At 38.6% G+C, this 288,358-nt stretch overlaps 1 protein-coding gene and 1 non-coding gene across 3 annotated transcripts; both read right to left on the bottom strand.

The window, feature by feature from the left end:
• Positions 1-52,306: 52,306 nt before the first annotated feature.
• On the bottom strand, positions 52,307-52,378 carry TRNAF-GAA (transfer RNA phenylalanine (anticodon GAA)). The gene has a single exon. It is a non-coding gene; the product is annotated as a tRNA-Phe (tRNA).
• Positions 52,379-82,789: 30,411 nt separating this feature from the next.
• NECTIN3 (nectin cell adhesion molecule 3) lies at positions 82,790-229,246 on the bottom strand. 2 transcript variants are annotated; one of them, XM_055568133.1, is made up of 9 exons: positions 229,072-229,246; positions 183,551-183,892; positions 175,486-175,782; positions 172,043-172,160; positions 165,771-165,922; positions 147,489-147,627; positions 144,577-144,661; positions 87,355-87,417; positions 82,790-86,564 (listed from the first exon to the last, which is right to left on the bottom strand). In XM_055568133.1, the coding sequence occupies exons 1-9, from the start codon at positions 229,229-229,231 to the stop codon at positions 86,385-86,387; spliced, it is 1,536 nt and encodes a 511-aa protein (XP_055424108.1). In that variant the 5' UTR covers positions 229,232-229,246; the 3' UTR covers positions 82,790-86,384. The 2 variants fall into 2 exon arrangements, with proteins under 2 accessions (XP_055424108.1, XP_055424107.1); XM_055568132.1 differs by lacking the exons at positions 82,790-86,564; positions 87,355-87,417; positions 144,577-144,661; positions 147,489-147,627 and adding an exon at positions 157,363-159,185.
• Between the last annotated feature and the right edge of the window lie 59,112 nt (positions 229,247-288,358).

Below are 288,358 nucleotides of genomic sequence, written 5' to 3'. Positions count from 1 at the left end.
CAGAAGCTCACAAGGGGAGCAGCAAATGAGCTGAGCTGTTTATCAAAGAGCTGCAGTGGAAGAAGAGCACAGGCGGTTACCCAGCACAGCAGGCAGGTCAGTGAACATGGAGGCCCTGCTCGCAGCCCTTCTGGAAACTGCAGAAATTAAGCCTTTTTGTTCTTGCATTGTGGCCTGGTTGACTTTGCACCAGGTCGAAGCAATGATCTGTATAATTGCAAACCCTCCCCTATTAACAGAGCCTGTCACTTCACAAAGTGATATCTGGGCTCCAAGCCAGATTTTTGGTTTCACCTTAGTTTTCAGGATACTCCATATTGATGAAAGAAAATATATTATGGTGTCTAAAGTGGGGAGAGAGGAGGTCAGGTGGTGAGAAGGAGAGCGAGAAAGGAAGGAAGAGAAAAGTATAGGGAAAGAAAGAGAATGAACACTGGGAGAGGAGCTTGGGTCAGAAGATGGCCTGTGAGGAGTGAAGTGTTTTAGAAACAGCAAATCTGTATTTGTCTGTTTGTGGAAAAGCAGTGTGAGGGAGGACAGCAGCTTCCCTTCTAACCAAGGGGGAAAATGGCATAAAAGGATATCGGTCTCTTGGTATGCTCTGCTATGCCTATTCTTCTGGATAATTACCACCCTTATTCTTAAGATTTGCACTCAAAGAGTAATTGTCTTCTTCAGTCATGCATCATTCATTATTTAAGTTAAAAAGTAAGTGCACAGAAAACACGGCAGTGTGGGAAGGCACAATTTCAATTTGGTGGAGGCAGAAGACGTGAAAGAACAATGTGGTGGGATGTGATCACAAGTCCACTGAGTCATTCTGGGGAACTCATTTCTTCTGAGAACTATTTATAAACCATAAAAGTCTCTAATAGGAAACAATGGCCCATCACTCCTAGAAACTCAAATCTCCTCATAGGCTGCTGCCATCCTTTTCCTTCGAAAAACACTGATCCATCTTCCCCTTAATTTCTTTTTGTCTCAAGTTGTTAGTTGGGCCACAATGAATGGCAGGAATAATCAGGTGATCAATACTGGTTAGTCCCTAGTAATAGGGAATGTTTTCACATTCACAGGACTGGGGAAGAAACAGTAACGCAATTGCCCTTCTCACTGGCAGGTGAGCCACTCAATGAATGGTGCACCAGATCCCATTACATACTGCCTGTTTCCTCAAGGGGAAAGCAACCATGTATCTTCATAAACCCTTGGATGGACAAGCTCTTCTCTCCATATCCTCTGTGGAATCTCCAAGGTGACCCAGTCAGGTCCTGCACCGCTCAATAGCTACAGTTTTCTCTGTAATAGTTCTTTTCGGTTCTCAAAGTACATCATTCTGCTTTCTCCAGGTGAAGAATGCCTCAGAGAGAAGTGGTTTATTCAAGACTCCTTGACTAGTAAGAAGGGATTCTGGACCAAGAATTCAGGTTTCTCACATTATAGAAGAACTAGATGTACCTAACTACTTTGCAAATATCATTTTAGGCTGGACAGTGGGCCTAAGTAAATAAATAAGTGAATAAATAAATGTTTTAAATTACAAAAGATAAGTAGGAAATGTGGCTGAAGATAAATCTCTTGAACCTAGGGAATAAGACAAAATAAGAATTGGGGGTTGGGAAATATTAGCAGCATAATCTCTACTTAAGCAAAATATACGTATATATCTCGGCGTCCTTGTTTTTAAATTGATGGAAGGGATTAAAGAAGGAGTCATGACAGATCTTCTAGTCTCACAAATGAAGTGAATCAGGGCACATTTTATTGACTGAAATGACCTTAAGGCTATAAACAATATATTAGTGTTCTCTAAGTTATGCTTATGGTAATTAAAGATGATTGTGTGGTTATGTTTGATAAATGGGAAAGAAAGCAATCATAGCTTTTTATGTCCCCATTACTATGACCTATGAAAATTAGATAATTAATAGCTCTCTGCAAGAAGCAGCCTACCCCAATTTGGCATTTCTTTCTACTCATCTAAGCAAAGCTCCTTACCAGTACTTAACTTTCTTCCCATCTGTCTGAAAGCAGATTCATATTATTCTGCTTCTGCTGCTACAAACTGAAATATGCCTTTTCATCAGTAGTTCAGCCAGCACACCTACTACAATATTTACTGAGAATACACCACGTCAGGTCCCAAGGGCATAATAGTGATTGAGGCATCAAAAGTAATCATTCCCACTATGATTATGGGGAAAAGTACCTATTTTCTAAATAGCAAAATGGATGGCTTAAATCTAACCGTTTTATTTCTTACTGAAGTAGAGCTGACATGTAATATTGTTCATTTCAGGTGTACCACATAGTGACTTGATATTTGCATACATTATGAAATGATGGCCACAATAACTCTAATAACCATCTGTCTCCATATAAAATTATTACAGTATTACTGACTAATATGCTGTATATTATACAACTGTGGCTTATTTATTTTTTAAGTTTAACCCTTTTACTCTCCTTCACCTACTTCACCCCTTCTTCCACCTTCCCTCTGGCAATCACACTTTGTTCTTTTATCTAGGAACCTATTTTAATTTTGCCTTATTTTTTTAGTTTTAATTTTGTCTTTTAGATTCCACATATAATTAAGAGCATACAGTATCTGTCTGACATTTCATTTAGCATGATACCCTCTGGATCCATCCATGTTTTCAAAAATGGCAAGGTTTATTTTTCTTTGTTTGAGTAATATTCCATTGTCTAAATATACCACATCATCTTTATCCATTCATCTGTCAAAGGGCACTTAGGTGACTTCTATACATTGACTATTGTAAATAATGCTACAATGAACACTGGTGTGCCCATATCCTTTCAAATAACTGTTTCTTTTTTACTTTTTCAACAGCTTTATTGAGGTGTAAGTTACATACCATAAAACTTACCTATTTTAAAATGGTGTATAGTTCAACAAATTTAGTAAATTTATACAATTGGGTAATCATCACACAATCCGGTCTTAGAACACATCCACCACTCCACAGAATTTTCACCCTGCCCATTCCCTGTTCCTATTTTCTTCATGTAAATATTCAGAAGTGAAATTGATGTGTCATGTAACAGCTCAATTTTTAGTTTTTTGAAGAAACGCCATACTGTTTTCCACAGTAGCTGCACCAATTTACACTCCCACCAGTACATGAATGTTCCCATTTCTCCACATCTTCATCAACATTAATTATTTGTTGTATTTTTGAAAACAACCATTTTGACAAGTATGAGATGGTATCTCATTGTGGTTTTAATTTGCATTTTCCTGATAAGTAGCAATGTTGAGAATCTTTTCATATGTCTGTTGGCTATCTGTATGTCTTCCTTGGAAAATGTCTATTCAGGTCCTTTGCTCATTTTTAACTGGGTTGTCTGGTTTTTTCAATAGTCATTTATGGATGTGAGAGTTGGACCATAAAGAAGGCTGAGTGACAAAGAAATGATGCTTTAAAATTGTGGTGCTGGAGAAGACTCTTGAGAGTCCTTTGGATTGCAAGGAGATCAAACCGGTCAATCTTAAAGGAAATCAACCCAGAATATTCATTGGAAGGACTGATGCTGAAGCTGAAACTCCAGTACTTTGAATACCTGTTGCAGAGAGCAGACTCATTGGAAAAGACCCTGATGCTGAGAATGATTGAAGGCAGAAGAATAAGGGGGTGGCAGAGAATGAGACAGTTAGATAATATCACCGACTCAATGGACATGGATCTGAGCAAACTCAGGAAAACAGTGGAGAACAGAGAAGCCTGGCATGCTGCAGTCTTGCAAAGAGTTGGACATGACTTAGTGACTGAACAGCAACAACATGCTTTTTTGAAGTTGAGTTGTATGAGTACTTTGTATATTTTTTATATTAAATCCTTATGGAGTATATCATTTTCAAATATCTTATTCAGTAGACAGCCTTTTTATTTTGTTGACAGTTTCCTTTGCTGTGCAAAGCTTTTTAGTTTGATGTAGTCTCATCTGTTTATTTTTGCTTTTCTTTCCCTTGCCTTAGTACATATATCAAAAAGAAAAGAGCAGAATGCATATTTTTTCTTTTAGGAGTTTTATAGTTTCAGGTCTTACATTTAAGACTTCAATACATTTTGAATTTATTTTTGTATATGGTATGAGAAAGTAGTTCATTTTGATTCATTTGCATGTAACTGTCTAGTTCTCCCAACATCATTTTTTGAAGAAGCTGTTTTTTTCCCCACTGTTGGGGAAATTCTTGACTCATTTGTCATAGATTAATTGACCATATAAGCTTGGGTTTATTTCTGAGCTCTATTCTGTCCCACTGATCTATATGTGATTTTATGCCCGTACCACATTAATTACTGTAGTTTTATAGTATAGTCTGAAATTAAGGCATGTTATACCACCAGCTTTCTACTTCCTCAAGATTGTTTTAGCTTTTTGAGGTTGAGTTTAGGGGTCTTCTGTACTTTCATACAAATTTTAGAATTATCTGTTCTAATTCTGTGAAATAGGACACTGAAATTTGTATAGGAATTACCTTAAATATGTAGACTGCCTTGCATATGCCTTGCCTTGCATAGTATGAACATTTTAACAATATCAATTCTTTCATGAACATGGTGTATCTTTCCATTTGTTTCTGTCATCTTCAATTTCTTTCATCAATATAGTTTTCAGAGTATATATCTTTTACCTGTTTGTTAAATTTATTCTTAGATATTTTATTCTTTTTGATGAAATTTTAAATGGGATTTTTTTCTTACTCATTGCTCACAGAAGGCACTGGCACCCCACTCCAGTACTCTTGCCTAGAAAATCCCATGGACGGAGGAGCCTGGTAGGCTGTGGTCCATGGGGTTGCAAGGAGTCAGACACGACTGAGTGACTTCACTTTCACTTTTCACTTCCAAGGAAATGGCAACCCACTCCAGTGTTCTTGCCTGGAGAATCCCAGGGACAGAGGAGCCTGGAAGGCTGCCATCTATGGGGTCACACAGAGTTGGACATGACTGAAGTGACTTAGCAGTAGCAGTAGCAGCAGCAGCTCATTGCTAGTTTATAGAAATGCAACAGATTTCCATGTACAGTTTTCTACCCTGAAGTTTACTGAATCCATAATTTAGTTCTGTAGTTTTTGGTAGTGGCTTTAGGATTTTCTGTAGAATACTATCATGTCATCTGCAAATAGTGACAGTTTTACTTATTCCTTTCCAACTTGAATTCCCTTTATTCTTTTCCTTGTTTGACTGCTGCAACTAATACTTCTAATATTAGATTAAGAGGTGATAGTAGGGATACTTGTCTTAAGAGATCTTAGAGAAAATTCTTTCAGCTTTTCACTATTGAATTTGATGTTCACTGTAGTTTTGTCATTCACAACATTTATTATGTTGAGGTGTGGTTCCTCTGTATGCATTTTATTGAGAGCTTTTATCATAAGTGAATGTTGAATCTTGTCAAAAAATTTTCTGCATCTTTTGAGAAGATCTTACAATTTCCATTCTTCAACTTATTAATGTAGTATATCATGTTGGCCGATTTGCAGATATTGAACCAACTTGCATCTCTGGGATAAATCTCACTTGATCATATTGTGTGACTCTTAATGTATTATTGAATTTGGTTTGCTAAAATATTGCTGAGGATTTTTCCATCTATGCTTATCAGTGATATTGGCCTGTAGTGTTCTGTCTTTGGTTTTGATATTAGGATGATGCTGACCTTATAGAATGAATCTGAAAGCATTCCTTTCTCTTCAATTTTTTTTTTTTGGAATAGTTTGATAAGAATAGATGTTAACTCCTCTTTCAATGTTTTATAGAGTCCACCTGTGAATCTATCTAGCCCTGGACTTTACTGGGAGTGTTTGAATTATTGATTAAATTTCAATACTGATAATTAATCTGCCCATATTTTCTACATTTTCTTAATTCAGTCTTGGAAAATTGTACATTTATAGGAGATTATCCGTTTCTTCCAGGTTGTTCGCTTTATTGGTATACAATTGTTCACAGTAATCTCATGACCTTTGTATTTCTGTGTTGTCAGTGGTTAATTTCTCTTTCATTTCTGATTTTATTTGGTCTCACTTTCTTTTTATATTGATGAGTGTGGCTAAAAATTTATCAATTTTGTTTATCTTTTCAAACAACCAGTTCTTGCTTTTATTGATCTTTTGTATTTTTTAAACTATTTCATTTATTTCACTTTCATTTATTTTTTTCTTTTCTTCTAGTAACTTTGGGTTTTGTCTGACTTCTTTATCTAGTTTTTTTGGATGTAAGGTTAAATAGTTTATTTGGGATTTTTCTTGTCTCCTGAGGTAGGCCTGTATTGGTATAAACTTTTCTCCTAGAACTGCTTTTGTTGCATCCCATAGATTTTGGAATCTTGTGTTTAGATTTTCATTTATCTCTAGGTATTTTTTAAATTTCCTCTTGATTTATTCAATGATTCATATTGTTAGAAGCATATTGTTTAGACTCCACATGTTTGTGTTTTTTAGGGGTGTCCTTGTAGTTGATTTCTAGTTTCATATTGTTGTGGTTGGAAAAGACGCTTGATATGATTTCTATCTTCTTAAAGTTACTGAGATTTGTTTTGTGCCCTAACATGTGATCTATCCAAGACAATGTTCCTTGTGCACTTGAAAAGAAGGTGCATTTTGCTGTTTGGGGATGGAATGTTCTATATACAGCTATTAAGTCCATCTAAAGTGTTGCTTAAGGCAAATGTTTCCTTACTTGATTTTCTGTCCGGATGATCTGTCCATTGATATAAGTGGAGTGTTAACATTCCTTACTATTATTTTGCTACTGAAAATGTGTCGCTTAATGTTGTCTTTATGTATTTAGATACTCCTTTGTTGTGTGCATATATATTTACAATTGTTATATCTTTGTGGATTGATCCTTTTATCATTATGTAATACCCTTCTTTGTCTCCTGTTACAGTCTTTGTTTTAAAGATGATTTTGTCTAATATAATATGGTTACCCCAGCTTTCTTTTAATATCCATTTATACAAAATATCTTTTTAATTTCTGTCACTTTCAGTCTGTCTGTATTTTAGATATGAAGTGATTTCTTCTAAGCAACATATATTCTTCTAAGCAACAGAAATCCATTTAGTCACACTATGCCCTTTGATTAGAGAATTAACACATTTAAAATTTATGGATAGTCATATATTTATTGCCATTTTATTCACTGTTTTCTGGTCTCACAGTTCTCTATTCCTTTTTTCTATTCTTGATCCTCTTGTTATTTGATTTTAATCTTTAGAAGTATGTTTGGATTTCTTTCTCTTCTTTTCTGTGTAATCTATTATAAATGTTTGGTTTGTGGTGATTATGAAGTTCATATACAAAAAAAACATATCTATTTTAAGTTATTGATCTCTTATGCTCAAACACATTCCAATAGCCCCACATTATCATACTCCCTGCCCTGCTTCATGATTTTGATGTCATATTTTACATTTCTTTTTATTTTTTATAGTCCTTAACTACTTACTATAAATATAGATGACTTTACTTCTTTTAATAACCTTCCTACTAGTTTTATAAGTGATTGATCTACTACATTTACTATATGTTTGCCTTTACTAGTGAGATTTTTCTTTTCTTTAAGATTTCTAATTGTGGCCTTTTCTTTCCACTTAGAAAAGTCCCTTTAACATTTCTTGTAATGCAAGTTTAATGGTGATGAACTCTTAACATTTTCTTGTCTTTAATACTTTTAATCTCTCCTTCAATTCTGATTGATAACTTTGCTGGATGGAGCATTCTTGGTTGTAGGCTTTTTTCCTTTCATTATTTTGAATATATTTGTGCCACTCTTTTCTGGCCTGCAAAGTTTCTGTTGAAAAGTCAGTTGATAGTCTTGTGGGAGACCACTTGTATATAACTAGTTGCTTTTCTCTTGCTGCTTTTAAGATTTTCTCATTAATTTTTGCCATTTTAATTATAATGTGTATTACTGAACAGTGCTTCCTGGATCTGGATGCTGGTTTCCTTTTTTAGGTTAGAAAAAGTTTTCAGCTATTATTTCTTCACATACATGTCTGTCCTTTTCTGTCTTTTCTCTTTTGTGGACTTTATAATGCAAATATTAGTATGCTTAATGTTATCCCAGAAACCCCTTAAGTGATATTCATTAAAAAAAAAAACACAACTCTTTTCTATTCAGCTTGGGTGATTTCTACTACTCTGTCTTTCAGATTGCTGATCTATTCTTCCATATCAGCTAATCGACTATGGATTCCTTCTAATGTATTTTTCACTCCAGGTATTGTATTCTTCAGCTATGATTGTCTATTTTTATATTTTGTGATTTTTGCTGAAGTTCTCACTGTGTTCATCTATTATTCTCCTGAGATCAGTGAGCATCTTTATGATGATTACCTTGAACTCTTTATGGATAGACTATCTTCACTTCATTTAGTTCTTTCTCTGAGATTTTGTTTCATTCCTTTATTTGGAACGTATTCCTCTGTCTCCTCATTTTGCCTAATTATCTGTGTTTATTTCTATATATAAGGTTGTTTTGTTACATTTCCTAAACTTAGAGAAGTGGCCATATGTAGGAGACCTGTGGTGACCAGCAGTTCACTGCCTTCTGGTCACCAGTACTAGATGCTCCAGGATTATCCTGTATATGGGCCACAGACTTTTTTAGTGCTGCTGATAATTGTGGGTGAACTTATAGGTGGGGCTGACCCCTGGCCTGGCTGGCTGTGAGATTCTACCTCAGGTGGCTATTGCAGCTCTTTTAGCAAGCAAGAATGGCTCCTCAAGCAGCTGGCTGTGTAGCCTGGTGGAGCCCAACTGCTGTTGGCTCATTGGTTAGGATAGGTCCCTAGTGTTAATAGGCTAGAGGAAGGATTCCAAAATGGCACTTCACAGTGCAGATGTCAGTGCGGTAGAATAAGATTACAAAAATGACCGATGCCAGTGTCTCCATACCCAGGGGAAGTTCAGCTGCCTCCTGTCCCTCTGAGAGGCTCTTCAAGATCAGCATGTGGATCTGACCCCAATGTCTTTCAAACTACTGTCTTTGTGCAGGGACTCAGAGCATTGACATTCTGGGTGTGCTGTTTAAGAGTGGATGTGTACTTCTTATAATTTTCCAGAACGTAAGTCCCACTTGTTTCAAAGCCCAACTTTCTGCTGGCTTATCTTCCTAGTGCAGGATCCCAGGCTGGGAAGCCAGATGTGGAGCTGGGGAGGATCCACATTGGGAAGTATCTCTGCAGTTGTGATATCACTCCCACTTGTGGGTCGCTGACCTAGGAATTGTGTCTCTGCCCCCACCCTACTACTTGTCACATGTGGCTTCCTTTTTATATCTCTAGTTGAGGACAATCAGACATGCAGATGACACCACCATCACGGCAGAAACCGAAGAACAACTGAAGAGCCTCTCGATGAAAGTGAAAGAGGAGAGTGAAAAAGTTGGCTTAAAAACTCAACATTCAGAAAACTAAGATCATGGCATCTGGTCCCATCACTTCATGGCAAACAGATGGGGAAATAGTGGAAACAGTGCCAGAGTTTATTTTGGGTGGCTTCAAAATCACTGCAGATGGCGACTGCAGCCATGAAATTAAGACATTTGCTCCTTGTAAGAAAAGGTATGACCAACCTAGATAGCATATTAAAAAGCAGAGACATTACTTTGCCAACAAAGATGCATCTAGTCAAAGCTATGGTTTTTCCAGTAGTCATGTATGGATGTGAGAGTTGGACTATAAAGAAAGCTGAGCGCTGAAGAATTGATGCTTCTGATCTGTGGTGTTGGAGAAGACTCTTGAGAGTCCCTTGGACTGCAAGGAGATCCAACCAGTTCATCCTAAAGGAAATCAGTCCTGAATATTCATTGGAAGGACTGATGCTAAAGCTGAAACTCCAACACTTTGGCTACCTGATGCAAAGAACTGACTCATTGGAAAAGACCCTGATGCTGGGAAAGATTGAAGACAGGAGGATAAGGAGATGACAGAGGATGAGATGGTTAGATGGCCAACTCAATGGACATGAGTTGGAGTAAACTCTGGGATTTGGTGATGGACTGGGAGGCCTGGCGTGCTGCAGTCCATGGAGTCGCAAAGAGTTGGACATGACTGAGCAACTGAACTGAACTGAAGACAATCATTTTTTCTAGTCTTCAAATAGTTCTTATAAATAGCTGCTGTGTAAATAGTGTGATCGTGATGTGCCCTTAAAAGAAAGTGAGTTTGCGATCTTCCTCCTCCACCATCATGATCTCTTTCCCCTCTCCCCACCCTGGCTTTTAAAAAAATCCATCTCCAAATGCCTAAGCTTTAAGTTCAGTAAAAAAGTGGATATGGAAAACCCAGCAGTGTCCACAGAACTGGAAAAGGTCAGTTTTCATCCCAATTCCAAAGAAATTGAATGCTATTCAATTTTGGGCAGTGCTATAGAATGTTCAAACTACCGGACAATTGCACTCACTTCCCTTGCTAGTAGGTTTATGCTCAAAATCCTGCAAGCTAGGCTTCAATCAAATCGTACTTGAATCAAGAACTTACAGATGTACAAGATGGATTTAGAAAAGTCAGAGGAACCAGAGATCAAATTGCCAATATTCATTGAATCATAGAGAAACAAAGTGAATTCCAGAAAAACATCTAGTTCTGTTTCATTGACTACACTAAAGCCTTTGACTGTGTGGATCACAACTGTGGAAAATTCTTCAAGAGATGGGAATACCATCTTACCTGTCTCCTGAGAAACCTATATACAGGTCAAGAAGCAACAGTTAGAACCAGACATAGAATAATGGACTGGTTCAAAATTGGGAAAAGAGTACGACAGGGCTGTATATTTTCACCCTGTTTATTTAACTTATATGCAGAGTACATCTTGTGAAATGTCAGGTTGGAGGAGTTACAAGCTGAAATCAAGATTGTTGGGAGAAATATTAGCAACCTCAGATATGCAGATGATGCCACTCTAATGGCAGAAAGCAAAGAGGAACTAATCAGCCTCTTGATTAGAGTGAAGGAGGAGAGCAAAAAAGCTAGCTTGAGACTCAGTATTCCAAAAAAGTAAGATCATGGCATCCAGCCCAATCACTTCATGGCAAATAGAAGGGGGAAAAGTGGAAGCAGTAAGAGATTTTCTCTTCTTGGGTTCCAAAATCACTATGGATGGTGACAGGAGCCATGAAATTAGAAGACATTTACGTCTTGGAAGGAAGGCAATAACAAATTTAGTACATTAAAAAGCAAAGACATCACTTTGCCAACAAATTCCAAATAGTCAAAGCTATGGTTTTTCCAGTAGTCATGTACAGATGTGAGAGTTGGACCATAAAGAAGACTGAGCACTGAAGAATTTATGCTTTTGAACTGTGGTGCTAGAGAAGACTCTTGAGAGTTCCTTGGACTGCAAGGAAATCAAACCAGTCAATCCTAAGGGAAATGAACCCTGAATACTCATTGCAAGGACTGATGCTGAAGGTCCAATACTTCAGCCACTTGACACAAAGAACTGACTCATTGGAAAAGACCCTGATGCTGGGAAAGATTGAAGGCAAAAGGAGAACAGAGTGGCAGAGGATCAGATGGCATCACCAATTCAATGGACATGAACTTGGATGAACTCTGGAAGATGGTGAGGGACAGGGAGGCCTAGCGTGCTGTGGTCCATGGGGTCACAAAGAGTGGGACATGACTTAGTGACTGAACAACAACAAAATGGTGACTCTGTCCAACACACCACCATAAACACTTTCCTACTTTTCACCCCCCGCCCCAAGAAGAGGAGTCAATGCTTACATTACAAAGTACCATATCTGACAAGATTAAACATATAGGAACCCTAATTATAAGTACATAAAGAAGATAGATGATGAGGAATAAAATCTCAGACTGTAATAAATTATTTTATCTTGGAAGCTTCAGCCTTCCTAGCAATGCATCACAGATTGCACTTTAAAGTTTTCATTCTGTTAATAGGAGATTTTTTTTTCTGAATGGTGAATAAATACATTGTTCTGTTATCAGTAATAACCCTATGGATTACTAGAACATTTTCTTCCAAGTCACAGTGCCTTTGAAGTTTATTGATGATAATTTATTGCAGCACGTTTAGCAGAGCAAGGGAAGATAGTGTTAGGTCAGACTCACAAAACGCTAATATTTCAAACATCAATGAGTCTCTGGAATCTTATATTAACCAACTCAATAGCCTATGTGGTTCCATAGCTGTGTCTCCTTTATTCTCCCACTTTTACTCATTTAAATTTTATCTGCTTCTAAAAAGAACATTGTATGATTTAAATACATATACTTAAAATGAAGGTTAAAGAAACAATTTAGGGGAGAAAGAATAATTTTACCCATCCTGAGAATGAGATCATTACTGTAATTAAACACTTATTTTATCTTCCAGCTTCCTAGTAGTTAAGGATAACATTAAATGTAATATTATATAGTTATATATATATATATACACACATATATTTTAAAAGCCTACAATTTTACCTAGGGAGACATTTTCATGTCTCTAAATTCCTGGACAATGGTTTTTCAGTCTACATCATATATGAAGCAGTAAGCAATAGAATAAGCACAACAAAAAAATAATAATTTTAGAGGTGATCATGAAATATTCTTCAAAGAGATCTCTATATCAAAATTTAATAAAAACTCAACAACACAGAGAAAAGTTTGACATAAATGTACCTTTGTGGGAAGTTAAGCTATCAGTCCTGGTATATAATATCCTGATGATCTCATTTTTTACAAGGATCATGTTTGAAGAACCTAGATAAGGTACCTCTTAGCCTGTCTCTTTTAACCACAATCTATCAGTTATACTCTCAGTGGATAATTTATAGGAGCCACTTCAAGACTCAGATCTTTTAAAGACATCTAGACTGCTGATTTTGTGTGTGTGTGAGTGTGTGTGTGTGTGTGTGTGTGTGTGTGTGTGCTGTTGACTGGTAACTGTGCTGTGATCAGGAGATGGATTTTTGCTAAGTAAAACATAGGTGAGGGTCCATTATATTTATTCAAAGACAGTAACTTTGACATCCCCTGTTCCTCTGGTACCACAACCAGAATGAGCAAACCCTGTTCAAAAGAGTGATTTAGCTCACCACTGAACACCACGAAACACCAGCAACAATAAAAAATTTACAATTTTAGTTTAATACATCAAGTCTTTATCAATAATTCATTTGTTTTTTGAAAGACCAATTAGCTCAAAGTTACAGTGAGAGAATCAGAATCTTAAAATTGTAAGATACTCCTTCAACACTGGGATGTGAACACATCCAGTGACAGGTAAGTTACTGCTAAATGAGACAGCTTGTCTAGCTTCTAAAGCACTCTAAATGTGAGAATGTATTTTTATATAATGTTCTTTTATAAAATTTACTTCTAACTTCCATTTAGAGTATTTTCTGCTGCCCTCTGATGCATGCAGAATATGCATGATAAATAGAAAATATCCATTTCAAATCACTGCTACACAGGCATTTTAATTATGTCATGTTATGTTAAAAGCATTGGTCATAACAAACACCCTCTTCCAACAACACAAGAGAAGACTCTACACATGGACATCACCAGATGGTCAACACAGAAATCAGACTGACTATATTCTTTGCAGCCAAAAATGGAGAAGCTCTATACAGTCAGCAAAAACAAGACCAGGAGCTATCTGTGGCTCAGACCATGAACTCCTTATTGCCAAATTCAGACTTAAATTGAAGAAAGTAGGGAAAACCACTAGACCATTCTGGTATGACCTAAATCAAACCCCTAATGATTATACAGTGGAAGTGAGAAATAGATTTAAGGGCCTAGATCTGATAGATAGAGTGCCTGATGAACCATGGACAGAGGTTCGTGACATTGTACAGGAGACAGGGATCAAGACCATCCCCATGGACAAGAAATGCAAAAAAGCAAAATGGTGGCCTGGGGAGGCCTTACAAATAGCTGTGAAAAGAAGAGAAGTGAAAAGCAAAGGAGAAAAGGAAAGATATAAACATCTGAATGCTGAGTTCCAAAGAATAGCAAGAAGAGATAAGAAAGCCTTCTTCAGCGATCAATGCAAAGAAATAGAGGAAAACAACAGAATGGGAAAGACTAGAGATCTCTTCAAGAAAATTAGAGATACCAAAGGAACATTTCATGCAAAGATGGGCTTGATAAAGGACAGAAATGGTATGGACCTAACAGAAGTAGAAGATATTAAGAAGAGATGGCAAGAATACACAGAACTGTACAAAAAAGATCTTCACAACCCAGATAATCACGATGGTGTGATCACTGACCTAGAGCCAGACATCCTGGAATGTGAAGTCAAGTGGGCCTTAGAAAGCATCATTATGAACAAAGCTAGTGGAGGTGATGGAATTCCAGTTGAGCTATTCCAAATCCTGAAAGATGATGCTGTGAAAGTGCTGCACTCAATATGCCAGCAAATTTGGAAAACTCAGCAGTGGCCACAGGACTAGCAAAGGTCAGTTTTCATTCCAATCCCAAAGAAAGGCAATGCCAAAGAATGCTCAAACTACTGCACAAGTGCACTTATCTTACATGCTAGTAAAGTAATGCTCAAAATTCTCCAAGCCAGGCTTCAGCAATATGTGAACCGTGACCTTCCAGATGTTCAAGCTGGTTTTAGAAAAGGCAGAGGAACCAGAGATCAAATTTCCAACATCCGCTGGATTATGGAAAAAGCAAGAAAGTTCCAGAAAAACATCTATTTCTGCTTTATTGACCATCCAAAAGCCTTTGACTGTGTGGATCACAGTAAACTGTGGAAAATTCTAAAAGAGATGGGAATACCAGACTACCTGATCTGCCTCTTGAGAAATTTGTATGCAGGTCAGGAAGCAACAGTTAGAACTGGACATGGACCAACAGACTGGTTCCAAATAAGAAAAGGAGTTCGTCAAGGCTGTATATTGTCACCTTGTTTATTTAACTTATATGCAGAGTACATCATGAGAAATGCCGGACTGGAAGAAACACAAGCTGGAATCAAGATTGCTGGGAGAAATATCAATAACCTCAGATATGCAGATGACACCACCCTTATGGCAGAAAGTGAGGAGGAACTAAAAAGCCTCTTGATGAAGGTGAAAGAGGAGAGTGAAAAAGTTGGCTTAAAGCTCAACATTCAGAAAACAAAAATCATGACATCTGGTCCCATCACTTCATGGGAAATAGATGGGGAAACAGTGGAAACAGTGTCAGACTATTTTTCTGGGCTCCAAAATCACTACAGATGGTGACTGCAGCCATGAAATTAAAAGACGCTTACTCCTTGGAAGGAAAGTTATGACCAACCTAGATAGCATATTCAAAAGCAGAGACATTACTTTGCCAACAAAGGTTTGTCTAGTCAAGGCTATGGTTTTTCCTGTGGTCATATATGGAGGTTGAGAGTTAGACTGTGAAGAAGGCTGAGCGCCAAAGAATTGATGCTTTTCAACTGTGGTGTTGGAGAAGACTCTTGAGAGTCCCTTGGACTGCAAGGAGATCCAACCAGTCCATTCTGAAGGAGATCCGCCCTGGGATTTCTTTGGAAGGAATGATGCTAAAGCTGAAACTCCAATACTTTGGCCACCTCATGCAAAGAGTTGACTCATTGGAAAAGACTCTGATGCTGGGAGGGATTGTGGGCAAGAGGAGAAGGGGACGACCGAGGATGTGATGGCTGGATGGCATCACTGACTCGATGGATGTGAGTCTGAGTGAACTCCGGGAGTTGGTGATGGACAGGGAGGCCTGGCATGCTGTGATTCATGGGGTGGCAAAGAGTCGGACACAACTGAGTGACTGATCTGATCTGATGTTAAAAGCTCACATTTGCCCACATGATGTGTAGTGTACCTATTTCAGTACAGAATGCTCATTGCATGATTATTTTTTGTGATGTTAATAGTATAGGTGATTCTTCTCTATTGACTTAATATGTCTTTTCTTTCCTCTGTTAGAACTTAATCCAAATGATTTGTGGGCCTGCCCTTCCTATACTTCCTAAAAGGTCTGTAATATTCAGTATGTGATTCCACCCCATCCTAGATCATGACTGGTTAGAATATGGATAAATATCCCAACAAAAAGTCACCAATTCATGACTGGAGTGATTTGTATTACTCAAAGGAAATGGTCCCATAAGAGTCTTTCTCTTTCTGAAGATGGATGTTAACTGAATCTGCTTTGGTAATATGTGCTGTATGCCTTAAAGTTTCAGTTATGTTTGTTAATTAGTTATTGATATAACCAGAAAACATTAATTTTTTAAAGATTTTCTCTTTAATACAAAATACGTTGTTAGTCAATGGTGAATGTTAGAGTAGGAAGATCATGATGACTGGAGGATCTTACAATTTAAGCTGTCATTTGAAAGGTGACTAACAAAGATAAAATAAGCATTTAAAGGAAGGAGAATAGAGCGTGCAGAAGAGGACTTGCTGGTAGTTTATCTGAGCTTGAGCAATAGAGAAAGCAGTTTTTAACTTGCCTTCCGTTTCCACAAGGCCTGGTTACAGTGGTTCCCATCCTCAGATCCCTATGTGAGCTCTGTATCCTTACAATGCCCTCCCACCTTTACTTGATCTGATCTGACTGGGTCTTTGTGCCTTGAAAATGAGACAGCCCTGACTGAAGAGGAATGAAATGCAAACATCCCAAGTATATAGATGGAGAATCCAAGTTACAGAATGGGACTTGAATTAAGAACACAGAGAGCTATATGTAGCACTGGCAACTGAAATCCTTCTAAGCTCCATTTTTGTTATTCTTTTGTTCAGTCATGTCCGACTCTTTGTGACCCCAAGGACTGCAGCAGGCTAGACTTCCCTGTCCTTCACCATCTCCCAGAGCTTGCTCAAACTTGTGTCCATTTAGTCGGTGATGCCATCCAACCATCTAGTCCTCTGTTGTCCCCTTCTCCTCCATTTTAGTTCCATTTTATATGGGCTAATTTCAGTGACAGAGATTGTTTTGTATACTTTTATGCATAAAAAAGGAAGAGATCAAATTAAAAGAGATTAACTATGACTCTATTCATCCTGTGTGGTTCAGAGAGCAAGTATCCACGTATGAAGAACTCAGTGCACTTTGCACCACAGATCATCCCCAGGAACTTGGTCTATTTCACAGTAAGATGCTGGTTCAACATGCAACTTGTCCTGGTTTCATACTCAAGATGAGCAGCAGTTCAGACTAATGTTAGGGAGCCCCACTTCACATGAACAGAGCAGATCACAGAGCGTATGGAAACACACTCGGGAAATCCTCCTCACACACCTCTCATCTGTGGATGGGCTGGAGTTCTAGGAGGATAGATGTGTCTGATTGAGGGACAGCAGGGCAAATGAGGGACAGAACTGGCTTTGACTACTGGGAGGGGAAGCTATAGATGACATTGGAGAGCCACTGGTTTGGAACATGATTCATAGTATTTTCCAAAAGGGAGTTCATACCACATTGTGTACAATTTACACCATGCAATATGTATTCGTCTTCCCTTCCTTCTCCATTCTATTACAGACTTTTAATGAGTCATTATTCACACACATTGTATTGTTTCGGACACCAGTTATTTTGAAAAACAGTGTGGAATAAAATGCTTTCTCATTACTTTATCCCTAGGAGCTACTGGTTAGTTCATTTGGCTTCTAATATTTCTTTTTTTGGTTCATAAAATAAATCATTCAGTGAAGCCCCAAGGTAATCATGCATGAAAATAAAAACATTTGACAGCAAAAATTCTCCTCACAAAATTCCCATTTTCTTTATGCCCAAGGGAAGTTTTTTGGGAATTACAGTGGGGAGTAAAAAGCAGGAGAGAAAAAGACAAAGACTTCATAGTTAAAGTGATTTCTAACAGGCACAGGATTAAAAAAAAAAAATGGCAGAAATTACATTCAGCAAAACCAAAGCAAAAAGGCAGAGCGAAATGAATCACAGAAATGTCTGCTCAGAATCTGAAAATTAAAATATCGCTCTGAATAAAACAGATATGATTCCCAATTGAACAATGAGCTGAAATCCAGGAAGCTTTCAAAAATAAATAGAAGGTAATCACAGTGAAGAATAAAGGTAAGTGCACCTTCTCATTTACATAAGCGGACAGTAGTTCCATAGACACCTGCTTATTAAAATGGATTGTTACCCAGACTGCAAGGAGCAAAGTGAAATGGATCATAAAGTTGCTCATTTTAATGCTACAATCTCTCAATGAAAATGTATTTTCAAATTAAGATATAATATACGAGATGAAATCTCAACATCTGAGTGATCAAAGAATCACTGAGAGGGATTTTGAATTAACCAACATCTACTGTTCTGGGCAAAGAGAGTTTTTGTCTAAGTGACCCACCCATCATTATAATTCAAGGGCTTGTTAGGAGACTTCCATATATCCTTCTCTCATAGACAATTACTATTCTTACCTTTCCTGGATAATTGTATCACTGTCCTTGTTGCTGCAGAGTGACTGGGTCAGCCATGAAGTTACTTATCTAGGCACCAGGATATAAGCCCTACCTTCAATAAGTTTACATATCTGTGAATAAGTTATTTCTTGCTATTTAACAATCTATTCCAAAACTTAAGGACTTAATTTACTGACTTATGATTCTACAATTTCGGCTCGACTCAGCTGGGTAGTTCTTTTGCTCATCTTTCTGAGTGGTGGATGATCTAAAGTGGCCTTATTTAACTAGATCTGTGGTTCCTCAGTTCTCTTCCACATGACCTTTCCATGTTTCTAACATAAAGGAAACAGCCTTCCACAACAGCAGTCCAAATACTCAAGTACATACCAAACCACTGTCTGAATCATTTTTATCTATGTTCCACTGGCCAAAATCACATGGCAAGTCACATAGCCAAACCCAGAACCAATGTGGGAGAGAAATCACACCAAATCCTGAAATTCTAGAAGTCACTATTCATACGGCTATTAACGCAACAATACATAAAAACTCCTATTTTCGGTTAAGCATAGAATAAAGTACAAAGTACTTAGTCTGGCATTTCTACATATTCTTATCCCAAATCACCTTTTCTTGTCCCATAGAAATGTTACAGTAGCAAAAATAACCACAGGTTTCAACATAAAGACAAATGCCATACCCAGAATCTGTCCTTTTTAGTGCTGAAATACACTCTTATGGTCTCCACTCTCTCTGCCCAGGTCCTTCCATCTACTGAGAATCCTGGCCATCCTTCAAGGTCCAGATTAGAGGTTGCCCATTCTGTGAACACTTCCATCATCGTTCCAACACATGAATAATTTCTCCCTTCTCTAAACTCACTATCAAGATGGTACCACATAGTGCAAATGACCGACTTTGGAATCAGACATACTTAATTCCAAATCCCAGTTCTTCTAGTTAGTAGTTTGTGGTTATGATCATACTACTTCAGCTTCCTGTTTTACTTTATGTCCTCTTATTTTGAGAACTTGTCAAATAATGTGAATCTTTGAAGACACAAGTAAGAATTAACACCATTTTATTGCCCAAGCCTACCTCCCAGTCTACAGGTCTCAGTCGACAGTCTACAGGTCTACTCTACCTTCCAGTCTACAATCTACCCCCTGTATACAGGTCAGGAAGCAACAGTTAGAACTGGACAAGGAACAACAGACTGGTTCCAAATAGGAAAAGGAGTACATCAAGGCTGTATATTGTCACCCTGCTTATTTAACTTATATGCAGAGTACATCATGAGAAACGCTGGGCTGGAAGAAGCACAAGCTTGAATCAAGATTGCCGAGAGAAATATCAATAACCTCAGATATGCAGATAACATCACCTTTATGGCAGAAAGTGAAGAGGAACTAAACAGCCTCTTGATGAAAGTGAAAGAAGAGAGTGAAAAAGTTGGCTTAAAGCTCAACATTCAGAAAACTAAGATCATGACATCCGGTCCCATCACTTCATGGCAAATAGATGGGGAAACAGTGGGAACAGAGGCTGACTTTATTTTTCTGGGCTCTAAAATCACCACAGATGGTGATTGCAGCCATGAAATTAAAAGACACTTGCTCCTTGGAAGGAAAGCTATGACCACCCTAGACACCATATTAAAAAGCAGAGACATTACTTTGCCAACAAAGGTCCATCTAGTCAAGGCTATGGTTTTTCCAGTGGTTATGTATGGATGTAAGAGTTGGACTATAAAGAAAGCGAGTGCTGAAGAATTGATTCTTTTGAACTATGGTGTTCTAGAAGACTCTTGAGAGTCCCTTGGACTGCAAGGAGATCCAACCAGTCCATCCTAAAGGAGATCAGTCCTGGGTGTTCATTGGAGGGACTGATATTGAAGCTGAAACTTCAATACTTTGGCCACCTGATGTGGAGAGCTGACTCATTTGAAAAGACTGTGATGCTGGGAAAGATTAAGGGCAGGAGAAGAAGGGGACAACAGAGGATAAGATTATTGGATGGCATCACTGACACAATGGACATAGGTTTGGGTGGACTCCGGGAGTTGGTGATGGACAGGGAGGCCTGGCGTACTGCGGTTCATGGGGCCGCAAAGAGTTGGACACGACTGAGCAACTGAACTGAACTGAACTGAACCTCCCAGTCACTTCAGTATGTAGTGTTTATTCAATGTTAGCTAAAGGCAGAAAAGAAAGAAGGAAAAATAGAGAGGGAAGGATGGTATCCACATTACTTCTTAAAGCAAATGATGTCAGTTGTAGTACCTCTCTTTGTAAAGGACAAAGTTGCTGATCGCCACTGGTAATTATTCAAACTGCTAAACTGCTAAGACATACTAAATTTCATTGTAGAAAAACATTTTTCTAACCATAGGAGGTCTATTTGATAAGTAAAAATATCATGGATTTATAGACCTAGAATAGATGCTAAAAAGTTGTTTAACCTAGCTTCTACCTTCAAACAGAACTGCACCCAATTCATAAAGACAAAGGGTGAGGCTTGTCCTCACACTGGAGGAAAGGAAAGACTCTGCTGAGAGGAGGTGTGGCAGGCCCATTATGTAACCAGGCTCCCATTGCTGAGATACCCTGAGGAAGATGCTGATGGTGGATATATAATTTGTAGCAAGTCACTATTAAAACAACTTATTTTTTCCCAGTCACAGGGGTGTGTCTATGAGCCTGGTTTAGAGCAGTGCAAGAAAGTCACTGGAGAGATAATGGGAGATAGTGAAACTGACATTCAGGGAAACTTAGGACAATGTGATTTGAGTCAAATAAAGAGAAATGGGTAAATGATTTTAAATGTTGCCATCAGAAGAAAGGAGTTGTCAGGAGTTAGGGATGGGGTGAGGAGGAAGTCAATGTAGCTATAAGAGGGGTAGCTGGAGGGATCCTCATAACAGAACTGCTTTGTATCTTGACTGTATCAATATCGATACCCTGGTCATTATATTGTACCATACTTTGTAAGATATCATTGGGAAAACTGGGTAAGCGGTATACAGGAATCTTCTCTGTATTATTTCTTAACAACTGCACATGAATCTACCTGTATTCAAAATTAAAAGTGTGATTTAAGAAAACTTCTAGAGATGCAAATAAATGAGTTGAGAATCAAGTATAGAATACAGAGTTTGTTGTCAGAACAAGTTTTCAGTACCAAGTCCATCCTTAGTAGTTGTTTGATCTTGGCCCATGTCTTAATCTCACTGAACCAGAAAACTCTTGTCCTTTGAATAGGCTTAGTATTAATATTAGCACCTATCCCAGAGTGATATGCAAGAATTTAATGAATTAAGATATAGAAAGTATTATCCCAGAGCCAGGCACATGGTAAGTACTCCATAGATGCCATTTCTAATTATTACTTCACATTTCCTCTCTCTCAATACAGTCCATATCATTTTAGGAACACAGGAGAAATAATAAGATACAAAAATAGGAAGACTTGGTTTTTATTACACTGAAGCTGGGTAAAGACTTAGTGTGAATATCTCAAATGCATAAATTATAATGAGACACAAAATGCAGTTATAATTAAACTAAGCAATTTTTATGAACTAGAAACAAAGTCACTGCCCAGGTTTATGCATCTCCTTTTTCTTTTTTTATGAAACAGAGAACCAATTAAACAGCCTGTGTGGAATTTTTGAATTAGCATTAAACAGAGGCACAAAAGTGATAAAGATAATTCCTTGCTAGTTTCCCAAATTACTAGCAATAATAACTAAAATCAATTAAAGTTTCCCTAAGATCTTTTCCTTAGAAAAAAATTTCTGAGATGTTCACACTTTTATGAATTCAATTACCCAAGTTTTTGTGCTTTTTCCTTTAAGGAATATTCTTTTCAAAATCAGGAGAGGTTGTAAGGTATGTGGACCCTCTCTTTTCCAGAACAGTGGTGGATGGGGATGATACAGGCAATTGAAGTCCCTTGGAAAAAAATGTAAATTTGTCATATCTATTTTGGTCTTCTTCTCTAACAAGCAGCTAACCATCAACCATATGGACTAACTAGCATTTTTCATTGACCTGATCACCAATTGCTAAAAAAGAGAGGAAAAGAAACACTCAATCGAGGTCAGAATAAAATATAAGCAGCCTATAGAGTTGAGGATACGGGCTTCCCTGGTGGCTCAGTGGTAAAGAATTCACCTGTAATGCTGGAGACATGTGTTCAATCTCTGGGTTGAGAAGATTCCCTGGAGAACGAAGTGGCACCCCACACCAGTATTCTTGCCTGGGAAATCCCATGGACAGAGAAGCATGGCAGACCACAGTCCATGGGTTCAAAAAAGAGTTAGACACGACCTAGCAACTAAACAATAACAAGAGCCAAGGATACCATGCAACCTTGGCACTTTAAATCATCATGGATTCAAGATTTCATAGAAGACAAAAACTGAACTATGAAATAGAGAACAAAAGAATTCAGCAGAACATGGAAAATATGATTTTCCTAACAAGGTTTCACTATGAAATGATGAATCTATCACCCTGGTGAAATGGACAGATCACACACACTGAAATCAGCTAAACTTTAGTCAAAACCTAAGGTCCAATGATTACTTGCTGTGGGACTTTAGACAAGTTACTAATGTTTTCGAGCTGCAACTTTTTCATTTGTGAAACTGGAGTTATAGTAGCTGTCTTGCTGGTGGCTCTGGACCCAAATGAGAGCATGTTCATGACATGCACACCTCAGTGTGTGGCACAACAGGAGCTGAGGGTAGTATTAGATCCCTTCCCTCTTTGCTCGTGTGTCTTCTGTTTCTCTTGCTGTTGCGGCTTATTGTTGGGTTCAAGTTACTCCCCACTACTGATTATGAAACTGTTCCTTAAGGACAAACCCTGACTCCTCAAGGCAACAGTGAAGATAGGTATCTTCCATTATTCCATTCCAGGTTGTTACTGACAAGTAAATCCTCTGAATCAATTGCAATACACACATACTAAAAAAAAAAAGCTCACATACGGTTATTCTTTGGAATATTAAAAAGGAAAGAGAAATAGGTAAATGGAATAGGGGTTGGAGAAGAGCTCAATTCCACTGACAGGGAGCACTTCATAGATCCATGGGTTCATTCTCATAATCTTGCAGAATGGTCTCACGCATCACCTTAAGTGAAGGCCCCTGACTCATGCAGAGAAGCTTGAAAGTCGGTGTCTAACCCAGTTTCAGTCACTAAAACATCAGAAAACTGATAAAGTGATTGTCTCTTGAAAGAGAGAAGTTAGGTGGGTCTCTCATGGGCCAAGAAGCAGGAATCTAGGTTTAAGCAAAGGCTGACATCTCCTTTGGTTACTTATCCATTATGCCTTCACTTCACTTCACTTATGCCTTAACTTTTTCCTAATTGAATAGAAGCAATGTACCATTGTAAGATGTATTCTGACATGAAAAAAATGTTAGTAATAGTGTGCATGAAATAGCACAGGGTTAGACAACTCTGATCCTTTTGTGTATTTCTAGTTGCCTATGATAGATTGCTACAATAATGGCTCCAATGAATGACGCTCTCCTGTATCAACTTCCCTTTGCAGTGTGACCTGCAAGTCCTCCTACCAAGTAGAATCTATTTCCCCATCATGTGAATGGGGAAATAGATTCTATTTCCCCATTCATGTAAGCTGGGCTTGTGACTTTCCTGGACCAAGAGAATGTGGTAAAGTGATAGTGTGTGACTTCCAAGGCTAAGCCTGAAAATGCCTTGCAGCTTGTGGAGAGGCCCCATTGAGAGCCAACACCAACCATCAGGCAAATGAATGAGGTCATCCATGAATGCCCCAACCCTGAGTTTACCAACCAACACTCTGAGAACATGTGAATGAGTCCAGCCAGCCCTAGAGGAGCAGGAGGGTTTCCCAGCTGAGTCTAGTCCTATGACACTATGATTCATAATAAGAAACTGGTTTTGCCTCATGTTTCTGGTTGTTGTTTAGTCTGCTGAATCGTGTTTCTGGCACAGAACTCCTAAAGCCCTAGGAATTTCCTAAGTGATGAGAGTATAAAGGTGTCTTTTGTTATGTTAATGAGGCCACAATGGAACCGCACCTAAAGGTGGAGGCTGGTTGCCAGGAAAATCAAACAGCTTGGTTAGAGGATTGAAACCTTTCAATTCCACCCTCCTGGCTTCCCAGGAGTGAAGAAGGGCTGGAGGTTGAGTCAGTTGCCTGTTGCCAGGGGCCAGTGATTTAGTCAATTTTGCTTGTGTAAGGAAGCCTCCATAAATATCCAAAAGGATGGGGTTTAAAGAGCTTACAGGCCATGAACACATGAAGGTGTGGGGAGAATGGTCTGCTGGAGATGGCATAGAAGCTCCATACCTCTCCCCCACACCTTGCCCTAAGCATCTCTTACAGTGTTGCTGAGCTACAGTCTTTTATAATAAACCAGTATTTCTCTGAGATCTGTGAACTACTCCAACAAATTGATCACGCCCAAGGAGAAGACTGTTGGAACCTTCAACCTATAAGTGGCCCAACAAGTGCTCAGGTGATAAACTGGACACGCGACTGGTGTCTCAAGGGGGTGCTGCAGCTTTACAGAACTGAGAACATGACACCATCTCCAGGCACACAGTGTCAGAATCGAGTCAGACTGTTGGACACTCAGCTGATGTCAGAGAACTGCTTCGTGGTGTGAGGAAAAAACCCACACGTTGTAAATGGGTATAGAATCATAAGCCCAGACTGCTCATGCACGGAACTGTGACCAAATACACAGCTTTGTTTTAAGCTACTAATTTCTGGCTTGGATTCTTATCCAGTAACGGATAACCAAAACACAAGGTAAAAGGACCTGGTGAGGCAAACTCCCAACACAAAATAAAAACGAAGCTCAGAAAACTAGTCACCGCACCTCCCATTTTTGTTACATCCAGTTGCCTTCTTTTCATTCTTATTTTTTTCCTTGGTACTTCTGCAGCTTTTAAGATGTCTAACCACCCTTTTTGGAGATGTCTCCGTAATTTCCTTCACAGCTTTCCTGGGTGCTACACAATCTCCTCCTTCTCCATCACCTTTTCCAGTTTCTTTTCCTCTAGACTCTCAGCATCCCAGTTCTTGACTCTCTGTTCTTATCTCCCACTCACTCAGGTAGCTTTCTCCTGAGAATAATCTCCTCTATTCTGATGACATGCAAGTGTTTAACTATTGCCTTGATCTCTATATACCATTGGTTTTCAATAAGTACCTGCAATATGGTTTTTACATGGTTTCATATGGAGAAAAATACACACACTGACTGTGAATCTCAGACTTACATTTGACAAAACCAAAAACATCTGAAAATCTATTTGTTGTTTTCAGTCACTAAGTTGGATCCAACTCTTAGCAACTTTTAAAGGGTTCTGATTTCAAGAGGCAATTTCCCACCTGACTGTGAAAATCTGCTGTATTATATTGGGGTCAAAATATTTCCCCTCCTAAATGAGGATGACAAAAAAAAGCCAGTAGGAGTTCAACTCTTATTGTACACCCAAAGACACGAGATGAATGAAAGATTCAAGTATTAAATACTCACATATCACTGCGGCTTAAATACCTTTCTTCAGTTCTCACTTAGGCATTCAAAGATGCTTCTGGCAGTTCCAAATAGGAATCCACATGTAGCTCTGGGCTTCAAAGAATGAAACAAAACAATAATTTCAATTTCATAAGTCCTCAGAGTGAAAACAACTGAGAATGTAGCCTTTTTCTGGCTGTTGTGTGTTCCAATCCCTGCTGGCCAATTAAGTTCTTTCAAAGCACCAGCAAGGGCTTGAAGATTAATTAAAATGTGTGATTTAGGGAAAAAGAGAAAAACCAAACTGAGGATGCTGTAAAGGCACACACTCTACCAGCTGCTTTGGAAGCAACATTTAATTAACTAGCAGTGAAGCAAAGCGCCTGCACCATCCATCTCTGCATATACACCATGGCTGCAGGGGCCAAGGTCTCAGTAGGTGATGTTTGCAAAGACAGCAGACAGGACGTCTCTCCATTCCCCACCCCCACTCTGTCCCTCCTCTTATAGACAGGGATCCTGCTTTTTATTGTCTTTATTATCAAGACTCCTTCCCTCAAATTGTGTAAGACTCCCTCCCACAAATCTTTCCCCACTGACTCTCCTCTAAAGCCCCACAGAGAAGATTTTCTCATCTCTTCTGTTCTCCCCTCTACACACAGCTTGCCCATCTATTTTCTGCTCTTCAGAGTGGCAACTACTTGGTTAATTAACTAATGGCCTGTTAGTATGTTAATCTGCTCTGGAAACACATACATCTTAAATGAAAAATACATAGGGCTTGAAAGACTATCACTGGAAAGGGGTGGCCAGCCTCAGAGACACTCCCAGTGACCTCTGCCTCTTGGTATGCACACCCATGTGTAATCCCCTCCCATATTTTACCAGGGTTGGTCTGGGTGATCAATAACATATAACCATAGTAATATTATGTCATTTCCAAAAGTACGTTATTAAAAAAAGAAAAACTTCCATCTTAGGTTTTCTCTCTCTTACTAGTTCCTTAGTAGGAGCCCTATGGAGAGGCCTTCACGGCAAGAAAGTGAAGAGTCACATGAGTGAGCTTGGCAGTGGTCCCTTCAGCCCTAGTGAAGCCTCAGAGACTGCAGGCTTTATGGATTGCTTGGCTGTGACTTCATGAGAGGTATTGGTCTAGAGCCACCCATCTAAGTTGCTCCCAGATTCCTAACCCACAGAAACTGCACCATACCCCCATGGACTCTAGCCCATCAGACTCCTCTTTCCATGGAATTTTCCAAGCAAGAACTCTAGAGTGGGTGCATTTCCTACTCCAGGGGATCTTCCTGATCCAGGGATCAAACCCACATCTCTTTTTGTCTCCTGCTTTGGCAGATGAGTTCTTTACCACTAGCGCCATCTGGGAAGCCCCAGAAGGAACTTTAAAACAATAAAGGCCACAATTAACATCATGGTAAAAACTGGCAGCTTTTCCACCAAGTTCAGCAGCAAGCTAAGGATGTGTAGTCTCACTACTTCTATTCAACATAATACAGGAAGTCCTAGCCACCAAAATCAGTCAAGAAAAAGAAATAAAAGGAGTTCAAATTGGAAAAGAAAAAGTAAAGTTATCTCTGTTTACAGATGACATGATCCTGTATATAGATAACTTTAGACTCCATACACACACACACACACACACACACACACACACACACACACACAAATGTATTAGAACTAATAAATTAATTCAGTAGAATTTTAAGATACAAAATTAATATAACAGGTACATTTCTATGACTTTCAAGCATGATCGATGAGTGGCAGTGGGTTACTTTGATTAGTGGAAGATGTCACTGGATTGAACCTCAGATAAAGAAAGCCTGCCTCCCACCTATGGTATTTTATAACTGGTATTGGGTGCAGGTCTTATTTTTGCCGGAGAGGTGCAGGTGTTTTAAATAAAGCATTGTGTGATAGAAAGAACATGGACTTGAGAGTCAGGCAGAACTGAGTTTAAGTTCTCTTCCCAGTACTTCATAGTTTCTGACTGTGAGAAAGCCATTTTGCCTCCTTTGCTTCTCATCTGTAAAATGAGACTATTAATATTTACTCACAGACTTGTCAAAATGAGATGATATGGTGTATATGAATATAAAATGCTTAAAATTTAGTAGAGTTCCATAAAATTTTGCTGTGAATGGTGGCAACAGGAGGATAAGTAGTAACAGTAAAATCAAAAGTATTTATCAAGCACTCAAACCTTATGTAAGAATTCTTTCCTCTGAATGCCCAGACTTTTGAGACACTACTCCTTTCTCAAATTTCTCAGAAGCTCTAAACAGAAGAGAGGGTGTGAGTATGTCAGTATAGAGAGGGGAACACAGGTAACAAATACATCTACTCTCCATGGTGCTCTTGAATTTGGCCAAAGCCATGGTAGCTTCCATGGTTTGTGACTAAGAAGCAATATGGTAGGGTTGAAAATGCATGTTTTGGCAGCAGATGCCTCTGGGTTCTAATGTATTCTCTGAAGCTTACCAGTGGTGTCATGTGGGTAATTCCTCTGAGCCCTGGACCACTCATCTATAGAATGGGAATAATGTCTAGCTCATTAGCTTACTGGAAGTGAGATAATATACATAGGTCTCCAAACACAGTTCTAGGAATCAGGAGAATGTTCACCAAATACTAATGTCCCTTCTTTCCAGTCTCTCATCTGAATCATTCAGAGCAACTCTAATAACTCCCAGGGATTTAAAAAGAACTCCAGGGTCTATTGCATGAGTCAAGAAAAATGAGAGGTGTATTATAACTCTTATGAACGTGCAATCACTTTTCAAGAAAGAGGAAATCAATCAATGTATGCCTTAAATTTCAGGTTATTTTTTTCCACCTCCAGATAATACTTAAAATGCACATGATTCAAATAAATTTACAAAATTATTCAAACCACAGATGAAGCATATATGAATATTTAACTGTTATTGATAGACCAAGGACTAGGTCTATGAAAAAGATTTCAAGATGAAAGGGGACTTAGAGTGCATGCGGGCTAAGTGCACACTCCACAGGGAAGTCCCACCTAGGACACCTGTTAGAGACAGAACAGTGCTGGAATCCTGCATTCAAACCCCAGCTCTGCCACTCATTAGCTGTGTGACCGTGGGCAACAAACTCTCTGAGCCTCAGTCTCCTAATCTCTAAAATGGGAATAATTGTAATACTTGACATTTAGGGTTATTGTGAGAATTAATTATATCTATTGATACATAATATCACTGTTGATACATATATCAACAGTGGGCTGCCCTGGTGATTCAGATGGTAAAGAATCTTCCTGTAATACAGGAGACTCGAGTTTGATCCCTGAGTTGGAAAGATCCCCTGGAAAAGGGAATGGCTACCCAATCCAGTATTCTTGCCTAAAGAAGTCCATGGACAGAGGAGCCTCGTGGGCTGTAGTCCCATGGGGTTGCAAAGAGTCGGACACAATTAAGTGACTAACACTTTCATACCAACAGTGCCTATTTATACTAATACCTGGTAATGACTAAATATAAGTGGTCATTGCCAGTTTCAAGTAGCTATTGAGCTCTATCTTGAACTTCAGGAAAACTCAGGAAACTTAGCCCCTGATAAGGTGGACCTTCCACTGTTTGATAGCATTGGTTCCATGTTCTGGGACCGAATAAAGCAAGGCTACTCTATCCAGACAGGCCAGCCTCCTGATACTCAGGGGCAGCTAGGGTCATGCTCTGCACTGTGTCTCCTGTCATGAAGGATTTCCAGACCATCCAGTCCCTGGGTATCCTCCTCTAACTGCCCCCAGTTCATCAGTGATCTTTCTGGAGTGTGTCATGTAGAATTAACTCAGTACTACAGACACTTGAGAGTCCCTTGGACTGCAAAGAGATCCAACCAGTCCATTCTGAAGGAGATCAGCCCTGGGATTTCTTTGGAAGGAATGATGCTAAAGCTGAAACTCCAGTACTTTGGCCACCTCATGCCAATGAGAGTTGACTCATTGGAAAAGACTCTGATGCTGGGAGGGATTGGGGGCAGGAGGAGAAGGGGATGACAGAGGATGAGATGGCTGGATGGCATCACTGACTTGATGGATGTGAGTCTGAGTGAACTCTGGGAGTTGGTGATGGACAGGGAGGCCTGGCGTGCTGTGATTCATGGGGTCGCAGAGTCGGACACGACTGAGAGACTGAACTGAACTGAATAGATATGATTAGCATCAATAAAATGGGGCTAAGATTTCCACTAACTCTGTACCTTTACTAAGACAGAATCACATTACGCTAGGGTTTTTTGTCTGTTTATTTTTGTTGTAGAATTATAAGATAAAGCTTGTGCTCCATGTTCAGTCGCTTCAGTCATGTCCAACCATTTGTGGCCCATGGACTGTAGCCGACCAGGGTCCTCTGTCCATGGAACTTTTCAGGCAAGAATACCGGAGTGGGTTTTTTCATTTCCTTCTCCAGGGGATCTTCCTGACCCAGGGATTGAACCTGCATCTCTTGCCTCTCCTACATTGGCAAGCGGATTTTTTACCACTAGTGCCACCTGGGAAGCCCCAAATCAAGCTTGTTTAGTAGTGAATATAGGTCTTTATCTCCTGGATTTTACCTTATTACTGTGATTCCGGTATTCTAGCTATTCTATTCTAGTACTAGCACTTTGAATTCTTTCTGTTTTTCCCACTTTTTTGTCAGCTACAAAGCTACGAACCGACAAGGAGCCTTCATCCAAGTCATGTAGAAAAGGGTTTTTTCTTATACAGCTGCTAGTAAGCAAGAAGCACTCCCCTGTCTCGGTGTGTGAAACAGGGTAATGTGATGGGCATCTTTTGGATCCAAAGCGACCATGGATGGTGTGGCCTCGAGGGATGCAAGCTTTGCAAGAAGACAAAAGCTACTGAGAACAGTAAAGTCAGTCAATCAATAGATCATTAAGGAGAGGCCCAGAAGAAGAAGAATCCAGATTAAAATTCATATTGAGCAAGACATGACCAATACTAGATACTCTGGAGAAAAAAAAATTTTTTTGAGAAAGGTAACTGTATTCCTAAACAGGGTAGGAAAATAAGTTATTCAAAAGAGGAAACATTCAGAGACTTCCCTGGTGGTCCAGTAGCTAAGATTCTTCCCTCCCAACAGGAGGAGGCTCTGGTTCTATCCCTGGTCAGGAACTAGATTTCACCTTCTGCAACTAAGAGTTTACATGCTGCAATTAAAAAAAAGATCTTGAATGCTGCAACGAAAATCAAAGATCCCCATGCTGCAACTAAGACACGCCCAGCCAAATAAATAAATACTTAGAAAGAGGAACTATTCAACAGAAACTTCAGTTAGTTCACAATACAAGCAGACTCTCTTTCCTTGAAACTTTGAGGCAAAAGGCTTTCTTATCTCAGTAAAGCCTTTCAGATCACATGATTTACACCTTTCACAAATGCAAGTAACAAATAACTAAGAGATACAAAAGGACACAAACTCCTTAACCTGAGGAATTTGCTTTAGAATTAGGAGAGTGAATGAAAACCTGTAAAAAGAACATAGCAATATTAAATAGCAACAAGAAGCTATGAGAAAAAATAAAAGGAAAATGGAAAGTAAACCAAAACATTATTGAAAGCCTACTGTATGCTAAGTGCTTTCCACACATGAGCTCTTTCATTCCTTCCCAAGACTCCTTAGTGTAAATAATCCATCTTTTTTTATAGATGAGAGAAGTAATTTTCTCAAGACTTACAGGTAATGAGAAGCCAAATGTGACTCAAACCAGATTTGCTAGACTAAACTATGCTCCCTCAGTGCAACACTTTGCCTCCTTGGATTTTAGTCTATTTTGGAGAAAGTAGACATATACAATTGAAGAAAACAAATTATGCCAGTGATCACTGAGTTGATCATTGACAATATTGATAACTTTTGTAGCACCGATTAGAACTTGTTTTGAAGTTCAAAAGCAAAGAAAACCTAAGAAATCTAGAGATGTCAGAGAAGGTGGCTTCATAGAAAGGTTGAATAATTGAGTTCTGTACTCACTTAAAGGGTGAGTGTAGAACTTGAGTGGTTGTGGGGAGAGGGTGAGGACAACAGAAGACATCGTAGGAAGATAAGGAGAGCCATTTCTTAAGAAAACGTGTCAGGACCTAGTGTGGCACATGATATGGAGTGTGAAGGACAGAGAAGGGAAAATGACAGCTGTAACGTATAAGGGTGGCCCCACTGACAAGGGTCAGAAGAAGGTAAAGACAGAAGGTGTTTTAGATGAAAGAAGATAAATTCTTTTCAGAATTGCTGAATTTAAGATGACAGGGAAGCACACAAACTAAACTCTGAGTAGAGGAAACAGACTAAAACTAGTGAGAAAATGGGGCTTGAAATGCATATCTGAAGGGTACTTTACCATTGAGGTGATAATTGCATTTAAAGACATTATTAATGAAGACCAGACCATAGTGCAAGCAACAAGGGTATTGCTGAAAATCCATAGTTACACACAGAGGATCCAGTGAAAGGTCACTGGAGTTCAGAACAGTATAGAGTCACAAAAGCCAGAGTGGAAGAGAGTCTCAGGTATGGTACCCTGAATGACTGGCTTCAATTCCCTGCATGCAGCCTTATTAGAAGCAAATGTACCATTCCTGCCCATGGCTTTGGGTTTACCCAAATGACTTGTTCTGAGCAACAGTGGGAAAAAGTGATACAGTTCCAGCTCCAAGACTCTAAGAAGCTTTCCATGTTTCCACTTAGCTTCCTGTGTCTCTACCATTACTGTGAGAAGAACAGGCCCCAGCTTGCTCACTGATTATGGGAAGAGGATAGGAGAAACGTGGGAAAGAGCCTCCCTGGCTGAACCTAAGTGTACAGCAGGGCGATGCCAGCAGCCACAGCCTGAAGCAAGAGACACCAGCCAAAGCCATCCTTTATCAGACAAACGCCTAACAACCTGCAAACCTGTATGAGCAATAACATCTGATGGTTGTTTTAGATCAATGAATTTGGGGTTGGTTTGTTATGCAGCTATGGCTAAGCATCAGGATTTCTGACCTGAGCAAATACGTCAGAGATGATAAAGAGAAAAGGACTACTGAGCCTGGAAACAGGGCAGCCCATAGAGATTTTTAAGAATAAATGATGTTGTAGTTTGTAGTATTTCTCTGAATATGAAACACAATTGCAGTAGGCTGGCAGTGTATGAAGACTAGCTTTTGAGAGGGACAGGGAGCTGAATCTGAACATATCATCAGATTCTGAACATATTGCCGGCTGAATACAAATTGTTGTTGCAGGCTGGATTACCTGATGACAGAGCTTTCTTAATAAGCTCTCTTGAATAAAAAGTGTATGTTCTCCTGAATCAGTGCTGTAGGTATAGAATTATTTAGACATGCAGAAATGTTATCATTTAAGAGCATATGGTCTGAAATAACTCAAAGGAATATCCTGTGATGTGCAATGAAAACTGGTGTGACTCTCAAAAAAAAAAAAAAAAAATGATGTTTCAGGAAAACCACAAGTCCAAAAACTAGATTTCAAGGGATAAATAACAGTGGGAAGGATCAGGAAATGTACTCATAAGTAGAGATCACTTAGCTGAGAAGCTTTGAGGTTAAAATAAAAAGGATAACTATTAGCAAGATACTCAAATATCATATCCCAAAGTGACTTGTGCATATCTGGAAGCACAGGGAAGGAATTCATGGAGGTGGGGGGAGGGGTGGATGGGTAAGAAGGCTGATGACTGTGGAGGATGAGAGCCTCATTGTAGAAGGAAGGGTCCCCTTCTGGCTGCAGGCACACCAGAAAGCAACCAAAGCCAAGGTTATTTCAGGGCACCTGTCAGCGGGTAGGATCACTGGCGGGAAAGGATTAGAAATCAGAGGGAATGGTGTACAGCACAGAGTGTAAAATGATTCTGCACTCTCCAAAGTGACATGATGAAGGAACTGAAGTTAGGTCCTGAATCAATAGACCACAGATGGGAGGAGTATTTTTTCAGTGAAATTCTTAGATTGTAACTTGATAGCAATGATGAGGGTGTGAAAACGTATTGCACACTTGCTTGTGTTTTCTTTACATTGAATAGGATTCTGTAGAGTCAAATATCTAACCAAGAGATACAACCAAAGACTTCTTCAGTTTGTGAAGAGAAAGAGTTTGACACTACATAAAATTCAAGTCCATGGCTTTGAGTGTCTTTAGGTGCTTCTAAGTGACCAATCATGATGTCAAATGGGGAAGTGGAAGTTCACGGGATCACTATGTGAGGAGGGAAGCATGTTGTCTTGGAGAGAAGTATGATGCACTGATGCTCCAAGATGTCCCCGGATCATTCTAGGCTAACGAGAATGCTGCTATCTTCGTGTTCCTATGACCCAGGAGGTCATGAGATTTCCTTTCACTGGCCTGACTTCCCAATCTGCAGCCAAATAAATGAATGTGTCTGTCTGAAGGCCTTTCAAAATGACATAATAGGGCTACCAAAAAAGGCCTGAGAGCAATTCATGGATGAGGATGGTTCTATTTTTGAACACTGATTTGCAGCGGTGTGCCCCAAACTAGCTGAGACTGATATGTCAGAGCCACCTGAGTGAGCAAAATGGAATAGGATCTATTCCTGGCAGGGCAGCTGCTGACTCGCCAGGAGAGGCAGTGAGCCCCCCAGCAACTGTGCCCTCACTGCACGCTGTCCTGCCTCATTTCTGCTCTCATGGTGAGTCAGGATGATATTTACTCTGCCTGCTCTGACCCCAGTGGAGTGTCATCAAGGCTGCCCTCCCTCTCAGGCTGCATCTGGACTGTCAGGGAAACTCTGGGGCCTACATACTCGGAGCCACTGGCCTACTGGCTGCAGGCACACCAGAAAGCAACCAAAGCCAAGGTTATTTCAGGGCACCTGTCAGCGGGTAGGATCACCAGCGGGAAAGGATTAGTACAAGAGGGTGGAGGGAAGCATCTTCTGGGTCTTCCAGTGAAGGAAAAACAAGTGACACTGCACTCTGAGGGCACCCAGCATCTGGCCTGCTCCCAGACACTCATTCTGGAGGCATGTCTGGAAATGTTTCGTGAAGCAGGGAAGAAGCAGGCAGGGTGGATCTAGGGACGTTATCCAGGACGCTCTCTACTCCCCTAGGTTCAGATTTTAAAGTTGGCCGTTACAGTATGTCAGGAGACTTATGATCAGTGTGATAGACTCTACCCACCATAAACTCTTCAGTTAGTGAACAAACAAACTGTGCTAGATACCGTTGGTTGAAAATCAGACCCTTCCTACCTGTCTAAGCTCTCCTCTGTACTGCAGGGATGAGAAGCTCAAATCCCACAGTACCGAAGCTCCCTGGCCAGGAGACCCAGTTAGATTTGGCCAGCATTTTGAGATTTTGAAGACAGAAGAGAAGAGCCAGTTGTCCCCCCAGCGGCAGCTGCAGACCAGGATGTGGGTATCAGCAGATGACAGACATGGCAAGGATTTTACCCTAGGCTTCCACGCATCCACCTGGGAGCCATCTGCTTCTCCATGTGAAGCCATGGTGATGGCTTCTTGCGAGCCTGTTCTCCCTGGTTCCTGTGTTGAAATCTTGCTTGCCTTTACTCCCCTAGCCTCCCAACTGAAGGCTCCAGTTATGCCAATTTCAGTTCTTCTTATTCAACCTCTTCCTACTTCAGATACCTGGGGAGTCTTCTGTTTTTACTGACAAACCCTGACTCATACACTCATTAGAATCATATATATTCATTCATATACTCATTAGAATCTGCATGCTTCTAATTAAAGAAGGCTTGCACATATTGACATCTCTGGCTTTTTTTGACCCAAACTAAGCAATGGCACCCACTCCAGTACTCTTGCCGGGAAAATCCCATGGACAGAGGAGCCTGGTGGGCTGCAGTCCATGGGGTCGCTAAGAGTTGGACATGACTGGGTGACTTCACTTTCACTTTTCTCTTTCACGCACTGGAGAAGGAAATGGCAACCCACTCCAGTATTCTTGCCTGGAGAATCCTAGGGACAGTGGAGCCTGGTGGGCTGCCATCTATGGGGTCACACAGAGTCGGACACAACTGAAGCGACTTAACAGCAGCAGCAGGCCCCAGCAAGCCACACCCTCATCTGGGTTGTAAAACACAGAATGAGGGGAAACTGCTAGCTAGTTTTGAGCATGTGTGGCTTTTACGCTAAGAAGAAAAGAATACTTGTTTTTAAAACAATAGAACTTTAATAGGTACTCCACCAAAGAAGATATACAGATGGCAAATACGCCTATGAAAAGATGCCCCACATCATATGCCATCAGGGAAACCCAAATTAAAACAAGATACCATCCCACGTATTAGAATGACAAAATTCAGAATCATGATAACACCAAATGCTGGCAAGGATGCAAAGCAACAGGAACTCTCATTCCCTGCAGATGGAAATGCAAAATGATACAACCACTGCAGAAGACAGTGGTCATTTCTTACAAAACCAAACATATGCTCCAGCACTCATATTCTTTAGCATTTACTAGAAGGAGTTGAAAACTCATATCCACATTAAAATATGCATACAGATGTTTAAAGCAGCTTTATTCAAAATTGCCCAAACTTGGAAGCAACCAAGATGTTGTACAGTAGGTTAAATGATAAACTATAAGATATCCAGACAATGAAATGTTATTTGCTATTAAAAAAGAAATGAGCTACTAAAGCATAGAAAGCCATGGAGGAGCCTTAAAGGCATACTAGTAAGTGAAAGAAGCTAGTGTGAAAATAATAATCTGTATGATTCCAACTATATGACATTCTGGAAAAAAGCAAAACTATCAAGACAGTAAAAAGATCAGTGGGTTGCCAGGGGTTGTGGGGAGGGAGGAATGAATGAGCAAAGCAGAAAAACTTTTAGGGCAGTGAAAATACTCTGTATGTACTATAATGGTGGACATACATCTTTGTATACAATTTTTTGAAACCCATAGAGTGTACAGGACCAAGAATGAAACTTTATATAAGCTATAGACTTTGGAAAATAATGATGCATCAGTATAGGTTCATCAATTGTAAAAATATACCACTCTGGTGGGGCATGCTGATGGTGGAGGGGGGAACTATGTATGGGTGGGGTCAAGGTGGAAATGGAAACCTCAGAACCTTCTATTCAATACTGCTGTGAACCTAGAACTGCTCTTAAAAATAAAGACTATTAAAATATAGAGCATGAGAAAACACAGACCCAGGACTCATTCTCTCCCTGAAAGCCACAGTGCACTATGATTCCCACTGGCCAACTACTCCTCAAATATAACCTATTGGCTTCTTGCCTTTGGTCTGTAAACACCATTTGCAACCTGGCTTATAAAACGATTATGAGTTCTACACCAAGCTCTTATCGGAATTTTCTGCAAACTGCAAAATAGGGGCTTAGTTCCCCCGATGATGACAAGATGATGTCGGATTGAATGAGAGGGAAGAGGCCAGGTAAATAATAATAACTGAAAGCTAAGAGAGAAAATGCATGTAATTTGGCTGAGATGGTTTCCCTGGGAAGAACGGCCACTAGATACTGGAGAATGTCTCATGGAGGGGGCTCCAGCACAAGGAGACCATGAGAGTTCCCGGGGCTGTGCTCCAGATCCAGCGAGCTGAAGAAGACGTCAAGACAGAGGCTCTCTGTTCCCAGAGGCACTCTTTTTTTTCCCATCGATCTGTTTATTCATCTTTATTTTTTGTTTTATTTTAATTGGAGGCTAATTACTTTACAATATTGTATTGGTTTTGCCATACATCAACATGAATCTGCCACGGGTGTACCCATGTTCCCCATCCTGAACCCCCTTCCCACCTCCCTCCCCACACCATCTCTCTGGGTCATCCCAGTGCACCAGGCCCGAGCACCCTGTATCATGCATCAAACCTGGACTGGCGATTCATTTCACATATGATATTATACATGCTTCAATCCCATTCTCCCAAATCATCCCACCCTCTCCCTCTCCCTCTCCCACAGAGTCCAAATGACTGTTCTATACATCTGTGTTTCTTTTGCTGTCTCACATACAGGGTTATCATTACCATCTTTCTAAATTCCATATATATGCATTAGTATACTGTATTGGTGTTTTTCTTTCTGGCTTACTTCACTCTGTATAATAGGCTCCAGTTTCAGCCACCTCACTAGAACTGATTCAAATGTATTCTTTTTTAATGGCTGAGTAATACTCCATTGTGTATATGTACCACAGCTTTCTTATCCATTCGTCTGCTGATGGACATCTAGGTTGCTTCCACATCCTGGCTATTATAAACAGTGCTGTGATGAACATTGGGGTACACGTGTCTCTTTCAATTCTGGTTTCCTCAGTGTGTATGCCCAGCAGTGGGATTGCTGGGTCATATGGAAGTTCTATTTCCAGTTTTTTAAGGAATCTCCACACTGTTCTCCATAGTGGCTGTACTAGTTTGCATTCCACCAACAGTGTGAGGGGGCTCCCTTTTCTGCACACCCTCTCCAGCATTTATTGCTGGTAGACTTTTGGCAGAGCTGCACACAAACACTGCACTGAGGCAGCTTCGTCCAAGCCGGCTGCCAGCACAGAACAAACCGCTGAGACCTGAAGGAGACGGTAAGGAGAAGATGAGAAGGGGATAGAGCGGAGGGGGGAGGGAGAGGGGAAAAAAGGAAAGGGAAAGGAGACATAGGCTAGCTATCTCAGGTACTACTCGGGGGCTGTGGGGAAGAAAAATCCCCAACAAAACACTGGGAAACAAAAGAGCGAAAATATCTGAATTTCATTAACTAAACTCAGCCAGGACTAACACAAACAGGAATTCCAACCTGACTTCAGAAACACTTTTAACTGAAAGGATGAGAGTGGTTATTACAGATTTTATTTGCTGTTTGGTTCCACAAAATCTTTTCCTTGATAAGCTTCTCACCTAAAGCCTCATTTAGGAAAATATCACATTGTCATTAAAAAAAATAATCTTATAGCTCTATGTAGGTATGAAAAATGTACAGCAGAATTCACAGGGCTGTTAACACATCAACATCCTAAATTTTGAAAAAACACTCCTGGCTCTAACAGCTCACTTTGTCAAGCCCCTCCTCTCCACCCCCAAGCCACCCCCTGCTATATACACACAGTACACACAGGGCACAGCACACCCCTGTCACTGCTTCCATGGCTCTGGGCCTCACATATTTAAACATCCACACATAAGCTTCTTACCCTCAGCTACTTCAATGGTTGACACACATCGAATGGGTTGCTCAGTATGGGCACAATCTTGGCCTCAGCTACTGTGTTCATGGCCTTATTTGAGAAGCACCGAAAGCCCCCTGTGGAGAAGTGTGGTCTACTCATGGACCACAGCCTCAGCATCACCTGTTGTTTAGTCACTAAGTCGCATCAGACTCTTTTGTAACCCCATGGACTGTAGTGCACCAGGCTCCTCTGTCCATGGGATTTCCCAGGCAAGAATATTGGAGTGGGTTGCCATTCCCTTTTCCTGGGGATCAAATGTGAGTCTCCTGTATTGCAGGCAGATTCTTTACCATCTGAGCAAGCACAGAAGCCCCTGTGAACACACCTTATACACTCTAAATGCAGTCATCCAGATGGAACAGGAATCTGCCTGCAATGCAGGAGACCCCAGTTCAATTCTTGGGTTGGGAAGATTCTCTGGAGAAGAGATATGCTACCCTATCCAGTATTCTTGGGCTTCCCTTGTGGCTCAGTTGGTAAAGAGTCTGACTGCAATGTGAGAGACTTGGGTTCAGTCCCTGGGTTGGGAAGATCCCCTGGAGAAGGGTATGGCTACCCACTCCAGTACTCTGGCCTGGAGAATTCCATGGACTGTATAGTCTATGGGGTTGCAAAGAGTCAGACACGACTGAGTGACTTTCACTTTCATTTCACTTTTAGATGGAACTCAGTACATTTGAAGATCACCTGAGTCTGCCATGTATTATGTCAACAACCATGGGTTCTACTTCCCTGTGGTACTTTCCTCTATGACACTGAGTGTGGACAGGACGCACTGCCACATGCAGCTGTATTTGCTGGCGCAGTTGCGGTCACATGGAACAAGCACAGAATGTGGGGTCAGGATACATAGGGTTGAGGTTTTCACCCACATCTTAGCTGTACGACTAAGTCCAGTTTCACTTTTCAGCCTCAGTTTCCTTTACTGTAAAAATAGTAGCCCTTCTATGTATACCACAAACAATTGTGAGGATAAGTGAATATAAGGTAAGGTGTAGGTGTAATGAAAGGTGTAAACTATTACATACTACAAATGCTGGAGGTTGTCATTCTTGTCTCTATTAAACATAGTATGTCCTCACACAGTTGTTGATTGGATACTAGGAACATAGATAATTATAGAGCTTTCAATTTTGAAATAAATTCCCTATTGATTGCCTCCTCTAGGGCAGAACAATTTTTAAGGTTTGGTGAGCGGGGCTGTACTGTCAGGTATCAAGTATAATATATATAAATGCCCCTCTGATGGAGAACGTGCCCCTGTGTGGACTGTTTATGCAGTGGGAAAAGGCTGGTGAAGGCAAATTCAGATTAGAGTGAAGTTAAGAACATGACTTTGGGGACAGAAGGCCACGTGAGATTATTTGGCCTGCAAATCACTCTATTTTCCTTCTTGAACCCCAGTTTCCCCATCTGTGAAATAAACCACTGCCTGGAAGTGTCGTGAGACTTCCAAGAGAAGATGCATACGGTTAGCACTATAGTTGACCCACAGTCTACCCTTATTAATCTGTAACCGTTTCCATCATTATCTCAGCTCAGCAGAAGCCTGCCTCATCATCCTGGGAGAGGCAGGAGCTTTGGTGAAGTTTCAAAGAGACCTGGCCATTCATCTTGTTTGGGGGGTCTGTGTGGAGGCTGTTGGCAGGTTTGTTTAGCAGGGACAGGCCCTCAGCTGGCACTCTGTTTGATAACTTCAAGCCGTCTAGTCACATTCTGCTGGACGGACGCATTATTGCTGAAGGGCAAGAGAAGCAGCTCACAAGATTGATGGCTCTTTCCAGTACGGGCAGCTCCCGTGGGGCTCCCCTCTCAGAGTCTGGCCTCCCAGGGAGAACCTTTCTGCTTCATCGACTTGGGCAGATTGAGTCCTGCCCCATGAGTTCCCATCCCTGACGGGCACTCTATGAGTTTATGATAGCCAGTGTCATTATTCCAGCTGGGTATTCATAAGAAACCCTATCAGCCCAGCAGATCTCAAATTGCTTTCTATAACTTCTCCTCTTCTGAGAAGCCTTTTCTTGGACTGATGCAACCCCTGGGTGACAGTGGGAACACTGGAGGGGACGGCACAGGGCCAGAGCAGTGACACGGAGCTGGTGTTTATAGTTGTAACTGACTGTGCCTTGGATGGCAGAGGCCAGAGGACTAAATGTCTGGGTTTATCGGAGACTACGGGGTAGTCTCGGATGCAGAACTTTAGCCAGATTATTGAGAAAGGGAAAGTGTCAGTCAGTCAGTCGTGTCCAACTCTTTGCAACCCTCTGTCCATGGGATTCTCCAGGCAAGAATACTGGAGTGGGCTGCCATTTCCTTCTCCAGGGGATCTTTCCAACCCAGGGATCGAACCTGGGTCTCCTGTACTGCAGGCAGATGCTTTAACCATCTGAGCCATCAGGTAAACCCATTTTCAGGAAAACCTCAGGTTTAAACCCTGAAAATGGGTTTAAGGAAAACCTGAAACACCAGAATAACTATTAAATTATTGAGAAGTCTAGACAATAGATCTCTTTCTTGGACCAAAAAGGTAGAGTAGTGCTTCTCCAAATTTAATGTGCATGGAGTCGCCTGGAGATCTTGATAAAATGAAGGTTCTGATTCAGCAGGTCTGAGGTGGGACCTAATAGTCTTCATGTCTAAGAAGCTCCTGGGTGATAGTGATGCTGTCAATTCTTGGATCACTCCTTAGTGGACCTCTAGGAGGCTTGGGAAAGGCTTGGCTTGGCCACCTGGACACATCTCTTCTCAGACATTATTCTTTGAACTTCAGTTTCCTTGTATGCTCGAACCCTATCCTCCTGCAGATAAAACTCACTGTCCAGGTTACTGATAATTCTGTGTTCCTAATCCCTAATCTTCAGTCTTCCTATGCAGCCCCTTCTGCTTACCAACTCTTATCTTTTCCTATTTATGCCAGTGCTCACAGCCTCCAGCAGGGGGCACACAGTCATACTCAACAGATGCCAGTTTCCTCTTCCCACTCCTCATAGCTTCATTAGTGCTGATTCTAAGCCTCATTAAAACCCTTCTCCTCCTCAACCTTATCCATTTCATCCATTTCACCCATTCCAATGTAAATGTGGATGATTTGGGCCTGGGTGTGCCTAAGGACATTTAGTCACAAGCGTTCCCCTTCTAGCTGCAGGCTTTTCAACTATGGTAGGCAGAAATCTAAGATGGTAGAAAGGATTCCTCTCCCTTGGTGTATGTATATCAGTATACCATGTCCCAGTAATTCAAACAAATGCTAATCTAGGTGCTGTTATGGATGGATTTTGCAGATGTATGACTCAATGGACATGAGTTTGAGCAAACTCCAGGAGATGGTGAAGGACAGGGAAGCCTGGCATGCTGCAGTCCATGGGGTCACAAAGAGTCGGACATGACTGAATGACTGAGCAGCAAACAACAAATTAGTTTCCCTAACCTGTTGACTTTTAAGATAGGAAGGTGATTCTTAGCAGGCCAGACCTAATTAGATAAACTCTTCAAAGACTGGACCCTCCTTGGTGTGAGAGATTAGAACTGTGAGAGTGATCTGATATGGGGAAAGATTCTCCATTGTTGGATAGAGGGTGCCATATGACAGGGGCTTGACTACAGGGGACTCTAGAAGCTGAGAGTGGGTGACAGTCAGCAAGGGAATAAAGATCTCAGTCCTTCAGTGGCAAGGAATAAAATTTGGCCAACCACCTGAATGTGCTTATCATCCGATTCTACCACCAAAACCTCCAAGTAAGAACCTAGACCAGTCAGCACCTTGATTTAGCTTGTGAAACCACTGAGCAGAGGAGCCAGTTATTCTATGCCTGGACTTGTGATTTACAGAAATTACAGGTGATAAATAGCATTGTTTTAAGACACCAAATTTGTGGCAATTTGTTTTGCGACAATAGAAAATGAACACCCTAATATACCCTCTCACATTACAATAGCAGAAGAACAAATTACCAGCAGTCCATTTGGCTGAACTTTCTCTTCCCCCAGGAATCGGAGCACACTGGGCCAAAGTATAAGTGAAGTGACAGGCACACAGTATCTAAACGAAATGCTTACTGAAGTTGAGAACCATGATTTCTCTCTGATTTCACCCCTCAGCATTATTTTCCTCATTTCCCCTATTCTAGCCATACTGGCCTCTTTGCTTTTCATCAAATACATCAAGTGTGTATCTGCCTCAGGACCTTTGCACATGCAGATCCCTCTGCCTACAGCACTCTCCTCCAGGTGGCTCCATGACTCCTTCCCTCCCATGCTGCAGGTCTCCACTCACATGCCTCCTTATCACTCATGTTTATCATGTGCATGATTCGTCCCCCGTACTATTTAAAATAGCCACAGGGCTTTCCCCGTGGCTCAGTGGTAAAGAACTTGCTGCCAATGCAGGAGATAGAGGAGATGCAGGTTCAATTCCTGGGCTGGGAAGATCCCCTGGGGTCACAAAAGAGTCGGGCACAATTTAGCAACTAAACAACGACCACCACCTTTCCTCATCAATACCCACCAACATTCACACACACTCCCCATCTCTACACCCCTGTTTTATCGTTTCTCACTGCTTTTTTGTCTCTTTCAAGCAGCTATTAACATCTATGTAATTTATTTCTTTATATCTTGCATCCCTTCACTGGACCATAAATTCTGGGAAAGCAGAGAATTTGCCTATTTGTTCATTCCTACAGTTCCAGTGCCAAGCAGATAGCTGACATGTAGTAGGCATCAGGAAATACTTAAAAATAAGTGGCTATTGTAAGTTGTGACATAGCAAAACCTTCTATATAAGAAAATAACCACAATTAGCCAGGTAAATGCACAAATAGACTACAGCGCATAAAGAATTCTGAATTCAAATCCCTTTATAAATTCCTTCTATAATATTTATAACTTTGAGTTTCTGTACCTAAAAATGCATAGGTGTCTATGAACTGTCACATGTATTTGTGGGCACACATTCAGACACAGACACATACAAACATGCACACACACAAAGCTTAATAAGGGCTACAAACAGTGTGCACCATCCATGTGTTTTGGGGGGAGGGAGTTAATTCCCTGTGAACCCTGGAGAGCATGGCACCACTGCTTGAGCACAAAGTACAAGGCTCTTCTCCTGCAAGGACAGTGGTCCTAGTAACCATGTTTCTTCAAATATCCACCTGACCAACTCAGCATCACTTGATGAACCGACCAAATCTCTGTCGTCAAGCAGAAAGACAGAGAAGAAGGCATATTGCACCTAAAAGGTGTCTTGACTGTTTCACAATGGCCTAACTTTAGTGCTAATGGGTTAATTTCCAGGTTGCACATCCTCACTCCTTAAATTGCACTTAGCGTAACTGATGCCAGGTTAATCACTGTGCCAGCCAAGGGAAGTGTCCACAGGGCAGGAACCACATGCTGTTCTACCTGTGTTTAAAAAATGTCACTCCTCTCTGAAGAAACAATGCTGTCTGAAAAGAGTACTGAGTCTCAAATGAGACCTTAGAGAAAAAGAAAGCAAGAAGCACAAAGGGGGAAAGAGACAAAACTCACCGCTGTCTAAGAATTAAGATGAATATTAAAGTGTTTATTTTTTTCCTCCTTATATCGTTAACTTCTGAAAATAGAATGATGTGTATTATTTTATAACTACTGACAATATAGTATTATGTAAAAAATGTATTATATGGAAAGTACTCCCAATTTTAATCGGGACTTGTCTTAGTCTATTTGGGCCACTATAACAGATAACCATAGACTGGGTGGCTTAAAAGCAACAGAAATTTGTTTCTCACAATTCTAATTTTCAAGAATTTCAAGATGAAGGCACTAGCAGAATTGGACTTTGCGAGGATCAGTTTCCCAGTTCAAAACTGGCTTGCTCTCACTGGGTCCTCACACAATGGGATGGGGGAGTTCTGTGGGTTTTCTATTATAAGGACACTGACCCCATTCATGAGGACTCTACCCTCTTGATCCAATCACCCTCAAAGGTCTTACCTCCTAATATTATCACACTGGGGGTAGACTTCAACATATAAATGCTGTAGGGACACAGACATCCAGTCTGGGGCAGGACTACAGAGAACTGGAAGGTTCCAATGATGCACGTACTATGCTCAGTCTTGACCAACTCTCTGTGACCCTATGGACTGCAGCCCTCCAGGATTCTCTGTCCAAGGGATTCTCCAGGCAAGAATACTGAAGCGGGTTGCCATGACCTTCTCCAGGGGATCTTCCTGACCCAGGGATCGAACCTATGTCTCTTAGGTCTCTGGCATTGGCAGGCAGGTTCTTTACCACCAGCCATCTGGAAAGTCCCTCCAAGAATGTATACTGACATGTTAACAGTAGATACCTCTAAACAGTGAGATTAGTGTTAAATCTTATTCCTGCCTCCTCTCCTTTGTATTATTTTCTTAATTTTTGACAGTGAGCATCAGCTACCTTTCTAATTTAAAACCAAGTGGGTTAATTTTCTTAAAATTACTACCATCCTGTTTCTGTAATAACTAAGCATTTTTCTGCTAGCCTTGAAAAGTGAAAGTTAGTCGCACAGTTGTGTCTGACTCTTTGTGATCCCATGGACTGTAGTCCACCAGGTTCTTCTGTCCATGGAATTCTCCAGGCAAGAGTACTGGAGTGGGTTTCCATTTCCTTCTCCAGGGGATCTTCCCAACCTGGGGATCAAACCCAGGTCTCCTGCATTGCAGGCAGATTCTTTATCAACTGAGCTACTAGGGAAGCCTTGTTTGCCTTGAGCTCATCTTAAACAGATTCCATCTCAGATTCCTGGCATTATGTATGTTAAGAAGTGGAAAGGAGAAGGCAATAGCACCCCACTCCAGTACTCTTGCCTGGAAAATCCCATGGACGGAGGAGCTTGGTAGGCTGCAGTCCATGGGGTCGCTAGGAGTCGGACACAACTGAGCGACTTCACTTTCACTTTTCACTTTCATGCATTGGAGAAGGAAATGGCAACCCACTCCAGTGTTCTTGCCTGGAGAATCCCAGGGACGGGGGAGCCTGGTGGGCTGCCATCTCTGGGGTCGCACAGAGTCGGACACGACTGAAGCGACTTAGCAGCAGCAGTAGCAGCAAAGGTTTTGTCTTGAAGAGGTAAAGAGAGTGCTTTCTGTATGGTGTCACCTCTTAGAAGGAATCTTGGCATTTTGCCTTTCCCTAAGATTTCCCCTTCGCTAGTGGAAGCAGGGGAATTAAGGGGATCTGCTCTCCTGGCCTTACACTCATTTGAATACAGAGCTGAGTGGCCTTGGAAGTCACCAAGCACCACCCTCTTTCACAGGGGAGGAAACAAGAGTTCCTGAAAGAGGAAAGGGTTTACTCAAGATCACAACATGTTGGCGACATCATAGTAAACCTGGGTCTGGAACTCAGTGAGAACCTGTGTTCTCACCGCTCTCTACTTACTTACTCCCTATACTCAGATATGGGATCCTTGAGAATTCTCACAGGAGTGCCTTGCATATACCCCAACAAATGAAGGTTGGAAGAATAGAAAAATTAATTTTACAAGTCTGGAACATTAATGATCAATACTTAACATGGAGGGAAAAAAAAAGAGGTTCTGAAAACAAATACCAGTTCCTTTTCTTAACTTGACAGAAGAAAACAAAAAGCAGAGACAAAACAGCCTTAAAAGTAGAACATCTACCTGTGGGCCACCCATGGTGGCAGCAGGTGTCTGGATCTGTCCCCAGAGAGAAAGTTAAGATGACTCTGGAGATGGAAATGCATAGGGAGGCCTGCACACTTCCATCTTTGGGTTTAAGAGGTCCCAAGACCTCAGGAGAAAATGTAAAAATGTATACCTCTTCCTGATGGGGAAAGAGAAAGCCTCACCCAGCGGCCACAAGGGAGTTCTGGTAAGTGATTGATCGAGAAGCCTCCAAAACCCAACGGGACATCCCTCTGCTCAGCAAAACCGATGTGGCCCACACATGACAAACCTCAGGTATTAAAGGGAGGTTTAAATGCACCCTGGAGGCAGCAAAAGGAACAAAAAGAACATTTAGTCCCCAGAGTAGGGACAGTTTTAGAAGCGAAGAGAACATTTTCAGGATTTAGTACGGCTTACCAATAACGATGCACAGGATTCTCCAATGACAGGCTGCACATAAAATGCAGGGCTTGCTTTTCTTCTGTCATTCTCCTGTCATTTGAACCAGCTAGATTCTCCTAAGTAGCTTGGCTTACTCTGAGAGGCACAGTCATTTCATACGACTCAGTAAACCACACCACTCTTAGAACGGCAGCTGCCAGAGTTGATGGAAATTTCTCTATCATCTCCATTTTGAGGGTTTCTAATGCTAATTTTCATATTTTCCCATCTAGAGATGCTTTCTGTGAAGATTCCAAATTGTCTCTTTAAAAAAAATTTTTTACTTATGTATTCATTTTTCGCTGTGCGGGGTCTTCGTTGCTGTGGGCTTTCTCTAGTTGCAGTGAGCAAGCGCGGTGCACAAGCTTCTCGTTGCAGTGGCCTCTCTCGTTGTGGAGCATGGGCTCTAAAGCACAGGCTTCAACAGTTGTGGCACATGCGCTTAGCTGCTCCACGGTATACAGGATCCTTCCAGACCAGGGACTGAACCCGTGTCTCCTGCTTTGCAGGCAGATTATTTACCATTGAGCCACCAGAGAAGTCCTCCTGATTGTCTTTTCAACCTCAATCTTTGGCTCAGGTGAACCGTAATGCAAACATGATAACCATGGTATGCCAGGCATCCCTTCTTAGAATGTTTTCTCACCCAGTTCTAAGAATAGGGATTCAAACTGTCTTGATGGGGTGAGAAAACAACAGGTCAGTGAAGACAAGACTGCTGCATTGCTGTCCTGTGTATCGTGAGGTGGGGGGCAATGGGCAAAGATATGCATACAGCTCTCAGGGAGCTTCACTTTACTCAGATGTTCCCCTTATTGGAAGATAATCTCCACTTCTTTTCATTTACTAAAACCATTAACTATCAACTAGAGTTAGTTGGTAAAAACATGGCTTTCCAGAAGGAGTTGTCCAGCCTGAACGGAAATTTATCACGGGCTCTCAGCTTTAGAAAAGAGGCTTCCATACAGAAGTTCCTTAATATGCATTCATTTATTTATTACTAAATAAACTGTGGAAGGCAGAATAATGACCTCCTTAAAGATGCCTATGTTCTAATCCCTGGGGCTTGTAAAAATGTCACCTTACATAGCAAAACGGACTTTGCAGGTGTGATTAAGTTAAGGATCTTGTGATGGGGAAATTACTCTCGTTTCTCATAGGTACAATGTGATCACAAGGCAGAAAGGTCAGAGTAGAGGGAAGCTGGAAGATACTCCACTGCTGGCTTTGAAGAGGAGGAAGGGCCACAAGCCAAGGAAGGCAGAGAGCCCTTCAAAACCAGGCAAGGAAATGAATGCTTCCCGAAAGCCCTCAGAGGGCATACAGCTCTGTTGACACCTTAATTTTAGCCCAGGAAGACCCAGTCCACACTCTGACCTCCAGAATTATAAATACTAAACTCTGTGTTATTTTCAGCCACTTGGTTTGTGGTAATGTGTTACAGCACTAATAGGAAGCTACTACAAAACCCAAGTGAAAAGGCACATTCGAGAATTACCCAGATTATCCCTCAGCCCTTTCTAGAAAGAGATGATTAATAGACAGGAAAACAACTCCAGAGACTTCCAGTGCAGATTCTTCCACCAGCCTGTCTCAGCAAAACTGTGCCACGGTGACCTACAAACGTGAGCATACAAAAGCATGGCCACCCTCGTTGGGGCTAATATGCATTTCACAAAGTCATCTGCAATCAGAACAATCACTTCTAAATAACAGAGCTTTTTGCTCTGCAAATCAGCTCTCTGGCCTTCTTTTTAGTCCAGATTATAACAAACTCAAATACCTCAGTACTGCATGAAACAAAAGACACAAAGACATTGCCTAATGTGTAATTTGGGAGGGAATTTAATGATACATCTGTCTGTTTTGACAAAGTACAGTCTTGAAGTATCTACTTAAAATAAAATCAGCAGATTGGCAGCGATTAAAAATGAAAGGCTATAAAAAGTTTAGGGAGAAAAAGCATTAAAATCTAATAGCTTTTGGTTTATGTGCCAGTACTATAGTAAATATTTCCAGCACCAAATTTCTCTCCTGAAATCTCAAGTGTTAGCTCCTGCAAAAAATACCACCATTAAACACATACCAAAAAAAAAAAAAAATCCATCTTTTATAAAGATTAGGCAGTGAATCTACCTGGGATACAGTAAGACTCGGTATATACAATGTTTTAAGCTATTTTATTGAACATTGCTGAACTCCATCTTTCAAACCAGAAAAATAGGAACAATATCCTGTTATTTTGTGTAAATGTTGCCCTGCAATCTTTTTGACACTAACTGAGCAATCTATTAAGGAATTTTGGAAGTGTGTGAATTTAGGGTATTCTAAATGATCATTTGGAAATATAATAACCATATAATATATTGATATCTGCTCTCAAAAACTCTAATATAGTTTATAATTTAAAGCAATAATGTAATGACAACAAGAGAAACCTATTACCAAAATGAAGTTTTTAAATAAAGTTAGCCATAAAATCGCAGGAATTACCAGTGATAGAATGACACCTATAAGAACAAAGGGTAAAATCTACTGCATATGCAAAGTCCTGGACACAGAGCACACCCTGAACCACACCCCAAAGCAGACCTCAGTTCTCTCTGGCTCCAGTCGTACTTAATGTCTCCTTAGGGTACGTGCTTCCTTTCCTCTACTTAGTGTATTAAATCGTTGGAGATTTGTGAGAATCTAGTCCTAATCTAATAGATCTCTTATCCAGTACAGATTCTCTTACACAAGCTTCTTATTTCATGGAGAAGCCTTACATGCAATAACTCTTCCAAGAAATACAGAATAATTCTACAGCTTTTAAAAAACTAGTTAATGGTGTAAGTGGCTAAGGATGATTTATAGTATTATAGCATAGGACTGTACAAATGTAGACCTTTGATACTTTTATTATTGTAACTGCTTCCTTAGTATAAACCTGGCCAAAGCTTCTCTAAGAAGAAAGAAAATGTGGGAAAGAATATAATCAAGGAAATTATGCTTATTCATTTATTTAATAAATATTAAATTTTTTATCTACTATATGGTATGTTTTGTGCTGAGTGTTGAAAATACAATGGGAGATAAGATGGACATGGTTGTGGTCTTTTTCCTCAAGGTCTAAGATGACTGCTAAACGTCCAGTGATCACAAATGCATTTCAGGTATTTGGATGTGTGAAGGGGTAAAGAAGATAATGTCCTTTCCATTTAAGGGAGGAATTTTTCACACTGCCACTTAAGTCTCATTAACAAATACTTAGCCCCATGTTCACAGTAAGCTGTAAGGGAGCTGAGGAAAATAGATTCTTAGGTGTCTGATTTGTGTCCAGCTTAAAATTAGTGTTATTTCTAAGTAAAGAGAAATGGATCTTCAAAGTTATCTAGCATATTCTGACACAGTATCTATTTCTTTTATATCCAACAACGTGTAGTCTGACTTAAATCATAGGAAATTCTTCATTTAATTTGAATAATAATCAAGCATGACAATATAAGAAACAGCTCTTTGTAATCTTTAAAGTGCCACATACATGTAAAATACTATCAGTTCAGTTCAGTTCAGTCGCTCAGTCGTGTCTGACTTTTTGTGACCCCATGAACTGCAGCACACCAGGCCTCCCTGTCCATCACCAATTCCTGGAGTCCACCCAAACCCATGTCCATCGAGTCGGTGATGCCACCCAACCATCTCATCCTCTGTCGTCCCCTTATCCTCCTGCCCTCAATCTTTCCCAGCATCAGGGTCTTTTCCAACCAGTCAGCTCTTCGCATCAGGTGGCCAAAGTATTGGAATTTCAGCTTCAACATCAGTCCTTCCAATGAACACCCAGGACTGATCTCCTTTAGGATGGACTGGTTGGATCTCCTTGCAGTCCAAGGGACTCTCAAGAGTCTTCTCCAACACCACAGTTCAAAAGCATCAGTTCTTTGGCGCTCAGCTTTCTTTATAGTCCAACTCTCACATCCATACATGACCACTGGAAAAACCATAGCCTTGACTAGATGAGCCTTTGTTGGCAAAGTAATGTCTCTGCTTTTGAATATGCTATCTAGTTTGGTCATAACTTTCCAAAGAGTAAGCGTCTTTTAATTTCATGGCTGCAATCACCATCTGCAGTGATTTTGGAGCCCAGAAAAATAAAGTCAGCCACTGTTTCCACTGTTTCCCCATCTATTTGCCATGAAGTAATGGGACCAGATGCCATGATCTTAGTTTTCTGAATGTTGAGCTTTAAGCCAACTTTTTCACTCTCCTCTTTCACTTTCACTGAAGATAAAAATCAACTAGCTGTTAATTCAGGAAATTGGTACTTTCAAAACCCAGAGCCTGAGAGGTGTTACAGGACAAGACGAAGATCAGTTCCATAAAATACTGAATTCTTTTCCATTAAATTGAGTTATTTCATTTCATATATTTAGTTGCTAATTTTTATAGTTATTTCTACTCATACATTGTTTTTGTTTTCAAAATATTTAAATATCATTCTTGTATAAAACATCTGTTCTCAGCTTTTTTTCCAGAATGCACTGCATGGTCCTGATTTATTGAAATGATTCAGAACTAAATTCACTCATCAATGTACATTTATTAAATGCCTACTGTGTAGCAGGCACTGTTCTAGGTTCCAGATGATAGAACATACAATTTTTTTTAAAAAACATGCTTTCAGAGAGCTTATATTCTAGCAGAAGAAGAGAGAAAACAGCCAAGAAAATCTGTTTAGCTTTGCAATTTCTGTGAGTGATACAAAATCAAAGAAACAATGGCATTTAATGCCCTTTTACCTTTATAATGATAAAACAAGCATGTGCTGTGTGTTGGGTTGCTTCAGTTGTGTCAGACTCTTTGTGACCCTGCCAGTCTCCTCTGTCCATGGGATTCTCCAAGCAAGATTCCTAGAGTGGGTTGTCATTTCCTCCTCTAGGGGATCTTCCCCTTCCAGGGACTGAACCCCAGTCTCTTGTTTCTCCTGCATTGGCAGGGGGATTCTTTACCACTGGTGCCATCTGGGAAGAAAGAGTACTGGAATGGGTTGCCATTTTCCTTCTCCAGGGGATCTTCCCGACCCAGGGATCGAACCTGGGTCTCCTGCATTTCAGGCAGATGCTTTAACCTCTGAGCCACCAGGGACTCAAACAAATATAACCTGGTTGTAAAATAAAGATGGTGGGGGTGGGTGTGTGTGTGGAGGGAGGCAGAGTAAGAGGGAGAGAGGTTGAGAGGTTCATTCATCTGCAGGGCTGAATGAATCAATTGAAGCTTAAAGTGATTTTCTAGTAAGGGTGGCTCAGTGGTAAAGAATCTGCCTGCCAATGTAGGAGACTTGGGTTCAATCTGTGGGTCTGGAAGATGCCCTGGAGTAGGGAATGGCAACCCACTCCAGTCTTCTTGCTTGGAATATTCCATGAACAAAGGAGCCTGGTGGGCTATAGCCCATGGGGTCTCAAAAAGTCAGACACGACTGAGTGCACGCGCGTGTGCACACACACACACACACACACAGGAAGAACAGCGGAAAAGAAAAAAGTTGGTAATTGTTAATGAAAGAAATAAATTCCCCCTACCTTGAAACGTGCCCCATAGAGCTAACAGAAACTGGTGACTAAAAGAATTTCTTGAGCTCCTTTTACACAACAGTAGATAAGCTAATTAATGACCTCTCAGCTAATAATGCAACAAAACTGCCTAAAACTGGATGGAACCTATGTGGCAGATCAGAGTCTATACAGAACAAACTCACTTATCCAATGGGTAAGCTTTTGACATCACAGCCCAAATTTTCCCGAACTGTTTCATGCCAGCCAGCCTAGAACTTGCCCACGGGACCCAAAAAGAGACCGGAAGCCTGCTTGCGCCTGCGCATAACAAATTTAGCAACTCGGTAAACTTTGTAACCAACCTCTCGTCCCGTTTTTCTTTCTCACCTGGAGAACCCTAACCCTTAAACACACATCTCACCTTGCCATGGGAAGACAGAGTTGACCCTTGCCTCCTGCCGGCTTGCTTGATCAACCTGCAATAAAGCTTCTTCTTTTCTTAGAAGCCAGCAGCATGGTGTTTGACTTCCAAGCTTGGTGTGCATTGATTGGGCAAGGAGCGCTTTGCTCCATTAACAGCCTCCCCGCTTACCAATGGTGACAGTGCAGAACGCTCTGCTGATGTGAGTACGACTTGGGATGGTGTTGGCTCGAAACCTCACGAGTCTCCTGGGTGAAATCTGAAATTGACCGTTGGCCAGCCTCTTAAACGTTTACACAAAGGCCTTACCTGGGTTTGGTTACATCTACCATCCAGATGCTCTCCACGCCACCTTGATTTCTCAAGTTTGCACCCTTGAAAACGGCTCCAGCTGTGGGAAAGGTGGGCAGAACGTACACTGCAAGGCATGACAGGAGCAGGGGTAAAGATTCTCCGACTGCCTGATCCAGTCTGTGGGTCAGCCGGCAATCACGTCCTCCCCCCGTGACCTCATCTAACTGATGAGGATGGTTGGAAAGGCAATACCTTCTTTTTCCCTATGGTATATTAACAGACTGAAAAGCTCGTGGCCCAAATGAGCAGAGGAAGGGCCACCTCAGTACAGGAGGAGGTGAATTTCTCCATTCATTTATTGCGCTGCGGGGACTAGGTGGGGGCAAAATAGACCCAGCTCCTGCGCTCGAGTGGTGTCCAGTCTAGGGCAGACAGTAAATAGGAACAAAAATAAACAAATATTCCTATGTTATATATAGTACTCTGAAGTAAGGACTGTGGTGAAAAATTACCACATGTGGTCTTGTGATAAATTGTGTTGGGGCTGGGGGGACACCAGTCAGTGGAAACTAAGAAAGAGACATCTGAGCAGGACAAAAGGGATGAATAGAAGTCAGCTGGAGGAAGTGTGGGCTGCATCTCAGAAAAGTATTAAACACTAGAGGTTACTGGTGAGAAAAATAGACTTTGGAGATTAAAAATCACTCAAAATCTCCCAGTGTCCATGTGCATGCAGATGACTCGTTTGAATTTAGATATATAGTAAAACATTTTCCACTAATAAAATATAGTATATCCCTAATATTGCTTTGCTGCAGCTACCTTGCATTGGCTCCCTAGAGCCTATTCTAAGCATCTCTTCCTGAGTCTGCATTTGGTGATCTCAAAATGGCAGCTTGAAATTGGCAGTGGTCAGAGTCTTTAAATCATGGAAATTAGCAAAGGCGACACAGCAGGGCTGTTTTTTTTTTCCTTCCAGAAAATTTGTTGTTAAACCTTCACCAGTACATCATTGTCCTTATGTCAACTAATGACAGGATGGCTAGGCAAGAAACACCCAGAGAAAGGCAATAAAAACCAGTCATTTAAGTCATTCTAATAAAATCTGATACAATATTTTAATATTTCTCTAATGGTTTAATGTCTTCATAGAGGAAGTATCAAGTTTATTTTGGGAACAAAATGGAATAATCATATATTTGCTGTATCTGTAGTAAGTTGCTTAATTACAATGGTTCAAGAATTTACCTAGGTGTGATAACATCACTTCTAAAGAATGCTGGTAATTTTCTGAAAACTGCAACACATTTCATTGATCCTTTTTACTGTTTATTCCACTTTAAACATTCCAAAGCCTGTTTTCTGATTACTATTTATCGTGCCAAGCTTGGCAGGGGAAATGCCAAAGGAAAATAACAATCTTAGGACTCAGAAAGCTTTCAGTGTAGAAGAAATGAGAAATATTAAAGAATTGAAGGTTACAAATGTTAATGACCAGTAAGATGAAGACAGATACACATAGATAAAAATGATAGGGAGGGAAGATATCACTGAGAACTTGAATTGATCTGGGCTATCAAAGATGTGTAAGACATAATAATCTAACATATTGCTGGTTGGAATGTAAACTAGTCTAGTCTGTCTGAAAAAGAGCATGGGCGTTTCTTAGAAAACTAAGTAGGTACTTACCATAAAACCTAGCCATTGTACTTCTGAGCATTTATCTCAGAAAAATGAAAATTTATGTTCACCCAAAAAGCCTTATACATACGTTCATAGTAGCTTTATTCATAATAACCCCAAACTGCAAAAGAAAAATCAGTTTGTCTAACCATTTATCCTTCAATGGAATGAATGACCCCAAAAGTGTAGTACATCTACACCATGAAATACACCTTGGAGAAATCTCAAGGGAATTATGCTGTGTTTAAAAGCCAGTCTCAAAAGGTTACATACTGTATGATACAATTCCATTTATAGAGCACTCTTGAAATGACCAAAGTATAGAGATGGAGAATAGGTTAGTGGTTATGAGGGTTTAGGGAGGAGAAAGAGGGAGGGAGTTGGCTAGGGCTATAAGGACATTAGAGAGATCCTTATGTGGAATTGTTTTGTATCTTAACTATAGTGGTGGTCATACAAATCCATACACATGGTAAAATTGTGTAGAACTAAATGCACACACACACACACGCCTGCAGGCACCATAATGAGTGCATGTAAAACTAGTGAAATACGAATAATGCCCATTAATTGTACCAAAGTCAATTTCTTATTTGTGACATTTTACTCTAGTTTTTTTTTTTTTTTTTTCAAGATTTTATCACTGGGGGAAACTAGGTGAAAAATATACAGGGGACCCTCTATGTTGTTTCTTCCAACTACATGTGAGTCTATAATTATCTCAAAATTAAATGTTTACTTTAAAATTATAATACAATAGTGAACAGGAATGAGAAAATAATCTTCATAATGCCATCAAACCTTTATAATAATAATGGCCATTTCTTTTATTCTTGTGGGTGCTGCTGCTAAGTCGCTTCAGTCGTGTCCGACTCTGCACGACCCCATAGACGGCAGCCCACCAGGCTCCCCTGTCCCTGGGATTCTCCAGGCAAGAACACTGGAGTGGGTTGCCATTTCCTTCTCCAATGCATGAAAGTGAAAAGTGAAAGTGAAGTCGCTCAGTCGTGTCCGACTCTTCACTACCCCATGGACTGCAGCCCACCAGGCTCCTCCATCCATGGGATTTTCCAGGCAAGAGTACTGGAGTGGGGTGCCATTGCCTTCTCCAGGTAGTAGTTGGATAAAGACACAGGAGGGGATTTATTAGAATACCTCAAATCATAATGTATGACTTTAATAGGACAAAAATCAGTCTTACTTATTCTCTGTGAGTATTAAATATGAGAAGAAAACAGTACAGAACTGCATTACAGAGACTCAGGCTCTATCTTTCTTATTCATCCTATTATCACTGTTAGTAAGTATGTCATCCAAAGATGCCTACATCATCCTTGGCCCTCCTAAGAGGACTAATGTACAAAGTCACAGCTGCAACATCAGATGGCAATTTAGGGAAACATCGCTATAAAAACTGAGTACTTCTTTCTGTACCCTTTTCTTGATTTTTCAAGATACAGTGACAGTAACTTAATCGTAGAGTAGATATCAGAGTCTTGGCCTGCTGTTGTGTTGGAAGGTAAAACTTTAGGCTTAGAATGGCAGTGAGGTGTAATTTTAACCTGATAAAGCACAAACCCATGCATGAACCTATCTGTTTAGTTGTAATCAGAATCATAGACTTTGGATCTCAACGCCCAGTACCCCCAACACCACTGTGTGTGTGTGTGCTAAGTCATTCAGTCATGTCTGACTCGTTGTGACCCCATGGACTGTAGCCTACCAAGCTCCTCTGTCCATGGGAATCTCCAGGCAAGAATACTGGAGTGGTTTGCAATGCCCTCCTCCAGGGGATCTTCCCAACCCAGGGATTGAACACACGTCTCCTGCAGCTCCTGCATTGGAGGCAGATTCTTTGCCACTGAGCCACCAGGGAAGCCCCCAGCACCACCATACATATACTCAAAATGAATACATGTTTTAACTTCATCTCATAAATGACTATAGAAAATTATGTAGAACTAACTGATGAAACTAAGCCATAAATTTGACATTTGAATGCTCTTGTAGCCCCAGGTAACATCCAAAAGCCACAATTTAATTTTAGACCCAGAGTGAAAGGTTTATGACCATGTTATTCAAACAAACACATGTTGCTGTGAAATGCCACTCTGGTCAGACCATCTGTTTATCTGGGCGAATTCATTCAGTACACAATCTGAAGGAGGATAAATCAGCTGTTTTTTGGCATAAAGGGGTCTGCAGAGAAGGCCAAAGTCTGTAACTCAGTTTCTGCTCATTCATGATCAAGCTCGAAGCCCTAATCAGAGTCTAGTGGTAAAGGGCTGATTTGAAATGGCAGCCTCTGAGCTCTGTTTCTAATGTCTCTCTTTCTAGAAGGTGCTTAAGATCTTAGGTCAAAACAGAGTAATTACTGTTAACTGACCATTGGGAAAGACCCTGATGCTGGGAGGGATTGGGGGCAGGAGGAGAAGGGGACGACAGAGGATGAGATGGCTGGATGGCATCAGCAACTCGATGGACATGAGTTTGGGTAAACTCCAGAAGTTGGTGATGGACAGGGAGGCCTGGCGTGCTGCAATTCATAGGGTCGCAAAGAGTTGGACTCGACTGAGCGACTGAACTGAACTGAACTGACCATTGTTATATTGCTCAATAAAAATCTCATTTGGTAAATTTAATAATTATGTATTTTTTTGTTTTGTTTTTTAAAGTGTGTCTTTTTTTATTATAGTTAATTCACAACATTGTATTATTTTCAGGTATGCAGCAAAGTTCTTTTTCAGATTCTTTTCTATTATAGCTTATTACAAGATATTGAAATAAAGTTCCATGTGCTATATAGTAGGTCCTTGTTGGGTGTCTGTTTTATATATAGTAGTGTGTGGGTTTCCCAGGTGACTCAGTAGTAAAGAATCTCCTTGCCATTGCAGGAGAGGTGGGTTTGATCCCTGGGTCGGGAAGATCTCCTGGAGGAGGGCATAGCTACCCTCTCTAGTATTCGTGCCTGGAAAATCCCATGGACAGAGGAGCCTGGTGGGCTACAGTCCATGGGGTTGCAAAGAGTCAGACATGATGAGCAACTGAGCACTCACACACGGATATAATAGTGTGTATGTGTCAATCCCAAATTCCTGATTTATCCATCCACCTCCTTTTCCCCTTTGGTAACCATAAGTTTGTTTTCTATCTCTGGGTCTATTTCTGTTTTGTATATAATTAAGTATTTTTAAAACCAAAAATCTGTGAGGAAAACAATTTCAAATATTAGTTTGTCCATACTTCTTAGTGGAAGGAATACAAATTTGAAATCAGACACCTTTTGAATGTCTACTCTTTTTCTTGACCAGCTGTAACTTGGGCAAGTTACTTCAACTCTCTGAATCTGTTTCCTAATTTGTAAAACAGGGATAAGAAAAACTACCCCTCACATTTCATGAGAATTGACTCAATAATTGGCACACAATAGATGCTGGATAAATTCTCTTAAGTCTTTTACTAAGATTTTCTTAAGTAACACATTTCTTTGAACTGTTATGCTGCTGCTGCTGCTGCTAGGTCGCTTCAGTCGTGTCCAACTCTGTGTGACCCCATAGACGGCAGCCCACCAGGCTCCCCCGTCCCTGGGATTCTCCAGGCAAGAACACTGGAGTGGGTTGCCATTTCCTTCTCCAATGCAGGAAAGTGAAAAGTGGAAGTGAAGTCACTCAGTCGTGTCTGACTCTTCGCGACCCCATGGACCGCAGCCCAGCAGGCTCCTCCATCCATGGGATTTTCCAGGCAAGAGTACTGGAGTGGGGTGTCATTGCCTTCCCCGTGAATTGTTATGAGAACCCACCAAATAATTAAGCACGGCTCACTAAATGCTTGTTCTAGTCCTTTACTGAGATTTTTCCATAACAGAGTTACCATCATTTCAAGGCAGTGTGTGTAAGTCGTGAAGAGTGCAGATCCTGAAGCCAGACTGCCAAGCTATGAAGACCAACTGTAGCATTTTCTACTTAGAAATACTTGGACAAATTATTTCATTCCCAGTGTCCTTATCTGTAAAGCGTGGATAATGACAGGATCCTCATAAGGACTAAATGAATTAACATAAAGCACGCTGAGCAATACCTGGGGCCTGGAAGTGCTAGATAAGGGTTAACTATCAGTATTATTATTACCTAGCAACCTAGATGGCATATTCAAAAGCAGAGATACTACTTTGCCAACAAAGGTTCGTCTAGTCAAGGCTATGGTTTTTCCTGTGGTCATGTATGGATGTGAGAGTTGGACTGTGAAGAAGGCTGAGCGCCGAAGAATTGATGCTTTTGAACTGTGGTGTTGGAGAAGACTCTTGAGAGTCCCTTGGACTGCAAGGAGATCCAACCAGTCTATTTTGAAGGAGATCAGCCCTGGGATTTCTTTGGAAGGAATGATGCTCAAGCTGAAACTCCAGTACTTTGGCCACCTCATGCGAAGAGTTGACTCATCGGAAAAGACTCTGATGCTGGGAGGGATTGGGGGCAGGAGGAGAAGGGGACGACAGAGGATGAGATGGCTGGATGGCATCACTGACTTGGTGAACATGAGTCTGAGTGAACTCCGGGAGTTGGTGATGGGACAGGGAGGCCTGGCGTGCTGCGATTCATGGGGTCGCAAAGAGTCGGACACGACTGAGCGACTGATCTGATCTGATCTGATTATTATTACCAAGTGTTGTTTAAAAACTTATATTTCATGGCTTGCATCTATTACATTCAAAGATCTTTTTTTCTCTCGATCACTTAGTAAAACAATTTATTTTCCATTGTTTTATACTAAAAATAGGTAAATCTGGTTCTCTTCCTTCCTGCCTCGTCAAGTCTTCCCAGATGACACAATACTTCAAATGAGGGATCAATGACCTTTATAAGTCTCTCCCAGGAGGTGGAGCCAGCTCTAAGTTTCTTTTGAACGTCTGAAAAAAATTTTTTTGGATTTTTCTTCTGGTAAATCTGCCCTCAGGCTTGACATTCTCTAGGGTTTCTTCCTGCATTAAAATTCTGTGAAGATATCCTTTTCCACTCATGGAGATGATTAGGGAGAAAGAAACAAGTTTATCTGAATCTCTGTGGGAAAGAATTGAATAATAAAAATGGAACTAAGACATCCTTATTGTCTCCTCTTCTTCAATGATGAGTCCATTAATACATTTCAAGGCCATTCTATCACAATAGCTCTATACAAACTTACTTTTTGCTTTTCATCTTTATAAAACACCATATTTAATTGTATTAAATAAAATTTTCTACAACCCTGAATAATAGCAATGTTCCCCTTTGCAAAGAGAAAGGTGCCATTGCTGTTCTCCAAGGACAGGACAAGTCTTCTGGGTGAATTCACATTGGAGTGATGTCAGTTACATTGGAGTGATGTCAGTCTTCTTGAATACTCTTATGCTCTTCTCCTCTTTGACCAGGATAAGATGACGCCCCAGGTTGGGAACATGGGTTTTTCCCACAACCACTGCACAAGGTGCAGCTGCCAGGCTACACTCTGAAGCCTAAATTGGTGTGACAGTTCTGTGCTCTATGGATCAGCTGAAGATTTAACGTCAGCATTAGCCAAAGAGGGCAGAAGTGGCAGTTCATCTCATTCAGTTTGGCTCTCCTAAAATAAAGGGTCCTTAAAAGAACATCCTGAATTTTTTCTCTTTCTTCCCTCAGAAAAAATCCCAGGCTCTCATCCTATTTCAGATCCTGGGTCACATCACAACACCTATGAGGCATTAGCAGTCTCCCAGGGCTCATGAGAGTCCCCACTTCAACAAAAGAGGTCTTTCTTGGCAGTATATCTGACTTTATACAGAAGGAGTGCTCACCCACCCAGTGTGGCTCTAGGGCCTATGAGAAGCCCCGTGAAGTTCCTCCCTCCCTGCCTGCCTACACTCCCATCAGAAGTGATTATTCAGATAATTATTGGGGGCAAATAATTTGTAATTTGAGGTAAATTGTTTCTGTCTTTTGTTGACCTTTGAAAAAGTGAAACTATCACAGCAAAATAGGAGAGGACGGATCTGATTTTTATACTGCTTATCAGATATCTAGACTGTTTAAAAGCCTAGTATTCTTGCCCGGAGAATCCCCACGGACAGAGGAGCCTGGCAGGCTAAAGAGTTGAACTCTACTGAGCAACTAAACGCACATGCGCACACACACACATGCACACACACACACACACACACACACATCAAGCTATGCGGGGCTCCCCAGGTGGTGCAGGTGGTAAAGAACCCGCCTGCCAATGGAGGAGACATAAGAGACTGGGATTCCATCCCTGGGAGGGGTTAGAAGATCCTCTTGAGGAGGAGGTATAGCAACCCACTCCAGAGCGCCCTCAAGATACCTGAAGCCAGAAGTACAGTGACCATAAAAAACCAAATGTGCTGGGACAGCTCAGTTTCATGCATTTTTTTTTTCTTCAAAAGAGGCTTTTTGCTAAATATAACTAGAGATGATCTAATGTTTACTTTGGAAAGACTTTTCCAAGACAACTTGGGGGAATGTGTCCATTATCCCACATGTTCTTGTTTGAGGTTAGGCAAATACAGCCTTTATCATAAGGAATGCATAAGTCAGTGCTGGGTGACTTGGTGATCTAAGAAGGGGTCTGGCTGAGCTCAAGCCAAGTCTGTGCAGGAGGCTGGGGCAGAGCCCCATCCCGCCCACTAGATGCTGGGAGGGAAAGGTGAGGAGCGCACAAAATCCGCCCCCACATGGGCAGGTCTGCTGCAGCGGGAGGAAGGTGGGCGTTTTACAAAACCACAAGGCCACACGTGGGCCGGCGGTGGAAGGCGGCTGATGTTTGCGTCTGTCCTTACTGCCTGACCTCTCCACCGGATCCCAGCCTCTCCCTCCTCATACGAATGCCTTATGGGAAGTTTCTCTAGGAAGTTACTTAAAATCTGTTTCAGGGGGGAAATTTTTTTTTTTAAATAGAAGATACCCATTGTTCTAGGAATTCAAAATTACTTTCAGTCTTCCTATGTATGTTCAGAGTGTATTAGCACTTCCTTCAGTGAACTCCCCAGAGCTGATGCTGACTTTTTTGATCTGGGGAGGAGCCCCACACTAAGCTAACCTGTACACACCCCTCCCTGTGGCTCTGGCAGAGCCCCCAGGACACAGAGGTCAGTGCGCAGCTCAGTTTAAGTTCCAGCGTTTGTGCCGAATGGGGTTCGTCTCAACAAACACAAATTTATGCCATTATGATTGTCGAGCTCCACTCCTTAATTGTTCCTCTTGAACATGAGAAAGTATGAGTTGCAGACGTCAGCTCAGAAGCTGAAAGGATGTAATTTCTCAAGCAGTGTAACAGGCAAACTCAATGACATGCACATCACTGTTGCTTGAATGTCCCTCCTCTGGACAAGCAGGGAGATCCAGGAGGCAGCTCAGGTTGATAGAAATGTTTCACTTGAACTCAAGTCTAACTACCTATGTGTTTTCAATATTGTTCTGTGATTATAAAACTAATACGTATTTACTGAAATGTAGGATATCTGACAAAACACAAAAACATAAATATAAAAATCTATTTTAACCTCATAAAGGGGTGCTGTTAATGTTTTAATGTATTTATCTCAGTGTTATTTATACAATATGCACATACACAAGCACATTTGCATGCCTTACCACTTGTGACATAACTGAGATTACAGAATATAGTATTTTGAATTATACTGCTTTCAATTTATATATCATTAATATTGTCCCATCATGTAAAATATTCCTTGAAAACATTTCAATGGCTGCATAATGTTCCATAGAATAAATGTACCATTATATATTAACTTTTCTCTATTAATGAGTTTAATTTTTCCAAACTTTTGCTCTTTCAAATAATAATTTAATAAACATCTTGATACAAGAATCTTTGTCTGATTGTTTTACTATATCCATACAGTAGATTGCTAAATGGGAAATTACTGAGTATATGGACTTTCTTTTCAGAAAGATGTATTAGTTTTTATTTCTAGAAGCAGTGTAAGAGAGTATTATTTTATTATCTTGTTTTCAATACTGAATAGTATGACTTAAAAGTTCTTTATTGCTATAAGCAGTGAAAAACAGCCACTTCATTGCTGTTTCAAGCCTCATAGTTTTTAAGAGGCTTCATTTCTCTAGGTAAAAAGCATCATTGTGTGTATAGCACATTTTCTTCACAATGTCTACAGACCATCCTTAATTTTCACAAATGCAACTGCTTGGTGATAACTATGATATTCTTACTGTAGGATTTCAAGAAGAACTCACCACTCTCTGAGGCTGTGCCTGTGGAATCAACACACTAGAGCACAGGCTGCAGAAAAGGGAGGAAAAGGGGATGGAGCTGAGAAGGGGCCACTTCTCAAGGCTGGATCCGACCCTGAGGGATAGTCCTGTCAGAGCTGCTATAGCAGGAGGGCTCTGGACACTGGGAAAGGAGGTGCTGGGTAACAGAAAAGAATCTTAGGATACAAAGGTATTGAGACAAGCAGTGAATAGCTTGTCTTACTGAGGATGTTCCTGAGAGGAAAGCCTCGGGAGGATGCTGGAATGACAGAAGCCACTAAACACTCTTACAGCCATGGGTGTCGGACAGAGCTGCTCACTAGAAATGGAACAGGTCAGACCTGCCCATCTGGCGGGTAGTATTCAGCAGAAAAACATCCAGCTAGGAAGGCAGAGCATGGTGTCCCAAGTATAAGGTGACAAGCAGACGGATTGCTGCGGTCCACTAAGACGGCACTTGACACTGGAAGTTCCTTGGGTGATCCCTGCTGGGTTTCCCTGACCTTGAAGGGGCATGGAGAGCTAAACATGTTGTCAGCCCAGACAAAAGGCTAGACAAAGGTGTCGCAACAGGCAAAGACAGACCCCAGCCCTTAAGTGTGGTTTGGGGAAGGACCTGAAAAGGTAAGGTGACCCTGGATGATCTGATGATCTGGACAAGTTAGGTCAGATCTTTAAGCCTAGACATCAAGACAAGAGGCCAGGTTTCTAGAGCTCATGAGTAAGGACTGAGCTGGGCATGGAGATCCTCAAGAGACTCCATGCATTCCTGTGGTGACGCCTAGGACTGAGGCCAGACTTTGCCTCTGGATGGGGCTGTGAGGTCTTGGCTATGGGGACTGGCAGGCTGAGATGGCACAGGGCCAGGGATGTCATCAGAAAAAACAAGCAGAGAGCCCTTGAGGACACCCCCCAATGAATATTGCATTTTGTTCTCACCATGCATGTTCATGAACGACTGGATGCTTCAAATGATAAATTGCAAGAGATTTATGGATGAACGGGGAAAAAAATGTATTTGTAGAGGCCTGGTGGGGAATGAACAAAACCCACAACTGTTAAAGTAGGCTAAATGGAATGAAGTAGCAACCAAAATGAAATGTGCTGTGACACTAGTGAGAGGGGCTAAAAAGCAGAAGGATTTGTAGGCATGCATTTGTTTAAAGCCAGCTTGTAAATCAAGAGCATGAGATTAATGATGACTTTGAAATGGTCAAGGTATTGAACTGATTTTCTTAATCTGTCTTTAACAAGAGAAATGGAACCAAGCGGCCGTTTCAATTAGGAGGTAATAGGGAGTTTGCAAAAACATCCACAGTTGGTAAGAAAAATCTGGTGACCGTATAAATATGCTGCTCAGCAGGTTCTGATGAGATTCACCCTTGAAGTGATGTCTGCAAATAATCCTCACAATGGAGGGAAAGGGTAGGCAGAGTGGGAAGGGGTCAGGAGACTGGAGAAAAGATGGAGGGGAAGCAGCCTATTGGGAGAGTGCCCTGTAAGCAGGCTGGTGGAGATGGGTATTAGAAAAGAGGTCTGTGAGAAATCCCCAGTACTGTGTTGGGAGGCAGACATTCGAGTGAGTGAGTCACCACTCCAGGAAATACACCTTAGGATAAAGTAGTTAGGAACAGAGGGAAGGAATGTAGGTGGTGGTCAGCATCACCGTGATTTCCCACATGTCTTTATGTGTTAAAAACATAAAGACAGTTTGCCAGATCACTATGAAAGACTTTTATGAAAGAGCTACCCTAGTTTTGAAGAGTGTAGGTTACATTTTGTTCAATCCAGTAAATATCTGCCCAAGACATATTACATGCCTCATAGGTGTTGGAGGGGGTGGAGAAAGCATAAAAAAAACCCAAAAAGTTACATCAAGTCCCTGCCTTTATAGAGCTTATGAACTCCTGGAAGCACCCAAACCAAATGGGAAAATAGTGCAGAGTGGTGTAAGCTAACTTGTCAGCATGGGAGGTGCAGGCTCTGATGGTCAGGCCCAGGGACACAGCTGCTCACGTGGACTGTCCCTGACATGACAGTCCTTCATGAATGACTTCCCTTCATGTCAGGGAAGACATGCAGAAGAGGGCACCTGAAATGGGCTTTAAAAGGAGGGGAGGGAAGGATCTAGGCAAAGAAAAGGGTGTGGGCTCCCCTTGCAGAGGTTCGAACAGCGGGTGTTGTGTGATGGGAGAACAATGACCCACCTCTCAGAATATTGGAAATAAAAGCAAAAATAAACAAGTGGGACCTAATTAAACTTAAAAGTTTCTGCACAACAAAGGAAACTATAAGCAAGGTGAAAAAGATAGCCTTCAGAATGGGAGAAAATAATAGCAAATGAAGCAACTGACAAAAAACTAATCTCAAAAATATACAAGCAACTCCATCTGCTCAATTCCAGAAAAATAAACGACCCAATCAAAAAATGGGCCAAAGAACTAAATAGACATTTCTCCAAAGAAGACATACAGATGGCTCAACATCACTCATTATCAGAGAAATGCAAATCAAAACCACAATGAGGTACCATTTCATGCCAGTCAGAATGGCTGTGATCCAAAAGTCTACAAGCAATAAATGCCTGAGAGGATGTGGAGAAAAGGGAACCCTCTTACACTGTTGGTGGGAATGCAAACTAGTATAGCCACTATGAAGAACAGTGTGGAGATTCCTTAAAAAACTGGAAATAGAACTGCCTTATGACCCAACAATCCCACTGCTGGGCATACACACTGAGGAAACCAGAATTGAAAGAGACACATGTACCCCAATGTTCATCATAGCACTGTTTATAATAGCCAGGACATGGAAGCAACCTAGATGTCCATCAGCAGACGAATAGATAAGAAAGCTGTGGTACATATACACAATGGAGTATTACTCAGCCATTAAAAAGAATACTTTTGAATCAGTTCTAATGAGGTGGATGAAACTGGAGCCTATTATACAGAGTGAAGTAAGCCAGAAAGAAAAACACCAATACAGTATACTAACACATATATATGGAATTTAGAAAGATGGTAATGATAACCCTGTATGTGAGACAGCAAAAGAGACACAGATGTATAGAACAGTCTTTTGGACTCTGTGGGAGAGGGAGAGGGTGGGACGATTTGGGAGAATGGCATTGAAATGTATAATATCATATATGAAACGAATCACCAGTCCAAGTTCGATCCATGATACTGGTTGCTTGGGGCTGGTGCACTGGGACGACCCAGAGGGATAGTATGGGCAGGGAGGAGGGAGGGGGGTTCAGGATGGGGAACATGTGTACACCCGCGGCAGATTCATGTTGATGTTATAGGAAAAGGAGTACGTCAAGGCTGTATATTGTCACCCTGTCTATTTAACTTATATGCAGAGTACATCATGAGAAACGCTGGACTGGAAGAAACACAAGCTGGAATCAAGATTGCCAGGAGAAATACCAATAACCTCAGATATGCAGATGACACCACCCTTATGGCAGAAAGTGAAGAGGAACTAAAAAGCCTCTTGATGGAAGTGAAAGTGGAGAGTGAAAAAGTTGGCTTAAAGCTCAACATTCAGAAAACGAAGATCATGGCATCCGGTCCCATCACTTCATGGGAAATAGATGGGGAAACAGTGGAAACAGTGTCAGACTTTATTTTTCTGGGCTCCAAAATCACTGCAGATGGTGACTGCAGCCATGAAATTAAAAGACGCTCACTCCTTGGAAGGAAAGTTATGACCAACCTAGATAGCATATTCAAAAGCAGAGACACTACTTTGCCAAAAAGGTCTGTCTAGTCAAGGCTATGGTTTTTCCTGTGGTCATGTATGGATGTGAGAGTTGGACTGTGAAGAAGGCTGAGCACCGAAGAATTGATGCTTTTGAACTGTGGTGTTGGAGAAGACTCTTTGAGAGTCCCTTGGACTGTAAGGAGATCCAACCAGTCCATTCTGAGGGAGATCAGCCCTGGGATTTCTTTGGAAGGAATGATGCTAAAGCTGAAACTCCAGTACTTTGGCCACCTCATGCGAAGGGTTGACTCATTGGAAAGGACTCCGATGCTGGGAGGGATTGGGGGCAGGAGGAAAAGGGGATGACAGAGGATGAGATGGCTGGATGGCATCACTGACTCGATGAACGTGAGTCTCAGTGAACTCTGGGAGTTGGTGTTGGACAGGGAGGCCTGGCGTGCTGCGATTCATGGGGTTGCAGAGTCGGACACGACTGAGAGACTGATCTGATCTGATCTGATGGCAAAACCAATACAATATTGTAAAGTAATTAACCTCCAATTAAAATAAATAAATAAAAATAAAATTAAAAAAAAAAAAGAAAAGCAAAAAAAAAAAAGCTGATGAGAATAGAGAGCTCAGCTGGGAGGTGGGAGGTGCTCAAGTAGACAGGAAGAATGCCGAGTTGCAAAGGGTTAGAGTCCTCAAAAGAAAAAAAAAAAAATAGCAGAGGACATGATTTGGTCAAACACAAGGAGTTATTTCAGTGTTCTTGAGTTAAGAAAGTGATGTGAGAAGAATAAACTTACAGAAAAGGGGCCAAGAAAGAATTAATTCCACCCTGGAAAGGGAGGAGGGTTAACTAGGAAAGCTAGAGATGAATGGGAGTTTTGCAGGTTGAGAAATGGTGAAAAGGGTGTCCTGGTCAGACCATACACAGACACAGTATTATGGAAGTAGGTGTAAAGCTCCAGAAAGTCACCCAGAGACAACTATTATACCAGTGCAGGATGTAGAGGGAGTGGCAGATGAGATAAGAAAGGTTACCTGGGGCCAGATTGTGGAAGGCTGACCATCCAGCCAGAGAGCAGACTACTCCAGGCAATGAGAGGCTACTGAGCAACTTCTAAAGCAAGAAGTGACAAGACCAGAGTTATGTAGCATTGCGCAGGGCAGACTGAAGGAAGGAAAACCATATCCAACTAGAAAATAAAAGCTCACTTCAGCTTATCATTATTCTGTAACTACCCTTTAACCAATTTGAAATTAAGATAATTAAGATATAACTGAAATGTATGTTAATAATAAATTTTACTATATATTAAAAAAAAAAAAAGAAAGTAAGAGGTCCAGCCTTGTAGAACAAGGACAGATGTTTAGGAGGTTATGTCTACAACATGAACATCACTTTTCCTGCCCAAACCCTGATCTAACTACCACAGCCTCTCGGCTAAATGCTTGAACTGTTCTCTGAATTAGACACCCTACAGGGGTCCTCTCCTGCTTTGAACATTTCCATCATGGCAGCCAGAGTGATGCTATACATCCTTTTAATGTATAAGCAACGTATATCACTCCTCTGTTGAGAACTCTCTGATGACTCCTAAACCACACAAGAAGCACAGTCCTCATAATACCCCACAAAGGATTGATTACCTGATTCAGTCAGTGCCTACCTCCCTTTCCTTCTCAGATCTCATCTTCTACTTACTCACTCCTAGTCCTCAAATGTGTAGGCCACACTCCTGCCACAGGGCCTTTGCACCTGCTGCTCCTGCTGCCTGGATAGTTCTTTCCCCAGATGATATCCCCTAGACCTTCCCACTTCCCCCTAAATATCACCTTCTCAATGAGGTGTTCCCTGGACACTCTACCTAAAGTTATAAACCCTATGCCCCCAACAATTTCTAACTCCTTTCCCTACTTTGTTTTTTATTCATATGCATCACTTTCTAACATACAACTTATTAAACTGTTTCCTGTCTCTCTTATCCTCTCCACCCATGTTTGTTTTGTCCATTGCCATAGTCTCAGTATCTGCAGCAGACCTTGGTAGGCACTCAATCACACATATCAGATAAATGGATGAATGAATAAATAAATGTCACAGAAAGCTGAGAAGGGTTGAGAGTAAAATGGCTGAGAGCTCCAAGATGGAGAATTTGGTGATAACTATGGGGAGCTGTACAAAGGTGTCAGAGCCAAGGAGGAAACAAGGAATGCACACCCTCTCCCCAGAAACTCTGCTCTTAACTCTCCTTATCAGCCCTGTCTGAAACATGAGGCTGGGTTTTATAGAAGGGAATGGAATGTTTCCTTCTATGAAATGTGCAGAAGGCTGCACACTTTATAGAAGGGAATCATCTTTGAAGCATGATATACAACTAACTGAGACCCATTAAGTGTACTGCTAGGACTTCCCCAGTAGCTCAGTTGGTAAAAATCCATCTGCAATGCAAGAGAACCCAGTTTGATTCCTGGGTTGGGAAGACAATCTGGAGAAGGGATAGGGTACCCACTCCAGTATTCTTTGGCTTCCCTGGTGAGTTAGTTGGTAAAGAATCCACCTGCAATGCGGGAGACCTCAGTTCGATCCCTGTGTTGGGAAGATCCCCTGGAGAAGGCATGGAAACCCACTCCAGTATCCTTGCCTGGAGAATCCCCACGGACAAAGGAGCCTGGGGGGCTACAGTTCATGGGGTGGCAAAAAGTCAGACATGACTGAGCGACTTTCACACTTCACTTCACAAGTGACCTGCTATATGAAAAAATCTCAACCTTTTCTTTCCAGGATATTCCTGATGAGGTTTTCAAACATGTACTTCCCCTCTTCTATCTTTAATTCTCCTTGATATTACCGAAAATAAAATCCAGTTTAATACTGGTTAGAAATCAGTATTAGTATGTTCTATTTACTTTAAAAGTTTATTATAAAAAGAGTCTTTTGAGGTTTCTTATGACAAATATAATTTACTGTTTTACAATTAGAAATTTCAAAGAACCTCAGATATGAGGAAACTGAAAATAAGGAATAAAAATAAAGACATGAGATGAGTGATACAAAGGACAGGATGGGAACGTGAGAGTGAAAAAAAATTGAGGATAAAACAAGAAATGGGTGGAGTCAAGTTTTTGCTAAAGTGCTCTTATAAAGAAATACTGGTAGGACTAGAGTTGAGTTGAGATCAATGCAAGAATAAACCAATGGCAGGAATAGAGACACAGACAAAGAGAACAGACGTGTTACTGTGGTGGAGGGGACGAGGTTGGAATGAACTGGGAGAAGAGCATTGACAGACATACACTGCTATGTGCAAAGAGCCGGCTCATTGGAAAAGACCCTGATGCTGGGAAAGATCGAAGGCAGGAGAAGGGGACGGCACAGGATAAGATGGTTGGATGACAACACTGATTCAATGGACATGAGTTTGAGCGAACTCTGAGAGATAGTGAAGGACAGGGTAACATGGTGTGCTGCAGTCCATGGGGTTGCAGAGTCGGACATAATTGAGCGACGGAACAACAAGAATGTGTAAAACAGATAGCTAGTGGGAAGCTGCTGTATAACACGGGGAGCTCAGCTCAGTGCTCTGTGATGACCCAGAAGGATGGGATGGTGGGGTGGGAGAAGGCTCAAGAGGGGGGACATATATGCATACATATCGCTGATGCACAGAAGAAACTGTGTACAGAAACTGTTGGTGTACAGAAGAAACTAACACAACACTGCACACCAACTATACTCAAATGATCTTAAAAAATGAACAAACCAGTGGAGCTGGGGTGGAGGACAGGATGGGCCTGCTCCTATTCAGAGATGGACAAGAGGAGCTGGAGCAAGGTTTTGCAAAAGTGCTCAACATCTCTGCATCCATCTGGTAATATGTGGTCCAGATGATTAAGGACATAGAAAGTGTGTGTGGAAGGAACTGGGAGGCTGAAAGGACATTAGCAATTAACAGTGTTGGGGAACGGAGAGACTGACATGATGGTCTTTCATATGAGTGAAGCAGGTAAGAATCAGTCTTTATACACAAGACTACATCAATATCACACCTCTTTCTTTTCTTCTAGTCAGCTTTTTCTAAAACCATGTTTCTACCCCAACAGGTGAGACTGGAAATTCAAAGCTATTTTTGTAACATTCTTCTCTTATTTGTTTCAAGATTATTTCAAAGTCCTGGGGTCTGACACAGTGGTGAGGAGGGGTGGTGTCTCTTCAGGTTCACCACCCTACTGCTCTTCTCAGCTGAGACTAGGACAATGAAGAGTCTCACCGCCCATATTTACTGGGGAATTGTTCCCTCTGCTGCTGCTGCTAAGTCACTTCAGTCGTGTCCGACTCTGTGCAACCCCATAGATGGCAGTCTACCAGGCTCCCCCGTCCCTGGGATCAAGAACACTGGAGTGGGTTGCCATTTCCTTCTCCAATGTATGAAAGTGAAAAGTGAAAGTGAAATTGCTCAGTCGTGTCCAACTCTAAACAACCCCATGGACTTCAGCCTACCAGGCTCCTCCATCCATGGGATTTGCCAGGCAAGAGTACTGGAATGGGTTGCCACTGCCTTCTCTGAGGCTCTTCTAAATACACAGAAATACCCGAAACTCTGTATCTCTTGACACCGACCATCCTAGAGCATCTTTTTTTAGTTTGAGAGAAATTGCCTTTCTCTTCAAACTCTGTTCTCAGAACAATGGGTTTAGGCTTCTGGGAAAAAACACAGAAAAGAATAAAACCTCCCTTGAGATGAAGAAAGTACTCCCTTGAAAGGGGAAGGAGACAGGGGCAGAATATATAGAGAAAGTATGATAATTAAACATTATCTTGCCACTTACAAAGCCTCCCTAGTCCAAGAATAAATTAACAGTAACCAATCTAATGAAAGTAATCAGCTACTTCAGTTTCTCTCTTGGTGTGGTCAGTGGAAAGGCACTGCCCACATGCCCTTTCAGAAAAGGACTTGCCCCAGCTTTCAGCTCCTGGCTTGATCCTGTTGCAAAGGGCCTCCGCACCCAAGAACATGCCTTTTCTGGGCAGCCTGCATCCAATGAGGGGGGCAGGGCATGGACAGGAGCCATTTCAGCTCAACGTGGGACATGCGTGCTACAAACCTCCCTGTGGATGGATCGATGCTTCACAGACCTTCCTCACAGTTCTAATGTCTTTCTGCCCTATTTTGCTTCAGCCCTTTACCTTCCACAGGTGTTTGTCTCAAAAAAACAAAAACAAAAACAAAAACAAAGAAAAAAAAATGCCTGCACACTCAAATCCTGTCTCATCATCTGCTTCCAGAGAAGCCAACCTACAACAGTGCATCCAGGAGTGGTCCTACAAAGTACATCAATAACACGGGATTTGGGGGCCAAATCCCTAGTCACATGACAGGCAATGAGAACCCAGCTGATGATAGAGGGAACATGGGCGCCCTCTGGCCCAAGGGGACAGTCCTAAGGAACATGTAGGAATTATAAGGACAATGGGATTGTGTGAATTTTGCTAAGTGCCACTGATATACACCAGCTCGTCCCTGGTGGTTCAGATGGTAAAGAATCTGTCTACAATGTAGGAGACCTGGGTTCGATCTCTGGGTTGGGAAGACCCCCTGGAAAAGTGAGTGGCAACCCACTCTAGCATTCTTGCCTGGAGAACTCCATGGACAGAGGAACCTGGTGGGCTACAGTCCATGGGGTTGGGAAGAGTTGTACATGACTGAGAAGCTAATACTTTCACTGATACACAAAGCATAATGAAAAGCTGCAGGCAATTATTAGGCCATAGAAAAGTCAAATATAAAAATCAGAGGATCTCCCTTAAGTTAATAGGCTTGCATATTCTGCAGCTGAGGCCAAACTCAGGAGTAGACCTAGTGCTGATCTCCAGAAACGGTTAAACACCTCACCAAGCAGACCTGTTACTAGTTGGGGGAAAGGAGACTCTGACACTTGGGATGGGAATATCTGGGAAGAGTCCCCTGAAAATGTTGAATCTCCAGAATCCTGGGATGACCAACTGTCCTGATTTTCAGTGACTGAATGGTTTCCTGGGCGGTGGGACTTTCTGTGCTAAAAGTTCAACAGTCCTGGGCAAATCGGGACTAATCTTTGTCCTCTGTGCTGCTGTGCTTAGTGGCTTAGTCACGTCTGACTCTTTGCAACTCCCCTGAATTCTCTGCTAGCACTTTCCTCTTGCTTGGAATCAATATAGACGCCACTGCCACCTTCAAGATAGCATATGCCCTATTCAAGATCTACCCACACCTCTCCTCCTGGCTACTAGGCTTCTAAGTAGGATTAAGTCACAGCATAATCACTCTGGGAAATGCTGGGCCTGATAAGGAATAAAGGGACTTCACTCCAAAGAAGCTGCAATGCCTAGCCAACATCCACTGGCAGATGCAAGGCAGTACCAGTTGGACTGGGTTCTGAGGCTGTGTGACTGAGCAGGGCTAGAACATAAGATCAGATGAGGGAGAGTTTATTGATTTGGGAGCATACTTCAAAGATACAGGATTTACAACCTGTCAAGAACCCTAGGAGATGATGTCTAGCATGGTACCTAGAAGCATGAAAAAGCAATGGTCCATCTACTAAGTGAAGTTGGAATGCCAGAATGTCCTGGAATACAGAGGAGCAAAGAATTAAAGGGCTTAGAGGTATGGACATATCAAACACGACATAATTCTATATTATGTGAGGCCTGAAAACTAACTAAAAAGGCAATACCATGTATCAAGGTGATGCTAATGAGGCATGGCCTCATTATCAGCCAGGAATATCGTAACGAGGAGCTTCCGCATCACCAGTGCTCAGCAATGATGAAAGTACCACAAATGGAGTAGGAGAGTACCCTTCCCCACGATAAAATCCCACTTTCTCTTGTTGTTGTTCAGTCATTAAGTCACATCCAGCTCTGTGACCATATGGATTGCAGCACGTCAGGCTCCTTTGTCCTCCACTGTGTCCCGAAGTTCGCTCAAATTCATGTCCATTGAGTTGTTGATGTTATCTCTTCATCTCATCCTCTGCTGCCCCCTTCTCCTCTTCAATCTTTCCCAACATAAGGGTCTTTTCTAATGATTTGGCTTTCTGCATCAGGTGGCCAAAGTATTGGAGCTTTGGCATCAGTCTTTCCAATGAATATTCAGGGTTGATTTCCTTGCTGTCTAAGGGACTCTCAAGACTCTCCTCCAGCACCACAGTCTGAAGGCATCTGTTCTTTGGCACTTGGCCTTCTTTATGGCCCAACCCTCACACGTGTACATGACTACTGGAAAAACCAAAGCTTTGACTATAAGACCTTTGTCGGGAAAGTGATGTCTCTGCTTTTTAATATGCTGTTTGGTTTGTTATAACTTTCCAAGGAGCAAGCATCTTTTAATTTTGCTACAGTCACCATCCACAGTGATTTGGGAGCCCAAGAAAATGAAAGCTGTCACTACTTCCACTTTTTCCCCTTCTATTTTCCATAAAGTGATGGGACCGGATGTCATGATCTCAGTTTTTTGAATGTTGAGTTTCAAGCACCTTTTTCACTCTCCTCTTTCACCCTCATCATTCTGTGAGAATCCCACATGATAAGGCCAAGTGTGCAAATGCCTAGCAAGCCAGGTGGATGAAGTTATCCTAATGAACAGCCAGCTAAGAGTAGCAGCCAAGGGGGCCTGCAGAGTGTTATGGTCTTACAGGACCACCAGTGGCAGCATGTCCTGGGAACCTCTTAGAAATGCAATTCCTCAGGTCTCTTCCCTGACCGACTGAATCAGAAACTCTGCAGGCGGGACCCAGAAATCTGAGTTTTAACTAATTCTCTGGGTGATTCTAATGCAAGCTGAAGTTTGAGAACCTCTGAGTTAACAGAACACAGGTAAATCAAGACCAACTTTGAAAGCAGGGCTATGCCTGAAAACCCAGAAAGTCGGCATGTGCTATACATTTAAGAAAAGGCTTTGTTTCCTCTTTAGCCAATACAACAATGGGAGAGTTTATAGAGAAGTCACAGCTTAAGTCTCTATGCCCTGCACATTTCTACTTAGAAAATCCAAATTTTAGGGAATTAGCAACTGTGAGCTCTAAGCAATTGAACAGTTCTGCCCATCTGCTGCACTGAGCAAGGTAACATTCTTCTGCCCAGCAAAGCAGCTTTTTGGTTTGCTTTGAGCTGAGAAATGCAGGTCAAAAGCATCAATTCCACACTGCACCTCTGGGCTTTACCATCAGTAAGTAGGAGGAGAAGTGTTTAGAAGCAGAGAGGCAGATTGTGGACAAAAAGGTTGGGATGTTCTTAATCACGATTCATGAACTAAAGCCAACTTGGAAACCCAGGTGGCCCTGGTGGTAAAGAATCTGAATGCAAATGTAAGAGATGCGAGGTAGATCCCTGAGTTGGGAAGATCCCCTGGAGGAGAAAATGGCACACCACTCCAGTATTCTTGCCTGGAAAATTCCACGGGCAAAGGAGCCTAGCCGGCCAGTCCATAGGGCCTCAAAAAGTCAAACATGACTGAGCATGTGCATGCACACACATACACAGACACACACATAGACTAGAATTTGAAGGCTGAGAAAGAGCCATAGACTATTTGGGAGTCTAACAATATAATGGCAGGACAGACAGGCGTGGAGGTGAAGACCAGTGACAGTCAGGAAGATGGCAGCTCTAGTTTCTGATGACTCTGTGTCATATGTGCAGTAAGAGATGGTCTATGTCCACACTGTACTAGCCAGGTGGCACCAGCTTGCAGGTGCCAACTGTGTATGTCCCTTCCCAGCTGAGGTTTCCAATAAATGAGCATGGTAAGTTTCTCTATTTATTTAGGTTTTCTTTGATGTCTTTCACCAGCATTTTATAATTTTCATCACTGAGACCCTATATAGATTTTGTTTAATTTATACCTAAGTATTTCATTTTCTTTGGCACAATGGCTCATGCTTTCCTCTACATTGCTGAACATACACAGTGTATTTATAATATTGGTTTAATGATCTTTCTTTATCCTCTAGGTCAGAGGTTAGCTAACTATGGGTCAAAACCAGCCTGCAATATGACCCATGAGCTAAGAATGACTTTACATTTTTAAAGGACGGTAGAAAACAAAACAAGACAAAAAAACACATCATCAGCAGTCAGGGAAATTATAAAACAGTGAGACAGCACTTCATATCTACTAGGATGGTTATAATTAAAAAGAGCAGATAACAACAAGCATTGGTAAGAATGGGGAGAAACTGAAACCCTCCAACACCGTTGGTAGGAATGTAAAATGGTGCCGCAGCTTTGGCAAACAGTCTGGCAGTTCCTCAAAAGGTTCAGTCTGAGTTCCCACATGATCTAGCAATTCCACTCCTGGGTATATATGGAAGAAAAATAAACACATATGTTCACACAAAGGCTTGTACATGAATAATACATAATTCTTTCCAGAAAGTAGGAACAACCCAAATATTCCTCAACTGAGGAATGGATAAATGTGGAATATCTATACAATGGAATATTATTCAGCAATAAAAAGAAATGAATGATAAATGCTGTAAGCATGGTTGAACCTTGAACACATTATGCCAAGTGAAAGAAGCCTACATATTATGTGATTCTATTTACATGTGATGTCCATAATAGGCCAATTCACAGAGATAGAAAGTAGACTGGTGTTGCCAGGGGCTGGGAAGGGGAAGGGGGACTGAGGCAAGGAGCAAATAGGAGTGGGCTTCTTTCTGGGGCAATGAAAATAGTCTAAAATTGACTTTGGTGATGATTACAAAATTCTCTGAATAACTAAACAGCATTGACTTTTAGAATTTAAGAGGATGAAAATTATGGTGTCTCCATAAAATGTTTCTTTTAAAGTGGTTCCTATTTTGAGAGTTAACAGATCAGTAAAGCATCCATCCCTAAAAAAATTCAGGAATGCCAACTTAAAAAATATAAGAACATATTAAAATTTATCATCTAGCACTAATACCATTTCATAAAAGAAGGGACATTTTAACACCTAAAGACTAATCAAGAATGAAGAACAGTTTTTAAATGGAATAAATTCAGTTTCATTTAAAAAGTATTAAGTAATTTTCACAAGCAATTACAATAATATGTAACTTGTCACATGTTTTAAAAAATATTTACAATATTTATTGAAGTATAAAAGTACTCCTGTTACTATTGTTAAAATCATTTTTAAAAAAGGACTTCAGTATAGAAATTTACTACTTCTATGAAAGATGTTCTTTAAATCTTGAATTTTATACTCATGTAATTAGGTTATTAATCTTTATATATTTTAATCATACTTTATCAATAATGAAAATGAAAAAGTTTAGTTGATAAAAACTTTATTCAAAACATATCAAGAACCACATAGTTCAAAACTGCAAAAATAAAAGACAATTTCTGGTAACTTAAAAATAAAGAGTATCTATAAACAACCACATTAACATCTACTATTTATAATACAATTTCAAAACCAAAGCTAATCTCTGTATTTCTATATCTCGATACATTTGAGCTAGAATCCTCCTCCTTACCTCACTATATTATTATGCAACCCCTTCAGTTTTAACAGTTAAAATATAACTTGGGTATTTTCTGTATACTATTAATCTCTTCCCATACTGAAAAATTGAGACAGTTCAAATGATTAGAAACTAATTTTCACTTAAAAAAAGGAACAGGTTAGTAAAACATTTCTTTTGAAAACTTTTCTGAATTGAGCTACACAAAAACACATTTCTACTTGATGACTCTCCAGATTATTCACTATGCATTTATATATATATATATATATATATAGTATAAGACATTTGAAAAAAGCTTTTCATCTTTTTTTTTTTTTTTTTTTTTGGTCAAGATTCACACTACCCAGGTGCTGTGAAACAGCAGAATTAACCCCAGTTTATAAAGGGAAAACAAAGGCACCATAGTGAGATCTCACCAGGGCCAGAGTGAGACCACATTTACCTTCTGACTTATGTCCACAGCCAGATTCTCCTTCTGGACGACATTAATTTGTTCAATGATGGAAGTAAGTGATGTGGGATTTATTGTGGGAGAACTAGTTCTGGCTCTGTAGGTAAAAAGTTCACAGGCTGGACAAGGTAGAGAGGACAATTTCAGTGTGAAACGGGTTAATGAGAAGAAAGTTAAAACTGGGGTACAGACTCTATTCAGACAGAGATCACTTTTCAGACATATAAATAGCAAAACAAGGATAGGGAAAAATAATAGTTATAGAGTTTCTCATTTCTAAATCAAGGGGCTTTTACAAAATCACTTTAAAAGTAGGAGCTCTCTTGAAGACAACCTTTAAGCATCTTATTCTCCCTGCGCTCCATAAAACTCCTGTGAGGTGGAGACTACTAATTTTTTACTAGGGATGAAAGTGAGAAGTAACGAAGTTAAGAGGCTAAGACCACATGGAGAATGAATAGGCTGGAGCAGATGTAATGTCTTAAAGCTTTGGCTTAAAAATAGAAACAGAAGGTAAAGGATAAACAGGAACTTTTCTGGATGGACAAGTGGAATAATCCAGGGATCCAGTAACAACACCACCTACTTAACATTTTTCTACAAAGAACTTGGAATTTCAAGTACATAGTGAAACCTAAGATGACAAATGTTCTTCCGGGTATTGAAATGCTCAGTTGAAGGGACTATAGCAATAAGTTCTCATAAGACCACATGAAAAAACAGAGGCATTAATAAGCCACAGTGTGGATAAGTGCAAACTAAGGCATTTAGGACAAAATGCTGCTGCCTGTAGCTAAAATATGATGGACATGGAGCCAGCAACATGACTTCTGAGAGGAATTTAATTTAGCCTGATCAATGAGTTAGGGTGGATTAAAGAAAAAAAAAAAAGAAACAGAAAAGCTGGTCATTATTGGCAAGAATAATGAAAGCTAAAACAACGGTGTCCATGCATTTGGGAATCAATGGAACTCTTGTCTTTATAAACCCACTGTGAGTTATTAAGGGACATTACGAATGCTTGAAATACATTCCTAACCTCTGGAGGAGACACATAAGACATTTATTCATGGCTGTCAGACATATTTGTAGCAGGATAGGCCACAGTTCTAAGCCAGTGTGGCAAATCTGATGTTCTGGATTCCCAAGGGGTTCTCCCCTGCGGTCTCCTCCAATGAACTTTACAGTTCAATCCTGTACCACAATAATAAATACAACCGGTTCAGGCCATGATATCAGGGGTCCTGCTGGGCCACAGGGAATCTGATTATAAAATCTTTAAATAGTAATGCTGGGAAAAACCTCAAGAAGGGAACTGTTTAGTCTCCTACCTCTAGATGGAGTAAAACATTGAAACATCTCAGAAAGCAGGTTTTTGTTTGTTGAAGATTGTTTGGGATCACAGTCATAATCTAGTAATAATTTCAAGTCCATTAGTCTATCTCCTTGGAGAAGGCAATGGCAACCCACTCCAGTACTTTTGCCTGGAAAATCCCATAGGTGGAGGAGCCTGGTAGGCTGCAGTCCATGGGGTTGCGAAGAGTTGGACATGACTGAGGGACTTCACTTTCACTTTTCACTTTCATGCATGGGAGAAGGAAATAGCAACCCACTCCAGTGTTCTTGCCTGGAGAATCCCAGGGACGGGGGAGACTGATGGGCTGCCCTCTATGGGGTCGCACAGAGTCAGACACGACTGAAGTGACTTAGCAGCAGCAGCAGCAGCAGCAGCAGTCTATCTCCTTGGGTCTAAATGACCTGTGTGTGTGTGTGTGTATGTGTGTTTGTGTGTGTGCGTGCACTCAGTAAATGATATGCTTCCTGTATAAATTGTATGCAAGTGGCAACTGTAAACAACACAGCTCTAGAATGAGAGTCCTTAGAGGACAGGGCCCGGCCGACCTATAATTCATGGAGGTGCTGCTGTTTTCCATAAATATTCACAACATCTGAAACTCAGGCATTTATCCTTACACCTCACAGCTAGAGGTGACAGATATTGCATATAACTAGAACTTTTTGATCACAACAAACTGTGGAAAATTCTTAAAGAGATGGGAATACCAGACCACCTGACCTGCCTCCTAAGAAATCTGTATGCAGGTCAAGAAGCAACAGTTAGAACTGGACATGGAACAACAGACTGGTTCCAAATTGGGAAAGCAGTAAAGTCAAGGCTGTATATTGCCACCCTGCTTATTGAACTTACATGCAGAATACATCATGCAAAATGCTGGGATGGATGAAGCACAAGCTGGAATCAAGACTTCCAGGAGAAATATCAATAACCTCAGATATGCAGAAAGAGAAGAACAGGAAGCCTCTTGATGAAAGTGAAAGAGGAGAATTAAAAAGTTGGCTTAAAACTAAACATTCAGAAAACTAAGATCATGGCATCCAGTCTCACCACTTCATGGCAAATAGATGGGGGAACAATGGAAACAGTGACAGACTATTTTTTCAGGCTCCAAAATCACTGCATACGGTGACTGCAGCCGTGAAATTAAAAGACACTTGCTCCTTGGAAGAAAAGTTATGACCAACCTAGATAGCATATTAAAAAGCAGAGACATTACTTTGCCAACAAAGGTCCATCTAGTCAAGGCTATGGTTTTTCCAGTAGCATGTATGGATGTGAGAGTTGGACTATAAAGAAAGCTGAGCACCGAAAAATTGATGCTTTTGAACTGTGGTGTTGGAGAAGACTCTTGGGAGTCCCTTGGACTGCAAGATCCAACCAGTCCATCCTAAAGGAAATCAGTCCTGACTGATTTTTTTATTCATTGGAAGGACTGATGTTGAAGCTGAAACTCCAATACTTTGGCCACCTGATGTGAAGAACTGACTCATTGGGAAAGACCCTGATGCTGGGAAAGATTGAAGGCGGGAGGAGACGACAGAGGATGAGACGGTTGGATGGCATTACTGACTCGATGGACCTGAGTTTGAGTAAGCTGTGAGTTGGTTATGAACAGGGAAGCTTTGTGTGCTGCAGTCCATGGGGTTGCAAAGAGTTGGACGTGACTGAGTGACTGAACCGAACTTTTGGTGAGGGCGGTATGTAGGTATGTAATTTGATATACATCATGGCCTTATCCCCCAAACACTGGCTGGGATATTCTGGGGGAATGGACCAATGAAAGGAATTTATTCCCAATCTATGGAATGGAGAATCCTTTTCTTTGTCAATGGTGGTTTCCCTTATCCTTGAAATATAGAAGGAACGTCTACATCATAGTCTCAATTGATAATGTTTGATAAAAAGATGTTTAGTGTCATCTGAATTGCTGACATTCTCTTTATTCTAGTCTACTTGTAGTTCCAAATTTCCACAATCAAACAAACATGACTAGACAATAACTTTCCTAATAAATGGAAATACATTAGAAATAAACTACTTTATATATTTTGGCAATTAAGGCAAAAAGGCTTCTGAACCTACTTCTAACCTTTTTGCAGAAATAATGCTAAAGTATTATAAAAAAATGCTAAAGCAAGATAATAAAATGAGCCAGAAATAGATGTTTATAGATGTGAGGGTTTTCTTGCATGTGTGAACTCCAAAATTTTTTTCAACTGTGAATTTAAGTGGGCTTCTCTCCCCTCTTTCTCTCTCTCTGATGCATACATGCATGCATACACACACACACACACACACACACACACCCATCCTAAGCAGGAAAAGGCTGTCACTAAGGAGAAATGCCCGCAGGTGGTTGACTTTAGAGCGGTGAATATAGTGCATCCCAGTGTGAAAGTGTGGTAACAACGAATCCTTAAGAAATTCTGTTATGTTGAATGTAATTTAAATTATTTTGGCGCTTGTTAAATGGTCTTACCGTACACCCTAGAAGCGTTTAGTTAACATTTGAAATTTCCTAGTTGAGAATATACCCTCCAAAGGTTGTTAGTTAGCATTCAAAAAGCTTACTTCAGAGGCTACTACCACAAGAGTTCAGCACCAGAGACTTTGTTAATAGGTGATTATTTTCAGTGGTCAAATTAATGGTGTTAAAGGCATGTGGACTGGCAAAAATACTACAGGGCACTCCATCCTTTCACAAACAGGGCATACAGTGCTAGCAAGCCCACTAGCTCTAGGATTCCTAGATTACTAACCTGCTCTGGGTCTAGAAGTTGAACAGAATCAAGCTGCCTGACATTGAAGCAGCTGTAGTATTACTGGATTCACTTCTAATAGCCCTTTTACACAAATTATTGATAGTCTCTCTAAAAGAATGGAGTGGGAACTTTTTCAGGCTTACTATTGACTTACTATTGACAGGTTGACTATTATAGGATGTCTGTTCTGGTGCCTGCTTGTTTATGTACATGAATAATGCAGATTCTGGCTTAAAACCTGATTTCCGTGTAATATACCACCTATAAGGTTGTGGGGAGGAGACCTACAGCCCTCATCTACTGGAAGCCACCAAAAGTGAAAGTGAAAGTCACTCAGTTGTGTCTGAGTCTTTGCGACCCCATGGACTATACAGTCCATGGAATTCTCCAGGCCAGAATACTGGAGTGGGTAGCCTTTCCCTTCTCCAGGGCATCTTCTCAACCCAGGGATCAAACCCAGGTCTCCCGCATTGCAGGCGGATTCTTTACCAACTGAGCTATCAGTCAGAAGCCCACCAAACCACCTAATAATTGCAAGTGACCAAACTGACAAAGTCCAGCTTACAACAATTTTAATGGAAGGAACACAAATACCTTTCAAGGGCCATAAGATGAACCCAGGAATAGTCCACAGTTGAACAGGCTTACAAACAAGTTTCTGCAAACTGCCCAAGGATGAAGGGTGTTGCCAGTTCAGCACAGGAACAAGAGAAGCACAGAACTAAACCACAGGTAGAGGCCCTGACATTTCTACGTTCATTTCAACTGACCACCCAGCCCCACACACACACACATGTGCATGTTGCAGGGAAGCCAAGGACAGGTAAGAGTCTTCAAAGTTAACTAGCAGATTCTGACACTATTTCTTACGTGTGTGTTCTCAGTTGCTCAGTCATGTCTGACTCTTTGTGACTCCATGGACTGTAGCCCACCAGGCTCCTCTATCCTTGGCCTTCTTACATGTTCTAAAATTGAATAGAACATATAAGAAAGCCAAGGATAGAGGAACGCTCATAGAAGAGAAAACAAACCACTGCCTTTTAAGAATTAATCTAAATTCTTATCCCATTATGTCAGAGCAATCCTAAGTCATGCTGACACTAGTTTAGTGTGGTGTGCAAAGAATCTGGTGATCTGCTATTGCAGCGATGATGCATGCTCCTGGAGGTTAGGCTATCTACAAAATCAAGGCTGTGTGTTTAAGATGGAGCATGCACACTCCCCCTTGAAATGCAAAGCTGCAAGCATAAGTGGATAAGCACTCTGGGATTTATTTCTGGTTCAGTGTGTTTTAATAAACCAGTTATGGGAAGAGTATCTAGTATCAGCTGTGGCTTACATCCTTAAGCCTCACTCACGGACCTTGAAGAGTCTGACTTCCAAATTTAACTGTCCATCCTCAAGTGGTCTAGACTCCAAATTTAGAGATCAACAAGCTAATTTTGGATGGCATTTTTTGCTTGAGGGAGCTTGTTGATCAAACCCTTTTAAAGCTCCATTCTATTCCCCTCAGTATTTAGAGAGAACAGATGGAAGACACCGGGATAAGCAATTATACAGCTTCTGTGACCCATGTAAGGGGCCAACAGCTATAAAATCTACCAGTTTGTTAAAGAAATATCATAGCTGACAGAGAAGCAAAGAGGATATTGAACTAGCTGGCTGTTGCAAGAGGTGTCTACATCCTGAGATTTCTTTTCTATAACTACACCAAGAATGTAAAAACTTGCAATAGTGGCTACTTGTTGGTAGGAGGCAGAAATACAGGTCAAAGGGTTCTGAAGCTCAGTGCTTCCAATCTCTTTCCCTAGTGCCAATGAAGACATCTCAATTCCCCTTGAGGTCCAAGGTCTTCTTTTGTAACACTAATCCAACAATTTGCTTCCCACCAGGACCCAAGAAACCATCCCCAATTTTTAAAGCTCACTAAAGGAGTGACTGCACCTCAGTATCTTCCACTGTAACATCCAGTATGTATAAACCACTTCCTTATCAAGGAGAGCTCTGTCTAGAGTCAACTTTCTACTGGAAGACATTGCAAGGATCCCTATACCTTCAGTTACATTAACTCACTGATGGGATTTCAAGTAATAAAGTTAGGTACCTTCTTTCTGGGCCAGCTTGCTAGCAAGGGCAGTGAACTTATTTTGAGGTAGTGCAGTGATACAGCAATGATGGTCCCTGGTATTTACCCTTTGATTCCATGTAACTATCATCTTTTGGGGCTTCCCAGGTGGCTCAGTGGTAAAGAATCTGCCTGCCAGTGCAAGAGATGCAGGTTCCATCTCTGGGTCAGGAAGATCCCCTGGAGAAGGAAATGGCAACCCACTCCAGTATTTTTGCCTGGGAAATCCCAAGGACAGAGTAGTCTGGCGGGCTAGTCCATGAGGTCACAAAGAGTCGGACATGACTTAGCAAGTAAACAGCAATGACAACTATAATCTTTAACAGAATTGCCAGTCATCCATGTAAGGGAGGGTGGCATTGTATTACTATTGTAGAACAACTTGGATAATTTTTCTGATAAAGCAAGGCAACTGAAAAAAGGAAATAAATACACAAGCAAGAAATAGGGTCAGAGGAATGTGAATCATAACTTATCTTTGGTATCCCAGTAGAAATCTATGTTAATATTCTCCTATCCCTTGCAGCTTAGGTTGGAAATGTGTACTATTTTATTTCAGTGCTTATGTCACTCTTTCCTAATATATGACAAGTCTGCAGTGTTTTCATATCTGTGACAGACCCATAAGCTTCCAGAACACACAGTAAAGCAATGCTTGTCTAAAATGTGAGGAGGGGAGACTGACGCTTGCACATGTACCCATGCTCCCCACTCTGCTCACCCCATTATAATTGCTACCTTCAAAGCTCAGTGAGGAAAAGTTGGCAAAGGGAAGTGAGAAAATTCCAGACAGACACTGGCAGGCACCAAGATGTTGCAGAAAACACTAGTAAGCCAGTCACTGTAATATCTGCTATTAGCATCTCTTTACTCTTATTATTGACCAGGTAAAGATGGGGAGGAAGGATCAAGGACCACATGTGGGTTTAGCACAAAGGCCATATTAATGCGGCTTTTTTGTTTTGTTTTTTTTTTAGGTTTTCAAATTTTTGACCTGGCTTTTAAAAGCAAGGATTATTTCATGGTGCTTTTTCCATCAGGCTTTTTTTTTTTTTTTTTTCCCCTGAGGTAGATAAAACATGGACAATAAGAAGTCTGAAGAATGTAGAGGGTAGCTGAAGCCTGTGTGGACAGGATTAGTTTGAAAGAAATTTCAGTAGTGAAAGCTGAGCCTGTCATATATAATACCACAGAAAAGAGGGAAAAGGCTCAAGGCTGTCCACTATTTAGAAAGGGCTTTTAGATTTTAACAGGTGGGAAATAGGCTAATCTGGACTGCAAAGAACAGAACTGTGGGAACAATGACCGAGTAAGAGAAGAACCTTGGTAAGCACACAGTTCCTCAAGACTAGGTCAATGATAGCAAGAAATATACATCCCTCAGGACCTTGGTGATCCTGAGACCATAAGAAGGAACACACAGTACAATATCACAGGAGTATAAAAGCAACCAACAGACCTGAAGGTTTCTGCCTTTTGTTATGTTTTTGGGATAAACAATAAAGTATGCCTCTTAGCCTCTTGTTTGTAAGCAGGTATTGTTAACTGTACTAAACAAGTCAGGAAAGCCCAAATTCCATGACATAATTAGTGAGATGGATTCTGAGCTCCTTTTTCTGCCTGTTTGAATTACAAATGAACAGGCTGGTCTGCCTGAGCCCCAGTGAGGTTAATATTCCCAGCTGGGGCCTTTCTTTCTGGAGAATCACTGCTGTCATCCCAGGCAGATGCTCGACTTTTAAATGAACATGCCATTGTAGACCAAGTGTTAGTAGTTAAATGCCATCATCACAGAAACACACAAAGCTAGAGTCAAGTTCACAAACACAGCTGGTGGCTAAGAAACTCTTAAAGAAAGAAATTCGTTTCGCTCTTGGCGCCAAGTCATTCATCACAACTTCCGATACACTTAGACTGGGATTGCTTTATATGAAAGAGAATAAAATCATAACTATTGGCCTCAGTTTCTCTCCCCCCAATCTAAGAATAAACATTTGTTAAAACAGCACTGGAGAAAGAGGACCTTCACACATAATGTTCTCGGGGATTGATGTAGACTCCCTCCAGGTCGCTATATGGATGGTGTCTGCCAGGGCTCCCGTCTTGGTAGCGCATCTGATCATACAAGGGGTACATCTGCTGAGTCCCGTCCTCCCCCACTGGATTCTCATCTTCACAGTCCAATCTCCTGCTATTCAGTCCATTCTAAAAATTCAAACATTGCTTACATTAGTTGAGCAGCTGTTTGCATTTTTTCTAGCTCTTGGGTGAAAACAGGCAAGCACAGAATTCATCACACACAAGCTATTTATTGAATGGCAAGGTGTCAACAGCTTATCATTTTCTAGTCACTTGTTGCTTATAATACCTAAAAGTGATGGCATCTCCTAAACAGAAAACTGTGACTAATGGGGACTGTGGTCAGTTTCAGGCTTCGAAATTTGGAACTGGTATCAGTTAAGGTAAACTGGAGAAAAACAAGGTTGTGAACTGCAGGAGTCTCTCAGCAAGGCTCAAGCTTGGAATCCATGCATGAGACAATATAGAGATTTAAATCAAATAACCAAAACCAAACCAAAAGAAGCCTCGGGATTCAAAACTGGGGAATCAGGGGAGAGATACAGTGAATGCATAGGTAATATCTGACTGTATGCCCAACATGGCTGAGAATAAGGAATGCTTTCAAAAAACAGCCTTTTGTCTTGACCTTTCTTCTTTGCTTGACTCTGGGTCACAGCTGACACCATAAAATGAACCTCCCTGGTGCTCTGTGTTGTCACTGGTACTGATCCTCTGTCAGGTTATTGGTTTCATATAACTTGATTACTTCTAAGAGGAATAAACCAGCTCAAGGACTTTACGAAATCACAGTACAGGTGCTCAGATAGCAGAGGGGAAGAAAATGAAGTTGCATGGAAATAAAATGATCTTTTAATAAACATGGTGGTCACTGGCTCCACCTGGGCTGACCCCGTTAGAGGACTATGTTACTTACAGGGTGCTGGACACTTCCAGTCTCTCTCTCTTTGAACTGAGTCTGCAGAGGCAAGTGTTCAGTCTGGAGGGAGAAGACAGAAAAAGACATGCACTTTAAAGCACAAAGCACATGATAAAACAGATCAACCAAGACCACTACAAAGCACATGATAAAACAGATCAACCAAGACCACTAAGACTCCTATTTTAAAAAGAGCCAATCGTGTCTTGTTAAATGTCTGCCAATGAAGCAAACTGTTTCACGTGAGGATGGGAAAAGCAACAGCATTTCCTGAGTGTTGTCTCTCTCTCAGCTCCAGCCTTCTTGTAGAGGAAGAAAATGCACAGAACATCTCCTACAGAAGCTCTCATGCAAACTGGTTTGCATCTTACTCAAGGGAGCACTCAGCACAGAAGGGCTCTTGCCTCTTCCTGGTGGAAGAGTCTGATATTTTGAATCGGCTAAAAGGGGTTTGGGGTGGTAACGAAATGTTATTCTGTTTTTATTTATAGATGTATATATGGTCTGCTTCTCTTCCTCTCGCTACTCCTTGTCTCCCAACCCCAAACAGCTCATAAAAGGGATTCATCATTTCTAAACCTCAGCCTGAGAGAATGTTTCTCAGCTTCCCCTTGGCTTGTAAACACATACTTACCTTTCAGCCCCAAGTTCAAATATCATCTCTTTCAGGAAGCAGAGCACAAAACCCTCAGGCAGAGAGTCACTTTCCTTTCTGTATTTTCACAGCATGTGTAATTTTCACATCTATTTGCTTTCTCCTTCACTGGACTGAGAGTACTGGCTGGAGTATTTACAGACATTACCTCATTTAATTTTTATAATAATTCTGTAAAACCCAGGTCTTTATTTTACAGATGACTAAAACGGAGGCTCAGAGTGGTTAAGTAAGGTGTCTCTGGTCACACAGCTTGTAAGTTGTGGATGCTTTGTCTGATTCCTAAACCTATATTCTTATAAGCCCTGCTTGCGCCTAGAAAAGAGACGTTCAAGAACTGTAATAAAAGAATGCCTGAAAATCCCAGCATGTGGGTACATCTATCAGCATGTTCTTCATTTCACTGTCTTTGCTTAGGCTGTCCTTTTAGTCTGGAATGTCTGCCACTTAGCCTCTGGCACTTGAAATACTACCAATCTTGGCCAGACTAAAGTCAATTTTTTTTTCCTAAAAGGCTTTTCTGCAGTACCCATCAAAGTTAATTTATTTACTCCTACTTTTCCTGTTGTTCTTATTCTTATTTATACCTCTATTATGGTAGACATCATGATCTGTTTTTTAGTTCCTAATGTTTTTATCTTTCAATCCTAGCGAGCCTTTCCTGGCCATCCTCCTCCAAACCTACACCCTAGCCTGTGGGTCTGTCATAATAATAAGTCAATCGCTAACTAATAACTTCACTGAAATATGAGCTATCAATTCTTGATATCCTCTGTCATATGCCATGTTATCCAAAGCATAAGATATCTGTGACAAATTTGTTCCCCCGTCACATTCTGCATGATTCTGGAGTGCTTTTGGCATGATCAGTTGATATTGACAGTACACAATGGTAAAAATTCAAGGCAAGGCCTGTTCCATGGACCAATCACATGGGGCCTTGTGCTCAGAAGGGTCCCACTTTGGGGTTCAATGTTCCGTGGTTGCCACCTTAGATTGCTTAATGATTTTATTATGAATTTGTGGTTTGTACGTGGCCAAAAGGACAACAGAGCATGCTTCAGGGACCTATAACTTCAGCCCAAGGGTGTCCTGCCTCCTTCTGCTTGTCTATGATTTCTTGGCTGCCACCCCCAGACCCTCCCAGTTTCCCCTCTTTTCCCCTGTCCAATGACTGCTGCTGCCCTCTGCCCTGGCCAGGGGCCTGAGTGTTGGTACAGGGAAGTCTGGGGTCAGGAGTGCATGCCCTCCACACCACAGAGCATCTGGCGGGTGGCAGGAGGATATGAGGACACGTTTCAGTGAGGCCAAACCTCTTACGTCCATATAGGAACCCAGTCTCCATACTGAAAATCTTATTTTTTAAACAAAGGGCCCTGCATTTTGCTTTGCACTGAGACTACAAATTACATAGTTGATCCTGGTCCAAGAAAAATAGACTCAGAAAAAAAAAAAACACCTAAAATTAAAATTAGCATTTTCTTTTGTTTCCTGGCTATTTTAGATGAGCCATGGCTTTATGGGTGGCTCAGACAGTAAATAATCTGCCTACAATGCAGGAGACCTGGGTTTGATCCCTGGGTCAGGAAGATCCCCTGAAGGAAATGGCGACCTACTCCAGTATTCTCTCCTGGAGAATTCCATGGACAGAGAAGTCTGGCGGGCTACAGTCCATGGGGTCGCCAAGAGTCAGACACGACTAAATGACTAACACATACACACACAGCTTTATGAGCAAGAACAGCATTGCTACCCTTTTCTCATGGCCTGAGATTTAAAATCAGCAAGTACACTTGAAAATATCGGACAAGAAAAGAGAGTTCCTAGGACAGAGCAGGAAGAAATGATGCCTGGACACCACGAGCAGTCTTCACCTTCACTGACTGGACAATCAGCAAATGTTAAGTTCTTATTCTCTATCCAATAGTGTAATTCTCTATCAATAAATCATTATACCTCACATGAGTCCATGAATTTTGTAATACAACAGTTAGTCAAATTCTTTATATAGACAAAAGTCCCACACGTCCTAGGGATGGCCCTGCATTAGGGACCAAGACTATGGATGCCTGCCTCTGCAATGTATTGCCATCTAGCTTCTGACCAGATACCTTAGGAACTTAATTTTATAGTGGCTGATAAATGCGCTCTCTTTCTGCTAGTCCATAACTACTCCAAATGTTACATATCTGACTTTCTAAAAAATTTAATCACAAGAATATATAGAAAAGTGTCTTACATGATACCTCACATGTGACTGGTGCTTTGTATATGTAAACTGAATTAACCTATGCTATTTTAATTGGTGGATACATGGTATATATTATTATTCTTGTGTTTTTTTCCCCAGAAAGCCTTGAGAGAGTCTGAATCTCTAAAACATATTTAGACTTCCCTACTTTACATGTACTATCTTGTAACAATTTCTATTGAGCTACAACCCATACTTACTTTCCTGATTCACTAAAGTCATGTAGATTTTCATTCCTGTCTTCCAAGGTACTAACAAACTAGTTTTTCAAATTGTATTATCATAATGAATATTTTTACTTTCTCTGACTCAAAAATAAACCTCCACATGTTACTATGTGTTATATTTTATTCTGTTTAGATAAGACTTTAAAACCCCATAAACAGAGCTTTAAGAGTTACTAAAGTTTATTTTCAGTGATAAACAGAATCAAGATTTCAAGTTGCTATTGTCAACAAGTCTACAATCACACTGGACACTCTGCTTGCTCTGGCAGTGGAAAAACTACAAACTAGAGTTCCAGTTGAAACCATTATTCCCCTACTGAATTAGAATCCTTTTGGTCTTCTCTCATATCATAATTTCATCCTCAAAATGCTCTTATACTTCCTTCCATGTCTTCCTTTTGCTCACACTCTTTCACTGTAATATATAAACCTTAAACATTATTTTTAAACACATTCTCTTACCTTCCCAAATGTTTCTCTAACATGTTCCCTCCAATTTCTAGCCCCAACTGACATCCATCAGCCTCTTCTACAATTTTCTTAAGCCTAGAGAAAATTACTGCAGATCACTCCCACATCTACAAGAACTTCCCTATCGTTCTCTCATTTTTCAACTCTCTCACGCATATTTGCCATGGATTCCTACCTCTTGGCATGACAATATGTTCAAGCATCTGCCATCTTCAGAGATAAATTAAAAGACAGTATCTATTAAAACTTCAACATCTTAAATTCTAAAAGGGCATATACCTTTTGGAACTTCAGCTTAACAAGATACCTAAAACTCATTACCTGCTGAAGGACCATCCATCCTCTCTCAGTTCCTAAGATTATAAGGGAATATAAACTAAGCCATGATCAGTGTGTTCTCTTGGCATAACTCTATGAGCTTTGTCCTGCTTCATTCTGTATTCCAAGGCCAAACTGTTACTCCAAGCATTTCTTGACTTCCTACTTTTGCATTATAGTCCCCTATAATGAAAAGGATATCTTTTTCAGGTGTTAGTTCTAAAAGGTCTTGTAGGTCTTCACAGAACTGTTCAACTTCAGCTTCTTCAGCATTATTGGTCAGGGCATAGACTTGGATTACTGTGATATTAAATGGTTTGCTTTGGAAACAAGCAGACATCATTCTGTCATTTTTGAGACTGCATCCAAGTACTGCATTTCAGACTCTTTTGCTGACTATGAGGGCAGACAAAGATGGAGAAGCTCTATACAGTCAGCAAAAACAAGACTGGGAGCTGACTGTGGCTCAGATCATGAACTCCTTATTGCCAAATTCAGACTTAAATTGAAGAAAGGAGGGAAAACCACTAGACCATTCAGGTATGACCTAAATCAAATCCCTTACGATTATACAGTGAAGTGGGAAATAGATTAAAGGGACTAGATCTGATAGACAGAGTGCCCGATGAACTATGGCCGGAGGATCATGACATTGTACAGGAGACAGGGAGCAAGACAATCCCCAGGAAAAAGAAATGCAAAAAAGCAAAATGGCTGAGGAGGCCTTACAGATAGCTGTGTAAAGAAGAGAAGTGAAAAACAAAGGAGAAAAGGAAAGATACACCCATTTGAATACAGAGTTCCAAAGAACAGCAAGGAGAGATAAGAAAGCCTTCCTCAATGATCAGTGCAAAGAAATAGAGGAAAACAATAGAATGGGAAAGAATAGAGATCTCTTCAAGAAAATTAGAGATAACAAGGGAACATGTCACGCAAAGATGGGCTCAATAAAGGACAGAAATGGTATGGACCTAACAGAAGCAGAAGATATTAAGAGGAGGTGGCAAGAACACACAGAAGAACTGTACAAAAAAGATCTTTACAACCCAGATAATCACGGTGGTGTGATCACTCTCCTAGAGCCAGACATCCTGGAATGTGAAGTCAAGTGGGCCTTCGGAAGCATCACTACGAACCAAGCTAGTGGAGGTGATGGAATTCCAGTTGAGCTATTCCAAATCCTGAAAGATGATGCTGTGAAAGTGCTGCACTCAATATGCCAGCAAATTTGGAAAACTCAGCAGTGGCCACAGGACTGGAAAAGGTCAGTTTTCATTCTAATCTCAAAGAAAGGCAATGCCAAAGAATGTTCAAACTACTGCACAATTGTACTCATCTCACACGCTAGTAAAGTAATGCTCAAAATTCTCCAAGCCAGGCTTCAATAATATGTGAACCGTGACCTTCCAGATGTTCAAGCTGGATTAGAGGAACCAGAGATCAAACTGCCAACATCCGCTGGATCATTGAAAAAGCAAAAGAGTTCCAGAAAAACATCTATTTTTGCTTTATTGACTATGCCCAGCCTTTGACTGTGTGGATCACAACAAAGTGTGGAAAATTCTGAAAGAGATGGGAATTCCAGGCCACCTGACTTGCCTCCTGAGAAATCTATATGCAGGTCAGGAAGCAACAGTTAGAACTGGACATGAAACAACAGACCGGTTCCAAATAGGAAAAGGAGTATGTCAAGGCTGTATATTGTCACCCTGCTTATTTAACCTATATGCAGAGTACATCATGAGAAATGCTGGGCTGGTGAAGCACAAGTTGGAATCAAGATTGCCAGGAGAAACAGTAATAACCTCAGATATGCATATGACATCACCCTTATGGCAGAAAGCAAAGAAGAACTAAAGAGCCTCTTGATGAAAGTGAAAGAGGAGAGTGAAAAAGTTGGCTAAAAGCTCAGCATTCAGAAAACTAAGATCATGGCAACTGCTCCCATCACTTCATGGCAAATAGATGGAGAAACAGTGTAAACAGTGGCAGACTTTATTTTTGGGGGCTCTAAAATCACTGCAGATGGTGATTGCAACCATGAAATTAAAAGACGCTTACTCCCTGGAAGGAAAGTTATGACCTAGATAGCATATTAAAAAGCAGAGACATTATTTGGCCAACAAAGGTCCGTCTAGTTCAGGCTATGGTTTTTCCAGTGGTCATGTATAGATGTGCGAGTTGGACTATAAAGAAAGCTGAGCACCGAAGAATTGATGCTTTTGAACTGTTTTGTTGGAGAAGACTCTTGAGAGTCCCTTGGACTGCAAGGAGATCCAACCAGTCCATCCTAAAGGAGATCAGTTCTGAGTGTTCATTTGAAGGACTGATGTTGAAGCTGAAACTCCAATACTTGGCCACATGATATGAAGAACTGACTCACTGGAAAAGACCCTGATGCTGGGAAAGATTGAAGGCTGGAGGAGAAGGGGACTGTTGGATGGCATCACTGACTCAATGGACATGAGTATGGGTAAACTCCAGGAGTTGGTGACAGACAGAGAAGCCTGGCATGCTGCAGTCCATGGGGTTGAAAAGTGTCGGACACGACTGAGCCATTGAACTGATAAACTAAGCACTCTACAACTTCATACCTGGTATGTAATACCTAGTTATCTCCTCCATTGCTTCCTTCCCAATTCAAGCATCTGCTAAACTTCCACATCACTTCTTTGGGTAACTTTATACCACCACCTATAGTACACCAGACATAACAAAATATTTTCATATTTACTATTTTTATAAAACCAGAGAATCTCTGAGTAAAGATTACGTGAAGAATGCATGAATAATAAACTTCTTAATAAACTGTCATGATTCCGCCTGAAATGTCTTGAAAGACACAAAATCCTTCTTTCCACAGCCCTAATGGGATCACTAGTAAATTCCACCAAACATGTAAAGAATTAATACTACTCATAAATTCTTTATGCAAGTGAGAGAAAAGAGAACATTTTGTAACTACTTTTATGAAATTAGCATCATTCTAATAACAAAACCAGGAAAAGGTATTACAAAAAAAAAGAAAAGTCTTTATTCCTTTCATCCCAAAATCTTAAATGAAAACAGTCCTCTACAGTTGAATACTAAACAAATTGTGGCATATTCATAAAATTAGGAGTACTACTCAGCAATGAAAGGACATTTATTTATGCAACATGAATCTCAAAAATATTATGCTAAAGGAGTTAGACACACAAAAGCATGCTGTCTTCCTTCCTCTGTGAAATTCTTTATAAAAAATGTAATTATTATTCTGTGATAGAAATCACATTAGGTGTGGTGCGTGGTACATATAAGAAGTTTTTCAGGTGATAGAAATGTTCTTGATTGAGATAGTATACATGAATGTATACATTTGGCAAGGCTTATCAAACTGTACACTTAAAATGGGTCAAGTATTATGCCAATTATATCTCAATAAAGTTGGTTTAAAAAAAAAACAAACTATGCCTTTCCATTTTATCACCGTCATTCAGTTTTGCAGGAGTATGCACACGGAGGGAATCAGAATGGGAATTCACTGACAGTCTGGAATCTGGTGTGATACAAAAATCATCCTTGACGCAGGAGTTTCTCGACTATAATATTCAATTGCTTACTTATGTTCTAGTGACTGAGTTCCTAATCCACAGATATGATTTTACCACACTAAAGGAATAATACATGAGGAAATGGTTATCATACATAATTCACTAAGTATGGATTCCTCAAGGCATGAAGGATATTACTTTCCTATCAAGTACCTCTCTAAACCATGACTAAAACGGTGAACCAGAAGTCAATTTCCCTTTCACTTTTATTAATAGTTGTGAGAGTGGCCGGCTATGTTGTATGAGCAACTTAAAGATTGTGTTCCAATCAAGCAAAATTTACTACAACATTAATTGGGCACTTGTTTAATGAGATATATAATTATTACTGTTCTCTGCAATAATTACCCAAGCTATTCACATGAATGTCTCTTATTAGTATAGTAGACCCTTGGCATTTACAGATTTAACACTGCTGGTTTTAACCATTCATGAGTGAATTTTACAAGGTTATGACAGGTTGTAATTTCTAACTTTGTTGAGAAACAAATTTGAATACAGACTGAGATTTGTGTTATGGAATAGTTATTTAGCTAGTTAATGAGCTCAGCAACTGCTAAACTGTGTCTTTGTTATTCTCAACTCATTTACGAATTCTATAAAAGACAGGGGTACTTAAGAAAGTAGCGTTTCTCAAAAGCCTGTGGACATTTCCTCAGTGAATGTCAAAGGGGTGCTATATTAATCAACCTTTTCCTTTTAAATTGAGAAATTGTTTTCACTAATTTTTAGTTAATTCTTAGGTTTCTAGTATCTAGAATCAATTATGATCGATGCACTATACATTATACAGATTAAATGCATAACGACTTTCTGGATCTTATGCCCTAAGACTTGATATTTTATTTGCTTATAACTCCTCTTTGCTAATTATTGGGAGAGTAAGGCTCATTTCATTTGGCGTGCTGCGATTCATGGGGTCGCAAAGAGTCGGACACGACTGAGTGACTGATCTGATCTGATCTGGTCTGAAGGCTCATTGTTATGTTCTGTCCATGAACTCCATTGTATAAATCCTTCCCTGTTAACAGTCTAAGAAGGTGACTGGGAGGTTTCCCCCAAATCTTACATGGTGCTCAACAGAGTAGATGCTCAACAAACACTTGCTGATGTATTATCCATACACAGGATCTGTTCTGACTCTCACTCTCAGTCAGCAGTCCCTAAAAAAGTCCTGGGTGCTAGAGTATGTTGAGAAACCTGTGCCTGGACTAGAAACCTTGGGTCTAAAGTCCCGACTACAAAAATAGGGCATAGTTAGGTCTGAACTGGTTCAAAAAAAGAGTGTGAACACCATGAAAATAGATTCTAGATCCTTAGTACTCAGAAATTTTATAAAGACAGACTGGAGGAGAGAGTCTAAGGTAAATGGAAGATAAAAAGGCTCTGCATAGTAAAAAGAACAAGTGTAACTTGTAAGGACCGACAAGGTATTTCCCCTACTCCTCGCCCCTTAAGGCAAGTATTGTACAATAAGTTTTGAATGTCCTTATATTCTTATACGTACATCCCCTAAAGGTGAATTTTATCACTGTTCCTATAATGGAGATGAGGAAGCTGAGGCTCAGAGAGTTAAATCAATGTTCCCAAGTTCAAAGAGCTAAGATTCAAATTCAGTCTGTGTCTTAAACCATCACACAAAGCTGCCTACCTTCCTCTTATGAGTATATCCAGTCTCTTCCTAATTTGACTGTAGAAGAGGACTCAAAAGGAAGAATACAATGGGCATTTGAAAGGGGACAGGGCATAAAACTGAGGGGAAGGACTGGTAATGCTCAGTACTCGAGAGTTTTGCCACCTGCTGAGTCACCTTTGTCTGAAATGGTCAAATACAAACTATGGCTTAAGTTACTTTACTTCCTGCTCGGGCTTCAGCCTCGATTGAGGAAAAAGAAAGGCAGGGCTTTTCCTGAGCAAGCTAGGACTCTCAGAGTCCTAAAGTTTCATCTGCCCCAGTCCAGGGCTGAACACATAATGGTCATTTGCTGTGGGATAATACTTTATAAAATTAACTTAAGAGCATTTTCCCTCCTGATTTATGGTTTATACCCTTCAGTGATATGGTTAGTGCCTTAAAATGAAATGTCTAGGCCCTTAATTTATAATGTTAAAGACTGCAATGAGGCAATTACAAGCAGAAATGCCTACAGAACATCCTCATGGCAAACTTTTCAAATGCAGACTTAAATCATGAGGCTTTTTATAAGAGAGAATATTGGATGTCTTATCCCACAAGGTAGCTTTGGGTTTTTCTTAAGTCCCCACAGAATTATAATAGCCTAGCAGTTGTTGAAAATATTGTCTTATCCAAAAGGAAGACAGTGTTCCTTCTTATCATTGGTAAACAAATGCATTACTTTTACTGAGTATACATTCTAGATTTTAATTTTTCAAAGTAAAATCTGATATGACACATTTTAATGAAATTTCTTGCCTTGACTGTGGTCTTACTTAATAATCCTTACCTTAAACTACACAAAACAGTGATACTTCATCTAAATTGTAATATGTATGCAAAGCCAAATACCTAATTAAGGCAGATAGATGATAAAGATGATAGAAAATTATTTGCAGGCAAACAAGACATTCACATACAATACTAAGATGTCCTCCCCCATCATTAATGCCACTCACTGAAGGATACAAACCAAATGATTATGCATTTATATGTGCTAATTTCCACAACTAATAAATACCTGCACATTTTAACACCAGAATGCTATGCTGTGCTTGTCACAGTGGGCATCTTTGCTCTTAACCCTTTGCCTTAATGCTGTACCAATTATTCAGGCATACCACTTTATCTCCAAATTTGCCCACAGGGTAAACCTTCAATCCAGAGCTACTGATATACATTCATCTATGCATCTAAACGCCCTCAAAGAAGGGGTTAACTACCTCCTCTGTATCAGGCACAGTACTGTACTCCAAGTTACTATGTACAGAAATATTATCTTTACAAACCAAATTCTAATTCCTCTCAAGAAACTATTAATATGGGCCTTCCCAAGTCTTACATTTAATTCATCATTCCTGAACTCATGGTACTGGAAAAAAGATACTCTAATAAGAACTTTTCTGTGGTTAATGTTATGCTATTCTTAGCTTAAAAAGATTTAAAAAAGTAAAAAGAGCCTCCTAAAAATGTTTAACACCAAATATATTTTCGATTGTGAAACAAAATGTAATATATTAAGTGTAGAGTACCACTACTCTTATATTCCTTCCTGAAGAAAGGTGAGAATAATATATAGGAATCATTTCCCTTACCAATAATCTACAATTCTATTGAGAGTGTAATAAAAAGGAAGAAAATGAAATATAAATAAGTCTTTATCTGTTCACTAAATGATTACTCTCCTATGAACAATCTAAAGGATCCTGGAATATATTTAGTTAATAATTACATGTATTTTTCCTTTGGGGTCTTACATTTGATTGAATGTAAGAATTGTGAATTTTCCTGAAAATAAAAAAAAGATATATAGGTAACATACACTGTTTCTTCTTCTAAAGGAAAATAACTTAATAATAGTAAAGAAGGCCAAGACAGAAGAGAAATCACCTGCTATGGAAAGCTAATATTAACCTTTAGGGACTGCAATTTTGTAAATATAAAGCCCAAAGCAGGCCGTTTTGTTTGAAACAGAGAAGCAGCTATAATCCTAGTTTGGCACTAATGTGTTGAGCAACCTGCACAAAGATTCCTTGAGCTGGAATCCAGCTCCTGGGTTAAGCACAACCAGAACTGCCAGTGATAGCAACAGAGTTCACAGCACCAGTGGTTTAAGGAGGAGGGTGCAGTAGAAATGACACAGGAAGAGGATCCTTCTGGTGGAGATAAGGTTGCTTAGATGAGTCAAGGATCTTTTGCACACCTTCAAACTACCCTAGAGTCAGAATTGAGTGTTTAAGATATGCTGTTAAGAGATGCCTTTCTTTATCAGGCAAGAAACACTGCTTGTGCTGTGCTGTGCTTGGTCGCTCAGTCATGTCTGACTCCTTGTGACCCCATGGACTGTAGCCCACTGGCTCCTCTGTCCATGGGGATTCTCTGGGCAAGAATACTGGAGTGGGTTGCCATGCCCTTCTCCAGTGGATCTTCCCAACCCAGGGATCGAACCCAGGTCTCCAGCATTGCAGGTGGATTCTTTACCATCTGAGCCACCAGGGAAGCCCAAACACTCCTTACTAACAGTTAAACAACAGTTGACATAGCATTGTGTCTTCATGCACACATGATTTAAATGGCCAAACAAAGCCTAAATATTTTCTGTTAGCCCCCAGAACAGGCTAACAACTACAAATAACAGGTCATCCACCAAGTCTGGATTTGTTGTAAATGCCACTTCAACTGACATTCCTTCACAGATACTGAAAGGAGTTGTCTGTTAGGACATGATCGCTTCCATTATTTGAAATTAAGAACTAAAGGTGAACTTCTGGGGGAAAGAGCAACAGTAGCATTTTTAAAATATCAATTCATAAGATATTCAAATTAATTCCATATTCATGGCATTTAAAGTGACAGAATTATCTAATCCCTGCCCAAGCTGGAATGACCATAGGCTGTGGATGCCCCTGATCGGAATGGATCCTACCTGGAGAGGCCTCCTTGGGAGCCATCAGCAGGGGCCACTGAAGCAGCAGCCGCTCTTTTCTTGGTTCTGGGCAGTTAGTTCAGACACAAGGCTCCTGAGAAGTGCCATCATGTTAGGGATATCTATGTAGCCTGAGAGCTGCTGGAAGTTTTGGTTCTACTGCTTATGAGAACTGATCTCTACAGAGATAAACTTCAGTCTTCTCTAAATGGTCTGGAAATAAATAGTCTGTACTGAAATACCCTCATCATTAGCAATATTCTGCAAATCAGTTCAGTTCAGGTGCTCAGTCGTGTTGAACTCTTTGCAATCCTATGGACTGCAGCATGCTAGGCTTCCCTGTCCATCACCAATTCCTGGAGTTTACTCAAACTCATGTCCATTGAGTCAGTGATGCCATCCAACCATCTCATCCTCTTCTCCTCCTGCCCTCAATCTTTCCTAGCATCAGGGTCTTTTCAAATCAGTCAGTTCTTCGCATCAGGTGGTCAAAGTATTGGAGTTTCAGCTTCAGCATCAGCCCTTCCAATGAATATTCAGGACTGATTTCCTTTAGGGTGGACTGGTTGGATCTCCTTCAGTCCAAGGGACTCTCAAGAGTCTTCTCCAACACCACAGTTCAAAAGCATCAATCATTGAGCACTCAGCTTTCTTTATAGTCCAACTGTCACATCCATACATGACCACTGGAAAAATCACAGCCTCGACAAGATGGACCTTTGTTGGCAAAGTAATATCTCTGATTTTTTAATATGCTGTCTAGGTCATAGCTTTTCTTCCAAGGAGCAAGTGTCTTTTAATTTCATGGCTGCAGTCACCATCTGCAGTGATTTTGGAGCCCCCCAAAATAAAGTCTATCACTGTTTCCATTGTTTCCCCATCTATTTGTCATGAAGTGATGGGACTGGATGGGATGATCTTAGTGTTCTGAATGTTGAGTTTTAAGCCAACTTTTTCACTCTCCTCTTTCACTTTCATCAAGAGGCTCTTTAGTTCTTCTTTGCTTTCTGCCATAAGGGTGGTGTCATCTGCACATCTGAGGTTATTGATATTTTTCTGCCGATAGGGATGCCAAAGAACTTATCTGTTCCCCTGCCCAAGGAACTTACAACCTTGTTTCATGTGTCTTCCAAGTGGTTAAACAACAAAGCAAGACAGTTTGAATGCAAACTAACTAAAAGTGGGAAACCTGTCTCATGCTTCTACTTTTTCTCTTCTATCACAGTGCCTACCATGCTTTAGATATATAACCATCTGATCTGATTATAGGAGAAGTCAATGGCAACCCACTCCAGTGTTCTTGCCTGGAGAATCCCAGGGACGGGGGAGCCTGGAGGGCTGCAGTCCATGGGGTCACTAAGAGTCGGACAGGACTAAGCGTCTTCACTTTCACTTTTCACTTTCATGCATTGGAGAAGGAAATGGCAACCCACTCCAGTGCTCTTGCTTGGAGAATCCCAGGGATGGGGGAGCCTGGTGGGCTGCCATCTATGGGGTCGCACAGAGTGGGACACGACTGAAGCAACTTAGCAGCAGCAGCAGATCTGATTATAACCTCAAATAACTACAGGGACACAATTTCTTAACTGAAAGTTTTAGGGATGGATATATTTTTGATTGGGGGTTCCCAGGTGGTAAAGAATCTGCCTGAAATGCTGGAGAGACAAAGACTTGGGTTCAATCCCTGGGTCAGGAAGATCCCCTGGAGGTGGACATGGCAACCCATTCCAGTATTGCCTAGAGAATCTCATTGACAGACAAGCATTGGGGGCTAGTCCATGGGGTCACAAAGAGTTGGACATGACTGAAGCGACTGAGCATGCATACATATTTTAGAATTCAGAATTTTTCAGATTTTTAGAAAGGTGATATATACTTATTCCATGTATTTATAAAACATCTCCTGAAGAGCTTGCTATAGAACTCCATAATCAAGCATATAAATATTTTTGCAATGGAAATATGAGCATTCACATTAAGTGAAGAAAGTGGTGATTATCTATAGCTCTATGTACAGAGTCAGCAATTCAGGTCAGATTTTGGTGCAAAATGAGTTTAAAAAAAGTTAACTGCCTAGAGATTTTTACAAATGTAGATAACAATTGTGGACCTATAATACACATCGTAAGAATGTCAGAAGTTCAGAGGCTAGAGCAATCAAGATAAGCTGTGGAGAGGTGGAGGCTCAACACTACTAGTGAGAACCCAAATGTTATTCATGGGGTTGGAGGGCGCATCTGACCACACTGAGGGTATGAGGTCTGACCACAGAGCACCAGACAGAGTCTCAAGCCTCCAGAGCCACCCAGATTCTAAGTTATAGACAGCAGGGCCTGAGAAACATCAATCTAACCAATGATGCTGATCATGCTGATGGTGAGTGTGGTTAGGTTTTTAGAGCACAGGAGAATCCGGGATTTGACCAATAGCAGGGAGTGGAGAAGGGGAAGTAAGAGAGGCAGAAAACATCAACAGACCTATAGCTATAAACCAAGTCTGTGGATGCTGCAAGCATGTAGAAAAAAAGATAAAATAAGAGGAAAAAAGAAGAAATGTAGGTCACGTACTTCATTAAAGGTTTATGGGGCAGAAAGTCTATTTATCCATGAAAACAAAAACAATGTGGTTAATAGCAGAGATTATTACTACGAGAAAAATCACATTCCATCCAGGAAAACAACATAGATTTTTCAATAGCACAATGAAAGAAGAAATGAATACTCACTCAGTTGTAGGAAGGAGTATATTACAGAGGCCAGCTAAGGGGGAAAATGATAGTTCTTAAAGAGCACACAAAGACTGTAAAATACCCGGTGAGGCGTATCAGAGGGGTGAGTGAGCAGCTCATATTATAGACATTGAAGCAATTGTGAGGCTGGGGAGGAGTAGTAGAAGGGAAAAGGCTGCTGTGCCCCAAAAGATGGGTGACATTTTACCAGCCCCCATAAAAGATTAAGGTGAATCAGAGCTGAATCCAAGAATTCTGATCAAAGGGATCATGCGTGATTTGCAGGCGAAAGATCCAGGAGGGGTGAATGCTGCTGGCCTGAAATTGACAAGATGCAACAAAATAGGAGAGGTTAAATGTTATCACATGGAGGAAAACACCACTGTTCACGTGAAGGCGAAGAGCATCTGGTGGTTCTGTAATAGCCCTTCCTTGCTTGAAGCATGTTATATTAAAGAACAGTGGCATGCACTTGGGAGAGGAGTCATGTTTTCCTAACAGACTCAGAATGGGTAACACATCAAAGAGAGTAAGCACCATCTGTGTATTCAAGGAAAGGCATAATGTTTGCTTCTGACTATAGCCTGTTTTGTGTGTGTGTGTTTTTTTTTAATGTTGCATCTCTAAGTTGCTTGGAACAGAAGAAAGAATATAGTCAATGTAAGTGCCTTAAAAGCTCCAAAAATATTCCATCACTTTTCCTCCAAAGAAGCTCAGACTGCTTTGCTAGAATCTCATTTTTAGTTCCAAAAAGATTTGGGCAAACTCAGCAGTGAGGGTTAGAACAAAGGTTCTCAGAGAGAATTATGCAGGACTTCACAGTAAGTCGAGGTGCTTTCCTCTGTTCATAGAACAAATGAGGCCTCCAACCAATGTGCATGGTATTTGGCAGATCAAAGAAAAAGGCCAACAGGAAAAACAGCCTCTGATAACAATTTGTGGGTAGAGAATTTTCTAACAGATATCACCGCACCATTAAGAATGCAAGTTTTACTTCTTATCACATTCAATAACTGATCCTAAAGACTCACTTTAATTTTCTCCTTCTAAATTCATTAATTTTCTCCTTCTAAAGTCAGTTTTGAATACTGCATTATCTTATATTTAGTATGCTTTGGAGAAATACACTTTTTCAAAAAGTAAGTACATAAAGAAGCTAGGTAATTCAAATTTCTAAGAAATAAAATCCAGGCTAACTTCAGCCCCCAAATATGTGGAGAAGTAGATATAAAAGATCTTGTTTTTATATTCATCCTTCCTCATCTAGATTTTAGCAAGAATCCTAAAGAAAAAGGAGGTGTACCAGTACAAAGTCCTCAACTCATATATTTTTAAAAGTCAGTTTGGTTGAATCTGCATTCACTTCAAAACAAGAAGAGATGGCTTAGAATATTTAGATGATTAATGCTAGTAAATGCCTGAATGTTTCCCTATTTTGTGAAATGTTGAAAAAAAAAATCTACCTTAAGAACTTGGCTACAAATCTGTGCAACAGATCTTTAACAGGGCTGGATGAGGAAGTGAGTTGTTCTGAGAAAATGCATGCATGTCACATTGTAGCTAAACATTTTTTCTTAGCAGGGGATGACTATATATATATATATATATATATATATATATATATCTCAACTGTTTTTAATTTAAGAGCTTTTTTCCTTATGAGGTTCCACCCATATGTGAAGTGGGTCATATGATATCTTCTTACAAATAGCTTTCAAATGGGAACATGCACTGGAGTATGGAGCTCTGTTCTGTACAGTTGCAAAGGCACCTGATGTGCTGGAAGAAGACAATGTGTCCAACTGCAGCAGCCGTGCCTCTTCTAGGTGTATTCTCAGAGGCTGTGGAATAACATAGCTGCTAAAGCCTAAGACTGTCCTTAATAGTTGATGAATCCAAAGCAGCAGCCTGGTTTAGTCCTTTTCATCTGAGGAATTCCAAAATGTTACTGAAAGAAAAGCCTCAGGAATTATCCAGAAACAAATGCCCTGCTTTCACATTTGAGGGTACAGAGTGCCAGAGAGATAAAGGGATTTCCCCAAGGATTCACCTATGATACAACTGGGACACAAATCCAGATCTGTATTTCTTGACTCCCAGGCCAGTGATCTTTCCAGTATTTGTGACCCAGTGTGGACTCTCACACTAGCCTGGCTGGGTTCTAATCTGGGCTTTCATAGCTGGGGGCACTGGCAAAGTTATTTAAGCTCTGAGCTTGAGTTTGCTCATGTGAAAGATGAGGATCATACTAGCAAGTGCCTCACAAGGTTGTTATGAGGGGTACATGAATCCATACATACAAAGCAGTTAAGACAATGCCTTGCATTTAACAAACGCAAACTATACGTGAACTCTAATTATTATAGTCAGTATTAACATGTGTTCTCTCAGTTGGTAGGCACCAAAGAACAAAAGAGCCCTAACCTAGAAGCCCTTCCCTAGAAATTACCTTGGTAAATTCACCCCTCAATGCCTTAGTTTCCTCATCTATAAAACGGCAAAACAGTAATTTCTACCTCAAGGTGACTATAAGGATTAAATGAGATGGTTCATGTGAATGTTTACAACAGAGCCTGGCATATGAGTAGTGCTCTACAAATAACAGATAGTATCCACAAATAATAATTCAATGAAAACTATAACTCTTTATCACCAACCTACTTCCTCCCTACTTAACACTGTCTCCTTCTACCTTTCAACTTTCTCCATATCTATGTCCAACAAAGAAGAATAAGGGATATATTTTTCAACATTAAATAAGGGCAATAAAGAAAAAAGCTTAAAAGGATTTTTTTATATATATAAACAGCCTAATTTATCCAATACATGAGTACGTGAGAGTTGACACTTTGAAGAAAGGAAAAATTGTATGCACAAGAACATTTTCAACTCACCAGCATATCATTTAGAGCCTTAATAAAGTACAGTAGTAATGTAAATACAGAACAAGCTAATAAATGAACTAAAAGATGTGTTTTCCTCCCATATACTATTGGTGGCAGTGTGCATTGCTGTCAAGTACAAATCTGTGGGCAATAACCATCAAAATAAAAATCCACATACCCATTAATTTCTTAGATGACTTAATTAACATATGTTTTAGACATATAAAATTATATTTACAAATTAATCATTGCAGCTGAATATAAAACTATTTCCTTAATTCTTAGTTCAAGATTCTAGATATCTCTCCAGTACCTAGTCATATGTACCTATCATTGAGAATTTTAAGGGAAAAGTAATATCTTCACATTAGACTCTAGAAGCTAAGTAGATAGAATAATCATAAACAACTTTAAAATATGCTTTGGTAACCATGCTTAGAAATCGATTACTTTTCTATGATAGTGTATTTTACACCCTTGCACGGTTTGCTAGGGGGAGAAAATGCTCATTGATAATATCACAGTATCAAGCTGTATTTGCCAAATATTGCTTTTAAAACATCAAACATTTTGGGTAGTGCTCTCACCAAGATGGTGCAGAACCCAGCCACTAGCCCCCTACAAAAATAAAAAAAAATCAGACAACTAATCACAAACAAAAACAGTTCTGAGAGAGCTCAGGAGTCCACTTAAAAAACTTCAGCAACAAAGTGGAACAAAAAAAACTTGGGAAAAACTATAGGAAAAGGAAGGGAGAACAAAACTTCATTTTGCCTGCATCGTCCCATCCCCCAGGCCCCCAAGAGCACACTTTCAGCTAGAAAGCATTCCTCTCCCTGGGGAAGAGAGGGGTTGGTGAACGACTAGCTTCCCTAACCTTTTGGAGCACCACATGAAGGATCTACCTCCATTTCACTCCGCCCAGAGACCTGCACAGCTGAGATGCATAGAAAGGGCTAGGAACAAAGAAAAAGAACAGGGGCTGCCAATGAGAGCCACACAGTGGGGGTAACCACACTTTCCAGTAACCTGCTCTGCAGAGGAACCCAGCAACTTTTGCCACTGAAGAAACCAACAGTCAACACAGCTGTCACAAAACCCTTACAGATTTAACCACTGGAGTCCCATAAGGAAAAGAGAGGGAGAAAGAGGCAGAAAACCTAGTTAAATAAATAATGGCTGAGAACATCCCAAACCTGAGAAATCTGGACATCCAGGTTCATGAAGATAATAGTTCACCCCATAATTTCAATCCAAAACAATTTACTCTTGGTCACATAATAACAAAACTACCTAATATTAAAAAGAATTTAAAAATCAACAAGAAACAAATTTTCTCCAAAAGGGAACCCCTATAATGCCAGAAGTGGGTTTTGCAGAAAAAACTCTACAGGCCAAGAAAGTGGCATAATATATTCAAAGTGCTAAAAGGAAAAAACAAAACAAAACTACCAACCAAGAATAATTTACCCAGCAAAGCTGTCCACCAGAAACGGTGAGATAAAACAAAAATATATGCATGTAACAGTAAGTATACATAGTATTCAGAATACTCTACTACTAATGAAATATGGAGGTATGTTAACACTTAACTCTAGTTTAAAGGAAAAGGGACGAAAGTATTAAAAATAGTTTAGTTACAATAATTTCTTAATGGATTCACAATAAAAAAGAAGTATATTTTAATTAAAATCACAAGATTAGTTCTTTGGCCCATTTTTTGATTGGGTCATTCATTTTTCTGGAGTTGAGCTGTAGGAGTTGCTTGTATATTCTCGAGATTAGTTGTTTGTCAGTTGCTTCATTTGCTATTATCTTCTCCCATTCTGAAGGCTGTCTTTTCACCTTGCTAATAGTTTCCTTTGATGTGCAGAAGCTTTTAAGGTTAATTAGGTCCCATTTGTTTATTTTTGCTTTTATTTCCAATATTCTGGGAGGTGGGTCATAGAGGATCCTGCTGTGATGTATGTCAGAGAGTGTTTTGCCTATGTTCTCCTCTAGGAGTTTTATAGTTTCTGGTCTTACGTTTAGATCTTTAGTCCATTTTGAGTTTATTTTTGTGTATGGTGTTAGAAAGTGTTCTAGTTTCATTCTTTTACAAGTGGTTGACCAGATTTCCCAGCACCACTTGTTAAAGAGATTGTCTTTAATCCATTGTATGTTCTCGCCTCCTTTGTCAAAGATAAGGTGTCCATATGTGCATGGATTTATCTCTGGGCTTTCTATTTTGTTCCATTGATCTATATTTCTGTCTTTGTGCCAGTACCATACTGTCTTGATAACTGTGGCTTTGTAGTAGAGCCTGAAGTCAGGTAGGTTGATTCCTCCAGAACTAAACAGACATTTCTCCAAAGAAGACATACAGATGGCTAACAAACACATGAAAAGATGCTCAACATCACTCATTATCAGAGAAATGTAAATCAAAACCACTATGAGGTACCATTTCACACCAGTCAGAATGGCTGCGATCCAAAAGTCTACAAGTAATAAATGCTGGAGAGGATATGGAGAAAAGGGAACCCTCTTACACTGTTGGTGGGAATGCAAACTAGTACAGCCACTATGGAGAACAGTGTGGAGATTCCTTAAAAAACTGGAAATAGAACTGCCTTATGATCCAGCAATCCCACTGCTGGGCATACACACTGAGGAAACCAGAAGGGAAAGGGACACGTGTACCCCAATGTTCATCGCAGCACTGTTTATAATAGCCAGGACATGGAAGCAACCTAGATGTCCATCAGCAGATGAATGGATAAGAAAGCTATGGTACATATACACAATGGAGTATTACTCAGCTTGATTATTAGTATTACTCAACTGATTATTTGAATAGTATTACTCAACTGATTATTTGAATCAGTTCTAATGAGGTGGATGAAACTGGAGCCTATTATACAGAGTGAAGTAAGCCAGAAAGAAAAACACCAATACAGTATACTAACGCATATATATGGAATTTAGAAAGATGGTAACAATAACCCTGTGTACGAGACAGCAAAAGAGACACTGATGTATAGAACAGTCTTATGGACTCTGTGAGAGAGGGAGAGGGTGGAAGATTTGGGAGAATGGCATTGAAACATGTAAAATATCATGTATGAAACGAGTTGCCAGTCCAGGTTCGATGCACGATACTGGATGCTTAGGGCTGGTGCACTGGGATGACCCAGAGGGATGGAATGGGGAGGGAGGAGGGAGGAGGGTTCAGGATGGGGAACACATGTATACCTGTGGCGGATTCATTTTGATATTTGGCAAAACTAATACATATGTAAAGTTTAAAAATAAAATTAAATTAAAAAAAAATAAATAAAATCACAAGATTAGGAACAAAGACAAGGCCATTCTCACCAATCATATAGAATAGTAGACTAGAAGTCCTAGCCAGAGTAACAAGGAAGAAAAGAAAGGCGTCCATATTTGAAAACATAAGTAAAATCATTTGTTTGCTGATGACATGATCTTGTATATAGAAAATCCTAAAGATTCCACCAAAAAAACCTGTTTTAATTAATAAATGAATTCAACAGTTTCAGGATACAGACTCAATATACAAAAACCAGTTGCATTTCTATATAACAAGAAACTATCTGAAAAAGAAATAAAGAAAATTCCATTTACAATAGCATCAAAACCAAAAAATACTTAGGAATAAACTTAGCCAAGGAAGTGAATATACTGAAACTATAAGATGCTAATGAAAGAAATGAAGATGACTCAAATGAATGGAAAGTTATCCTATGTTCATGGGTCAGAAGAATTATTACTGCTGAAGCATTCAAACTACCCAAAGCAACCGACAAAGTTAATGCAATCCCTGTCAAAATTCCAATGGCATTTTTCATAAAAATGTTTTAAAAATTCTAAAATCTGTATGAAACTACAGAAGACCATGAATAGCCAATGAACAATAAAGCCAGAAACATCAAACTTTCTGATTTCAAACTATATTACAAAGGTATAGTAATGAAAATAGTACAGTAATGATGTAAGAATAGACACATAGATCAAGGGAATATAACTAAAGCCCCAGAAATAAATTCATGAATATATGGCCAGTTATATGGCCAATATATGGTCAGTTAATTTTGACAAAGGAGCCAAGAATATACAATGAGGAAACTGTATTTTCTTCAATAAATGGTATTGGGAAAACTGGACAGCCACAGGCAAAAGAATGAAACTGGATCACTATCTTACACACAAAAATCAACTCAAAACGAATTAATGAGGACTTAAAAAAAACTCCTAGGGGAAACAATTATTCTTGGCAATGACTTTTTAGATTTAACAATGAAAGCAAAGGCCACAAAAGCAAAAATAAGTAGCTTCTACACAGCAAAGAAAACTAAAAAGCTTCTGCACAGTAAAGAAAATGAAAAGGCAACCTATGGAAATTGAAAAGGCAACCTATGAAATGAAAAAAAATACTGAAAAACCTATTTCCAATAAGGGGTTAATATAAAAAATGTAAGAGGTTCTCACACAACAGCAAAAAACAAATAACATATGTTAAGACTGCTTTTAGAAAAAAGACAAGAGATAACAAATGCTTATGAGGATGTGGAGAAAAGGGAAGTCATGTATACTGCTAGTGGGAACATAAACTGGTACAGGCACTACAGAAAACAATATGCAATTTGAAAATTAAAAAAGAACTACTATATATCCAGCAATCCCATTTCTGGGTATATATCCAAAGGAATTGAAATATCAATCTCACAGTGACCTCTCTCTCATTCCAATGTTAAGTTAAGTTCACTCGATCAGTTGTGTCCGAATCTTTGCAACCCCATGAATCGCAGCACGCCAGGCCACCCTGTCCATCACCAACTGCCGGAGTTCACTCAGACTCACATCCACGAGTCAGTGATGCCATCCAGCCTTCTCATCCTCTGTTGTCCCCTTTTCCTCCTGCCTCCAATCCCTCCCAGCAACAGAGTTTTTTCCAATGAGTCAACTCTTCACATGAGGCGGCCAAAGTACTGGAGTTTCAGCTTTAGCATCATTCCTTCCAAAGAACACCCAGGGCTGATCTCCTTCAGCATGGACTGGTTGGATCCCCTTGCAGTCCAAGGGACTCTCAAGAGTCTTCTCCAACACCACAGTTCAAAAGCATCAATTCTTCGGCGCTCAGCTTTCTTCACAGTCCAACTCTCACATCCATACATGACCACTGGAAAAACCATAGCCTTGACTATATGGACCTTTGTTGGCAAAGTAACGTCTCTGCTTTTCAATATGCTGTCTAGGTTGGTCACAACTTTTCTTCCAAGGAGTAAGCGTCTTTTAATTTCATGGCTGCAGTCACCATCTGCAGTGATTTTGGAGCCCAGAAAAATAAAGTCTGACACTGTTCCCACTGTTTCCCCATCTATTTACCATGAAGTGATGGGACCAGATGCCATGATCTTCGTTTTCTGAATGTTGAGTTTTAAGCCAACTTTTTCACTCTCCTCTTTCACCTTCATCAAGAGGCTTTTTAGTTCCTCTTCACTTTCTGCCATAAGGGTGGTATCATCTGCATATCTGAGGTTATTGATATTTCTCCCGGCAATCTTGATTCCAGCTTGTGCTTCTTCCAGCCCAGCGTTTCTCATGATGTACTCTGCATAGAAGTTAAATAAGCAGGATGACAATATACAGCCTTGAAATACTCCTTTTCCTATTTGGAACCAGTCTGTTGTTCCATGTCCAGTTCTAACTGTTGCTTCCTGACCTGCATACAGATTTCTCAAGAGGCAGGTCAGGTGGTCTGGTATTCCCATCTCTTGAAGAAAATTTTCCACAGTTTCTTGTGATCCACACAGTCAAAGGCTTTGGCATAGTCAATAAAGCAGAAATAGATGTTTTTCTGGAACTTTCTTGCTTTTTCCATGATTCAGCGGATGTTGGCGATTTGGCCTCTGGTTCCTCTGCCTTTTCTAAAACCAGCGTGAACATCTGGAAGTTCACGGTTCATGTATTGCTGAAGCCTGGCTTGGAGAATTTTGAGCATTACTTTACTAGCGTGTGAGATGAGTGCAATTGTGCAGTAGTTTGAGCATTCTTTGGCATTGACTTTCTTTGGGATTGAAATGAAAACTGACCTTTCCCAGTCCTGTGGCCACTGCTGAGTTTTCCAAATTTTCTGGCATATTGAGTGCAGCACTTTCACAGCATCATCTTACAGGATTTGGAATAGCTCAACTGGAATTCCATCACCTCCACTAGCTTTGTTTGTAGTGATGCTTTCTAAGGCCCACTTGACTTCACATTCCAGGATGTCTGGCTCTAGGTCAGTGATCACACCATCGTGATTATCTGGGTTGTGAAGATCTTTTTTGTACAGTTCTTCTGTGTATTCTTGCCACCTCTTCTTAATATCTTCTGCTTCTGTTAGGTCCATACCATTTCTGTCCTTTATTGAGCCCATCTTTGCATGAAATGTCCCCTTGGTATCTCTAATTTTCTTGAAGAGACCTCTAGTCTTTCCCATTCTGTTGTTTTCCTCTATTTCTTTGCATTGATCACTGAGGAAGGCTTTCTTATATCTTCTTGCTATTCTTTGGAACTCTGCGTTCAGATGCTTATATTTTTCCTTTTCTCCTTTGCTTTTCACTTCTCTTCTTTTCACAGCTATTTGTAACGCCTCCCCAGACAGCCATTTTGCTTGTTTGCATTTCTTTTCCATGGGGATGGTCTTGATCCCTGTCTCCTGTACAATGTCATGAACCTCAGTCCATAGTTCATCAGGCACTCTATCTATCAGATCTAGTCCTTTAAATCTATTTCTCACTTCCACTGTAAAATCATAAGGGATTTGATTTAGGTCATACTGAATGGTCTAGTGGTTTTCCCTACTTTCTTCAATTTAAGTCTGAATTGGGCAATAAGGAGTTCATGATCTGAGCCACAGTCAGCTCCTGGTCATTCCAATGTTCACTGAAGCATAATTCACAATAGCCAAGACAAGGAAATAATTTAAAACAGTTGGCAGGGTGCTCGAGAGACAGCTAGTGAAGCTTCCCGGATTTCAAGGAGACTTTTGGTGTGCATTTAAGGAAGGTTAAGGAAAATGCTGTTGAAGTTGAAGAACAGGGAACCATATTACACAGCAGGATAAACTTTAGAAGCACTGCTGTCTGTGATAATGTGGGAAAAAATTAATATACATAATGAAATGGTAGATTTACTTTAGAAGATTTCTAGGTAACATGCTGTAAGTGCCAACTATTTTAATTTGGTTACAGTTTTTTTTTTTTTTTTTTTTTTCCTTTTTAAGGAATTGCTTCATTTTCTACATCAATATACCTAGGGTAAACTACTAAGTGTGGCCTCCCAAATTGCAAGATTTTCTAGGTTTTTTTTTTTGTTTTTTTTTTTGCCAGCTTATAGAGATAAAAATTTCAGAACATAGGTGGAAGAAGATACTAACAGTTCTGAATCAGGTAGAAGGAATATAATATTGAATCAAACAGAACATGTTTATAAGTATGGTACTAAATTAGTATTTTTGATTCAATAGACTGAGTAGCTGGTAGTAACTGTAATAGTCTGATGCCTGAAATTCAGGCCCCAAGATAGACAACACTAAATTAAGGTAAAATTCTAGCATTTCCTTGCACACTATAGTGGAACATATCCACAGATTTAAGGAGAACAAATGTTCAGGTCAGTTCAGTTGTTCAGTCCTGTCCAACTCTGTGACCCCATGGACTGCAGCACGCCAGGCCTCCCTGTCCATCACCAACTCCTGGAGTTTACTCAAACTCATGTCCATTGAGTCAGTGATGCCATCCAACCATCTCATCCTCTGTCATCCCCTTCTCCTCCTGCCTTCAATCCTTCCCAGAATCAGGGTCTTTTCCAATGAGTCAGCTCTTCGCATCAGATGGCCAAAGTATTGGAGCTTCAGCTTCAGCATCAGTCCTTCCAATGAACACCCAGGACTGATCTCCTTTAGGATGAACTGGTTGGATCTCCCTGTAGTCCAAGGGACTCTCAAGAGTCTTCTGCAACATCACAGTTTAAAAGCATAAGTTCTTCTGCCCTCAGCTTTCTTTATAGTCCAAGTCTCACATCTATACATGACCACTGGAAAAACCATAGCCTTGACTAGATGGATTTTTGCTTGGCAAATTAATGTCTCTGCTTTTTAATATGCTGTCTAGGTTGGTCATAACTTTCCTTCCAAGGAGTAAGCATCTTTTAATTTCATGGTTGCAGTCACCATCTACAGCGATTTTGCAAAAAAAAATTAAGTCAGCCACTGTTCCCACTGTTTCCCCATCTATTTGTCATGAAGTGATGGGACCAGATGCCATGATCTTAGTCTTCTGAATGTTGAGCTTTAAGTCAACTTTTTCACTCTCCTCTATCACTTGCATTAAGAGGCTCTTTAGTTCTTTACTTTCTGCCATAAGGGTGATGCCATCTGCATATCTGAGGTTATTGATATTTCTCCTGGCAATCTTGATTCCAGCTTGTGCTTCACCAGCCCAGAGTTTCTCATGATGTACTCTGCATATAGGTTAAATAAGCAGGGTTACAGTATACAGCCTTGACGTACTCCTTTCCCAATGTGGAATCAGTCCATTGTTCTTTGTCCAGTTCTAACTGTTGCTTCCTGACCTGCATACAGATTTCTCAAGAGGCAGGTCAAGTGGTCTGGTATTCCTATCAGAGAATTCCCATCCCAAAAGAGAGTCCCATCTCTTTCAGAATTTTCCACAGTTTACTGTGATCCACACAGTCAAAGGCTTTGGCATAGTCAATAAAGCAGAAATAGATGTTTTTCGGGAACTCTCTTGCTTTTCCGATGATCCAGCGGATGTTGGAAATTTGATCTCTGGTTCCTCTGCCTTTTCTAAATGCAGCTTGAACATCTGGAAGTTCATGGTTCACATATTGTTGAAAATGTTAAGGAGAGTTTATCATTTGTTTTTCAGTCACTCAGTTGTGTCAACTCTTTGCACGCCAAGGACTGCAGCATGCCAGGCTTCCCAGTCCTTCACTATCTCCCAGAGTTTGCTCAAACTCATGTCCACTGAGTCGATGATGCCATCCAACCATCTCATCCTCTACTGTCCCCTTCTCCTCTTGCCATCAATCTTTCCCAGCATCATGATCTTTTTCAATGAGTCCACTCTTCGCAATAGGTGGCCAAAGTGCTGGAGTTTCAGCTTCAGCATCAGTCTTTCCAATAAATATTCAGGGCTGATTTCCTTTAGAATTGACTGGTTTGTTCTCCTTGCTATCCAAAAGGAGATCAGTCCTGGGTGTTCATTGGAAGGACTGATGTTGAATCTGAAGCGCCAATACTTTAGCCACCTGATGCAAAGAGCTGACTCCTTTGAAAAGACCCTGATGCTGGGAAAGATTGAGGACAGGAGGAGAAGGGGACGACAGAGGATGAGATGGTTGGATGGCATCACCGACTCAATGGATATGGGTTTGGGTAGACTCCAGCAGTTGGTGATGGATAGGGAGGCCTGGCATGCAGGGACCCCTGTTGGTGGGGTCGCAAAGAGTCAGACATGACTGAGCAACTGAACTGAACTGATATAAACTAAACAAATACGAAAGTAGACTTATAAAATTTAAAGTTCCAATTAGCCATTAGCACATCTTCTTTGATGAAATGTCCATACAGGCAGCCCTTCATAACTGTGAGTTCCCCATATGAGGATTCAACCAACCACAGATAGAAAGAAATTTGAAAAAGTTTTCCAGAAAGTTCCAAAATGATAAATTTTAATTTTCCCACACATTGGTTAACTATTTACACAGTATTAATTCTTATTTACAAGTACTTACAAAGTGTTTGTATTGTACTAAGTACAATGTAATTATAAAGTAAATGACAGATGATTTAAATATATGAGAGAATGTACATAGGTTATATGCAAATGATATGCTAACTTAAATAAGGGACTTGAGCATATGCAGATTTTGGTATCTGCAGGGTGTCCTGGAACCAATTTCTCCCCACCCCCCATACTGAGGGATAACTGAGTTGCAAGATTTCTTTATTTATTCTGGATATAATTCTTTTGTCTGATATATGTGTTGCAAATATTTTCTTCCATCTCTGGTTTGCCTTTGTTTTCTTACTGATGTCTTTCGAAGATCAAACATTTTTAATTCTAATGAAGCCTAATTCATCACTTTTTTTTCTTTTCTATTCTGCATTTTTGTGATCTAGTATAATTACTTTGTTTTGTAAACTGCATGTACACACACACATGGCTTTACAGTTTTACATGCAATTCATATCTCAGCAAGAAGAAACCACAGCAAAAATTTTCAACTTTGCAGCTTACCTTTTCTCAGATATAGCCTATAATTTCTCAGGTTCTACTTAAATGTAAAGGTATTATTTTACATCATATTTCAAAAGAGGTATTTGTGGTTTCCATGGGAATACATGTACCAGCAATAAAGCATTTAAAATGTTTCAAATACATTCACATGGCATTTCTTTTAATAAACAGGATAGACAGCCTAAATAATTAATGCCCACCAAACATTTGAAATTGAGACTATTACCTTTGTAAAGTGCCAATGAATTTAAAATAGGAATCATTATAAAGCTAAGTATTCCCTTTCAAAGACCTTTAAATGCTCTTTCTTCTGAAGTTACTTATGTTACATGAAATATTCTGCAGTTACCAAGTTTTATATTTCATCATTTATTCATTGCAGTTAAAGCCACTGTAAAGATTTCATTCAAAAGTGTATTTTAAGCTTCAGAATCTATGTGGGCAGTCAGTCATTAATTGAAAACCAACCATAAAACAATGTATAATTTGCATTTTAAGAACAAAATCTTTTTCTTCCTTAAAAAAAGGTGAAAACATTTAAAGTAATTTTTCCTTTGTCAAACTGCTTTTAATTAAGACTTAATAAAACTACATGGAAATAGATCTTGAAATCAAACTCAGTGAAAACACAAATAGTTACCTCTAATGTTACTGCTTTTAGTAACTCATTAACAAACTAACTAATCATATAGTAAAATAATATGCTCAGAATCAAACTGAAGTATCTATGTAGAACATTGGTCCCAAGTTACACCGATGTTTTTCAACCTAACACCAATATTATTTACTTAGGGGAAAAAAAAAATCAGCAGATAGGACTAGAATGGCCTTAAAATTTAACTTTACTCCTAATTTAGAAATGATTCCTGTAACATACAATAAAAGACATCAGCTGAGTCCTTTTCCCAACAAGGCCCACTGGGAAATATGTATTACTTTTGAGATATCAGCCCCATTATCAGACAGACCCTAACTATTGGATAGGTTTTCTTTATACTGAGTATTAAAATCTGTGCTCCTATGCCCTTCATCTTCTGATCCTAGCTCTGTTTTCTAAAGTTACAAAGAAAAATTATACTCCCCCAACCAAGAGAACAGTGCGAAATCATCAAGGAGTTCAGTTCTGAGGAAAAACCAAAGAAGTAACTATGTAATCATAGAAACGCTAAATGAACTTAAGCTCGGTCTTTTGAAAAATAAGAAACAGACCTACAGCAAGTCATCAAGAGATAACCTTGAATATATTACATACATATTTGCTAGTAATCAGCACACAGAGGTAAAGAGAACTGTACATTTTTGTAAATATGTAAATGATTTTAACAGGCTAATGATTTTTGAAAAATATTTGCATGGCAGCATCAATGATTCAAACCAAAGTACCTCTCTAGATAAGTTCCCCCCCCATAATGGCTTATTAATTCCTCAATAATAAAATACCATTTAGTCCAAACTATAAAAATAATTTTTAATTTACACACCCAGAGAAACACTTTTCACTTTGGGGCTTACTTCTTTTCAGAATCAGATTCCCAAATAGCAAGCAATACATTAAAAACACTGAACAACAGGCTAACTGCTTGCCCTGCACTATTTCTAATTAAGCAAGTATCAGGAAAGCAAAGGGCTTCCAAGGTGGTGCTAGTGGTAAAGAATCCATCTGCTAATGCAAGAGAAACCAGAGATGCAGGTTTGATCCCTGGGTTGAGAAGATCCCCTGAAGAAGGAAATGGCAACCCACTCCAGTATTTTTGTCTGGAAAATCCCACGGACAGAGGAGCCTGGCTGACTACAGTCCACAGGGTTGCAAAGAGTCAGATACAACTGAAGTGACTTAGCAGCAGGTAAGCAAAGAGAGTACATACAATTGAGGGGACAAACATCTCGTTTAGATGATGTGTCAAAGAATCAACAAAATAAATCTGGAATCATGCCACAACCTAACTTAGCCAGTGCCAACAGCAAGTGTCTGGGGAAAGAGAGCAGTAACCATGTCTACCATCATGCCCAGGTACAAGAAATTGTAATATGGCAGTTTGGTAACTGTGGAAACTCATCTAACTAACTGCAAATGCAGAAAGGGTGAAAGAGTCCTATATTTATATAAGACAATGGAATAATTCAGTGGCTCTAGATCAAATGACTAAGGTTAATTCACCCAAGGATAAACAGGGGTCTTGACTACTTTATCCAAAACAAAACCTTTAGAATGTTTTTCCATTTTTTTATAGTTTAATTTTTGGCACTGTAAGGATCATGAATTTAATTTAGTATTTCTAATCCATTTCTAACTTGTAACACTAAAAGTACATATATATGGCTTGTGCTTTTTCACTGAAGATTTTTTTTTTTTTAAGACAATGAGTGGAGTATTTGTTGTTTAGTCGCTAAGTCATGTCAGATTCTTTGTGACCCCATGGACTGTAGCACGCCAGGCTTCCCTGTCCCTCACTATCTCCTGGAGTTTTCTCAAACTCATGTCCATTGAGTCGGTGATTCCATCTAATCATCTCATCCTCTGTTGTCCCCCTCTCTCCCATGTACTTAGAAATAGAAAACTTTACTAAAAAGTTAGAGAAAAGGCTTGGGAAAATGCAAGAAGGTCTCAAAATTGGGGATGCTGTGCTGTGCTGAACCGCTCAGTCGTGTCCAACTCCTTCCGACCCCGTGGACTGTAGCCTGTCAGGCTCCTGTGTCCATGGGGATTCTCCAGGCAAGAATACTGGAATGGGTTGCCATGCCCTCCTCCAGGGGATCTTCCAAACCCAAGAATCAAACCGGGGTCTCCTGCATTGCAGGCAGATTCTGTACCAGATGAGCTACCAAGGAAGCCCCCCAAATAGGGGATCAGTTCAGTTCAGTCATGTCCGACTCTTCGACCCCATGAATTGCAGCATGCCAGGCCTTCCTGTCCATCACCAACTCCTAGAGCTTACTCAAATTCATGTCTATTGAATCGATGATGCCATCCAACCATCTCATCCTCTGTCATCCCCTTCTCCTCCCACCTTCTATCTTTCTCAGCATCAGGGTCTTTTCAAATGAGTCAGTTCTTCGCATCAGGGGGCCAAAGTATTGGAGTTTCAGCTTCAACGTCAGTCTTTCCAATGAACATTCAGGACTGATCTTCTTTAGGATAGAGTGGTTGGATCTCCTTTAAGTCCAAGGGACTCTCAAGAGTCTTCTCCAACACCACAGTTCAAAAGCATCAATTCTTTGGCCCTCAGCTTTCTTTATAGTCCAACTCTCACATCCATACATGGCCACTAGAAAAACCATAGCCTTGACTAGACGGACCTTTGTTGGCAAAGTAATGTCTCTGGTTTTTAATATGCTGTCTAGGTTGGTCATGAGAAGGCAATGGCACCCCACTCTAGTTCTCTTGCCTGGAAAATCCCATGGATGGCAAAGCCTGGTAGGCTGCAGTCCATGGGGTTGCTAAGAGTCAGACGCGACTGAGCGACCTCACTTCCACTTTTCACTTTCATGCATTGGAAGGAAATGGCAACCCACTCCAGTGTTCTTGCCTGGAGAATCCCAGGGACGGGGGAGCCTGGTGGGTTGCCGTCTATGGGGTCGCACAGAGTCGGATACGACTGAAGCGACTTAGCAGCAGCAGGTTGGTCATAATTTTCCTTCCAAGGAGCAAGTGTCTTAATTTCATGGCTGCAGTCACCATCTGCAGTGATTCTGGAGCCCAAAATACATTCTGACACTAAAGCATGAATATGTAAAATCAGGATGGTCCTGGAAATTCTAGGATACAAGATTGGTGTCCCAATATGTTTGGAACATTTGATAATAATCAACAGCCTGAGTTAGTCTTCCCATAGTGGTTTCATGTTAACAGGCAGTAACAGATAGTACTAAATTAATCTCTACTGATCTCTATTATTAATCTCTGTTCATCACTATTATTCTCTGATGCTAAGTCAGGCATTGTGGTAGGCATAGAGGCTTCACTGACACTGCACACATCACAATATGAAAAAGCCACCTAAAGCAACACTCCGTTTAGGTCAGCTTCATTTAACCATAATTGAATCTACTTAGGAAGAGACGAAAAAAAAAAAAAAAAAATCACTCAGCATGGTTTACTGTAATTCACTGAATGAATAAATTAACACTGTAAGTTCAAACATATGGGTAACATTTATCTAAAATAATAAATCATTTACATTACTCTCTCAAAAGTTCATGTGTGGTGTTTACTAATTTTTTATATTTAACATATCAAAATAACTTCAAGAATCTGCCGAGACGAAAATTAAAACTAAATAACCAAATTCAAAATAAAGTTTGATTTTTAATGTCTATATAAAATTAAATTCACTAATAAGTAGTCTGTTCTCTGAAAACAACAGTGTTAGTTTGTTCTGAACACTTAAAATAACAGCTGTCTCAGATTTCTCCATAACTGAAAAGGAACCTCTCCCAACTAAGAAAACGATGACTGCTTTTAAGAATGCTACTGATGTATAGAACAGTCTTATGGACTCTGTGAGAGAGGGAGAGGGTGGGAAGATTTGGGAGAATGGCATTGAAACATGTAAAATATCATGTATGAAACGAGTTGCCAGTCCAGGTTCGATGCACGATACTGGATGCTTGGGGCTGGTGCACTGGGACGACCCAGAGGGATGGAATGGGGAGGGAGGAGGGAGGAGAGTTCAGGATGGGGAACACATATATACCTGTGGCAGATTCATTTTGATATTTGGCAAAACTAATACAGTTATGTAAAGTTTAAAAAAAAAAAAAAAAAAAGAATGCTACTAGGTCCCCTAAAATTTGGACGAAAATTTCATTGTACTTAGCTTACTGTATTTAATTTCAATAGATCTTTTACTCCTCATTACTCATGAGTCAATCAAGAGCCACCTTTAATTAAGACTTATAATTCCTTGATGGCAGTATGAATTTAATGTAGATCTCAAATAAACCACTCAAAATTTAATACTGACTGCACTTCAAGTATGAATAGTCTAAATTCTTTAAAAATCAAGGCAAAAACTACAATTTAAGTAAATTAATGGTTAGGATAATACTTTTTTCCAGGAGTTCCCAAGTAGTATTGAAGCATTACAACAGTTTTAGTCCTCCAAAATTTAGCATTACATCTGAGTTAATATTTGACACTTTGCCATGGCTCTTGATGAAAGTGAAAGTGGAGAGTGAAAAAGTTGGCTTAAAGCTCAACATTCAGAAAATGAAGATCATGGCATCCGGTCCCATCACTTCATGGGAAATAGATGGGGAAACAGTGGAAACAGTGTCAGACTTTATTTTTCTGGGCTCCAAAATCACTACGGATGTTGACTGCAGCCATGAAATTAAAAGACGCTTACTCCTTGGATGGAAAGTTATGACCAACCTAGATAGCATATTGAAAAGCAGAGACATTACTTTGCAAACAAAGGTTCGTCTAGTCAAGGCTATGGTTTTTCCTGTGGTCATGTATGGATGTGAGAGTTGCACTGTGAAGAAAGCTGAGCGCCGAAGAATTGATGCTTTTGAACTGTGGTGTTGGAGAAGACTCTTGAGAGTCCCTTGGACTGCAAGGAGATCCAACCAGTCCATTCTGAAGGAGATCAGCCCTGGGATTTCTTTGGAAGGAATGATGCTAAAGCTGAAACTCCAGTACTTTGGCCACTTCATGTGAAGAGTTGACTCATTGGAAAAGATTCTGATGCTGGGAGGGATTGGGGGCAGGAGGAGAAGGGGACGACAGAGGATGAGATGGTTGGATGGCATCACTGACTCCATGGACGTGAGTCTCAGTGAACTCCGGGAGCTGGTGATGGACAGGGTGGCCTGGCGTGCTGCGATTCATGGGGTCGCAAAGAGTCGGACACGACGGAGCGACTGATCTGATGATGAGGTGGCTGAAAAGTATTCTGGTGGTTATGTCAAAAAGTGGATGCTCATTTCCAGTTATTAGGAGTTGACAGTGATTAAATCTTGGGAAAAGATATTATAGATTGGCACCTTGTTACATCATCTTGGGCTTCCCTGGTGGCTCATACGCTAAAGCGTCTGCCTACAATGCGGGAGACCCAGGTTCGATCTCTGGATCAGGAAGATCCCCTGGAGAAGGAAATGGCAACCTACTCCAGTACTCCTGCCTGCAAAATCCCATGGATGGAGGAACCTGGTAGGCTACAGGCTATGGGGTCGCAGAGTCAGACATGACTGAGCTATTTCACTTCACTTTACTTCACTTACATCATCTTACTCAAAATTACTGATGGACTGGCTATAAAAGTCCAAGAAGCTTAAAATAAACTTTCTAGGTATTACACAAGTAGAAGGATGAGGTGACACTACTGAAGACTTTGATGTCTTCTTTTTTCCCCCAAATTCCTGAAATAATCCTCAACTAGCTCAGGAAACTGTGACTTTGCAAACAATTAATTTCACTACCACTGTAACTCAACAACAATTACTGAGTAGCTTTGTACAGTGAAGTTTATTAGATACAAAGAAAGGTTACAAAGGCAGTAGTAAGTCACAGTTTCTCTTTCTAAAGATTTTATAATTAAGAAAATAGAAAAACAGAAGACTCACAAATACATACCTATTAAGAATAATGAGTATGTAACACTTATAATAAATCAGTTCTTATAACTTATTTATAGGTTTAAAAGGAAGAAAGAAAATGAGATGTTTATCACAGACAGAACCATGAAGAATTTTACTATACAAAGTCTTACAAAAAAGGTGTCAATTAGATGTTCTCTCTGGATTGCTCAGAACATCTTAAAAGGCCAACATTTAGTTCTTTTACTTTAATCATCTACTTATTTTTTTTTTTTTTGGTAATAAGTATTGGTGACTGGGATGAAGTCAGCTCTTTTCTGTTATTTAATCTACATAAAATAATTCAATATTTTTTAGAAATAGTTCTGAGGGAACTATTGTGTTATTCTTCTTTTCTTCTTTTTTAAGATGGTCCAAACATTCCCACTCAGTTCAGCTACAAATCAGAAACAATCAGAATCAAGGTAAGATTTCAACTCCTTTCTGAAAAATCACATAATAAATGCACTTATGCTGGTAGTATCATTAAAAATACTAAAATGCAATTAAACTCAGAATCTTTAGAAATCATCTCTCCAGGTTCCCCAGATTCATGCTGGTTTACATGTATACAGTAAATCTGAAATAAAGTTTCTTAGGGTATTTCTATAATTTATCAGTTCAGTTCAGTTCAGTCGTGTCTGACTCTTTGCGACCCCATGAATCGCAGCATGCCAGGCCTCCCTGTCCATCACCAACTCCCTGAGTTCAAGTCAAAATAAGTGAATTTGAATCTTTTTATTATAACAAGATTGTTAAATCCCATTTGATTCCACTGAAAACAAGAGGTAACAACATGACTCAAATGTTGTTTTTCATGTACCACTTACTACTATTCTACTTTAAAATTTTTAGTAAGCATCTTCTCTCTACTAATTACTGTTTTTGATATAGATGAATAGAACATATAGAGAGATAATGGCTACTTCAGTACCAAGGACCACAAAATACTATTATTTATATCTCCTGAGGATACTAGATATTGAAGGAATGCTAGTGACTGAGAAAAACTACTGTCTTTGAATTAATTCACTAAATTTCCTAATTGTTGATGCTTACACAGGAAAAATAAAGAAAATGATATATCATGAAATGCATTAACCAAATTAAGACAAAGTAATAAAAATATATATCCAACATTCAAAAAACAAAGATCATGGCATCCAGTCCCATCACTTCATGGGAAATAGATGGGGAAACAGGGGAAACAGTGGCTGACTTTATTTTTCCAGGCTCCAAAATCACTGCAGATGGTGACTGCAGCCATGAAATTAAAAGACGCTTACTTCTTGGAATGAAAGTTATGTCCAAACCAGACAGCATATTAAAAAGCAGAGACATTATTTTGTCAACAAAGGTCTGTCTAGTCAAGGCTATGGTTTTTCCAGTGGTCATGTATGGATGTGAGAGTTGGACCATAAAGAAAGCTGAGTGCCAAAGAACTGATGCTTTTGAACTGTGGTTTTGGAGAAGACTCTTGAGAGTCCCTTGGACTGCAAAGAGATCCCACCAGTCCATCCTAAAGGAGATCAGTCCTGGGTGTTCATTGGAAGGACTGATGTTGAAGCTGAAACTCCAATACTTTGGCCCCCTGATGCGAAGAGCTGCCTCATTTGAAAAGACCCTGATGCTGGGAAAGATTGAAGGCAGGAGGAAAAGGGGACGACAGAGGATGAGATGGTTGGATGGCATCACCGACTCAATGGACATGGGCTTGGGTTGACTCCAGGAGCTGGTGATGGACAGGGAGGCCTGGCGTGCTGCGGTTCATGGGGTCACAAATAGTTGGATACGACTGAGTGACTGAAGTGAACTGAACTGAATATATCCATAAAGTATACCTATTTAAAAGGAATGAACTATAGATCAAAACAGCACAAAAAAATCTCAAAATCATTATGTGGAGTTAAAGAAGTGAGACCAAAAAAAGAACCTACTCTATGGCTGTTACTTAAAATTCAAGAACAGTTAAACTCATGTATATAGATAGAGAACAGATTAGTAGTCGGTTCTCTGGGGATTTAGAAGGGGAGCAGAGAAATGACAAGAGAGGGAGATTGCAAATGGGCACCAGGAAACTTTTGCAAATGATGAATATGCACATTATCTTGATTGTGGTGATGTTTCTAGGGTATGTATGAATGTTTTTTGTCTGTTTATTTGCTGTATGCAAATTATACTTCAATAAAATTCTTTCCAAAAAAAAAAAAAAGAAGAAAAAAGTCATCCTAGGCATTTATCCATTTGCCACTAGAATGTAAGCTCCATAAAGACAACATTTTTAAAGTCTGTTTTATTAACTCTGTATTCCCAATACTTACATACTTAAATATGTTTGATAAATGGAAGACAGAGAAAAATCAAAATATAACTATGAATCAAAAGAGGAAAACTCCATTTAATTTCATTTCAAGCACTACTAAGCTACCTTATAATAAAAATATCAATAATTTCTGAAAGAAATATATGCTGAGTTTACTTACATGAGTTAAAGCGGTATTAGTTTTTTCCTTCTACTGAAATAATTTCACTGCATGGTCTCTTAAAAATGTTCTAAGAATAACAAAACTTCTTTTAAACTAACAATAACAACAATTACAGCAAACACATAGCATTTACTATGTGTCAGGCACTATTATACGGATATAACAGATGGTAATTTATTAATCTTTATAAAATCTTATCAAGTAGGTTTATCTTTTTCTTATTTATAAGACTGATTAGTAAGAGCTTTGACTTAGTAATTTAAAAATACCAATTCTTTATACTTCAGAAGCTTCAGTATTTTATTTGAATATATTATTTAGATCAGAGAAGGCAATGGCACCCCACTCCAGTACTCCTGCCTGGAAAATCCCATGGACGGAAGAGCCTGGTAGGCTGCAGTCCATGGGGTCGCTAACAGTCTGACACGACTGAGCGACTTCACTTTCACTTTTCACTTTCATGCATTGGAGAAGGAAATGGCAACCCACTCCAGTGTTCTTGCCTGGAGAATCCCAGGGACGGGGGAGCCTGATGGGCTGCCCTCTGTGGGGTCACACAGAGTCAGACACGACTGAAGTGACTTAGCAGCAGCATTATTTAGGTATTTTTTATATATATATATATATATATATATATATATATATATATATATATATATAATAAATCAGTATTTCATCCAAATTTGCTGAGCCCAAAACTTTTCCTTCCTCAGACCAGAATGAGGCCCTACAATCTTTCAGTACTGAGTTCAATAATTACCACTACCTATTAACTGGAGGAAATATGCAAGATGAAAACATTTTGCTACTCAAGGGCAAAACTATCCTAGAAATACTCAGGACCCATTTACTCAAATATTCCACTCAGTCATTTAGTTTCCATGAATTTGGAAGAAAATGTTAATTCTCTTATAAGTTTCCTCTCTCCCTTCTTCCTAACCCCAAAGCCTGTAACTACTGATATCCAGTATCTGGAAATATGTTAAATATTTAGATCCAGGGAGAAAACCAGATCATTGGCAATTAACAAAAACAGATTATCTAAAAATAGTATTGTAAAATGGCAGTGATACTTTGTAAAGATGAGTTTTGAGGAAAGATAATGAGAATCTACAAAACTATAAAAAGTAGTAGGGTTAACAGGTTCAAGTAAGTCTTAAATAAAATATGGTATGATTAGTAGCTGAAATTAAGATACCTGGAGGACACATCTCTAAATCTAAAACTTGATAGGACCTGTTATGCTAATGTTATCAACCACACAATTTGATAACATTAGCACTCTAGTCAAGCGCACTGGCTGCAACGGGCCGTGCAGAAGCGCGCCTGCTCCGACGGACAGTGCAGAAGAGTGGCCAGGAGGAGCTACCCCTTGCCCAAGGTCAGGGGCGGCGACTAAGAGCGCCAGGCTGTGACAGCGCAGGAGCGGGTGAGAGGAGCTACCCCACACCCGAGGTCAGGGGCAGTGGCCTAGAGGAGCTAACCATGCCCGAGGTCAGGGGCAGCCTCCGAGAGGAACATCACCACTTCCAAGGAGTGGTGGCTGTGCGGGCACAGGAGGGCCGAGAGGAACTACTCCACGTTCAAGGTTAGGACGGGCGGCCTTGAGGAGATACCCCTCATCCAAGGTAAGGAGCAGCAGCTGGGCTTTGCTGGAACAGCCATGAAGAGATACCCCACATCCAAGGTAAGAGAAATCCAAGCAAGATGGTAGGTGTTGTGAGAGGGCATCAGAGGGCAGACACACTGAAACCATAATCACAGAAAACTAGCCAATGTGATCACATGGACCACAGCATTGTCTAACTCAATGAAACTAATCCAGGCCATGTGGGGCCACCCAAGACAGATGGGTCATGGTGGAGAGGTCTGACAGAATGTGGTGCACTGGAGAAGGGAATGGCAAACCACTTCAGTTTTCTTGCCTAGAGAACCCCATGAACAGTATGAAAAGGCAAAATGATAGGATACTGAAAGGGGAACTCCCCAGGTCGGTAGGTGCCCAATATGCTACTGGAGATCAGTGGAGAAATATCTCCAGAAAGAATGAAGGGATGGAGCCAAAGCAAAAACAATACCCAGTTGTGGATGTGACTGGTGATAGAAGCAAGGTTGGATGCTGTAAAGAGCAATATTGCATAGGAACCTGGAATGTTAGGCCCATAAATCAAGACAAAATTGGAAGTGGTCAAACAGGAAATGGCAAGAGTGAATGTCAACATTGTAGGAATCAGTGAACTAAAATGGACTGGAATGGGAGAATTTAACTCAGAGGACTATTATATCTACTACTGTGCGCAGGAATCCCTTAGGAAAAATGGAGTAGCCATCATGGTCAAGAAAAAAGTCAGAAATGCAGTACTTGGATGCAGTCTCAAAAACGACGGAATGACTGCTGTCATTTCCAAGGCAAACCATTCAGTATCACAGTAATCCAAGTCTATGCCCCAATCAGTAACGCTGAAGAAGCTGAAGTTGAACGGTTCTATGAAGACCTACAAGACCTTTTAGAACTAACACCCAAAAAAGACGTCTTTTTCATTACAGGGGACTGGAATGCAAAAGTAGGAAGTCAAGAAACACCTGGTGCTACAGGCAAATTTGGCCTTTGAATACAGAATGAAGCAGGGCAAAGGCTAATAGAGTTTTGCCAATGCACTGGTCATAGCAAACACCCTCTTCCAACAACACAAGAGAAGAAACTACACATGGACATCACCAGATGGTCAACACCGAAATCAGATTGATTATATTCTTTGCAGCCAAAGATGGAGAAGCTCTATAGTCAGCAAAAACAAGACCGGGAACTGACTGCGGCTCAGATCATGAACTCCTTATTGCCAAATTCAGACTTAAACTGAAGAAAGTAGGGGAAACCACTAGACCATTGAGGCATGACCCTAAATCAAATCCCTTATGATTATACAGTGGACATGAGAAATAGATTTAAGGGACTAGATCTGATAGAGAGTACCTGATGAACTATGGACGGAGGTTTGTGACATTGTACAGGACAGGGATCAAGACCATCCCCAAGAAAAAGAAATGCAAGAAAGAAAAATGGCTGTCTGAGGAGGCCTTACAAATAGCTGTGAAAAGAAGAGAAGCAAAAAGCAAAGGAGAAAAGGAAAGATATAAACATCTGAATGCAGAGTTCCAAAGAATAGCAAGGAGAGATAAGAAAGCCTTCCTCAGTGATCAATGCAAAGAAATAGAGGAAAACAACAGAATGGGAAAGACTAGAGGTCTCGTCAAGAAAATTAGAGATAACAAGGGAACATTTCATGCAAAGATGGGCTCGATAAAGGACAGAAATGGCATGGACCTAACAGAAGCAGAAGATATTAACAAGAGGTGGCAAGAATACACAGAAAAACTGTACATAAAAGATCTTCACAACCCAGATAATCACGATGGTGTGATCATTGACCTAGAGCCAGACATCCTGGAATGTGAAGTCAAGTAGGCCTTAGGAAGCAACACTATGAACAAAGCTAGTGGAGGTGATAGAATCCAAGTTGAGCTATTTCAAATCCTAAAAGAATATGCTGTGAAAGTGCTGCACTCAATATGCCAGCAAATTTGGAAAACTCAGCAGTGGCCACAGGACTGAAAAGGTCAGTTTTCATTCCAATCCCAAAGAAAGGCAATGCCAAAGAATGCTCACAACTACCGCACAATTGCGGTAAAACAGTAAAATAATGTAATAGTAAAACAGAATAGTAAAATAATGCTTAAAATTCTCCAAGCCAGGTTTCAGCAATATATGAACCGTGAACTTCCAGATGTTCAAGCTGGTTTTAGAAAAGGCAGAGGAACCAGATATCAGATTGCCAACATCCGCTGGATCATGGAAAAAGCAAGAGAGTTCCAGAAAAACATCTATTTCTGCTTTATTGACTATGCCAAAGCCTTTGACTGTGTGGATCACAGTAAACTGTGGAAAATTCTTCAAGAGATGGGAATACCAGACCACCTGACCTGCCTCTTGAGAAACCTGTATGTAGGTCAGGAAGCAACAGTTAGAACTGGACATGGAACAACACACTGGTTCCAAATAGGAAAAGGAGTATGTGAAGGCTGTATATTGTCACCCTGCTTATTTAACTTCTATGCAGAGTACATCATGAGAAACGCTGGGCTGGAAGAAGCACAAGCTGGAATCAAGATTGTTGGGAGAAATATCAATAACCTCAGATATGCAGATGACACTAACATTACGGCAGACAGTGAAGAGGAACTAAAAAGCCTCTTGATGAAAGTGAAAGAGGAGAGTGAAAAAGTTGGCTTAAAACTCAACATTCAGAAAACAAAGATCATGGCATCTGGTCCCATCACTTCACGGGAAATAGATGGGGAAACAGTGGAAACAGTGTCAGATGTTATTTTCTGGGGCTCCAAAATCACTGCAGATGGTGACTGCAGCCATGAAATTAAAAGACGCTTACTCCTTGGAAGGAAAGTTATGACCAACCTAGATAGCATATTCAAAAGCAGAGACATTACTTTGCCAACAAAGGTTCGTCTAGTCAAGGCTATGGTTTTTCCAGTGGTCATGTATGGATGTGAGAGTTGGACTGTGAAGAAGGCTGAGCACCGAAGAATTGATGCTTTTGAACTGTGGTGTTGGAGAAGACTCTTGAGAGTCCCTTGGACTGCAAGGAGATCCAACCAGTCCATTCTAAAGGAGATCAAGTCCTGGGTATTCATTGGAAGGACTGATGCTAACGCTGAAACTCCAAAACTTTGGCCACCTCATACGAAGAGTTGACTCACTGGAAAAGACTCTGATGCTGGGAAGGATTGGGGGCAGGAGGAAAAGGGGACGACAGAGGATGAGATTGCTGGATAGTATCACCGACTCGATGGACATGAGTTTGAGTAAACTCTGGGAGTTGGTGATGGACAGGGAGGGCTGGCGTGCTGCAATTCATGGGGTCACAAAGAGTTGGACATGACTGAACGACTGAACTGAACAAGTTTTTAATCTCCTTATATTATCACATAAATCTATGGGAATATAAGATTCATCTTACTTAACACTGTATACCACATGTTTGGACACTGATGAACAATGTACATACTGCTCATGCTGAAATCAACACAAAAAATTTTCATATTTACTTATAAAATATTTAAATAGCACACAAAAGAATGATGGCTTGCAGGAAAAGAAATGACCCTTTAAACATCTGAAGACATGCTGAGACTCACTAATGATGAGATTATAAAACTGCAATTATATATTTACTATTTTTCACCTATCACCAGTAATCAAGTGGAATCAGGTGGAATACATATATTGTTGGTGAGAATGTGGACAAAGAGGCACTTTCAAGCATTATTCATACAAGTGCAAAATAGTAAAATATGTATAGAGGGCAATTTGACAGTATCTATAAAACACATAAACACATTTACTATTTGATGTAGTACAGTTCAGTTCAGGCACTCAGTAGTGTCCGATTCTTTGTGACCCCATGAATCGCAGCACACCAGGCTTCCCTGTCCATCACCAACTCCCAGAGTTCACTCAGACTGATGTCCAGGCAAGTCTAAAAAATTATCCGGCCGATTATACTTGCATAGATACAAAATAGTATATATACCAAGCTATTCACTGCAACATTATTGGTTTATTAAAATATTTTGACATTATAAGCTATGCAATACACACACGTTAGAATATTATGAAGACACAGAAAGAATAAGAATGCTCTGTATCAACAAAGAAAGATCTCCAGTGTATCTTAAGAGGAAATGGCAAGTTTATAACAGAGTACATATGTTACCTTTTGTTTGAGAAAAGATAAAATGTGTGTTTCCTTGCCTATGTATTAAACTATATCAAGACAAAGAAGAAATTTATAAAAATGTTTTTTTCTAGGAGGTGGTAGGAGTAGGATAAATAGGAATGGAAATGGTAGTAAGACCTTAGAAACTACTCTTTTATACAGTTTTGTATGCATTATACACTCAAGAAAAAAAAATAGAAACAATTTCCTTCACAACACTCTGCCATGAACTTTTACAAAAATTTACGAAAGAATAAGATATATGACAGTGAATTATTTGGGGAAAATCATAATTTTTCCAGATAGTAAATTGTGCTTAAATACTAGCAGATGAAAACTATTATAAATATTAATAGAATGGATCAATAACAAGATCCTACTGTATACCACAAGAAACTATATACAATATCCTATAATAAACCATAATGGAAAAGAATATAAAAAAGAATACATGCCTATATATACACACACACACACACACACACACACACACACACACATATGTGTAATGAATCACTTTGTGGTACACCAGAAACTAATACAACATTGTAAATCAACTATACTTCAATAAAAAATAAATTAAAAAAAAAAAAGCACAGTGCTGTCTTGCTTTAAGAAGAGAAATACAGAACAATGTAATAATTAAGAGTTCAGAAATATTTATTCTAAGATAAAAGTGTCCTCAAATCATGGAAAAGAAGAGACAATTCAATAATTTCTGGACAACTTGTTATATCATTGGGGTGGGAAACCAGTCACTACTATACATCATAAGCAAAAATAAGTTTCAGATGTTATTTAAAATAAAATGTCCTATAAAACTGTTAAAGAGTTTTATATGATTTTTTTAACACCCCAGATCAGGGAGAGAGGGGGAATGGAAGGAAGTCTTTTTAGATAATATACAAGTTCTACAAACTACAAGGAAAAAGCCAAAGCTATTTTAACTACATAAAAACTTAAACTTTCTGTATTAGACACGATAAAGTTAAGAAACAAGAGACAAATGCAAGACAAAAAGTTACTGTCCATATGAAAGAACTGCTAAAATATTAACAAGCAAAATTCAAAAAGTAACTATAAATTTGAAAGATGATGCAAATAGGTGGTTTACATAACTACAAACAGGGGATCAATCATGAAACTTCTTCCAAGAATCAACAAAGCTTTTAGATTATTTTTCCAGTTTTCTCAAACTAACAATAAAAATTCTAGTAAACATTAGAGAAGAAAATGAATTTTAATATACTATCTATTGTTCTTTACAGCATCAGACTTTACTTCCATCACTAGTCACACCCACAACTGGGTGTTGTTTTTACTTTGGCTCTGTCCCTTCATTCTTTACGGAGTTACTTCTCCACTAACCTCCAGTATCAAGTTCATCTTTCAGTGTCCTTTTCATACTGTTCATGGGGTTCTCAAGGCAAGAATACTGAAGTGGTTTCCCATTCCCTTCTCCAGTGGACCACATTTTGCCAGAACTCTCCACCATGACCCTTCTGTCAGGTGGCCCTACAGGGCATGGTTCATAGTTTCATTGAGTTAGACAAGGCTGTGGTCCATGTGATCAGTTTGATTAGTTTTCTGTGATTGTGGCTTTCATTCTGTTGGCCCTCTGATGGATAAGGATAAGAAGCCTATGGAAGCTTCCTGATGGGAGAGACTGTTGGGGAAACTGGGTCTTGTTCTAATGGGCAGGGCCATGCTCAGACAATCTTTAATCCAATTTTCTGTTGATGGGCAGGACTGTGTTCCCTCCCTGTTGTTTGACCTGAGGCCAAACTATGGCGGAGGTAATGAAGATAATGACCACCTCCTTCAAAAGGTCCCATGCATGCACAGCAGCACTGAGTACCCCCAACCCTGCAGCAGGCCACTGCTGATCCACACCTCTGCCGGAGACTCCTGGAAATCCACAGGCAAGTCTGGGTCAGTCTCTTTTGGGGTTACTACTCTTTTCTCCTTTGGGGTCACTGCTCCTTTCTCCTGGGTCCTGGTGTGCACAAGGTTTGTCTGAGCACTCCAAGTGTCTCTGGTGGGTATGGGGTTTGATTCTAAACAAGATTTCGCCCCTCCTACTGTCTTGCTGGAGCTTCTCCTTTGCCCTTGAATGTGAGGTATCTTTTTCTGGTGGGATTCAACATTCTCCTGTTAGGTTATTTATTTGACTTTTTTCTTGTTTCTTGAGGTGTGCCTGTATTGCTATGAACTTTCCCCTTAGGACTGCTTTTACCGTGTCCCACAGGTTTTGGGTTGTTGTGTTTTCATTTTCATTCGTTTCTATGCAAATTTTGATTTCTTTTTTGATTTCTTCTGTGATTTGTTGGTTATTCAGCAGCGTGTTGTTCAGCCTCCATATGTTGGATTTTTTAATAGTTTTTCTCCTGTAATTGAGATCTAATCTTACTGCACTGTGGTCAGAAAAGATGCTTGGAATAATTTCTATTTTTTTGAATTTACCAAGGCTAGCTTTATGGCCCAGGATGTGATCTATCCTGGAGAAGGTTCCATGTGCACTTGAGAAGAAGGTGAAATTCATTGTTTTGGGATGAAATGTCCTATAGATATCAATTAGGTCTAAATGGTCTATTGTATCATTTAAAGTTTGTGTTTCCTTGTTAATTTTCTGTTTAGTTGATCTATCCATAGGTGTGAGTGGGGTATTAAAGTCTCCCACTATTATTGTGTTAATTTCTCCTTTCATACTTGTTAGCATTTGTCTTACATACTGCGGTGCTCCCGTGTTGGGTGCATATATATTTATAATTGTTATATCTTCTTCTTTGATTGATCCTTTGATCATTATGTAGTGACCATCTTTGTCTCTTTTCACAGTCTTTGTTTTAAAGTCTATTTTATCTGATATGAGTATTGCTACTCCTGCTTTCTTTTGGTCCCTATTTGCATGGAAAATCTTCTTCCAGCCCTTCACTTTCAGTCTGTATGTGTCCCCTGTTTTGAGGTGGGTCTCTTGTAGACAACATATGTAGGGGTCTTGTTTTTGTATCCATTCAGCCAGTCTTTGTCTTTTGGTTGGGGCATTCAACCCATTTACGTTTAAGGTAATTACTGATAAGTATGACCCCGTTGCCATTTACTTTATTGTTTTGGGTTCGAATTTACACACCATTTTTGTGTTTCCTGCCTAGAGAAGATCCTTTAGTATTTGTTGGAGAGCTGGTTTGGTGGTGCAGAATTCTCTCAGCTTTTGCTTGTCTGAAAAGCTTTTGATTTCTCCTTCATACTTGAATGAGATCCTTGCTGGGTACAATAATCTGGGCTGTGGGTTATTTTCTTTCATCATTTTAAGTATGTCTTGCCATTCCCTCCTGGCTTGAAGAGTTTCTATTGAAAGATCAGCTGTTATCCTTATGGGTATTCCCTTGTGTGTTATTTGTTGTTTTTCCCTTGCTGCTTTTAATATTTGTTCTTTGTGTTTGATCTTTGTTAATTTGATTAATATGTGTCTTGGGGTGTTTCGCCTTGGGTTTATCCTGTTTGGGACTTTCTGGGTTTCTTGAACTTGGGTGATTATTTCCTTCCCCATTTTAGGGAAGTTTTCAACTATTATCTCCTCAAGTATTTTCTCATGGTCTTTCTTTTTGTCTTCTTCTTCTGGGACCCCTATGATTCGAATGTTGTAGCGTTTAATATTGTCCTGGAGGTCTCTGAGATTGTCCTCATTTCTTTTAATTCGTTTTTCTTTTGTCCTCTCTGATTCATTTATTTCTACCATTCTATCTTCTAATTCACTAATCCTATCTTCTGCCTCTGTTATTCTACTATTTGTTGCCTCCAGAGTGTTTTTAATTTCACTTATTGCATTATTCATTATATATTGACTCTTTTTTATTTCTTCTAAGTCCTTGTTAAACCTTTCTTGCATCTTCTCAATCCTTGCCTCCAGGCTATTTATCTGTGATTCCATTTTAATTTCAAGATTTTGGATCAATTTCACTATCATTATTCGGAATTCTTTATCAGGTAGATTCCCTATCTCTTCCTCTTTTGTTTGGTTTGGTGGGCATTTATCCTGTTCCTTTATCTGCTGGCTATTCCTCTGTCTCTTCATCTTGTTTAAATTGCTGAGTTTGGGGTGTCCTTTCTGTATTCTGGCAGTTTGTGGAGTTCTCTTTATTGTGGCGTTTCCTCGCTGTGTGTGGGTTTGTACAGGTGGCTTGTCAAGGTTTCCTGGTTAGGGAAGCTTGTGTCGATGTTCTGGTGGATGGAGCTGTATTTCTTCTCTCTGGAGTGTAATGAAATGTCCAGTAATGAGTTATGAGATGTCTATGGTTTTGGGGTGACTTTGGGCAGCCTGTATCTTGAAGCTCAGGGCTGTGTTCCTTTGTTGCTGGAGAATTTGCTTGGTATGTCTTGCCCTGGAACTTGTTGGCCCTTGTGTGGTGCTTGGTTTCAGTGTTGGTATGGAGGCGTTTGATGAGCTCCTGTCAATTAATGTTCCTTTTGGAGTCAGGAGTTCCCTGGAGTCAGGGTTTGGACTTAAGCCTCCTACTTCCAGTTATTGGTCTTATTTTTACAGTAGTTTCACAACTTCTCCTTCTATACAGCACCACTGATAAAACATCTACGTTAAAGATGAAAAGTTTCTCTACTGTAAGGGTCACTCAGAGAGGTTCACAGCGTTACATCAAGAAGAGAAGAGGGAGGAGGGAGTTAGAGGTGACCCAAATGAGATGAGGTGGAATCAATAGTGGAGAGAGTGGGCTAGCCAGTAGTCACTTCCTTATGTGCACTCCACAACTGGACCGCTCAGAGATGTTCACAGAGTTATACAGAGAAGAGAAGAAGGAGGCAGGAGACAGAGGTGGCCAGAAGGATAAAAGGGGGAAATGAAAAGGAGGGAGACAGATCCAGCCAGTAATCAGTTCCCTAAGTGTTCTCCACTGTCTGGAACACACAGAAATTCACAGAGTTGGGTAGAGTAGAGAGGGGTTAGGGAGGAGATACAGGTGACCTGGTGGAGAAAATGGAGAGTCCAAAGGGAGAGAGAGCAGTGAAGCCAGTAATCTCGTACCCTAGCGAAAAATGGGTCCTGAAGATTGGGTTCTTAAAGGTACAAAATTGGTAATAAATACATAAAAGCAAAAATTAAAAATCTAGAGTAGAGTTTGGAATTTCAAAAATGCGATGTTAATGAAAAGAAGAAGGAAAAGAAAGAGAGAAAAAACGAACAAAGAAAAGCAAACAAGGTCGTACCCTAGTGAAAAATGGGTCCTGAAGATTGGGTTCTTAAAGGTACAAAATTGGTAATAAATACCAAAAAGCAAAAATTAAAAATCTAGAGTAGAGTTTGGAATTTCAAAAATACGTTAAAAAAAAAAAAAAAAAGAAGAAAAATAAAGAGAGAAAACAAACAAACCAACAAAAACAATGTCGCAAAAATTATAAAGAAAATACAGGTACAAAATTGATATCAAATATCAAAAAGCATAAATTAAAAATCTTGAGTAGAGTTTGGAATTGTAGATATATGATGTTATATAAAAAAGGAAGAGAAAGAAACAGAGGGAAAAAAAGTCACAGAAATTATGAAAAAAACTATAGGTACAAAATTGATAACATATACCAAAAGGCTAAAATTAAAAATCTAGAGTAGAGTTTGGAATTTCAAAAATACAATGTTAAAGAAAAGAAGAAAAAGAAAAAAGAAAAAAAAAAAAAAAAAAACCACGGTCAAAAAATTATAAAATATATATATGAAGTTTGCTGAAGAAGAAAAAAAAATAGGGTCTTTTTTTTTTTTGCAAAGTAATAGTTATAAAAGTGAAAATTAAAGGACAATAGAGGACTTAAAAAATTTTTTTTTAATTAAAAAAAAAAAGAAAGAAAGATTGATTGTAAAAATAGTAAAAATAGATCTAGGTCTTTCTCTGGTTTTGTTGTGAGTATTGTGGGTTCAGTTCATTTTTGGCAGTTCCTTAGTCCGACTTATATTTCTCAAGATCTATAGGCCCCTTCCTATGTAATCCGTAGTAACCACAGGGTTTTAATCTATGGCCTGTAGCTTCCAAGGCGTTTCCCTCTGTTATAGCTTCTTCTGTTTGCTGGTCTCTTCAGTGTCTGGTTCCCGCCTTGACACAAAGGGGATGGTTGAGGACACTATTTTTTTTTTTTTTTTTTTTAATTTAGGCTCACTTGTTCAGCTGCGCTGTGGGGAGGGAGGGAGGGATGCTGCAAACAGATAACACTGGTGTGCGCTCGCAGTGCCTCAGCCACACTGGGTCTGCCCCCGCTCACGGCGTGTGTAGCCTCCCTGCCCACACTGCTCGGGCTCTAGGTTGTTCCGCCGGGAACAATCAGAGGCCGGCCCTGGGCTGAGCTCCCAGGTCCAAACCGCTCAGGTTCAGGCACTCGGGTAGTCCTCAGAGGCGCAGACTCGGTTGGGCCTGCGTTTTGTGTTCTTCCCAGATCCGAGCAGCTCAGGTGATGAGGTGTTTGGAGGGCGCCAATGCTGCGACTTATCGTCTCCCCGCCACTCGGTTATCTGGGTGTAAAACCGGCGCACCTTCTCAGGCAGCTGTTGACCGTCCAGACCCCCAAGAAGTTTTAGTTAGCAAAGAAGCCTGCTTACAGTTTTATAGATAGTGTCTCTCTGGGGCCGCGACTGCCCCCTTCCGGCTCTGGCTGCCTGTCACCGGAGGGGGAAGGTCTGCAGCCGGCTATCTCTGTTCAGTCCTTTGTTCTGTGAGCAGGCCTGGCAGTGTCTTAGGTTAGGGCTGGCTTTTCGCGTGGTAGATATCCCACAGTCTGGTTTGCTAGCCCAAATTATTTCGCTCAGATAGCGCTCATGACATTCGGCCCGATTCTTCCTCTAAGGGACACAGCCCACGCCGCACTTCCCTGCCCTGCCCCCGCTTGCTAATGCCGTGTGCAGGCGTCTGTGCTGCTTCTCCGCTGGGGGAGTTACCGTAGGGCTCACAATCCGCGATTTTTAATTGTTTATTTTTTTTTCCCTCCCTTTTATGTTGCCCTCTGTGCTTCCAAAGCTCGGCACAGATTCGGCAGTGAGAGAGTTTCCTGGTGTTTGGAAACTTCTCTCTTTTTAAGACTCCCTTCCCTGGACGGAATTCCGTCCCTCCCTCTTTTGTCTCTTTTTTTGTCTTTCGTATTTTTTCCTACCTCCTTTCGAAGAGTTGGGTTGCTTTTCTGGGTGCCTGATGTCCTCTGCCAGCATTCAGAAGTTGTTTTGTGGAATTTACTCGACGTTTAAATGCTCTTTTGATGAATTTGTGGGGGAGAAAGTGTTCTCCCCGTCCTACTCCTCCGCCATCTTGGCTCCTCCTCCAACATTCTCCTGTTGATGGTTGTTCAGCAGTGAGTTTTAATTCTGGAGTCCTTGCAGGAGAAAATGAATGCACATCCCTCTTCTTTGCCATTTCCTCAGCCAGAAACAGCACAAAGAAATGGCGTAGCCATCATAGTCAACAAAAGTCCAAAATGCAGTACTTGGATTCAATCTTTCAAAAATGACAGAATGATCTCTGTTCATTTCTAAGGCAAACCATTCAATATTACAGAAATCCAAGTCTACGCCTCGACCAGTAAAGCTGAAGAAGATGAAGTTGAATGGTTCTATGAAGACCTACAACCTTCTGGAACTAACACCCAAAAAAGATATCCTTTTTATTACAGGGGACTAAAATGCAAAAGTAGGAAGTCAAGAGATACCTGGAGTAACAGGCAAATTTGGCCTTGGAGTATGGAATGAAGCAGGGCAAAGGCTAATAAAGTTTTGCCAAGAGAACCCACTGGTCATAGCAAACACCCACTTCCAACACACAGGAGAAGACTCTACACATGGATATCACCAGATGGTCAACACCAAAATCAGTACGATTATATTCTCTGCAGCCAAAGATGGAGAAGCTCTATACAGTCATCAAAAACAAGACAGGGAGCTGACTGTGGCTCAGATCATGAACTCCTTATTGCCAAATTCAGACTTAAATTGAAGAAAGTAGGGAAAACCACTAGACCATTCAGGTATGACTTAAATCAAATCCCTTATGATTGTACAGTGGATGTGACAAATAGATTCAGAGGATTAGATCTGACAGACAGAGTCCCTGAAGAACTATGGAGAGGTCCCTGACATTGTAAAGGAGGCAGTGATCAAGACCATCCCCAAGAAAAAGAAATGCAAAATGGCAAAATGATCGTCTCAGGAGGCCTTACAAATAGCTGATAAAAGAAGAGAAGCGAAAGGCAAAGGAGAAAAGGACAGATACAACCATTTGAATGCAGAATTCCAAAGAATAGCAAGGAGAGATAAGAAAGCCTTCCTCAGAGATCAATGCAAAGAAATAGAGGAAAACAATAGAATGGGAAAGACTAGAGATTTCTTCAAGAAAATTCGATACCAAGGGAACATTTAATGCCAAGATATGCACAATAAAGGACAGAAATGGTATAGACCTACAGAAGCAGAAGATATTAAGAAAAGGGGGCAAGAATACACAGAAGTAGTATACAAAAAAGATCTTCACGACCCAGATAATCACAATGGTGTGATCACTCACCTAGAACCAGACATCCTACAATGCAAAGTCAAGTGGGCCTTAGGAAGTATCACTATGAACAAAACTAGAGAAGGTATTGGAATTCCAGTTGAGCTATTACAAATCCTAAAAGATGATGCTGTGAAAGTGCTACAATCAACATGCCAGCAAATTTGGAAAACTCAGCAGTGGCCACTGGACTGGAAAAGGTCAGTTTCATTCCAATTCCAAAGGGCAATGCCAAAGAATGTTCAAACACACAATTACACTCATCTCACATGCTAGCAAAGTAATGCACAAAATTCTCCAAGCCAGGCTTCAACATTATGAGAACTGTGAACTTCCAGATATTCAAGCTTGACTGAGAAAAGACAGAGGAACCACAGATCAAATTGCCAACATCTGCTGGCTCATGGAAAAAGCAAGAGACTTCCAGAAAAACATCTACTTTTGCTTTATTGACTGCCAAAGCCTTTGTGTAGATCACAACAAACTGAGGAAAATTCTTCAAGAGATGGGAATACCAGACCACCTAACCTGCCTCCTGAGAAATCTGTATGCAGGTCAAGAACCAATAGTTACAACTGGACATAGAACAACAGACTGGTTCCAAATCAGGAAAGGAGTGTGTTAAGACTGTATATTATAGTCAACCTGCTTATTTAACTTATATGCAAGAGTACATCATGCAAAATGCCAGGCTGGAAGAAACACAAGCTGGAATCAAGAGTGCTGGGAGACATGTCAATAACCTCAGATACGCAGATGACACCACGCTTATGGCCGAAAGGGAAGAAGAACTTAAGAGTCTCTTAATGAAAGTGAAAGAGGAGAGTGAAAAAGTTGGCTTAAAGCTCAACATTTGGAAAACTAAGATCATGGCATCTGATCCCATCACCTCATGGCAAATAGATGGGGAAACAATGGAAATAGTGAGAGACTTTATTTTCTTGGGCTTCAAAATCACTGCAAATGTTGACTGAAGCCATGAAATTAAAAGACGCTTGTTCCGTGGAAGAAAAGTTATGACCAACCTAGACAGCATATTAAAAAGCAGAGGCGTTACTTCACCAATGAAATCTGTCTAGTCAAAGGTATGCTTTTTCCAGTAGTCATGTATGGATGTAACAGTTGGACTATAAAGAAAGCTGAGCACTGAAAAATTGTTGCTTTCGAACTGTGGTGTTGGAGAAGACTCTTGAGAGTCCCTTGGACTGCAAGGAGATCCAACCAGTCCATCCTAAAGGAAATCAGTCCTGAATATTCGTTGGAAGGTCTGATGTTGAAGCTGAAACTCCTATTCTTTGGCCACCTGATATGAAGAACTGACTCATTTGTAAAGACCCTGATGCTGGGAAAGACTGAGAGCAGGAAGAGAAGGGGATGACAGAGGATGAGATGGTTGGATGGCATCACCGACTCAATGGACATGGGTTTAGGTAGACTCTGGCAGTTGGTGATGGACAGGAAGGTGTGGCGTGCTCCCGTTCATGGGGTCGCCAAGAGTGGGACATGACTGGGCAACTGAATTGAACTGAACTGAACTGATGCTGGGGAAGACTGAAGGCAGGAGGAGCAGGGGATGACAGAGGATGAGATGGTTGGATGGCATCACCGACTTGATGGACACGAGTTTGAGTAAGCTCCGGGAGTTGGTGATGGACAGGGAAGCCTCGAGCGCTGCAGTCCACGGGGTCGCCAAGAGTCAGACACGCCTCAGTTACTGAATTGATACTATTTATAGGAATATAAATTAATACATCTAGTTTGGCCAGCAATCTGACACCTATTTAAATATAAAAAATATTCATTGCAGTTCTAATTTTTGCATATATTTTATAAACACATGTGTATAATAAAGTATAAAAAACTATGCTCAATGCAAAAAAAGAAAATCTAGGAAAATCATTAGGCAATTTATGGTGTATCAACACAGTAGAATATAATTACAGCCATTAAGAATGACACAGAGAAACAGCAACAGTTCTCAAACATGAATGTGCATTAAAATTTACCTGGAAAGAAAGTGAAAGTGAAGTCGCTCAGTCCTGTCTGACTCTTTGCGACCCCATGGACTGCAGCCTACCATGCTCTCTGTCCATGGGATTTCCCAGGCAAGAATACTGGAGTAGATTGCCATTTCCTGCTCCAGAGGATCTTCCTGACCTAGGGATCGAACCTGGGTCTCTCGCATTGTAAATAAGATGCTTTACCATCTGAGCCACCAGCAAAGTCCAAATTCACCTGGTGAGCTAGGTAAAACGCCCACTGTCTCCAACCCCTGTGATTCTGATTCAGTAAAACTGAAACTGTGCTCCAGAATCTTCCTTTTTAGGAACACAGAGGATTTTGATTAAGGTGGCAACACTAGTCATTATGAAAAATATTGGTTTGTAATAGTGGAAAAAGCAGTTTCTAGAACAATATGTATTCTATGATCACATTTACGTTTTTTAAAATTTAAACTACTTGTAGTTATAAACAAGGATGATGTATACTTCAAAGTAAACATGTGGGAAAGTCTGGGAGGATATTTAAATTTGTAACAACAGTGACCTCTGTGAAAGAAATAATATATTTGGGAATAGGGGGATGAAAGAAAACTTTAATAGTTAACTCTATAAATATCTGTACTATTTGCATTTTTGTACCAAAAATATACTTATATATTGCTTAAAATGTTAAGAAAATAAGCCATAATAAAAAGGTAAAATATATTTTAATGTCATGAGTTAATATTAGTTTCCTAAATGGAGACTCACTTTTGCAGGATTATCAACTAATAATATAACAAGCTGGTGGTATTTTTTTTTTATATTCATTTATTTTTTAATTGAAGGATAATAGCTTTACAGAATTTTGTTTTCTGTCAAACATCAACGTGAATCAGCCATAGTATTTCTTAATTACTCTTTACCACCAGGCAAGAAATTCCTCTTTTTATTTCCTTCTTTTTATATTTTTGTGGGCCTCCATACATCTTCTCTGCAGTGCGGTAATAGTTCCCTTCCCACTAAAGGAAATTACGTCTTCACAATACTAGGCCTCATTTTCCGGCTTATATTTAGAGTGAAAATTCTCAGGTATGAGTTTGGTAATATTCCCTGGTGGCTCAGACGGTGAAGAATCTGCCTGCAATTCAGAAGACCTGGCTTTGATCCCTGGGTTGGCAAGATTCCCTGAGGAAGGAAATGGCTAACCCCCTCTAGTTTTCTTGCCTGGAGAATTCCAAGGACAGAGGAGCCTAGTGGGCTACAGTCCATGGGGTTGTAAAGAGTTGGACTCAACTGAATAACTAACGGGCTTCCCTGTGGCTCAGATGGAAACAAATGTAAGTTGTAAGGATCTTTTTCTTTGTGTGGTTTCCCAAGGGTAGAACACCAATGGGTAGAACAAGTGGGACTCTCTTCCTTAAAGCCATGACATTATTTGGGAGCATGGCCTGGTGTGAGGACTAAGGACTATTGACTTCAATTAGGAATTACCTCATAAGTTTAAAGTTGACAAGTTATCTACTGAAGCAGAACATTATGATGGCATTTACTATTGCGGCATGGTTATCATTGCATGAAGCTAATTAGATAGTAATTACACACTTACAGATTTCTAGGTAATTAGGAAACAGTTCTGTGTATTTTGCATTTTGGTATCACAACATTAATTAAAACACAAACAGCCATATAATTAACATATGACATTATAATGCATGAATCACAACAAATTATCTTACTGATGGATAATAATTTTAGCTTGAATTATTCTTAAAATCTTTATAGAGTTAAGAATTATTTCATTTCTAACTCATTCTGACTTTCCTAAGCAAAATGATGCAACCAGCTGACCTTTAGCTATATCTTATAGACTCAATTTAATAGCTAGAAGAGGGAAACAATCAATCCTCACCTGCTTAATTTTATAGATGAGGAAAAAGTCACAGTGATCCTAGGTAGTCTCTAACTCCAAAGGTCTAGTGTTATCCACTGCAGGTGCTGTCCCACCAATTCCCTTTCTAAAATTTCCACTACTCTTTCACATAACTGTTCATTTCCACCTAGATTTATGCCTGTGATTATGAAATTTATTCTAATCAACAACTGAGTAATTTTATCACATGCATCAAAAATCCTACTTCCAAACTGATCCATTCAGGAAGCTTTTTCTGACTTCAAGGATAAAAATTTCAGTCTGTACCATTATCAAATCATCCAAGAAAAATCTTCCTTTTGTGTTTATTTAGCAGCACTTACATATATAGAAATTATATTTTCTTAACTAAAACCAGGTCCCATCATCTGTGCCAAGAAATTTTTTTCAATTCATAAACTTTTATAAATATTTAGTTTGAAAATATTAAATAAAAAGTAACATAATAAGTTGATTTTATGGACAAGAATAAAATTATATGCAATTAGGGTTGTACTAAAAATTACTAACAACATTCTTAAACTATCCCCTCACCTGAATCTAGAAATCCTCCAGTTAACTTCCAGCTTTGTAGAGGGAAGAAGGCAGCTATCCTATCCATCTGCAGCAGTTAAAACACCTCTAGCTAAATCCTTTGCTGACATTTCACACTGCTTATCAATTTAATTCATTTGCCAAAGGAGATGTGAGGCTGTACTCTGTGTTAAAACAACAGTTCTGAAAAGATAGGTCACCTTCATCTCTAGGACATCAAAGTTGTGCAAGATGACAAGCTGGTACCCACTGTCAATGAGTGCACATTCTGTGAAATGCTCCTCCCTGCCCCACACACAGGCAGTAGATCAACTAGACAGTCAACTAAGGAACAGAAGCTGAGAACATTGAAACAGATATATTCCTTTTAAGTTTTCCATCCAAGTTAATTAATTAGTTGGTGGGCAACTGATTTGCCTTATTCAAGCTGAAGATACAGGACATATTTTAGAAGAAAAATATTCCAGAATAGTTTCTCAGGTAATAAAACTCCAATGTGGGGTTAGAGTCCCATGGGTGATAGAGGAAAGAAACAAAAAAAATTAAAATTAAGAACGCATGCATGCTAAGTCGCTTCAGTCGTGTTCGACTTTGTGCGACCCCATGGACAGCAGACCACCAGGCTCCTCTGTCCAAAGGAGTCTCTGGGCAAGAATACTGGAGTGGGTTGCAATTTCCTTCTCCAAAATTTAAGAATAAAAGTATTCAAACATTCCATTGGCTTAAACTTTCCCAAGTAGAGCATATTAGTTTAGATATGGAATCTAAGACAGAAGGATTGAATCAGTATTTTCACATGAATTTCTGTAAACTAATTCTAAGAGAAAATTTAAATTATCATCAGTGTAAAATGGGGCCCAATATTCATACCCAATATTTTAAATTGGAATATATACCTTTTGTTGCTAAATAAAAGCAAAAACTTAGACCTTGCATATACTGAAAAGAAACAAAATACATATGCCAAGGAGAAAAACCGCTCCATCACATATTAAACCTTAAAATTCAATTTTTCTTTTATTTTTTAGGAAAATGCATATTTTATAATAGATCTGTATGTCAATAAAACTGTATTAATAGTAAGTCTTCAGTCATAGGCTTTAAGCAAAAATTTGTACTCCTAATACAGTGTTGATTTACCTATACCAGCCATAAATTCTTTTAATCAACTTCTAGACTAAATTTGATTCCTTGAATGTTTCACAGAAATTATTGTATAATACTTAATGTATAATGACTAAATAATATTTAGAAATAAATATTGAAAAATTTGAAACAAACACTACTTCGTATTTTTTATTTTATTTCATTTTATTTTAAGTGTACTCAAGGATACTTACTTGATATAGAAGGTCTTTCTGAGGCAAAGGGGGAGACTGTTCTTCATACATAGGAGGTGGTTTATGTGTGGGTGGAAGGTCGATCCTGCATGAAAAAGTTTAAAAGATATGATTACCACATTTCACAAAAGACAAAACAACAAAACAAAAAAGAGGAGTGGGGAACCATCAAGATTCTCTTAAGTTTTGAGAATATTTTCCTCATACTAATATTTGTATTAGTATACATGCTTAATTCAATTCTTACATTTCCATTAATCATATTTGGAAAAAAGTAAACTAGCTTTACAGGTTCTAATGCTTAGGAGTAATCTGAAATAAACAATTCTTCAAAAATTAAAAAAAAGAAGCAACCCATATAGAATCATTTTTTGAAAACTGTTATTAAGCAAGCAATCTAGTATATAACTAGGCTTCCCTGGTGGCTCAGTCGGTAAAGAATTCACCTGCAATGCGGGAGACCTGGGTTCGATGCCTGGGTTGGGAAGATCCCCTGCAGGAGGGCATGGCAACCCCTCCAATATTCTTGCCTGGAGAATCCCCATGGACAGAGGAGCCTGGCGGGCTACAGTGCATGGAGTCACAAAGAGTTGAACATAACTGAGCGACTAAGCACAGCACTAGTATATGACTAATTAAGTACTGTATATTTTTTACATGTGACCATGCATACCAACATTTTAAAATAGTCAACTGTGTGATGGAAAACACTTTCCTCCAAAGTGTCATAACAGTGATTTGAAAGACTTAGGGCTTCCCAGGAGATGCTACTGGTAAAAAACCTGCCTGCCAATACAGGAGACATAAGAGACATGGGTTGGATCCCTGGGTTGTGAAGATCCCATGCAGGAGGGCATGACAACCCACTCTAGTATCCTTGCCTGAAGAATTCCATGGACACAGGAGCCTGGCAGGCTACAGTCCATAGGGTCACAAAGAGGAGGGCATGATTGAAGCGACTTAGCAAAAGACCGTATCTTAAAATGGTAATGAAAAAATAAGTTTATACTACATTTTGGAAATACTTCTAAAATTAGTTTTCAAAAGCCATGGTCACCCTTAGAACATTGATCATGTAAATTAAGATTTTCAATCTACAAACCATTATAAATCTTGCCACCTGAAACAAACACAGGCTATTATATCCTTGGGGAATGCATTTACCTTTGCCAAAATGACCTAATCTACTAACAAAAGTATTTTCATATATTTATAAATTGTTATATTACAACAAAAATAGAATTAAAAATATCTTGTAGCTTTCTGCATTTTAGAAAGCAGCTTTTTATATGGACTCTTACTTTTGAAGATCACAGATAACTAATTTTCAGTAATTAAGATTAGTAAATAAATAAAAATTTTACCTATATTAAAAGATAAAGAACATGAAAGCTATAGAGGCCAAATTACAAATTCTTAGTAGTCTAATAACTTATCAATGTGGTCATGAAATATTTTAAATGATTAGAATTCAAACAATTAATAAAATACATTACATGTATTACTAGCCTACTAGTAAAGTATGTTTTTGAAATTATAGAAAAGCTTGAGATAATTCAGCAACTAATATGAATTTAACCACAAACCAGTTAATTACTCTTGAAATATTAAAGAAATTCAGTCTCGCAGGTAACAGACTGAAAGAGTACTTTATTTCTTTTATTTAAAGTAATTATTTCCCTTAATGTAATAAAAATTACAGCAAATATATAGCTCCAAGGTGCCATAAGTCAATTAGGTGAGAAAACCAAAGTTCATGGAGGTGATTCATTCATGGTCATACTATTAACTCGATCATAATAGACCTGAGACTAATACCCAGGTGTCCTTAACCCCAAGAGATTCATGCTCTAACTGTGCCAGATTAGAGAGGCAAAGACATACAGAAAGCATTTATGAAGACAGAAGAAGTACTCTCTTTGAGAGATAGCCTTATATCTTCATATAAAAACACTAATAACCACACAAGAAATAATGCCATTTGTATAGAACTTCACAGTTCATAAACAACATCATCTTATTCTACTCTTATCACAGCTGTGTGAGGTAAGCAGGTCACCCAGGTGCTTTTAACCCAAAAAGATTTGTGCTCTGTTCCAGAGAGGCAAAGACATACACAAAGCATTTATGAAGACAGAATACATTCTTTGAGAGCTAGCCTTATATCTTCATATAAAACCATTAATAACCGCACAAGAAATAATGCCATTTGTATAGAACTTCACAGTTCATAAACAACATCATCTTATTCTACTCTTATTAAAGCCATGTGAAGTAAGCAGGAAAAGTATTATTTACATTTCACAGGTGAAGTAACAAAAGCTGCTGATGGAATTAAGTGAACTGGGACATCAGTCTTTTGACTATACAACAAAATGTAATTTCTTTTTTATAATTCTATCTAATGATTAGGTCCAAAACATTCCCTTCTCTTTAAATAAAAAAGATGCACATTTTGTAATTCACCAAAATCAAATTTCTTGAAGATAAAAACTTTAAAACTCAATGCATTTAATGACTTGGCAGCTGCAAGTTAAGTTATAGCTATACATAAGACAGGCATATACAATCTAAATAAGTAAACTTCTAAGACTTTTTATCTGTCTTTCAACTACTTCATTGAAGACTTGCATCTTTATTCAGAAGGCAGGACAACATAAAGGGTCATTATGCTACCATTTGGAAAGATGTATAATATACTGTAGGAAAAAAAAAAGACTGTATTTGTCTCTAAAAGCCAAATATGCAACTTGCAACTGTTTATTTACCAAGATGTAGTTTGAGACTTTCTGATAAAACTAGCCATCTTACAGATACCCAACAGTATCTTTATTTCTATCCCTCAGACACTTTTCATATGAGTAGCTGTAATGATAAAGACTGACTTAAACACCAGCAAAAAAGCTACCTACACTTTGTCAAGGTAGGATGGTCTCTTTTTTCGAGGAGTCAACAGCACAGTCACAAAGATAGCAATGATGAAGAGGGCAAGGACAGCTCCAATTACAGCTCCAGCTACGGCTATAGAAGAGGTCTGCTTAAATGGAACATCTGAAAAGTAACAAAAATTAGGTTTTTCAAGCAATTTTACAAAGAATTCTCGTATTCCTGTCCTCTGATTTCTACAATGTGCAAGAATGTTATCTAGCCACAAGGTAAGAAGACCCCAAACTTGATGTTACTTTTTAATGCTCACACATTCTTTGCAAGATGTAACCTTAGTACTCCCAAGTTTACTTTTTTAAAGTTATGAAAAGAATATCCCTTGTCACGTATGAATGACTGAATCTACAGTCTATGGGGAAAGAATGTCTTAAGAAGAAAAGATGAAAACTAATTTCTTATTCTAAAAGATGATAAACGAAAACTATTCAGTATGCTTTAATGGAGTTAGCCAACACCATATTCAGCTTTTATTATATTAAAAGAAATCCTATTGAAGAAACCAAAAATCTTCAAGAAAGGGAAAAATAACACTAAAAAAGAGAAAATACCCTAGCTCTCTAGTAATAAACAGTCAAAAACTGACATTGCAAAATTTAAGATTTTTTTTAAAATTTTATTTTATTTTTAAATTTTACATAATTGTATTAGTTTTGCCAAATTTAAGTTTTTAAAACAGAAATGTGACTAAAACAGTACGTGTTGCAGATAACTTCCCTTAATTAACACAATTTAATATAGTACACTTTAAGATAGTGTCTCTACTATAAAATTATGTAAATTCTTCCCTATCTCCTGGCTACACACTATATAATTTCTGAATATCAATTTCTCATTTCCAGCCTGTATCATAAAAATTTTATAAGAAAGGATTTTAAAAACGTATTTTAGTTAGCATTTCACACAATTTTTTTTTAAAAAGCCCACCCTATTTTATGAATTCCTAAGTAAAAGAACTTACTAAAGTTATTTTCAAATATAAGTATTATGGATATTACAAAACCATCAATCCTTATGTATAGGTATTATTTTGACAATTTCAGCCATATTACACCCAATAACTAAATTTTGAGGAATGACCCATCAGTTACAAAAAACCTTCAATATACTCAATTTATCTAACCAATAAGATAGTTAAGGTAACATTCTATAAATGAAGATACTTTTGTTCTAAAGTTAAATGTTCTGCCCAAGGTCATTCAGTCAATGAATAGGAAATAAAGCTAGGTTAGGACATGTTACAAACCTCTACCCTACCCTACGTACGCCCTTTTGGGGAAAGAATGGTTTTTGCAATATCTAATATAATCTCTTCTTTTGGGTCCCCTATTTGGAAATAAAGAGCTCTTTTGTCTTCAATTAAACTGATGCTCACATACATCCTTAAATAGTTACTACTGGACTCCAGACATGACAAATTTAAATAGAATCAAAGCACTATCAGTTTTGAAATATTTCATCTACTTACCATCATAGAATTTCCAAATATACTGTATTTAGGAGTATTTTTCAACTGTTTTTATTCAAATGTGAGTCATGCAGTGTTTTAGATTGCTAAAAAGAATGTTTCACTTCTTTACCAATTTCCTAGCAAACTAACATCTTGGGTTTGTTAATGTGTCATTTTATTAGTTTTATTCTAGACTAAAAATCTCATACCTGTGAGTGCCAAGTAACCAATTTCAACAATAACTCCAATACTGAATAGAATCTAAAAATACACAATTATTGTAAACAATATAACCTGCTTCATCATTCAAAAGGTTACCCTCATTTGCTAATACATACCTGGTTCATCATTCATTGTTGCATGTATCTCTAACCAGTACTAACTCCATTTGAATATGTGCTACATGAGAAAAAAAATTGAAAACCAAGCCAAATACACTCTGCTTTTATAAATGTAGAAGAGACTTGGGATGATATAGGGCTAATCTTCTCATCTATACTATCACTTTTTCCCACCATATAAATTAGTTTCGTATTCAGGTTTTAACAATAGGCCAATTGAAACCTTTTAAGGTTACAATGCAAAAGTTATTTGACCAACATCATACACCTTGTCAGAGGCAAAATTTTTAAAAAATCTCCGTGTGTCAAGTATGCTACCTATTCCACACTAGTCGAAAGTTTCCCTTTAAGAGAAGTTTTTCTTTTCCTAAGGAGTAAAGTGACGCTGTGTATGGAGAATTTAAATTTGAGTGTTCTTATGTTGATGATAATGACAAAGTTATATCATATTTATAGTAATATTTCTGAAATTATTTTTCAAACACTCAGGTTACTTTTTGAATGTAATTAGTCCAAATTAAGATTTTAGGTATGAATCCATTTACCAACTGGATATCCTACTCCACACAGGTAAACTAATTATGTCAAGTACATACATGCCATAATTTCATGTTTTCTTTTTGATTTTTCAATTCTTCAAAATTTAATTAAGAAAAGAAATAATACATTTAAGAGCATTAAGATTTTAAAGGTATTAACGGGTGATGAACACTAGTATGAAATGTAAATAAAAAGCTAAAGTTTCTTGCATTCAAGTCAAAGATTTTTGACAAAATTTGAGAATTTAGCCCCAACACTGCCTCCCCGTATCCCTACCCACATAATCTACATAGTCTCTATATTCCAACAAAACCAGAAGAAAAAAAAAATTAAGCAAGCAAATGTATAAAAATTTGGCATTTTTAAACATCAAGCTAGTTTACTGAGTGATTGACATGAAGCAACATTACCTTACCATCACTTAAGGAGATGCTCTACTAAATCTAATTTTACGTTTATAAGCAGCAGAAAACAAAAAGACAAACATTCAAATATTTAGCATTAAAGGACTGATGCATGTCTCCCAAAAGAACATATTCCTGTTATCATGGCAGCTTATGAATCCATATACATTGGAAACCACCTCCAAAAACAGAAAAATAGCATTCCTCAGTACAACCGAAGTACCCTATCCATAGAAATATAGAGACACCATATATTTTGGTGTCTTATGGAGAAAACTATCAAAAATCAGTTACAAATAACTTTCATTATTTTTTGAAAAATATACATAAATATTACAGGTATTAAATTGAACTAAAGTCCACGTTATCACTCTAAGTGAATAAAACTACATAAAAGCTATTCAAACATGTGCTCACATCTGAAACTGAGGCACTTTTATAGTTTTGAAAAGTTAAATACTATTCTATAGACTAAAATATGTGTTTCTGGCAATTTGCTAAAACCACTTTAAATTGAGTATAGAAATTTATAGTCCCTTATTATACTTATGTTAAAACACCAAATCTTAACAATTAACTGAAACATTAAGTTTCATCCCTTTTTCTTCATTTCCTTTACCAAAACTAATATAATCCATCAACTAATTCACAGCTTAATATACTACACAAATTTATCTTCCTAACTTTTATTTGGGTTAAAATATATAAATATTCCCACACTACATGTCACTGTATTACCAATTTTCCCCATAAATATGCCCCACTCTCACTTTTCATAAAAAGTCCTTTTAACACTTATCAATATGACATCTAAGCCTCTACATCCATCCATATATTTATCTCACTACTTTTTAATGAAGGTCCTCTATTTGGATCAGGAGGGTCTCCTTAGATTTTCATCCAACAAATTACCAATAGTAACCTAAGGTGTGTCATGTCTTGTTCTAAGTGCTAGCAATGCAAAGGTAACATTTACAGCCCCTCTCCTTGCAATAGCAAACAAAATCCTCAAAACAGTGTTGGAGAATCCATAAAATTATTTATTTTCCAATAAAGTATAGAAAGAAATGATCACTTATCTAAAAATAAGAGAGGGAGAAGGCATTTAATAAAAATTAGCATTGTACTAATATGGATTGGCACTGGTAGCCCTAGTAGGTCCATGCATCAGGTGGCACCTTGCCACACAGGGCACCCAAGATATCCTATGGGGAGTGTGGAGTTGGACACTCCCGAATTAAAGCAGACAATTACATCTTCACTTGGTTGTCCTCCTCATCATAGTCTGCATCTTGTGACAGATATATTATGACATATGGGAGCTCAGCTGAACTAAAAATTTATCTAGATTTAATGAAAAATAAAAAATGTAAAGGAGGCATGACACAGGTGCTCTATGTGACAAGTGAACATCTGACTCATAAACCAAGTGAGGGTATCAGTGCTAACCCATGTTAAATACTAGTAAGCATTTATTCTTGGTAAATGTCATTCCTGCATAGAATTGACAGAATGAACACCAGTAACATAGGAACAAATAATAAAACAAAATCCTCCAAAATGGCAATGCAAATATCTTACTCCTAATACCTAAACTGCATGTTACATTATGAAATAAAACCATGGCAACCTAATTAGATGTGACAAATCAAGTCCCCCTCAGATAAAATAATTAGAAACCAAATAAAATATAAATTTATATTCACTCCTCTTTTAACAAACCTCACACTAAACCCATACTAGGCTGAAATAGCTAATATGAGGGTGATTAGCATTGACACCGAAAAACCAAACACCATGAACATGAAGACTAGTGCTAAAAACAGTAGTTGGGATGAAAACTGTTAAGGTCCCTAAAAATGTACATCTTTCATTGAATCTACTTGTTTCTGAGAGGTAACTGAGCTTTCATATATAAAAACCAGTGTCAATATACTCAACATGGACTTACAACTTTTAATCACTGAATCAAAAAGTGTAAAACCAAGACAAAAAAACAAATGAAGCACATTCAATCATATGGCTTTTCTCAAAAATGTTTTAGTGAGGAAAAAGTTAACTTTTTAAAATGAGGTACGATTATATTATTTACTCAAAGATTCCTCTTTTAGTGAAAATAATCTTAAAAATGTTACTTTATCAAATTTAAGAATTTTCACTTTTGAATATTTTATAATGCATATAGCAAACTTCTATGGTAGCACACATATAATTTATAAACTCTACATATGAGGAGTACATAGGAATTCTTAACTGATAGGTACAGTCAAGTTCCATTGAAGACCACTGACCTAGAGAAGACAGATAATAACTAGAATAATGTGGTATTACAGTAGAGGAGATATAAGTTGATAAAAAAGAATTATGAAGAGCAGTTATTAACTCATGAAGGGAAAAGTTTCATTGAGCTGTAATTTGAACTGGACCTTGAATACAGACTGATTTCCCAGTACAGCAAAGGGAGGAAATGGAATTTCAGGTCAAGGGAGCAGCATGAATATAGTCACTAAGACATCAAAGTACATGGTATGGTAAAAAACAGAATTAATAGATCTAGATGTTATATAGGTTCCCTGTCAATAAGTTTAGGCTTTGAGCATCAAATTGCTGCTAATATTGCAAGAAAACCAGGTACTATGTGGCTGATGGAGAAACACCACCACTTAAGAAGTAACCTTGCTCCCCAAAATTAAGCATTAATCTTATCAAGGCTCTAGATCTGTCAAGAGATGCAAGCAAAAGGAGCAAGCAACTGGCACAATACAAACTGGAAAACTGCAAGACAAATGAAGCTGTTTCTTCCCAAAATCTTGCATGGGAGAAGTGTGGGAGTGGGAAACAGCGCATAAAGAACACACAGATTAAAAGACATTTCAACCAACCAATGTGTGGATCATATTTGGTTACTAGCTAAAACTGTAAAGAGAGATGATTAGAAATTTGAACAGTAGCTGGATACTTGATATTAGGAATGATTCATTTTGGCAGAGTAATGAATCTGTGATTACTCTTTCTAAATGTTCCTTATCTTTCAAGTTACAGACTGACATACTTACAGATGAACTAATAATAATGGCAGGAGGGATTATGTAGACCGGAGTTTAAATGAAACAAGACTGACCATGAACGGACAATAACTGAAGCAGGTACATGAACATTCCTTTCATTATTCTGTCTTACTTTTGCATATTTTTAAATAATTTTTTTAAAAAGTCAAAGCCTCCAGGTTTTGTTACCTCTAACTTTTAGATCAAACTGTCCCTTCAAGACTAGGTTTTTCTTGAGATATTTCTCATAACTGAGACTATGAAAATTAGGATATCATGTTTATACAGAAATATTATGCATGAAAGGGAATGAGGTCTTGAATTAGTCTCAAGTTTTGAGAATAACTTATACTTTACTAAACTTTCACTAGGTTTCATCCACAGTGCCCAGCTGGAATAAAAGCTATTTGGTTGGCCAAAAAGTTCATTCTCGTTTTTTCTGCAACATCTTCCGGAAAAATATAAATGAACTTTGTGGCCAACCCAAGGCAAGTGAAATAAAACATCAGAAAACTGAATCGTTTTATCTTTAGAAATTGAAGTGAACATGATAAAACTATTATCAAGGTTCAAAAAAAGAAATGATCCCAAGCATAGGTATACAGCAAAAGCTTTTGTAAGCAATCTTGGTTTTAAGCTCTTGATGGAAATCTATCACTACTCAATTCAAAGTAGATAACACGTTTTTTAAAAAACAGTGCTTACTGGAATATAACAGAAGAAAACAAATGCATTAATAGAAACAATCTAAAAACAGAAAAGTTGGTATATTTTGTACACTATTCAATGATTCTTTTGTGCATGAATTTTTATTGGTATAATAAGAATGAAATCAAACTTAATTCAGTCAAATTGTATGCTATTTTGGGGAAAAAAAAACTGTGCTGCTTGCTCTAAAATAGTTTAAAGTTTAGAGGAAAAGTGTATCATAATTTTATTTTGGTTTAAGTATTTTAGGCTTTCAAGTTTTTAATTTAGTTTTTAATTTTTATTTTTTTTGTCTACACCATGCAGCATGTGAGGGCATGTGTGATCTTAGTTCTCTGACCATGGACTGAACTCAAGCCCTCTGAAGTAGAAGCAGAGTCTAAATCACTGGCTTGCCAGGGTATTATAATTTTAAAGGTCAGAAATAAGGAACAAGGAGAATAAGAATCAATGTTATTCCTACTTGAAGCAGCTCATAAGCTATAAGGTAAAAACACTAAATGTCAACTTAAAAAATATCTTATGGAATTTGTTAATTCCAAACTGAAAGTTAATATATAAAAAACTGATGTCAAAGTCACAGCAAAACACTTAAAAAACATTTTAACTGCTAGGGCTAAAGAGATAAGACAATTTATGACTGTGGGGAATGTTACTGATTATATGTATATATGAGATAGGAATTCTATGATTAATTAGAAGTAAATTTTATAATGGTTAACATACCCAAATGGTTCCTCAAATTTTATTTAACTGTATCCTTAACCTGGTATGGTTTTGTTTGGAAAGAGAAATTAATTCATTTCTAATTCCACAAAACATCATTAATTAAAGGGAACTAGGTTACAGAGGGAGAAGGCAATGGCACCCCACTCCAGTACTCTTGCCTGGAAAATCCCATGGACGGAGGAGCCTGGTGGGCTGCAGTCCATGGGGTCGCTAGGAGTCAGACACGACTGAGCGACTTCACTTTCACTTTTCACTTTCATGCACTGGAAAAGGAAATGGCAACCCACTCCAGTGTTCTTGCCTGGAGAATCCCAGGGATGGGGGAGCCTGGTGGGCTGCCGTCTCTGGGGTCGCACAGAGTCAGACACGACTGAAGTGACTTAGCAGCAGCAGCAGCAGTTTACAGAGACACACACACACAAACACAAACTCTCTCTCTCGGGACAAAGAAGGTAATCCATAACCATAGGCTTGTTACAGAAATATGCCTCTAAAGAATTTTAAAAAAAAAACTTTTATTTAAAGATTTGTTGCGCAGCTATTGGGGCTACCACCGGATAAGTAACTTGATAAAAAAAAAAAAAAAATCCCTGGTACAAATCAAAATTAAATATATCCAAACATACCAGAAATTTGAGAAAGGAGCTTTTTATGGATGGTACATCAACAAGTAAATAAGAAAAACAATTCAATCTGTAAATAATTCCCATTAAAATTAAAAAATCAATATGGGTACCATTTCTTTCTTATACTTTACATTGATTACTTCCACACATTAATAAATTCTTGTTCATACTTTTGTTTTAAGCAGTATTTACCAAAAGCAAAATCAAACTCAAATCATATGTTTTCACATCTAATATTGCTACATTTCTCTCAATTTTTGCATGTATACATTATACTTCCTACAGCCTCTTGTGCTAAACATTCAGCCAGGGATACCATTATAAAACTTTCTTATTTATGGCTATCAGAAGCAATACTACTACTGAAAAAGCTTAACGATTTCTTTAATGTTAGACTTATCAAATGGAAACCTTTCAGGCACATGGTAAAATACTAAATCTTTCAACTATAAAGTACTTCTCAAATATCACTTTTAAAGTTAACCCCTATCCTATTAAAGTTTCAAGACATTTCAATAAAAATGGAAAAAAAGGGAAAAAGTTGAATTAATCTCCACTGTACAAGTATTTTAACCAGTGTGAAAGAAAACTCTAAAGTGAATACAAAAATGAAAAACCGGCCGGCCCAAACATAAAAGTAATAAATATAAACATGGCCAAAATATAGTAAAACTATTCTGCTATCTTTTCCAAGAAGAGAGTAGGAGTTCAACTCATCAGTCAGCTGTGTACATTACTGATATTCAAAATTAATTTAACAAAATGTTTATTAATATGACTATGCTTACAAACAAGTCTCTATGTACAGTAAACATACATAAAGTTCTAACAAACAACAGTGCAATGCTTCAGAAAGTCTTAAGCATTAGTTGCAGATTCTTAAAATTCTGAAGTCTTTTAGTTTGCTAAATGCTTTGGATTAAGGATAGAGAATATATCAAATACTCACTTGCAGTTTTCCATGTCACCCTCTACTGCCAAAAACAAAACAAACCAGCAAAACCTAAAAAAACAAAAAGCCCTAACTACACAATGACCACAATTTAAAAGGAAATTCACGATCACTAAGTAGATATTTATACTTTTAAAATATAGCTCCTGAAACACTGCTAACTTCCTTCAGATCAAATAGAGATTTGTATGATATTCTAAATGGGATTACTCTTCTCAAATTCATACAGCACTTCAAATCACTGTTCCAAAGATGATATTTTGATTTTAAAAAAAGGCACAAGTTTACATCTTCCAAAGAAAAAAAGCTTTAGACTCATCTTTTTATGGCCATATCATTGCTAACATTTAAATTAAAAGTCACTTCAATCATAGAGTATTATCAAGAAAGTTTTTCTTCCAATGATTTGGATCAAAGAGTCTTAATATTTTTCAGTGGTAAGCTATATTTAGAACAAATATTTTCAACAAGACATCAGAGAATTTTACGTAATTGTATCCTTAACCAATACTTTACTGTTATCCTAAGCTTTTGAGGGAGAGAAAGAAAACAGATTTCAAACTTCCACAAAATACTGCTGGTTAAAATAAACTAAGTTATAATCATTGAGATTAAAGCCTTCACTACTTGCAAAATTCTATGAGCATGTTAGAACTTTGCCTTATAAAAATATTTTTTTTTAGATCTGATGAAGATTGAGAAGGGGTAGGTTGAGAAGGCAAAAAAAAAAAGTACTTTGTCTTTATTAACAAAATAAGTCAATTTAGGGTTCTCCAACAAACTTCTATTTCAATTCCATGGCAAAATACCTAAAGGCAATTCTACAGGCCTTTTTTCAAATGAATCATCAACAGGAAAAACATATTTTATGGCTACAAAATAGTTGTCATTATTATGGTTGTATAGATTCCCACTGCAGAAGCAATTTAATTACGTCACAAAGAAGATCCACATTTGAAGATTTAGGAAAGATTTCTTTTGCAAAAGATGCATGATTTTTGGAAAGAATAAACTTAATTATGTAAAAATCAAAACAAAAAACCTCATGGTGTTTCCAGTTTTAATTGGAAAAACAAAAATCTTGAAACACATACAAACATTTAGGAGAAAAGAAGGGATGGTTTGACAACATCCATCAGTAAGTGTTAGTGACTGGTTCTATAACTAAGATTTTTTTTCTTGTTAAATCTCAAATTTCCAAGTTTATTCTATTTTTTCCTATATATATTTACCCGTTTGAACAACATCAATAAATGACTAAAACAAGAGGGTCTACCACATTCTTTGAACAGATTCTTGTCTGAAACATGTCTTATTTTTTAAAAAATGGTACTCCAATGCTTGTTTGCTTGTTTACGTGGTTTTCCATATAGTGAAATGTCCTCTCTACACTCTATTAAACTATGTACCATCTTCTCATTATTATTATATTTAGCACATAAAGCATTAAAACAAAACTACCACTTCATGTACCAACGTTCGCATGACAATATAAGCATTGTCTTCCAGAGATGAAAAAAAATTGTAATAATTATCATGTTTAAAAGGCATGTTTTTATTACTCTTAAATGTATTTTGGACAAAAATATTGATCAGCTAATTATGCTCTTCCACACATCATGTTCACTGAGTTTACTACCACAGTTTTTAGTGCAACAAAATACCTTTGAAAAGCCACTCTACAGTAATTATGGCAAGGCTCATTAAAATGCAGAGGTAAAGATTCCATTTGTATAGAAACATAGAAAACAATGTTTGAAAAGAAAAGGTGTTTCATCAGGCTGAATTTTTTGTATACTAAAAATATATATAAACATTTCTTGAATTAGTTTTATAGTCAATTTAGATGTAATATCATTTAGTGGTGATAAATTTTGAGAGGTATATGTTCAATAAACATTATACTTGAGATTATAGTCTTAGGTAAACATTTAATACACAATGCCAAGGTAGTTTCCTTTTTTTTTGTTTCTTTTAATTTTTGTACCAAAAAGTCATACATTTAATGTTGACATTTCTTCTTACCTGTGTGCCTCAGACCAATAAAGTACTCTGCATTAAAATTTAAATCTTGAGACAGTAGTATAGCATTGAAAAAAAATTGTAAAGCAGCTCAGATACATTGAACCCAGATTTTACATTTCCATTTGTCAAATCAGAATATAAAAAGTAAGCTTGAAAATCAAGTTGAAAAAGCTTATTCTTCCCCCAAGAAAAAGTATGAACAATCTGAAAATGATCAACTAGTATGAATGAAACATTGTACATTAAGTCATATTTAGTGGTTGCTAAACATACCACTCCCTCCTGGAAATTACGGAACCATCTACATGTGAAACTAAGTCATCTTCATTTTCGTCATACTGTTCATCACTGACGAACTTCATTCCCATTTTTAGATCTTCATAATAATCCATTGGTCTTTCAAACCTATTGAGATTTTCTACATTGTTCCATTGCGTTTTTTCAGGCTCTTCTAAATAGTCTTTCCGTATTAGATTGTTCACTGGATTTTTGTTTTCTTTTTTTACACTGTCTGGGTAAGAATCAAGCTCATCTTGTTGAAGAACATCTATTTGTGATTCTTTTTGCATATCTGATGGTGGAATGTAGTTCTTGGCAAAGTAGTCTCCACGAAACGTCCGTCTTCTCCTATAGCAGAATATTCCAGCCAAAACACTTACAAGTACTATGAAGAGAGCCCCACCCACTACACTAGCAATGATCGTGCCGATCGTGTCATCCTTAATTGTTGCCAAAGTTGACAATGGGAAGGGCAATTTTTTTGGTTCTGTTGCTAGATCCTTGAAGTCAGCAGTTGAGGGATGCCACTGAATTGTAGGCTGAAGGGTGGTAGTAGTAGGAGGATCTAATGGAAAAAGTAAAGATAGACAAGACACAGAAGGCAAAGAATGTCAATGCAGGCTGATTCAGCAGCAAGTTGAAGACAGCACAGTTAATGAAAATATATATTCATAGTAACAATAGTTTTTCATTCTTAATTTAAAATCAGAGGGTAGTGATACTTATATATATATATATATATGTATTTTAATAACAAAACTGACACTAAGTCAGTTACCAATCACATAAGGGAAGTGAAAAATTATGCATGGTATAAATCCTAAATTTTCTATTCCAAGTTTAAGCACAATACTGTACTCTAAGAAAAATATTTTTTTAATGAAGACTATTATTTAAATGTTATATATATATATTATACAGCTGGCTTAAGAATTATCATTATCAAAAATTAAATCAAATCATTCAAATGTACATTTTCTTAGCCAGTACAGTAGCAAAAGGAAGTAACAGAATAATAAAGTAAAAGAATGAAAAAAATTCAAGTGTATTTTCTTAATATCCACCTTTACCTAAGGTGAACTTATCTTTAAAAGAATGAAAAACTATAGATTGTTTAGTGGCCATAGTATAAGCTGTTGGCTTAATAATTCTCTCAAAAATATTTTCCTTAAATAAAGAAAATGCTTTAAATTTTAGAAAGCATGTATGCAGTATATACCATTATTTAGTGATTAAAAAAATAAAAAGTACATATTTATACTATGTTAGCCAATCATGGGCTTTTATCAAATGAGACTAACAGACAAAGAAAAAGCATGTTATAAAGTGTTATAAAAATATCATTATCATGTCTATATCCCACGGGTAAGATATCTGAACATTAAGGAAATTTAAGAAATTTCAACCACATCTGCAAAATTCAATGTCACATTGCTTTAGGATGGAGTCTCAAAAAGAGCAGCTAATATTTTAGAGAGAACATTCTAATGATACTTAAATATTAGATGCAAATGACCCTGTGTATTGCCATTAGATTATAGAGTAAATAGCCATTAATATTAAAAAGCAACTAAACATAAATAGTAAAAAATAAAGATTGGTTAATTATCAATTAAGTGGTATTTGCAGATCATGTTACACAAAATTCTAGAGTTTGAAGAAAGGATGAGTTTTAAATTCTTGAATTTCTTCATTGATAAAAAAATGATCCAAATGATAATCTCCTATAATTATTTTTTAAATGAGTGGTACTGACAGAGCTTTTAAAAAGTGATTGTTAGAAAAATACTAAATCTACATGGGGTAAGTTATTCTAAAATTACAAGCTAAAGAAAAATACTTACTGAAACAGGTTTCATCACGGAATGCCATATGTACAGAATGTGGTAAAAATTTAGCAAGTACAGTATAAAATGTAACAAGTACATTATAAGTAATTTCCTATGAGTGTAAACCAATATAACAGGCAATCCAGTCAAGTACCTTGAAGTGAATATTATTTATCATAGTATATGTAAGTGAATCAACAAAGAGTTTCAATTTGTGAGAACATAATCACTAGCTGAATAAATTCAATCTTAAAATTGTGGAACAGTAGGATCATTTGCACTATGAAAGTAGTAAAGCCTCATATAATCCAATCCAACCTCACAGAACCAGGATAGTAAAAATTAATCATTTATAAGATAACTCATGTATTTTCTGAGGAGGACTAATGGAAAAGTTTTACGTATTCAATGTCATCTTTATAATCATCACCAAAGAAAAAAGCATTATAATAAACGGGCATCAGCATGTTTAAACAAAAACACAAATTACCTAATTAATGATTTAAAATTCTAAGTTTGTGATAGCTCTTAATGAAATGGTATTCTTCTCAGAATAGTACACCTGTGTTCTCACCAAACATAAGATACGTAACTGTCCATTTTTATGAAGTGTTCTTTAAAAAATCACCAACATTTATTTCTACTTGCAATGTTCTTTATGTAAACAGAAATGGACATCTACTGTTTATTTAACTGAGATTTAACAAAATACAGCTTTCAGAAAATCTAACTACAAAAAAAAAACAGTAACCCCCACCCCCCAAAAAAAAAAATCTATTTAAAACTCTTAGTCAGTGATTTTAGAATTTTTTTAACCTACCATCTCCTTAACTATTAAAAAAAAAAAAAGAAATGAAAAAACAGAATAGCCTCACTATCAATAAATTCCATGAAAAAGGGACTTTTACTAAACTTTATATTTTGTATCTTAAGCAACAGACAGACATATGATGATTCACATGAGACATTTATTCCTGCTTTCCAATTTTGCTCTACTCCAAGATAATTACAGTGAGAGTCATATTTGTGAAATAAGGCAACTAACAGCTACTTATTTATCAAGATTTAGAAATCCTTCCCAGCAGCATTCTGTATTAATGCAGTTTTTTTTTTAATATTCTTTGCTAAATGTGGTAAATAAATATATAACAAATGTAATAAGCTAGTAGATTCTGAGTTCTCCATATCCAACTTTTCAACTTCCCTTTTCAAACGAATTGAGTCCTGCCAAATAGGAAAACAAACAGTCCAGCAAAACCTCTGTAGCTATGTTTTAGCCTAATAATTATTATGTTAATAATGGAATGAATTGGTTCCTTTTTCTTTCAGACTATATAAATTGTTAATAAACAAAATCTATAAACATTAAAATTTAAGGACTGCTAAGTTAAGTGTGTTTAATATGTCTGGATCAAATCAATTTGATTTGAAATTCAAGATCTGCAAAGGAATATACTTGGATTTTTTTAAGGCATGAGGGAACTTAAGTGATACATGAAAATTTGCTTCTCTATTCTCAGAGAAGTAAGAGGTATCAGGAGAAAAAACCCACATCAAAAGCAACTAGAAAAACACAATTTCATGCAGTCAGTTAGTATTGGACAGAGTCATTGTACCCTGATGAGTAATGACTAAAGTTGTATATTGCAATCTTGGATCCTGAATATATAAAAATTATGCCAATGTGGGAAAATGTATAACAAAATTTCAAATAACTTCTCTCAGAGCTAATAATTCTATTCTGTTCTGGGTTACCTTTTAGTCTCCAGTCATATGATATACTCATTTTACAAATATTTCTAAAAATCAGTACTGAAATTTTAAAATATAAATTTTATTTTTGAGATAAAAATGTTGTCCTGGAGAAAAACAAGAACATATAATTCACAATGAAAAAAGACTAACTTTCTGATAATTCACTGTGTAAGTTATGGCCTTTTATTGTGATAAAAGCCTACTAGTAGACCTTACTAGCCATTTTGGAAAGGCAATTTATATCTAAGATGCTAGATATAACTAAGAAGCTCTTAGCGGAGTTAACTAAACTCAGCATGGTATACTGTATTAAAGACTATGGATAGAAAAGTAAAGTCTAATTCCTGATGATTACTTAAAGAAAACCATCTCATTTAATGCCATCTTTTTCTGAAGTATTTAGTGATAATTAATTTGATTTTTCATATTTACTCAAAATGTCATATCCACTCTTATAAGACTTGGTAGAAGTTGATTTTAAAATGTGTAAAGTTTATCATAGTGTTACATTAGGACTTTTGTCAAGAAAAATAAAATTACATAAAGGCAGATTCACAATTTTTTATTCTTTCTTGATTGTTTTCTACTTAAATGTATTCATGCATGCAACTAAAGTTTCCTGAACACTTGTTATGTGTTAAATAGTGCTGCAATTGGTCAGAATATAGTATTGATTAAAGCAGACAAAAATCTTGCCTTCAAGAACATATGTTCCAGTGGGGATAAAAACAGGCACACATATAAATAAAACCAAATATGCAGTCTATCACATGGTAATATGTAACACAGAGAAAAAAATAAGACAGAGAGATGAAAGACAGATAGTAGTAAAGGGGTGAGAAGAGAGGAGTTTCAATTTCAAATACAGTTGTGAAGGTGATTGGAGAAGGAAACGGCAACCCACTCCAGTATTCATACCTGGAAAATCCCATGGACCAAGGAGCCTGGTGGGCTACAATCTATGGGGTCACAAAGAGTCGGACACAACTGAGCGACTTCTGTGTGTGTGTGTGTGTGAAGGTGATATATGAGCAAACACTTAAAGGAAGTGAGGGAAAGAGGTATGAAGACATCTGAAGAGTATTCTCAGCAGTGGAAACACCAAAGGCAATGACTGAAATGTACCTATTGTGTTCAAAAACAGCAAACTGGCCAGTATGACTGAAGCCAAGCAAGCAAGAGCTATTAGTAAGAGGTGAGCTCAAAAAGATAATCTAGCACCACAACATGTACAGAGCTCACAAATCACTGTAAATATCTGGTTTTCATTGTTGGCAAAATGGGAAGTCCATGAAAAGTTTGGAGTAGAGGACTGACGTGATCTGGCACGTCCTTTAAAAGGGTTAATCTGGCTGTTCAATTGATAACAGGCTGAAGAGTAGGAATATTAAATGACTGTTCTATAGATAAGCAAGGGTTGCTGATGGTTTGTGCCAGAATACTGGCAAAGGAAGTAGAGAATTGGTAAGGTTTTGTATATAACATAATGAGAAAGTTCAGACCAATTTGTTGATGGATGGGGTATGGTATGAGAAAAAAAATCAAAATCAAGAATAAGTATCAAGGATTTCATGCCCTGAGCAAACGTACTGATAGAGATACCAATGACTAAAAGACAAACAAAGACTACTAGAGGAAGAGATTTCATGGCAAAAGGCATAAGAAAGATGAGGAACTCAGTTTTGAATGCAAATTATACTTCTACACATAAGGGGTTGTGTGTTAAGTTGCTTCAGTCGTTTAAGACTCTGTGACCCTATGGACTATACCCTGCCAGGTTCCTCTGACCACAGGATTTTCCAGGCAAGAAACTGGAATGGGTTGCCATGTCCTCCTACAAGTGATCCTCCCAATCCAGCGATCAAACCCACATCTCTTATGTCTCCTGCATTAGCAGGCGCGTTCTTTACCACTAGTGGCACCACTGAAGCCCCTGTAAGGGGTTAATGATCACTAATAGACAGGGGGACACACAAGTAACCAGTACTGGGAAATGGACCCAGAATACCAATGATATAAATTTGGCAAATCACCAATTGATAAGACGCTAAAATTGAGCCTTGATATTTAAAAGATTACAAAATTAGAATACATTGAGCCTAGGATTTATAAGTAATATCCCATACCAAATTTTGTACAACAGAAATAATAAGTATGCAGTCCTTAGGTAACTACATTTTAAATATGGATTTCCTGTGGCTTCAAAGTTCTTTTCTAACAAAAAACCTCTAAAGGAAGAAAAAGAGACTAATATACTAATACATTTATATCAAAGCACTGCTACTGGCAGGAAAGACTAGGTAGAGATGCACAAAACTCTAATCTGCTTGTGAGATACATGCAAGAAAAAAAAAAACTTGTGTCCCTACCATGTGCCAGGCACTAAGTGCTAAGAATACAATAATAAAGCAAATACAGATTGTTGAAATATGAAGCAAGATAATAGGTTAACAAGTAAGTATACAACTACAAACTGTGATAAATACCATGCAAAATAATATGGGGAACTGTTCTTAGATTAAGAGATTACAGAGGACAAAGAATGTGACATTAATGCAAGCTTAAAATTTCTCTAAAATCATGCAAAAGAATCTGAAAAAGAATATATATATGTACATATATAAAACTGAATCACTTTGCTGTACACCTGAAACATGTAAATTAAGTATAGTTCAATTTTAAAAAATTTAGTTTTAGACTGAACAGAGATAAAACTCTTAATATCTATTATCAAATTACTATACAAACCTGTATTTCTCAAATTCTCTTCCTTTTTCCTCTCATTTTCCATTTGTTAGAAATAAAGATTACTACATTCTTATAGTCAAGAAGGAGATGCTTAAAATATTTATATCATCTTTATAAATAAGCATTCCACTGATAATTTATTTATAGCCACACCCAGGAAAAATATATTTTTAGCTCCAACTACGGTTTGTAAAAACCCAAATTTATACTCAAACTGATGAAAACATTCACAGCGAAAAAATGAAATGCATAAAATCTAAGTTCTTAGTGGTTTATGGACCACCCAGAAAAAACATCTTAAATTTTATTTCATCGGCACATTTTCAGTAGCATGCCCACTTCACCTGTTAGTAACTCAATAAGGCATAATCTCATATTAAGTGACGATGATATTTAATAAGAAAGGTCATCAAAATGGATATTTTATTTATTAAAGACACTTGTGTGCAGAATAGCTGCCAAAAGCAAACAAAAAATCCACTATTTATTTTTGATATAAATACAAAAGAATCTAGAAAGGTACAGACTATATGCAATATTATACCTAAAAAATCAGCTATATGCATAGGTCTTAAAATGTATATGAAATTACTGTGTAGACATTTTGACAATTTTTAAGTCATGGAATGCTACTTTATTATATGAATTTCAGGTAGAGTTACTTTATCACATCTCTTTTAGATTATTTGGAAAACCTCACACTGAGGAATATGTATCTTCACAAGTACAAATTACTGCCTCCATTATAGTGCTATTGTTATTACTGTCGTTATAGAAATAATCTACATAATTCATTTTGTGAGTAGATAGTAACTTACCTGAAATATAGATGACCTTTTGATCACTTCTTTGGCCAAGCGAATTGGTCACTTTACAGACATAAACACCAGAATAATTGAAAGTCAGTGGATGAACAAAATGAAGAGTATTGTCTGAAGCCAATAAACCATCAGGCCACTGTCCATCTAACCTAGATTTTAAAAAGCATGAAATTAAATACCTTCAGATTCTATTCACTGACAACTAAGTAAGATATTACACTTTCCAGTTTTTAGAGAAAGAATCAGCATCCTTTAGGTAAAATTCACTATGAAATAAAAGCATGTAAGTTATGAATTTTCATTTTAGTAGAGATGAACCAACAGATAAAGAACACCCATTTAAACACCCATTCTTTCAAATATCAATTCATATAAGTGAAGCTAGGCTAACATATTAGAGGGAATAGGAGAGGAGAGAAAAAAATTATTGATTTTTAAAGAATTATATTCAGAAAACTGTAAAATTAGAAGTATTTAAAAACATACCCATAGTCTTAAAAGAATTAAAATAATTCTCAGTGAATTATGAATCCATACATGATGTATCTATAATTTTCATAGTGAAAGTCATCATTTTAGCACATGTTAATATTTTAGCACCTCTGTAACATATTTAAAGAGTAACATTTAATATTGAGCAAATAAATTTATACTGCACTATATTCCGAAGATGGCTAACTTCTAAAGCACCAAGGGTCTTCTTACAAAATAATTTTATTCATAAAGTAGGTATCTGTGACAGTAAAAACCAAGGCACCTTTGCTATCAATAACTCTTTTAAAATGATTTTTATACTAATTAGGCTAGAAGGTTCTATCTGGTATACACATTACTCTGTGAAGTATAATAGGAATAAAATTTCAATGTAAGAACTCTAAAGCTATTCATTGCAATGGAACTAAATGTAAACTGTTTTACATCATTTTTCCATGTTAGGGTATATCCCACTGTGGAGTGAGGAGGAACCAATTAAGTCTTTATTTTGAAAGTGTTTTTTCAGCCCATAAATTATTTTTATTAAGATAAGAGGATAAAAAGTGAGGTAAACCCAGGTACTCAACTAGTACTATAGTTAGAGTTAAGCAGATTTTCAAAAAGTTCATTTACTCATTCACTCAGTCATCCATTATTTAATTATTAAGAACTTAACCATCTACCATACTCTGCTCTGCTAGTGTTGCTGAAATGCACAAGTAAGAAAGATTTGGTCCTTGTTTTCCCTGATCTAAGCACATTAGTAGACCAACTAATTACAAAGGGAGTAAGAACAAAGAACATTGAAAAGGTACAAAGAAACAAATCAACACTAGAGACAGGATTTTGTTCTGTGCTCCAAACAACCCATAAAACCTTTTAGAGTTGCTATGACTTAATTTAGCATTGAAGGGTAAAGGTAATATTCTTAATTTAAAAAACAAAAACTTCCTATCTTCTTCTTAAGAGGACCTTGGAAAGAACACTTTTACAAACATCAGCTTTCAAAAGGTGAACTCTTTCTCTAGAAGTACAAGAATGAATATGAAGTCTAGGTATCTTACCAATTAGCTCTGTACTTTGGGCCCTAAATTCTAATCCCTTTAATTCTGAGAAATATAAAAATGGCTTATAATCCTTTAAAAGTGCTTATTCAATTAAGCTAGAAAAATATAAATACCATATTAAACTCACAACAAAGGACAAGCTAAACACCTTACAGGCTCTTGTACCTACACTACATGGTTTAGATTCATCAGCTTTACCCTCACAAAAACTCTATGGAGTACTATTATCAACGAGGAAACAAAGGATTAGAAAGGTTAAATGATTTATTCAAAAGACTGCTCCAAGTACAGACACTAGAATGAGAACTCAGAAGTGTATGACTTTCAGAAATACCCTATCACACATCTTTTTTTTTTTTTAATTTTATTTAACTTTACAATATTGTATTGGTTTTGCCATATATCAAAATGAATCTGCAACAGGTATACATGTGTTCCCCATCCTGAACCCTCCTCCCTCCCCATACCATCCCTCTGGGTCGTCCCAGTGCACCAGCCCCTATCACACAACTTAACCAATGCCTGCTTCCCACTTTGAAGAAAATGTAAATAGAAGGCCTTCACTACTTTTAAACTTTATCTTTCCTTAAAGACAACAGGTTAACCAAATATATTCTTTTTCTGATCCCACAAAATACCACCTAAAACAGGAGCAAAGGAATAAAAAAACTATTAAAGACCAACAAAGAGAAAGAGAAAAGGAGGCAGAATTCATCATACAAGATGTATCAAAAACTTTTAGAAGACAGAAAATAGATAGGGAAAACAATACAAGCATTAAGCCAGTGTTTCCCAGACAGAAGACAGATAAAAAGACAGAAGTGATTCTGTCCAGGGGACATATCTTGTATACCTTGAAACAGTTTTGGTGGTCATAGCTGAGAGTAGGGAAAGTGTGTGCTACTGACTCTAGAGAAGCAAGGCCAGGGATGCCACTAAAATATCCTAATAGTCCACAAGACTGCCTCCAACAACAAAGATTTATTGAGCCCAAAATGTCCGGAGTGACAAGGTTGAAAAGCTCTGCTTTTTGCTGAAGAAGTCCTTGCAGGAGGCACATGAATAAGAATGCAGCCAATTTGGCCCAAAGAAGCCAAAGATCCAGAGTCTGACCCACTGTACTGCAGAAGGCCAGTAAGGCAGAGGGCTAAAAATAGGAGATTAGTTGAAAGCTGAAAAAAAACAAAACAACAGACTCCACTCAACTCTGCAGAGATACCAGGTATTCATGCTTTAGGCAAAATAATGAAGGTTAATTCATGAAAAAAAGAACTCCACTCTTCAATAAGTGGTATCTAAAGCTTCTCCAGGGAAATAACCTCCTCTATAGTAGAATCTACCCAATAAGTACTCCCCACTATAGAGTTTCCACTCAGCATTTTAATGCATCACTGTGAAATGAATGGACAACTGAGAAAATCAAGAAATATCTACGAAATAAGACCAAACAACAACAACAAAAGAACCTGGAAGAAAAAAGAAACAATATATAAGAAACAGAAAAACTCTGCTAAGGAAATAACTCGAGTATCCCAATTTAGAAACCAGAAGATACATCCATAAAAGATGAAAAGGATGCTATGAAACAGAACAAAGAATAAGAAAACACTCTCAGAAACACTGAAAATATCTCAAAAAAAAAAATTTTCAATCAATGGTGGGAAAAAATCAAAGAAATCATGGGAGAACAACAAAAATTATTTGAAAACCGAAAAAGAAAGACTGTTTAGTATACAATAAATAGGAATTCTAGTATGAGCAAACAGAAAAAAAAAAAGTAGGGGAAATGACCCATACAACGAAGGAAAAATAAAAAAAAAAGAGAGAGAGAAAAGAAAAGAAGAATTCACAGGTAACAGGTAAAATTTTCTAGATTGAAAAGGTGGGGTTGTTGTTGGGGGGGGGGTGGTAGAAGTTGCAAATACTGAGAAATAAGAATGAAATCTCAGCAGAACAGTCTGAAATTTCACAAATAAAGATAACTAAGACTTGTCAGTAAACTACACAAGTAAAAAGAAGGAATAATTAACCTCAGGAAAAACAAACAGCTTTAAAAAATAAAGCAGAATTCTAGTACACCACTTCAGTTCAGTCGCTCAGTCATGTCCGACTCTTTGCGACCCCATGAATCGCAGCATGCCAGGCCTCCCTGTCCATCACCAACTCCCGGAGTTCACTGAGACTCACGGCCATCGACTCAGTGATACCATCCAGCCATCTCATCCTCTGTCATCCCCTTCTTCTCCTGCCCCCAACCCCTCAAGAGCATCATAGTCTTTTCCAATGAGTCAACTCTTTGCATGAGGTGGCCAAAGTACTGGAGTTTCAGCTTTAGCATCATTCCTTCCAAAGAAATCCCAGGGCTGATCTCCTTCAGAATGGACTGGTTGGATCTCCTTGCAGTCCAAGGGACTCTCAAGAGTCTTCTCCAACACCACAGTTCAAAAGCATCAATTCTTCGGTGCTCAGCTGTCTTCCCAGTCCAACTCTCACATCCATACATAACCACTGGAAAAACCATAGCCTTGACTAGATGGACCTTTGTTGGCAAAGTAATGTCTCTGCTTTTGAATATGCTATCTAGGTTGGTCATAACCTTCCTTCCAAGGAGTAAGCGTCTTTTAATTTCATGGCTGCAGTCACCATCTGCAGTGATTTTGGAGCCCAGAAAAATAAAGTCTGACACTGTTTCCACTGTTTCCCCATCTATTTACCATGAAGTGATGGGACTGGATGCCATGATCTTCATTTTCTGAATGTTGAGCTTTAAGCCAACTTTTTCACTCTCCTCTTTCACTTTCATCAAGAGGCTTTTTAGCTCCTCTTCACTTTCTGCCATAAGGGTGGTATCATCTGCATATCTGAGGTTATTGATATTTCTCCCAGCAATCTTTATTCCAGCTTGTGCTTCTTCCAGCCCAGCGTTTCTCATGATGTACTCTGCATAGAAGTTAAATAAGCAGGGTGACAATATACAGCCTTCACGTACTCCTTTTCCTATTTGGAACCAGTCTGTTGTTCCATGTCCAGTTCTAACTGTTGCTTCCTGACCTGCATACAGATTTCTCAAGAGGCAGGTCAGGTGATCTGGTATTCCCATCTCTTTCAGAATTTTCCACAGTTTCTTGTGATCCACACAGTCAAAGGCTTTGGCATAGTCGATAAAGCAGAAATAGATGTTTTTCTGGAACTCTCTTGCTTTTTTGATGATCCAGCGGATGTTGGCAATTTGATCTCTGGTTCCTCTGCCTTTTCTAAAACCAGCCTGAACATCAGGAAGTTCACAGTTCATATATTGCTGAAGCCTGGCTTGGAGAATTTTGAGCATTACTTTACTAGCATGTGAGATGAGTGCAATTGTGCAGTAGTTTGAGCATTCTTTGGCATTGCCTTTCTTTGGGATTGGAATGAAAATTGACCTTTTCCAGTCCTGTGGCCACTGCTGAGTTTTCCAAATTTGCTGGCATATTGAGTGCAGCACTTTCACAGCATCATCTTTCAGGATTTGGAATAGCTCAGCTGGAATTCCATCACCTCCACTAGCTTTGTTTGTAGTGATGCTTTCTAAGGCCCACTTGACTTCACATTCTAGGATGTCTGGCTCTAGATGAGTGATCACACCATCATGATTATCTGGGTCGTGAAGATCTTTTTTGTACAGTTCTTCTGTGTATTCTTGCCACCTCTTCTTAATATTTTCTGTTGCTGTTAGGTCCATACCATTTCTGTCCTTTATCAAGCCCATCTTTGCATGAAATGTTCCCTTGGTATCTCTAATTTTCTTGAAGAGATCTCTAGGCTTTCCCATTCTGTTGTTTTCCTCTATTTCTTTGCACTGATCGCTGAGGAAGGCTTTCTTATCTCTCCTTGCTATTCTTTGGAACTCTGCATTCAGATGTTTATATCTTTCCTTTGCTCCTTTGCTTTTCGCTTCTCTTCTTTTCACAGCTATTTGTAAGGCCTCCCCAGACAGCCATTTTGCTTTTTTGCATTTCTTTTCCATGGGGATGGTCTTGATCCCTGTCTCCTGTACAATGTCACGAACCTCAGTCCATAGTTCATCAGGCAGTCTATCTATCAGATCTAGGCCCTTAAATCTATTTCTCACTTTCACTGTATAATCATAAGGGATTTGATTTATGTCATACCTGAAGGGTCTAGTATACTACTTAGTTCTCAGCAAATAATATTTATCTATTATAGGGAGGCAATGATTACACAATTTAAAGGCCGCTTAATGTCACTGCGCAAGTTGGTGATGGACAGGGAGGTCTGGCGTGCTGCAATTCATGGGGTCGCAAAGAGTCAGGCATGACTGAGCGACTGAACTGAACTGAACTGAATGTCACTGAGACTAGCTTAATTTCACTGGGATGACAAAGGGCAAGAGTATGTATATGGGTATGTTTGTGAAGAGGTAGATATAAAACTAAATTTTCATTTTCATAATAAGCCAATAGACAGTGTTAAAAATTAGTAGTTTAAGAATTAAGTTTAAGACCTATGATGATAAGTGCCAGTAGGAATTACTAAAGTTGCCAAGGTATCCCCTGAGAAACAGAATTGAGGGGACTGGAAGGCGGGGAGAGGTGAAACACAAAAACACGTGCAAGATTTCCAGCTATTACAGTCACTGTATATTACATTGATAAAAACAACTTCAAATATGCACTGATGAACACTTCTGACTTTTAAATAATTCCTCTTTAGAACTATCAACATTATTACCTGCTCCACACGGATTTGAAGGGTGGTGGATTTGCATCAGCATTACATTTGAGATTAACACCTTTTCTTCCTACGAACCAGTTTCCATCATAGCCTGTTACTGAAACCTCAGGAGCATCTATAAAATAAATGCGTTATTCAGCAGATTATCTTTTGTAAACAATAGATGCAATATACAATGATAAAGTATTAACAACTTTATAACTTTAGAAGCTGTGTACTTTCCTTCGCTTATACACATAAGAAATAAGGAATATAGTATTTAATCCCAAGTGGCTCAGTAAAGCAGGAGACATGTGTTCGATCGCTGGATCGGGAAGATCCCCTGGGGAAGGAAATGGCAACCCACTGCAGTATTTTTGCCTGGAAAACCTACCTCATGGACAGAGGAGCCCAGCAGGCTACAGTCCATGGGGTTGCAAAGAGTCAGACATGACTCAGCAACTGAACAACAACAAACTCAATAAACTCTGGGTAACTAAAAATAAATGAATGCGTAAACAATGAGCACCAAACACTAGACAACTATAAGCATGTTCTAGTTGTTCTGGACACAATGTAAGAATATTCATAAACTTATAATCACCAAAAGCAAAATATGAGCCCTATTATGAAATATACAGAAGTATATAAACAAAGAAAATACAATAATTTGATGAGACATGGCATTTAGGCACAAAGTCACTACATAAAACTGTCTTTAAAGAAATGTTTAATGTGAAAGGAAATATGCCCTAAGAGATATCAAGTTAATTATAAAAAATTATAAAATATAATATTCACAATTTAATATAAGTTTTATATTACAATATTATGTTAAAATTAATATTATATATTAAAATAAATTATAATATAATATCATACACTTAATATCCATAGGGCATGAGAGATATGACAAACTTTCTAAGACTATAATTACAACTAAAGTAAATTTTCTGAGGCCTCAACTGTTCCAAAACGTGAACTTTTATCCATTTAATGTATCCAAAGGTCTTTTAGCTTATGTACTATATAATTAAATGAGTAATTATCTACGTCTAACATCAATATAAATGTATACTTTCAACTGTGAATTCCAATACTAATCATTCACTGAACCATTATTTGTTTAGCTCCTATTAAGTGACAGGCACTGTTTTAGATATTTAGTATAGATATTCAGTATTTATAATACTTATATTCTAATGGTAACAGGGAAGATAACATTTTAAAAAATTTAACAAAAATCCATTATGAGGGCTAACAAGGAAAAATATAGAATGATACTAGAGAAGGTAAAGAAATGATACTTAAGTATGGTGCAGAGACCCTCCAACCTTCTGTGAGCTACACAAGTAAACTAGACAAAAAGCAGGCCAGACGGGAAGTTAGAGAAACCAGGTCAGTCTTTTAACTACGCAGGGAAGCCTGAAGTCAAGTAAGGTTTACAAAAAACAGTGGTAAAAAGTTAAACTTCTTCAAACTAAGGTACAATTACCTTAATATTTTTAAAAGGCCTGCCTCATAAATACCAAGAATTAACATTTTTTTCTAATTTAAAATTGGTAATAATTAATGTTGCTGAAAGAACAGTACAGATATCTGTGTGTTTATTTTCAATGGAAGATAAGATAGATATTAAAGTATCCTCAAAGAATACCTCTAAATTTTGAGATATGAATTTTGCATGTAAGATTTTATCTCCTCAAACTTTGTTTACATGTTTTATAGGGCCTAATTAACAACAGCAAGAAACAATAAGAATATTTTAGGTGTAGGCCAATAAGTCTAAGCCATAAAGTCTTACATCAGGAGAAATATTTTTATATTTTAAAATTGCATTTAAGCAAACAAAAAATAATAGTATACATAATTGATGAAAATTTCAGTCATTATTAGACACAGGGAAGAGAAAATACATATGAGAAAAATATTAATGGACTTACAACTGAATCTAAATTTTATAAGAAAAAAGAAAAATTTAAGAGTATGTACAAGATAGAAAAATGAGGAGAAAATAAGGTACAGCCAGCCATCTTTATGGGTTCAGCTTCTGTGGATTCAACCAACAGTGGATGAAAAATATTCAGGAAAAAAAAAATTCTAGAAAAGTTCAAAAATAAAAACCTGAATTTGCTGCATATCAGCAATTATTTACATAGAATTTACATTGAATTTAAAGCTATTTACATAACATTTACATTGTAGTATGTATTATAAGCAATCTACAGATGATTTAAAGAACATAGGAGGATATGTATAGATTACATGCAAATATATGCCATTTTATATAAAGGATTGGAGCATGCCTGGATTTTGGCATAAGCAGGAGTCTTGTAACCAACCCTTCATGGATACTGACAAATTACAATGAGCAGGGACTACTACTAGGACTGTATTTGCACTCAAGAATACAAAGGTAATAAAATCCACAGAAGATAGCTCCTCAAGTTTAACTCTATAAATGTTGAAAAAGATCCTTACAATTTTCAAAACAATCACACGAAGTGTAATGAATATATGTTAAATTAAAATTCCATGCATGTCATATCAAAAAAACAAAACAACAAAAAACAGAACATCTCCTTCAAAAACCTATCTAGATTTATGATCTGTGCATGGATGGAAATGACACAAGAACCCAGAGACTTTTCATAATTTTATCTTTAACCTACTTAACTTTCATTATCTTTACTATAAGCTATCTGTGTTCCTCTTGCTCAAATTTTAAAGTGCTACACAAAGAATATAAAAAAAGCGAGAAACTTTATAAAAGGGGAAAGTATATACACATATGTATCATATATATATGATATCCACATATATATATATATATCTCCACATAAATACACACATAAGAGAGCATCTCTTAGGAAAAAAAGCAGCACAGGATGGGCCAGCTTTTAACTTTATCTAAGATTACTATTATCCCAACGATCACTTTACTGTTTTACGTTTATGAGGATCTTAGAATGTCATCAACAAAATGTGACTACAAATAATATTGAAAGAACAAATTTTCCAGCTAATTAAAATGCATTTAGGAAATTAAAAATTCTTACTGAAAATATCATGGGTAGCATCCATAAAAATGAACAGCTAAATTAATTGGATTGGAGAAGCAGCTGTTTTTCTCGAAGTACTGAACATTCTGAGGTACAAATGTGCACAATTCACCCAAATCTAGCCTATTTTAAGGTCTAAAAAAGACAAGGCTAAATAATTTTAAGTTAGACAGCAACTTTAATCATTGTCTTTACAAACTGACAATAATATTCTGGTTAAACGAAATTTCCATAAAAATATATATTTTTTTAATTAAGAAAAAATGTCAACAAGGAAAATCTACAACAATATAGGAATACTACATATTCAAACTAAATACAATTTGATACAGAATTATGTTAAGAGGAATAAAATTAAAACACATAACGTTTAAAAAGCAAACATTATCATTTACTTACACTGTATATCTAATATGAAGGAATATCGGATGTCCTTTTCCAAGGCTGGATGTTTTACAACACAAGTAATTCTCCTTCCTTTGGCAAATCTGGTAGGAAAAAGCTTGTATTGGCTGACAATTGTTGCTGTTTCATTTGGAAAAGAAGTTGTAGTGGATTCCATTTCGCCAAGATCACCTTCCCAATCAATATGTGCAACTGGTTTTCCAGTGGCTGCGATACAAATGGCTGCTACTGTTTCATTTCCTCCATCAATTAAAGAATCTGGCCCTTTTATCAGGCTCACAGTGGGTTCAACTGTTTAAATTTTAAAAAATTAGTTACATTTCAATTAAAAGCATATTTACTCCTTCCAAGCCACATCTAGCCACATTTCATAAACTTAAGGACAACTGAATATAAGATACACACACACTAAATGCCAACACCAAATGGATTCTTAGAACAAGAGAAGATTGAGTCAGGCCAATCTAGAAGCAAGATTTTATATAACCATCACAAAGATGGTTCTCCCTGCCCTGATAGAGATACACCTTTTTTTATAGGGAAAAATGAGTTTCTTCCAAAGTTAACATATAACAAAAAATCTGCGAACTTAATCATAATTTCCATTAGGAGATTCAAGGTACTATTATTCTGAAATGAAAAATAAAAAAGCAGTTTTAATATATAATGCTTCAAGCTGTGGCAAAAATGTTTATATTTAAATTACAACTGTTAAAATATATAGCATTAACAGTTATGCTTACTGAAATGTACATGCTACCTCCCTTTATCTGATAGAAGAAAGATCCTCAGCAGAAGTAACCTTAGTGTTAGACCCTTTTAATCTACCCTCCACATACATGCTAGCAATCTCTTCAGATTTTCCAGTAAATTTCATATGCTCCTTTCTGTACTCACTTCATGTGTTCTTTGGCTCCAGCCTATAGTTTACTGTGTCCATTAAGTTTTTAACCTAAAAGACTTTTTTCATTTCCAAAATTTTTAATTGGGTCATTTTTAAAATATATTTTTCTCTCAATTTTCTGTTCCTGAGATTTATTCATGTAGGATCATTTAGCCTTCAATTATTATTTTGCAATTCTTTGTTTTACTTTTAGATCATTTAGATTTGCATACAATTGTATCAATTATTAGTCTTAACTACTGTATGGTTCATTTACTGTTGAATATTGGTGCTGCTTCCTCTTTGGAAAAAAACAATTTTGTAAGAAACATTTTCACTCATGTATCTTGGTATATTTTTAAAAATGTTTCTCTAGTTTTTCTCTTGCTTCTATGTTTATTTCCAACTTTACCAAGTAAGGCCAAAAAGCTTTCCAAAGTACCAATTTACTCTCAGTCTTAGCACTCTGATTGGTCCCAACATACCCACTACAGTTGATACTGTCAGACTTTTCAGTGTCTGACAATCTTGTAAGTATATAACAGCATATAATAGAGACCCTGTTTTTAATTTCTCAGATTATAAATGACACTAAGAATCTTGTCTTGTTCATGAGCCATTTGGGATTTTTCTGAAAAAACCTATTAAAGTCCTTTTTTTTTTTTACTGACTGGGGAGAGTCCATTTCTGATTATATGTGCAATATCTTCTACCATTTAGGGCTTCTCTCTTTATAGTGTGTTTTGATGAGCAGAAGTTTTTAATTCAAATGTATAAAATTCATCAGTTAACTGTTTTTTATATACAGGCACACCTCACTCCATTGTGTTTCACAGATATTGCATTATTCACAAATTGAAGACTTCTGGTAACCCTGTATTGAGCAAATCTATTAGCATCATTTTTCCAACAGCATTTTCTCACTTCCTATCTCTTTGTCATATTTTGGTAATTCTCACAATATTTCAAGCTTTTTCATTATTATTATATTTGTTATGATGATCTGTAATCTTGGATGTTACTACTGTAAAAAGATTAAAACTGGCTGAAGACTCAGATGATGGTAAGTATTTTTTAGCAATACAATGATTTTTTACCTAAATTATATACATTGTTAAGACAATGCTATTGCACACTTAACAGACTACAGTGTAGTAAAAACATAATCTTTATAACACTGTGAAACCAAAAAATTCATGTGACTGTTTTACTGTGATATTTACTTTATTGGTCTGGAACGGAACCCACGTTATCTCCAAGATATGCTTGTACTAAAAATTACCTCTGTACTTCAAGGACAAATTACTATGTGAGATAAATATATATATAAATACTTATATACACACACACATATACATTATATATACATATACATTATATATATACATAGACATTATACACATACACACACATACATACATATATGGGCTTTGCTGGTGGCTCAGATGGTAAAAAATCTGCCTGCAATGAAGACCTGGGTTCAGTCTCTGGATGGAGAAGAGTCCCTGGAGAAGGGAATTCTCCAGGTTTCTTGCCTGGAGAATCTCACGGACAGAGGAGCCTGACAGGCTATATATATATAGTCCATGCAGGCACAGAGATGGACACGACTGACAGTTTCTTGTTCTCTGCAGAAATTCAATAGATTGACCTATCCCTTCAAATGGTAAGCACGGTTTAATAGTCTATGTCAGATAATTCCAACACCTTACACAGGTCTTTTTCTCTTCTTGTTTGTGCTGGGTGCTTCTGGGGTCTTCTTTACTTATATGCCTGGTCATTCAAGCAGATCATATGCTTGAATTTGAATAATTAAGGTAGAAATAATTTGAGGCTTAGAATATAGTACCTTTCTTCCAGAAAGGATCTTTCTTTTCTTCTGCTAAGCTAGCTTCTAAGAACACTATCCAGCCCAGGATCTCAATTTCAGATTACTCAAGTGATATAAACCAAGCCTCAAAGTCTGTAATAAGGCTAGTTTAGTGGGTGAACTACTCTTCTGAAAATATTAAGTTGTTGGGTACCAGGAGAATATAAGAAAAGTTATTAGATATCCCATCTTGAGCAGACATACACTTAGATATTTGTCTCTCTCACTTCTCAAGGCTCTCAAAATCTTAGTTCATCATCTTAGGTATCTCTTCTGAATTGCTGAATGTCCCCAAGGTTGAATACAGATTTCAGCTTTCAGAGCTAGGTTTATTTCTATGTTTCTACTTTTTCTTAGATTTTAGTGTATATTCCTTACTATATTATTATTTCTTTGAAGTTTTCAGTGGTTTTTAATGTTTCACTTGCCCATCCCCCAACCATGGCAGAGTCAGGGTGAATAACCTGTGCCATCAATAGAGGTTTTTATCTTTGAGGAAATATAAAAATTATTTTAAAGTTAATTTTAAATTATATTATTTGTTTCTTCTGAAGGGACTCAAACCCCTGGTTGTAGACTACAATGGCTTTCTAAAGTTACTTTTCTCGTATTTCCCAACGTTTTAGTTAGCTTCTCTGCACTTTGTCCCAGGAGGTTTCGCTGTCACTCCCTCTCCTACCCAGTGCCCTCTATACTCTGATTTGTAGGAATACGACGTTTTCCCAGCCCTGTATTAACATCAGGATTGTTAAGACCACTTCTTTCTGCTGGTTCTTTCCCCCATCTCCAAAGTGTCTTCCACATGTACACAGCAAGTTCTAAACCAAAGACTTCAGAGCGCCCTTCTGTAGGTCTCTAAAGCACACACATTCTTTCTCTCAGATACTCCCTTTCTACTTTCTGCTCCACAAATTCTAAACATCTGTCCAATCCATCTCTTAAGCTCAGTGAGACCAGCATTCTTTACTTGAAGCCCTTGTCACTGAGTTGCCACTGGAGACTGACTAAAGAGGAGGTTGGAGCAACTGCATAATTTTTGCCTATCTTTCTTCTTTCAGGGATCATAATCCCATCATGCCTATTGCCCATTGACTAAAAACTAGTTGGTTAGTTTTCTTGTTAGAGAGAGAAAGGGTAAATCCAATCCCTGTTACTCCATTATGTCTGGCAGTAGAAGTCTTTTTTTTTTTTTTAATTACAAAAGTATTACTAAAAATTGGAAAAAAAAAAAAGAAAAATATCCACAACTATAATATACTAATATAGTCATTATCATATACTTCCACTTCTTTCTCTTTATTTTTGTTTCCAGTGTCTATATAGATGTAATCATGGCATTCCTACAGTTTTGTGGCTCATTTTATTTTCAAGCAGCAATACTTCTCTTAACTACAATTTTAATCACTATATAATATCTCATATATCAAGAAGAAGCAATCAATTATACAATAACTCTTCTCCTATGGGACATTTGTTGTTCAATTTTCTTAAAAGTGTTTTGCTATATTACATTCCCTTAATTCAGGTCTATTACTATCACTCTTTTGAAACTCTAATGTCACTAACTCTGCCTAATCTACACATTCAATGCTTTTCTTTGTCTATTTTCTTTGACTGACTTGGTAGAAATCTGATACTTAGAACAGTTCTTCCCAATCAGTTCCAAAAGAATTAAGTTCTAATGCCTTCAGGTATCTGCTCTAAGTAAGAGATTAACTTCTGAGATATGCATTTAGAATGATAGTAGCTTTGTGCCAACCATGCATGCTAGGTCGCTTCAGTCATGTCCAACTGTGACACTAAGGACTGTAGCCCACCGGGCTCCTCTATCCATGGGATTCTTCAGGCAAGAATACTGGAGTGGGTTGTCATGCCCTCCTTCATGGGATCTTTCTAGCCCAGGAATTGAACCTGCATCTCTCATGTCTGCTGCATTGGCAGGTGGGCTCTTTACTGCCAGCGCCACCTGAGAAGTTGTATGTGCCAACCACAGGAGCGCTGAAAAAAATGGGTCACTGAAATCATTTCTGTAGGGCTTGATTCTCACTGTGGGAAAAATGTGCTAGAGCAATCTTAAAAACTTTATCTTCTCTTGATATAAATAATATTACTTTAACAGTTTTTTGCAAAGCTATGTTTTTGAACTGTTCATCTCTATTTCTTCTAATCCCTGCCCTAATAAAACTTCCGTTACTTCCTGTATGTCTCTTAAAAACTTTTATCTGATAAACATTACTACCTGAATGATCCCTAATTTTATTCACTTTTGATACAAAATGTGGTATCATTTGTCTATGTATCCTCCAACTCAGTAAGCCAAAGGTTGAATTCATCATCTCATCCTCCCAATCCCCAACTTGATTTTCATTCAGACATGCCAATTTAAATTAATGGCAACATAATTTACTCAACCACTAAGGCTCAAAACCTGTTACTGTTCAAACCTTCTTGGTTTCTTATATATAGTCAGTTACAATGTTCTGTTAGTTTCTCCTTCCTAATAGCTCCCTTCTTCACTCAAGTGGCATAAATTAGAAAATTAACGTCAAGCTTTCATGGCCTCCTATCTGAGGCATTATGATTTCAGGACTCTTCATTGTAATCCATCAAAAACACCTGACTGATCTTCCTAAATGACAACTTTCATCACATTACTTACAAATCAAGTCTATGAGTTAGACACTCCTCTAAGCAAGGTGAGAAGATGGTCAAAGTAGTGTTTTTCAAACTTTACCTACTGTGCATAAAAATTACTTGGGGATCTTGCTATAATAGATTTATCATTCAACAAGTCTGGGGAAGATCTGAATTCTGTATTTCTAACAATCTCCCAAGTGATACCACTGCTGCTGGCTCATGAACCACACTTTAAACAACAAGAATCTGGGACTTCCCTGGCGGTACAGTGGTTATAGCTATGCACTTTTCACTAAAGGCATGGGTTCAATTCCTGGTCAGAGAACTAAGATCCCATGTGTCACGTGGTACAGTCAAAAATAATAAAAAATAAAATAAATAAACAGAAAGAACTTGAGAATAAGAGGGAGAAATACAACATGCTCAGTTTGCATTTCAAGTAATATAAGGCTCAAATTCCCAATCTTGATATTTGAGTTACTTTAAAGTGGTCCTACTCTACATTTCTAGCCTTTAATTCTTGACTTTATATAAATCCTTTGAACAATCAACAGATTATTCAGTGGTCCCTCAGAGGACACTTGGCAATGTTGGGAGACATTCTAACTTGGCACAACTTCTAAGGAACTGCTACTAGTATCTAGTGGGTAGATGGCATGAAGGCTGCTGAACAGTCTATAATGGACAGGACAGTTTACCACAGCAAAAATTTCCAGGCCCAAACTTCAACAATGCCATGGTGAAGAAACTCTGCCCTAATATATGTTGTTTTCTGCTTCCTTGCATTGGCTCACTTATTCCCCCTCTGTATGTTTACATCATTCAAGGACTGGCTCAACTATTTTTCAACAAAACATTTCTGAACTAGAGTTAACTTAGCTATTTCCATACTCTACCTAAATAACACTTAGTGTATTACTGCTATACACCAGAAACTCTTATAAGCTTTACGGATACAAAGTCAAATTTTAAAGTGCACAGTCGCAGTCCACCACAGGTTTATAGTGAAAAAGACATATAAGTGCTAAATTAACTGCTGCAACAAAGATAAGCTCAAGAAACAATGGCAAAAGAGCAAAATAAAATCCCCATCAAACAGCAGAGGGCTAGATATTTTTAAAATGGCTACCAAAAGGATGTAGTTTGATGAGTAACAGTTAAACAGAAGAAATGTAGGAATAAAAAGACAGGAGGGGAAAGGTGGCAATCTCTTGAGAAGAGAGGCATAACAAAAAATACATATAAAAACATAAGTGTTAACATACCACAAATAGTTCATTATGATTATAAAATTTGGGCTGTTGGGAGAAGTAGAGCAAGGAATGGATAGATGAAATTAGAGAAGCAGACACAGGTAAAATCATGACTGGTCTTATACTTTAAATAATCCTGAGTTTTAAACCATTGAATGTTTATTAATTTAGGAAGGATTACTAAAATTTAAAGTAAAAAATCTTATTCTCATGAGTTCTCTCTTCTACATACAAACTATCTTTTTTTCTTGACACTTATTTTTTTTTAATTTTTTACCCCAATGGTTTGCACTTGACTTTTTAGATATTAATACCTTGTCTTCCAATTAAAACTGTTCTCAAAAGCATCAATTTTGTAAACCTAAGTTATATTTTCCCCACAGCCCTTAGGATAGGGTCTTAAACACAAAGTCTTCAAATATTTAATTTTATTTCCATTTTTAAATAGTTTTTCTCAACATGAAAAAATATATAACAGATTTGGACAAAATTTCTTTCCTGAACTTCAGAGATCCTGAAATCACACCATTAAATATTAGAGGCTGTGTAACTGTTTGGTTCTCTTGAAGCAGACAGTGAGATCAAGTGAGGAGTGCAACAAGTTTATAAAGGAATAACATCTTGGAGAAAAGAGAAGGAGGATTGAGTAGGGAAAGCTATTAGCAGACCTAACAAAACCCCTGACAGGCAAACAGGTGGATTCAGAGCAAAGACCATCCATTAAAGGCTTTCCACTTTAGGTGGAAATGGCCAAGGTTGCTAGTAGTCCTTGGTCCTCATACTAGTATTCTGTGAGTACTCACCAGCTATTCTAGATTGGTTTACCTTTCACTGCAGGTGGCTACCTTAATGCTAATAAGCTCTTTCTAAAGTTCACCATACATTTTAACAGTTATCACATAGTAAAAGGCAGAAAATCCTTCAATGGAGGCAACAGCCCATGATTCAAATAGCTATGCGAATCCACAACAGCAGAAATAAAAATGATTTGAAAAACAAACATAAGACATCAATGGCTCTAAGACCACAGTCATTAAAAAAAATGGAAAAGCTTAAAGATGATAATTTAATTAAAGGTTGAAGTTTGAGGGGAAATAAATATCAAAGAATATTAGCACTTAGTATTATAAATAAAAAACATTAGCACTTAGCATTGTAAATAAAAAACAATCTTTCCTGAACAAAGTAAAATAGCTATGAACTACACAGCATTATACAGACAGGTAGATAGGGACAAGATTTTGTTTAAACAGAGTCTAGAATCAGAGTTTTATGACAGAAATTGAAAAATCATATTTGAATTCTTTCATTTAAAATTTACATTTATATGTAATTTCAATCATTTTAAGTTTTTGAAAATATTTTTACTATAATCCTCACCACTATCACCAAAATACACAATTCAAGTACACGTACCTAATACAGTTACAGTTGTAGAGGACTCAGCATTTCCAAGGGGGAATGTAACAGCTTTGCATATGTATTTTCCAGAATCAGAGAATCCTATGTTATGTAGAGTAATTGTTGCATCATTAATTGAATAGTTTTTAAACAAGACTCTTCCCTGATATTCTCCTTGAACAGAGAATCCATGTTGAGGATGATGAACTGCAACAGTCTGTGAACTTTTGCCATGTATCTTCTCCCATGAAATTTGTGTTATAGTTTCATTTACTTCAATTAAACACTTCAACGAAACATTCTTTCCCCATACTGCTGTGACATGTGGCTCCACAATAATTGGTCCAGCTAAGGCACCTAAGGAAAATAGAAAAGCATAGTTCTTAAAAATGAATCTAAGTTATGCTAACATATGATCAAATTCCCTCCCTTCCTGTTTTCTACACACACACACAGACACTAATGACTGAGTAAACAGGAAGAACTGAAAAGAGTTAGATGTTTCCAGGGCTGGATTTAAGACCCAAAGAATGATTCTTAAATGAATCAAATAATCACCTATATGTGTTGCAGTGGATAAAGCACTACACTGGGCCAACAGTAAGCTTAAAAGGAGGTCCTTCCCCAGTCAAGCCACTAGGTAAGGTCCCAGCCCTAGCTGACACCCTGACTGTAGCCTAGTGAGAGACTCTGAAAGAACTCAGCTGAGTCATGCTTGGATTCCTGACCCAAAGAAACTGACATATAATAAAAGTATGCTGTTTTAAAACTACCAAACTTTAGGATATTTTGTTACTCAGTGACAGATAACCAAATCCTAAAAGTATCTTCCTTTGGAGGGTTTCTCTACCAAAAATCTGTATAAAACACATTGGTAAAGACAGATCAACTGCCAGAAAACATATATCAAAAAAACAAACAAACAAACATATAAACGTTAAATCAAAATTTTCTATCTCATAGATGAAGAAAACATAAAAACAAAAGTTAAAATCATCTAACTTCACCCTTATGATACTGATTCCTTCCTAAAAGCAATGGGCCAAATATAAATCATTTTATGAAACATGGATTAATGCTCATTAATACTAAATTCAAGCAAGACACTCTTCACTAACAAGTATATTAGAACATTTATATCAAATACATTGGGGGTATCATCTAAAAGATGATTAAGAAAAATGTTTAAACATGTTCAAACAGCTCTAAACAACAATAAAAACTTAATACAATATTATTTCCATGAACTTTTTTTTGAAGAAAAAAAAAAACCATAAATGAATACATTAAATAGATAAGAGAGTTAACTTTTTATCCAAGAGATGACTGAGGATATTACAGAAAAGGACTGACAATTCACACTGATCATACTTAACAGCTATGGAAGAAAAGTTGTCTTTTTTTTAACCACTCCACCAAAAAAAAAAAAATCAAGTCCAAAAAATGTACTTTCAACCATATGATAATTACAAAGCTTTTAAAATTTAATGTAATTAGTATAAAACATGAAAATATTCAAATGTATTTTAGCAAGATATCATAAGCCTAATACTAAACCTGAAGATACACAAATGAAAAAGCAATTTATAAATATTAAAAATTTTATATATTATAAAATAACATATAGCTCTGTATTTAAAGAAAAAGACACAATGACTAAGTAGGATATTAAAAAATGTAAGGATTTTTTAGACTATTCATCACATTGAAAGGTCACATGGCTTTCTCATTGGAAGCCAAAAGGATATTTAATAGAATTTAATGTTCATTATCTGGATTTTTAAAAAGTTAACAATTGAAAAAAGAATTCTTAATAATACATTCTTCTAAATCAATGGACATCACAATGCTAAAATTAAAGGGGGGCATGTTATTAAGGAACGATGAAGATAAGATGGTACACTATCATCATTCAACTTAGAATGGAAATTCTCATGCAATGAGACAAGAAAAGGAAACAGGGATGAATAAAAAAAGAACACACAAAATTATTATCTTGAAAATCTATTACTAGAAAAACTGAAGAAGGCCAAGGAAACCACTATTAGAACAAATAACATAGCTGCTTATAAAGAATGCAAACTGTATACAAAATATATATTCAACATGTTATAATATGTGATAATCTTTACAAATTTACTGTAGAAAAAAACAGTATTAGTAAAAACATTAATATTTAAACTACTTAAATAATGTTGTAAAGAACCTGCAGACCTGAGCAACTGACCTGCATAATTGGAAGACATGTCATAATCATGAGAAGGAAAATATAATGCTACATAGATGGCAAATCTCCCCATATTAGCACACAAATTCAATGTAACTGCAATGAAAACCATGACAAACATACACACAACTGCACAGTAAGGAGGGTGTTGATACTAAAGTAAAAATAATAAAAAGCTTAGTATCTTAAAGCAACTTAAAATATATAAACAGATCAACATATATAATGGCATATGGTATGTAATATGTTCTATGAGTGTAAATAATGAATTAGTGAAGATATGATGAAAAGACAAGAGCTAAATATTTGGAAACAGAGATCCCTGCTTTACATTAAACACACATACACACACAAAACCAGATGGAATGAAGATCTAAATGCAAAAAAATTAATCACATATGCCATATATACTGACAATAATTTTTTGTATGTTCTGGAAGATAAACATTAGTTACTGTAAGGAGTGAAATTACTAAAGATTAAAGAAATAACTTAGTTGTCACTTTGTGTTCTTCTTTGATGTCAGAATCACTTACAATAAGTAATGTTCATAATAAAAGCAAATAAACATATTCATCCTCCTCAGGTAGAGATACAGAAGGCATAGGATAAAGAAGTATTATGGAATGAATGTTTGTGTCCCTCCAAAATATATATATTGAATACTAACTGGAGGCGGGGCCTCTTGGGATAATGACATTTGTATGAGGGCAGGCCCACATGCTGGCATTAGTGTCCTCATTTAAAAAGAGGAAGAGAGAAAAGAGCTCTCTCTTCCTGTCTACCCTGACAAAGCAAGAAGGTGGCTGTCTACAAGTCAGGAAAGGGTCTTCAACAGGAACTGAATCTGCTTACACCTTGATCTTGGATTTATCAAACTCTAGAACTTTGAGAAATAAATGTCAGATATTTAAGTCAACCAGTCTATAGTGTTTTTTATAGCAGGCTCACCTGACAAAGACATCAAAATAAACTGGAAAGGATAGCGCTAAGGATATCTCCTTACAACCATAAGAATAATGGCTTATGGGGTAGCAGTGTTCACACAGAATAGAATTTAAAACAAATTCTACAACAAACGACAAAGAGGATATCATATAATGATAAAAGAGTCAATCCAAGAAGCAGATATAACATTTGTAAACATATATGCACCTAAGAGAGATCTCTTCAAGAAAATTAGAGATACCAAGGGAATATTTCATGCAAAGATGGGCTCGATAAAGGACAGAAATGGTATGGACCTAACAGAAGCAGAAGATATTAAGAAGAGGTGGCAAGAATACACAGAAAAACTGCACAAAAAAGATCTTCATGACCCAGATAATCACAAAGGTGTGATCACTCACACTCACCTACAGCCAGACATCCTGGAATGTGAAGTCAGGTGGGCCTTAGGAAGCATCACTACGAACAAAGCTAGTGGAGGTGATGGAATTCCAGTTGAGCTATTTCAAATCTTAAAAGATGATGCTGTGAAAGTGCTGCACTCAATATGCCAGAAAATTTGGAAAACTCAGCAGTGGCCACAGGCCTGGAAAAGGTCAGTTTGCATTCCAGTCCTAAAGAAAGGCAATGCCAGAGAATGCTCAAACTACCACAGAATTGCACTCATCTCACACACTAGTAAAGTAATGCTCAAAATTCTCCAAGCCAGGCTTCAGCAACATGAACTGTGAAATTTCAGATGTTCAAGCTGGTTTTAGAAAAGGCAGAGGAACCAGAGATCAAATTGCCAACATCCGCTGGATCATGGAAAAAGCAAGAGAGTTCCAGAAAAACATCTGCTTTATCAACTATGCCAAAGTCTTGGACTGTGTAGATTACAATAAACTGTGGAAAATTCTGAAAGAGATGAGAATACCAGACCACCTGACCTGCCTCTTGAGAAACCTGTATACAGGTCAGGAAGCAACAGTTAGAACTGGACATGGAACAACAGACTGGTTCCAAATAGGAAAAGGAGTACGTGAAGGCTGTATATTGTCACCCTGCTTATTTAACTTATATGCAGAGTGCATCATGAGAAACGCTGGGCTGGAGGAAGCACATGCTGGAATCAAGATTGCTGGGAGAAATATCAATAACTTCAGATATGCAGATGACACCATCCTTATGGCAGCAAGTAAAGAAGAATTAAAAAGCCTCTTGATGAAAGTGAAAGAGGAAAGTGAAAAAGTTGGCTTAAAGCTCAACATTCAGAAAACCAAGATCATGGCATCTGGTCCCATCACTCCATAGGAAATAGATGGGGAAACAGTGGCTGACTTTTATTTTTCTGGGCTCCAAAATCACTGCAGATGGTGATCGCAGCCATGAAATCAAAAGACGCTTGGTCCTTGGAAGGAAAGGTATGACCAACCTAGACAGCATATTAAAAAGCAGAGACACTATTTTGCCAATAAAGGTCCATCTAGTCAAGGCTATGGTTTTTCCAGTAGTCATATATGGATGTGAGAGTTAGACTATAAAGAAAGCTGAGGGCCAAAGAATTGATGTTTTTGAACTGTGGTGTTGGAGAAGACTCTTGAGAGTCCCTTGGACTGCAAGGAGATCCAACCAGTTCATCCTAAAAGAGATCAGTCCTGGGTGTTCACTGGAGGGACTGATGTTGAAGCTGAAACTCCAATACTTTGGCCATCTGACGCAGAGAGCTGACTCATTTGAAAAGACCCTGATGCTGGGAAAGATGAGGGCTGAAGGAGAAGGGGACGGCAGAGGATGAGGTGGTTGGATGGCATCACCAACACAATGGACTCCGGGAGACGGTGATGGACAGGGAGGCCTTGTGTGCTGTGGTTCTTCAGGTTTCAAAGAGTTGGACATGAGTGAGCGACTGAACTGAACTGAATAGATGAGTACCTAAATATATAAAGCAAATAATAATAGACATAAAGGAAAGAATTGACAACAATATGGTAATAGTAGAGGACTATAATGCTCTACTTCTATCAGTGGATAAATCATCCAGACAGAAAACCAATAAGGAAATAGTGGTCTTAAATGACAGACAAGATGGACTTAATAAATATCTACAGAATAGTTATCTCATCCAAAGCAGCAAAATACACATTCTTTTAAAATGCATATGGAACTTTCTGCAGGACAGGTCACATGCTAGGTCACAAAAATATCTTAATAAATTCAACAAATTGAAATTATATCAAGCATCCTTTCTAACCACAATGGTATGAAACCAGAAATTAATTATGGGAATAAAAATGAAAAAATAGAAACGTGGACACTAAACAATATGCTATTAAAAACAAAACAAAAAATGCATCTATGAAGAAATGAAAGAAGAAATTATAAAAGAAATACCTTGAGACAAATGAAAATAGAAACACAACTTTCCCACATCTATGGGACACAATAAAAGCAGTTCCAAGAGGGAAGTTTATAGATATATAAGTCTATCTCAAGAAACAAAAAATCACAAACAACGTAACTTTCCACCTAAAGGAATTAAAAAAGAACAAAGCCCAAAGGTAGTAGAAGGGAAATCATAAAAATCAGAGCACAAATAAGTAAAATAGAGAGCCCTCACACCAAAAAAAACCCACCAATAGAAAGGATCAATGAAACCAAGAGCTGGGTTTCTGAAGAGATAAACAAAATTTATAAACCTTTAGCCACAATCTTCAAGTATAAAAGAGGGCCCAAATAAAGTTAGAAATGAAAGAGAGGTTCATTTCACCACCATCACAGAAGTACAACAAACAATCACAATGCTAGTTAAACGCCAACAAATTGAAACCCTCTCTGAAATGGATAAATTCCTAGATATTATAATCTACTAAGACTGAAGCAGGAACAAATAAATAGAAAATCTGTACAGACTAATTCAGCTCAATTCAGTCGCTCAAGTCATGTCTGACTCTGCGACCCCAGGAACTGCAGCACGCCAGGCTTCCCTATCCATCACCAACTCCTGGAGCTTGCTCAAACTCATGTCCATTGAGTCCATGTAATTACTAGTAATTAAACGGAATCCGTAATCCAAAACCTCCAAGAAAACAGAAGTCCAGGGCCAGACAGCTTCACAGGGAAATTCTACCAAACATTTAAAGAAGAGTCAATATCTATCCTTCTTAAACTATTCCAAAAAGAGCAGAGAACATCCTAAAATTCTGCAAGGCCAGCTTTCCCTTGATACCAAAGTCAGAAAAAGACACTACAGAAAAAAGAAAGAAAGAAAACTGCAGGCCAGTATCTCTGATGAACGTAGATGCAAATATTCTCAAACAAAATAAATACCAAGGAATAAACCTACCTAGGGAGACAAAAGAGCTATATACAGAAAACTGTAAGATACTGATGAAAGAAATCAAAGATGACATAAACAGATGGAGACAGTCCATGTTTATGGGTTGGAAGAATCAATATTGCTAAGTAAGTCAGAAAGAGAAAAAGATACTGTATATTAATACATATATATGGAATCCAGAAAGATGGTACTGATGAACCTATTTGCAGGGCAGTAACTGAAATGCAGACATAAAGAACAGACTTACAGACACAGAGTGGGGGGAGGAAGCAGACAGTGGGACGAATGGAGAGAATAACATGGAAACATACACTATCCTATGCAAAACAGATAGCCAATGCGAATTTGCTGTATGAATCAGGAAACTCAAACCCGGGCTCTGTAACAACCTAGAGGGGTGGGATGTGGAGGGAGGTGGGAGGGAGGTTCATGAGGTAGGGGACATATGTATACCTCTGATTCATGTTGATACGTGGCAGAAACCAACACAACACTGTAAAGCAATTATCCTTCAATTAAAAGTAAATACCTTTTAAAAATATATTAGCAAACAATTCAACAATACACAGAAAGGATCACATTATCATGATCAAGAAGTACTCCACAATGGAAGGATGGTCCAATATCTGCACATCAATCAATGTGATACACCACATTAACAAAACAAAGGATAAAAAGCACATGGTCATCTCAATAGACACAAAAAATACATTTGAAAGAATTTAACATCTATTTACAATAAACTCTCGACAAATTTGGTACAGAGCAAACTACCCCAGCATAATAAAGGAGAAAGCAGTGGAACCCCACTCCAGCACTCTTGCCTGGAAAATCCCATGGACAGAAGAGCCTGGTAGGCCACAGTCCTCGGGATCCCTAGGAGTCAGACACGACTGAGCAACTTCACTTTCACTTTTCACTTTCATACATTGGAGAAGGAAATGGCAATCCACTCCCATGTCCTTGCCTGGAGAATCCCAGGGACGGGGGAGCCTGGTGGGCTGCCGTCTATGGGGTCGCACAGAGTCAGACACAACTGAAGCGACTTAGCAGTAGCAGCATGACAAATCCCAGTAATCATGTATGGATGTGAAAGGTGGACCATAAAGAAGGCTGAGTGACAAAGAATTGATGCTTTTGAACTGTGGTGCTAGAGAAGACTCCTGAGAGTTCTTTGGACTGCAAGGAAATCAAACCAGTCAATCCTAAAGGCAATCAACCCTGCATATTCATTGGAAGGCTTCATGCTGAAGTAGAAGCTTCATTACTCTGACCATCTGATGCAAAAAGCCAATTCATTAGAAAAAGACCCTGATTCTGGGAAAGACTGAGGGCAGAAGGAGAACGGGGTGACAGAGGACAACATGGTTGGATGACATCACCAACTCAATGGACATGAGTTTGAGCAAACTCCAGGAGATGGTGAAGCCTGGAACACGATGGAGGGAAGCCTGGCAGGCTGCAGTCCATGGCGTCGCAAAGAGTCAGACACAACTGACTGAATACAACAATGACAAATCCACAGCTAATATTATACTCAATGGTGAAAAGCTAAAAAGCTTTTCCTTTAAGATCAGATAAAACAAGCATGCCCACTCTTGCCACTTCTCTGTAACAAAATAATGAAAGTTCCAGCCACAGCAATCAGACAAGAAATAAAGGCATTTCATTTGGAAGGGAATAAGTAAAACTGTCATTGTAGATGACATGCTACTACTAAAGTCTTCACCAAAAAAAAAGAGAGAGAAGTAATATGTAGATTCAGTGACATTACAGGCTACAAAATGAATATACAAAAGTGTGGATTTCAGACTTCCCAGCAGTCGAGTGGTTAAGACTCCAAACTTCCTCTGCAGGATGCATGGGTTCAATTCCTGGTCAGGGAAATATGATCCCACGTGCCATATGCATGGCCAAACAAAACAAAACCTGGCGGATTTCTATAAACAGTGGCAAACCATCAGAAATAGAAATACGAAAATTCTATTTACACACAACTGCACTGAAAAAAGTACCTAGGAAAAAATTTAACGAAGGTAAAAGACCTCTATGTTGAAAGCTATACTACACTGATCGAAGAAATGGAAAAAGACACAAATAAATGGAAAGATATCTCATGTTCATGGATTGTTAAAACACCCTTACTACTCAAAGCAATCTATAGGCTCAAAGCAATTTCCATCAAAATTCCAGTGGCACACTTCATAAAACTAGAACAAATAACCTTAAAATTCATATGAAACCACAAAAGACCTCTAACACCCTAAGCAATCTTTAAAAAATTTGGAGGCATCACACGCCTTGCCTTCAGACTATACTACAAAGCTACAATAATCAGAAAAGTATGGTACTGGTATAAAAAATAGACACATGCTCAATGGAACAAAATAGAGTACAGAAACAAATCCATATATATACACTCAAGACAGATTAAAGACCTAAATGTAAGACCTGAAAACTTATAAGACTTCCATAAGAAAGCATAGGCAATACTCTGAAATTACTCTCAGCAATATTTTTTTTGGATCTGTCTCCTCAGGGAAGGGAAACAAAAGGAAAAATAAACAAATGGAGCAAACCACACTTAAAAGCTTTTTCATAGTGAAAGAAATCATCAACAACATGAAAAGACAACCTATTGAATGGAGAAAGATATTTGTAAATGATATGTCCAATAAGGGATTACTACCCAAACTACACAAAGAACTAATGGAACTCAGTATCAAAAGACTAAACAACCCTATTTAAAAAATGGGCAGAAGACCTGGATATGCATTATTCCAAAGAAGAAACAGACGGCCAAGAGGCACGTGCAAAGATACTCAACATCATTATTATCAAATGCAAACACAAACCACAATGAGGTATCATCTCACACCTGTCAGAATGGCTATCGTTCAGAAGACAAAAAAACAAAAGCATTGGTGAGAATGTGCAGAAAAAGGAACCCTTATGCACAGCAGATGGAAAGGTAAATTGGTAGTCACTACAGAAAGCAATATGGAGGTTCCTCAAAATGTAAAAAACAGAGTTACAATATGATCTAGCAATTGCACTCCTGGGTGTTTATCTGAAAAAACAAGAACGCCAATTTAAAAAGATAGATGCATGCCAATATTCAAGTAGTATTAATTTACAATGGCTAAAATAAAGAAACAACTCCTAAAAGATGTAATACAAACATACATACACACACACACAGAATTTTACTCAGTTATTTAAAAAAATAATAATAAAACTGTGCATTTGTTACAAAATAGATGGACAGACCTGGAGGGTATATTTTGTTTAGTGATATAAGACAGAGAAAGACAAATACTGTACGTTTGTTCTTATATATGAAGCCTAAAAAAATAAATAAAACAGACTCACAGAGAACAAATGAGTGTTTGCCAGATAGGAGAAAGGGGAGGAGAGAGGTGTGATGAGTAGTACAACTGGTGAAGGGGTTTAAGAGGTACAAACTACCAGCTACAAAATAAATAAGTTACAAGGATAAAATGTGCAACACAGGGAATAGAATCTATATTGAATAATAACTTTGTATAGAGTATATTTTATAAAAATATCAAATCACTACAGTGTATATCTAAATTAACAAGTCAACTATACTTCAATTTTTAACAAAGAAAAGTTTTTGAAAAAAGAAAGAACCATGGCTTAATGGGGCACCATTACTAAAGAGAATAATACTTGGAAGATAGGAAAAAGAAAAATCCAGTAAATCAAAAATACATTTAAAATATTTTACAATATTTAAAAGGGGAAAATTACTCTCCACATAATAAAGACAGAAAAACCACCAAGGAAAAAGTTGACAGCTTTGACCACCACCAACAAAACACCTCTCTAATAATCAAAGAGCTGGAGCAGATACTGACCAAATAAAGGGCTATTTTTAATGAGTTCAATTTTACTTGTAAACAAAGATTAATGTAACTGTCAGGTTTTTCTTTTCCACTTTAATTTCTAGGAACTTACAAGTGGTTTTTACTGTCTAATTTTCCTACAGAAACATTCTGAGGATTTTTTGCTTTCTGCAAAAGTAAATCTGGTATAAATTTTTGTTTATTTCAACCCTTAAATCTTTACACAAGGATTTACATTACCCTGTAAGTATTGATAATTTGGCTCTCCCTTAGATCCCATGCGGAGAAGGCAATGGCACCCCACTCCAGTACTCTTGCCTGGAAAATCCCATGGATGGAGGAGCCTGGTAGGCTGCAGTCCATGGGGTTGCTGAGGGTCGGACACGACTGAGCGACTTCACTTTCACTTTTCACTTTAACGCATTGGAGAAGGAAATGGCAACCCACTCCAGTGTTCTTGCCTGGAGAATCCCAGGGACGGGGGAGCCTGGTGGGCTGCCCTCTATGGGGTCGCACAGAGTCGGACACGACTGAAGTGACTTACCAGTAGCAGTAGATCCCATGAGTTTCCAAGGACACATCTCCTTGTTTGTGTTTCAGTTAGCCAAAGTTAGTTCTTGTTGCTTGCAAATAAAAGTGTCTAATACATTTCCAAACCTAGACTAAACCCAAAAGTTAAAAGCCACTTCTGAAGAAGATTTTCCCCATGGAATCTTAAAACCATGGAGAAATAGATTTTCCATTGTGGTTCTTAGACCAAGGTCAATATTAGAATGCTCATTACTTAAGATCTCCCAAACATGGAGCCTACTTCTTCCTTCCACTTTCCCATCTGCAGCTGTGTGTGACTGGAGACCAGAAGAGTACTGGAGAAGCAACTGTTTATTACTAAAGATCTAAATTAACTGAAGTATGTTCCTCATTAATGGTTAAAAGTCTACAATATAAAGAGGCTAAGAACAGCAAAGAATTGAATGTATCCTATCTGGCAAGACCCTAACTTTGTCATATCCTGGCTACTGCACACTCTAGAGGCCAAGGAAAGGCATGATTAAGATACGATGTTGTTTCTGCTCTGTATATCGATTTGATATAAACCAAATAAAAAAGTTCTGTAATTAATTAACTAAACTTATTATCTTTTCAAAGATAAAGAGGATTGCTTTTCCCCTACCTGTGGCTCCCATGAAAACACTACAATCAAGAAAAAAACAACTCTTTGGAATTTTCATGTATATTTGAATACTCATGTGTATTTGAATTCAGTGAGAATTCGAAGTGCCCATAGGATACAAGTAATTAGGAAATATATATATCTATATGAAAAATAAGCTTCTGACAAAAAGAAAATATAATAACACATGGAACTTATATCGATTTTTTAAAAACAAAAAGACTTGAGATTTATAATAGAGATCACATTAAAGTGATTGAAATGGAAGTATGAATGAAGTGGCAACCATCCAAGAAATGAACCAAGAAGTAAAAGTCATCACAAATCTATCTTTACAGCTATCCTTTTTGATATTTTAATATTATCTTTTACCACATCTCACTTTTCAACCTACAAAAAATGTCATGCATCTCGGATATTTTAGTTCTGGGATCTTCCAAATGTTAGATCTACAAAATAAGTATAAGCAAATATACAAATGAAACATTTATTGATTGTACTGTGTCCAACTATAAACAACATCTCCAAATATCTCTAAAGTATGGATTCTTTCAGACGTCTCAGAATTTAGAATTGCTTCTTCAAAGCAACAACTGAAATAAGTAGGTATTTTCAAGAGACTAGCAAAATCAGACCATCTAGGTATCCTCAATCATTTCAGCACACTCAACATTTGAGATGGGGACTTCCCTGGAGTTAAGGTTAAGTGGTTAAGAATCCACCCTGCCATGCAGGGGATGTGGGTTCGACCTCTGGTGGGAGAACTAAGATCCCACATGCCATGAGGCAACTAAGCCTATGAGTCACAACTATTACAGAAGTCTGCATACTGCAACTAGAGAAGCCTACACACCAAACAGAAGACCCCACATGCCACAATTAAGACTCAAATATTTTTTAAAAAGCATTTAAATTAAATTTTACACCAATACATTCAATAATTAGTCTGAATTAGCCTGTTTTAAACTGATAAGTGGTTTGACATGTCAACTTCAAAAATGTAAGCAAAATCTTTTTTAACAATAACCCCAAACACTCAGAAATAAGCACAGAATAGTAGAGCCAAGTGACTAACAAAATGTGAGAACTATATTATAAACTGATAACTCAAATACTATTAGAATATAAAAGAATCTCTCTAACTTTGGGATCATAGGAGATCCTATATTCTAAGGAAAAACCTGGATCACATATCAAAAATGGCTGGGAGAATTCAAGACATTAATGTATTAAGTATGTACTTTGTTTGCAGGCACTGTCACTGTTCTAGGTGCTGGGAATAGTACCGAGCAGGTAAGATATCCCTGTCCTTACGGGGTTTACAATCTAACTGGAAAGACATAATTAACAAGAAAATAAATAGATGCCAGATAGTAAGAACTATAAAGGAAAATAAAGGAAGGTAAAAGTACAGTTATTACTTTAGGATAGCGCCACAGCTTTCTGATCAGAGTGACAAAAGATCTTTTTAAAATAATATTGGAATAAGTATTTGAAAAAGGTGAAAGAGTGAGAAAAAAGAACCTTGCAGTGTCCCTATGGTGAAGCAAGAGAAAGAAAGGCAGGAAATGAGGCCACAGCAATAGCAGGGGACCAGGCTATACAACTGTATAACTTGGCTTTTATTAATCCTGATAAATTGAAAAATGACTAGAAAAGTTTTCAGCAGAAACATGACATACTCTAATTTACCTTTTAAAGGGACAAGGACCCCAGGTAAGAATACATTTTGTTAAAGGAGAGAGAAGATGGGGTTTGGAGCACCCTAACCAAAATGGTTCACTGATGCAATGGACATGAATTTGGGCAAACTTTGGGAGATGGTGAGGGACAGGGAGGCCTGGTGTGCTGAAGTCCATGGGTTTGCAAAGAGTCGGACATGACTGGGTGACTGAACAACAACAACAACCAAAGTGGTAGTGTTAAGTAGTAGTCAGATTCTGGATATATTGTATTTTGAAAGCAGAGCAAATGGGATTTTTTGGTGATGGACCCAAATATTGGGTCTAAGATAAACAGAGAAGCCAAAATTACTCCCAAGTTATGGCCTGAATAAGTGAAATGATGGAGTTGGCCTTTTACCAAAGTGAGAACTAGCGAGTGTTTTTAAGGATTAGACTGCAGAAGTGCAGCTTTTAAGTTTGTGATACCTATTTCACAACCAAACAGACAAGATTCATAAACAGCTGGATACATAAAAGTATGCTGTTCTGGACAAACTGATGGACTGAAGATGTAAATTCAGAGTAATCAACCTATAAAAGGTATATAAAGTCATGAGACTGGATGAAACCATTACAGAGTATTAACACAAAGACTAAGCACTCATGGTGCATTCAAATATTTAAAGGTCTGGAAGTTGAATAGAACTCAAAAGAGAAGATGGCAAAAGCATGGCCAGGGAAGAAGGAAGAGGACCAAAAAGTATATCCTGCACAATAAGTATAGCAAGTATACAGAAAGAGAGAGCAATCAATTACCCCAAATGCTGTGTAGGCCAAAAATGAGGACTAATAAGTAACCTATGAATTTAGCAACTCTCTTACTGAACGGTGAGGATAAAATAAAAGCCTGATGGGACTAGATTTGTAATACTGAAGAGTATACATACTTCTGAGTCTAGTCAAGGAAGAGTAACAAGATTTACCCTCAGGCTTGAAACAACCATAATGATTCCAGAGAGACAGTAAACATACCAGTGAGCCTGATGATTAGCCTCAGCTCATCACTCAGAGTGAATTCCAGAGCCAACACTAGAGACAGAGAGACCCTACACAGCCAGGCAGTCTGTCTGAGTTCTACCCAACCTAATAGTGAAGATTCTAGCCAGTGCAATCAGGCCAGAAAACAAAATAAAAGGTATCTGGATTAGGAAAGAGTAAAACTGTCTTTATTTGCAGAAAATACAATTTTCTATTTATAGAATATCTGATGGAATCTATTAAAAAGCTACTATAACAAGGGTGATTAGCAAAGACAGTACAGTACTTATATAAGATCTAACATCAATACACAAAAATTAACTGTATTTTTATGTATTAGCAATGAAAAACTGGGAAAAAATTTTAAACATTGCTGTTTAGCATTTTTAAAAAAAGATATGCTAAGGAGAAATTTGACAAAAGCTGTAAAACACTGGTACAGTTAAAACTGCAAAATTGAGAAATTAAAGACCTAATTAAAAGGAAAGGCATACTTGTTCAGAGGTTAGAAGATTCAATATTCTTAAAACATTAGTTTATCTAAATTGATTTACAGATTCAATATAATCCCAGTCAAAAGCCAATATACCCATTTATGAAAAACAGGCTATTGCTAAAATTAATATAGAAATGCAAACGTAAATTTTTGTGACTCTGCATCCAGTTCAGTTCAGTTCAGTCGCTCAGTCGTGTCCGACTCTTTGCAACCTCATGAATCGCAGCACGCCAGGCCTCCCTGTCCATCACCAACTCCCGGAGTTCATTCAGACTCATGTCCATCTAGTCAGTGATGCCATCCAGCCATCTCATCCTCTGTCATCCCCTTCTCCTCTTGCCCCCAATCCCTCCCAGCATCAGAGTCTTTTCCAATGAGTCAGCTCTTTGCATGAGGTGGCCAAAGTACTGGAGTTTCAGCTTTAGCATCATTCCTTCCAAAGAACACCCAGGGCTGATCTCCTTCAGAATGGACTGGTTGGATCTCTTTGAAGTCCAAGTGACTCTCAAGAGTCTTCTCCAACACCACAGTTCAAAAGCATCAATTCTTCGGTGCTCAGCTTACTTCACAGTCCAACTTTCACATCCATACATGACCACTGGAAAAACCATAGCCTTGACTAGACGGACCTTTGTGGGCAAAGTAATGTCTCTGCTTTGAATACGCTATCTAGGTTGGTCATAACTTTCCTTCCAAGGAGTAAGTGTCTTTTAATTTCACTCTGCCTTGGCAACTATTTTCTTAGATATGTAATTAAAAGCACAATCAGCATATTTCATCAAAATTTAAATTTTCTGCTCTTCAGAAGACACTTAAGTCACTTAATGGGAAAATGTCTTCTGCAAATCATATCTGATAAAGGATTTATAGCTGATAAAGAACTTGAATCCAAATATAAAAAGAATACTCAAAACTCCATAAACTTAAAACAAACAGGTCAATAAAAAATGCGCAAAAGATTAGAACAGACACATCACCAAAGAGCATATGAAAAGATGTCCAACATCATCAGGGAAATGCAACTAAGGCCACAATAAGATACCACTACACATTAGAGTAGATATAATCAAGTTGACACCACCAAATGTTGGAGAGAATGTGGAAAAACAAATTCTCCTACACTGCTGGTTGAACTATAAAGTGGGACAACCTCATTGGCAGTTTCTTAAGCATATAAGCACTGTATCATTCACCAATTTTACTCCATTATCTTTACTCAGTAGAAAAAATGGCATGTATCGATACAAAGACTTATACACAAATGTTCATAGCAGCTTCATACTTAACAGTCATAAACTGGAAGCACCCCAAATGTCCAGCAAGAGATGAATGAATAAAGAAATTGAGGAATATCTGTACAATGAAATACTACTCACCAATAAAAAGGAATATTCAAGTAGGAGAGAAGCTTCTTCAATTTGATAAAGAACATTTATCTAAAAAACTTATGGCTAACACGAGAAGCTTCTAGTGAGAAACTAGAAGGTTTCATGATAAGATCAGGAACAAGTCAAGGATGTACCCTTTGCCATCCCTTTTCAACATCATACTGGTCTTCCCTGGTGGCTCGGATGGTTAAAAATCTGCCTGCAATGCAGGAGACCTGGGTTCTATCCCTGGGTCAGGAAGATCCCCTGAGGAAGGGAATGGCAACCCCCTCAGGCATTCTTGCCTAGAGAATTCCACGGACAGAGGAGTCTGGTGGGCTACAGTCCACGGGGTCCCAAAGAGTCAGACACAACTGAGTGACGAACACTTCAACATCACATGATGTAGTAAGAATAAGAAATAAATAATATACTGATTAGAAAGGAAGAAATAAAACATTGATGACAAATGACATGATCACTATGTAGGAAATCAGAAAGAATCAACAAAAAACTCCTCAAACTAATAAAGCAATTATAGCAAGGCTGTAGGATACACCTGCTTTCCTATATATTAGCAATGAACAAATAGAATTTGAAATGTAAAACACAATATTATTTATATCAGCACCCCCAAAGAAAATATTTAGGTATAAATCTAACAAAATATGTATAAGATCTATTTAAAGAAAACTAAATAAAAATATTTACTCTATGTTTATGGGTAGGAAGAGTCAATATTGTCAAGATGTCACTTCTCATCTTGCTCTATGGATTCAACACAATCCTTGCTCCCAGCAAACTGCTTTATGGATAGTGACAAACTGATTCTAAAATGTCTATGGAAAAACAAGACACAGTATTAATCAACAATACTGAAGAACAAAGTCAGAAGACTGATACCACATGACTTCAAGACTGCCTATAAAGACAGAATAATCAAGACAGTGACACTGGTGAAAGAACAGACAGACTGACAGAACAAAATAGAACCCAGGAATAGATTCATTTTACTAGGTCAATTGATCTTTAAAAGAAACAAAGCAATGTAGTGAAGCAAAGAGTCTTTTCAACAAGTGATCCGGGAACAACTGAACATTCACATGCAAAAATATAAGTCAAGACACAGACTTTACACCCTTCACAAAAATTAACTCAAAATCGATCGCAGGATTTTCCCTTGTGGTCCAGTGGTTAAGAATCTGCCATCCAGTACAGGTGACTCAGGGTTCAATTCCTGATAGGGGAACTAAGATCTAACATGCCTTGCTGCTAAGTCACTTCAGTCGTGTCCGACTCTGTGCGACCCCATGGACTGCAGCCCACCAGGCTCCTCTGTCCATGGGATTTTCCAGGCAAGAGTACTGGAGTGGGTTGCCACTGCCTTCTCCCCCAACATGCCTTAGAGCAAAATAAATTAAAACAAAAGAGCTCTCTGTGGTCCTTAACAATTTTTTAAGAGTAAAAAAATGTTCCAGAACAAACAGTTTGAGAACCACTACTAGAAAAATGTATGATTTCAGACTAGTACCAAGAGCCACTCATACTTACTAATCTTGAATTACAGTGACATCAATCAGTATTCAGCTGCCTAAGTGGATAAATGGAGACAGCAAAGAGTAAAAGAATTCAGTTTGGTTCAGAGTTTCACCAGGCTAGCACAATCAGAAGAAAGATGAGCAAGCAGCTGATGTTCAGGCAAATAAATGATTTCAGTGGTAGACTACAGACTTTAGTCAAGAAGGAAATAACAATTAAAGGATTATAGAAACCAACGTAGTTAAAGAATTACTGTAGTAATTATTAAGTAAAGGGAGGCAGAAAATGGGACAAAGTCAATCTCTTTGAGACTCAGTTTTCATATTTCATGAACACCTTACAGTTGCATATTCCTGAAAATTGTCAGTTTTTATATATACCATTATCATCATCCCCACACGCACAACCAAAAAATGCATGTGGATGTCCAGTTGTTCCAGGATCACTTGTTGAAAAGACTCTCTTTGCTCCGTTACACTGCCTTTGTTTCTTTTAAAGATCAACTGACCTACTTCAATGAATCTATACCTGGGCTCTCTGTAAGGTACATAGGTAATTTTTTCCCATATGATAGACTGAGAACCAAAAAAGTTAAAAGACTTACCACAGGTCATATAAATAAAAAGAGACAGTGCCTTTTGCAATAGTCCAGAGGATCAGAGAAAGCTTTGCAAAAGGTGGCATTTAAGCTGTTAGTGCTTCCCTGATAGCTCAGTTGATTAAAAAATCCACTTGCAATGCAGGAGGCCCCAGTTCGATTCCTGAGTCAGGAAGATCCACTGGAGAAGGGATAGGCTACCAACTCCAGTATTCTTGGGCTTTCCTTGTGGCTCAGCTGGTAACGAATCCACCTGCAATGCAGGAGACCTGGGTTTGATCCCTGGGTTGGCAAGATCTCCTGGAGAAGGGAAAGGTTACCTACTTCAGTATTCCAGCCTAGAGAATTCCATGGACTATACAGTAGAGTCCATGAGGTTGCGAAGAGTCAGATACGACTGAGGGACTTTCACTTTACTGTTATTCCAACCATAAAACTTATAATCAACAGTAAACAATGTTCAACCAATGGTATTGTTTTTTAACAATACTGATGAATTTACTTCTGGTCCTTAAATTTACTTTAACCTAACTGTAAGTCATACATAAAAACCTTAATAATCTGAAAATCTCAAACTTTCAAAAGAAGCATCTCTAAGTAAGTATATGGAGCTTATGGTTGAGTAGTGTAATACTTTGTGAATTAGAATCAAAGTTGTGAATGTTAACAGGATGGAATAAAAGAGAACTTTGGAGCCTGAGTAACCTATGTTCAATAACACACAGATCTCTAAATTACTACAGTGTGACCCTGGGTACTTCAATACTTTGTTTTATTACCTATAAAACATGACTATTATCACATAATTAACAAGGTTTTAGTAAAATCTTAAAGAAAAAATTAAATGGAACTTCCTTGGTGATACAGTGGTTAAGACTGTGAGCTTCCAAAGCAGGCGCCCTGGTTCCATCCCTAGTCAGGGAGCCAAGATCCAACACACTGCAACGGAGTCCACTTGCTGCAACTACTAAGCCCACGAGCCACAACTAGAGACGTCCAAGTGTCACAACAAGGAGACCAGGCGCTGCAAGGAAGACACATCACAGCCGAAAGAAATTAAAAAGCCATGGAGCACGCAGTCAGTCAGTTCAGTTCAGTCACTCAGTCGTGTGCAACTCTTTGCTGCACCATGGACCACACCATAGCAGGCCTCCCTGTCCATCACCAACTCTCAGAGTTCACTCAAACTCATGTCCACTGAGTTGGTAATACCATCCAACCATCTCATTCTCTGTCATCCCCTTCTCCTCCTGCCCTCAATCTTTCCCAGCATCAGGGTCTTTTCAAATGAGTCAGTTCTTCACATCAGGTGGCCAAAGTATTGGAGTTGCAGCTTCAGCATCAGTCCTTCCAATGCATATTCAGGACTGATTTCCTTTAGGATGAACTGGTTGGATCTCCTTGCAGTCCAAGGGACTCTCAAGAGTCTTCTCCAACACCCCAGTTCAAAAGCATCAATTCTTTGGTGCCCAGCTTTCTTTATAGTCCAACTCTCATATCCTTACATAACTACTGGAAAAACCATAGCCTTGACTAGATGGACCTTTGTTGGCAAAGTAATGTCTCTGCTTTTGAATATGCTGTCTAGGTTGCTCATACCTTTTCTGCCAAGGAGTAAGTGTCTTTTAATTTCATGGATGCAGTCACAATCTGCAGTGATTTTGGAGCCCCGAAAAATAAAGTCTGTCACTGTTTCCACTGCTTCCCCATCTATTTGTCATGAAGTGATGGGACTGGATGCCATGATCTTAGTTTTCTGAATGTTGAGTTTTCAGGCAACTTTTTCACTCTCCTCTTTCACTTTCATCAAGAGGCTCTTAAGTTCTTCCTCCCTTTCAGCCATAATGGTGGTGTCATCTGCATATCTGAGGTTATTGATATGTCTCCCAGCAATCTTGATTCCAGCTTGTGCTTCCTCCAGCCCAGTGTTTCTCATGATGTACTCTGCATATAAGTTAAATAAGCAGGGTGACAATATACAGCTTGATATACTCCTTTTCCTATCTGGAACCAGTCTGTTGTTCCATGGTCCAGTTCTAACTGATGCTTCCTGACCTGCATACAGATTTCTCAAGAGTCAGGTCAGGGGGTCTGGTATTCCCATCTCTTGAAGAATTTTCCAGTTTGTTGTGGTCCACACTGTCAAAGGCTTTGGCATAGTCAACAAAACAGAAATAGATGTTTTTCTGGAACTCTCTTGCTTTTTCCATGATCCAGCGGATGTTGGCAATTTGATCTCTGGTTCCTCTACCTTTTCTAAAACCAGCTTGAACATCTGGAAGTTCACGGTTCACATATTGCTAAAGCCTGGCTTGGAGAATTTTGAGCATTACTTTGCTAGCATGTGAGATGAGTACCATTTGCGGTAGTTTGAGCATTCTTTGGCATTGCCTTTCTTTGGGATTGGAATGAAAACTGACCTTTTCCAGTCCTGTGGCCACTGCTGAGTTTTCCAAATTTGCTGGCATATTGAGTGCAGCACTTTCACAGCATCATCTTTTAGGATTTGAAAGAGCTCAACTGGCATTCCATCACCTCCACTAGCTCTGTTCGTAGTGATGCTTCCAAAGGCCGACTTGACTTCCCATTCCAGGATGTCTGGCTCTACGTGAGTGATCACGATATCATGATTATCTGGGTCATGAAGATCTTTTTTGTACAGTTCTTCTGTGTATTCTTGCCACCTCTTCTTAATATCTTCTGCTTCTGTTAGGTCCATACCATTTCTGTCCTTTATTGAGCCCATCTTTGCATGAAATGTTCCCTTGGTATCTCTAATTTTCTTGAAGAGATCTCTAGTCTTTCTCATTATATTGCTTTTCCATATTAGCTCACTTTTTCACTTACTACAACCTAGACTTGTAATATCTAAGCCCTTGCCCCAGTGTTTTCATTTATAGCAGCCTTGCAAAATGTTAATTCTGAATCAGTTCAGCTGTACAAATTCTTTATGCTTATTTCTCAGTTACTAGTGGGACATGGGGAGAAAAAAATCATATAAGCACGCAGATTGGTGCCACTGTTAATCAGGCTTTAGCTTCATGGAGCATGCACTAACTAAACCAAAAGAATTGTTAGAAAAACTGTCTAAAGTCCAACTGAAGCTAAAGCCTGATTAACAGTGGCACCAATCTGCGTGCTTATATGATTTTTTTTCTCCCCATGTCCCACTAGTAGCTGAGAAATAAGCATAAAGAATTTGTAAAGCTGAACTGATTCAGAATTAACATTTTGCAAGGCTGCTATAAATGAAAACACTGGGGCAAGTGCTTAGATATTACAAATCTAGGTTGTAATAAGTGAAAAAGTAAGTGAGCTAATATGGAAAAACTACAAATATGTATGGCACATGGTAAGAGCTCAAATATTTACTGCATTTCATTCACTCCATATTAAGTACTAAGTTTTATAACGTGGGCTTCCCTTGTGGCTCAGACGTTAAAGAATCTGCCAGCAATGCAGGAGACCTGGGTTCAATCTCTGGGTTGGGACGATACCCTGGAGAAGGAAATGGCAACCCACTCCAGTATTCTTGCCTACAGAATCCCCAGGGACAGAGGAGCCTGGTGGGCTGCAGTCCATGGGGTTGCAAAGAGCTGGACACGACTAAGCGACTAAGAACATTATAACACAGAACATAACACAGCCTGAGACTTCCAAGAGCTGAGAATTTAGAATAGAAAATAAGACATGTGAGGCAATGGATGTGGCGTAGAGTGATCATATTTTAGAGTGAAAAGAAGTGGAGGAGTATTATTGTTGACTATGCCAGAAACAGAGTTGTAAGCCTAGACATTCCAAGGCAAACTGGGTTATATCACCTTTATGAAAGTCACCATAATTAAGGGTGAAAAAGAGACCTGGGAGAAGGAATGAGAGATGGGTGTAGAAGGAGAAAAGTTGAAACATTTTCTTCAGCCAAGCCCAAACTGCTGCTAAGTCACCTCAGTTGTGTCCGACTCTGTGGGACCCCATAGACAGCAGCCCACCAGGCTCCTCTGTCCCTGGGATTCTCCAGGCAAGAACCCTGGAGTGGGTTGCCATTTCCTTCTCCAATGCATGAAAGTGAAAAGTGAAAGTGAAGTCACTCAGTCATGTCTGACTCAGCGACCCCATGGACTGCAGCCTACCAGGCTTCTCCGTCCATGGGATTTTCCAGGCAAGAGTACTGGAGTGGGGTGCCATTGCAAACTGGTGATTACTAATTTTACTTGGTAATATGTGGAAATGCAGTAGAACTTGAGCTAGATCTTATTTAAGCAAGGTAGAATTTTTCTAAAGGTGAGTTTTTCCAAACAGAGAATGAGTACTATAGGAAGAAGGATGAAAGCAAAGAGAGTCACAGAAACAGAAAATACACGGAAAGTTTGGACAAGTAAGAAAAATCTAAAGTACTGGTTAACAAATAACAGTGATGAAATCAGAAAGGCAAATTCTTAATTCGGTTTCTTTGCACATCCATTTTTTTCACTAACACTTATTTAACATTTAACCAATATAGACCAGGGTTTATGCTGAGAAAGGACAGGAAGAGGCACATTCCATGCCCTTCAAGAGCTTAAAATCAAATCAGGGAAATTGTAAATAAGAGGGAAAAAATAAGTAATACTGAAAAGTAAAAATACAAGAAGCCAAAAAATTAACTAGAAAAATTCATGTAGCAGAAGTTCATATATTATAGTGGAAAAAATAAAGCACAGATGAATAAAGTAATTAGGAGATGTTCACCTGTGAATGTGACCTTATTTAGAAAACATACAGGCTCAATTTGCATATATATAAGAGAAGTACTAAAAATCAATCATCTAACCAACCATTTCAAAAAAGAAATAATAAACCATCCAAAAATTGTAGAAGAAAAGACAGAACAGATAATAATGAAACAGAAAACATAGGGACTTCCCTGATGGTCCAGGGTTAAGAATCCACGCTTCCAATGCAGGGGGCTTGGGTTCAATCCCTGACTGAAGAATTAAGATCCCCCATGCCATGTGGTACAGGCCAAAATTTTTTTTAAAATCGGAAACAGAGAGAGCTTGGACAATGAGTCAAAGACAGATTCTTTGAAAAGGTGAATAAAACTTATTAACTCCTGGCAAGACTGATCCAGAAAACAGAAAAAAATAAATAAATAAACCTGAGGAATGAGAAAGGGGGGCATTACTATTAGATACTCCAGGCAGTTAAAAGTTAGTTAAAAAAACATAACAACTTAAGGTCAAAAGATGTGCAAGCAGGAAACTGACAAATTCCTATAAAAATGCAATGTGCCAAACCTGATGTAAGAAGAAAATGATTACTTAATAAGTGAACTGGAACTAAAAATCCTTCCCATAAAAAAATTACTTCCGGTCCAGACAGCTTTACCAACAAATTCTACCAAACTGAAAGAAAAAAAAAGTATCAATCTTATTAAACTCTTACACAGAATAGAAAAAGATGCAGCAATTCTCAGTTTTTTTTTGTAGGTCTAGCACGACCTTGCTCAAAACTTTGCAACAGGATTGTAAGAAAATTACAGGCCAATTCAATTGATAAACATAGATAGCAAAGAAAAAACTTTAAAAAAAAGTTGAATCCTGCAATATAATAAAGGATACATTCATCAAAACCAAACTGGGATTATTCCGGAAACACAAAGATGATTTAACATTTTTTTTATGTAAATTCACAGTATTAAAAAAAAATCATATGATCACCTCAAAATTAATATAAAGCATTTGATAAAATTAAACTCTATTCATGATAAAAATCCACAGGCAAACTAGGAGTAGAAAGAAAATTTCCAAAACTGATAGATTAAAAAAAAAAAAAAACTACAGCAAACATCATACTTAATTTTGAAATGTTGAACACTTTTTTACCTCTGAGATAAGGAATGAGACAACGATGCCTGCGGTCACCACTTTAATTCAACATCATAGTGGAGGTCCTAGCCAGTGCAATACGCAGAGGAAAAGAAAGAAAAAAAAAAGTATAAGGATTGGAGAGAAATAAGGCTTTAATTATTCAGAGATGGTATGACTGTATAGATGGAAAATCCAGAAGATTCAACAAAGTATTAGAAATAAATGAAGTTATTTAGCAAGGTCTATATTTTTATATGCCTATAAACAGTAATATTTTAAAATACTATTTATAATAACATCAAAAAATAACTTAAAATCTATAATTAAAATAACTGAAAGTTTATAGTTATGCAAGACCTCTACACACAGAAAAAAACTAAAGTTTTATGGAAAGAAAGTAAAGAAAATCTCAGAAAATAGATAAATCAGGTTCATTGAGTTGGAAGATTCAGTATTATAAAGATATCAATTTAACCCCACATTAATTCATATAGATTTAATGTACTTCCACTAATATCCTTGGAGGTTTTCCATAAAAACTGATAAACTGCCAATAAAATGTACATGGAAAGGAAAATGAACAAGGTTAACCACAATAAACTTGAACAAGTAGGTTAACTTATTGTACCGAATATAGGATACATTATTATACACTTATAATCAGACACTATGGTATTTGTACACAGATAGTAAAATGCACCAATGGAACAAAGAAGAGAGTCCAAAGTTAAACCCAGGCATATATGACTGTTTCATTTATTATAAAGGCAGTACTGCAAAGCAGAGGGTCTTTTCCATAAATGGAGATGGTCAAGTAGATAATAAGTGAAGAAAACACATGGACCCTACCTCAGTAACCACAAAAATAAATTCTAGATGTTGCCATATTAAAGGCAAAATAATAAAGTTTCTAGGGAAAAATGTTTTCATGATGATATAACAAAGACTTTGCAAATAAGACACAAAGAATTAATTATAAAGAAAAGGATTAGTTTTGACTATATGAATATATATTAAAGTGTCTGTTCAGAGATGCCATTAATACAGTGAAAAGGCCAGAGTGGGAGAAGATATTTGCAATACACATAACTGATAAGTGGTTCACATCTAGAATTCAAAAACAACTTCTACAAATCCATAGATGACAATCCAAATGAATAAAATGGGAAGTGAATAAAAAGGTACTTCACAGGAGGATATTCAAATAGTCCATAATCCTTAGACCTCAGCCATCAGATAAGTATAAACTAAAACCACAATATTATATCATTACGCACTGATTGGAATGGATAAAAAAAAAGAAAAGACACTTACTCCTCGGAAGAAAAGCTATGACAAACCTAGACAGTATATTAAAAAGCAGAGACATCACTTTGTCGACAAAGACCTGTCTAGTCAAAGCTATGGTTTTTCCAGTAGTCATGTATGGATGTGAGAGTTGGACCGCAAAGAAGGCTGCGTGCCAAAGAACTGATGATTTTGAACTGTGGTGTTGGAGAAGACTCTTGAGAGTCCCTTGGACTGCAAGGAGATCGACTGCAGTCCATCCTAAAGAAAATCAATCCTGAATATTCACTGGAAGGACTGATACCGAAGCTCCAATACTCTGGCCACCTGATTCGAAGAGCCGACTCATTTGAAAAGACCCTGATGCTGGGAAAGATTAAAGGCAAGAGAAGAAGAGGATGACAAAGGATGAGATGGTTGGATAGCATCACTGACTCAATGGACATGAGTTTGAGCAAGATCCAGGAGATGGTGAAGGACAGGAAACCCTAGTGTGCTGCAGTCCATGGGGTTGCAAAGAGTCAGATAGGAACGCGGGACTGAACAACAACAGAGGGCTGGTGAGGCAGTAGAGCAACTGAAAAACTCTTAAACACTACTGGTGGGAAGTATAAGTTGTAACACACACTCAGGAAAACCCTTTCAACCAAAACATACATAAAATAAACCAGTAATTCCACTACCAAAAGAGTCATACAGATGGTCCCCAACTATCGATGATTTAAATTAAATATTTTTCAACTTTATGGCAGTGTAAAAGCAATATACATTCAGTAGGAAGTGTACTTCAAATTTTGAACTTCTCCGAGGCTACCAATATGTAGGATACTCTCCCATGGTGCTGGGCAGTGAGGGGCAGGTCCCAGTCAGTCATGCCATCGCAAGGGTGACAACGGACACACAACCATTTTTTGAGTACATTATTCAATAAATTACATGAGATATTCAATACTTTGTTATAAAACAGGATTTGTGTTAGGTAGCTCAACATTAGCTCAACTAATGTTAAGTGTTCTGAGCATGTTTAAGACAGGGTAGGGTATACAGGGGGCTTGCCAGGTGGTGTGAGCAGTAGAGAATCCACCTGCCAGTGCAGGAGATGCAAGAGACATGGGTTGGATCCCTGGGTTGGGAAGATCCCCAGGAGTAGAAAACGTAACCCCATTCCAGTATTCTTACCTGGAAAATTCCATGGGCAGAGGAGCCTGGTGGGCTACAGTCCATGGAGACAGAGAGTCAGATGAAACTGAATGATAAAATGCATGCGCGTGCGCACGCGTGCACACGCACACACACATATACGCACACATATACGCACAGGCTAAGCTGTGATGTCTGTTAGGATACGTATATTAAATAAATATTGACTTATGATATTTTCAACTTATGGGGATATAACCCCATAAGCATAAGTCAAGAAAGATATGTACAGTGATGTTCACAGCAGTGTTATCCATAAAAGCCTCAAAATGAAAATAACCTAGATGTCTACACACATTAAAAATGATAAATGGTTAATTCTCCAAAATTGGCAAAGAAATAGAAAGTTCAAAAACAGATAAAACTAATTTATGATGTTGAAGTCAGAATTGTGGTTATTACTAAAGAAGAGCGAAGAATCATGATTGGAAAATAATGGGAAGGGCTTCCTTGGTGGCACAAATGGTAAAGAATCCACCTGCAATGTGGAAGAACTGGGTTCGACTCCTGGGTTCAGAAGATCCCCCAGAGGAGGGCATGGCAACCCACTCCAGCATTCTTGCATGGAGAATTTCCCTGGACAAAGGAGCCTGGCAGGTGACAGTTCATGGTGTCACAAGGAGTTGGACACAACTGAGTGACTAAGAACAGACTAAGCACAATAGTGGGAAGGGGGCTTCTGAAGTGCTGGTAAAGATTTATTTCTTGACCAGGGTGATGTTTCTGTGGATATGCTCTCTTTGTAATAGTTCTTCAGATTGTGTATTTTCCATGTATACTTTTCTGTGTGTTTGTATCTATAATATATATGCACACATATGTGTATGTGTGAGTGTGTGTGTACACACACATATAACGTTAACATATTATATTAATATTCATATGTGAGTTTTAGTATTTCCTGAATTAATGTTTCAAGTCTGGTTCAAACCAGCCCATACTTCACATCTTCAAATTCTGTATTTACCTGCCACTATAACTTGAGTCTCAAATCTCACAATTAACACAGTCAAAACTAAAATCATTACCCCTTTGTTATGAGATGTTATATTCCCCTTTAAAAATATCAGATCAGATCAGCCGCTCAGTCGTGTCTGACTCTTTTCGACCCCATGAATTGCAGCACGCCAGGCCTCCCTGTCCATCACCAACTCCCGGAGTTGACTCAGACTCATGCCCATCAAGTCAGTGATGTCATCCAGCCATCTCATCCTCTGTCATCCCCTTCTCCTCCTGCCCCCAATCCCTCCCAGCATCAGAGTCTTTTCCAATGAGTCAACTCTTTGCATGAGGTGGCCAAAGTACTGGAGTTTCAGCTTTAGCATCATTCCTTCCAAAGAAATCCCAGGGCTGATCTCCTTCAGAATGGACTGGCTGGATCCCCTTGCAGCCCAAGGGACTCTCAAAAGTCTTCTCCAACACCACACTTCAAAAGCATCAATTCTTCGGCACTCAGCCTTCTTCACAGTCCAACTCGCACATCCATACATGACCACAGGAAAAACCATAGCCTTGACTAGACGAACCTTTGCTGGCAAAGTAATGTCTCTGCTTTTGAATATGCTATCTAGGTGGGTCATAACTTTCCTTCCAAGGAGTAAGTGTCTTTTAATTTCATGGCTGCAGTCACCATCTGTAGTGATTTTGGAGCCCAGAAAAATAAAGTCTGACACTGTTTCCCCATCTATTTCCCATGAAGTGGTGGGACTGGATGCATGATCTTCGTTTTCTGAATGTTGAGCTTGAAGCCCACTTTTTCACTCTCCACTTTCACTTTTATCATGAGGCTTTTGAGTTCCTCTTCACTTTCTGCTATAAGGGTGGTGTCATCTGCATATCTGAGGTTATTGAGATTTCTCCCGGCAATCCTGATTCCAGCTTGTGTTTCTTCCAGTCCAGCATTTCTCATGATGTATTCTGCATATAAATTAAATAAACAGGGTGACAATATACAGCCTTGACGAACTCCTTTTCCTATTTGGAAGCAGTCTGTTATTCCATGTCCAATTCTAACTGTTGCTTCCTGACCTGCATACAAAATTCTCAAGAGGCAGATCAGGTGATCTGGTATTCCCATCTCTTTCAGAATTTTCCACAGTTTCTTGTGATCCACACAGTCAAAGGCTTTGGCACAGTCAATAAAGCAGAAATAAATGCTTTTCTGGAACTCTCTTGCTTTTTCGATGATCCAGCGGATGTTGGCAATTTGATCTCTGGTTCCTCTGCCTTTTCTAAAACCAGCTTGAACATCTGGAAGTTCATGGTTCATGTACTGCTGAAGCCTGGCTTGGAGAATTTTGAGCATTACTTTACTAGTGTGTGAGTTGAGTGCAATTGTGCGGTAGTATGAGCATTCTTTGGCATTGCCTTTCTTTGGGACTGGAATGAAAACTGACCTTTTCCAGTCCTGTGGTCACTGCTGAGTTTTCCAAATTTGCTGGCATATTGAGTGCAGCACTTTCACAGCATCATCTTTCAGGATTTGGAATAGCTCCACTGGAATTCCATCACCTCCACTAGCTTAGTTCGTAGTGATGCTTTCTAAGGCCCACTTGACTTCACATTCCAGGATGTCTGGTTCTAGGTCAGTGATCACACCATCTTGGTTATCTGGGTCATGAAGATCTTTTTTGTACAGTTCTTCTGTGTATTCTTGCCACCTCTTCTTAATATCTTCTGCTTCTGTTAGGTCCATACCATTTCTGTCCTTTATCAAGCTCATCGTACCTGTGAGTGTTATCTTATTTGGAAATAAGGTATTTGTAGATAACGGCACCCCACTCCAGTACTCTTGCCTGGAAAATCCCATGGACGGAGGAGCCTGGCAGGCTGCAGTCCATGGGGATCGCTAGGAGTTGGACACAACTGAGCGACTTCACTTTCACTTTTCACTTTCATGCAATGGAGAAGGAAATGGCAACCCACTCTTGTGTTCTTGATTTGAGAATACCAGGGACGGAGGAGACTGGTGAGCTGCCGTCTACGGGGTTGCACAGAGTTGGACACAACTGAAGAGACTTAGCAGCAGCAGCAGATGTAATTAAGATGTAAATTAAGTACAGTCACACTGCAGTAGGCTGGGCTTTAGTTCAATATGGCTGCTGTCCTTACAAGAGAAGGAACACACCAGGAAAAAACACAGGGAAAATGGCCTGTGATGACAAAGGCAGTGACTGTAGGAATACAGCTGTAATCCAAGGAACGCCAAGGACTGAAGGCCACCACTGGAAGCTAGGATGAGGCAAGAAAGGATTCTACATCAGAGTTTCAGAGGGAACACAGCCCTCCTGACACCTTGATTTCAGACTTCCAGGCTTTAGAACCATGAGAGAATAAATTTCTGCTACTGTAAGCCATGCAGTTTGTAGTATTTTGTTACAGCAGCCCTAGGAAATAAATAAATCCTTCCATCCAGTATCTAATTCTTAACCTCAACCTCCTTTTTAGCAGTATTTACACTATTCTCCCATCTGCCTAATACATAATCTCCAAATGCACTAATATTTACTCATTCTTCATATCCTGAGATCAAGAGGTATTGTTTTGCCTTTTTATTCTCTCATTTTTAAATTTTCCCTTTCATTTCTACCATCACCATCCACTTACTTTCTGTTCCTGGATGGTGCCACACCAAAGTGCCCTTCCCATCCCCCTCACAAAGACAAAGAAGTCTCAGAAAAATTAAAAAGCTTTTCTTCAACTCTCTATAGTAGACACCCATAGAAAATTTATTCTCTTGGGCTATGGGACTTAGTAGTAGAAACTGTGGACAAAAATGGAATCACCACATTGAGAATTAGAGCTCTAACACAGGAATTTGGGGACAACACAATCAGTCCACAGTAACTGATCCATTATTCCCCCTCAAATTATTTGTTCATTTCCTCTTTCCCAAGAGCAAGTCCTACCCTAGTGTTTTTTCATTATTCCTTCAGTATTTTTTGGAAAATTGACCTTTTTCCTAAACACTTTTACTAAATTACCGAGTCATCAATGTACTTTTCTTAACTACTAAATGTATTGATCTATCAAGATTTTATTCCCAGATTATTTATCCCTTCCCTCCCTCTTATCTAATCAATGTACCTCAACCTTTAAATTCTTTTCCAGTCCCCTCCCTACTTCCACTTCCTTCCTCTTTTCTCTTCTCCCTTCTTCTCTTCTCCCACTCTGCCTCTCCCTCAAAGAGCTCATCTAATCCAAATACCTCAATAATTCCCAATTCCATGTCCTTCCCTCCTACTCTCTCATAACAAATTTCTAACTACAGCTGTAAAATACATCCCAGAGGCACCACAATTAAAATGCCTCCACATAGTTACTAGACTGATTCATTAATCCTTCTGCAGCCATGAAACTAAAAGACGCTTGCTCCTTGGAAGAAAAACTATGACAAACCTAGAAAGCATATTAAAAAGCAGAGACATTACTTTGTCAACAAAGGTCCATATTATCAAAGCTATGGTTTTCCAGTAGTCATGTATGGATATGAGAGTTGGACCATAAAGAATGCTGAGCACCAAAGAATTGATGCTTTTGAACTGTGGTGTTAAAGAAGACTCTCGAGAGTCCCTTGAACTGCAAGGAGATCAAACCAGTCAATCCTAAAGGAAATCAATCCTGAATATTCATTGGAGGGACTAATGATGAGGCTGAAGCTCCAATACTTTGGCCACCTGATGCAAAGAGCCGACTTACTGGAAAGACCCTGATGCTGGGAAAGACTGAAAGCAGGAGAAGGGGATGACAGAGGATGAGATGGTTAGATGGCATCACTGACTCAATGGACATGAGTTTAAGCAAGCTCCAGGAGATGGTCAAGGACAGGGAAGCCTGGCACGCTGTAGTTCATGTGGTCACAAAGAGTCCGACATGATTGAGTGACTGAACAACAACAATCCTTTTCTAGTCACTCAAGAAATCTAAGTTCATATCCAACTCTTGTCTCCTCAACCATGATGATATTCAGACACCATGTAATCTACTTCTCAGATCTATCCCTCGCTTCAAACTTTTCTATCAAATTTCCAATTATCTCCACAATCCTTTCTTCCTATGTACAACTGCAATGGTTTTCCCTTTTGCTTGTCTCTCATTATCTCCGATATATCTTTTACAGTGCTGTCAAAGCTATAAAATATTCTGGAATCACAGACTCAGTAGTTACCTGCTTTCAAAAGCTTCTCACTGCCTCCCACACAAACTCTAATCTCTTTAGCATCAGCAAAGTATTTAAAAATCTATGACTCCCCTCCATAACAGCTCATACTTGAACCACATGGAAACATTAATTCCTTCCACAGAGTCCTCAGTCCAGTGATCTTTTCAGCCTGGAATGCTTTTTTACTGTCTTCCCTCAGAAATGAAAAACTCTTTCTGCAAGGTTCACCTAGAAAATCAGGTCTTCTATTGAGTCTTTGTCAGTTAAACTTTTGAAGCAATTAGATACACTTTGCATTTTTAACGTAAGACAATCCATTTTCCCTTCCATTACAGTTGGTTGTATTTGTAAAGCACTTTACCATAGTTTAATAAGGATTTCATTTAATTTTCACAGCAACTCTGTAAAGGAGGTATCATTTAGCTAAGTGTATAAGGACTGAGGAGCTTCCCTAATAGCTCATCTGGTTAAAGAATCCACCTGCAATGCAGGAGACCCTGGTTCAATTCCTGGGTCAGGAAGATCCACTGGAGAAGGGATAGGCTACCCACTCCAGTATTCTTGGGCTTCCCTTGTGGCTCAGCTAGTAAAGAATCCATCTACAATGCGGGAGACCTGGGTTTGATCCTTGGGCTGGGAAGATCCCCTGGAGAAGGGAAAGGCTTGGACACGCTTGGACGCTACTGAGAGACTTTCACTTTCACTTCACATAAGGACTGAAACAAGCAAAAAGATGAAATAACTGGGTATAAAATAGACAAACAGAAACACACACACTATTCTGTAATCCCAAAATCTGCTAACAATTAAATTTTACATTTCTTAAAGGAAAAGACTCCAAGGGTCCTAGCATAGCCCTTTCAGTGTAACAGATGCTTTGTGTTCTAATATTTTCTTTTCCTGTTTGACATAACCCTGTTTTACCTGTCTGAACTCAAATCATTCTTATAGTTCCAAAGTTTCAATTCCTCTAATTAGTGTTCCTGACTCTTCCAGGCCTTACTGATCTTTTTTTTTTGGGGGGGGGGGGTGCTGTATCATACTATTTGGTATGTTATTACAGATACCTAACACTCAGTTACTCATACTAGCGGGTTTATAAGCTTGTGAGCACTTATCCCACTGTGGTATCCTCTGTACTACCCATCACCAGGTTGGTGCTCTATCATCTGTTTCTTGACTGATGTGCAGCAGTCTCCTGTCCATCCCCTGCTTAAACTTGTAAACTTTTATTTTTTGCATTAAAGGTATAGATCAACTGTTGTTATCTGTTATCATACTTTAACAGTAAATATTATTTAACCCACTCTTGAAATTTAAAGCACGTGTCATGAAAGCATTGTAATCGTCTGATGGAAGAAAAGTCTAGCGTGACTATCTTAGATGACTGTAGAGGGCAGCAAAGCAACAGTAGTATTCTTTAAGAAAAAATATTTATTTTTCTCAGAGAACTTCAGATTTGTTTTTATATTTTAACAGACGCTGTTAACATCAAAGCTTTTATTATAAGAGAAGACTTTTTAACATGCTATATAAAAACTTCACCGGCTACTTATTCATGTAAACATTTTCACTAGCAGTTACAAAATATAACAAATGCAAATATAATCAAAGCCCACACTCTTCTATACACATACAGAAAATAAGCCTTACAAACAATTCATGGTTTCAAAATAGCCACCATAATTGCTAAATCTTTTACAAATAATCTAAAAGTTGACAATGTTTTTAACTGAAAAATTTAAAAATAATCTATCTTAAATACAGAAAAGAGTATCAATAGTCCAGAGAGTCTTATTTCTTGCTAAGGCAATGGCAACCCACTCCAGTACTCCTGCCTGGAAAATCCCATGGACGGAGGGGCCTGGTGGGCTGCAGTCCATGGGGTCGCTAGGAGTTGGACACGACTGAGCAACTTCACTTTTTCACTTTCATGCATTGGAGAAGGAAATGGCAACCCACTCCAGTATTCTTGCCTGGAGAATCCCAGTGATCCCTGGTGGGCTGCCGTCTATGGGGTCGCACAGAGTCAGACACGACTGAAGAGACTTAGCAAGTAGCAGCAGCAAGATGTTTTCATTAGTATTACTAATTCTAACCTTGATGTGCCTTCTTTTTGTCATTCAACGGAAAAAGCTATACCAGCTTTAAAAGAAAAACTACAAATCTTTGACACTGTGCTAGTGTAAAACAGAAGGTAACAGCTTGAAAGAAGAGTTTCTTACTGTTATTTCAATACTAAAATTCACTCTGGTTCTAATGTGGACTAGGCAAATGAAACTGTGTCATCAAAATAATCACATATTTATAACCTTAAAATTGCTTATAGGAATGAGAAGCTAATGTAAAAGTTGATGCTCAGTACAACTGCATTACTTGCATGTATTTATCAAAGTTTTTGTTGGTGGTAATTTTTTACCTCTTTTAAGTAGCTGCTACAGCAATTAACATATGAAGACTTCTGGTTAGTGAAAAATGCTATAATGCTCTAGCCTGTGCCCTTAATGAGGACAGGACTGTTAGCTATGTACCTTCTCCCATCTGAATTTCTTTAATGAAAAATAGGGAAGCTTTTCTAAAATTCTACATTTAAAATAATCTGGGTATTCCTTCTCATTGAAGAAGGAAATGGCAATCCACTCCAGTATTCTTGCCTGGAAAATTCCATGGACTGAGGAGCCTGGCAGGCTACAACGGAGTTACAAAGTGTCGGACACGACTGAACACACAGGTACTACACTAAGCAGACTCAAATACAAGATAGATTATTATCTGACTTACTTAACATTAAACTGAATTTATAACCATGAATGATTATCTCTAATCTAAATCAAATTGTAAGGGAGTTTGGAGTTCATGACACGGACACTTGTAAAATGAAATCTTAATCTAACCCACAGTAGCAATGACTAAATTAAATAGTGCATTAATAAGTTTCAAAACCAATGGCCTCAGATATTTTAGTAATGACAATAATGTCTATCAAGAATAACTCATAGAGTCACTATATGAAATTCATCTTACCATAGTTTTCCAATACTAACACTTCATTAATGCTTTTGTTTTTCCTCTGAAATGAAACCATTAAGAAGATTCAAGCACATTTTTAATTTTATACAATGTTCTCAAATGTTAAGTTGGAGTCCTAGCTGTGTACATCTATTTTTATATCCGCCTCTTGGTTTTTTCATGTCCTTTTCAGTAACTGCACTGGTATACTTCCATTAAAACAGAAAAGCTATCTTAAATATACCTACTCTATTTCTAAAACACAAACCCAGAATGATATGTATAATACATAAAATGAGATATATACCAAAGAAACTGCTTAAGCTACATATATTTTGGGGTAAATAATACACTACTAATACCAAAGAGGAAGAATTGCATTCCTCCTAGGTCAATTTCTCAAATTTCTCAGATTCAAAATGGGTAAGACAATGGGGACAGAATATAAAGACAGGTATAAAGACAGAACTAAAGCAAGAAAAAGGAATTTTTAGAAAAAAGAAAAGGCAATGAAGAACATTTCTCAACAAGTAACATCTTTAAAGCCTATCAACCTTTTCTAGTATATTAAATAAATAAATTCCTCCCTTATCTTGGAAAATAGCAATAGAAAAAACTGTCAGGATAGGAATAAATATCAAGTATACAAACCTCTTTAAGAATACATTCCCTATAGTGTGTTCTGTACAACAAAGCTTCTGCAGCAAAAACAGGCTGTTTAATTAACTGCAGAAAAGGATATTTTACTGAAGAATTTCTTAAGCCATTAATAAACTAATGCATACAGTGATTTTCCATGAGGGAGGGGGTTACATGATTAGTTTTTCCCATTCCCAAATATATTCAACCATGGCACTTTTTTCCAGAAACTAGGGTTCTATTAAACACTTTGGAAAACATTGCTCTAAAAGCATGAAAAAATGAACAGAATTTGCTCCAGGGACTAAGGATTTGAAAGACAGCTAGGATCAGATAGGAAATGAAGTCAATTCAGAGAAGTTTTTGTAGCTATTTATTATAGCTATTATTCTGTTTTATTATCTTATTTCAACATGGAAGATGAAATCATAAGCTAAGTACTCTCTTGATACCCTTTTGTTGTATAGCAAATTTGGTCAATTCTAAAACACTTATTAACAGGGAAAAAAGCAAATGTTTGGGAGCATAAGTTGCTCCCCAATAATGTCTCTGGCACAGGATTATTGTGAGCTGAAAACAACCAAGGACCAAAAGACAGAAAGAAATTTTGACCTTCCCCCTAATTGCCTAAAAAGTTTTTTTAGATAGAGGACCTGTCATTGAGCTATTGCCAGTTATCTGTAAAAAGTAAAGGCAAAGTGTAGTGGGGAATCTCTGCATGGCCTAGAGATCAGAGTCCACTCTCTGTTCCCATTGTGTCTACAAGGCCCAGCAAACATTTGTTTTACATCTTTATGTGAGTTGCCTTTCTTCCCTTTGAAGTCCCAAATCACTACCTCCAGTACCCTGTTTTGTCTGTAGCCAAAGATGGTATTTAATGTGAGGGTTAGGCCGTTTCCTGCAAGGGCTTCCCCAGTGGCTCAGCTAGTAAAGAATCCGCCTGCAATGTAGGAGACCTGGGTTGGGAAGATACCCTGGAGAAGGGAACTGCTACCCCCTCGAGTATTCTTGCCTGGAGAATTCCATGAACTGTAGAGTCCATGGCACCCTAAAGAGTCAGACTCGACTGAGCGACTTTCATTTAAGCAGTTTCCTGAGTCTCTTCCATGTATACATGGCATCAAACTTCTATTTTATTTTCTCCTTTTAATCTGTCTCATGTGAATGTAATTCAGACCACACAGGAGAAACTAGAAGGGCAGAGAAAAATTTCTCCCTCCCTGACACATTAAAAATCTATAAGCTTAAAAAATAACTTGTGTTTATTCTGTAATAGGTGCTAGGATGCATACAGTGAAGCTTGAGGCAAAGTCTTTACTGCAAAGAACACACATCATAAAAAAACTCACAATTACATTACTAAATAATGAGTAACAAGAGTAACTACTTTAGAAAGAAAAAAGCTCACTGTATGAAAGAAGTGGTGAAGGAAGTACTCATGGAGAAAATTAATTTCAAACTGGGAGCTCCAGAATTGGACTAGATAAGAAGGAAGAGTAATATCATTTTAGGCCTTCTGAGTAAGTACCAGAGAAGGGTATAAACTACTTTGGAGACCACATATAGTTTAGACCTGCACTGTCCAATATGGTAATCGCCAGCCACACCTGACTTCTGAATACATGAAATACAGCTTATCCAAACAACAATCTGTAAGTGTATAGTACACATCAGATTTCAAAGACTTACTACAAAAGGAAAAAAAAAAAAAAAAATCTCAATTTTTAAATATAAACTGCATGCTAAATAACATTTTGGTTATACTGTGTTGAATAAAATATATTAATTTCACATGTTCTTTTCATTATTTTTTTAATGTGGCATTAGGATAACTTAAAACTATGTATATAGTTCACAGATCTCTATTGGGACACTGATGGTTTAGACTAAATTTTATTTTGTTGTTAAGCTCTTGCTATAAAGAAATCTGAGCACCCACTGCATACTTGGCATATAAGATACAACAGTAAACAAAATAATGACCACATCTGGTCAAATCAAATATAAAAATGCTATAATAAATAGTACTCATCAAGGGAAGAAACAATCAACTGAATATGTCTCTTAAACTACAAATGCCCCAATCACCAGGCTCCACTCTCCACCCCCTTGCAAAATTCTTGATCCAGTTAGTCCACAGTGGGGCCTGGGATGTTGTTTTGAAAAAGATTTTCTAGTAACTAATATTTGAACCTATCAACACACTGTACTTTTGCTGACCCTGGGTAGCTGAGAATAGTGATTTATAGATACACCCTCCTCATTTTCAAAAGTTTTACTTCTGAAGAAATCTAACAGCTTAAAGTAAAGCGCCTCTACTGATATAACAGCCAACCTATTTAAGAAAAAAAAAAAAACTATTAAACTATTAACTTCCTATTAAAGGAAACCAAAAAAAGTAAAAAAAAGGAAATATTATAACCTCTCCTATCTATAGAGTCACAAGTATAATTAAATATCTCACAGCTACAAAATAATCATCAGAAATGCTGTCAATTCTTTGTCATTTAAACCAGTTATGAGCTGGTTTGTTCTTACATTAGTTCAGTTCAGTCGCTCAGCCGTGTCCAACTCTTTGCAACCCCATGAATCGCAGCACGCCAGGCCTCCCTGTCCATCACCATCTCCCAGAGTTCACTCAAACTCACGTCCATCGAGTCGGTGATGCCATCCAGCCATCTCATCCTCTGTCGTCCCCTTTTCCTCCTGCCCCCAATCCTTCCCAGCATCAGAGTCTTTTCTAATGAGTTAACTCTTCGCATGAGGTGGCCAAAGTATTGGAGTTTCAGCTTTAGCATCATTCCTTCCAAAGAAATCCCAGGGCTGATCTCCTTCAGAATGGACTGGTTGGATTTCCTTGCAGTCCAAGGGACTCTCAAGAGTCTTCTCCAACACCACTGTTCAAAAGCATCAATTCTTCAGTGCTCAGCCTTCTTCACAGTCCAACTTTCACATCCATACATGACCACTGGAAAAACCATAGCCTTGACTAGACGGACCTTTGTTGGCAAAGTAATGTCTGCTTTTGAATATGCTATCTAGGTTGGTCATAACTTTTCTTTCAAGGAGTAAGTGTCTTTTAATTTCATGGCTGCAGTCACCATCTGCAGTGATTTTGGAGCCAAAAAAAATAAAATCTGACACTGTTTCCACTGTTTCCCCATCTATTTCCCATGAAGTGATGGGACCAGATGCCATGATCTTCATTTTCTGAATGCTGAGCTTTAAGCCAACTTTTTCACTCTCCTCTTTCATCAAGAGGCTTTTGAGTTCCTCTTCACTTTCTGCCATAAGGGTGGCGTCATCTGCACATCTGAGGTTATTGATATTTCTCCCGGCAGTCTTGATTCCAGCTTGTGCTTTATCCAGCCCAGCGTTTCTCATGATGTACTCTGCATAGAAGTTAAATAAGCAGGATGACAATATACAGCCTTGATGTACTCCTTTTCCTATTTGGAACCAGTCTGTTGTTCCATGTCCAGTTCTAACTGTTGCTTCCTGACCTACATACAGGTTTCTCAAGAGGCAGGTCAGGTGGTCTGGTATTCCCATCTCTTTCGGAATTTTCCACAGTTTCTTGTGATCCACACAGTCAAAGGCTTTGGCATAGTCAATAAAGCAGAAATAGATGTTTTTCTGGAACTCTCTTGCTTTTTTGATGATCCAGCAGATGTTGGCAATTTGATCTCTGTTCCTCTGCCTTTTCTAAAACCAGCTTGAACATCTGAAGTTCACAGTTCACGTATTGCTGAAGCCTGGCTTGGAGAATTTTGAGCATTACTTTACTAGTGTGTGAGATGAGTGCAATTGTGTGATAGTTTGAACATTCTTTGGCACTGCCTTTCTTTGGGATGTTCTTACATACCATACCTCAAATTCCAGTTTATTATTCCACAATACTACATGGTACTTCTTTCCTACTGATCTTAATTAGCAGGATGAATATTGGGCAATTAACAGGGCTGCAAGTAAAATAATCTCCCTGGATGTAATATTAAAGAAAACATGTAAAACTCACAATATAAGTATGCAATACAATATCGTTTCTGAAACAGCTATAATACCTGCTGCTGCTGCTAAGTCACTTCAGTCGTGTCCGACTCTGTGCGGCCTCATAGACGGCAGCCCGCCAGGCTCCCCCGTCCCTGGGATTCTCCAGGCAAGAACACTGGAGTGGGTTGCCATTTTCTTGTCCATATAATACCTGCAGTATAGCTGTATCTAGACTTACAGGAAGCAGCCATCACTAAAATTTTAAATTAATGACCTATGCTGTAATAAGTGAGCCATTTAGGAAAAAACCTAAAAGTCACCCTTGATAAAGACTCACAACAAATTTTATTTACATAAATAATTAATCAATATCAGAGCCTAAAACAGAAAATCGTAAGTTTTATAAACTCAAGAAAGGATATGGGTTCAAGATAATTTTAGATAAAAATATAAAAGGTAACCAAAAGTATGACATTAATGGTGCTGAGATTTTTGGATCTGAGTTTCTGACACACTCATTACTTACTTAAAGGTTCTTTGAATTTAGCCTATATTTACATATTAATAGCCATTATTAGGGCTTCCCTGATAGCCTTAATGCAGGAGTACGCCTGTAATGCAGGAGACCCCAGTTCGATTGGGAAGATCCTGGGTTGGGAAGATCCCCTGGAGAAGGAATAGGCTACCCACTCCAGTATTCTTAGGCTTCCCTTGTGGCTCAGCTGGTAAAGAATCCACCTACAGTGTGAACCTGGGTTCGATCCTTGGGCTGGGAAGATCCCCTGGAGAAGGGAAAGGCTACCTACTCCAGTACTCTCGCCTGGAGAATTCCATGGACTATATGGTTCATGGGGTTGCAAAGAGTAGGACACAACTGAGAGACTTTCACTTCACTTTGGCTATTATTAATTAAATGCCACATCTTTCACAAATCATGTATTCAGTATTGCCAATTTTATGAGGACTTTAATAGAGTATAGACTATGCCATAGGAATAAGTTATTTACTCACTAATTTTTTAAGGGGTAAGCAACAGAATACCAAAATACTCCTTTTTAACAAGCATATCACAGCCAGCTTCACTTCATTCATTTTGAAATAACAGGCAATAAGCCATAAGTTTTGTTCCTTAACTATACAGATGCAAAATGCACCTCAGTGTTGCTGAATCACTTTTATATATATATATATATATTTTTTTTTTACACACACATATATACGCATAAGTGACATAAACAAGGTAAAACAGTAAATACACCCATACCCACAAATATATTATTGACCAGCTTTTCCCAATTCCTATTTTGGACACTATAGCTAAATGCAAAATTTGCTCTTTTTTGCTTCCTTTTAAATTTGGGTCACTTTGCCATTATATCCGTCTTAGAAGCAGGAAGATTGATATGGGCAATATATATCATAGGCTCCAACCTGATACCACCAGTAACTTGCTAAAGTAGAAATGAAATTATGACTCCATCAACTGCACATTTTTGACTCTACACTTTTCAATATAACCACTAACATTCTAAGTGACCACACAGAACCGCCAAGTCCTAAAACACATTGTACATCATTATGGGACCATCCAACTAGATTCCATACAATTACACAACTGGGTTAATTTCACTACATCCTAACATTCTGAAAACTGGTCTGTATACTTATCTGAGGTAAATTTAACAAACACTTCAAGAGCACTGACTGGGCTATACACTCAAAATAAAGATGAAAGTATAGAAGATGCAATCAAGTTGAAAACCCAGTTATTCAAGTCATCAGGGTAAAATTTAAGAATAACAAATACCATGTTGGTTGGTCTTTGTTGTTTAGTAGCTAAGTTGTGTCCAGCTCTTTTGCCACCCCGTGGACTACAGCCCACCAAGCTCCTCTGTTCATGGGATTTCCCAGGCAAGCATACTGATGTGGGTTGCCATTTACTACTTCTCTAGGGGATCTTCCCAATCCAGGGATCGAACTCACGTCTCCTGCATTGTCAGGCAGATTCTTCGCCACTGAGCCTCCAAGGAAGCCCCTAATAATAATATGAAATAAAATAAATGCTAAAATTTGAATGTATATTCCATGCATTCTGCTATTTTATTTTCTTTCATTTAATCCTCACAAGAACTCTATAAGCAAGTTGATATTACCCTTTTTTGAAAAGACGAGAAAACTTAAGTTTACTGAGGTTAAATAACTTACCAATGATTAACACAGCTGTAAGTGACAATCTTTTTTCAGATTCAAACTGCCTATTTAGTATCTTAACCATAAAGTGCAAAGAGCAAACTTATACCACCTACCACAATGACCTATCTCAATAAGAAAATCTGACTCAACTGATTTTTTCTTAGGTAACTCTTTTTTTCTCAGTTTACACTAGTATCTCTACATAGTTGGTTAGGTATTCCTCTTCTGGGTAATCAACAGTACCTCATGCACAAATCTATCATAAACACCAAGCTGTCCTATATCAAAGTCACTCAGTTGTGTCTGACTCTTTGTGACCCCATGGGCTGTAGCCTGCCAGGTTCCTCTGCCCGTGGATTTCTCCAGGGAAGGATACTGGAGTGGGTAGCAGTTCCCTTCTCCAGGGGATCCTCCCAATCCAGGGATCGAACCCAGGTCTTCTGCACTGCAGGTGGATTCTTTACCATCTGAGCCATAAAGGAAGCCCTACAACCATCTATTTACATTACATCTATTATACTGCTGTAAGCTCCTTGAAGCCAGGACTCTGCCTTATTCAGTGTCCTCGAATGTCTAATAAGTGCCATGAATAAAGAAATTTCTGAAAGTGCTGTTAAATGTTCCATCATCATAATAGATTTTTTCCTTCTATAACCTTCTAAATATCCATTTAAGATAAAACCTTGTTGAAAATGGGAAGAGCTGGAACTTAGGTCAATAGTCTATCTTCTCTCTCATCAATACCATATCCCTGCTAATATTCTCTGTCCCTCAAGAAAAATACTGGAAGGGAAACTAAGATAAACCTCATCACATATGAATTGATCATCGGCATCATAAAGAAATATGGACTTCCAGATTTAAATAAATGATGTTTATCAAGTCAGAAAATGTTGAAAATCTAGTCCTCTTAACCTTTACACCTATGATTTATCAGGCTTAACACACATACATATACACACACAAACTAACCGCGACGAGTGAGAATTTCAGTTCTTCAAATAGGACAGATAATGTACACCCTTCAAAAGAGCAAATCTGATTAATTTTTTATAGTTTTCAGAATATCATGTCTACTAGTTTGAATATGAGGGGTTTTTTATAGCAGTAAAATTAGCATGACATAGAAATGATATTATGCTAATAGAGGATACTCCAAGAGTTTAGCATAGTTAAGGCCATGCTATATGTAACCAGAATATCAAAAATAGCAGCAAAAAGAAAAAAATAATCTATATGTGGTAAAAATAAGCAAAGCATTCTAATTAATAAATCATCATATAGTCCTCTCTTTAAAGCCTAAAAATCTTCTCATTTCTAACACCTTCCAAAGCACTGTAACTCAACTACACTTCAATAAAATTTTATAAATAAATAAAACTAAACTCAAACATCAGTACATGCCAAAGCTTGTAAGTAGTACTATGAATGTTAAATCAATGCACAGGTTACAAGAAGAAATTTCCATTTCCATACTTACTGCTGCTGCTACTGCTAAGTCACTTCAGTCGTATCCGACTCTGTGTGACCCCATAGACGGCAGCCCATCAGGCTCCCCAGTCCCTGGGATTCTCCAGGCAAGAACACTGGTGTGGGTTGCCATTTCCTTCTCCAATGCATGAAAGTGAAAAGTGAAAGGGAAGTCGCTCAGTCGTGTCCGACTCTTAGCGACCCCATGAACTGCAGCCCACCAGGCTCCTCCGTCCATGGGATTTGCCAGGCAAGAGTACTGGAGTAGGATGCCATTGCCTTCTCTCCATACTTACTAAGTATCCATAAATTAGGACAACTGTGCCCTATTCAAAGACTTTATTCTAAAATAAAGGTTCACAGAAAAAACTTGTCATAAGGGTTCACAAATTAGGGTGTTATAACACTGTAAGCCAAAAAAAGGAAGCTCTTTAAATGAGCAGTGCACAGTAATACAAAGCTAGTGTTTGTCTCTGCAACTACAAGCAGAGATGACTCTTAAAAACTTCAATTTACACCTCTCTAAATCACAGTCCATTTGCCTATACTACTTGAATTTTCAGGACTCTAAAATGTCAAGCACATTATTAAGGATATTTTTTTTTTAATTCTTTTCTTCTTTCATGTGAATTTCAAAGTGTTTCTTCAAAAAGTAAATGACACTTTACTTTCACAATAACTATGAAATTATTACCCAAATTTAATTTTTCTTGTATTACCTGTACATATTACCTTGCTTCAGTCTTCAATGGGGCTTTGCTTAGCTAGATAAACCTTTACTGGAGGTACAAATATTCTTAGTCTTTAACACAATCTGTATCAGAATAGTAAACTGTTAACATCCTCCTCCCATTTTCCTCCCACCCAAATATATTCCACAATACTCCTTATTGCAAAAGAACAGTACACAAAATTCAATCCAGAATCTTGCATCAATATAAAGAAGTAACAGCATTAAGAATTGTGGAAAAAAAAAAAAGAATTGTGTCCTGAAACCAAACACCTGGGGTGTGGGACTACAGAAACAACGTAGATTAGATAACATGCCATTTATCATACTATACTCTGTAAATCAGAAACTGTCATTACAGTGCTTTAAACGTGACAGTGATTTGGTAGTGGAAATTCTCAGCCTATAAGGGGCACTCAATCTCTTGAAAACTTTGCCTTCCTCATAACCAGCTACCCCGACACACCGGCACGGTACAGGGGTATATTAGGATTCTCTTCTAAATTAAACCATCCAAGAAAACCGCACACATCTCTTCTTGTAGTAAATACTGCTAAACTTCCTGGTTTCTTTTTAAGATTTCATTAAATGCTGACACCCAAGAGCAGATTTATGTACCAGAAAAATGTCTCAGGTAAAACATGCTTTGAGCAAAGCCTAAGTTTTCCTCTTCACTTTCCTGCTAAGTGGGAGTCATCGAATGAATAAAGTCCTGCTGTGTTTCGGTATCACCAAAAGACAGAGCTAGTCCCCAGAGCCAGACCGGTGGCCTTAGTCTCCCAAATCGCCGCCTTCCATTAAGGATCACTTAAGTCCACGTCTCTCGCACGAAACGGAGATATTTATTTAACGATACTCTTTAATAAGTAGGCTTCTAGTCTCTGATGCCTAGGAAGTGAACTTACAATGAGACCACCTCCCAAATGTGACAGAACTGTAACAGAACATGTGGGAAGAACGGCAGGGAAGAGGCGCGGGGCTTATTTTGACCAGAACAGCCGGGGCACGGCCAATGCAGTCAGGTATTTTACACATAAATCAACGTCCTGAAGACAAATTGGCTCAGCTAAATTAAACATGGACAGTGAGACAGACGTCCCACAAACTGGAAGGCAGCGACAGGCTCAGTGCAAAGCGATCCAGAGGCTGCCAGGGCAGAAAGGGGCCGGAGGGTCGAAGAAAACTGTAGGGGATGCTGCAGGGTGGGCTAACACGGTGCCTTCTCCAGGGTGGAAGGAGAAGCGGGGTGGGAACCCAAAGGCTTCATTCCGTCGTCGGTTCTTGTGTTCCTAAAGGTACCTAGGCTCACAGCTCAAGTTACACCCGGGAAAAAATGAGGCGGCAAACGACCATCCCATCACCTTAGCGCCAGCACAGAAGTCCGTGCTCCCGGCTTCCTCCGCGAATAAGCGAGCAAGTAACGGTCCCGAGAGCAAACACCGAGGGACCCCTGCAGCACCGAGCACTCGGCGTCCGGACAGAGAACATCGTAGCCAAACCCCGATCCGCAGCGTGGCGAGCCGCGCGGCCGCGGGGGAGGGGAGCGGACAGTCGGCGCCTCACTCGCCAGCCCCGGCCCTTCCCCGGCCTCGCCCCGGGCGCGGCGAAAAGTTTCCAGCCAAAGTCCACGGCACCCGCTCGCGCAGCCAACCGCCGAACACAACCGCCCTCCGCACGAGAGAACGGCCCGCGCCGGCCCGGCCGCGGCACAGGGACACTCGGTCGCGCCTCCCCTCAGCCCGCGCCGACAGCCGAGGTTCACCTACCACAGAGCCAGGAGAAGAACAGCAGCGGAAAAAGCAGCAGCAGCAGCGGCGGTGGCGTCGGGGGCGGCAGCAGGAGCCCTGCCCCGGGGGGAGAAGCGGAGGAAAGTTGTGCTTTGCCGCCTCCGGGACACAGTGGAGCCGGCCCCGGGGTCCGCGCCATCCCCCACCCTCCCCCCGGCCCGCTCGCTCTCCCGCCGCCCGGCTCCCCCGGCCCCGGCGCCTCCGGCTCTGGGCGGCGGCGGCGGCAGTGGCCGCGGCGGAAGGTCCGGTGCGCGCGTCCCTAACTCCCAGTTCTTGAGCCGTCGCCGCAGGCTGACACTCAGTCGAGCGCTCGCGGTTGCTTCGACTCCGCCGTCGCCGACGCCACTGCCGAGGCTGAGGCGGGAGCCGCCCGCCACCACCGCCGCCGCCACTCCCCTCCCCCCCACCCCGGCACCCGCCCACTTCGAACTCCTGGGAACTCGGAACGCACCACCCCGCCCCGCGCGGGAGGGGGAGAGGAAGCTGGACCCTCAGAGCAGGAGCAGGGACTCGCCCGCCCAACCCGCGCAACTCGCGCTCCCGTCTGATCCCAAAGTGCGAGCCGCGACTCCTCCCATCCCGCCCTCCTACACTCGCTCCTCCCCTTTCAAAAAAAAAAAAAAACACCCAAATCTCTTTTCTCCTCTATGATAACGGGGTTTCTCCCAAAGCAGGGCTTTAAAGAGGACAGGAATATCTGGAATAGGTTAGTAGGCCCCGCCCCTCGCGTTCCTGCCTTGCCCCCCCTTCTCAGCCTTTCCAATGGTCTCGCCCACTCCGCCCTTCGCGGGTCCACCGCGGCCCTAGCTCGGATAGAGGCGGAGGGCGGTGGGACGGTCGTGCTCGCAGTTCGGCTATCCTGGGCGGCTTTCTCCCTCTGGCGGGGACCCGGAGGAGAGAGGGGGTGGGGAGAGGAAGGCACGATGGGGCTGCCCTTCCGTTGCCCTGGCTAAAGGTTCCTGTCTGGGAAGCTGGACGTATTCTGCGGGACTAGTCATCTCCCTCCTCGCCGGGGCCTGGAAGGAGAGACTTTCTCCCTCCAGCTTCCCGGGACAGCTGAGCTCTCCGAATCCCTCCTTTCTTCCCAGCCCCACTTCCCCCTTAGCCCGCCGAGGCACGTTTGCACAGGCGTTTTTCTTGCCCATTTCTCTCGGAGGGCAGTTTGGTGAAAGGGTCAACGGAGCCGGGCAAGGAGAGGAGCCCCAGAAGGTCTTTTCTCGCTCTCGTTTCTCTGGCCGCCCGGCTGTCCGCTGTCCTCGCCGGGCGACTGGCAACAGGAGGCCGTGAATTTCCCTGATCGGAGCGCCTGTAGTGCGGTGCTGTTTTTCTTTGGTTTTGTTTCATTTGCATGTTCGCACATGTGATTTTATTTTCGTTGCCTGTTTTCCTATGAACTGATCGCCGGACAGTGACCTCGGGAAATATTAAATATTTGCCCGTAAAAGGAGTGTCTGTGATCCTCCGCCACCCTCCTTCATCCCGGTGGCTGCGCACCCTGGCCTCTTCATTTGCCCGCCACTCACTGCCCTGGTGGCTTAACCTTGGAGCCACGGCCACTGGCGGTTCTGCGGGGATGGTGGGCAGTTTCCACTATCCCGCGGGGGGCTGGAGGCGAAGGACACAAATCCTCAATCCTGACACCATTAATTTTATGTTGGTCCTGCCATCGCCGCCGGATAGCCACATATGTGCTCCAATAAGAATAAAGTCAAAAAAGGATTTGGCCGCCTGTCGCAGCTAAACTAATGATTATCTCTCGCCAAGATTACGCTGTCCTCCGCGTTCAGTCACTAGGGCTCCCCGACCTCCATCTACTGACTTAACGTTTTACTCACCTCCAAGACTACACGCAGTTCTACCCACTGCCCACCGCTCTTTTTTTCTTTCTTAACTTCCGCCTCCCATCCTGTCTTCCAGCGCTCGGTTTAAAGACCTCTTTTCCTCCACCCCCTTTTCTCGCTCCCTCTACATTCCTGACTGCCTCTGTCGTCCCCTGTAAGCCTGTCTCCTGCAACCACTCCTTTCCATCACCTAGTCTCAGAATGGACTTAAGAATAAACCCTGTCCTGCCTCGCTCCAGGAGATGCCCTGATGATGATCATAACTGACTAAATGTAGCTATTGTGACATTCCTCAGCTGTGCTGACACCACCGTTTCCCTTGAGAAAAAATTCCCCCCTATTTTCACATTCCCTAAACCTAATTTCACAGTTAAATTTAAACATAGCCCACTGCGCCATGACTAGCTAATTATGTTTAGATAGCACTTTAACACGTTGTTGGTACTCAGTTAAATGTTAAACAGCCAGAATTTTAATTCTGCTAGCCAATTCTTTCCCCTAGTCTTTCCCTGATAGTTCCAGTCTCCAGATAAAAAGTAATTTGACCAAGATTTGAAAACACGCCAAAGACTTAATATGGGGGCCATCATGCAATTGCTACAGAGACCATGAGGGATTAGGCGGTTTAGTGCTTCTCAAAGGGATGATACGGAGCTTTAAAGAATATATTTCCTCCCTATTTTGAGAATTGGATTAGTATGCTATGATTATATTCTCCTCTGACCTAAAGTGAAGGGAGCATGGAAGACCAGTATTTTATAAATGTAATATAAAATTGAAAAGAGCACCATGCTGGTGTTTTATGTGCATACATGCATTGTGTTTTAATAATAATAATTTGTTTTAATACACCAGCTTCAGCCAGAGATGTCAAAGCAAGAAAGTTTACAATTACTGTTATACCTCCTTGACAACCAGAGGAACCTAGGCACGAAGTTTGCAAACTCTACAAGCCAGGTGTGGTGGTCTCACCACCAGAATCAAGTTCTTGCCTTCGAGTAGACACCACTGACCTCCAAAGATTCCTTTTAAAAAGTTGAAAACAAGTAGACTAATTCAAACTTCTACTTTCTATGTATCCAGTCTCAAATACATTCCTCTCAAATAAAGACATACCCACCTTAAGTTTTCCTGTAGGAAATTATTACCATCTACAGAAAAAGATTTTACATTACATGCTACAACTCACTCTTTTCAAGGACCAGAATTACTGTTATTTTTCTTAAAGCCTTTAACGTAAGAATATAACTGGGTTATAACATTTTCAGATGTCTAGCTTTGCAGGTAAGTTCACTTTTATTGTTTGAATGGCAAACTGGTTAAAGGAATACTTAATCATAGTTAGTATTGACATCTCTGGTACCACTGAATCCAAAGTATTCGTGTATTTTCCAAGAAAAAAAAATTATCTGAACAAAAAGCAACATGATTCTAATGCCAACAGTGATTTCATTGTTTTGGATTAAGAGCACTGATGGTATCCATCCCACTTTCTGCCTTAAAGACTGTTGGCCAATTATCAAGGTTCATTAACTCTTAATTAAAGAATGAAGTTTGACAAAGACATCAAAGGCATCTTATGTACGGTTTGGACATTTTACATTTACTCAGATCATCCAAAGAAAAAGTTTGAGGCTAGAATTTCATACCTGACTCTGAAAGAGGAAATATTTTTTTAGTACAGGTAAGCTATTATGTACATACCTCAGCTAGTTCTTTTACCATCAGCAATTTTTTTATAATCTGCTGCATGAAGAAGTATAGCATTTCTCTCAGTGGAAGAGATGAGCAATGCTTTGTGGAATGTTTGAATTGGTACTATATTTGACAGTAAGTTGATGTTACCCAGCTAGAGTCACAGTCGTCTATAGCAGAAGTATGCAAATAGTTAAACTGCAAATCCATTAAACAAAAAAGTCCACCCATTTTTATCAGATACAGCCATTTCCTACTGAAAAGATCTTCAACCATACTGCTTTCTTCCGGGTTTTTACTGTAATTGCACCCTGTCATTAAGATCTTCCATGACCACCCCATATGAAAGAGCTGCCCCCACCTCCAATCCCTATTCCCCCACCACACACACACACACACACACACACACACACACACAAAACTTGCTTTATTATCTCCATTGCACTCACCATCAGACACATTGTATTTTTATATGTTATCTTTTTTCTATTTATTAGAATGACAGTTCCACAAGGGTGGGCAGAAACCTATTTATCTTTTCACTGTTGAAACTCAACCACCTTGAAAAATATCTGCCATATACCTCTCAGATTGGATGATTGAATGATGCCTATAGTGACAAGCATACTCAAGTGTATGTCTAATGGCAGACAGACTCAGCAGAAGAATATTAATTTCTTAAGGTCTTGAGTATATGACCATGTTGAGTTTTTCAAGCTGCAAGATGGTTACTTTAAGTGACCATGGCTTAGCATTCTTGATTTAATTGTTCTTAGTGCTACTTAGGGCTTCCCTGGTGGCTCAGTGGTAAAGAATCCTCCTGCCAATGCAGGAGACAGGGGTTTAATCCCTGGGTCAGGAAGATCCCCTGGAGAAGGAAATTGCAACCCATTCCAGTATTCTTGCCTGGGAAATCCCATGGACAGAGGAGCCTATAGTCCATGGGGTAGCTATAGAGTCAGACACAATTTAGCGAGTAAACAGCAACAGTACTACTTACTAAGCTATCATATCTCCATTCCATATTCACACTTAATACTGGGGCTGGGGCTCTGCAGACATCCATCTCCTTTGCCAGCTGGCTTCTTGATAGGTTCTATCAATAGAAGTCATTGGACAGAGGGTAGTAGGTGGGAGCAGGGGAGAAGACATGTATTCCCTTCTGTTTGCTTCCTGCTCCTATCAGCATCACCTCAGTAGTAATGGCCCATCAGCCTGTCATCAGCAGTGGGCTCCAGCCTCCCATTTTTATGCTGTAAGAAATCATCACAACACCTCAGAGTTACCCACAAAAGCGAGGCTATGCCCAGTTCTCAAAGGTCCATGCCCTAGACAATAGGACCTGTCCTCTGAGCTTCTTAGTTCTAATAACCCAGAATTCTCCCTTTGCTTCCCCAGCCTTAAGGTGGTAATAGTTTCCTACACTACATATCTGAATCACCTCAGTGTCCCCCTTTTTGGTGTGGAGCACCCTTTCGCCCTCTGTGCAACAATACCCTATTATTAAGTTCTATAGGCAACATAATATAGTTTCTGTTCTCCTGATTGAACTTCGGTTGATGTTCAGTTTTTCAGTGACTCTTTCCTCAAACCTTCCCTTATAACAGTTATTTTTCTCTAAGTCAAACTGTTTAAAAGTATAGAGCCTACCTACATCAATATGTCAATTAATATAAATAAAAGCAATAAGGCAAATGAGCAAAATTTCTTCAATTTCATTGACAAGAATCCAGGTTAAGCAGAGGTGGGTTGAAATTAGTAATTTTGGAAGTAATTGTGCTGGTGTTTTTGTCATGTAAACATATGATTTTATTTTTGCAATTAATGTTCCTGATCTAGATCATGGTGGAAACAAATAGAAATTTCTAATATTAGGTGGTTAAGGAGATTTCTTTATTTTACAGAACTTGATTGCCCTTGAGGATCATTATGGAACTAAAAGATAAGAGGATTGTTTGGGAAAGGAAGAATTGGACTTCTCTCCTAAACCTACAATGAAAACATACATTTCACAAAGCTATCTAAAGGCTAATTCTATTAATATTAATAATACACAACTCTTTTGTAGGGGCACTAGTCGGACATGACTGAGCAACTTCACTTTCACTTTTCACTTTCATGCATTGGAGAAGGAAATGGCAACCCACTCCAGTGTTCTTGCCTGGAGAATCCCAGGGACAGGGAAGCCTGGTGGGCTGCCGTCTATGGGGTTGCACAGAGTCAGACATGACTGAAGCGACTTAGCAGCTTAGCAGGGTTCCAAAAAAATGCAGTGTTAAGCATTAATATTCAGGTAGGTTAAATAAAAAGGTAGAGAAATAGAGCAAAGATGATTGAGCTACTATATACTGAAATTTATGTCAAGTGTTTGGAATGGAAAAACTCAAGTCCTGACCCCAAATACCAATAACAGTATTCTTGCCAACAATGGAGGAAAGAACAGAAGGTGAGTCTGAGGCCTGCCTAAAAGAGACAGAAAAAGCCTAACAGCAAAGTTAGTATTTGAACAATCTTTTTTTTTTTTTTGCTTGAGGTAAAATTGGTTTATAACATTATGTAATTTTTAAGTGTAACATAATATAATTCAACATTTGAGTACACTATAAAGTGATCACCACCAAAGGTCTAATTACCATTCGTTACCATACAATTCACATCCTTTACCTGTTTCTCCAAATTTTCAACCTCCTTCCCCTCTGGTAACAACTATTCTCTGTATCTATGAGCTTAGTTTTGTTTATTTGTGATTTTTTTCAATTCCATATATGAGTGAAATCATACAGTATTTGTCTTTCTCCCTCTGATTTATTTCACTTAATACCCTCTAGGTCCATCCATGTTGTCACAAATGGCAAGATTTCATTCTTTTTATTGACTGAATAGTATTTGAACAGTTTTAAAGATTGACTAGGAGTTTGCATATGGATGGGGTAAAAGCAGCTGAGGGAATATGAGAATGACAGATGCAACATTGCAGAGGCATGGCAGAGAATGACAAAGTCACAAGTATTTCTCTGCTGCCAGAGGGTAACATGCAAAGGGGAAGTAGGAGAAAAGGGAGAAATGAAGTGAGATAGGTAGGCAGGAATTTTTTTGAACCTTATAAAGAAGTTTGGATTTTATCTGGTAGGTCATGTGAACCATTGAAGACTTTTGAGTAGGGAAAGGACAAGTTTAGGTTTTCTAGAAAAGTCAGAAAGCAGTGTAAAGGTGAGGATGGATGATTGTCAGGGGGTTTAGGAGAATTATTAATATAAGCAGAAATGTACTAAAATTGTAAGGAAAAGAGAATGAACATCTGAACTTGACCAGTGATAAAGTGGATAGAAAGGAGAAAATGAATTCAGGAGAATTTTAGTGTTTTAAAACAAAATAGTTTTTTCCCACAATGGTTTGGATATGTGCTGCTGCTGCTGCTGCTGCTGCTGCTGCTGCTGCTGCTAAGTCGCTTCAGTCGTGTCCGACTCTGTGCGACCCCAGAGACGGCAGCCCACCAGGCTCCCCCATCCCTGGGATTCTCCAGGCAAGAACACTGGAGTGGGTTGCCATTTCCTTCTCCAATGCATGAAAGAGAAAAATGAAAGTGAAGTCGCTCAGTCGTGTCTGACTCTTAGTGACCCCATGGACTGCAGCCCACCAGGCTCCTCCATCCATGGATTTTCCAGGCAAGAGTACTGGAGTAGGGTGCCATGGATATGTGTTAGAAGATAGTAATATGGCAACTGAGGGAAACAAGAGGCAAAAGACACATGAGTAAGAGGATGAAAACTGATGAAAAGAACAGCACTCAAATAATAATAATAATGGAAATATGGGTAGAGGCCACTGTTTCCACTATTTCCCCATCTATTTGCCATGCAGTGATGGGACCTGATGCCATGATCTTAGTTTTCTGAATGTTGAGCTTTTAAGCTAACTTTTTCACTCTCCTCTTTCACTTTCATGAAGAGGCTCTTTAATTCTTCTTCACTTTCTGCCATAAGGGTGGTGTTATCTGCATATCTGAGGTTATTGATATTTCTCCTGGCAATCTTGATTCCAGCTTGTGCTTCATCCAGACCAGCGTTTCGCATGATGTACCCTGCATATAAATAAGCAGGGTGACAGTATACAGCCTTGAATTACTCCGTTTCCTATTTGGAACCAGTCTTATGTTCCATGTCCAGTTCTAACTGTTGCTTCCTGACATGCATATAGGTTTCTCAAGAGGCAGGTCAGGTGGTCTGATATTCCCATCTCCTTCAGAATGTTCCACAGTTTATTGTGATCCACACAGTCAAAGGCTTTGGCATAGTCAATAAGGCAGAAATAGATGTTTTTCTGGAACTCTCTTGCTTTTTCGATGATCCAGCGGATGTTGGCAATTTTATCTTTGGTTCCTCTGCCTTTCTTAAAACCAGCTTGAATATCTGGAAGTTCACAGTTCAGGTATTGCTGAAGCCTGGCTTGGAGAATTTTGAGCATGTGAGAATTTACTAGTGTGTGAGATGAGTGCAGTTGTGTGGTGGTTTGAACATTCTTTGGCATTGCCTTTCTTTGGGATTGGAATGAAAACTGACCTTTGCTAGTCCTGTGGCCACTGCTGAGTTTTCCAAACTTGCTGACATATTGAGTGCAGCACCTTCACAGCATCATCTTTCAGGATTTGAAATAGCTCAACTGGAATTCCATCACCTCCACTAGCTTTGTTCTTAGTGATTCTTCCTAAGACCCACTTGACTTCACATTCCAGGATGTCTAGCTCTAGGTGAGTGTGAGTGATCACACCATCGTGATTATCTGGGTTGTGAAGACCTTTTTTGTGCAGTTCTTCCGTGTATTTTTTGCCACCTATTCTTAATATCTTCTGCTTCTGTTAGGTCCGTACTATTTCTGTCCTTTATTGAGTCCATCTTTGCATGAAATGTTCCCTTGGTATCTCTAATTTTCTTGAAGAGATCTCTAGTCTTTCCCATTCTATTGTTTTCCTCTATTTCTTTCATTGATCACTGAGAATCGCAGATGGTGATTGCAGCCACCACCAATTAAAAGATGCTTACTTCTTGGAAGGAAAGTTACGACCAACCTAGACAGCATATTAAAAAGCAGAGACATTACTTTGCCAACAAAGGTCCATCCATTAAAGTCTCTGGTTTTTCCAGTAGTCATGTATGGATGTGAGAGTTGGACTATAAAGAAAGCTGAGTGCCAAAGAATTGATGCTTTTGAACTGTTGTGTTGGAGAAGACTCTGGCGAGTCCCTTGGACTGTGAGGAGATCCAACCAGTCCATCCTAAAGCAGATCATTCCTGGGTGTTCATTGGAAGGACTGATGTTGAAACTGAAACTCCAATCCTTTGGCCACCTAATGCAAAGAGCTGACTCATTTGAAAAGACCCTGATGCTGGGAAAGATTAAGGGCAGGAGGAAAAGGGGATGATAGAGGATGAGATTTTTGGGTGGCATCACCGACTCAATGGACATGGGTTTGGGTAGACTCCGGCAGTTTGTGATGAACAGGGAGTCCTGGTGTGCTGCAGGTCATGGGGTCCCAGAGAATCAGACGCAACTGAGCAACTGAACTGAACCGAACTGATGGGTAGAGGCAGCTTGCATGCATGCTTAGTCACTCAGTTGTTTCCTCCTCTTTGTGACCCCATGGACTGTGGTGCACTAGACTCCTCTGTCCACAGGATTCTCTAAGTAAGAATACTGCAGTGAGTAGCTATTCTCTTCTCCAGGGGATCTTCCCAAACTAGGGATCGAACCTGGAACTCCTGCATTGCAGGAGGATTTTTTACTGTCTGAGCCACCAGGGAAACCCCAGAGGCAGAGGGCTATTAGAAGAAGAGAGAAAATAATGAGGGAAGATCATGTGGCAAAGTTGCAATAACATAATAGATTTTTCTAAGTTATTGGGCAAATTTTGTAAGTTACTTCCTATATATATATCTTTATACTGTCCCCTTAATTCTTATGGATGCGTCTCAGGTTTCTGTAATTTCCAATACCTTTTGTTTTATATTATCATTAATCAATACATAATTATTGAATGCAAGGGAGGGAAAAGAATATACATCTGTGAATGATTTTGCTGTTGTATTTAAATTGAACTGAACTAAGAAAATCTTATATCTGTGTAGATTTAGTAAAATCAAGAGCCACTTTTCCCCATGGGTGTTTCAACAGGTCCCACCCTAATTAATCACATGAAGTTTTATTTCTATCTTGTACCTTTTAAACAGAATCCATCTAAAACTGAGTTTCACTGACAAATTTATGATGAACCTCTCTATCCAAAGCTTTATTTCCTTTCTTGTCTCATTCTCATTCTCCTCAGAACTGGGGAGTATCTGAGGAAAGGGGAATTGAAATTAAGCAAGACACTCTAGAGCCTTCCAAGGCATAAAAGCCCCATCTGGTACCCAGTTTCTTGTCTGCAGAAAAAGGTTTAGTCTCTTAGGCTTCCACCAAGTCCCCAAAAGGAGACTCAAGCAATTACTAATTTGGGAAGTCAGGGAATGTAGAAACAAAGGGAAAAATCAAGCAAAAGTAATAATAGTTCAGTGATAAAACAGAGTCCCAGTTCCTCTTCCTTGTAGAATATACAGAGCAATCTAATAAATATCTTTGAATTGTTCTTCAGAAGCTAAGACCGACCCACTCCCCACCCAGATACAGGATGTTGACTATATGCTGACCACAAGCACTAGAATCCAGATTGGCTGGAATCAGAAGGTTGATGATTAAAATTCTCCAAACATTACCCTATTACCTCACCACCTAGCAATCAGAAGAAAGTCCATGAGCTTATCACATGCCCTGCAATCCTTACCTCTCACGTTGCCTTTAAAAATCCTTCCCTCATCGGAGAGTTCTGATATTTTGAGTGTAAGCTGCCCATTCTTCTGACTTGATGCCTTACAGTAAAGTCTATACTTTCTTTCACCACAACCTGGTGTCAGTGGATTGGCTTTGCTGTATGGTGGGCAAAATGGTCAAAGATGCAAAGTTACTGACTTTATAAATAGAGGAAAGAGACAATAAGCCAAAGCATTTGGCAGTGTTTGGAAGATAGAAAAGGCAAAGACATAAATTCTCCCCTAGAGTCTCCAGAAAGGAATGCCCATGCCTTGATTTTAGTTGGACCTGTGTTAGACTGCTGATCTAGAGAACTGAGAGATAATGAATCTGTATTGTTGTAAATCATTGAGCCCGTGTTAATTTGTTATAGCAACAATAGAAAACTAATTGTGACATAATAAGAAATAAACACTTGATCTTCCTCTCTCCAGTTCCTGGCACAGAACTCCTATAACCCTTGGAATTTCCTGAGTGACATGGGTGAAAGGAATATCTTTTGTTATTTATGATAAACCCCTTTCAACCATTTGTGTGCTTATGCTAATGAGGTGACTGGAGCATTTGGGCTGGTTGCCAAAGAAACCAAGCTAGTGATCAGAGGGTTGGAATTTTCAGGCCCACCCCCATCTCAACCTCCAGGGTGGGGAGAGAAGCTGGAGATTGACTTACTCATCAATGGCCAATGATTTAATTGTGTTAACTTAATGAAACTTCTTTTATTTTTTTAATATAAATTTATTTATTTTAATTAGAGGCTAATGACTTTACAATATTGTATTGGTTTTGCCATACATTGACATGAATCTGCCACGGGTGTACATGTGTTCCCCATCCTGAACTGCCCTCCCACCTCCCTCCCCATCCCATCCCTCTGGGTCATCCCAGTGCACCAGCCCCAAGCACCCTGTATCATGCATTGAACCTGGAATGGCAATTCATTTCACATATGATATTATACATGTTTCAATGCCATTCTCCCAAATCATTCCACCCTCTCCCTCTCCCACAGAGTCCAAAAGACTATCCTATACATCTGTGTCTCTTTTGATGTCTCTCATACAGGGCTATTGTTACCATCTTTCTAAATTCCATATATATGCATTATTATACTGTATTGGTGTTTTTCTTTCTGGCTTACTTCACTCTGTATAATAGGCTCCAGTTTCATCCGCCTCATCAGAACTGATTGAAATGTATTATTTTTAATGGCTGAGTAATACTCCATTGTGTATATGTACCACAGCTTTCTTATCCATTCATCTGCTGATGGATATCTAGGTTGCTTCCATGTCCTGGCTATTATAAACAGTGCTGCAATGAACATTGGGGTACACGTGTCTCTTTCAGTTCTGGTTTCCTCGGTGTGTACGCCTAGCAGTGGGACTGCTGGGTTGTATGGCAGTTCTATTTCCAGTTTTTTAAGGAACCTCTGCAGTGTTCTTCATAGTGGCTGTACTAGTTTGCATTCCCACCAACAGTGTAAGAGTGTTCCCTTTTCTCCACACCCTGTCCAGCATTTATTGCTTGTACACTTGTGGATAACAGCCATTCTGACTGGCATGAAATGGTACCTCATTGTGGTTTTGATTCGGAGAAGGCGATGGCAACCCCCTCCAGTACTCTTGCCTGGAAAATGCCATGGATGGAGGAGCCTGGTAGGCTGCAGTCCATGGGGTCGCTAAGAGTCGGACACGACTGAGTGACTTCACTTTCACTTTTCACTTTCATGCATTGGAGGAGGAAATGGCAACGCACTCCAGTGTTCTTGCCTGGAGAATCCCAGGGACGGGGAAGCCTGGTGGGCTGCCGTCTATGGGGTCACACAGAGTCGGATACGACTGAAGCAACTTAGCAGCAGCAGCAGCAGTGGTTTTGATTTGCATTTCTCTGATAACGAGTGATGTTGAGCATCTTTTCATGTGTTTGTTAGCCATCTGTATGTCTTCTTTGGAGAAATGTCTGTTTAGTTCTTTGGCCCATTTTTTGATTGGGTTGTTTATTTTTCTGGAATTGAGCTGCAGGAGTTGCTTGTATATTTTTGAGATTAATTATTTGTCAGTTGCTTTGTTTGCTATTATTTTCTCCCATTCTGAAGGCTGTCTTTTCACCTTGCTTAGAGTTTCCTTTGTTGTGCAGAAGCTTTTAATTTTTATTAGGTCCCATTTGTTTATTTTTGCTTTGATTTCCAATATTCTGGGTGGCGGGTCATAGAGGATCCTGCTGTGATTTATGTCGGAGAGTGTTTTGCCTATATTCTCCTCTAGGAGTTCTATAGTTTCTGGTCTTATGTTTAGATCTTTAATCCATTTTGAGTTTATTTTTGTGTATGGTGTCAGAAAATATTCTAATTTCATTCTTTTACAAGTGGTTGACCAGTTTTCCCAGCACCACTTGTTAAAGAGATTGTCTTTTCTCCACTGTATATTCTTGCCTCCTTTGTCAAAGATGTGTCCATAGGTGTGTGGATTTATCTCTGGCATTTCTATTTTGTTCCATTGATCTATATTTCTGTCTTTGTGCCAGTACCATACTCTCCTGATGACTGTGGCTTTGTAGTAGAGCCTGAAGTCAGGCAGGTTGATTCCTCCAGTTTCATTCTTCTTTCTCAAGATTGCTTTGGCTATTCGAAGTTTTTTTTTTTGTATTTCCATACAAATTGTGAAATTATTTGTTCTAGCTCTGTGAAAAATACTGTTGGTAGCTTGATAGGGATTGCATTGAATCTATAGATTGCTTTGGGTAGTATACTCAGTTTTACTATATTGATTATCCGCAAATCAATCAATGTAATACACCACATTAACAATTGAAAAATAAACACCATATGATTATCTCAATAGATGCAGAGAAAGCCTTTGACAAAATTCAACATCCATTTATGATAAAAACCCTCCAGAAAGCAGGACTAGAAGGAACATACCTCAACATAATAAAAGCTATATATGACGAACCCATAGCAAACATTATCCTCAATGGTGAAAAATTGAAAGCATTTCCCCTAAAGTCAGGAACAAGATAAGGGTGCTCACTCTCACCACTACTATTCAACATAGTTTTGGAAGTTTTGGCCACAGCAATCAGAGCAGAAAAAGAAAAAAAAGGAATGCAAACTGGAAAAGAAGTAAAACTCTCACTGTTTGCAATGACATGATCCTCTACATAGAAAACCGCAAAGACTCCACCAGAAAATTACTAAAGCTAATCAATTAATATAGTAAAGTTGAAAGATATAAAATCAAAATGCAAGAAATCCCTTATATTCCTATACACTAATAATGAGAAAATAGAAAGAGAAAATAAGGAAACAATTCCATTCACCATTGCAATAAAAAGAATAAAATACTTAGGAATATATCTACCTAAAGAAACAAAAGACCTATATATAGAAAACTATAAAACACTGGTGAAAGAAATCAAAGAGGACACTAATAGATGGAGAAACATACCGTGAAACTTCTTTTAAAAATTCTAAACCCTGAGAGCTTCTGGGTTGGTGAACATGTGAAAGTGCTGAGGGTGTCCTGAACCCTTCCCACAGATTTTGCCCTATGCAACTTTTCCATTTGGCTATACCTGAGTTGTATCCTTAATAATAAACTAGTAAATGCAATTGTTTCCCCTGTGTTAGAGAAATTAAAATGGAGGTAGTCCTGTTCAGGGTTCAGAAGTGGAAGAGCAGGCCTCTGACTGGATTCTGACCCTGCCTGGACCCTAACTGAACTACATGCCGGCCTGCAAACACACCAATTATTGCCAGCAAGTCAAGCAGCACTTTAAGAAACGGAGTGGGTCTTGAAATTTCTTAAGGTTCTGGGGGCCTGGCCAGCCTCTGGGGGTCTATAAAGTCTTCTATCTCACAAGGTGAAGCAAACAGCATTGTAAACGTTAAAGGAAAACCAGAGCTGAATTTTTGGTGTGCAAACTTATGATGATTTTAGTTTTCAGTCTGGGATTATAAGCAGGAGCCCCCAAAGCTACAATTTGAAGTCTTACCTATGGGTTGGATACACTGCCCAAGACCCTTTTCCCAACTGGGACTCCACACTGCTGTTACTAGGGACTTCCCAGCACTGTTCAAATTTGGATGGAAATTCTCAATTTACAGCTGATTGATCAGAAGTACAGCAGACAACATTAGGCTTGTGATGGACATCTGAAATGGGGGTAGTCTTGTGGGACTGGGTCCTTAATCTTTAGGACTTTTTGATTCCTGGTATCATAATTGAATTGTAGGACAATTGGTCTGGAGAACTGGAGAACTGTTTCATCTGGGAACACACCCCCCAACATACACACTTGGTATCAGAAATTGGTGTGAGTAGAGCAGTGAGGAAACAGAGTTTTTTTTTAAAGTTATTTTACTAATAGAACTCCCTATCACCTTACCTTAATTTTTTGGACTAATATTCAAAGACCTTAACATAAAATTTAGCATTACCTCTAATCACTTTACTTGGCTTACCCTAATACCACCATAGGCCCACTCCATTCCTGACCAATCTGTGTATTTTCTTCATGAGACTTTAGGACCCCCGTTCCACCATGAACTAACATCTCCATATTCTTATTTTTAATACTTCCATCTTCTTGAACTAAATAAAACAAGGATTTTTCTCTAAAACTTAATATCCTTTTCATCCTCTTCTATAGAAAGTTCTTTTTTTCTACTACTTCAACCCATGCTGCCTGGAACAAGGATGGGTGTATCTACTTCTAGATCATTGCTCTGTAGACATCATTTAACAGCCAGATGTCTTTTGAATTTCTTACACGTTTTTAATTCTACTATTTGAGGTTCTTGGTAACATCAGTACTTTCCAACCTCCTGTGGAAATTTCCTCTCAGTGGGAATTTCTTATTGAAGAGCTTTTTCTAAACTAGCCTCGTGTTTTCCAACCAGTTAAGCATCATTATTGAATTTACTCTTCATCTTACAATTTTTGTTTTCTAATCCTTATCTCCAAACCCATTACTGTATTTCTGACTTTTCTGCCTTCCAGTTCAGACTGGACTCCATGGTAAACTTCTCAATAATGCACTCACCAGCATTTGTTTGCTTTGCTAATCCTCACTAACAACACTCAGCATTCCTGCCATAGTGTTACCAAAGTGTTGCTTGCCACTCAAAAGCCAATACTCAAGAGGCAAGTGTTGGTTGGAAAAAGGAAGGTTGCTTTATCGAGGAGTCCAGCAACCTGGGGAGAAGGCAGACTTGTGTCTAAAAATTAACTCTGAAGATTCTGCTCAACCATGAAACTTTCTAAATGGAGAATCATTTGGATAGGAGGTCAGAGTGTCTGTAATCATCCATAGTGTGAAGACTTTCTTCTGATTGGTTGCTGCTAAGTCTGCTGCTAAGTCGCTTCAGTCGTGTCTGACTCTGTGTGACCCCATAGATGGCAGACCACCAGGCTCCCCCGTCCCTCGGATTCTCCAAGCAAGAACACTGGAGTGGGTTGCCATTTTCTTCTCCAATGTATGAAAGTGAAAAGTGAAAGTGAAGTCGCTCAGTCGTGTCCGACTCCTAGCGACCCCATGGACTGCAGCCCACCAGGCCCCTCCATCCATGGGATTTTCCAGGCAAGAGTACTGTCTGATTGGTTAGTACCTCCAATTTTGATTGGAGGTAACAGGACATTGTTTCAGGAATCTTGTGCTCTGGCTGAAGTTACAATCCTCTACCTGGGTGGGGACCTTAGTTCCTGCTTGTTGCTGTTGTGAAAGTTGCTCAGTCATGTCCGACTCTTTACGACCCCATGGACTATATAGTCCATGGAATTCTGCAGGTCAGAATACTGGAGTAGATAGCCTTTCCCTTCTCCAGGGGATCTTCCCAACCCAGGGATCGAACCCAGGTCTCCCGCATTGCAGATGGATTCTTTACCAGCCAAGTCATAAGGGAAGCCCTGCAGAAGAACTCAAAGATAAATGTATGTATCCCTTGAGGAGGAAACGGGACCCTGTCCCATTGCTGCACTGTTGTTTCTTGACTGCTCTTCTTGTGTTTCTATATTCCTTCCCTTCCCCAATAAGCAACTGTTTGAATCTGTTCTTTGGAACTTAGGGAAGGTCAAAGAGTCTGAACGAAGTCTATTTCCTACAAACAAGAAATAGGAGAAAGGGAAAGGATTTGTACCCTGAGGGTCCCACAGGGACCTGCTTCATTTTAACAGATCCAGAGTTACTTGATAAAATCTCAATAGGGCACAAGCTTTAATTCCTAAAAATTTATGGTTTCAAACTTTTCCATGGATTCTCAAAGCTATTCAATAGTTCTTATAATCATCCTTATTAAAATCTTTACAGGACTTCCCTAATGGTCCAGTGATTAAGATTCTGTGCATGGGTCTGATTGCTGGTCGGAGAACCAAGATCCTGTGTGCCGTGCAGCATGGCCAAAATGATAATAATAATAATAAAAACAATAAAATAGAACTTCAGCTCAGTTCAGTCGCTCAGTCGTCTCCAACTCTTTGTAACCCCATGGACTGCAGCACACCAGGCCTCCCTGTCTATCACCAACTCCCAGAGTTTACCCAAACTCATGTCCATTTCACTTTCCACTTTCATGCATTGGAGAAGGAAATGGCAACCCACTCCAGTGTTCTTGCCTGGAGAATCCCATGGATGGAGAAGCCTGGTAGGCTGCAGTCCATGGGGTTGCACAGAGTCGGACACAACTGAAGAGACTTAGCAGCAGCAGCAGCAGCATGTCCATTGAGTCGGTGATGCCATCCATCCATCTCATCTTCTGTTATCCCCTTCTCCTCCTGCCCTCAATCTTTCCCAGCATCAGGGTATTTTCCAATGAGTCAGCTCTTTGCATCAGGTGGCCAAAGTACTGGAGTTTCAGCTTCAACATCAGTTCTTCCAATGAACACTCAGGACTGATCTCCTTTAGGATGGACTGGTTGGATCTCCTTGCTGTCCAAGGGGCTCTCAAGAGTCTTCTCCAGCACCACAGTTCAAAAGCATCAATTCTTTGGTGCTCAGCTTTCTCTATAGTCCAACTCTCATATCCTTACATGACGACTGGAAAAACCATAGCCTTGAGTAGATGGACCTTTGTTGGCAAAGTAATGTCTCTGCTTTTGAATATGCTGTCTAGGTTGGTCATAATTTTCCTTCCAAGGAGTAAGTGTCTTTCAATTTCATGGCTGCAATCACTATCTGCAGTGATTTTGGAGCCCCCCCCCCCCGCAAAAGTCTGTCACTGTTTCCACTGTTTCCCCATCTATTTGCCATGAAGTGATGAGACCTGATGCCATGATCTTAGTTTTCTGAATGTTGAACTTTAAGCCAACTTTTTCACTCTCTTCTTTCACTTTCATCAAGAGGCTCTTTAGTTCTTCGCTTTCTGCCATAAGGGAGGTGTCATCTGCATATTTGAGGTTATTGATATTTCTCCTGGCAATATCGATTCCAGCTTGTGCTTCGTCCAGCCCAGCGTTTCTCATGATGTACTCTGTATATTAGTTAAATAAGCAGGGTGACAGTATACAGCCTTGATGTACTCCTTTTCCTATTTGGAACCAGTCTGTTGTTTCATGTCCTTAAAATAATTAAATAAAATAAAATTTTTAAAAAGCCTTTACAGTGACTGCTCTTTTTTCCTTTATCCGCAGCCCACCATCCCTTTCCTTAGCCTATGCATTATCATTGGATAACATTTTTCCTATTTCCCTGAAGAAAACTGAAGCTCTCCTAGATGAATTGCATCAATTGCCATCTAATTTAACCTTACTGTGACCCTTTTCTCTCCTTCAGCAATAATTTAAAAGTTCATTGATAGTAACATCATCTCCACTCTCCCCCACCAATGAAACCTATGGATTTTTATTCTCTAAGCAGCTGAAGATGGAAGAGTGTAGATATGACTCACTTCTTAGAAATAGATCAAAAACTTTGAGTATTAGAATTCTTAAAATCCAATTTTAGAAGCAGGAATCCAGCTTTAAAGATAACCCACTGCTGATAACACTGCTGCCATATTGTACAGGACAGTCTTTTGGTTATGGGAATAAAACACCAAACAAAGTTGACCTAATGAATGGAACTACATTAGAAAGCTACAAGCCAGTTTGTCAAGAAAAATCAGTTCTGTCTCTTTCATGATCAAATATTTAATGCTAAGCTGTTGCCATTCACTGTTTGAAAATACAATTTTGGTATAAAATGTATGCAAATATTTGGGTAAATAAATGTTTTGTTGTTGTTTTCATATGTGATTCTATAACTAGGTGGCTAAAACCTCAGGATTGGAGGGGTTATCATTTTTTTCCATATCTCCCTCTGCTCTGTAATTTTCTTTGTCTTTTTTACTCTGCCTTTTGAACATTGCATAAAAATTCCATCTATTTAATTCTTTAATCAGTCTTTTTCTATCTAATTCAATAACTATCTCCATGGTTACTTATTGTGAAATATACTACATTATTGAAAAACATCTAAGCATTTCTACTTCTACTACAATTCACTTAGAGAAATTAAAAGTCATTTTGAAACTGGAGGGAAGAGGACAGGGCACAACCTTTGAAAGAATGACGTAGCCCATGACATAAACTCATTAGAACCAAAAAGATCCAAGATGAGTGTGTAATGAGGCTCAAGGTCTATTGGAAGTTGAATCTTCCACCCTCTTAGCCCTAGTCAGGTCTAACAAATTTATGCCTTGTAACCAAGGGCTATGTCATTCTTTTAAAGGTTGTACCCTGCCTTTTTCCCTCCTGTTTCAATAGAAAGACTGAGAAAGAGATGTGAGTCGGAGGACACCCTAAGAATGGGTAATTAAACTGCCTGGAAGTGCTACTCCAGTAGGGATAAGCACCATTTTACTGTTTAACATGATCTGTCAGAGACAGGAACAAACTTAAAGGACTTGATTACACAGAAGCAACCCAATTCTATTTGATTATCTTAAGTTTTCAGAAATTTTGTGAGATTCTGACTGGTTTAAGCTCCATCTATAAAAACTGTAAACAAGTTGTCAACTTAGTGTAAACTAGTTTTTACTTGCTTATTACTCATGTTAAATCCAGTATAATATGAATCTCTTTGGAGAGATTTTTAAAAGAAACGTAGAGAAGAGTAGTATACTAAATTTAATCTTTATTCTACTACCATTTAAGCCAAAATTAGAAGTAGAACTATAACCTTAATCATGCTGATTTATAACTATTGCAATGTTAAGAGCAGAAAGACTGTGTGTATTAGCTATTTTTGACATATTAACCTGTTAAAAAATTGAAGCACATAAAAGTAATAACACATTAAGTTTTTCAGCCCAAATATACTCTAAAAGATTCTGCTCAGTAAAATTGCTTTGTAAAAATCCAAATTTTCAAGATTGAAAATAAATGTAATTTCTCTGGAATTTAATCTTCAGACAGAGCTAAGACCCATCTATCATTTAAAAGTCTTAAAGGTATATGTAAGAACACATAATAGTTTTTGTTATGATAATATGGTCTCCTATTGAAAATGAAGGTAACATTTATTCTTTGCAAGTGTGCTGTTGCAAATCTACTTAGAAAGTGCTTTTAAAATCCCTTACTTTCATTCTATGAAATTGTTCCTTTTCAATGACCAAGCATTACCTCCCCATAGTGATATTTAAATAGTAACTATAGAAAGACTTTTTCTTCAGAGTTGTCATTAGAAAAGGTATTTTCCTTGTGCTGGGCTCAGAGTAAGACCTGAATTGATAGGCTTTTTAAAATTAAGTCTTAGTCCTCTTAAAATACTCTTAAGTGATAGGCCAATAGTTCTATGGGAAACCCTTGGTGGTATTTTGGGGAGTCTAAAACCTAGGCTCGTTCAGTCTTTCTGCCATGGTATCCACAGATTTCTGACTCTTTACTCATAACCTCAATGCTCCTGGTCACAAAAAGGATGCAACAGTTCTAGGCATTATAGTCAAATTAAAGGCAAGAGGAAGGGAGAATTGGAAGTGAATATCTTTTCTTCAACAGTATACTGAAACTCCTCCCAAAAGTTTTCCAAGAGACCTTTCTCGTGTTTCTTTGGCTAGGACTAGGTTATATATCTACTCCTGGAATGGACCTTTCTAGCCTTCTGCAACATTCACTTCAGTCATGTCCAACTCTTTGTGACCCTATGGACTATGGCCTGACAGGCTTCTCTGTCCATGGGGATTCTTCAGGCAAGAATACAGGAGTGGGTTGCCATGCTCTCCTCCTGGGTATCTTCCGGACCCAGGGATCAAACTCTTGTCACTTATGTCTCCTGCATTGGCAGGAGGGTTCTTTACCGCTAGCACCACCTGAGAAATGATTGTAGGGTTGCTCAACCACTGCTATTATGATTTTAGAAAGCCATTTTTGTGTAATTAGATATTGTCTGTATTCCACCTAAATACTCTGGAATGAAAAATAATTCAAGGATGCTTACATTGCCCAAAGTGGAATTACTTTAGGATAACGGAGACAAAATAAATAAAAGTGTCCTATTTTCCACATCACTATTATTATTATTACTATTACTGTAATTATTATCATGTTGCTTGAGGACAGAAACTTGCTTTTTTAAAAATATTGAAATTATTGGGACACACACATGCTTCCTTTCAGAATTCTAGGTTTTTAAGGAGCGAATCATGGACACATATACATTATCATATGTAAAATAGATAGTGAGAATTTGCTGTGTAAAACAGGGAGCTCAACCGAGTGCTCTGTGACAACCTAGAGGGATGGGATGGGTTGGAAGATGGGAGGGGGTTCAGGAGGGAGGGGACATATGTACACCTGTGGCTGATTTGTGTTGATGTGTGGCAGAGGCCAACACAATACTGTAGAGCAACTCTCATCCAATAATTGATTTTATCCTATACTTCTCAATATTGTACAGCTATAATCTTTGATAATTAAAAAATTAAATAAATTGTATTTTTGGAGGGCCAACAAAAAAAAAAAAGGAGCAAATTGTGAAGAACCTTTTCCACTAATATTGTTCTGGGAGGAAATGTTCACAGTATGCTTACAAGTTCTCACTTTACTCAGAGACCTCTGTACCCTCCTTTTTTTTTTTTTATCCTTCTTTATGAAAGACACTCAAGGCAGAAATGAATCTATGAGTTTCAGGTGTTGGTCTCACCTGAGCCAAGTTTGTTTCTCCAGGCGCTAGTCACAAGTGCCACAGAACCGTGTTGAAAGTGAAGATTTATCTGCCCTTTTGCTTTTGAATGTGAGATCCTTTAATGGGTCTCTGAAGAAATCTAGGATGAAATGAGGCTGTGACCTCTTGCTCTCCATGAAGTGACATAGCAGAAAGTATGATTGTCCAACTGCCATTTCACCATATGAAGTCTGTCTGTCACTTCTCTTGGGACAGCCTTAGAGACTGATTTACAAGGCTTAGCAATGTGATTCAACACCAAGTCCACAGGCTTTCATGTCAGAAATTCAAGTTCTGAAGCTTATTCTCCCCACTTACTAATTCACTTTAAGTACATCACCCAAGTTCTATTTTTTTTTTTTCTTTAAAATGGTAGTATAGTGATAATACTTTCTTCAAAGATCTGTTTTGAGAATCAGGTGGGATGTTAATTAAGCATTTTATAAATGAGAAAGCAAGTTATAAATGTGTTATCTAATTAATTCAGTAATTTTGAAGGTGGGTCCAATCTGGGCCTACTTTGAGGCAGACTGTATTTCATGGATTCACAAGTTTAACCAAGATAGTGTCTAGAAAAATGCCTCCTTCATGTTGTACGTTCTTTCCTTTGCAATTGCTTGCAAAGGTATAATCAAAGAAGAGTTAAGGTCTGTTTATAATATTAAACAGATTTCCTCTCTCATTCATATTGAGATGTTAAATTCCTTCCTTATAAATCTAAGTGTATCTGGTTCCCTGCTTTTGCTATCACTGCTGTATTTTGTAAGCCCCACTGACATCAAAAAAAGAACTATTTTTATCTGGGATCTTCTCTGATAGTACTAGAAAAGTGCAAGTTTGCTGGATGAAACTGATATCAATTTTTTTAAAAAAACAGACAAAATAGACCTTTACACACAAATAAATGCTTGATTTTTATATCATAAGGTAGGAGATTAATTTATTTAGAATCATCATCAAATATTTTTCATATTTCTTTTTTCTTTTTTTTAATTTGATTTTATTTTTAAACTTTATATAATTGTATTAGTTTTGCCAAATATCAAAATGAATCCGCCACAGGTATACATGTGTTCCCGACCTGTTCATATGATGTTCATATGTGTTATTCCCTCAGAGAAGACTTTGCTGACCTTCCATTCTATATTAGTTATCTCTGGCTATTTCTTTATATGGAAAATATTTATTTGATTTAAGGTCACAAAAGTATAAGCTTCATTATAACCTATTTGGCTGACTACTACATACATACCCAGCACTTAGCTAATATATAGATGCATTCAAAGAATATTTGTTAAATGAACAAATGAAGAAAATCAAAGAATAGATAATGCTTGTAATGAATATATTCCATATTTTTTTCATATATTTATTTTATATATTGGGACGTAGAAAAATTGTAGAAAGAGAAGAGGAAAAGAGCAATTTAAATAGCAAAGTTTCAGATCCCAAATCTAAAAATCTGGTCTAGAGGAAGCGATGTCAAGCAGTTCTTGAAAATTCAACATCATTGGCAAGGTTAGAGACACCTTTTTGTTGATCTATGCAAACAGTCCAAGTTTAGAAGGAAAAGACACATAATGCAAAAACAGTAAGAGGCATCTGGGAAAGAGATGGAAGAGCAAGTATTCACTGATTCTCCTTTCCCTGCTCTTCCATGGAGAATAGGCTGGCTCACTCTTACCCTCTTTATTCACCTCTCTTCGTCTGTCCTAGTAAGAGTAGGGGCACCTTCTACCTCATACAAAGTGGTCCCCAAAAAAGGCAGTGATGCCAACTATGAAACTGACTGATTGATGCTTTTGAGGCTCCCAAGTTGCCTGTTTGGCTGGCTGTGGTTATTATCTTGAAATATAAAAAATAAGAGTGGTTTATAAATATTCAAGGATTGTACCTCCAATTTTATTTTGTCTATAGGATACTGGATTTCTTGTTACACTATACAAAAATTTTAATACTTGATGTGTAAGGCATGTCTTTGTTCTTAAGAATTCCTGCTGCATGTAGTCGTTGACTCAGGGAATAAAGAGGAAAGCACGTGTACCCAAAGGTCTTCTCATAAGGCAGGACAGCCTGCAGTGATCTACTGTGTCACTAATCTTCACAATTCAAAGAGGTACCCATAGAAGTTGGAGCCAGAAGTTACAAGCAGGAATTTCCTGTTAGCCACATGATAGCAATTCAGCTTCTGGCAGTTTGTTTCTCTCAAAATTGGAGAGTATATTGAAAAGGAGTCTTTCTCATATGATGGGGAAGATAAGCCATGGAGTTTTTTGAGGAAATGTGAAAGAAAGACTGATTTACCGATCTTTCTAAAGCTTCTCCAGGATCTTTCTCCCAAGCTGAAAGGAAAATGAGATCTTATCATCTTCATAGAGAGAAGTAAGACAGCCATGATGAAGCTATTTAATTTGTACAAAAGGAATTATCTGAAAACTATACACACGCAAAGTAGGATTGATGGCTATTTGTAGCATGAATGCTCTGGAAACAAACAGAGTTTTAAGACTGAGTATTTATGCCAGTGTATGCATTTTGTTAACTAAAATCCCTACTCCTAAGGAAGTAATTGGGTGTAAGGTGAGAGGTGGTAGGCTAGTCTACCCATAAAAGATGAGACTTCAGGAGAGCCTCCCAATGTCTGCAGACATACAGGGTGACCCTAGAAGTCGTTTCTGGGGACCAGCTATAGTCTAATTTTCATATGCATGCTGGATCAAATATATTCTATTTCCTGGTTTCCTTTATAGTTAAAGGACAGGAGTCGGGGTGCGGGGGGGCATCGAAGCTAAAACTACTACTTTTCCCCCACACCCCCTCCCACACATGGTAACGCAGTTCTCTGGCTGATAGAATCTTAGAGCTGGAAGGGCCTGCAGAACTCATCCCATTTTAACATATTTGCTTTTTTGTTGACACGGGTCAAGGACACACAGAACTGAATCAGTTGACCTAAGTTAACGTGCTGTGAGAGGAAGGATGCTGTACGTACAGGACAGGAGAAATGGATCAAGTCCAGGACCTATCCCTAGAGAGTGTGGGCAATTCTTTTTTTTTTTCCACACCTTGGTGTTGCTTTCCTGCCACCCTCCAGAGACACGCCACTGGTCTTTTTATTGACATAAAGTTCCATCCACACCCGGTGGCCTGAGTTCAAGATCTGACCCTGAGTCTGCCAGAGGATGGGCATGATACTTGAGGCACCTTATAGAGGTTTTCTGAGGCTGCTCCCTGCACAGTGACCTGTCCTCTGGCTCTGAGAAGGGACACTTGGCTCCTCAGACACCTCCAGTGGCACAGCTGTGATTTCAGGGCAGTGGGTGTGCACCCAGAGGGCGAGGCAAGGGAGCCCTAATGGTGAAGCACAATGCCTGGGCAGCTCCACAGCCACAGGCTCAGTGCCCCACCCCAAGCCACCTCCCACCGCTGCTCTCATCTCTGCAAAGCGCTGGGTGCAGGATGGAGAAAGGTGAGGCATGGGTGGCTGCCCTCTACTGACCACCTAGGCACCTGAGGCTGGTCACACCGATGCCCCAACTCGGCCACAGAACGTTGCCCGACCTGGAGCCACGCGGCCATCCAGAAGTCCTAACAAGCATGGCCTGACTCACAGGCACACTGGTACCCTAGTCCCAGGAAAGCGGCTCCTTCCCAAACTCGACCACGGCTCCTGCTGAGGAGGTGGTCAAGCAGCTGGCTTCAGCAGGCCCTTGGGGCCCAGGAGGTGAGTGTGTGGGTGGTCTAGGCTTTGAGGCCTGAGCTTCACCTGAATGGCAATGATGATCAGTATTTGATGCTGCAGGCCTGCGGGATCCATGCCTAGGGCAGCGTCAAGTGAGTCTCAATGGGACAGTCTCCCTGGACAGGACCTTCAGAAACCTGTCTCTGTCTCCTGATTTTCTGGAATCAGGCTCTAGATCCCACTGCTAATCAGTGCATGCAACACTGAGAGATTAATCTTCTTGAAATACTACTTTTATCATTGCATGCTTGTGCTCAAAATAATGAATAGTTTTCTATTACCACCCTACTAAGCATCAAATGTTAATTCATTTGCTTCTCCTAGGGCAGAAGTTGCAAACTTTAATACCCACCCAGAATATATGTCTTACTGAAAAGAAAGTTGCTAAACCATGGCTTCCTCAGACTGCTGCCATGTGGGAAGGTAGACTCGATGAGGCCAGACAGAGCTTTCGATATCTCAAGAGAAAGGAAGTTTAGATTCTAAATGTGGGTAACTAAATAACTTTTTTCTTTGTGACTTTGTTTTGTTAATTATGTCAAAACTATATTTCAAAGTCAAAACAATAAGTTATATTCACAGAAGTCTTGCTCTCGTTTCTATCCCTATCACCTTGTTTTGTACCTCCTCTTTTAAGTAACTGCTTTAGCTAGTTTTTGGTTTATCTTTCCATCATTTCTTTTTGAAAATATAAACAATATACATATGTACTCATATTTCTTTCAATTTCTTACACAAACAATAGCATACAATAAACACCTGTCTGCCCTTGTTTTGTCACTTAACACAGTTTGGATCCATATCATAATACAGGTATTTTCCTCAATTCTTTGGGTGGCTCAGATGGTAAAGCGTCTGTCTACAATGTGAGAGACCTGGGTTCGATCCCTGGGTTGGGAAGATCCACTGGAGAAGGAAATGGCAACCCACTCCAGTACTCTTGCCTTGAAAATCCCATGGATGGAGGAGCTTGGTGCAGGCTACTATCCATGGGGTCGCAAAGAGTTAGGCACAACTGAGCAACTTCACTTCACTTCACTTCAGGATAACATTGGTATATACTATGATTTTTCCCAGTACTGACAAACTACAATCTGAGAGTCAAATCTACCCTGCCATCTGTTTTTATATGGACTTCAAGCCTAGAATGACTTTTATGTTTTTAACTGGCTGAGAACAAAAGAAGAATATTTTGTAGCACAAAAGTTATACAAAGTCAAATTTCAGTGACTACAAATAAAGTTTTATTGAAACACAGATACACTCATTTATTGTCTATAGCTGCTTTTGTACTATGATGGCAGAGTTGAGTATTGCCGCAGAGACTAGATGCCCATGAAGCCCAAATTATTAACTATTTGGCCTTTTATAGAAAATATTTGGGCTTTCCTGGTGGCTCAGGTGGTAAAGAATCCACCTGCCAATGCAAGAGACACAGGTTCAATCTGTGATTTGGGAAGATATTGCATGCTGCAGAGCAACTAAGCCTGAGTACCCTAACTATTGAGTTTGAGTCCGTGCTCTAGAGCCCGGGAACCACAACAATTGAGCTGACATGCTGCAACTACTGAAGCCTGTGAGTTCTAGAGCTCATGCTCTGCAACAAGAGAAGCCACCGCAATGAGAAGTATGCGCACTTGAACAAAAAGTAGCCCCTGCTTGCCACAACTAGAGAAGCTTGAGCAGCAAAGGCCCGGCACAGTCAAAAATAAATAAATAAATATTTTTTAAAAAGAAGAAAATGTTTGCCAACACTTCTTTATGCAGCCACTCTACTTTAATAGAAGTTTGTTTTTTTCCAGCTTACTGCTATTGTAAAACAAAGTATAGCCTTGGACACAAGTCATTTTGAATTTTTACCAGTAAATCTTTACAACAGATACCTAGAATTGGAATTTATGTGTCACAGGATAAATACATATGTAACTGCATTAGAATTTGTCAAATTCTTCTCTGTGAGGATTGTGTGATTTCTTTTTTGCTTTCTTACTAACTGTGCATGAAGGTAACTGTTTAGCCATGTTCTCACTAACAGAGCATATTGTCAAATATTAATTTAATTAATTAAATTAATTCTAATACATTTTAATACACTGGAAGATTCCAACAAAATATGTCTAAACCCAAGGTGCAGCTGGGGATCCACCTTTTCAGGTCTGCAATGTATTATTAGCCAAGTAGTACTGTGTGGGTAACAGTGTCTGGCCCTGGGGTGCAAATAGAGACTGAAAGCCATCCTTGTTTACCTAAGTCTGTGCCCTTCATGCTTGCTTTAACCTGATTGGTTCTGCCAGGGTGAGTCACCATTTTCTAATTTACTCTCTAGAAGGAACTTATTGCAATTTATTGATATAGGGGCTGGGTAAGGGCAGCAGCCTCAGTGGAAGCAGAGGGTTGAGATGGAAACTTGCTGTAGTAAGGCTAGGAGAGAGAGTGGGGAAGATGGTTATAAGAACCTGCAAGAATAAAATAAAATAATTAGGAATTCTAGGAACAAAACTTAAAACACTGAGTAAGAAAGAAAATGTAAACATAGTGAAACTGATAATACCACTACTTTTCTCTGTAGTGAACATCTATATATAGTCAAAATACTCTAAACATGATTAGATTATTTAATTAAAATTGACATAGTTCTAGTGGGAGGAATGGGAGAGGGGTGGTGGTAGTTGTGTTGAAATAGCCAAATTCTCATTTATCATAGAATGGCATACAAAGTATGTAACAATGGTAAATCAAGAATAGCAATATAAACATACTACTTATAAATACAGGAACTAGTAGTTAAAGAGAGGTTGCCTCTAGGGAACAGGACCTGGGATCGGGGAAATGTAGAGAAAGAAATTGCTGAGATTCCTGATAACTTTTTTGGTTCTATTTGATTTTTGTAAGCATATGCATGCATTGCTTTTATGGAAATCTGATTTAAAAACTATTTTAAAATTAGGGTTCCATCAGTTCAGTCTCTCAGTCATGTCCGACTCTTTGTGACTCCATGGACTGCAGCACACCAGGCCTCCATGTCCATCACCAACTCCCAGAGCCTACTCAAACTCATGTCCATCAAGTCAGTGATGCCATGCAACCATCTCATTCTCTGTCATCTCCTTCTTCTCCTACCTTCAATCTTTCCCAGCATCAGGATCTTTTCTAATGAGTTGGTTCTCCGCATCAGGTGGCCAAAGTACTGGAGTTTCAGCTTCAGCATCAATCCTTCCAATGAATATTCAGGACTGATTTCCTTTAGGATGGACTGGTTGGCTCTCATTGTAGTTCAAGGGACTCTCAAGAATCTTCTCCAACAGCACAGTTCAAAAGCAGTCGTTCTTCAGCACTAAGCTTTCGTTATAGTTCAACTCTCACATCCATACATGACTACGGGAAAAACCATAGCTTTGACTAGATGGACCTTTGTTGGTAAAGTAATGTTTGCTTTTTAATATGCTGTCTAGGTTGGTCATAATTTTTCTTCCAAAGAGCAAGCGTCTTTTAAATTCACGGCTGCAGTCACCATCTGCAATGATTTTGGAGCCTCCAAAACAAATTCGGTCACTGTTTCCATTGTTTCCCCATCTATTTGCCATGAAGTGATGGGACCAGATGCCATAATCTTAGATTCCTGAATGCTGAGTTTTAAGCCAACTTTTTCACTCTCCTCTTTTACTTTCATCAAGAGGCTCTTTAGTTCTTCACTTTCTGTCATAAGGGTGGTGTCATCTGCATATCTGAAGTTATTAATATTTCTCCTGGCAATCTTTATTCCAGCTTGTGCTTCATCCAGCCCAGCATTAAATGATGGAACTGAACAGACTATATTGTAATCTTTGCAGTTTACTCTGATAGATCAAGTATGAGCCCCGATTTCTTAACTAGCCAATGTGGTTCTAGTCCATGTGTTCCTAATTCTTCCTCTCCTGATGGAGGTGTTTTAAAACTTAATTAACCAATGCCTATAAAGGTATTTCAGGTGCTTGGATGAAATGTTTAGTCAATGTTGAAGTTGTGTTTCCTAATGAGATATTTTAGGGTACATTTTGCTATGACTTTTATTTGGCATCAAATGACAAGGAAATACTGGAAACTGAATATTAGAACTAGTACAGTCTATTATATAAATAACATTCTATTATAGTCTGCTATACTTTTAAAATTATAGGTATTTTTAAAAATCAAAGGAAAATTAGTATTTTTATATTTCCTAGAGGTCACCAAAATAGAGGAGTAAAATATAGACAATAAAGTTAAATCCATTTTTAAAAGAAACTAAATGCATTCTGAAGACATAAACAAGATTGAAAAGTTGAATGAATTTAACATATGTCATTACCTGGCTTTAGAAGGTGTGATATAAAAGTTTAAATAACATTTATTGAGCATCTACTATATACCAGACCTTCTGCTAGATTTTTTCAAGTACATAATCTCTTCCAATCCATCTAATCTCTATTGTGCAGGTAAGAAAATAGGCTTCAGAAATGGTAAGTCACTATTTCAAAATTAGACAGGTAATATGGTAAATCTTTAGTTTATACTCATAGAATCTAATTTTAAGTTTGTGCCTTGTTGAATATGCTATGAGCTTTTCAGATAAAGCAAGTGAAACAATAATGAGAATATAATATTAACAGGGTAAAGTGGCAACTGTCTCTAATTGCTACCAAATTTCAAAAGATGTGAGTTGGCAAGTTGGGGCTGAAATATTCACAGTAAAATTGATTTAGTTTGGACAAAGCAGAGGTTAAAATTCTATAATTTGAGGCGATTGAGACAGGCATTTGTTAGGTAGCAGAAATAATAACCTGAACCTCTCAATCAATGTTTCTTAAAGTGTGGTCCCTGGACTAGCAGAATCAACATCACCTGAAAATTTATTAGTACTGCAATCATTGGGCCCCAATCCAGACCAAGACCAATGCTTCTCAAACTATAGCTGCATAGGAATCACCTGGACAGGTAGTTACAGCATGGATCCCTGGATGCAGGGATTCTACCTCAGTTGGTCTGTGGTGAGGACTAGAAATTTGCTTTTCTAACAGACTCCTTGGGTGATATTGATGCTGCCATTCTGCAGCCACATTTGTACTTGAGTTATAGATCATTGAATCTCCCTGTATGTTACCAATTAGTTTTTTGTTAAAATAATGAAGACATGAATGAACTTTTCACTAGGACAAGGAATTGAGACACGGCTAGGTTAGAGGATAGTTAGAACTGAAAAATCATGGGAGATAGGTCAAGCAGGTACCTCAAAGCCGAGAGGCTTATTAGTCAGGGTTATTCCTAGAGGGGGTGAGGTCTGCATAAGGTCATTATGTTGGGAGATAATCTGGAATTTCCCTTAGCAAGTTTGGTTGTTTCCATCCTGCATCTATTAGGTCTCAGATGTGGCAAGGGAAGGGACCTTTTTTAAAAAAATCAGTGATTGCAACCAGCTTTATCCAAGAGTTCATGAATCACTGGAGAGAAGAGGGAGCAGGTGGAAATTAACTACTAATTTTCAGTGTCATATTTTTTTCTCTAAGGCATTCTGAAACTGTGGGGTTTGACCAGTACACTGATAGCACCTTCTTTTAACTTTCTTACTTTCATGTCAGCAGAAAGCAGCACTGCCTGAAGACACAGAATCGTCATCATCATCATTGATTCATGGTATAAAAATAAAATTTTAAAATAAAGACTTAAAACTTTAGAAATAAATTAAATATAAAACATATTTTGGTCTTAAAAAATTCCATACCTTTCCACAATTTTCAATTTCCTTCCCAAATCTGGAAAGAAATGTTGAAGCTACATTTTCAGATTCAGTTGAAATATTTGTTTCAATATAAAATATATATTTTATATATATTTCAATAAATATATTTGTTTTCCAGAACAAATGATGATAAATACATTGTATAATTTTTGTCAGTGAGGGTCATATTTAACCAAATCAAACACCACCATAGCAGAATTCAGAAATCCACAGAAAATTATTGTATGTTGTGGTAACAAGTACAGAACAACTTTTTCTTTTCGAAAGAGGCCAGGAGAGTCATAGAGTTATAGAATGAGGAGGAATCCTTAGAGAGCTTGAGCTCTTTGCATTCAAACTGGAGAAGGAGGAAATAAACACAGGAGAAATGATTGTTTGGTTATGCATCCTGGATAGTAAAAGGTACACAAAAATACAAACCCCAAAGCCTCTGAATTACAGAGAAGCCTGTGGAAGAAAGGACCCCACTCTCTGGGAAATACTTGTTTTTCAATTAGTAAAAGATATTAGAAATGCCTCAAATATTGGCTTTTGAATCACTGTTACTTTGGGTTTCTCCAGGCACATACTCAAGGATTCAAATCCAAGTGGTATATTTGGAAGATAATCTTAGGAAGCACCAGGGGGAAGTGAGGAAGTGAGGCAGAGAAGGAAAGGTGGCCAAGAGTGCTTTATCAGTCAGTGGGACTTCCCTGATGGTTCATTCATTAAGACTCTGTACTCCAGCTTAGGAATGTGGTTCCTTCCCTGGTTGGGAACGAAGATCCCACATGCCACATGACCAAAAGGGAAAAGAAAAAAGAGCACTTTATCAAATTACCACATGATAAAAGGAGCTGAATCCTGCTGGAGACCTCTGGAGCCACTGTAGAACACACATCCTCCCACCAGCTCCAACACTCAACCTTGAAGTAAGGTCGGGGTGAGAAGGGTGGGGTAGACATTTGTTCTCTGGCACTGCTGCTCTGCCATGTCTGGGGGCAGAGATAGTCCCACTGAGTCAACTATTGGATTTGAATGGTCCAAAGCAAAATGATAATGTGGAGCTCCTGGCTCAAAAATCCAGAAAAAGCCCTCTCTTCTTGTCTCTTTTTCTGCACGTGTGCATGCATGTGTGTGTATGTGAGCGAGTTTGTGTGAGGGCTTGGTATTTATTTAATATATCACTCTGGTAGAGGGATACTCACAGGGCAACTGCAGATGCTCACAAGTTGTCCCATGCTCCAACCCATCCTATCACTGGGCACATAGAATGTGCTGTATGCATGTGCTTGACCCTGACTCTCACCCACCTTGTGTCTAGCTCCTCGGCCAAAGGCAGAAAGAGGCCGAAATCACTGGGTCAAGCCAGAGGAGAGGGGTGCATATGAATGGAGGCTCCAACCCCCTGTACATGTTCTACTGCCCCACTGGACTTCACTTATAGAACACAAACTTACTAAGAATTTCAATAGAGCAACAGCTGAGAATTATAATTCTCCAAGCATAAGGCCCCCATCTGAGTATAGGAAGTATAGTAAGACTGTACTGGTCATACCTCCAAGAAGCTAGCCCTGGTATGGTCAGTCAGATGAGCCCTTGGCTAAAGAGATACAGATACTGCTAGCTGGAGAGTAGAGGGGACTCTATTGGCAAAAGCCCAAGGGGATATGAGCGGGGCATCAACAGTGCATGGTACAGGCTCAAAGACTTAAACTATAGATAGTAGCTTTTCCTGAAATTAATTTAACCTTTCAAATGAGATCATAGAAAGTTCTTTAACTGCCCCTGAAGAGTTATACAACAATATATATACTCTTGTATATCTTGTGTATATAAGAGTTATACAACACATGCAGATAATCTTCCCTTTTTGCTCACTCCCAAACAATAGGGAGCACATGTGTGAAAAGGGTAGTGTTAGTTGCTCAGTCATATCTGAGTCTTTGCAACCCCATGGACTATATATCCTGCCAGGCTCCTCTGTCCATGGAATTCTCTAGTCAAGAATACTGGAATGGGTTCAGTTCAGCTCAGTTCAGTTGCTCAGTCATGTCCAACTCTTTCTGACACCATGAACCGCAGCATGCAGGGCCTCCCTGTCCATCACCAACTCCCAGAGTTCACCCAAACTCATGTCCATTGAGTTGGTGATGCCATCCAACCATCTCATCCTCTGTCGTCCCCTTCTCCTCCTGCCCTCAATCTTTCCCAGCATCAGAGTCTTTTCCAATGAGTCAGCTCTTCGCATCAGGTGGCCAAGTATTGGAGTTGCAGCTTCAACATCAGTCCTTTCAATGAACACCCAAGACTGATCTCCTTTTAGGATGAACTGGTTGGATTTCCTTGAAGTCCAAGGGACTCTTATGAGTCTTCTCCAACACCACCTTTCAAAAGCATCAATTCTTCTGCCATCAGCTTTCTTTATAGTCCAACTCACACATCCATACATGACTACTGGAAAAACCATAGCCTTGACTAAATGGACCTTTGTGGAAAAAGTAATGTCTCTGCTTTTTACCATGCTGTCTAGTTTGGTCATAACTTTCCTTCCAAGGAGTAAGCATCTTTTATTTTCATGGCTGCAATCACCATCTGCAGTGATTTTGGAGCCCCCAAAAATAAAGTCAGCCACTGTTTACACTGTTTCCCCATCTCCATGAAGTGATGGGATCAGATGCCATGATCTTAGTTTTCTGAATGTTGAGCTTTAAGCCAACTTTTTCACTCTCCTCTTTCACCTTAATCAAGAGGCTATTTAGTTCTTCTTCACTTTCTGCCATAAAGGTCGTGTCATCTGCATATTTGAGGTTATCGATATATCTCCCGGAAATCTTGATTCCAGCTTGTGCTTTATCCAGACCAGTGTTTCTCATGATGTACTCTTCATATAAGTTAAATAAGCAGGGTGACAGTATACAGCCTTGATGTACTCCTTTTCCTATTGGAACCAATATGATGTTGCATGTCCAGTTCTAACTGTTGCTTCCTGACCTCCATATAGGTTTCTCAAGAGGCAGGTCAGGTGGTCTGGTATTCCCATCTCCTTCAGAATTTTCCAGTTTATTGTGATCCACACAGTCAAAGGCTTTGACATAGTCAATAAAGCAGAAATAGATGTTTTTCTGGAACTCTTGCTTTTAGATGACCCAGCGGATGTTGGCAATTTGATCTCTGGTTCCTCTGCCTTTTCTAAAACCAGCTTGAACATCTGGAAGTTCACGGTCCAGGTATTGCTGAAGCCTGGCTTGGAGAAATCTGAGCATTACTTTACTAGCATGTGAGATGAGTGCAATTGTGCAGTAGTTTGAGCATTCTTTGGCATTGCCTTTCTTTGGGATTGGAACGAAAACTGACCTTTTCCAGTCCTGTGGCCACTGCTGAGTTTTCCAAATTTGCTGGCATATTGAGTGCAGCACTTTCACAGCATCATCTTTTAGGATTTGAAATAGCTCAACTAGTATTCCATCACCTCCACTAGCTTTGTTTGTAGTGATGCTTCCTAAGGCCCATTTGAATTCACATTCCAGAATGTCTGGCTCTAGGTGAGTGATCACACCATCGTGATAATCTGGGTCATGAAGATCTTTTTTGTACAGTTCTTCTGTGTATTCTTGTCACCTCTTCTTGATATCTTCTGCTTCTGTTAGGTCCATACCATTTCTGTCCTTTATTGAGCCAATCTTTGCATTAAGTGTTCACTTGGTATTTCTAATTTTCTTGAAGAGATCTCTAGTCTTTCCCATTCTGTTGTTTTCCTCTATTTCTTTGCATTGATTGCTGAGGAAGGCTTTCTTATCTCTCCTTGCTGTTCTTTGGAACTCTGCATTCAGATGCTTATATCTTTCCTTTTCTCCTTTGCTTTCTCTTCTCTTCTTTTCATAGCTATTTATAAGGCCTTCTCAGACAGCCATTTTGCATTTCTTTTTCTTGGGGATTGTCTTGAGCCCTCTCCTGTGCAATGTCATGAACCTTGGTCCATAATTCATTGGGCACTTGGTCTATCAGATCTAGTCCCTTAAATCTATTTCTCACTTCCACTGTATAATCACAAGGGATATGATTTAGGTTATACTTGAATGGTCTAGTGGTTTTCCCCACTTTCTTCCATTTAAGTCTGAATTTGGCATTAAGGAATTCATGATCTAAGCCACAGTCAGCTCCCAGTCTTGTTTTTCTGACTGTATAGAGCTTCTCCATCTTTGGCTGCAAAGAATATAATCAATCTGATTTTGGTGTTGACCATCTGGTGATGTCCTTGTGTTGAGTCTTCTCTTGTGTTGTTGGAAGAGTGTGTTTGCTATGACCAGTGCATTCTCTTGGCAAAACTCTATTAGCCTTTGCCCTGCTTCATTCTGTACTCCAAAACCAAATTTGGAGAAGATCCCTTCTCCAAGGGATCTTCCCAACCCAGGGATTGAACCTGGGTCTCCTGCATTGCAGGCAGATTCTTTACCATCTGAGCCATCAAAGAAACACATACACCATAGCAACTCATACTTATTGTACATATACTATGTATGGTTTCCAAACAGGCTCAAACATGTATTGAATATATTTGCTGAGCTCCTACTATGGACCAGACACTGTGGCAGGTGCTAAAGATATAGTGATGAACAAGACCAATAGGCTCCCTATGATAATGGAGATTATGTTCCAAGTTGTACTCAAGGAATCTTTTACTTGTATCTGACTGAAATTCTCCCCACATCATAGAAGCAGTGCTAATATATGGAAAGGAGAAATGATACCCTTATTTCACGTCAGTTGCAATCCTTGAGAATTATTCATGAAAATGCTGCAGCTACATTCGCTTACCTTTTAAATCCATTTAGAATCCTTGTTAGGCTATAAACTCAGTGGAAAGTCCCTTGGGTTAATTAGAGATTTTGTAGAAGTGATTCCTTATATTCCTTTTCACAATGATAAGTTCACCAGCATATGATCCAGGGTAAAAACATAAGCAGTGGCTTTTTAATATACTTTGGTTCCTAATCATTCCTAATCGTCATAATGTTGCTGTAAATAGAAAAGCTTTGTAGTAAATCTGTACTCCCCCACCTAAGTCATAGGGTTCACTTTTTCTATCAAAGGAAAGTCAGTCTTCTATTTGGGACTCTGTCAGTTATGATCTTAAAACTGTTCCTAAACATTTGGATCTTAATTTCTCTTCAGTGCTCCATTAAAATATGAAAATAGCTATCTTTCTATGTAAAAGGTAAGAAAGAAAAATATCTTTTTATATAAAATATGGAAACCATATTGATGGTTTCTCTTTTTTTTATTCTATCCTTGGTGTGAAGATGATTTTAAGAAATAACTCCTACACAACAACAAGGCTTTCAGAACTGTGAAAGAAAAATCACATCATGAAACAAAATAATTCTCACTTTGTTCCTGGAAGAAAATGGTCATTGTTTCTTGTCTGTGAGGTCATTCTTGGTATAGTGAGTGAAATGGCAAGAATAATTGAGAAAAATAGCTGTGTGTAGCACAAAAGCCAAATGCATCTTTTCTATTACATAAATAATGATCAGCTCTTACTGACAGTTGTTATTGTATATTTAGAAAAGAGGTGTTTGTATTCTTAGATATGATATGAAAAGCCTCATATCCCTCTTTCACTACATTTGTAGTGATTTAAAACATCAGTTGCAGCATGCACTGTGTATCCTGTCCACATAAAAATGTAATATATCTTTGAACAGACCTATCTCAAAAGAAGCTGCTGGTAAACTACCTTTATATATCTGATTCTAGAAGATCACAAATAGCATACATAAGAAATATCAAAAAAGTAATATCACACAGAAATCCAATTTGTTTCTTATTAGTGTTATAAATTGTATTGATAGTTGTTTATAGCTTTTATTGATAACATCACATGGAAAGAAAGGTTGTAGGCATTTTAAATGACATTTTATGCCATTTTAGAACTTTTAGTTTCTATATAATAATATTCAAAAATAATTGCAAAACATTCCACTAGTGAAAAATGGCAGCATGAAAGCAATTTCTCATTTTTGCTTATAAAATTCTTTAAAACCCAGGAAACATGTAAATAAGATTACCCACACTCTATTTAAATGAAATAAATGTTTAATTTTAACCTTTGTTTTGATAGCTCTTTTTTTATATCTGCTATTGCAGAACCTCCAGTCTCCTGCAAAATTGCCCACAGTTATTTCTAAAGGATCTCTGGGGATGTTTTACCATAATTCCTGAGTTCCACTAGATATATTATATGGTGTCATCCATTTTTCTTATCTCCAACTCTGACCTGCATCTGAGGATGCTCAATACTGAGGGCTCTGTTGTGCATGGGCCATATTTATTCTACAGATGTCCTGCTCATCTCTTGAAGGCTACTGTGTTGGGAATGGCCCTCATTCTTTTGGACATTGATCTCTTTTATCAGATTATTTCCTCCTAGTTTCTCCATCAGTTGATGTGGTAAGTCCTCCAAGAAGCCAACATTTCTACTAATAATGGAATACCCTCTCTTTCTCCTGCCCTAAGTATATTTTCTGCTGAGCTTTCATTTTTCTAGTGGTCAGGTCTCAAACCCTGAGCCACCCTTGATTCTTCTCTTTTTTTCACATCCCACACCAATTTATAAGTACCTCCTCTTGGCTTTATCTTTAAATATATCCAAAATGTGATTATTTTCACCCCATCAACCTCTGCCATCTTAATCCAAGTCTATCACCTCTTGCCTAGACTATCATAATAACTTCCAATGTATGCCTTTGCTTTTAGTTTTGCCATTCAAACAGCAGCCAGAGTGATTATTAAAAAAAAAAACCCATATCAGTTTTGCTTTAAACACTTCAGTGCTTTCTCTCTCACTCAGAATGAAACTCAAAGGATGTACTTTGTTTCACACAGCCCTTAGTGATCTTCTTCCTTGCTACCTAATACTTCATCACCTTCAACTCCCCTTTGCTAACTCACCACTTATCCTCAACTCATGTGTTCATAAAACTTGTCTTTCTTAATTTTTTGCTCTCGGCAACTGTCACCTTCTCAGAAAAGCATTTCCTAATCTGACCACCTTATTAAAAAAAAAAAAAAAAAAAAAGAGTGGTTTTCCCTCTTCACGTACACTCCACCTACTTTCTTGTCTCTTAATTGACTTTTTCATCTCAGCATTTTTTGCCATTAGATACATTAATTATTTATTTGATCATCTTTCACTCCATGTAGAATGTCAATTTCATGAAAGTAGCAATGTGATTTGTTTTGTTCATTACTAAGTCCCTAGAACATGGCAAGTAGTAGCTGTTCAAAAATATGTATCGATTAAATAAGTGGATATAATACTGGGACAAAATTCTAGTATTCCTGGATCTCTGACTAAATATTATAATAATAGCACTACATCCTGCTATAATAACTCCCAAGCTGTTATATCCAACAATAATACTACCATCAGCGATTAAGAAATATATTATTTGGTACTGAATGAATGGCCTCAAAAGTTTGATTACCTTTCAGGGAAAGTTTGGCTGCAAGTCTGGATAGCTGTAATGAGTATATCTTTAGATGTGTTATAGCTAAATTATACTCATCATAAAACTTACAGAAAGGATAATTTTTAGTTATCAATTTTTAATTCAATCAATAATAGCTAAGGTTTTTCTCGTTATATTTTATATATTTTTTCTTTCAAAATTAAATAATTGAGAATATATACTCAAGAGAAAGAGTTGTATGAAAAGAAAATTTCTTATTCTATTTGTAAACCCAAAAGGGAAAATATTTGTAAATGAACAGGACTAATTTTTTTTACACAACTTATATGCGTTTTTTTAAATGTAAGTGTGGCTGTTTTTTCTTGCCTTTGTTTTCAATGTCTTTCTCCTTTCTAATCAAAGTAATAATTTATTTTCTGTATAAATGATGGTGAATTTAAAACTTTCCTTCAGAATAATGTAATTTAAATAAGGCTATTTAAAAATGGGCCATCTGTCTCCAGGAAAGCTCAATTAGGCCTAAAAATCTATCCAAATAGATTTTTTGAAAGTCCTGTAAAATTTTTGTTAATATCTTCAGTAAATCAGATTAATTTCCTAGTCTATAATTAGCTTCACTAATCCCTGGACAATATTTCTAGCATCTAAGGGCTCTTGTAGACCAACAAGGGTGAGCTGCAAACGATGGAGAGAGATGTAAGAAAAAGAAACAGTAAGTAATTAGGCCATAAAATCGTAATCAACAGTAATAAATTCCCTACGTTAAATAGCATTTATAACATCCTTTGAGGTCCTCAGAAGTCTCATGCTTGGGAAAAATATGAAGGTGAGAAAAATGAAATATGAGTAAAGAATGATATTTTGGAACATGAAATACCAGTATAAAAACCTTTAGGTCAGGGGCAAACTTACTTTGCAAATTTCAATTTTAAGTTCTGAATTAGACAACCTCATTAAACAAACATTCTCAGTCATTACCAGAGTATCATTTCTGCAGTGCTGTGATTACAAAGAATACCATAATTAGAATTTTCAATAGCAGAAGAAAAATTGTTGTAATACTATTGTAATACTTTTCACCTGAAAAATGGAAACTTGCCTTCTTTTATCTAAAATAATGTAATGCTTAAAGGCTGCTGAATTGCAATTATTTTGGTTAATCTTTATATCCCAGTCTGAATGATTAATCCATCAAGGCTTAAAAATAAATTTGCAGGTGTTTTGATGGGGAATCCATTTCTAAAAATGCCCTAGATTTTTTCCCCCTTTTTTCAGTGAAGGTCATCAGAGTAGAATGGTTAAAAAAAAAAAAAGCTGTGATGTTCAAACTTTAGTGTGCATGTGAAGCATCTGAAAATTGCTGAGCCCTACTCCCAGAGTTTCTGAGCCAGTAGGTCTGGGTAGGGCCTAACATTTTGTATTTCCAAAACGTTTCTAGGTGGTGCTTATGCTGATGGTCTAGGAATTATCCTCTGAAAACAGTGAACCACTAGCTTGTATTAAGGCAAGTGGTTACTCCACAAATCATTTTGTTTAAATTTATATCTATTTTTAATTGTAAAGATGTTATTTTGCATGCAAGAAAACATGTTTAAAATAGACTGTTCAAGTCTTTTGGACTCTGTGGGAGAGGGAGAGGGTGGGATGATTTGGGAGAATGGCATTGAAATATGTATAATATCATATATGAAACGAATCGCCAGTCCAGGTTTGATGCACGATACTGGATGCTTGGGGCTGGTGCACTGGGACGACCCAGAGGGATGGTATGGGGAGGGAGGAGAGAGGAGGGTTCAGGATGGGGAACACATGTATACCTGTGGCGGATTCAAGTTGATATATGGCAAAACCAATACAATATTGTAAAGTTAAATAAAATAAAATAAAAAAAAATAAAATAGACTGTTCAGATATAATTTTTAAAATGCACTGATTTCTCTATTATGTCTTACTAAATCTTACTTGGGGCTTACCAATAGCACACATCCCCAAGATGGTATACCTATGCAAAGTTTGAATTTCTAGCTGTAGTGCAGAATCTGTACATTTAGAAAACTATTGGTGCATTACTTCTACCTTCTAATACCAATCAAATTAATTGACAAATATAGACAATATTAAAAAAAACAACTTCTAGTTTAGATTATATTCATTCATTACCTGAACCAATTTCTGGAATTCCTTATTAATGCATTTAAGTTAGCTTACTTTGAAAGAGTCTTCAACCTAGTCTGGACTTTTTCTTATCTTTTTTGCCTGAGAAAAAATTTGCATGATCACATGTACAATGCTAAGCTATTAAGATATGATTCACAATGGATATATTCTCATGGTAAATAAATTCCCCACATCTCAACCATCTTTTTTTCGGTTACGTGTCCAGTTCATTTATGGTACTTGGAAACAGCGATAAGAAACAAAGCAGCATAAAATTCACTTCCATAGTCATAGCAGTAAAAATTATCCCCTCAAAAGGTTTTTTCCTTAATTTGATCTGATTGCATTTGTCTCTATATACCTAACAATGGAACTTTTCAATTTTAAGTTCTTTTGCTCATTTTGCACACATTATTTTCATGAATATATCTCATGTCATGACTTCTGTTTTCAGCCTGTCTCTTCACCTCAGACATTTAGCAAAACACCAGGTCTGTCTGGCTAGAGGAAACTGGCATCATCTCCGTGGATATAACTACCATTAACGTTATTGGATTTGATGACCTGCCATCTTCCTCTATTGTCCCAAGGTGATTTTTGTTGTTTGCACCTTCCCTTAAGGCATTTTATGTGTTCTAGGCTTCTCCCAGGCTTTGGAATTTGCAGAGATGCTTCTGATTTATAAAGCAGCCCATATCCTTCGAAGTGTATCTTTTCTGAATAATCTCAATATAAAGTCCCATATAAAGTTGTATGATGAAAATTCAAACACACTATTACCAAAAAATCACATAGAAGTATAATAAACATATATGATGTTGAACCTTATACCATATGGAGTAGATAGCATACACCCAAAAGTTAAACCATAGCAGGCCATTACAATGATTTAGGACCCTTTAGAAAGATGTTCTTCCTCCCTTTCTATCTCACATTCCAACTCAGAGAACCTGCTTATTTCTCTTTCTCAGAGTTCACCCTCCATCCCTGTGAATTGGAAAAGTGTTAGCTGTGGTATAGATGATTGACTTTAGGGAGACAAATTGGGATTTGAAAACCCGATTTAGAATTTTTAGGTGGTTGGCTATAAAAGCTAGTCTTGGAAAATAGTGTAGACTCAGAGATGGAGGACACCATTTCTATACATATAGAAAAGGAGAAGTAAAGCAAATAAGCACAGTGGAGCAGGAAAAAGACAACATTTGAGCTGTAGAGTTTTGTTGACTTTCCATTTCCTGACTATCCCAGATGTACTTCCTGTCCTCTGCAATAATCTTGCTTAAGCTCGCTCAAGTGAATCTCTATGACTAAATTATGTTTGACTAACACAATGTGTGAAGTCGTTCAGTTGTGTCTGACTCTTTGCAACCCCATGGACTGTAGCCTGCCAGGTTCCTTTGTCTATGGGATTTTCCAGGCAAGAACACTGGAGTGGGTTGCTGTTTCCTTCTCCAGACTAAGACAATGCTTATGGTTAAAATCCCTTTATTTCCAACTGGAGGGATAATAGAATAACAAGGATAACAGACTCAACATCAGAGCCACTATGCTGTCCAACCCAAATGTTTTCCTGTTATAATTTTTCTTTATTAATAATTTAAATTAGAAAAATAAAAAGTAAAACATTGTCAATTTAAAAAATCAGAAGTATAGAAAGTTCATATCCCAAGTCTCACTTTCTCATGATGCTATTACTCAGAAGTAAATTCCAGTTAACCATTGTTACATATCCTTCCAGATTTATGTATTTATAAACAACAAACATTAATGCACATGTGTATATTTCTGTATATGTATCTACTGTCCAATTTAAATACAATGTCTCTTGTTCATTCTTCCCCAGACACAGGAAACATCTGCTTAGGTTCTCCATATAAATTCTTCATGGGTCTGAGACCAGCCATCAGTTGCTTCTTAGTTTTTTGTTTTTGTTTTTTTTACAGGTAAAACAATCCCAATTCCATTAAATTTTCCTTGGTAAATATATTTAAACATCATTTTTTTTCTTTTTCTCACTACAAAAGAAAAACTGGTCTTTGAATTAAGTGCTCTAATAATTTTTTAAACACTAATTTTTTTAATACTTGCTAGCTCTGGTCATGTATGGATGTGAGAGTTGGACTGTGAAGAAAGCTGAGCGTCGAAGAATTGATGCTTTTGAACTGTGGTGTTGGAGAAGACTCTTGTGAGTCCCTTGGACTGCAAGGAGATCCAACCAGTCCATTCTGAAGGAGATCAGCCCTGGGATTTCTTTGGAAGGAATGATGTTAAAGATGAAGCTCCAGTATTTTGGCCACCTCAAGTGAAGAGTTGACTCATTGGAAAAGAGTCTGATGCTGGGAGGGATTGGGGGCAGGAGGAGAAGGGGATGACAGAGGATGAGATGGCTGGATGGCATCACTGACTCGATGGACATGAGTCTGAGTGAACTTCGGGAGTTGGTGATGGACAGGGAGGCCTGATGTGCTGCGATTCATGGGGTCGCAAAGAGTCAGACATGACTGAGCGACTGAACTGAACTGAACTGAACTGAGCTCTATATCAGAGTCTCACCATCTGTATAATGGGATCATTAACTCATCCAGTCAGTTTTGAGGCTTCATTTTGTTTGGCATTGCATTGATTACTCTCTGCTAACAGATATTATGGTTGTATATAGTATGATGAGTAAATAAATTGTCTATTTTTAAATTTATCCTAAATAGAAATATGGTCTCCTATTTAACATGATGTGGCTATCTTAAAGTCAAAGATGGAGAAGAGATATTCTTCATTGCTCAACATTCCTTCCACAAGTTGTGTAACATCTGAATACTTAACAAAAACCTAGAGAAAGTTCTTTTTAGGTAGAGAGTTTATTAAGTTATGTTTTATAGAGTTAGTATTTCTGAGATATCCAAACAGGAAAAAAAAATCCCTCAGTGGCTTGCTTCCCTTTCAATTATTTTTTAAGCCTCTGTTTTAAAAATAATCTTTGAAATACATCATACATACAAAGAAGTATATAAAACCTATCTATCTGTAAAGTTCAGATAATAGTAAAATGAGTATCTCTCCTCTAGTCCTAGGAAACAGGATGGTATCACCCCTTCAGAACCACCTTGGCAAATATATCCCCTTTACCTCTGAAATACAGGTAGCCTCTCTTCTAAATTTTTATTCCCTTTGATTTTGTTATTTCACCACTTAGATATCTATCCTTCAACATTATTATACTGTTTAATTTCCCCAAACCTTAAATGGTATACTAATTGAATCATACTGCACACATTTTTCCATGATTTCAGCCAAATAATTTTGCGATTCATCCATGTTGATGAGTACAGGTTGCACTCATTCATTTAATTGATGAATAATATTTCCTTGTATGAATAAAGCATCTGCCTACAATGCGGGAGACCCGGGCTCAATCCCTAGGTCAGGAAGATCTCCTGGAGAAGGAAATGGCAACCCACTCCAGTACTCTTGCCTGGAAGATCCCATGGACAGAAGAGCCTGGTAGGCTACGGTCCATGGGGTCGTAAAGAGTCCAGACACAACTGAGTGACTTCACTTTCACTTTATACTACTGATAAATTTTGGAGTTGCTTCCAGGTTTTGCTGCTTTGACAATGTTCACGGACTTCTGTTATTTGCCTAGTAGGTGGACTGCTTGGTTCCATCAAAAAAATTTTTTTTAACACAAAGCAAAAGTCTTTGCACATAGTAGGACCTGAGAAATGCTTGAGTGAATTAATTTCAATAATTGAACAGTTGATTTAAAGTCTTTTTAATATTTCTTAGCAAACATGTACCAAGGAACAAATATGAAAAACATAATTTGTATATAGAATGTAAGGTGGAGACCTAGTAATTGTTTAATTGGACTTACTCATCCCAGAAGGAACTCACCCTTGCTGAAGAAAACACAGCACAACTAGAAGGACAACTCATCCCCATCTCCTGTGTGTTCTTTGATAGGCTACCAAGCAAGAACACATTTGCCCAGCTAAGCCCACTTAAAACTTATTGTGAGACAAAGACATATAGAAACAAGCACAGTACATTTAATTAGGTCCAATTTGTTTATTTTTGCTTTTATTTCCATTACTCTGGGAGGTGGGTCATAGAGGATCCTGCTATGATTTATGTTAGAGAGCATTTTGCCTATGTTCTCCTCTAGGAGTTTTATAGTTTCTGGCCTTACATTTAGATCTTTAATCCATTTTGAGTTTATTTTTGTGTATGGTGTTAGAAAGAGTTCTAGTTTTATTCTTTTACAAGTGATTGACCAGTTTTCCCAACACCACTTGTTAAAGAGATTGTCTTTTCTCCATTGTATATTCTTGCTTCCTTTGTCAAAGATAAGGTGTCCATAGGTGTGCGGATTTATCTCTGGGTTTTCTATTTTGTTCCATTGATCTATGTTTCTGTCTTTGTGCCAGTACCATACTGTCTTGATGACTATTGCTTTGTAGTATAGCCTGAAGTCAGGCAGGTTGATTCCTCCAGGTCCATTCTTCTTTCTCAAGATTGCTTTGACCATTAGAGGTTTTTTGTATTTCCATACAATTGTGAAATTATTTGTTCAAGTTCTCTGAACTACCAACTACCATTGGTAGCTTGATAGGGACTGCATAAGCAAGGTGAAAAGACAGCCTTCAGAATGGGACAAAATAATAGCAAACAAAGCAACTGACAAATAATTAATCTCAAAAATATACAAACAACTCCTGCAGCTCAATTCCAGAAAAATAAACTATCTAATCAAAAAATGGGCCAAAGAACTAAACAGACATTGCTCCAAAGAAGACATACAGATGGCTAACAAACACATGAAAAGATGTTCAACATCACTCATTATCAGAGAAATGCAAATCAAAACCACAATGAGGTACCATCTCACACTGGTCAGAATAGCTGCTATCAAAAAGTTTATAAACAATAAATGCTAGAGAGGGTGTGGAGAAAAAGGAACCCTCTTACACTGTTGGTGGGAATGCAAACTAGTACAGCCACTATGGAGAATAGTGTGGAAGTTCCTTAAAAAACTGGAAATAGACCCAGCAATCCCACTGCTGGGCATACACACCAAGGAAACCAGAATTGAAAGAGACACGTGTACCCCAATGTTCATCGCAGCATTGTTTACAATAGCCAGGACATGGATGCAACCTAGCTGTCCATTGGCAGACGAATGGATAAGAAAGCTGTGGTACATATACACAATGAGATATTACTCAGCTATTAAAAATAATTCATTTGAATCAGTTCTAATGAGGTGGATGAAACTGGAGCCTATTATACAGAGTGAAGTAAGTCAGAAAGAAAAACACCAATACAGTATATTAACGCATATATATGGAATTTAGAAAGATGGTAACAATGACCCTATATATGCGAGACAGCAAAACAGACACAGATGTAAAGAACAGACTTTTGGACTCTGTGTGAGACAGCGAGGGTGGGATGGTTTGAGAGAATGGCATTGAAACATGTATATTATCATATGTGAAATAGATCACCATTTCAGGTTCAATGCAGGAGACAGGGTGCTCAGGGCTGTTGCACTGGGATGACACTGAGGGATGGGATGGGGAGGGAGGTGGGAGGGAGGTCATGATGGGGAACACATGTACACCCATGGCTGATTCATGTGAATGTATGGCAAAAACCACCACAATATTGTAAAGTAATTAGCCTCCAATTAAAAAAAAAAGAAAAGAAACAAGTACAATAAGTCAAATATTTGCCCAGCTGACTTTTTCTGTCAAGTTGGTCTGTATATGGGTGGCAATTTTCTCTTCAAGCTCCTTCTGGCCCTTCTTTTACTACTTAAAACATTTTCATTCCCATCAAAAAGCATGTATTAAGCACTTAGCAATCACTGTATTGCAAGTGAAATCACAGTTGCAAAGTAGATTAGTGGCTGTATGCTTTGTTACTAAAGAAAGATTAATAGCTTTGTTTAACCTATATCTTATGTTAGGACTATAGTTGTAATATCAATCTTTTTCCATTCAGTTTGAATGATTAATATGGTGACAGAGGCCTAGACAGTAGAAACACAAGGGTAACCATTATAATGTCCCTGCTATCACCTGCAGCTTCAGGGAGCCCTGAGTTTGCTTACCATCTTTCCCTTCAACAGGAAATATCAGGAGGTCAAGTATTTCCTGCCTTGGAATTAGGCTCTTCCATGTCCCCTGGAAAAGGAAATGGCAATCCACTCCAGTACTATTGCCTGGAAAATCCCATGGACAGAGGAGCCTGGTAGGCTACAGTCTATGGGGTTGCAAAGAATCAGACACGACTGAGAGACTTCACTTTCACTTTCATGTCCTTAAGGCAGGGGTGCTGATTATGACATTTTTTTTTTTTTTTTTCTAGATTTACTTGCTTTATTTGACATCAGTAACTTGTCTGATTTCTTTCAGTTTTCTCACCTGACTTCTTGGTTTTAAAAGCTTAGTTTAATTTCGTTTCTTAATAATCATTATTCTTTATTACCAAGGTGACAAATGATTTTTGCAGATGCAATTTGGGATGTCCCAAATTACAGCTGAGGTGTGAGCCATGCTTCCAAGTATTATATTTGATAGCTTGCTAACTTGTTATCTATAGCAAGTTAGCAAGCTATCAAATATCATCTTATTATACTAGGTAGCAAGTTAGCAAGAAATTTAATCTGTTTCCCTGGTACTCATCTCCCTCCCAAGCTCCCTTTTTTATTTTTATTTTTAATATTTATTTATTTAATTTTTTATTGGCCAAGGTTTTTATTTCAATTCTTAAATTCTTTTCAAGCTGCCTTTTGTATTCCAAAGGCCAGTCCTGTTTGTTCCTTTATTCTTGCTAGCTCTGTTGCTATTATATTTCTTACAATTAAACAATGCCTAACATAATTCCCATGGCTAAAGCATCTTGTTTAAATCTAATCTGTAGAGACTTCTAGCTCAAGAATAATGGGGTACCTCCTACTAGAAGAGTGCCCGAGGTCAGCTGTCTTCTCCCTTCTTTCCTCTTCTTTTTAATATCAAGGAATTAGAGCTGCTATGAGGTCTAACAAAAATGTTTCCCATTATATTATTTTATTTAGTAATATTTTAAGTTGGGTTTCCCTGCTGGCTCGGATGGTAAAGAATCTGCCTGTAATGTAGGAGACAGGGTTCAACCCTGGGTCAAGAAGATCCCCTGGAGAAGGGAATGGCAACCCAACTCCAGTATTCTTGCCTGGAGAATTCCATGGACAGAAGAGCCTGGTCGGTTGCAGTCCATGGGATCACAAAGAGTCAGACATGACTGAGCAACTAACACACACACACACACACACACACAATATTTTAAGTTATGAAAATGAGAAGTAATATATGCCCATTTTGTTACAGTGGGGATTTGGACTCTTCATTTTAATGGGGTTATCAGATAAAATACAGGATTTAATTAAGTTTAAAGTTATGGCAGAAAGTGAAGAGGAACTAAAACGCCTCTTGATGAAAGTGAAAGAGGAGAGTGAAAAAGTTGGCTTAAAGCTCAACATTCAGAACACTAAGATCATGGCATCTGGTCCCATCACTTCATGGGAAATAGATGGGGAAATAGTAGAAACAGTGTCAGACTTTATTTTTGGGGGCTCCAAAATCACTGCAGATGGTGACTGCAGCCATGAAATTAAAAGACGCTTACTCCTTGGAAGGAAAGTTATGACCAACCTAGATAGCATATTCAAAAGCCAACTTTGCCAACAAAGGTCAGTGTAGTCAAGGCTATGGTTTTTCCAGTGGTCATGTATGGATGTGAGAGTTGGACTGTGAAGAAAGCTGAGCACTGAAGAATTGATGCTTTTGAACTGTGGTGTTGGAGAAGACTCTTGAGAGTCCCTTGGAGTGCAAGAAGATCCAACCAGTCCATTCTAAAGGAGATCAGCCCTGGGATTTCTTTGGAAGGAATGATGCTAAAGCTGAAACTCCAGTACTTTGGCCACCTCATGTGAAGAGTTGACTCATTGGAAAAGACTCTGATGCTGGGAGGGATTGGGGGCAGGAGGAAAAGGGGACGACAGAAGATGAGATGGCTGGATGGCATCACTGACTTGATGGATATGAGTTTGAGTGAACTCTGGGAGATGGTGATGGACAGGGAGGCCTGGAGTGCTGCAATTCATGGGGTTGCAGAGAGTCGGACACAACTGAGTGACTGAACTGAACTGAAATGAAAGTTTAAAATTTAATAAAGTTAAGTAAATGAAGTTTCAGATAAACAACTATATATATTTGATATATATTTGTGTGTGTGTATGTCACACACACACACAAATGTGTGTATATATATATATATATATATATATATATATATATATATATACACACACACACACACACATATATATGTAAGTCCCAAGTAATATTTGGGAAATCTAGTACTAAATATTATTTATTGTTCATCTGAAATTCAAGTTTAACTGGAAATCCTATATTTTAGGTTGCTAAATCCTGCAACGCCACCCCTTGTGCTGGTGGACTTCAAAACTGCCCACAGATACTGGTTGCTTGTTAAAAAGCCACTACCTTCTCCAGAGTTGGTGCAGCCAAAGTTGGAGGCAACCAGAAGTATGGTAATCATTAAGAATGGCTAGTGTCTAAGAAGAGGAAGCTTGTGATGAATTTTATGTTCCTGTAGCTTCTGCATCAGTCAAGGCAGATTACTGTTTACTGATTGTTTCAGATTTCAAGGAAGGATCATCTTACTCCCTAACACCTTCCTCACTTCTCTACTAGGTCAATAGTGTTTCATGGTAAAATTATCCTGAGGCCCTTATATTCTAGCTTTTTGGATTCATTCACATAATTATCTCAGGAAGCCACCGCCTGCCTGTGGAAAGATTGATATAGGACAGGTTGACCTATGTAGAACCTGTCTTTTGTCAGGCATGTCATCTGGTCCCAGCCTTTTCTGTCTCTGTGGTGACTTTACTTTTATTTTTGTCTTTTCTGGTCACTATGCTTCTGTTGGGGTTATGGTCATCTATTCTCACAGATTTCAATTATCTTGACTTTTGGAGCAAAATGGTTTGAGCTCTGGTACTCTCATATGGAAGAAAGCCACTAATTGTATGCAAATGTGGTTCCCTCTGGAAATTTTAAAGATACAGATAATATCAGGAATTTATCTTAAAAAGGTAGGAAGAGCAATAGATGGGTAGAGGGAGGGATAAAAGAAGAGAGGAAGGGAGGGAGAGAGGGAAGAGAGAGTGAGAGAGACAGAAAGGAAGGAGGAAGAGAAAGAAAAAAAATAGAAAGTTCTACTTTCTCCTCACTGGGAATTAAAAAAATGGAAGAAAGCAAAAACTTGAAGTTCACTGGACATAGTTAAACCATAAAATGCAATACATTTTTAAATTTGGGGAAAACAGAGCAACATTGATCTTCAAATCCAGCTACGGTCCCCTGTGTGTGTGTATGTGTGTGCGTGTATCTATGGTTATTCTGTAGGGGTGTATAAATAATCAGATATACAAATAAGCTCATACTCTACAGTTTATTTTCAAATCTTCATTTTCCACTTAATATTATATTTTTCCATATAACTAGAAGTGGCTCAGTGGTAAAGAATCCACCTGCAATGCAGGAGAGGCAGTTTCAATCCCTGGGTCAGGAAAATCCCCTGGAGAAGGAAATGCCAATCCACTTCAGTATTTTTGCCTGGGAAACCCATGGACAGTGGAACCTGACAGGCTACAGTTCATGGGGTTGCAAAGAGTCAGACATGACTTGGTGACTAGACAACAAAAACAACATAATTAAAAATACTTCTAAAATATTATTTTAATAGCTAGGAAATATGCTATTAATTATAATAATAATTATATTTAACCAATCATTTATTTTGTACACTTAAGGTATTTTAATGTACCATCTTATGGCTAATCTTTGCATATATCTTTATTTCCTTATAATAAATTATCAGCAGTAGAATTTCTAGAAATGAGTAAAACAGGATTTTTATTGTGAATAATTTTAGATTTACAGAGGAGTTGCAAAGATGGTATAGAAAGTTCTCTTCAGCCAGCTTTCCCTAATGTACATCTTATATACCTATGGCACATTTACCAATACTAAGAAATCATCGATAAACATTAAGTTGAACTATAGCACTAACATCCTTTTATTGTTCCAGATTGCAATTCATGTAACTAAGTTGCATTTAGTTATTATGTCTCCTTAATCTTTTCCAAATTGCTTTTCATGACCTCGACACTTTTAGAGTACAAAGTTAGCTATTTTGTAGAACGTCCCTCAGTTTGAATTTGTCTGATGTTTTCTCATTATTAGACAGCTAATGTGACCATATTGCTTAAGGTTTTGACCTATACATTTGAAACCGTGTTGTGTATAAGTGATAGGCTAGTTGAAAGAAGTTGTTGAAATCAGTAAATTTATTAAAATAATATATACATACTTTATTCATTTTACTTGCTTTATGTATTTCATGTGCCAGCATTTCAGTTTTGAGCTAAAGTTTTACCTGTTTTGTTTTCTTGTTCTGAATAGCCTTTATTTCATAAATCACAACTGTAATTAATAAATCATTTATGATTCTAGCTTCACTTTGCTTAAAATGAAGAAAGAACCTAAAACACTTGAAAAGAAGCTTTTCAAAATTTTTGCATTCTTTTGCATTTGATTCACCTACTTTTGATAGCAATTTGCTTCTTTGAAAATTTATATTCATTGAATCCTTTCAAAACATTTGGTTTCCATTGAAAAAACAAAACATTTTCATTCCATCAAATTATATATTTATTAAATAATAATTAAAATAATGAATAGAATTGAAATGATTGAGTTTAGAAAAAACATAATCCTCTTGATAAACTCCTTTGGGTTACTAAACAGCAAGAAAGCAGCAATACTTAGGTGAATTCTAGAGAAGCTCCCTAGCTTCAAGGGCTTCCCTGGAGGCTCAGATGGTAAAGAGTTTGTCTGCAATGCAGACGACCCGGGTTTGATCCTTGGGTTAGGAAGAGTCCTTGGGGAAGGGAATGGTTACCCACTCCAGCATTCTGGCCTGGAGAATTCCATGAACAGAAGAGCTCTGCAGTCCATGGGGTCACAGAGTTGGACATGACTGAGTGACTAACACAACAACCACCCTAGCTTCAAGCATTCACTGTGCAGATGGTACTAGACTGTGCTTTACAGAGAGCATGATGGGTGCTGGTTAACTCAGAAAACTGGTTAAAAGAAGCAAGTTAAGGAGCTGCTGATGTATTGGCAGACTGTCATTCAGTAAAGCTATAATCTATTTATGTTCCAGTTACCTGATAGGAGAATTTCTATTTCCTCACCTTTGATAACACTAAACAATAGGATGTCAAGCTAGATTTTAAAGAAATAATGTATATTGATAGTAGAAAATTATATCTTGGTGATTACAAATGAGACTGAATTTTCTTTTTATCATTTTACTTATTGATCATCTCTGTTTCTTTGTTTATGATATTGATATATTTCCACACAGTTAAGAACCCAAATTACAGACCTGCCTTTATTTTAAGGTTTTTAGACTGTGACTAGCAATAGGAGAAGCATTCAGCATGGAGCTTAGAAGCAACATATCTGGATAAGTCTTGCAACTTGTAGCTTTATGACTTGTCACTTATGTCCCTTGCCTCTCTCACATCCCCTCCCACTACTCTCCTCTTTGCTGGTCTTTGTACTGTTCTTGGAACACACTGAGCACATTCCCACCTAAGGGCCTTTCTGTGGGCTACTCCCTTTGCCAGGGACATTCTTTCCCTGCTTATCTGCAGGGTTAGCCCACTAACCTCCTCCAATTTTTTGCTCAGAAGTCACCTTTGCACTGGAGTCTGTATTGATTACCCTGCTTAAAATTGTAACCTACCACCCATACCTCTTCTGGCTCCCTTTACTTTTTCTTTTTTTTTCTGTAGCACCTATAAATTTCCTTATTCTATATCACTCATTTGTTTGGGTTTTGGCTGCTCTGCACAGCTTGCAGAATCTTATTCCCCAACCAGGGATTGAACTCATAACCCCTACAGTGGAAGCATCGAGTCCTAACCACTTGATTGTTATGGAAGTCCCTCTATATCATTTACTTGTTTGTCACATATATTATTTAATTCTGCCTCCCATTGCTAGAATGAAATGGCACATGGCAAACACTCAGTAAATATTTGTTAAATAAATGAAGTAAATTAAAAAGAAGGCCTTCAGGTGTGCAAGAGAAAGATACAGAAAAGGGAAGTCCCTACTGGGGTAATCTATCTGAAAAAACAGAATGGTTTCATTCAGAACCGTTTGAATGTGTTGCTACCCTCTTTGCTGTTTATCCTATAGGAGTGACTTTGGTTACCATCTTGCTGTGTGCTCACATTACCTCTTTTTTGTGTGCTTGAAGTGGGAGGAGCAAGCTTCTCTGGTGTCTTATCCTGTAAGTGCACTAATTCCATTATGAGTAGCCCACCCTCATGACCTAATCTAACCCTAATTACCTCCTAAAAGCTCCATCTCCAAAAATAAAGCAATATAAACATTCAGTGGGTAACACTGGGCGACCAGGGCCCTGTGTTCTGTGGCCCCATGAGTGAGAAGCTTTAGAAAACACATCCCAAACCATTCTTTCAGAGCTCACCAAGCAGGTATTTGGCTTAAGGCGATGATCTGTTTTTCCCCAACCCTCAGAGGAAAAAGCCAGAGAAATTGCTGTAGGCAAGAGCAGAGTTGGTCCTCATTTTCTTTCAATTCACTGAGACTATTAAGATTTTTTTTTAAGTTTAAAGAATTTTTAAGGATGTTTTGTTTTAAACACTAATAGGAAACTAGAAGTTCAGTTTTGTTTATGACAAAGAAAGCCACAAAAAACATCTTGCCTCTATACTAACAAGAGGAAGAATCCAGATAGTCCAAAAGAGCCTATTTTCCTTAAACTTGTCAAAGAACCAAAGTTACAAGGCAGCTAAGGGAACTGGATCTTATGGAGCCTGGTGTGCTGCAGTCCATGGGGTTGCATAGGGTTGGCCATGACTTAGTGACTGAACAATAACAGCAAGCCCCTTTGAGGAGGGATGGGACATACAAACTTTTACTTTTAGCAGAGCAAGGGAGGAAGAGGTGGCTTTCAGGGAAGCAACAAAGAAGAAATCAGCTAAAATGTCAATAAATACCTACAAGCCATATGTGGGCTAGCATATCAGTTTAGGGTAACTGGGAGCTGGGTTTACAAGACTGTGAATTCCACAGTCTTTCAAAATTCCTGGATGCTCACAAGAAAGATAAGGGTCAGGGCAGGAGACCAGAGAGTTGCCGTTGGAGCCTTAGAAACTAGGGAATGTCTGGTTGCCATGGGAATAGAGGCAGGAGCACTGAAAAGGCCCCATTCCCAAGGCTGAGGTGCACAGACTCTCTACCTAACTTTGGGGCTGGACTAGGAGAATCATGAACTACCCGCACTCCCACTGCAACAAGCAACAGCAGTCTACTGCTGAGGCAGGGGGTCAGTGCTTGGGGTGAAATATCCTCTGGGATGCACGTGTGTAGGGACTGATGAAAGCTGAGGGTGGAACAGGAACACCGAGAGAAGCTCTCCAGCACTTGCAGGTTAGGGAGCCTGGTTCACAAGAGGAATTCATAGTCTTTTCCTCTGGAGAGGAATCTGAAGACTGGTGCACAGAGATAACAACAGAAACAATAAAGGTCAAACAGGGCTTTTAGATGGGCTGTAGCAGGGATGAGAAGGTAACTATCTGATGATACGTCTTTTCAATCTTTCCTGCCTTACTCTTGGCTCAAGGTTTTTGATCTTAACAAAACTAGTGTTTGAAAGTTTTGGTTACTCCATGGTTGGCGGCCACAAAACAGTGAGGGCCTCCCATAGAGTGGCCCAAGTGGTGAGACGGTGAGTTGGAAAATGGAGAGTGTGGGGAGGAGTGTTGACAATTATTTGCTGCATTCATATGCTTGGTCCTCAGATTTACCATAAGCTGTAACATTCTGTGATTTCTTTTAAAAGTGTTTAGTCAAGGTTTGTTTGGTTTTAGTATTCATTTGTTTTTATTTATTCATTTGGCTGTGCCAGGTCTTAGTTGCAGCATGTGGGATCTAGGATCTAGTCCCCTGACAAGGGAAGGCCCCCTGCATTGGAAGCTCAGAGTCTTAGCCACTGGACCACCAGCGCAGTCCCTAACATTCCATGATTCTAAAACAAACTTTGTGAGCAATTATTTTTCTGCCCATGGGAAAGAAAGAATCTAATTTTAGAAGTCCTTTGTCTGTTTCTGCCTGTTGCTGTGGTGGTTGTGGGTTGATTTTCGTATCCATCTCCTGGTCCTTGTACCAACATTCATGGTAGTGTGGCTAGACTAAGTGGTTATGGCCAGAGTGAATTATAGGCAAATTCATTTATCATTGTTTCCAGTGGGATCATCTTTTTCAAAAATTACATGCTGGAAAACATGCGCAGGCAATTTGGCTTTATGAAACTTTTGCTAAGAAAATCAATACATATCACATAGACGATGTTAAATGTTAAGGGTATTTGTTTAAACATTTCCCTAGATTCTCCAGAATGTTCTTTAGCAATTATTCTATGAATTCTATAAACATTCACAAGAGGATATAGCATAGTTGAAGAGACAATTCATTTTTCAAGGTTAAATTTACTTATAATGCCTTCTTAGAAGGCCCTCTACTTTATATTCTACATGTAAACATAACTGCACAGTTAGGAAACACAAACTTAAATATGTTGATTACAAAATAATTTCTAGCACTTCATACATGAAGTGCCCGAGATTTAAACTTCAAATTTAATACAACACATGTTCAACAGAGGGACAAAAAATAGTCAGTAACATTTACTGATACAGTTCTTCAGAATTTCAACTGAAAATTGATTCAGTTGATTACTGAATCAAACTTGGAATTCAAGATTACCTTGAACTTGTAACAGATGAGATTTTAAAAAACATCAAAAAGTAACAACCACCTCAAAATGTTTTCTATTTAAATAATGAGTTAAAAGCAACTGACAGTTTGATTTGTTTATAAATTAGGCTTGTTCTATGAAAAATAGAAAAAAAAATTCCTCAATCTTAACTTCCTTCATATCCTAGAACTGGAAAAAAGATAACATAAGCATGTTAACATTTTTGTTTGTTTGTAGGTGATGATGGTCCTAAAAATAGAGGCAATTGCTACCTATATTAGAGCTTTAATGGAAGAATGTGATGGTCTGTCAGTATGCAAGGAAACAGTCAGGATAAAAGAGAAAGAAAAAAGGAAAGCCCATGGCATTGGTTTTCTCTGTCCTCCTGTCTTCAGATAAAAGCGGTCACCAAACGAAAGTTGGTGAGATTATAAACCTTGCTTTTCTATGTCCTCCAAAGGGCAAGGATGGTCTTTTCTATCTGGACTTTTTTCTTTTTAAAAATAGCCCTGGGTCATCTTTATTTTCTATATCGACACAGCACAAGTTTTATTCATTGGCCACAGAATGGAGACGTGTGAACTAAGTTCACAGATCAGTATCTCACCTACCTGTCGAGAGGGATTTACTTTTTCTGGATCTTCTTTTTAAGGTCTCTTAATAGGTAGAAAAATATAATAGGTAGGTAGATTGATTGCTGGAGTCCATATAGCATTTTAGAGTTAGCTCTTGTGATAAAGACTACTTGCTTCAAGAATTAGTTTGCTACACACTTTACAAGTAGAGCTTCAGTTTCATTCTAGTGTAATTTGAACAGCTAGCAAGTTTTGTATACATTTTTATTCATTTTTTTTCATTCTTATCATACTTTTCCTTTCTGAGTACAAGAATAGTACATATTCATTATATAGAACCCAAATATTACAGAAATATGTCTACTACAAACTTTCCCAAAGACATGAATTGTTTAGGTTATGTAGTTTAAAATGGTCTGATGACAGCCTGTGTTAGGGAGAAAGATAATATATATAGACAAATAGAATGCAGTTTGGTTTCTTAGAAATTACCACAAGATATGTGGTCCTAAAGTTTAATATATCTTTTCTGATCCTTCTTACACCTCATTCGGAGTCTATTCCCCCATTTTAAGTTATGATACCACCATTTTCAATCCAATGAGCACCAGGCTCAGCTCAGAGATTCAATCATGCTGTCAGAAGTTGCCCCAAACAAATTCATTTTGTCTAAATTTTAGATCTTGGCTCATTAAAAATACCTTTACCTTCCAAATGATAAAAAAAATATATAGGCCAAAAAGAAGATACTAGAACGGAAAAATTTTTGGTTTAATAGCATCCATTTAAAATTTACTAAAAGTTAATCAAATAATATTTAAACAAATTATATTTAATAATTTTATTATTCTGCTTCTGTAAAGTAAGACCATATCTATCTGGAATTTAGTTAACTAGCAAACTCACTCACTCATAGCCTGAAATTAAAAATAAACCAAAGTAGTTCACAAAAACAAAAGTTCTTGCTCCTTTATTTATAGATGGCCTTCTTAGGCCCTCTCTCAAAAACAATTTGCTCTTATGTAGCACATATTTTTACTAAGTTTTATAGAGTCTATGATTTTAATAGGCTTGGCAATCTGGCTTATAATCCTCTCCTAGGTTAGAAGAAACACATCAGGAGAGGAGAGAGGAGCATCTACCTTCAAAGATACTGGCAACTGTAAGAAATAAGAATTGTAAGCTTGAAAAAAATTAAAAATCTATAAATAACAGACCTAGTTATTTAAAAAAATTTGATTTAGGTTTGGAGTTATAAGTCCTTGAGTGGTCCATGGTAGACCCTAAGAATGACAAAAACCTCCCTTAACACACCCAAGGTCTTTGTAGAACAACTCATTAACCAGACTTAATTAACTGCAACCTAGCTCTTTTTTGAAGGTAAAAGATCTCTTCCAGGTTCTCTCAACCCTCTCAGTAGAAAATAGGTACTTACTACTTTAGTCTCCTCTTAGTTTTCAAAAAACTAAGATCATGGCATCTGGTCCCATCACTTCCTGGCAAACAAAAAATTGTTTCCAGATAGGGAAACAATGGACACAGTGACAAACTTTATTTTCTTGGGCTCCAAAATCACTGCAGATGGTGACTGCAGCCATGAAATTAAAAGACGCCTGCTCCTTGGAAGAAAAGATAGCATATTAAAAAGCAGAGACATTACTTTGCCAACAAAGGTCCATCTAGTCAAAGCTATGGTTTTTCCAGTAGTCATGTATAGATGTGAGAGTTGGACTATAAGGAAAGCTGAGCCCCGAGGAATTGATGCTTTTGAACTGTGGTGTTGGAGAAGACTCTTGAGAGTCTCTTGGCCACCAAGGAGAACAAACCAGTCCATTCTAAAGGAAATCAGTCCTGAATATTCATTGGAAGGACTGATGCTGGAAGCTGAAACTCCGATACTTTGGCCACCTATGTGAACAGCCAACTCACTGGAAAAGACCCTGGTGCTGGGAAAGATTGAGGGTAGGAAGAGAAGAAGGTGACAGAGAATGAGATGGTTGGATGGCATCATGGACTCAATGGACGTGAATCAGAAAATTCCAGAAGACAGTGGAGGATGGGGAAGCCTGGTGTGCTGCAGTTAATGGGGTCACAAAGAGTCAGACATAACTTAGTGACTGAACAACAACAATCTGGTAATTAGGATGACACGGTAGTAAGGATAGTAACTTTTGATTCAAGCAGATGTGGTTTTGAATGCAACCTTGTTATCAAAACCTCTATAACCTGGAGTTAATTAACTTCAGTGAACTCCAGTTGAATCATCTGTCAAATGAGGATAATGTAATATTATTATAGGGATACTGTGAAAATTTAATATGAAAATGTCTAACCATGCATAGTGTACAGTAAGTGTCCATTATGCCATTATAAACTAGTTACTCTCATCCTCCTCTGGTCACTCTCAACTGCTGACTTTCTGATTATTTCATAACCATGGAAGCTTTGGCACCTGACTCACTGGCTTCCTTTCCACCTTAGTGCCTGATATCATCCAGTCAATATTGTTATGCCATTATTCCTTCACTGCTTTTCAGCATCCCATTGTCATGTGTTGACTTGTGCCTTGATATCAGTCAGATCTGTTTTATTTCACTATTTCCTAAGTATGCGCTACATCTGAAATTTTAAATTCCAAGTAATGCTCTTTCTAATTATTGCTTCCTTTTCCTATGCTTTCATTCTTTACTTACATCTATATTTATTTTTCATAAAGCATTATAATCTCTAGTCAAATAGCTGCTTAATTGCTTTCCAATATATTAATTTCACTTTCTTACTTTTTTCCTATCCAGTCTACACCTGGTGACTCAAGACTTCAAACACTCATGCAGTGCTCTCTTCTCTCTTGCCTTTTAATGTACCCACTCCAAAAATTCCTGATCTATGTACAATCTAGATTTTCTGTTCATACAAGTCCTTTAACATATATACTCACTGTAAATGTTTTCTCTCAATCTATGTCCTGTTTATTCATTTTCTTAAATAGTGTCTTTTGATGAGCAGAAGTTTAAAATTATAAAGTCAAGCTATCACATTTTTGGGGACTTCCTTGGTGGTCCAGTGGTTAAGAATCTGCCTTGCAATTCGGGGGATGTGAGTTCAATCCCTGGCTGGGGAACTAAGATCCCACATGCTGC

The sequence above is a fragment of the Bubalus kerabau genome, chromosome 2 (assembly GCF_029407905.1).
Source record: "Bubalus kerabau isolate K-KA32 ecotype Philippines breed swamp buffalo chromosome 2, PCC_UOA_SB_1v2, whole genome shotgun sequence".
Taxonomy (NCBI): Eukaryota; Metazoa; Chordata; class Mammalia; order Artiodactyla; family Bovidae; genus Bubalus; species Bubalus kerabau.
The sequence above is the reverse complement of the archived record's forward strand: the minus strand, read 5'-3'. Positions and strand labels throughout refer to the sequence as shown.

What these genes read in the sequence shown, in the direction of transcription:
- NECTIN3 (XM_055568132.1), bottom strand. Translation starts at nt 229,231, where the DNA reads ATGGCGCGGACCCCGGGGCCGGCTCCACTGTGTCCCGGAGGCGGCAAA. An exon ending in GTTCTTCTCCTGGCTCTGTG is followed by an intron (nt 183,893 to 229,071) that starts GTAGGTGAACCT and finishes TATTTTCCTTAG; the next exon opens with GTGCCTTAGCTGGACCAATT. An exon ending in AAAGGTCATCTATATTTCAG is followed by an intron (nt 159,186 to 165,770) that starts GTAAGTTACTAT and finishes TTTTTCCATTAG; the next exon opens with ATCCTCCTACTACTACCACC.